The sequence below is a fragment of the Eschscholzia californica genome, unplaced genomic scaffold, assembly GCF_041429995.1.
Source record: "Eschscholzia californica isolate CP2 unplaced genomic scaffold, dmEscCali1.0.p SCAF_3, whole genome shotgun sequence".
In the NCBI taxonomy this organism is placed as follows: Eukaryota; Viridiplantae; Streptophyta; class Magnoliopsida; order Ranunculales; family Papaveraceae; genus Eschscholzia; species Eschscholzia californica.
Window position 1 is genome coordinate 53876266 of NW_028238420.1, and position 251374 is coordinate 54127639.

Here is a 251374-nt window from a genome sequence, read left to right on the forward strand (position 1 = left end):
GTTTTGCCAACCCAATGTGGTATTCATCTTTGGCTTGGTAAAAGCCCAATTCTTGAGACGAAATTTTTATTAATCCCGAAACAGAAAAGAAGAGTAGAAGATACCCTTTCAACAAAAAAAAGAGTAGAAGATACACAGTCGTGAAGAAACCCTTTTTCCGGTGATATCGACAATTAAAAGAGATAAAAGAAAAGAGTGAAATCAAGAGTGATGGAGGGAAGGAGAATTGTTGGATTAAGATTAGAGATCTTCATATTAAGAGAGAGAGAGAGAGAGAAGACCTGTTTTTGGAGAGCTCTTTTGCCACAGGCCGCAGAGAAATCGAAAGATATCCTCTTTCTCACTTTACATAATCATATATCTCTCCGTCGACGGCAGAAAATACCTTTGTGTACGAATACTTTTTATGTTGTGTATACAAGTAAAGTGTGACTAAAATGTCTATATTTTTCCAATGGGTTGGCTATAGATGGTTTGTGCATATATAATTTTCCGTTTCACTTTTGACCTAACCTTTCCAGTGTATTTTTTTCGACATATGGTTTTTTTATTTTCTAGCTTTTGTCACTAAAACGTGCCCCCACAACTAAAACTTTCTGGCATCGCCACTGCCTGAAAGAAAGTCATTAAATCCTTTGAGACATACATTCAACTGTTAGTACAGTAAAAGAGTTCATATTACAACCTTTTAATAAAATTTACGTCTATCTCAGTTGTGTCTAAATGAACGTTTACTATTAAACAGTAACGTTGTTCGATATCTCTTATAATTAGAGAATGTGTTATTCTGGTGCGATTACATGCTACTAGGGGTGGGAATCGGGCGGGTATGGGCATCCACGGGTACTTGAAGCATCGAGTAAGGCAGATCGGGCACCAAACTTCAATGGTTATTAAAGTAAGCGGGTTAATCAGGCAGACAATTTCATAATTCGTCTTGCCCATTGCCTGCCCAAACCCATTAAGAAGCTCGGGTAATTCGGGTATGAGCAGGCGGGTAGTGGGTAAACACATGACTGAAAATATCACTTCCTTCTTTGTATTTATAAAGTCTCCAAAAACTTTTTCTAATTCTAAAGAGACAATGTGGGACTAAAATCAGAAGTTAATAGTGTTGTTCTTTTTCTATGGGATTGTGAGAATATAAACTTATTTCACTCCTTGCTCCCTCAGAGCCAAGCACTGTGTCACTAACCCACTCGGAATTCTCTCGGGTCATTGCAAAGCGATGCATTAGATTTGGGTGATTGCCCTTAAACATATTGTTTACCACCTTAACAGACTATTGGGGTTCATCAACCCAAAAAATTGATGTAATCTGGTTGGTTTTCACCGAGTGACCCTAAGTGGGTGCGGGATGGGCGGGTGTGCGAGTAGAGGTTTTAATCCATACCCGCCTGGCCGCCTACCAAAACTTGGCGAGTTGGGCAGGTGTGCGAGTAGAGGTTTTAATCCATACCCGCTCACCAAAACTTGGCGGGCTGGGCGGATTGATGGATGTCGGTGTAATAGTCCCACAGTGCTCGCAATAGTGTCCAGAGACTGGGCTATATGTGTACGCTCAAGCTTAGTAAGTACCAAGGCCTTTGGGTGGGATTGTGGTGCCTTCGCCAAGAACAAAACATTGTACCTGTGTGAGGTGGTTAAAGCGGGGACAATATCGGCAACTGCTAAGACTTGGGACGTTACAAAGTGGTATCAAAGCCGAGGATGACTTTTCGCTGAGGTTAGGGGGTTGTAATAGTCCACAGTGCTTGCAAGAGTGTCCAGAGATTGGGCTACAGGTGCACGCTCAAGCTTAGTAAGTACCGAGACCTTTTGGGTGGGTTTGTGGTGCATTCGTCAAGAACAAAATCTTGTACCTGTGTGAGGTGGTTAAAGCGAGAACAATATCGACAACTGCTAAGACTTGGGACGTTACAGCTGGTGTACATAGTTCTCGTCGCGCTCGGGTTCCATGGACGAGTTTGGGCCTATGGGTATAATTCCCACCCCTACATGCTACCTAGAAAATGAGAGATGACTTTGAAAAACAATGTCCATTTAAAAGTGAAGTGATGGATGTGAGTGGGTTGGCGGGGGGGTCATAAAGAGGGCAATTATTCTTCTTTCCTCTTTGGAGTTTGGGATAACTCGAAACTTTTCTTTTATTTGAAGTGGTTTGTCTTGATGCAATGGAAAAGAAAAGCAGACTGACAAATTAACGACTGTTGGTTGGCTCGTCGGTATTCTTCTGTTACTCTGTTGTTGTTGGAAGCAGTGAGGAGTACAGCTGTGTACTACTAAATGCCCCTCAACTAAATCCCTACACCCACCACTCCATCATCACATGTTTCTCAACTTTTATAATTCAAAACTTTCTCTTTGAAAGCTCCTCTTTGTCTTTTTCCCTTTTGGTCCATAAACTAGAAGTGGTGTTTATGAGGTCGGGTTGTGATTCAACCACTTGACTCTATCAATCCCAGAGTCGAAAAAATAGTATTGGACCGAGCCAGCCTATTGGTTTGACCTCGGGCCGTCTAAGTCTGTAGTTATGAACATTGTTTCGATTTGATCTCTCCATAGAAGATAGTTTAAATCATCTAGCTTTTCGACGATGAAATCGAAAACGGATAGACTAGAAAAGGAAGAAAGGTAGATTGAACCATCTATAATACAAATCTAAGAATACCTCCAACCATTTGCCTTGTAATCAATGAAATAAGCTAAATCTCTATCAACAAGCTGAGCATAAGCTAATTTTTCTATAATATCTGCTACACCATTGGTCTCTCTACCATCTATATACTCCTAAACATTGGGGTCTCTTCTTGTGCCTTTCTTGAGGGGAAATAGTAATAGTTGTGTGTATGAGTAAATCTACCGGGAACTAATGATTTTCGACGAAAACTATAAGAAATTCATTTGGTGGTCTTTTCGTGATTGAATTGCTAGAATCTCATAAGACATCTTTCATCTAGTCGTTCGTTCGTTTGTTCATTCATATGGTCGTATCGTGTGATTGAGATGTCGAGAAAGATGTCGAGAAATAATGAGGCAATCTCGGGTTCATTTGTTTGCCCGTCCTTGCGTGTTTTGAATAAAATACTCTTATGCCTCGGTACTGCTTCTGCTACCATTCATCATCACCACTTGTTCTTCCTCGTCGACCCCATTGTTCTCATCGTCCTCTTCGTCATTATTTAATTGATTTTTCTTCGCTTTCTTTTTCTGCTTCAAAAATGAAATCCAAGATGAAGACGGAGACACCAACGACGACGATGAATGCCTATGAACATGACCTCTTTCTTTCTTCGACCGAAGAAATAAAAGATCCGACGGTCGTAAATCACTCCATCTATGTTGGTAGATAGTCCTTTCTTCTATCTCTCTTTTTCTTGTTCCACCAGCTTCTCCTCCACCAGAAGATACTCTCATTCTGTCATCCATTTTCACATCCAACCTCTCATCACTTGTCATCCCTTCTTTCTTATATTCTTCTGAATTCGACATCACCATTAGAAGCCCGTCTTTCCGGCACCCAACCGTACTGGTTGTGGGCCGGGCGGTTGGGCCGGCGGAAGGGGCGGAGCCGACCCTTCCACCGCCGCCGGCAGCCAATTCTTTTTCTTTCTTTCTCCAAATGATGCTATCCAGTGATTTTCTAGCAGAGTCCAATTCCGGTGGTGGTGGTGGTTGTCGGTGTAGCTGTAGAAGCCGACTAGTACTACTAGTTTCCCCTGCCGATGAATGACGACCGGAGACTCTCCAAAATCTTCCACCACCGCCGACGCCGGCGCCGATTCCGACTTGTGATTGTTGTTGATGTCGTTGAATCGAGAGAAGAACATCTTCAGGATCAACTCGAAATCGACAAAGAGGACAAGTAGAATGAAAATCTAACCAAGTATCAACACATTCAACATGAAAAGTGTGATTACATTTAGGAAGTAATCTAAGAATTTCTCTATCATCTTTATACTTATTCAAACAAACACAACATTCAAGCCCTAATTTTTTCTCTCTAGTACTTAAAGATCCAAACCTAAACATCGGTAACGATTCCACCACTGCTCTATCAATACCTGATCTTCTTCTACTTCCATTTACATTTCTGCTTATCCAATTTGAAGAAGATTGATTTAGATCACCGCCGGTGTTTCTTTTACAGTGTTTTGCGTACATTAAGAGTAGAAATGTTACTGAAAACATTGTTGTTATTATTCCGATGACTACCGCCATGCTAGGTTTGAATGATGCTTCTGATGATGATCTAATTGTATCTGGTAGTGGAGAAGGAGATTGAAGAAGGATATAATCGTTATTATTGACTTTGAGGTGGAGGACGACGGTGGAGATAACTGTTTTAGTTCTTGTAGCTGTATCCGCCATTGTTAGACCTTGAAAAACCCTACTTTGAATTCCCCAAATCATCCAACAAAATAGAGAGAGAGAGAGTGGGAGGGGTCTTCACTGCAAAAGGATAACTGGGAACACAACCACATGTATATCCACAATCACATTAACTAACAGACAATGTCACAAAAAAAAAAGAAATAAAAAAAAAAAATTGAAAGCAGACAATATTACTAGGAGTCAGACAGATACATCCTATAACATGTTATCATCACAAATTTTTCTACTGTAACGTGGTCTTGGGAGGGTGTGTTGTAGACAACTTCACTTTTGTGGTGAGGCGGAGCGTGGTGACTTAAGAGATTAAACAATATTTCCTAATGAGACCTTTTTAAAACTGTAAAGTCCAGAAGTGCCGAAGTGGACGATATAACTAGCAACCCAGAAGGTTGGTTCGTATCGTCCAATAACAAAATATATATTGGACATAGATTTAATCAAGGTCGAAAAATAAATAAGCCTAAATACAAATCAGACGAACTCTTGGCAGAAATTATATATGATTTATAATGCTTCGTCTTTTTGATGATTCTGATTCATCGAAGTTTGAATTGCAAACCACAAGTCACATGATTTTTGCCTAAAATATGTCTAATTTTTTGTTGTTCCCTAACATTTTATATCTAACATTCCACTTTAGATTTGGACCATTTACTTTTGGGACAAAAACTCATTTTTATAGTAGATATATAAACAATGCAATGAGAGTCCTTGAAGATTTATTTGGTCTGGATACTCCATTCTGTTTAGAGAGTACAAAATCTACTCATCAAAATTTGTTGTTCATTAACCAATAAAAAGATAATAAGAAATTTAGAAAAAATAATAAAAAGTTAGAGACAAATGAGAGATAAAGATTGCTTGTGATTATTTGGTTTCTCCACAGTCTAACTTTACCTAAACATCATTATTACAAACTTTAAGTTTCTGGGGCAAATTAACTAAAATGCTTTGCCTTGCTTTGTGAATGAGAGTAATCACTGAACTACTGGTCGACCAATTTTGATAAGCTTTCTAAAACATAAAGAACCAGTAGATCTACTTAATTAAACATAAAGAAACAAGTTCCATCCAAATCCTAAATCAAGCACGATAACAACCTAAGTTAAACTAATAATTAAAGAGGCTTAAAACCCGACAAGAAAGAGTCTAAAGCCCGACAACAAAGAGCCTAAAGCTCGACAACATCTACTTTATTTAGTGCCTAAATTACACGGAATAAATCTTAGTGATAACCTGCTTCCACCGAGACTCGATCCCAATACCTCATGGATGTCCTACCACTACACCAAAGAGTGGTGGACCGTTAAACATCGCTTCGAACAGGATTTTGTGAAGCCAACTTTCATACAACAAATGGTTCAAATAACAAACTTTCTCTTATATAATAACCCTTCATATGCATAGTATATGTAATATGGACGTTACAGAAGATGTATTGGAACAGTAGAAATGTTACTAATGTATACAATATGACTGACATTTATACATAGGGCTACAAAGTTTAGAAACCTTTTTTGTTTGATACAGAGAGATGAATGAATGGAGAAGAATATTCACAAAACCTCCTTTTCAAGCTTTAAAACTGCCATAAAAGCTTCTTGTGGTACATCAACTCTACCTATTGCTTTCATCCTTTTCTTTCCCTCAGCCTGCACATCAATTCCGTGTTCGATTAAAAAGACCGATACAAAACATTCATTCAACTCCTTCAGAAGTTGCATTCGTTAGGAGAATTACAGACACGAAAAGATCATTTAACTCCAAGGTATGTGCGCGTAAAATACCTGTTTCTTCAGCAACTTCTTTTTCCTTGTAATGTCACCCCCTATATAATAGAAGACAGTTTGTCAAAGGTTCCAGAAACTTAATTTCATAAACAAGAAACCTAACTTAGTCCTGAAATTATGTATTCTAAATTATTTCTAGGGTGATGTCTAAATCGGAAAATCAAAACTACCACTACTTCAATACTATTAGAAACTAGTGTGGTGGTCATAAAATATCCTGCAAAAGCCATTGTCAAATGTCTTACCGTAGCATTTGGCTGTGACATCTTTCCGGATTGCTGATAATGCTTCACTAGCAATCACCTTGGCGCCTATGCATGCCTGTATTAGGGGGAAGACAAACTCAGTTTACACCATTCAACCGTAGTTGAATAGATGACCTATCTAGGAGCATGACTATACACATCACAAGAGCAAAATAGAAATGATTATACTTTTCAGTGTAAGAAATTCAATGAAAAATAAGTTTAGTAGAAAAACGAAGATGCTATTTTTCTTTAATTACATAATACGATAAACTACTTGGTTATTATTTCAAAATCAATATATAATATTCCGACTTAAAAATGTTTTGAAATGCATTACTAATTAAATAGTAGTATTTATTAAATTGTACATAATTTGTTAGTTCAAAATGTATATTGTAATTATTTCAAAAACAATATGCATAGGAGTTACTTTTAATGGCTAAAGCATTGTTTAGTTATATTTCTTGTTTTCAATCTAAAATCTTTAATACGAAGTGTCAAACTTGTAATGTTCAAAGTCAAGTTGAAATTTAACTTTGAAAAGCAAATTTGAAAACAAGACTGGGATCATTGTTGTTAAAATTGTCGAATCCTTAGAATCAAATCTGAGTAAAATCGCACTTAAGCAAGAATCCTGCTGAATTTACTGTGCTTTGACTCAGCAGATTGTTGTCGAGGGTGAAAGTGAGGAAGGATGATAGAGTCTATTCCACAACATAGACACTTGCAAATATTTCATACTATGTGATAGTTGGTGACAGAAATACTTACCTCAATGTGGAGGTATTTGATACCTGGACCATATTAGAACAGTGAAGGATGCAAGAATTTCATTTGTTGTCTATAACAGACCAACAGTAACACATGGTAGCTCAAAGCCCCAAACCCATTCAAGATCTTTCAAGCACCATTTATAATTTATACCAACGAGTAAAGAAACTACACTTACTTGGATGGGTATTTTAAACATTTGGCGTGGTATAAGCTCCTTCAGTTTTTGCGTCAATGCCCTTCCTACAGAATAAGCCTGCAAAAGGTGGAATCGCAGTAAAGCATTTATCTCATGGTAGGTACCATACAAAGCAACATTTTGTTTCTAAAGGCTATACATTATTTAACGATAACTACAGAACAGAAGATGATTAAAAGTTCAAATAGTGTTTCAACTGTCACTTAAGTAACTGTTTAAGAAGGCACTACAGTTATTTAATCCATCCTCTAAACGTGTAATCTGACACCTACAGCAAGTTTGAGGGTAACTTTGAGTTAACAGTGATCGGCTAGGAAGTTTTACAGCAGTCTAATGACAAACAATGTACAAACTATTCTTTAACTAAAATCCGGTCAACTCTAAAGCACTAATGTTAAAATTATACAACTTGGAATTAGGATCCGATGAAACCATTTTTCTACAAATGGTCGTGAATCAAGACAAGTTTGACTACAGTTGTTCACCAATAATTCTACAACTTCAAACTGTAAACCCTGTTAATTTACATTTACATGACCTGTGATGCTGACAAATTGTAGTTCACTTCTTATTGTAACTTAATACAAAACATATCGCATATAGTACTTGTCTACATGTCTTCAGGCCACCAATATAGCTGATATTATATATTAGTAATTAACTCACCTTATCCTTGTGGACAATGGTTGCCAATGGTTCGACGGGTTCGCCATTAATCTGGATGTCAAGTTTTATCAGGTCACTTTCTCGATACCTGCAATAAAGGGAACCAAAAAAGATTCGATATAAGATAAGTAGAAAAGAAATATGTAAAACAAAAAGAAACATTCCGTGGAAAATATTTAGGCAACTACGAGCGTTCTAGCACAAGGACTCTCATATGGAGAGATTCATAAAATTAGGCAGCAGATGCATTTACCCAATAAAAGAGTATTCCATGCTAGCATATCCCTTACTTCTGGACTTCAACTGATCAAAGAAATCACCAACCATCTGTGCAATCATGGAATATTCACTATATCAGCGAAGAGAAACCAGAAAAGGTTCAATTTTTATTCTCTGGTCTTTTGGAAATATTTACAGCCAATTAATGTCTTGGTGGTATTTAACAAGTGGTATCGTGCAAACCAATATTGTTATTCCACACTGCCAAAATACAACGTGAATATGTATAGTTTTAGACAATGCTAGAAATATTTACACCAACTTTTGGCAAAGACAACCAACCGCAAATTGGTTTATATGTTTATATTTACAATTAGAACATCAAAGCATAACAGCATCACTTGGACAGTGAATATAACCAAGAATACACCTAATGCTTGAGTCCGATTTTTGTAGTCAGAGATAATTTAAAAGTGCCACAACTTATTTTCAGTGAAGTAAACCAGCAGTGTATGATAATATGAGCTTTTGTAAACAATCGATGGTAAAGTAACAACTAGAGGGGTACCTCTGCTAGTGGTAATTCATAGATGATTGAGGCTCTATTCTCAGCGATATATTTCAATTCTTTAAAATCACCTCTCCGATCTTGGGAAAGCTCCATCAGGGCACCGATATAATCTTTTGGCGTAAGCATTTCAATCTAGAAATTATACTTACTAATCAGGAAAAGATTGTGAGGTAGCCACGGTTAAGAATCATATTACCATGAATAGAGAAAGTGAGAAACTGTAGTAGTAAAGAAGGTTATCTTGAACCAAATGATATGACCTTAACAAATGGTTCTTCAATAGACTTTCTCTTTCCAGCTTCAGGTAGTACAGATGGATTCGAGCATTCAACCTAAATCAAGTGACGATAATAAATATCAATCTCATGCTACTATTACCTATAACATGGCCAAGAAGAAATAACTGATCAGATATATAATGTAATTTAAAACAGAAAATGGATTGTCAAACACTCTTATCCCAGTGTAAAATCACACATATTCAAAAACATCAAAAGATTGAACTGTAAAAAATGATTTATACTTGAATAAAGGTACACGCCGTTCAAATTTGTAGCATTGTGAAATACTAATATGAGTAGCTTATGTGCTACTAACACCCCAGCCTAGGTAGTTGCAGCTACTCTCTCTCATATATATATATATATATATATATATATATATATATATCATTTTCAACATTACCTTCATACATAAAACAGATGATCACCTTCAAATTGCATACAACTATGCAAGAAACTGATTTTAGAAATGTAAATATTTAGTAATAAAGGAGCATGTGAAGGATGAACAAATTACCACATCACCATTTACGCAATTCACTTGGTATACAACACTAGGTGCAGTAGTTATCAATGTCAAATTATACTCCCTCTCAAGCCTTTCCTGAAAGAGAAAAGTCTATGTCAGGAAAAGCAATGTCAAGATAATTAAAGATACAAAAACTGTACTGCTACATTGAAACAAAATCTCGTTCTTTTAGGCTTTCCCCACGCAAAGAAAATATAAATGTTTCAACAAACACTGTACAATACTAATGTCAAAACTACACAACACTAATCCCTTGCTCTCAAAATGGTTGTGGCGATTCGAAGAGGAGAAAACAGGTGTTCTGGCTAATATTATAGCGGAGAAATATGGAAGAGTCAATGATGGATTGGATCAATAACAGGGTGAAACAACCTTGCAGATCTGGAGTTTGAAGACGTATCCAGAACAGGGTGGACAAATTAATGAACCTCACGAAGTGGAAGGCTGGTAATGGACAGAAGAATTTTTTCTGCGACTTGAAATATATCTGGTGCTCCACTGTCAGCCTTAAGGACAGGTGCCCAGCTATTTTCTTTATTGCAAAATCCAAAGAAGACACAATCGGACAGGTCTAGAATTCCATTCAAGAGTGCTAGGATCTGAACCTTAGAAGGAATTTGAGCGATTGAGAGAGACTTGCAGTATACAATCGTGAGGCATATCCCCAACGAGAACAAGACGCAAGGATTTCGAAAGTCGGGAGAGAGAGAGAGAGAAGAGTTTGTGGTCAAAAACTATAATCGTTGGAATAACCATATGGATTCGCATAGTCATAATAAAGATGTAAAAGGTATTCTGTTCAAATAGACCAGGAATCTTAGCTGTGGTAAAACAAAATCATACCATGATTTTGTCATTGGGAGGCCTGGATGTCGTAACATGCACGACTTCCCGTTACTATTGTATAGGTTCTTCATTGAATATTATTAATTCAGAGTTTCAAAAAGAGAATAATTGTATTCATCATTTAAGAAACTTGTTATTAGATACACAGCTGTCGTATAATAAACAAGTCAAAACAACCATAAACTTTCATATGTTAGATATGAGAGACAATTGACGAAACCTACTTGTTGACTGGATTTCCTTGGTGTTCAACATTAAGGAATTCAAATGATATAATTAATAATTTAAGAAACTTGAGTTTCTATATTTTAAACATAGTAGAGAAAATTGAGCGCAACATTAAAGAAGTTGCATCAAAATAGGAAAACAAAGTATTTAGCAATTCTAGTTACTATAAAAGGAGGCCTCTTGTTCTTTCTTATTCATCAATTAATCAACAAGATTATTAAACCATAATGAAGCATAAAAATGATGCATATAGGATTAACAGAATCTATTAGTTTGAGGGAGTATTAACAATTACACAGTTACGTCCGGAGTAAATTGAATAACTTCTTGAAAATAACACCCAAAAGATACCATTTTTACTGATAACAGTTAACAAACTCTGTTAGTTTGAGAAGGTATCATCGATTACAGTATTACACAATTATATCAGGGGTGTTAGTAAGATAAAATTAATTTAGGCAGTTATGTCAGGGGGTAAATCATTCAAATAGATCTAAAAACATATCATAACATAGAAATCAAGAGATATCTATGAGAAATGAAGAAGAAAATGAAGATAAAAAGTGAAGGAATAGATATGTTTTTAGTTTTAGTTTCTCCACGTTTTTTGCTAGATTTTCATTATGTCGGTGGAAATTTCGAAATTTCCAACAATTTCGGTTGAAATTTCCAACATACCGGTGGAAACTATGCGAGAAGTAAGTGTGTTTTCAAGCACCTAATCTAAATTTAGGAAGCGTTTCGCGAAATTTCGGGAAATTTCATTCCTTGGACGTAACTGAAGAAGTCTCAGGCATGCAATCTACTACATCAACAATGTCAAAACACTACTCCACTACATCTTGTTATTGCATCAAAACTTCAATATTTTTGTTTTTTGAAATAATCAGAACTCAAGTGTTACATGTTAATTGACATAATCCAACTGATATCAAGGAAATAAAGAGATAACCAGAAGTATGCTCACCTGAACAATTTCCATATGGAGAAGGCCTAAAAATCCACATCGGAAACCAAAACCCATTGCACTTGAACTTTCGGGCTCAAACTGCGAAATCAATTAATAAGTTTTCGAAACATGAAATCGTTCAGTAAAGTAAAGCCAGTAGAACTATCTAAGTGACATTAGTGATGAGCAAGGAGAATTCGAAAGCTTTAGGAGAAATACTTCAGCAACAAACGGTCCTTATTTGAGAATTGAGTACACAAAAAAGTGGTAAGCAAAATGATGTGAGTCGCAAGGAACATGTATGTCTTCCAAACTTTTTCCATTGTGCTAGTAGACAACTATCACCATGTACTTCAAGTTGTATGTTCTCTCTCTTATAGCTAAGTAGATGGGATCGGGACATGGGTATGGGTTAGCATATTTTAATTTATATGTTCTTACTCTCCATCTCTCTCTGTCTCTCCTCAGTTCTCTTCCCTTTGGACAAAAGAAATAGAGCACAGAAAAAAGTAAACGTAATAAGTTGAGTCAGTTTCCTGACTCGGTTTACTGACACAGGAGTCACCTAGTAACTCGATTTATTTGCACAGGTCTCACCTAGTGTCTCGGAAAACTCGATCAAGCATTTTAGGTGAGAAATGGCTTGGCAATTTCTGACTAGAGCCAATCCCCAACTGTCTTACTAAAAGCATTTGTGGCAAGCCACTCTCTACAAGTTCTGCCTCTAATCCTCCCTCAAAACGGGGTTTCCTCAGCTTTCAATGATCATTTCTTTGAGCATGCAGTATATTTAAATGTCCACTCGTTTGGTCAGCCTCCAACAAAATGGTTTAAGTGCTGAGGCCTACAGGTGAAAGTTTGTGTAAGTGGACAACTTCTTTGACACTACATGTATTTATTCGTGTGATGTCCACTTTTCAAAGTTAGCTAAAAGTAAACACCTATCGCAGCCATAGCATTAACAAATTACTACAATCAGTTCTTCTAGTCCAAGTGCTTAACAACGTACGTACATAGACAACGGCATACAAGGTGCCTACACGACGAGTGGGAAAAGACAAAAACAGCGAATGTCATACCATTTACCATGGATAAGATTATGCAAGTTTTCATATGTCTAATTGACTAATGATTCTCAATCAAAATAACTAGTACAAGAAATATGGATAATTATTATAAATGAATTAAGTTATGGGTTTGCCTCGCTATTTTCATAAATTCGGTTTACAATAGACGTATCTGAAAATAATTTGAGGGGCGCGATGATGTGGTCCTCATCTCTAGATCATTCACATAGAAAATCACCTTGTTGCTCAACTTTTAACTCTTGACAATTCAAACTTTCAATGCTAACAATGTTGTGTGTCGACAAATACTAATATTAGGTACTTACTAGCATGGATACAACCTCAACATTTAAAAGTTGATTTAAAGCATATTGAAAAATTAACAAATGAAACTGTTTAAGTTACATTTTTAAAGAATCACAATCCTTATGCTCACCTTTAATGCTGCATCATTAAGTTGCAGCTTCTCTAGTGCATCACGTAACTCGGGAAACCTACCAAAACAGATAAGGTTCAAGCACAGAGACTTTAAAGATAAAAATTAAGTAGTTCGTGTTAGATTATTACTGGTCAGCATCAACAGGAAACAAGCCACAAAACACCATGGGAGTAGCTTCCTCGTATCCAGGTAAAGATTTGATCGCTTTTCTTCCATAATTAGTGATGGTGTCTCCAACTCTAGCGTCTGCAACTGATCTTATAGATGCTGAAAGATAACCCACCTGTGGAGAGTTGTATGATGAGAAGACTATTCAATGTGGAGACAATAGACCAAATAAAGAATAGTCGGCTTAATTTAATTGGGTAGCGAGAACAGAGATAAATTATAAGACGGTCCAAAGATAATGATCTGGTTCCACTTATAAGCTATTTCGTCCAGTTCCTTCCAAAACTCTGCCCTCTTTTCTTTTGACAAAAAGGCCATAGATTCATGTGAAGAGCCAAGTTGAGTTGTCCGCGTTGTTCCTCACTAACAAAGAGAGAGAAAATAGGCCGACAAAACGATCTGCTACATCAAAAATATCTGAGTTCCAAATGCATAGAATTACCTCAGATGCCCCTATTGAGGATGATGCTTCCCACCCACAACTGATATTACCCAAACAAAATGAACTAAAGCTAATGAAAACTTTCTACCTTAGTTTCTTGTGAACTCGAAAAGGAAAGTCCCGGACCACTTTTGTAACTGCAAGGTGCTTCACCAGACTCCCAAGCCCTCGTATGTTCCAGCTAAGAAGATTTACTAACATTGATCAGATATCTCCCTAAGGCTCAGCGAAGACCGGACCCTCTTCTGACTACTAGCCATCTCAGCCATGCCCCATTCTAGAGTCTTCAGCTCTCTGCAGAACGTGGGGGTTCTCTTCCTCTTGACCACCGATGATGATGACTCTGTTCCTTTTTGTAGTGCAATTGCTACTCCTATCTTCTCTGCTTTCTCTTCATCGCTCTTCTGACCTTTTCCTTCCTCTATTTGCTCCTGTTTACTAGTTTTCCATTTTGTGGGTGACAAAATAAATTTTTTTGAAACTGGATGGCAAAACAATAGCTGGGCATTCCACCATAATCGGATCCTCTTCCAACTTTCCTGTTCTGCTTCTTGATCCAGATTAATCCATGATCTAGCACTTTTTCCTTCCCCTGTCCTTTAATAAAGCCCAAATGCTCTCCAGTATCTAAAAGCTCTTCCTCTCTTGCTTTAGGCTTCTCTTGCTGGGCTGTCTTTGTTACTTGGGTTTTCCCCTCCTCAGAGGAAAGCTTGGATGCAGCTTCTCCGGATGGAGGTGGGCTCGCCTATGTGTCCTTCGGCCCCTCTCCCTCTCGTTTTGGAACACATTCCTTTTCCAAGGCCCGTACAGCTCTTGCCCCTGATGTCTTATTCTACCTAGCCTTCTTATACGATACTTTTTTCTGCTTGGTCCACTTGTTCACGTTATTAACTAGATCAGAAACTACTTCCGGCAGATCTCCTCTAATCTCAATCCCTGCCATTTCAGGCTCTACTGCAAGCTTTTTTATAACCTCGTTGTTAAACACTAGCTAAGGTTGATCTTGCACACCTTTTCCTTTCATCGAATCGCAGGTCAATATCACTGGAGAGAGATTTTTCTCACCTATATTTTCCACGAACTCTGGGGAATGGGTACCTGCTGCTTTCTTGCAACTCTCCTCTGCACTGAGCGGTTGAAACTGCTTACCTTCTCTTGTATCAAACTATCCTTTGTTGGTTTCTTGGTCTGGACGTCATCAGCATGGTTTCCTTCTTTGTATTGGACTTCTATTTCTTCTGTACATTTTTCAACGTTCGGCGCATTTCCCTAAGTCCCAGAATGATTCTTACCAGTATCGTAGCCTTCACATGTTCTGGTGGCATCTCCGATGGCCAGAATTGGTGTTGCTTCTCCGGTACTACTTTAGTCTCAGCCGGGATTTGAAAGCATTTGTCCCTGAAATGCCAGCACCAACTTTTCCAGCATGAAGGCATTAGGTTTACAGTGTATAGTAACCATCACATATCTCAGACTGTAGAGGTTCAAAGTGTCCTCACGGATTTCCTTCATCTTTCCTAGGTCTACAACTAAACTTGCAAAGATCTGTTCGTTCCATATATGGAAAGGAGCTCCATATAATTTCACCGCAACTTCGTTTGGGTTAACCACCGGAGTGTTGCACGTTGGCGTCCGTCTTCTTCTTTTCTTTTTGAAACTTCGGATGAATATTTTATTAATAGAAAAGAACCTTCCAAAGGGGCAGATCCATACAGAGAAAAGAAGCTACAGACTGTTACATGACTTGTTACATTATCCATTCATCCCAATTTTAGACAAAATCATAATACGAGTACATATTGGTATTTTGTAAATTCCTATTTCCTAGATCAATCGAACAGGGGCCCTTCGGCATCTTCTGCTGCCAATCTACTATTTAAGTTTTCCTTTTAGAATATTTTGTTATTCCTATCCTTCCATATGCTCCATATGACAGCTGAACGGATCATATTCCAAGTGCCTCCATACTTCTTTTGTTTTCTTAACCCTTCCCATTGTTCTAAGTTGTGACCTATTGACGTCGCCCTGCACCAACTGACTTTGGTGTCCATCTTCTGAAGGAGATCTTCTTCACCGGGTCAAGAGATTCAAAAAATTCCATCCCCCAAAGCACTTCTATCGGTTGTGTGGCTCTTAGAACTGCAAGACCCTCTTTAAAAGGTAAGATATCCACACAGTCCGTGTTAGGGAAAGCTGCTATTGCGTATTGCCTCCCTCACTCCTATCCAGTCAAGGGATGGAGGATCCATTTCCAAAATTACTGATTTTTCCTAGTTTATTGTATGTATTGCTAATACCGCCATTGTTCTTTTTGAAGATGAGATGCCTCTTCTCTCTTCCTTTGCTCTATTCATAGGCTGATAGGCCTATAAATATGGTCTTAGCTGGTGTTTTGATTCATAATTTAATTAATGTTCTAGTATAATTTAGATTTTAAATTAGTTGTTTTACACATATGTCCTTGTACTAATGAAATAGCACAAAAATGACATAAAATGACCCAAATAATAGTGTTAACCGTACTACAGTATGATGCGATTTTAATACTACATCCTGTATTCATCAACCCTCAGATAATCTACCCAATGCTCCACAACTAAAAAAAATTGAAACAATTTTTTTTTTTTAAAACTAGATTCAATTAAATGAAGAGAAAGTTGTACAGAGACTAGGTCAGAAAAAGGGATGCTTTAAAAAATTGAAACAATATAATTACTAGTTTGCTTGAAAACCGTGCACATTACCCAGAAGGCCAGAAACAACTGCTCTAACGGCTAAGATGAATTTTTACCGATTTAAAGAATCAAAGAGGAAATAAATTTTAATAACACCTACTTTGAGATCAAATTAAGCATCTAGTTGGCTGAAACTGGACCTACTCGAGGACTAAATTTGTTTGATAACCTGAGATACTGTATACTCCAATTTGTCAAGCAGGTACTGCGGACCCGTTTAGGAATTTGACAAATTATCTAGAAGTTACATAAACATGATTAAGTTGAAAAGACTTGAGGTCTTTTGTTAATTTTTGCAAAAAAAACTGACACAATAACGAGACCTGTATTGCAGAGCAAGTAAATCATGTTGCTCCAGAAGTTTGAAGGCAGAATTAGACACAAATTAAACAATTGGAACCCAGTAGTTAAAGAGTAGAGACTTGTAGCTCATATAAATTACTCTTTAACTCAATACATTGAAAACGAAATGCTTATACCTCACCAGCATACAACTCGTCAACTTGCAACTGGTTGGGTGATAAAACCCCTATCTCATCAGCATAATAATCCTGCATAAATGAGTTAACTGATAAAATGACAAACATATTAAATAATCTACTAAAGTAGCAGAAATAGAGGGAAAAATATTTTATTGTGTTACACAGCATGCACATAAACATTATCAATTCCTGATTATGTAAAGGTCCCGCAACTCATATTACTAACTCGTATAAAAGATGGTTTGAAGTTCAAAATCAAGTAAAAAGGAAATTTTTGGAGAAAAGAAATTCCCGAATAAACTCTAAAACGTAAGAAATTCAGTTGTCAGATTCTTTTTATCTATAAAATTAAAAAGAAGTGAAGAATAATGATTCAATCTATGAAAATGTAACTCGTAGAGTAGCTGACCTTCCCACTAGCCATAAAATGTATCCTATCACCTTTCTTTATTCTTCCATCGATGACACGAAAATATACGATAACGCCTCTATATGGATCATAGTAACTGCAGAAAGAGAAGTAATGAAGTTACGGAGAAGAGATACAAACACGTCAAAAAGACATAAATGTCATCTGAACACACTGCAGAACCAGAAAGTTAAGTAGTTGACTTCGAATCGAGCATAATTCATACTTCATATTTACTAGGATTGGCACAATATATTACTATTATTGTTGTTCTTAAAAGGAACTCTTTAACCTCTCACATTGATACTATGATTCTGGACATGTTTAGAGAAAACGCAACTATAAAGAAAACACGAGGGGCTTAGATAAATAATTAGATGCATAATAGAAGACTGTATCATTAGGCATTAGCACCATTGACAATGAAAATAAAATAATGATGCAGGGAAGCAATAGCACGTACCTATCAAAAATGAGAGCCCTTAGAGGATTTTCTGCAGTATCCGGGGGTGGTGGAATTTTTTCAATAATAGCATTTAGGATTTCCGTTATGCCTACTCCTTCCTACAAAATAACAAAAGAAACAAAGAGGTGACAACATGGCAAACCCAAACTTCATTTATCTTTTAAAAAAAAATACAACTTCATTCATCTAAAGAAGGAGATGCTTGCAACATTATGTTTCATTTTGCAACTCAGACTACTAACTTATCTTTAGCCAGACCTTAGCCGAGCAGCGAATTGCATTCGTACAATCCAGTCCAATAATCTACAAGCAATGAGACTTAATTAATTTAAGATAATTTCTAGAAGTCTAACATTATCAATTCTTTCAATTAAATGATCGTAAACCACAATTCTTCAGTGATACATTGCAAGATATTGACATAAAACTCAACGAATCTTTAAATTTAACTTCGTGTAAGAGGACAAAAAGAAGAGAAGAGGGTGGACACTTCCCCCACCACTACTTCTCTGATAGAAAGCTTGAAAATCTATAATCATAAGCTTCAAGCTTACGCAGATAGAGTAAGGATGATAGGTACGTAATAATTTCAACTTTCGATCAACATATACAGATTTGTTAAGTTTAGAAACAACCAACTCAGCATTCAGCAATATATATCAAGAAATCAAAGATGTTATAAGGTTAAAGTAAGTGTTAGAAGGGAAAATGTAAGTGTTAGAAGTTCATGTGAACTTTAGGCATTGAAGAAACACCAATTTTCTTAATTAACAGAAGCTGAAATATCATAGACAAGCATTTAAAATATCATAGACAAGCAGTTAACACATATAAAACCGTCTTACAGCAAGCAACAAGTTAAAAAAGAAATACTCCAGGGGGGAAATTGGCTTTCGCGAAGGTAAAAAGCATGTTCATTATCCCCTTCATATTTGGGAACAATGCTTAAAAGATTGACGAGCGCAGAGGGTAAAAGTGGATGCACTATATGAAAAAGTCGAGATATACACATTATTTGTGAGACAAACTACTTCGAATGTGTAGAGTTAACTGGCCTTATTGTAGTGACTGTTGATTATTATGTCCAACTATCACATTATGTGATAATTTGTGTGTTAAATGTTTAATTATATGTGTAGCTGCTAATAAATTATACGATTAGCATGTTTCACTAATATATTAATACTAAACTTTCCAAATTGACCTCGTTATGCTTGGAGAGACTGTGCCTTACAAGAGCAAGCAACCTCCAGCATAAGAAGGTGACATTTTTTTGGGGAGAAATAGCACATTTTTCATTGTTTTTGAGCTACCAAGGTAATCTATCATTTTGTCCCCCTCAAGTGTCGAGACTATTGAATTAAAGAAATGACATCTATACAGAACTTTTAGCAAGCAAGAGAGAGGCTAGATCAAAAGCAGATTTTAGGAGACCATGGTTTTACTTTAAAAGCTGCAGTCTGCAACAATCCAACTAGCCATAAGTTCATAAAGAAAGAAGCCTAAACTATTTCCACATTCATGTGCTCAATTAACATAAAGAGTATAACACATGGAGAACCCCGTTACTGCACCAACCTCTTCAACTTCTCGTGCGACTCGATCTGGTTCAGCACCTGGAAGATCTATTTTGTTCAGAACCTGTTAATGGTAACAAATGTCATAGTAAAAAAAAACTTATCATCAAACAAGAGGCCCTTTTGGTGTGGGTTGTGACTGGAACAAATATTTAAGTGTATCATTGTTTATGTATAATTTGGAAATGCATTGAATGTTCCATAGGAGTGTCTTGCTTTCTGGAATGGTGTTGGTGAAAGAATTTTGTTTGATCAAGAACTAAAATAAATACTGGAGAACTTTTCTGAAAAACTGCGTATTCAAGAGTTTGTGCTGATATACTCTTTTCGAACCGAGAACAATGCAAATACGAAGCAAAAGTGTAAAACAGAAGAATTACAGCACTATAAGACAGGTTCTGTCCTACGAATGATAACGACACGAAGGTGTCTTACAGTCTTATTTTTAGGCTTGTGTGTTGTGCGAGCAGGCAGGAGCAAATAGTACATGTACGCTTTAGCTTGGGACATATGGCCAAAATTCTGCCTTATCGAAATAATCACATATTGGAGTGGAAAAGCAACCAGCACTTCCCATAACCAAACATAAGCAATTAAGAAAACAAAATATGGGCAAAATGTTCTCCAATGAAGTTATTGAATGAATAATAATTAGGAAAACTAGAGACTAATTGTGAATCAATAAAAATGAGTCAAAACGCTCTTACAGGGATAATCTCTAAGTTGTTTTCCAGTGCTAAATAAACATTAGCCAGTGTTTGTGCTTCCACTCCCTGCATCAATAGTTATCAATTTAGACTACTGTGCAATCAAAACAGCACCTTCACCATAGTTAGAAGCCTCTCCCAAGTTGCACCTCCAATCATTTTTAGTATGTATGACAATTTGACTTCAATAAATAGTAAGATCATAGATAAAACTATCGTAGTAATCACATCGTAAGCATGGTTCACTGAAATGTTAACTATGCATAGAGAAAGAATGCACCTGTGAAGCATCTATAACAAGGAGAGCACCTTCACAAGCAGCAAGAGAACGAGAGACCTGTTTTCAAATGGAATTGTAAAGCAACAGCAAGAAAGATCAAATAATGAAAAGTGATAAAATTGGCGAAGGTGGAACAAGTTTAATTGACTTATGAAATGGTAATAATTATGGTCGAGATCATCGGAAAATGGTTGACATATTGAATTTTAGGGCTGGTAATCTCAATTTGCTATAGATAATTCTACAAAAAAGCTACATGAACTCTCTAAGTCATAGATAATAAGTAACCTTGGAGCAGCTACTCCCTTTGTCGCAAAAACTAGAGGATACCGAAAAAGAGAAGCCCTTTAGAAAACAAAAAACGGAGAGGTCGGAAAAACAGAGAGGTCAAAAAAACTAGAGCGGCTACTCTCTAAGGCATAGTTTGGACAGCCACAAAGAATAGGGCTCCAACAGTGAACATGCGAAAAGAGTGGGTTTCAGATGCCCAATGGTTGTATTAGGTGAAGAGGTCGGAAGAGTCAGCTCAACATCTATTTCTACGCTGTGACGGGGCAATAATCTTATGGCAGTTCTTTACAACCAAGTCAAAGAACCAGTGCTGAATCCTTAAATCGATAGAACTAACAATATCCTAATGGCAAAAACTCTAAATCAGGAAGACAAATAGAGAAATGTGGACCCTAATTCCATAGCAATCATGTGGGGTAACTGGAACAATAGAAAAAACAAAAATTTTAAGGACTCAAATCCCCAGTGTTTTACTCGTAGAGGATATCCTCGCATTGCTATTCCGTTGAGAGTAGAAAGACCAATTGGCTGAAGGATAAGACACAGTATGATTTTGTTTATAAATGGGAGGAATTGATGATGTAACATACACACAAAACCTCTTTGTACATTATTTTAATATTAATTCAAATTTCAAAAAAAAATTACAAACAGAGAGAGAAAAAAAGAGGAGAAATGAGGCTTGATGGTTTGCATGTGTTGGAAGGTCTGACTCGCCTGTTGGAGTTACAAAACATCAGCCTCATTCTCTTCTATGAATTAGTAATGTCATTTAATGATGACAAATGAGACCTTCCTGATTTTAATCTACATTTAGGATTATTCGAAGTGACCAAATACGCCATTTAAACTTCCAGTATTCTTACCCGAAAAATACAATATCAGATTGGATAAAAAAGGATTTTAGTTGATTTACCTCATAAGAGAAATCGACATGCCCTGGAGTATCAATGAGATTTAGGCAATATGGCTTGTTTTCATATACATAGCGCATTCTTGCTGCCTGAAACAATGAGAGAGGACGAAATTGTTGCAAATACATTACAAATGAAGAGTGGCATGCAGCAAAATGACCAAGTGATATTAAAGTGGACAATGTGCTGAAAAGATAGGCAAGCTATCTATACGTTCAGGAACGATGAAACGTAATATCAAAATGACTAGCTAGGGCTTCTGGGTTGAACACTTGGACCTTATTGTCTTCTCAGTTCACTTCACTTTGTAAACCCTAACATTAAATAAATCATGTTAAGCTGTCGCTACAGAACTTCAAACTGGTTCAGAAGTCTTGACTTGAGTTAGCCTCAATTGTATCATGAATCAATTTGCTTAACGCAACCGTTTGGTCAGAGTTTTCAAGAAAGCCAAGACGCATTAATGGGCTTTACTGAGGAGCCAAAGCATCTCTGTTTCTGAGTGCAACCATTCAGTCAGAGTTTTTAAGAAACAAAAAACTTCTACAGCTAGAGTTAATCAAGCAGTCAGAGCTCACCAAATACAGACCTGTAGTTTGATAGTGATTCCTCTCTCCCTTTCTAAATCCATGTTATCTAGAAACTGTTCCTTCATTTCTCTATTTTGAACCGTACCAGTCATCTGTAGTAACTTATCTGCTAAAGTTGATTTCCCATGGTCAATATGAGCAATAATAGAGAAATTTCTGATATTTGAGATAGGAACCTGTCATGCAATAATGAAAAAACAATTGTAAGATGTTGCGGTGAAATAACTAAAAAGCACGGGGTCAATTCATCAGCATAACAAAATTATTTTTGGTGCATGACCAGCAACTAAAGTGTAAAGATAATTGTTGTGATAACGTGAATGCCTCTACAAGTTAGAACTCATTATCTTCCTCAGTAATCGAAGGACTGGGAGATGGTGTACTTCAAGATTCATAATGAAGTAAGATGTTACTCAAAGTGGCTGACCGATCTCCACTACTGTTCCGGTGCAAGGCTAGAGCATTTTTACGTATTGATTTTGTTTAAGATACTGTCTTGATGAAATAAGCGAACGCCTTAATGGATGTTAGGATGTTTGAGTCACACGTCTACGTGAGATTGTATTAGAAACGTGACTTGGAGTGTTAATCAAGTCCTACTATCATTTGCTTAAAGATAAAGTTACTATGCTCTTATGGTTTGTTGGAAGGTTCTTCATTATCCTCTTCGCTAGAAGGTTCCTCCTCATCACCTTTATAAGAGCTTATAAAGCTTACCGATGTTTTTCATCTAATACAACAAGAACCGTTCAATCAACATCCAGATTGACTTTCTCCTATTTGTAATAGAAACTCCCAACCCTCAACAACCTCAAAAGGCGTGGGTCGTGGGATGGTCCTTCCTAGCAGATGTATCTGTTGGAAAGCCCAAGAAGAATCGTCTGATCACCTCTTCATCCATTGCAGTAAAGCAACCAACCTTTCGTACTACTTCGCGAAGACTTCTGGGATTCAGTGGTGTGCTCCAAGTTCCCTTCGAAAGATCTTGGAACAATGGAGCAGGCGGGGCCATAGGAATACTAAGAAAGATCTGTGGAATCTCTCATTCCAAGTGCTATAGTGTGGTCCATATGTAAATTTAGGAACTCATGTACTTTCAAGGAGTGTAACGCCCCCAAAAGCCTTGAGATCGAGGATGTCCTAGGCCTCTTATACCATTGGTCTAGAAATTTGTCTTGGGCCAAAAGCCTAACTTATTTGGACTTTATTTTGAATAGGGAGGAGATTATGAAGTATTTGTACCTCATATACTCCTTCCCTCCTTGTATTCTTTTCTCATTTTCAATAAATATTCATTCAGACTTTTCAAAATATTTGTAATAGGAAAAGTGGGCAACCCATGTCAATAAGCAAAGCTGCTACTACTTAACTATGAGAGCCACATGGACCAAGGGAAGTTACATAAACAAAAAGATCGTATAGGCCTCTTCCGTCATGGCAAATTGGTTTTAAGATGCAGACAAAAGTAAAATAGAAGCAGAGTTAGGCCAACACGTGATAAGCCCAATTGCGATATGTACTCAATGTTATGCAGCAAAACGACATGCGTCTGGCTCGAAGAACTTCACACGCGAGAAGACAGTGTAAAATTAGTCCAACATGGACAAAGGGGAGTTTTCATAGGCCAAAAATATAATATTATATCGATTAAAGAAAAGATAATCGATATAATAGGAGTTTGGATAACAACTCTAACAGTCTGCTCTGCCTGGGTTCCTGGCTGAATCCAATCGGGGTGATGTAGCCAGACAGAATTTAGTGAGAGAAAGTCACCCTGACGGGATTTGGGTTCCGGGCAGTATGTCATCTCCGTTTGGATAAGGCATGTGACAACATACATATCTATCCGCCACAAATTTACTCAAATATAAAATTTTACAGGCAGCAACTAACAATCATTCAACTTCAAGAACAAATGTTACAGGAAGAATGAAGAATTTCAACTGTATGGAGGAAATTTGAAGAATGAGTAATGGAAGACCAAAATCCACAAGAGAGAGTTACCTTGAGGAGACGATCCTGTCCAGCATCATCGGAAACTCCTTTTCCTCCTCTCGGTTGGGTAGCAGAAGCTGCCTGGCAAACAATCCCGGTACGGCTTTTCTTCTTCTTATTCTTGTTCGTGGTGGATGTCAATAGGGATATGGATGTGGAGGGTCTGTAGTTGCAGAGACAGAGTGAAGAAATAAGTTTGTTATCTTTATAGAAATCTCGACCGTTTACCCGACCGAATAAGTGGTGGTGGTGGTGGTGATTTTGGGAGTTAACTGCTGAAGATAATGAGGGATTCGTGAGATGGAAAAAACCATCTATTGCCACTCCCATTTCCAAGTTATCTTCTTCTTCTTCTTCTCCGTCTGGGATTGGGTTGTTCTGTCACTCTGCCATACGCAGCTTGCTCTTTGTTATGTTATCTATTCACTGCTTTTATCACCCCAGACCCAGACGGACTCTTCTTTTTCACTACCCACACTTGTGTGAACCACAACCTTGCTTCCACCAAGTGAACCTCTTACTCGATAGTATTTTTTTTTTCAGGTGTGCTACAATGACAAATTCCTTCACAAGATCCTTGACATGATGAGTCATTTCACTAAAAACAAAAAAAATTCAAAGTTTTTCAAAGTTTGACTTTGATCTGGACCGTTCTTTTACCCGTGTGACTCATCGTGTCAAGGATCTTGTCAAAGATTCTTTGTACACTTAGCATTTCACTTTTTTTTCGATGAGATCTCTTAATGGATAGTTATTAAATTTGAATGATTAAGGCGGTAAATAATGTAACAGGAAATTGGGCTGGAGGCTCAATTTCATGTTTTTTTTTGTCAAAAAGACAAGTTATCTTTTTGTCCTTTTAGACCCCGTGTATAGTTTGGAAATAGTCTTGAAGGACAATTCTAAAAGCACTCCCATTTTTAATGTCGAAATTGCCCTTAGAATCTTAGCTTGCGAAGCTTTGCAAACTGGTTTGCACTGCTTTGCAATCTGGTTTACAGAGCTTTGCAAACTGGTTTGCACTGCTTTGCGATCTGGTTTGCAGAGCTTTGCAAACTGGTTTGCACTGCTTTGCAATCTGGTTTGGAGAGCTTTGCAATCCCGTTTGCATTGCTTTGCAATCTGGTTTGCCTTGCAATGACTTTGCACACACTTTGCAATCTGGTTTGCAGAGCTTTGCCAACTAGTTTGCTCTACTTTGCGATTTGATTTGTCTTGCAAAGCTTTGCAATCTGGTTTGCAAAGCTTTGCAATCTGGTTTGCAGAGCTTTGCAAACTGGTTTGCAAACTAGTTTGCAATAAGGTCAGTTTCGTTTTTTCCCTATATTAGATTATTTACAAAAATGTCATAGGGAGCTGAAGCGTATAAAAAGTTGATAAATCCTTTTTAACCAAAACTCAAATTTTTTAGGAAGTTTTGACCAAATTTCCCGTAATGTAATAAGGGTCCACGGGTTTTAGGCCAAAGTAAAATTCAAAAAGGAATTAAGGTCCAGTCTTCTCAGAAAATAGGATTTTAGTCATATTCCTCTTTGAAAGAAACATTGTTGATACATAATGTGTTATGTATGACACATATAAAAAAAATGAAATAAAGTATGAAACTTTAACAATAAATAACAAAACAATAATCAATAAACAGAAAAACATTGTAACTTTGACATCTAAACTACTTTAACTATAATAAATGTGTTTTGTTGTAGAAATGTACGTAATTGATAGTAAGTAACATGTATATTGCGAAAAAGATAGTAAGTTTGAAATTAATCGAAAAAATCTAAGAAAGAAAAAAAAAATTTGGGGATTGGTTTTCAAAAGTGTGTTTTTCCTTATATAAAAAGTTATAATGGGTATTATGATTAAATATAAATGATAGAGATCTTTTTATCTATAGAGATATGTCAATTTGGACTAAATGTCCATTAAATTAATATTTTGGTTTAAAATCCTATATTAATATTAGGGTGGACTAAATGTGTGTTTAAGTGTAGATTTTTTGACTGGGAACCTAAAACTCAATGTAATAACTGTTGTAAAGCAATCCAACATTGGTGGGGAGACGGACTGTAGTGCTCTACCTGCCCAAAGCCCGTCCGAAATCGGGTTTTTTTTTCGGGTACCCGGGTAGCGGTTTTGGTCGGGTACAACCGAAATACCAATTCTTTATGGCAAAAATTAGGTTAGATTTTGGGGCAAAAATTAGGGTTAGATTTTTGGGGCAAAAATTAGGGTTAGATTTTAGGACAAATTTCAGGATTAGAACTAGGGCAAATTTCAGGGTTAAAATTATGGCAAATTTCAGGTTTAGATTTACGGCATCCAGTTCGTATTCTCTCTTCCGAAAATTAAGGATACCTAGTTCTAAATTTGGGGTGAATTTCGAATACATGGTGTGATGATCTAAAGAAAAACAAGTTTAAGCAGATCCTCATAATCTCTCAAAAAAGAAACAAAAACATAACTTAAGAAAACAAAATCGATCTTAAGAACATTAACAGATCTTACAAAAATAAAAATAGTTTAGCTATTCGTTCTTCTTCTTCTTCTTCAAGTTCGTTTTGTTTTTCTGTTGAACATGATTCGATTAAGAGTTGCTGACTTTATTCTTCTTCGTTCTTCTTCAACTTCTCTTCTCTTCATATTTCGTTGCCAACAAAATGAACGGATCTTATGAAGTTGTTGAAACACTAAGATGAGAAGAATTGACGACCAATATTAGCGATTCGTGAGGAGAAAAACTGAAGAACTGCCGAAACCCTAAGAGGAGTCTAGGAGATGAGAGTGAGAGACATCTAGATTATGAAGTTGTCTTTTTAAGAAATCGGTTTATATAGGTATGAAACCCTCCATCCAACGACTCATGATGTCCTAATCTAGCGGTTCTAAGATTTCAGTTCTAAATCGGGCCAAAATAGGTTCGGGCTCGGGCGGACAGTCGGCTAGAGCTTCAAAACCGAGACTGCCCAAATAACTCTAACCGGTCGGTCCGTGCTTGGTCCAATCAGGTTTTGGACGGTTTCGGGTGTCTCCGTACTTAATCGGACAGCGGGAGATTCTCGGTCAACGGGTTTTTTCCCAGTCCTAAAGCGGACAGTATCACCAGCAGGCCAGAAAGCTGATCCGCACCATCTTATAACACGTTATCAATACGATTTGCTTTGTGATGTGGTCTTTGGAGGCCGTGTTGTAAAACAATCCCGCATTGGTGGTGAGACGAGGTGTGGTCCTCATCTTAAGAGGTTAAGCATCCTTCTCTAGTGAGGCCTTTTAAAACTGTGAGGCCCAAGTGTGTCAAAGCGGACAGTATCACTAGCAGCTCAGAAGGCTGGTCCGCACCATCCTATAACAATAACAGATTTTAGATCTTTTTCATGTTGTTGGTTTTTAGGTCTCTTTCAGCATTGGTTTAATTTAGGCGATTATCGTGTTTGTCACATCTTCATGATGTATCTCTTGTAACGACTAACGTAAATCGTAGTCGATATGATTAGCACGATAACTGCCAAATTTAAAAAGCTCAACTAAACAACCAACTAAACTACTAGCCTAAAGCTCATCTAACTACTTTATTTATACCCAAGTTCACTAATTATTGGATTTGTACTTCAATAGGATGAAATTTGGGAGCTTCGTATTGCAGAGTAGATGCATTCTATTGGGCTACCGATTGGTGGCGAATTGAATTGAGGAATAAAATTAAGGGGAAATTATTTAAAGGTTTTAACTAAATAAGTTGAAATAATAATTGAAGTCGAGAATTTTCACGTTACAAAACTAACTTTCTACTTAAAAAAAATAACATATTTGCGTGTTGCCAAACGACACCTTATTTTCTTTGTTCAACATATGCACGAGTTCTACTTTACCAAAAAAATTTCTTTGTTTATTTTTGCTCTGCCACCACATCATTGTACCGCCACTATACCCCACACCTCAACCACCACCACCATCATTTGTATCTAAGCCACCACACCACCATACTACACCACCGTCATGCCTCAACTAACGCCATCTCCATACATTTATCACCACCATCATACCTCTTCCTCTACCACCACCGTACCATCCTCCATCACCACCATCATACCTCCATCGTCAATGTGCCTCCATCAAATCACCACACCTCAATCACATTCACATCACAACCACTACTGCTTCCCATCACCATACCTCAAATGATCCACTACCAATACAATCAATATCACCACCACCTCTTTCAAAAGAGTAATCATGAAATCAACTATCTTTACGAGAAAAAGAAAATAGAAAAATAATTACATTACTAAACTAACTTTTTGACTTATAATTAACATTTTTGCCAAACATACTCAATGATAACTTTTTTACTTAATTGAAGCAAAAAAGTTTCTACCACAAGCAAAACTACTTATATTTTTAAGGGAGATTTTATAGGGCCCCCTCATTTTTGTTAAAAGGCCTCCCCTCAATGATAATTTAGCAAGTAAAATGGTTCATGGCAATGGCGAGGCCACATAGGGGCATGTGGGGGCACATGCCCCCACAGCCCCAAACATGAACTCCTGTGGGTATGAAGTTCAAACTTCTTTCAAACCAAGCCAGGGCATATCACTAACCATAGACTTATCATTACTTCACCATAACTAACTCTTATCTCATGTTGGAACATTTTTTCTGTTAGGAACCCAACGCGGCGTTCATCTTTGTCTTGGTCATAGTCGAATTCTTGGGACCAAATTTTTGTTAAGTCCGAAATAAAAGAGGAGTTGAATATGCATAATCGGGAGGAAACTCTTTGCCAGCGATATCGACAACCATCAAAAGAGATAGAAAAGAGAGTAAATTCGAGAGGGACGGAAGGAGAGTTGTCGGTTAAGATTAGAGATCATCATGTTAAGAGAGAGAGAGATAAGGAGACAAAGAAGACCTGTTAGTAGAGAGCCCTTTTGCCACAGGCAGGAGAGAAAGATTCCCCCTTTCTCACTTTACATCTCACTGGCTTAAAGTCCACAGCAACTACTTTATTTATACCCAAATTCAATATTCCTGGGTTTGCACTTCTACGGAAGGATCAAAATTGGGACCTCCGCACTTACCAACTGGGCTACCAGTTGTTGGCGATATCTTTTTATGTTGTGTTCATAAGTAATGAGTCCTAATTTTTCCAATGGATTGGTTGAATGGTGTGTGAATATATAACTTTCTGTTTCACTTTTGACTCCAACTTTCCTTGTATATTTTTTTTGACATATGTAATTTTTATTTACTGACTATTGTCACTAAAACGTTCCCCCACAACTAAAACTTTCTGGCCTCGCCACTGGTTCATGGGGAGGCCTTTTAACAAAATTGTGGAGACCTTATAAAACTTCCCTATTTTTAATTGTCAAATGACACCTACGTAAAAGAACGACAAACAAACAAAAGAAGTTGGGCCTATACCCGGTCTTGGTCCTTGTATAGCCATCCCCGGACCGAATATCGGCCCGGCCCGGCCTTTTGAACCCCTCTCGAAACGAACGAAAGAAGTCGGCCCTATGAGTAACCCTTCCCTTCCCCTCCTCTCCCTTCCGTTCGACCCTAAAAACGAACAGAAGTCGGCTGCCTCCTTCTTCTTTACGAAGAACAGAAGAACTAGTAGAGAAAAAGTTGTAGTGAACCAGAGAGAGAGTAATGGGGAAGAAGAAAGGTTCACGTAAGGGAAAGAAAGCCTGGCGAACTAATATTCCGACCGACGACATCGATGAGTATATCGAGAAGACGACTAAAGACGCTCTTAGTGGTGGTTCCTTAACCGCAGTTCCCAGTGAATCCCTCTTCTATGTCGACAAGTCAAGAGGTAACTCAACTACCTTTATTCAAATCACAAACTCTGTATTTGATTTCATTTTGTTTGCACTCAACTAACCTAGCTATGGTCTACAACACTCCTGTCAACCTTCTATTTGTCACTCTCTTTTAGCCATTAGGGTTACAATGAGTCTGTTCAGTTTGTAGTTTAATCTTTACACCTATTGGGGGTATTTAGATTTAAAGGAATTGGTTGCCTACCCACGCCTGGTTTGAAGACTTGATACGAAACTTTAATTAAAAATGTATTTGGATTGGGTGAGAAATGTCTATTTCCGATTATCCGATATTCTTTCATGTTGAGTTGGTTCATCTTTAAAAAAGACTTGATTTTGAAAGCGTATGAATCCTATTCCATTAACAGAATGTCTAATACCATGTTAAGTCTGTGGTCATCCAACTTAATACCAATTGACAATCGGTCGAGAGGACCTAGGCATTATATTTTCGGTTACTAAATTACCCTTCTCCCATGTGACCCTCACATGTGGCATTCTTTGAGCCTAACAGGTTTTTTTTTTCTTTTCGAATGACGTGGAGCAAGTGTGGCTTATAATCTATCATGTTTGGGCCTGGCTATGATACCATGTTAAGTTTGTGGCCAATTGGTTTCGAGTTGGATGGCCACAAACTTAACAATGTAGAGTTTTGTGATTAAACCATGTTGAATGAGTACACAACACTACCTAAGAGAAAATTTAACGAGAAACATTTGTATCCGCTACTACATAAAGGGGGGACATATCAGAAGTCATAAATTCTTTTTACTTTTAACAAGTCAAAGTGCGGATATCCTTAATCATTGTACAAATTCCAATATTTCTTAGAAAAGTAGAGAACTTATGTTTAGGAAGACCCTTTATGTAGTAGTGGATGCTAGTTTTTTTTGTTACTTTAAAACAGTAAATGTACTTCTGCATTAAATAATTAACATTCAAGATGAAGGATTCCTATCTGTAGTTACTTGTAGCGGGTTTTGTTAAAATCTATTGGGTTTTACATTCACAATAGAGGTTCTAGCTTCTTGTGTTCATGAAATTCTTGTTTTTGGTCAAGAGAGTTAAGCTGGATGCCCCACTTGATCTCACACTGAGTATAAATGATAAATCGAAGTATTTTTTTTACCTACAAAATTTGGGTGAAATATGGAGAGGTTCTGCGGTTAAATGAGTACTTGTGCTGGTCTCACTTAAATACTTCTTAAAATATATGGCTATGTTTTTTAGCTGAAGGAAATGATCACAAGATACCTACATTTCTGTTTCAGATCTTTCTGTCAAGCGGAAAATTGAGAAAAACAGGGAGAAGGTTCTCCGTGCTGACAGCTTGTTGCAAAGAAACCCCTTTGTTAAACCTGTTCCTTCTTCAATCCTGAAGAAGTCCAAGAGAAAACTACAAGAAGCTTTGAAAGCTAAGCTTGCTAAGATAAATGAACCCAAGGTAAGGCTTATCAGCTGCATGATTTTGACGTGTTCAACTTGTCGCTCTTTCTAGTAGTTTATAACTTCAGTTGAAATTCCACAGGAAGAGAAGGAATTGGCATCTGATGTTGTTGACATATGGGATAATAAGGGTATTTACACAACCATGCTACTATTTATATGTCTTCTTATGTTTCTGAAGTAGCATATTTGGAACTGACTTTAATTGACTTTCTTTCAGGCCAAGAAAATGTTCAAGGCAAAAAGGTGAAGTTGCTGTGAACCCTCTTTGTTATGTCAACTTGACTTCTATATGGATGATTGTGTTGGGTGGTCTTTGTTGGCCATTTAATGGGCAATGTTTGAGTTTTGTTACTGTAATTAGTTCTAGGGCTCTTTAAGGCTTATATATAAGTATATTTAGTCCTAAGTTCTAACATTTGAGGAACTTTTCAGAAGCCAAAGCCAAAGTATTCAGTCATTCCAGCAGTCGAAATTGAACCTCCTGGATGCTCGTTTAACCCTTCATTTGAAGATCATCAGGTTTCTTTTCATCCTATACAGTTCAATTTTTGTAAAAAGCAGATTTACTGTGGATTGGAGAAGTATTATATTGATAACACTTTCTGCTATATGTTTAGGACTCTTTGGCTGTTGCTGTAGCTGCGGAAATGCAAAAGGTCTACAAAAATGAGTTGGGGCCTCAACCAGTTCCATTAACTGTGACTGGTGAAGTTGTGGATGAAGAGGATGTGAGTCTCAGTTTCCCACCTCCTCACATTATTTGCTTGATTTTTTTTTTATGAAATTGAATATTTTAGTTAAAAATATATATGTGGTAAAAATTCCTAACGAGTTCATTAGAAGAGTTTTGTGGCTCGCCTGCTTTATGGCCCTTGGAGCCAATCAGTGTAATGGTCAAGTGATCTTTTAATTCATTCCGTACTATGAGGCTACGACCCAATACCTGTTACATGTATCACTTATCCTCTTGAGTTTTTCTATATTAGGTAATTTTTTATGAAGTAAATCCGTTTATGATTTACTTGATGTTTCTTGCAGATGTATTTTCTTGATGCTGATGACGGTAGTGATGATGATCTAGATGAGGAGAATATGGATGTTGGTGATGGTACTGGGTCTGAGCAAAGGTCTTCTTCGTTTGTTTTCCACCTTATTTGGGAGTGAATATTCATTTGGAAAAACATGTTTAATTTGTGTTGGTAACTAGAGTTTTAGCATTCATACAGCATGTTTTGTTAGTTTTGTGTTCCATATGGACAATCTAAATCTGGGACCACTACGGTATGTGGTTTGTTTTGCGTTTCAGAAGAACGCCACAGAACACCAAGTTCACCTACACAAAGGGGTTTCTTTTAGAGGAGCTCCTGCACATCCCCCTTGACCCTAGCATTCCTTGGATAGACTGAGTCATTGAGATCTGTTACTGCATGTATTATTGCGTTCGTTTATAGTTACAACATATACACGGTTTCTTGGTTAGTTTGATATGTTCTTCGATATATATAGTATAAACTGGAAGATCACATGTTTTAAAACCTATTGCTTATGGCCATACAGAGCTTCAAAGCGAAAGAGAGTGACTAGGGTGGAGCAGAACCGGAGAGCTAGACGCAAGGAACATCTGAAGGCAGAAGCAGAAGCAAAGAAGGTAGCCGGACTTTCAAAGGAAATTGACAGGTAATGTAATGTTTATTCTCTTTTATGCTGTACTTTATCTGTATAGCTCAATAACTATTTTTTGGGTGTTCTGGTGTAGTATATCTAATATCATGAAAGAAATAGCCGAAGAGGATAAGGAGAAGGAAAGCAGGCGTTCTAGGCGTGTTGTAGCTAAGCAAGAAAAACTTAAATCCGGTCCACCTCGCCTTGGGAAACACAAGTAATCCTTAGCTTGAAGCTTCTCTTTTAAGTTGGTTTTGGTTTCGCAGTATGCTGTATTTGTTAGTGCTTTTCTTTTTCTTTCCACAAATGAAAAGAAACATAGAAATGCATCTTGGATCTTAGCCTGTTAGAGAAGCTCTGTTGCTACCAATCTCAGTTTTCTGTGTCATTCACTTTTTCTGCTAGTTAAGTAGCACTGCCTATGCACGGTTTGTTGGGAACAAACAAATATTTAACCTGACAAACGCAACATTTCATGTGCAATGTGCTTCCTGAAGGCTTAGTATGCTTCCTAACAAATTTTCTTTGTAATTTTTGTGATATATAAAAGAGAGTATGTGCATAATAATAGATGTACTTCAGTACTTGAATGATCTGTTCGTAATGCGCATGGAAAGGTTAAGTAGGAAAGCAAAATTTCAAAATATTACGTTCTTTTGTGGTAATCATGTTTGTTGCGAAGATTTAGTAACATTTTGTAACATTCATATAATTAAGGTTCGAACCTGCCCCTGTTCAAGTTCTCTTAACTGAAGAAATATCTGGGTCCCTCCGTAAGATTAAGGTTAGTTCTTTGTTCTAGTAGTTCTCTTGTTGAAAGTTATGTTTTAGTATTACAAGTTTTCCAACATACGGCATCGTTATCTTCATTTGTTTTTGTGTAGGGTTGTTGCACCCTTGCGAGGGATCGCTACAAGAGCTTTGAGAAACGAGGGATACTCGTTCCAACAAAACGCAGGAGGTATGTGGATTTTTTTTTTATGTTTCTCTCTCTTCATTCCTGTACAGTATAAAATTGCAAGTATACTATAAGAAGATCTCTACATAACAGAGAGGTTACGCTGGTTCCCTCCGGTGGATCAACCATATGTGGTTTGAGCAGAGTGGTTGTTTCCCCCACTTGAGTCTGACTCTTTCTGAATCGAGTACACGAGTTGGTCGATCTTGAGGGCGCATGATTATACTCATAAATCTCTTAAATATGCATCTATTTATACATAGGCTAAATTGAATTTACATATGTTGGTTCCTTGGTTAGGGTTGGTTGAGGATCTGACAGACGCAGATAGACGATTGAAAGTGCAAACACTCTTTATACGAGTAGGAACGCCAAAGATCCAAACTGCGAGCAGCTGCTGCTAATTTAGTTTCTATATTTCCATAGTGATTACTATCAGATAATATAGGTTTTAGCTCAATCAAGGCAATGTTATTACCCTTGGTACTTGGAAACCAAAACTGTACAACACCGGTTCACTTCAGTATTTTATTGTATCCTAAATTTTCAATTTCCCTGCCAAGGCCAATAAACATCAGTGTCTTGTATTCCGTTGTTTTCTTTAAACTGATATAGGCTATTTGCTTCAGACGAATCATGGTAGCCGGTGTTCTTTGTTGAGTGGGCTTGGCCCATCATTCAAGGCATTTCTAGACTCTGCCTAGTCGGCTCAAATACGAGATTTTGCTCATACAATTTGCCTCCCACTCTCTTAGCTAAGAGAACTCAGAGACTTAGGGAGTAATTTTGTAGATCGTTGGTGACTTGGTTCTGAGGTGATACTTTTATTGGTTCTGAGGTGATACTTTTATTGGTTCTGAGGTGATGCTTTTATGGGACTACGGCTGCCACCTCTATAAGTGAGGAGTATCCCTTCATTACGAGGGATCTCGCCTCCCTGGTTCACCTTAGGTATAATCTCTTGAAATCAAATCTTTGTGAGGGGGTCTCAATGCCGGTGACTATTGCGCACCGACACGACCCTTGAAAATCCTTAAATAGTAGTGTCACTATGACCCTAGTTGGTGGTAGGTAATTCTTTTTTTGGCTGAGGCTTGGCACTCGGAGGTTGTTTGTGCAGACTAGTGATGGGAAAGAAGTCGGAGAACCAGAAACTCGTAACGGGCACCCAAGTCGGTTACAACCCATGGACACCCGAAACTCGAAGGTGCCCTCTTCTTGGATGGTGGAAAACCCGAGAACAGACCACCTAGTACCCCATAAACCTTAAAAACTTGATGGGTTTTCGGCACCTGGATTTTGAAACACCCAGAGAGACTAGTGAAGGAACATACCTCGACAAGAGGCTGCTTCAATGTAGGAATGGATGAAGAAGGTCGGAGTGAGATGTTTGGTTGTAATTGCTTATGCCTCCTTTTCATTCGTTAAAAAGATGTCCCACTTGTACTTCTACTTGTTTCTTTGGTCGCCTTCCTTGTTCGTGGGCAGGAACATATGTATACAGATAAATCAAGAATAGTACGTAATTTCCAAAAAAAAAAAAAAAAAAAAAATAGTACATAATAAAAACACAAAATGGTCATAAAATAATTAAGTTAATTGTTAACATAATTATAAACTAATATCCTATAAATAAGAACTTATTTATCTGTTTATTTATGTATAATAGTTACTTGTTTGGTTTTAAAATAAATAAATGTATTTAGTAAATTTGGATTGAAAAATTAATCGGTCTAAAAATTTGCTTATACATATGTCAGTTTGGGATCAAAACCCATCCCAATTACTAATCGGAGTAGGTCGCTCCCGAACCATTATTAATGGGGCACGATTGGGGAGGGTCGTCCCAAACACGGGCAATTTACATCTCCTGCAACAAATAAAGGAAAAAAAAGATAAATCATTCACCCCTAGTATTTTCTTATTTTAAATTGAATACTAATGCATCGTTATCATAATTATTAATATTAGTCTAATTCTTCATGATCGTCACTCGTTAATTGTTCCTAAACTTTTATTCTCAGAGCCAGAACAAGTGAAGAAAGCGAAACCAAAACAATTTTATTGAGTCTCAAATGGACAGTAGAAAATAATTTCAAATTCATCAACCTCAAAAATGATAATCAAAATCTCATCCAACATTTACAAGATGCTCGTAAAACAATCCACCATACATATCAAGAAGATCCGGAAGTTGGTTCCATTTTTCATCAGCATTATCAAATTTACTTGGCAGATTATGAAATATTCCAGCAGACACTCTAGCCAAATAGTCCAAGAACCATCAAGGTGATAGATTTTGGAATGATGTACCATCTCTCCTCTCTCATCTTAATTTATTGTAATTATACTCTTCACTAATTATTAATATATCTTCTTTCAACAAAAAAACACAAAAAGGATAAATCATGCACAAACTTAAGGTTAGTTTTTTTGGTAAAATGCACCAAAACTTAGTATAAAATTGTAAATCAAGCATGCATAAGCTTCTATTTGTTTGAAAAAACATAAAGCTTCTTGTCCTCAACTTATAATTCATATCTGTAGATGTCTAATTATATTGTATTAAAACTACTTAAGTAACACTTAAATTAAAGATAATACATATAACTATGCAAGAAAAATAACTAATAATCAAGAATTAAGGGACACCAACGCCAAGGAAGTCTATGAAAGGAACATTTTTCTGTTTAATTGAAAGATCATCATCATCATCATCTTCAGCAACACCATTTATATCTTCTTGTTCTTGTTGGCTAGTCATTCTTGATTTTGAAACTGATTGACTAGCTGCTGATGGGCAATACTTATTATACCCTAATTGATGTCTTGAGTTCTCTTTCTTGATAATTAGTTTGCTATTCTCATTACCTTCAATGTGAAATCCATGACTAATATTACTACAAGAGTAGTAATTTGGATTTCCATTTATTGTTCCTAGATTCGGGTACCAGTACCCGGCATAGACGGATGGAGAATAATGTGACGAGTTATCGTTCGAGCGAGTAAGAGATGATCTTTCCATGATGCAGTAAGTATTAGAAGAATTAGGTCTGGTAGAGATATTCCTTCCTCTCATCCCATTACCTAAATTACTTGTTAGTAATGGGTTGGATGCTTTAGTTGTTATTCCTCCTTCATGAAAGTCCCATTGAGAAGGGTAAGCTCCTGCGAAAATGTCGTCGGGGCGAAGACTTTTTTGGAACTCAATATTAATACCATGAGTACTACTAGTTTCCAAGTCATTGGAGTAACCTAAGCAAAAAGGTCTAGTTGTTGATGATGATATTGAGTTATAAATTCCAGCTGAATTAGTACTAATACTTCTCTTGCCATAGAGCTTAGAACGTTCTCGTTGTCGTCTAGCCATGATAACATGCCAATGATTCTTAACAGAATTATCGGTTCTACCGGGGAATAGACGAGCAATGAGAGCCCACTTGTTTCCATGAAGACGATGAGCCGCAAGGAGCCTTTCTTCCTCTTCTTCTGTGAAAGGTCTTCTGTTTATCCGAGGATCTAGTTGGTTAAACCACCTCAATCTACAGCTTTTCCCTAGTTTACAAACAAACACAAATTATAATTACTAACTAGTAGATCACCCATTAATTATTCACATAAACCCATTTCTTGATTTTCTAGGTATACAAATTATATTATTTTTTTATTGTGGTTTTAGAATAAATGAAAATAATTCACACTTTGTGACGTCCTGTGTCCCAAAATAGACAGGAGGCGACAATTCACAGACGAGGCAAACTTCCAGCGGAGTCTCCTTTGTAAACCGACCGGTTCAATTTACAGAGACACTGCCAGAATTTAGTCTCGTCTGTGAATTGTTGAGACGCTCTCGTGTCTATTTTGGAACACGGGGTGTCGCCCTCTTAGTCTTATTCTTCTTTCTATTTGGTTCTTCTTACCTTATTAGTGTGACAATCGAAGACGAAGAAGATCAAGAAGTTCAAGAAGGATTGCTTGTATATATAGCAATACAAATTTTCATTCGCATGGTCGAAGTTGATCAAGAAAAGTCAGATGTATAAAAGAGACGTACCAGATCTACCTTGAAGTTTTTCAGCAATTGAATTCCAATTTTGAGGACCATATTGTTCAACTAGTTGCCGGAGTTTTTCATCTTCGGCAGGTCTCCAGTGTCCCCTTGGACAAGAACTACTCAACTTTGTTGTTGTTGTCGTCGTTTTATCAATCGTATCATTGCTGCTGCTACCGTCACAATCCTCCATAGTCACAGGCCCGTTAATTATATCGAAAAAAAACACTTACGAAAAAAATTATATTAACTAGGTGAAGAAAAAGAGGAGGAAGAAATTAAGAAGAAATGAAAAGAAGAAGAAAGAGTGGGTTAGGGTTATGTTATGGATGAGAAGTCACTTTTGTTGGGTTTACACGATATATTTATATAAATAATAATAATAATAATAGATGAATGAATATTAATATTTTCCGTTATATGGTTTTATACTTTGTAGTTTACATCACTATCATTAAACATAAATATTTCACATTCTCCTTCAATTAATACTTCCCACCTATTCTTCTTTCCTCCCTAACCTCTTTCTCTCTTTCTAATCTCTATACTCTATGTATTTGAAGTGACATATTTTGTTTAAAATCTTCAAGTCATCCAATACTTGTATGTGGAAACCTCCCCAAAATCAACTTTCTCAAATGAGACAGCTACCTACGGCCCAAACTAACAAGCTACTTGTCTAATCTCTCTTATATGAGAGAGGGTGGTAATGTGGTATGTGTGAACATATATATGAGTGGTACATGTAAACATGTATATTTCCTCGTCGGATCGTATACAATTATTTTTTTATTAAACAATGTTGAAAGTGAAGTACGAAATATCTTGACTTAATTTGTGAAAAGATGACTTATTCGGGTAAAAGAAATGTTCAGATCGTAATCAAATTTTGATTTTTTTTTTGGTAAAGGTAAGTCATCAAATCACAAATTAAATCAAAATCTTTTGTGTATATAACACTCCCGTATTGAAAACACACACCCAGACATGAGAATGTGTACATGTTGACTTTTGTCCTAGCCCTCGAGTAGTCGACCTTCTATACATCTTCAAAATATGACACATTTGGTCTATTTGCATCCTTAAATCATTTTAGCATAGTATCTAATATTTAGGGCTATACATACACCGCTTATTGGTTGATTAAATTATTCTACTAATCATTTTATTATAGTATCTAATATCTAATATTTAATTCATCTTTAATTTCTTTCTATAAATTTTATTCATCTCTCCTCCAACCCTCCGCTTGATGTGGCAACATATCACTTGAGCATGTACTCTCACCATTTCTTTCCATTTGCTCTACGCTTAAGTGATAAGTTGCCACATCAGGTAGAGGACTGGGGGATGGACCAAATGGAGAGGTGAATAGAATTTCTCATTTATATATGATATTATTCTTTTTTTTTTTTTTGAGTAATATTCCTATCAATTTACCATGAATATACTTATTTTAAGAGGTCTTAATTACACGCGCAGTCGCGCCTTTTATCATTACTTAACTGATCAATCAGATTTCTAGATCCCAACTCCCAAGTAACCAATATTTTAGTTGTCTTTAATTATTTTTTTGAGAAAACTTGTATTTGATATACCATCTAACAAAAATAAATATATATTCATCTAACAAGAAAAGGTTTTCTGTCAATGGATGATTATGTACCATTTCCCAACAAAATGAAATGTTATAGGTTTTATTGGGTTTTCAAAAATAATTAGTTAACCAATGATACATTATTCAGGGCAAGTTATCTACCAATATCCAAATAAAGGTGAGCAGATATAGACTTAACTGTCGGAATGGAACGATGTAATTTCAAGTCGAAGTTAACCGTGTCAACAACGTATGGTTTTGCTTCGACTTGACAATATTCTGAAACATGCAAAAGCAAATTATCGATCCAATGTTATACTATATAATAAAAAACATATCGTCTATTCCCGGACACTATGAAACACAGGTTACTCCGGACCGACTACTCCGGACACTATAAAAACATATAATTAAAAACAAGTCGAAGTTAACTGTGATTTTTCACATCCGAGCTTGATTCTCTAGTGAGGCAAGGTGACATTGATAGTGGGTTTTCAATCAGCTCCTTATATAGCATTTCCAAGCAGCGGACACTATGAAACACAGGTTACTCAGGACCGACTACTCCCGACGGTATCGTGCTACGTCATCGGGAAAGGAGGAAGTTGCAAATATGCACACCGGGACATTTGCGAACCTGTCGGCATTACGCGTCGTGCATAGGCAATCAGATGTGTGCGGGTAAATCATTATCAACGGCTGTATCGATGACTTAAGGAGTCGTTTGTGATGATGTGCCGATAGTCTTTAATACTTATGTCGTCGGCATAAGTCTCATTACCGACATCAAGAAATACGTCATTGGCAGTGAGATTTTGGGAGAATTTTTGCGGCGAGTTAAAAATTTCGACTGCTGACCAAAAATATTTTCCCATCCATCAGAAGTGGGAAAGTTTTTTGGAGAGAAATTTTTCACGAAGACTATTGCCGACGCCTTTTAACATGGTGGCCAATATGTGGGCAAATAAAAAATTTATATGGACAAAATTTTAAATGAACAATACAAAAACTTTGAATTCTTGTGTGGACAAAAAAAAAGTTACACAAGGACACTAATCTATTTTTCAACTAATGCCTCCTACAACATTTATTTTTCAACATCCACCCTTTCTATTTTCCTTCCGAAAACCCTAATTTATTTAAAGAAATAAAATGTCAGAAGAACTTGTTGAACATGGCAAAACAAGAAAATCAGAGGCAACTATTGTTGAATAACCTTCAAAAAGAGAAAGGTAATTTTTATCCAAGCCTAAAACTTCAATTTGATAGGTTTTTGTTTTCATCAAATAGTAACAAAATTAGGATAGAAATAAAACCTAAAATATCACAAAAAATAGAGTTATTGGTGTTGTTCAGTAGCACCGATTAAGGAACCCAAAACTTCGGTTCACATAAAGTATGTATTGTGTCAACTAGGCTATCATATGATCATACCACGACACCTCACGTACATGATGAAGTTCACTCCAACTTGACGAAAAGAACCACTATGTTCCTCACTATAGTCAGTCAACTATATAGACTAGAGTAATTGGGGATGCCGCTCATCGAATCATGGTCTCCGTGTTCTAGTAATATCCCCCGCAAGAGTATTGATGGTTATGATGAGTGGCTTGCACAACACCTCACATCCCATTGTCCCAAAGCCAAATTGAATAAAGACAACTGTGTTTTTCGATCCTACAATAGGACAAACGGACTACATATCCCTACATCAAAGAATGATACTAATATTTTGTACAAGTAATGACATATAAAGGCGTTAGTCAAGAGAGATCTGTCGAGAACACGACTTAAACGTAGTCATGTCAAACAAAATTAAGGACTGCATATGTCAGACTCCACGGATAACAAACCTATCTCCAAATCGTTACATGCACAAAATTCTCTCTTTCTCTCTAACAAAAAAATTAGTTCAATAAGAATGGAAAATCTTCAAATAGCTTTCAAACATTAAATGCAAAGCATTTCAGTTACTTGAATGAACATCCATATAACCATCTTTTTCCCACTTTGCCTTTTTTCTTCTTCTTTTTCTTCTCATTAAATTGAAACCCATTAAAAATAATAATAACTTTTCTTACTTTACCAAGAAACCACTAATCAACATCAATACATCACTTCCCCATCTCTCTCTATTTGATCAAGCTAACCTCCCACAGTCCCTATCCTTTCCCAACCGCACCTATTTTGATATGAACAACTAACATTCACTTATAACTTCAACAAAATCTATATTTATTAGGTTCTTTGATAATCACATCAAAACTCATTTATTAGTCTTACCTTCAAATAGTTAGAAACCCTCATTCAAAAATTGACATCTTAAAACACAAAACCTAATTTTGTTCATGTGTCTTAATTTCAATTAACTAACCATAACACTTTATTGCATGATTTCTTTTTATCAATTAATGCACCTTGTTACTTCATACACATTTATACTATTGTAAGTTACTAATAGCTAACTTCATTACATATATAATATATATAATATATATGTAGATATATAGGCACACCATTGTATAATGACAGTTCTATAATTTCAACCCTTAGAAATAAGTTTGCAGGTTTAATCTTAGCCATTGAAGAAGAAAATATATTTTACAAAAATAATCTTCTCTCTTATTATATACTATATATCAAGTATTGATCCAAGACTTTTATATCAAGTTACTCCATCTTCGAATTGTGCAAAAAATAAAATATAAAAGAAAGAACGGCTTGATTGGTAGCCGAGCAAATAGGGTTAGAGTGTGAATAAAACATAAAATTCAGACAATTAGAACTCTTTATACTATATATATTCCAAGTGATAGTCCTCAAGTTTCACTTTTGTTTATGGCTAGCTTTTCTTGTTATTTCAAGTTTTGATATTAAAACTATAACCAAATTAGTTAGTTTGTCTAACTAATTAAAATACAAGTGGTGTTATTTAAGTAGGTTTTTAATTCTAGGGTTTTCTTTTGTTTTCTTCAATACCATCTAGTTGGGCAACAACATATGTCAAATACAATATGAAACCGTAAGATATTGAAATATCTTTCTCAATTGAATTCAAATATAGTGGAAAAAGAAAATGACAGTTTACCTAATGCTTTATATGGGTCTTTTAGTTTTATTTTCTATAGCACCATCATACCAATTTGAACAAATTTACTTCATTTTGGAAATTGAATTTTCAATTCACAAAAGCTTATTGGTTATATGTTCCACACTTGATAGATAGTGATAGAATTAGTGTCTATATGTCAAGTGCATCGCATTCGAGCTTTGAATGATATTGAATATCGTTCGTTTTGAGTGAGTAAAATCAGTTACCTCTACGTATATTTATATCCAAAGGTTTTATAAATAATAATTTGAACTATTCATTATCAAAATTATAACAAGATACGTGCCGGTCGAGAAGATCATGGTCAGATGATTAACAAAAGTCCAAGATATTTGAAGATGTTATTTTACATCTTTATGATATCTTGTAATCATCTCTAATGTTATTAATATTATCTAATTTCCTAGATTAGTTAGGGATATTAGCTAGGAGACTAAGAAACCCTAATTAACTCTATAAATATGAGTTGGGTCTTGTGATTTAATTCATCAATCAGGATTCAGCTGGGAGACGGGCATGCATACGATCACAGTTGTTAATTCATTTAGTTATGTCTGACTAATATAGCAAATCAAACCCGTAGTTGTGGTGATTAATTCAAATACAATAGCAGGTCATGGTTTTCTTTGTGGATGTAGGTCGTGATTATCCGATCGAATCACGTTAAATTGTCATGTCACTATTTCAACTTATCTCTGCTATCACATAATCGTGCAATTTAACATGGTATCAAAGCAGATAGTTTTAATCCTAATTCAAGCTAAACAACCTTTCAGAGATCTCTTTCTAACCGTTATGATTAACATCGATTAAATAACTTTGTCGATTTTTTCCAAGGTATCTTGTGTTTTCTCGTCATCTTCATATCGCGTAACGATGAATAAGAAATTTGGTCCTACAGGAAACTAGAACACGTGAAGAAGGATTCTCGTTCAACCAAAATTACAAACATAATGGCGAAAAATAATTAAGCAAGCAACATCTAACAGAGTTAAGAGCAAGTTTCCTGTCATTCCAAGGTGGCTCGAGTTGAGGTCATAGCAACTAATGCAACCAACACCCACCATGAGTTCAAGTTTTCGAAGTCAATCGTGTGACTTTTCGCCCAAAAGCCAGATTTTGGCGTGATTTCATTCTTCTCTTCAAGTTGGACACTTCATAAGTTCGTGTTCCAACTTTGGGGTGGAGGTAATAAGATATGTAACGGACCGAGAAGATGAAAATGAGATGATCAACAAGAATCCAAATTAATTGAAGATATTGTTTTATGTGTTTAGGATGTCTTGTAATTTTCTCTAATATTATTATTAAGCTAATTTCCTATGTTAGGAATATTAAGAAACTAAGAAACCTTAATTAACACTTTAAAATATGAGTGAAGTACTAAAGTTTATTCGGCTATGTCTGACCAATGTAACAAATCACCCACAATTGTAGTGACTAATACAACTATCTCATGGCTTTCTGTGTGGATTTAGATCGTTATTGTCCGACAAAATCACGTTAAATTATCGTGTCACTATCTAGATCGACAGAGAAAACCAGAGAAATCATGAATACTCAAATCGCGGATTTAGATCGTGATTATCCTGCTAAACTGATGAAGTAGGATCACGTTTTATTGAAACAGTGACACGATAATATTTTGAGTAGGATCACAATTAACGTGATTTGGTCGGTTAATTTACCGTGATCCTGCTAAATTGAGCTTACTCAAAAGATTTGATGAAGTGAAGTAGGTATTCAATAAAACAAACTCAAAGTTTCATTCTGAACGTTTCACCCGATAGTATCATAGATTGTAATCTATGAAAAGGAAATGAATGCGTGACCAAGAAACCACTGGTTTCGCTTGGTGGGTCGGGAAAGCCCGACTTATCAATTTATCCGGTAAACTACTTGGGGTTCATGTAGTTCAAGCCGGATTAATCGTATTTTGGACTGGAGCAATGAACTTATTTGAAGTGGCTCATTTCGTACTAGAGAAATGTAATGGTATAACTAAATTCGAAGAACCCTTCTGACTTTCATTATTCCATCGAATTTCGTTTTTTTATTCAAAAAGGATGTTGTAGAACTTGTAAATCTGAAAAGGCATCGACAAGTAATCGACTTTTTTTTTTTTATATAAAAATGATAATTGACTTTACAAAGGAATTATAAGGGGGTAGAGGTACCTTGAGGGGTTCCCTCTGCTCTTCTAGGTGAAAGCCATCTTTAAATGCAATGCGTTGTAAGGTGGAGACAATATATATCACAAACCTAGTACTTCTGCAAACAACATCTCTGTGCTAGAATTTTCTTTCCTTAGAAATCAAATTTTCATACATTTTCAAAATAACTGTTTATTTTTTTTACAAAAATAACATTATAACATAAGTAAATAAAACAATTTTAGAGCTTTGCATTGAAGACACAAAAAAATTAGGGATCCTTGTTTTCGCCACCCAGGAATGGTAACCTCAATTGGAATTTGACACGTAGGATTTTTGGATTTTTGTAGAGTTTGGCATTGGAGATGCTCCTAGACGGGTGTGCGGTAATGTGGTGAGACATGAATCATGTCGTTCCTTAGTCGCTAAATTCATAATGAAGGATGTTTCTATCGAACCCCACTTTTATCTTCTAAGCTCGCCGTTTATAGGAGCCTAAGTTTTTAACCAATTCTTTAGTAGGCATCGTAACTCTTCATCAAACCATTTAGCTTTCTTCATGTTTTCTGAAGGGTATCTTCGGTGGTTCGTTCCTTAGTCGCTAAGTCCAGTCTGAGAGTATGTTTGATCTCTCAACCTAGACAATCCAAGGGGAGGGCATCTACAGAGCCCGCGAATCAAACTAAATTGACTGGAGTCAACATCTCCATCCAGGCACATCGAGCAAAAAGGTGGGACACTTCTGAAACCCAGTACTATAAATCTCTAGCTAAAAAGTTGAGGGATTTTACTTTTTAGGGTGGCTCTCTACATAGGGGATCGGGTTTGTAAAACAATTTTGATACAACCACCGAAAATGAGGCAGACTCTGGGTAGAAAATGATATCAATAACCAAGATATTCTCGAGATCTAATATACAAATCTCGCGAGACTTGACCTTCAAGTCTTGGTCGTTGATTTTATTTGTCTGTTTTGACTTTTGGTGGGCCAATCATTGCCCTTTGTAGTGATAAACAATCATGATACAACCATCCAAAAGTGAAATGGACTCTGGACAGAAAATGATATGAACGATCAGGATATTCTCGGGATGTCGTAACTTTAATCCCTCCAATTTCCCAACACACGAGGGAGGGTGCCTAAATTTGAGTGAAATGATAAGGAGCGGCTAATAGCACCCGCTAAAATTGATGTTAGCCTTTGACCTCTGTAGTGCCTACTAGGGAGGCACTTGCCCAGTTTTGTTTTCTCTTTTTCTTTTTGTTCTTCTCGTTTTTCTCTTTCTTCTTCTTGATCTATTCTCCTTCTTCGAATCATAATCAACATTTTATCATGGATACAACCTTGTTTCTACATCCATCATCATCAATCAACAATGAGTTGGAGAGATAAAGAACCTTGTTTTAGAGAGAGAAAGAGAGTAAAAGCATTATGAGAAGAACTTTGATTTCAAACCAACCTTGATTTATGATGAAGCGTTAGAGAAGGAAAAAACCTTGATCCAAAACCACCATTAAAAATACTCCCGAAAACCTTAATCACGAACTGGTCTCGGACCAGTCCGAAACCTTTTGGATTGACAGTTTCAAACTGGTCAGTCCGAACCTTTGCTTAGGTATTCGGATGGGTCGATCCGTGTACAACAATTTCAGTGGGTGCCAACTGTTTGTGGTAAAAAGAGATTGACCTCCTCCACTGGGGGCTAACAGTACTTTTAAGGGGTGCTTTTGGCCGCTCCCGCGCCTTAAATCTCCATCAACGTTCCCCGTTGTTTCTTCACAGAGGGAGATGGCAAGCGTTGCAGCTCAGTATATACCACCCATACAACACGTCCCCAGTGTAAACATAAGTTTCTGCAGAAACCCTCCTCCTCTTCTTCTTCTTCCATGGATGTCTTCCTACCCATGTCCTTATCTTTCTAAATCATTCTTCCATATTACCCATGCCAAAAAAAGAAATTCACAGTTCGAACCTGTTCTCAAACCTTCCTCCATTCAAGAAGAAGAAGAAGAAGAAGAAGAAGCAATTGGTCAAGTAAATGAACAAGACGAGAATTATGATGATTTTGAAGATGGTAAAAAACTCTTCTTTTTATCTTTTTGTACTTGTATTTTTGAACTCTTGTTACTTGGGTTGAATCAGTTTTTTTTTTTTTTAAATGATATGAATTCATTTACTAATTCTTCATTTCATCTTCTAGGGTTTATCCGTAATATGGGTTTTGTGTGCTATTCTCAATGAACTAGGAATTGGCTTAACCTTCCTATTTTTTAGTACAAGCATGCCTATTTGAGGGAAAATGTCATTGTTAGAACTTAGAAGTCATAGGTGATATTTTTTTTTTTCTCAAATGGGCATCATGTCTACTAATCAAGTTATTTGAGGGAAAATGTATTGTAAGTCATTTCATTTGCATTCGCTTTTACTGATGTATGTTGGATGGAAAGGGATTAATCATCGGATGCGCTCGCCAGGGGCAACGAACAGTACTTGATGGTGCTATTGTTGATGTCATTTGAAATAACATCAACTATAGACATTTTAACTTAGGAGAAATGGATCATTGTAAGCAAGAGATTTTGAGAATCTTCAATTGAGGTTTAGGACATTTCTCATAATTCATTTAAATTGCCAACTTAACTTCACAAAACCCAAAATAGGACTTTGAAACGTAGAAGACTACATGTGCTAAAGAAACATAAAGGACTTGTACATAGATACTAATTAAATCATACTTGTAGGGTTGAAACCTTAATTGCATCAAACCCGCACCTTATGAGAGCGAGCAGTCCCGCTGAGCTAGCACATTGATAAACACATAACAAGCTAGAATATGACATGTGACTTTGTATGTCTTGTGGTCGAGCGCGTCACATTGGTGTGTGTATGTCAGGTCGAGCATAAACCGAGACGTCCATGCACCACAATGTCCATTTTTACACCATCTAGCTCTAGGTGGTACCTATCACTCAGAATCCTAGTGACCCTGTTCTGTGCTTTATGGACGATGATTGAATCGAAAATCTTCGCTCTTTAAACTTGAGAAGGGTTGAAATGGAGAGGATTGGCTTCAGTTTTTAGGTTAAGCAATACTATTGATACCACCTTTTTACGTTTTTATTCTTGCCTTGTGAGTTTCTTTTTTGTCTCGAGGAATAAATGGCTCGTAATATTAAAGGCATTATGCTTAGGTTTGATCAATTATTGTTATGCTTTGGTTTTTAGCACGCCTAGGTTGGACTCTTAAGGGTTTAAACATGTGTTTGCGCTTAAAAATGTTTGTCTAGGTTTTGGCTCGACGATTGGTGTCCTAAACGATTTTCGCTTCCCTCTGAACACATAAAAAGCTTGCTTACATGCGTTGTGTCGACTTGCATTAGAACTAAGGGAAATTCCATTAGAACTAAGGGAAATTCCAAGAAAGCGAGTTTTAATACTTCTCGACCTAGGGCTTCGGCCGTGCTGCTGGGTCGATGCTTCGATGAGCTTTTGACATCTTAGGCTATTCTCTATGGCTGTTTTCAGGTATCATTACAGAGACTACCCTGCAAGTGAAAAATACTTTGGGATTACCTAAAGCTCTGATAATAGTTCTTTCTACAAGTCTAATCATTTTCTTCCTTCAATCGAACTTATATGATTTGGATCATGACAAATGAAAGAAGTATGTCAAGCCTTTAAGAAACTTACTTCCAGTAACTAGAGAGATCCATAAGCTTACACTTTATTTCCATAAAAACTTAACTTGAGTCCAGAGGAACCATAATAAATTCTACATTGCCATTTCGGTTTTCTCTTATTATATGATTTGATATAACGTTCAAATGGGAAGTCTTTGACATGCTGCTAGGTGAAGCTTTGTGAAGTTTGGGCTTGCATTTTTCAGTTCCTTGTTTATATGATTTGCTGTCTATCGCAATGTTTAAATGCAAAATCGCCGTTAATTTCTGCATTTAGAAGGAAACATGATTTTTGTAGGGGAATTCACCGATGATGATACCTTTGAGGATGCATACGAGTTAGAAGAAGCTGAGCTCTATGTGAGTGTTCTAGTTTACATAATATGATCATACCTTGATCTCCTTTAGTATTCATTAAAATTGCTGGACCTACTCTTTAAGGCCGGAGATGGAGGTGGAGGAGGTGGAATTTCACTTGCTGGGACATTGTGGGATAAAGAAGCCTTGGCGATTGCTGAGGAGGTCTTACTGTCATTTGATGGTGACTTGAAAATATATGCATTTAAAACACTTGCAAATTCAACAATTCGAGTGCGCATTGAGAAGCTTTCAAATAAGTGAGTAATTCTTGGCTCATGAATTAATGTATTCATTCTAACTCTCTTGATACGGTAGAGGTGCCACCAGTAATTACGAGTTTGCAATTCGGGAAGAAAAGTGTTAAAATATATACTGAAATGGTGTGATTTACCTTTCGCTTTCTCTTGTTATTTTCTTGAATTGGGAGTCACTAGGTGGTATCTCAAGATTTAAGCATTCGTATGCACATCTGAATCTAGGAAATGAATCAATTCCGTTATCTTCCTTTAGGTAAGCCTACTGATAATTATGAGTTCTATTGACCTTCTCTTCCTCTTCCTTTAGGTAAGTCGCTGACAGCCATTAACATTGGTGGTGTCCTTATCTTCTAAAAGAAGTTTGACACTAGGATTTTCTTATCCTTTCTAGATTCAAGAGAGCTAATCTTGTATATTCAAGATTGACAACAATTGTTCTTAGGCCACGTATATCCTTTGAACTTTGGTATATCGACTTCGAACGGGTATGGACAGTTGAAGCTGCACTATTACATGGAACTTCCTTTGTTAATTGAATTTCCTCTAGTCGAGAAGGAATACCATACCCTTTAAGATCAACATCACTGCCTATTTTCTAATGATTTTATTATATGATTATTCATTTGTTCTTTACTTCTTCTTTCCAAATTCATGTTTCTTATTTTTTTGCTTTATTGATTACTTACTTTGTTGGGAGTTGGGACACAATTTTTAATTAGCATTTCACAGGTCTGGCTCTCCCAATATGACAGACATTGAAGCTTTCTCTTCTGCTTATAGAGAACGTTTGGATGAAGCTCAACAGGCTGGATCTATACCCGACAATGTATCTTTAGAGGTTGGTTTTCTGTTTCATGTCGAGATTTTTAAGCTTTTCTGTGTTATTTTGCGATATGTCACAAAAATAAGCACCAGGTATTGGTTTGAGGCATAAGTTATTATTATTTGAAGCGTATACTACCTTTAACTGTTAATTAATGAACTAACACCGTTTAGAGTTAATATTTAATAAACTAACTAGCAGTCTAGCACTATTAGCTTGAGTTAACTGGCAGTTATTTTTTTGGGTATAATAGAGAAAAATCTTTCAGTCATATGAATAAAATTAGGGTCAGGGTGATAATAACAACAGTCAATTAACTGAACCTAATGACATTAACAGCCAAAGTTGGTACACGTCTCTTTGCAAAATACTAATAACTCGTGCCCCTAAACTATCACCCTGTACTTATTTGTGCCCCTATTGCAATAAACTCTTTAATTTATGAAACTCTAGAGTTATAAAAACACGATTGTAAATTTTTAGGTCTCTTCACCTGGTGTGGAAAGGGTTGTTCGTATTCCAGAAGACTTGGACAGGTTCAAAGATCGAGCCATGTACGTCAAGTATTATATTGAAGAATCGGAAACAGGCGAATCAAAAGGTGGTGAGGGTATTTTCAGGCTTATCTCGTTCGATGTAGAGTTGTGTAACTGCACTTGGGGTATAGCAGATGTTAGAGCAAATAGAGAAAAAGCAGGGAAAGGAAGACCACTGAACAAAAAACAGAGAGAATGGCGTTTGGTAACCCCATTTCACTCTTTACTTTTAGTTCGTATTCATTCTGATGTCTAACATTTACGCACTTTGTATTCTAAACTTAAATTGGTTGTTTTTGTGGGTAACAATATGTAGTTATAGAAAGCCGAAAAGGGTTTATATCATGATTTCATGAGTAAGATGAAACTCTTGATCAGATGATTTAGGACTTGCTAAACCACATTTTGACTGGAAGACAGTTTGCTTCCGAACTTTTGTTGAATGTCCAGATGTTTGATATTGTTGAAGCTCAGTGACAGGGCCCATGCCAATTAGCTTTACCGGGTGTCTAGTTAAGCGAACCGGGCGTTTATTCTAAAACCACTCAATGCCTATGAGCCTGGGACCACTGTCAAAGAGGTTGTAATCTGAAATTCCATAGGCCCTTCTTTGTTTCAATCCTTTCTCCTTCCATCCTACTCTAAAACAAAAAATATCTCAGGTTGATGTGTGTTGGCCAAAACCAATCCGAGCTCCGTCCTTGGCTAACGTTGATTCTGTGGTGAGCCAGAGCCACATCCAATCATAACGTTGTAAATCAGTCCCACATTAGTGATGAGACGCACTGTGGTTTTTTTTTTGGATAGTCAGCGTGCCTCGAACCCATTGACCTCTAGGGTGAAAGAATAAATCTCTTATATTTCCAACCAAGAGTTGTTGGTAAGAGTGTGATGCTCCTCTTAAGGCGTTAATCACCTTTCCCTATCGAGGTTTGTTAAAACCATGAAATGTCAAAGCGACCAGTATAGTTCAGACTACCATACATGAAACAAGGGTAGTTTGATAAAGTAATTTTAATTGTGAAGGATAGACAAGTTTCTCTTCATAAATTCAATTTCTAGAAACACCACACAAAATGGAAAAGAGAGAATAAATTCTTTAAAAGTAGGAAGAAATGACTTTCACTTATTTAAGTAAAAAGTGGACGAAAATTACTCAAAAACACTCTACAAGTATAATTCGGAACGGAGGTTCCATCGAAAGAGGCAATTTGAACATGATCTCTAACCTTGCCTTCTTTCACTCACCCCCAGAGCGTGCTAACATAGTCTCAATCATTATTATCTTCTTCTTTTGTGTGGTTTTTCTCACTCCACTTTTGAGTTTTGACCCAAAACAATTTCAGTTTTTGAAAGAGAGAGAGAGACCCTTCACTCACTCTCTTATCCACATTTGAAGTTGTTTCTCGTTTTGCTTTAGAGCCAAAAATGGAATCTGTTTTAAGAGTGACATAAGTGAGACTCCAAATTCCTTCAGTTAAAGTTTGAAAGGGCCTGCACATTACACGTGCTTCAATCTCTATCTGTCACCTTAATTTCTTCATAAACAATTCACAATTATCATGATGATTCTTTAACTTCATTCCCTTTTTCTTCATCTATATTAATCTTCTTTCTTTTACAATAGAAAGAAGATAACCATTTCTCTCTCTCTCACTCTCTTTTGTGTTGTTTTTTTGACAATTTTGTGAAATGGGTAGGTGGGGAGGTTTTATTCTTTTAGGGTTTTTAGTTGTGGTTGTGGCTGTGTTTAGCAGTAGAGTAAATGGGCATCCAATGGAAGATCTTGTAGTTAAGTTACCTGGTCAACCAAAAGTGGACTTCAGACAGTTTGCTGGTTATATTGATCTGAATAACAAGACTGGGAAGAGTTTGTTTTACTATTATGTTGAAGCAGAAGGAGATTCAAATCAGAAACCCCTCACACTCTGGTTGAATGGAGGTATCAATCTCTCTCTCTCTCTCTCTCTAGATTCCTTATGTCTTTTGAATTTTGAAGTGGGTTTTGTCAAGATTATTGTCTTATCTTTTTATTGGATTTGGAGATTTGTTTAATGTTTATGGGTATGAGAAGTGTTACCTTTCCCTAGGGTAAAGGGTAGTTTAAGAGATATATATATCTTATCAATTCTTTGAAAAAGCTGAAAAACAGTACTATTTTTTTCTTTTACTGGTTTGAACTTTCAAAAATATACTCAACACTCCCTCTTGAACCGTCTATTCTCACTTGTTCAGTCACGTAGAGAGAGAAATCTTTGTTTCTCTCACAGACGGTTCAAGTGGGAGTCCAAGGAGGCGGGTCATGTAGACTTGTTGATATTTTTGGTTGCTAGATCGTCCTTCTCTCATGTGGGACTATTCTCACACATGATATATGGGCTTTGATTGGATTTAACATTTTTAGGATAGTGAAAAGAATCAATATTCTTCTTTATACTTAGCCAGATTCTTAAATGGTTTACCTCTGTTTCTTTTGAACTATGGATGGTTATTTATATCTCATACTTTTTACCAAGAGGAAAGTTTCATTTGATTTTGAATCCGTTTAATTTATTTTGCTTGTGAATGTCCAATGATCTCTTCCACATCTTCGGTTGCGTTTGATCCGCCTGTTTGTTTATTTGTTTTTCCTCTGTAGGCATCAGTATCTAAGTCGTTTGGATATATAAAATTGTTAAGTTCGTAATTTCTACATTCGAATAACAATCTCTATATGCAGGCCCAGGATGTTCATCAATGGGGGGAGGTGCATTTACAGAATTGGGTCCATTCTTTCCTAGAGGAGATGGTAGAAGCCTTCGGAAAAATTCAAAATCATGGAACAAAGGTTCGTGTTAATTTAGTTGAATGATGACGGTTTATTGCTCTATGATATGAAAAGGTTGCAACTAATTTGAATTTCTTTGGTTTTTTCCTGTTCTTTTTTACCTTTTGTTGTTGGTAGCATCAAATCTCCTCTTTGTCGAATCACCAGCCGGAGTTGGTTGGTCTTATTCAAATTCATCCTCAGATTATATTACCGGGGATGCCACCACAGGTACAATGTTCATCTAAGTCATCATTTTTGTATATATTGATGTGAATTTATAGTGAATTAGTGGTGGTGTTATTGTTTATTGTACAAAGCCATTCTATCGGTCATCATGAAAATGTCTAAGAATGATATCCTAAAGACTTTAACAGATTAATTGTTAACTAGAAGATAGTTTTATCTTGAGGTTTGGGGTTTTGTATAGTTTAAAAATATTATATTACGTATCTATTGTCTTAGACTGAAGCATTTTTCCTATTGGCAGCGAGAGATATGTATTTATTTCTCTTGGGATGGTTCACGAAATTCCCAGAGTTAAAGACTCGAGACTTGTTTCTTACTGGAGAAAGTTATGCTGGTAAGGTTTTGAGTTTCTTTGCATTTATTTCAAACCTTATGTGAACAGAATCTAATCAAGAACAAACATAGGTATATGGATCCATTATATTTAGATGCTTGTTTCTAAATGAGGCGAAAGAGAAAATGGGTTTCCTGAAAACTTGCATCTAGTACATGCCGATCTCATTTTTGTTTATTCATTCATTGAAATAGATGCTTAAATGGAGATTGTTACAGGGCATTATATACCACAGTTGGCTGATCTTCTACTGAACCACAATAAGAAATCAGATGGGTTCAAGTTCAAAATCAAAGGAGTAGCTGTAAGTATTACTTTCCAATCGCTAAACCCTTTAGTTTCAACTCCATTCCTTACAAGAAAATAGTTCATATTTAAAACTTCTCCTGTTAAACGCTCAAATCCACTAATGGTCATTCTTAATGTTCTAACTAGATCGGTAATCCACTCCTCAATCTCGATAAGGATATCCCGTCGACATATGAATTCTTTTGGTCTCACGGAATGATTTCTGATGAAATCGGCCTTACTATCATGAACGAGTGCAATTTTGATGACTATACGTTTGGCAGTCCACATAATGAGAGTAAATCATGCAATGAAGCTATTTCTAAGGCAAATGATATTGTTGGTAATTATATAAACAATTACGACGTGATACTTGATGTTTGTTACCCAGCTATCGTTGAACAAGAGCTACGGATGCGAAAAATGGTATTTCTTTTATCTATTTGAATTCTTTAATGCAGGCTTGAAATTGATAATTTCTTTTTCTAATCAAATTTTGGAACGTCAGGCTACTAAGATCAGTGTTGGAGTTGATGTGTGCATGAGCTACGAAAGACGTTTCTACTTTAACCTTCCGGAAGTTCAACAGGCTCTTCATGCAAATCGTACTAATTTAAATTACGACTGGTCAATGTGCAGTAGGTAAGTAGACTTTTTTAACAAAAAATGATTATTATCCTTTTCTTCCATTTATTAATCGAGTTATCAGAAAGCTAAAAAAATGCTTCCTTAGCATTTGCGATCACCAAATATCACTCTTTACCTTGCACTATCTCGGTTTACGTATGCAGTCTATCATAGTCGTGTTTTCTATTATTGGTGTATTTGTATGTTTCGGTCTTTATACCAAACTTAGGTTGCCCTCATTATGCATGAAGAAGAAGTGTTAGAAAAACTCGGTTATGTTCTGAAACTTTAGCTTGAGTTCTTAGTGTGCTTAAATTCCAAGAACTCTTTACATGGTTTGCGAATTTGAACAACTTCTGCAAAATTAATATAATTTTAGAGCTAACTGGAAAGCATCTTGTATTATATTTTGTCCCCAGTTTCGGGTTGTTTTCTAGTATCAAAAATGTCGTTTCTGAATTAGAAATTGATTAGAAAGTCCAACTTTATGTGTTTCGACCTCGACAATACTTGTTAAAAGGGCTCTTAGTAGTAGTGTATATTGCAAGTAATACACAAACAACACAAATAGTACGACACTATTTTTGCTTTTTAATTGCATCTGTTGCATTCTAGTTGCTTCCATTTGCATATTTAATTGATCAAAATGGGGCTAAATACACTAGTACTTTCTATTTGAGAGCACAAAAATTTCAAGGATGGACGTGATCTGTACCTGTCGTGTAATTTTTGTAATCTAGAGGTTTAATTCTGATTACAAACGGTAGTAGCTCTTGGAATCTTCAAACAGTAGTTATTGAACGAAAGTTTTGTTTATTTGTACAGTATACTTAACTACAATGATAATGACGGAAACATCAATATCCTTCCGATACTTAAAAGGATAATCCAAAATGACATTCCCGTCTGGATTTTCAGGTAAATTGTTCTTCAGATTTGTTAAAAATAATACTTTTATCTTTCATCTTTTCATATTTATCAATACTTGAAATTTTGTGTCTAACTCTAGTGGAGACCAAGATTCCGTTGTACCATTATTAGGTTCACGTACACTTGTCCGTGAACTGGCTCAAGATATGAACTTCAAAATCACCCTTCCTTACAGTGCTTGGTATCACAAAGCGCAGGTACTCTTCTATCTTTACTTCTTGTTTTTTTATCTTTTATATGCACTTGAACTTGCAATTTGAACAAGATTTAATCGTTTTAACATACAAATTGATATGGTACTAGTATCCGACATTGGACTAGGTGCTTGACACGAGATGCTGAAACCAAGGAATGAAACTTCGGTTTCGGTGGAAATTTCGGTCGGCCCAAAAGTGGAAATTTTTCGTGGAAACGTTTCGGTTAATGTGGAAGTTTTACAAATCCATGGAAATGATAATTGGAGGGATAAGTAACGAAATTTGTTAATTTGAGGGATGAGATTGTTATGGAGACATAATCTAAGGGGCTAAAATAGATTTGTGACGAAATATGTTAATTGGAGGGTTAATCTGCACTAAAATAGTTAGGTTTGGGGGCTAAATTGAATTACTTCTGAAAAATAACACTCACAAAATAACAGATTTTAGTTTGAGGGCTTAACTAAAAATATGGTCTTCTCTTTTTTTTTTTTTTTTTTTGAATAAACCTTTCATTCATCAAATAACAATGTCCACAATTAGTAACATTAAGGATTACATAATAATAGAACTTGAAAGGGGCAAAAACACATGTTGCCGATATTTTGGACTTATGTTGAATGCGCTAAGTCAAAACGCATCAGTGGTGCTTGCTCTTCTGGTGAATTGAATGGTAATTGAAGGCCTAGATTCTCTTAACGCTTGGTTTCATTCCGTTATCTCCGAGGGATGTTGTATATGCCGTCCGAGGAAGAAAATACCAAATCTTTGGAATCAGACTTCAAAATATCTCTTGAATTCCTTGATCCTATTTTAAATCTAACCCCAAACTCCACAGAATTTTGGAGTTCAATAGAAAAGAAAAGAGATTCTAAGAATTACAAGATAACAACAATAAAGTAACAAAACTCTAAAGGTTACGAATCAAGGACCCTAAAGGTCACGAATTAAGGATCATATAAGATCAACAATAATAAAATTATACTAACTAAGTAGTAATATGACGATACTAGAATGAATGCCATCCAACACAGAGATTATGATGTCGATTCTCTTCTAGTGATTTTATACTTGAAACACAGATCTTCGTTATTTTTTATACACAATATGTGCCTCTTTTGATAGATCTATTTTCTCTCTCTAGGAGTACAATCTCAATTCTCAATTAGAGAGATTTACCACAATCTTCTAAAGTTCATCTTCATCTTCGTTCAACACTGATGCAAAAATCGATTCTCTTTTAATGGATCTAACTTTTGATGGAGAGTTGTCGATTTGGAACTTATTTCTGTCGAATCATGAAGTTTAAAGTGAATATTAACTGAGAAGATGTATAGAAATGGAAGACCATGGATAGATTTTGGAGTCGGTTTGAGGAATTGTAGGGAGAAAATCAAAGATTCAAACAAAAAACCGCCAATAACTGCTCCGGTAGGAATTAGGAGGTTGCGCCACCAACCCCTAAAATCCCTCCGCTGCATGAAGAAGAAATAATTTATAATATGGTCTTCTCTTGAAATAAAGAGAATTTCTATAGGCAAGTTGTATTGGCGGCCCAGTTATTCTGGGTCTCATTCTAAAAAAAATCTTGAGGGGCTCCAATAATACTTTACACAGGTGTCTTTAGAATTATCCACAAATATACCCTAAAACAAACCCTAGTACCAAATTTCCAAACCAGTGCCGTCGAAGATCAGACGACTCCTCATCTCTCTCCAGCCTTTCCTTCAAACTGAAACTCTAAAACTTTGATAATCTTCTCTATTACAAGAAATATGTGAAGAAGTGAAGAGATTTTCTGTAGAAGTATGAAGAGATGGTGAAGAAATACTGAGTAATAAACCAAAAAATGAAGAAGAGAGAGATGAGGTATGATCTGATTTTCAATCCTAACAAGTTTGAACTTTAATAGGTATGATATATTGACCTGATCTTTCGAACATTAGCATTGATTTCGAGATTTCGTGTCCGAAATCTGACACGAAACTTCTGTAAGTGAAGTTTCGTTGCGGTAACTTGAAAAACCGAAATATTTCGGTCATTTAGAATTTCGATTTTTCATTCCTTGGCTGAAACCACCCCGAAAAGGGGTTTTGGTCAAACACATCCACATCTTCTTGTCTTAGTTTTCAAGTCCTTTAACAAGCTCTCCTTTTAAAACAACTTGACATCATACACGAACACGAGTGATAATAATGCCTTGAATTATATACATATCCGCTCACATTGTACCCACTGAAGTGATTGCGAGTATTAGAGTAGCCAAAACTCGGTATGAATTTTGTTGTCCAACGGGTCAACAATTCTTGAGAGGAGCATTCATCTTATATAGCATATATGTGGTTGTTTTCTTAATTTGATCGCTTGGTATATCTTTTCTGTCTAAAATAATTTAGGTTGGAGGTTGGGTGACCGAGTATGGAAATTTATTGACCTTCGCAACTGTAAGAGGTGCTGCTCATATGGTTCCATATGCACAACCTTCAAGAGCTTTACATCTTTTCAGATCATTTGTCTCCGGTAGAAGATTGCCGATTACCAATTCAGCGGAGGATTAAACAACTTCATTGAACTCTCTTAGCTTCATAATAATGGTGGTTTTAGCTGTTAACAGTTCAACCGTTTATTTTTCTTGGTTCTTTCTTTTGCATGGGAATAAAGTAACAATTTGAATTTTGTTCACTTTTCCTTTTCGAAAATGATAAGGAAAATCAAAATATTGGATTGCAATTATGATCATAGATTTGTAAAGGTGCACTCACAAGTACAAATTTATAGTGAACATCTTAAGATATTTTCTCTCTTCATAAACTCTTCAATGCGGTAACCTCGAGCTTCCCTGAGAGTATCTACTCCTAACCATCTTCTGACGAGCAACTATCAATTTTTGCCAACAACCCTTGGCTGGAGTGGTAAGAGGTTTAATCTTCTACCTTCTAGGTAGAGGCACGCTGACAATACAAAAAAAAACAATTTTTGGCTTTCTCTTGCACCCAAAACCACTTAGTACATGACTCTCTATCTCGATCAAGTATAACAAAATCTCTCTATAAGAACTGCAAAGTCTCTAGGTCGAACAACCAAAACCAACTCTATTTCTTCTAGGTTTCCAAACCGAAATTGACATATAACTATGAAAAATTAGAAAATTTCGGTTTCTTAGTTGATGATATATAGGGGTTTTGTACACATGTTAAGATGAAAGGTTAAAGCTATTTAAATGCATTTATCTTACTTGAATGAATATTATGTGGATACTTGTATATTTTCTTCAATCTTCCTATGTCTTTCATATGAGAATATTTTGTCGATCGTTTGAAGGGGTTACTTTCGTATTGATGGATGAATTGAACATTATGTTATTCTATGGGGAAAACAGAAAAAAATGTTCATAACAAGAAAGAATATGTATTTAGGGTCAGAAGTTCGATAGTCAGATTTAATGTTGCAGACACCAACTACGTGGCGAAATGACTAGCAAATAAAAGAGAGACAACTGAGATCGTGAAGCCTCTGGACGTCGAAGTGGTGCCAATGGAAGTGGATCTCTTAAAAAAAATCAGAAACCAAGTAGAACTCCCATGACTCAAGTACTATATAAGCCCCAACATGTTAATTTAGTTCCTTCACCATCATTATGCATTTATGCTATAACTAATTTTTCTGCGCAATAAACGCCAACAATGGATATATGGGTAAACACATGAACCTCTAAGGCTCTAACATTGGTGATGGATTTTTTTAAGAATATTTGTTTCATTTATGAAAATTCATTCCCCTTAAATACTGTATTATTTTCAAGATTTCTAACTTAAACATTAGGAAAAAGATAATGTCACACCTCCTCGTAAATATATTGTTTATTTGTTTCTACGATACGTAAGAAAAACTCACAATATTGGTTCGGATTATACTTAATTTTATTATGAATTCTTCTTAATTTGAAAAAGACCCTCCAACCACATCATATTGTTCTCCATTACTCGAGGTCTTTAAAAGTTGGAAAGATAATAAACGAGAACTTTTCGAGAAAAAAATATAATACCATATATATATAAGCTTGCTTAAAACATCTTACTATATAACTAAGTGGATTTAAAATTGATACTTAAATAAAAAGTACCCCCAAACTAATCGAATGATAGGTTAACTCTACATGCATAATCTATCCCAAGCTAGGTCTCATGTGCTGGTGTTGAGACCTACTTATGAAGCATATTTATGACATATCATAGAGGTCGATGGAGGACCACTAGGTTTCTCCTTTTCAAGGCGGCGACTATTAAGTTTGTCAGCTATGATGCAACAACATTCTTTTATAAGTACACGATGTCTATTCGGGATACATAAAGACCCACTATTGTAGTCATCCAATTCGCATATGACACGACAGACACGTGGATTAGTGCACAACCCAATGTAGTAACACTCTCCATCTTCATCTTGCACTCCTGCATTATCAACTTCTTATTTAGATCATTCAACACAAAAAAAAAACTATTTATGTAGATAAACTACCCATATACAAATTTTAACAAAAAAAACTAATGAAAGAGAAAGAGCAAAAAAAATTACTATTATCTTTCAAGCTTGCCACACAAGTTAAAATGAAGCAAAAGAGAATCAAAACAAGTAGATTTGTTGAGTGGGTAGCTGCCATCTCCCTGTCTCTCTCTCTCTCTCTCTCTCTCTTTAAACTGTAAATGATGAAGATATAAAAATGTGATGAATCGACTTAACCTTGTGTATTTATAATGATTCTCCCGCTTAATGGTCAGATTATTTTTAGCTGATATTTCGTATAAAAAATTCCTAGTATTCGGTAAAAAAAAAAAATTTACAACATTTAAGAGTATAATTTCCCTAAACCAAAAATCGAATTTAATTAACTTCTGATTAAGAAAGAATTACAGGATATATCCTTGCGCCCCTCTTTTCAAGAAATTATATTCATCCCTCCATTTGGTCCCTCCCCCAACCCTCCACCTAATGTGGCAACACATCACTTGACCGTGGAGCAAATGGAAATAGAATTGTGAGAGCATATGCTCCAGTGAGAGTGAGACGTCCCCACATCAAGTGGAGAGTTGGAGGAGGGACCAAATAGAGGGATAAATAAAATTTTCGCTTTATTTCTCAATTTGTAGAGTTTACCACTGTGCTGCTCTGGGATAAAGATTAGAAACTTGAGATATTAAAAGATTAGTTTTGTATTTATTTTTGCCCCGAATTTGTAACCAATTAGTTTTTTTGACCCTCAATTGCATCTTGCAGTTTGTTTTGGCCCCATATGTCTTCCGATTTTTGTTTTGTACTCCGATTCTTTTTTCAGTTACTTTTGTTTCGGGTTTTTGGTTTGGCACATCCAATTCGCTTCACCTATCAACGTTGTCTTGATGGTATATTTGTAAGAAAAAGAAATTGGTTTGACTCTATTTGCCCTTAAATTTGTGAGTTTTCACGAAAAAATCCTACTAAACGAAGTAGGATAAAGTCATGCTCTGTTTTCCTTATCGTATTACTTTCAAGATTTCAAACCATCGTTGGATTTCTATCCAATGGCCTGGATGAGGCTCCATGGCGATTGATGGATATGATTGAGGAAACACGCGTGTTACTCTTCCAAGCGCATGCAGAGATAATTTATTGCCCTAGAGAACAAAACCAGCTGACACATCTCTTGGCAACTCCACCACTTTAATTGGTTTAGTTTGTAGTCCTGCACTTATGTTAATTTCTTCTTTGGTCCTTTACTTTTTGTAATCAGACCTTTGATATTAATGGATTTATGTGCTTTCAAAAAAAAAAACCAAAAAAAAAAAAAAAGATTTCAAACTTAAAAAATAGGAAGAAAATGTCTCAACTCCCTCTAAATACCTTTCAACAGCAAAAAAAAACTTCCTATAGAAATACTATTTATATGTTTCTATAATACCTAATAAAAACTCACAATATTGATTTGATTTATATTCAACTTTTCTTACTATTTCTTCTTAATTTGGAAAAGACCCTCCAACCATATCATATTGTTCACCATCACTCAAGGTGCTTTGAAAGTTAAAAAGATAATTAACTTCTCAAGAAAAAACTTATAATAGTACCATTATATATATAAGCCGGCTTAAAATATTCCTCCGTAGATAAGTGGATCCAAAATTGCTACTTACACGAAAAAAATACTCGGAAGCTAATCAACTGATAAGTTAATTCTACATGCATAATCTATCCCAAGCTAGGTCTTACGTGTCGTGACCTTCTTATGACGCGTACTTATCATAGAGGTAGAACTCGATGGAGGATCGCTAGCTTTATCCTTATGAACGCGATTATCATATTTGTCAGCTATGATGCAACAACATTCTTTTATAGGTCCAAGTTCATAATGTATACTGGGGATACATAAAGACCCACTTGTGTAGTCGTTCCTTTCGCACATAACCCGACACGATACGTTATTAATGCACTTCCCAATGTAGCAACATTCTCCATCTTCATCTTTCACTCCTACATTAACAATTATTTATTTAGATTTTCTTTTTTGTTGCAAGAACTATTTATTATTTAGATTAACTACCCATATATAAATTTTAACAAAAAAAACAAAGACAAAGAGAGAGCAAAAAATTACCAATATTTTTCAAGCTTGCCATTGAAGTAAGAACAAGACATTGGAGAATCAAAACAAGTAGAGTTGTTGAGTGGGTAGCTGCCATCTCTCCCTCTCTCTCTCTCTCTGTCTCTAAAACTCTAAAACTCTAATATTCTATTAGTCTTAAGCTTGTGTACTTATAATGATTTTCGTTTTGGAAATTTCGAGTATAATTTCTAAATTTGTACTAATATTTATTTAGGAGTACAATTTCGTTCCATAACTAAAAATCGAATTTGATTCAACTTCTAATTTAAGAAAAAAATTAGATTATTTATACTAGATTGTTGCTGAATTATATGGTTGATAACTATGCTTATATTCAGGCATTTTAGGTTATAAAGATCGGGACCTAAGTAAGATATCAAAAGATTAGGGTTAATTTGTTTTTGACCCTCAATTTGTAAACAATTGGTTTTTTAACCCTCAATTGTATCTGGCCATTCATTTTGACCCTTGTACGTCTTTTTGCCCTTACGTTTTGGTCTCCAATTTTTGTTTCACTTACCATTATTGTCCTTAGAGAGCTAAGTCGCGCAGGTATGCTCTGGTTTGTTGAAAAGTCTCCACAAATCCACCTACAAGCCAAGCGGCGCCCTCACGAACGATGTGGTTCTACCACGAACGATCCGATCTACTCAAATAGATATGAATTATATTAATTATTTTCCAACAGACATGATGATATGAGAACAATTAATTAAGGCTATACAACAAAGCCCATAATGAGGAGTATTCATTTCATTTATATAAATTAATTAAAAGCCCTACAGATTCTTCTTATTTCACCTTGAGAACCAGTCTTAACACCAATCGACCCCATTTGACCCCATTTTTATCATAGAGTTAGTAAAATCAGACTCGAAAAAGGGTCCAAAAATCGGACTCAAGAACCCAAAGTAAGAATCAACTACTCTTCTTGTTTCTTCATCCTCATATAGCTTTGCATCTGATTGCAGTGTTGCAAATCCGTTCCTAATGTTACTTAAGATATTGTTGTCGAACGTCGATGGACTTCCATGGTCGAGTGGTAATCGAACATTAACGTCTCCGTTTTCGGGGCACTTACTTTTTAGCTCAGAGAGGAATTGTGGATTAATTGATGGGTCTGAGGCACCGGAAGCGGAGAATTTGTAAAGTCTATCTGTCATGAAAAAACAAGCTGTTGTTCCAATGGTATGTGCAGCTGCAAGAATTCAAAATACTCAGTTAGGCATGTCATATTCATATATGTATACTCTCTACGTTGTAAGTAGAGAACACTCCATCTATATTCCTATTAGGCCATTACTCTGGAGTCTTACTCAGAGTAAACTAAGGAACTGATGTGACATCTTTCTAACCATCACATATTTTCATCAACTATTTTGAAAATGTTGGTCTTACAGATTTCACAGTAGTTATAAGAAATTTTAAGTACAACCTAAACTAAAAGAGATATGAAGTACTTTGAAATTGTATTTACCACTAAGAACAACAAGATCCTTTTCTGAAAGTCCCTTTTGCAAGAACAAAGCTTTCAATTGGTCAACTGAGTTACCAACATCCGGCATGTCGTCCGCCAATGAAACGTCTGAAATTCGACCGTCTCTTCGGCCGGTAAGAACCTGATAAGATGGTCCATTGCTCTATATATAGAGAGAAAAATTCATGGTCAGAGAGTCATGATTCATGGACAAACCCAACATGCAAATAAATATATAGAAAATTGATTAAGTTAATAGAATATAATTAACACCACTGGTACTACGCCTGGCTAAAATCCAGGTCGGGATATGTGGTCGGGCAGATTTAGCATTTTGACAGGGCACAGTGACATTTTCATGTAATTGAAACGTGTATGTCCACGGTCAAAACTAGAGTTCCAATCTAACTATATCTCGAAAAACAAAATCAAGATGTAATTAATTACCATTGAGACAGAGTCTCGAGCAGCCATGGCAACAATATCAGCACAAGAAACAACACCAGGACAAACTCTTTCTAATTGAGATTTTGCTCTCTCAATCACATCAAACCCACCCAAACCTTGATGTCCAAATGCATGTTTCTCTGCTTTTTTCCCTTCAATTAGTATTGACCCATCACATCCCTAAAACATCACGAAATATTAATAAGGTTAGGGAGAGAGGTCAAGGGTCCTTCGAGTCACGCTGAACAATTCAAAAAAAAAAAAAAACAAGATCTAGAGAGAAAGAGAAGGACCTCAACAAAGCAATCATGGAAGTGAAGTCTGAGCAATTTGGCAGCCATGTTGTTGTCAACAAGTACAGCTTCTCTAACAACAGACTTAACAATTTCTTCAGCTTTTGGACATGTTAAGGAGTAGAAATTGACCCTTAGTAGTTCTTGTCCATTTAAATACCCCAAGAAACAAGAAATTAAACTCATGATGAGAACATATAAGTAGATCATGGTGGCCATTTTGAAAGAAAGAAAGAAAGAAATTGATGAGTTCTTAATGAGATATGGAGAAAAGGGTAGGTTGAAATTAATCAAAGAAATGAAGTTGAAGATGAAGTTAAGAGAGTAAAGTTAGTGAGAGAAGAAGAAGAGAATGAAGAAATTAAGGAAGAGATGAAGAAGGAATTGAGTAATAAATGTAGGTTGAGAGGATACTATGACAGTCTTAAATATTATGGTTGTTAATGGGTTGGATGAAGTGTGACACACTCTCCATCTTTAATAATTCTCCTTCTTGCAATTTCTCTAATTGTTCCTTTTTTTCATTTTCAGTTGTTGCTTGTATTTTATCTTCAATCTCTAAATGGCATTCATTAATTAATTTATTCAAGCTCTTGACATAAATTAAATATTGAAAAGTACTTTCATTTTTAACTTAGAAATGATACTCTTACTAATTCTAGGTATTGTTAAGTTTGTGGCCATCCAACTCAAAACCAATTGGCAATGAGTGGAGAGGACCTATTCTTTATATTCTTGGTTGCTAGTTACCCATTCTTCCATGTGGGACTATTCTCACACGCCCCTTCACGTGTGGCTTTCTTTGAGCCATCCAATTCACGTGGGCCTAGCTCTGATACCATGTTAAGTTTGTGGCCATCCAACTCAAAACTAATTGGCAATGAGTGGAGAGGACCTATACTTTATATTCTTGGTTGCTAGTTACCCGTTCTCCCATGTGGGACTATTCTCAGGTATCTCCTATCTTGGGGAGATACCTAGAATTTATTTTTTTGTAGATTATTTATTTTATGATTGTAATTCGTTTACCAAGCACGACCTTAGTATTTTGCTTCAAATAGTAAGTTGAGGAGAATAAATTCAATTACGAATCAGTGTTGAGGGTAAGGTCAAAAAGCCCTGGAACAAAAACACAATGTCCAGATGAACAATCCAGTTCGTTCTTTCCCAGATCGGTGTATATTTTGGTAATGGCTTTACGAAGACGAAAAAACATGACAATTAGGTTTAGAACGAATCAAAACCTATTCTAAGTATCAAATTAAGATTCCATTTTTTGACTTCACACACTTGAGTGGAAATTGAACCCTTATATCTTTATCCTTTTACTAAGATGTCAAATTTTTTATTGAGATTTGAGTGTCATATTAAATAATGTAATTTCTTAAAATAGAAATACATAGAATTACTTATTTATATCTATCTATGCAAGTATAGAAAGTGGGTTGGCAATCTATTTCATTACCTAGCTTGCAAAAAATAGTTTTAATATAAAACTATTTGTTTTATTTGTATTCACAGTTTTAGTATTAGACATACAACTTTTTTTTTTTGGAATTATTAGACATACAACTTGCAACAAAAAAAAAAAAAAAAGCAATAGACATACAAGTGGTGGAGGTTTGAGTTAAATGCAGTATTGTCTGTCATTAGAAAATTTATTACTAATGGGGTTTGCATCTCTTTGGAAATCACAAAAATACATTAATCTCAATCAGACATCTCTCTCTCCCATCAATATATTCCTCCTATATCCTATCATTTTGAGATCATCATTATTCATCATTCACCAAGGCATGTGTAGCCTAGTTTGACATTTTATAATGCGGATACGTCACAAGGATTGAATAAGCACGTAAACTACTCTAGAAACGGCACCAAAAATAAAATATCGAGACCGAATGGGCACATATGCCGCAGTAATTGACACTGAGACAAAAACTATATAAAGACTTTTAAAAATGATCTTGTTAAAGAACTTTAACATTCATCTAGAGTGTCTTTATTTTAACTACAGATTCTAACTACACGAGATAGATCTTAAGGATAAACTACTTCTATCAAAGTTGACGCCCAATATCCCAGAGACTTGAGACGGGGGATGCAAATCTGTGGACCAAAAACTTAAGTTTGTCTTTGTAATTGTATATTATATAAAACATATTTGTAGTAATAATAATAATAATAATAATAATAATAATAATGTATATTATCTTGTGTTTTTCTTCTAATTAAGTGTTCAAGTTTCAAATCTCGAACGACAGTAACTTCTGTTGTCTTCTACAAATCCACACCCGTGCTTTATCAGTTAGTATTAATTAATTTGTTATTAAGAAAAAACAGTATTTGCAACCCCAAGTCAGTAATAATATAAGTGTTTCAATTTAAGAATGGTATAACTTGGGTTTTTATTACTTCTTCTCTCCAAAAAGATAATCCACACTAATCGTGACGGTTTTGTCTGTCGACACAAAATTTACAAAATCGTCACCCCCCAAAAGTATAAATTAATTTACACTTTTATCCAATTCTTAACTGAAGCTTTAATTTAAAGAATGATTACAAGTAGTAAAAATAGAGTTTAGTGCGTGGAAGTCTTCCAATTTGAAAATAAGGTGTAAAGATGGTGTTACAATCTAAGAAGATGTTGGTGAAGCAATTAGAACTTAAAGTTAGAGGCCGAACTAGAATTCTAAAGTCATGGTGCACTAATCTAAAATATTAAAGATAAAATTCTATTTATTACGCACATTTATGTGACCCCTAAGTTTTACCAGTTATTGATATTGTCTCGGTTTTAGATACTTCAGATCCAAGCCCACGTGTATGGAGTTTTGTGTTTGTCTTCGAGCCCACTAAAAGACCTCAACACTTACTAAGTTTGAGCATCACATATAGCCCAGAGCCCCAGACTCCAGACACTCTCGCGAACCATGGTTGGAAATTTTCAAATTAAAATAAAGGTTGTTGGCCACCATGTGAAGGGATGTTGTGGTCTATTCAAATTGTCATGGAGTGATGCATCCAGTGAGATGAGATGGTTCCCCATCCTTGCACTTTAAGTACCAACTTAACCCATCCAGGCATCCACGGATCCACCAAACCAATGAGATGCAACTAATTTTTCTCTCTTGAATTTTCTTTTATATTCAAGTGTGAAGCTGCTCGGGTATGTTGGTTTACAAATTAAGTGGCGATTCTAGAGTCAGATTTCTTTTGGCATCATCAATTAATTATATTTTAGAGTGTTCACGACCTTGGTCAAGGTGTACATAGTTTGAATCAAGGTAATTGTTAAAGACTTTATCGTATCCGAAGACATAATTCTATACCCGTGATTTATACCAGAAGGAAGCGAATAATTATCTAAAAGTATAGACACTATCAGGTTTTGAAATTTCGTGTATAACAACATCGTTTTCTGTTTTTTCATTTCAAATAGTAACGATAATGTTATGCCCGTTGTGTACTCGTGATTTATGCCCGAAGGAAACGAATAAATATCTAAAAGAATCGATACTATCGGGTTCGAAATTTCGAGTATAACAACATCGTTTTCTGTTTTTTCATTTCAAATAGTAGCAATATTTTTCCAACAGCAATGTGGGACTATCGCGGAGGACGACCATTCGTTGAAGGTGGGCGATTGTGATAGTACCACTTCCCTCTTTAATTTCAAGGGTACTATTAGAAGGAAGAATAGGGTTTTAGAGTTGATTATGTAATTTTCCTTCAATTTCCAATCTCCCATACAACCAAAATGTTTCATTATGAGAATAATAGCATGTAGAGTTTTAACATGATTAATGATAGTACCATAAATTATAACATGAACTACAAAATATGTAAGATTTGCCACACCCATAGCCAGAGAGTCAGAATTCCCAAGGAAAGACTACCTACTAATAACAGGAGGTATATCTTTCAACAAAAAAAAAATAACAGGAGGTATACATAAATATAGATGATACATAAGAGTGAGTTATGAGACTTTAAGCTACTATCTTCAAAGACTTGCTAACAGCTCATTTCAGCTCTTCAACAGAAAATAAATGTAGTCTGCTCCCTCTGACATTCTCAATAAAATGCCGGAGTTTTATCCGACTCCATGTGCTTGAATACTGAACTTCTACCCACGAGCACGAGTCGTTGTGACTGAAGAGATATTTGGAATAACGCCTGCAGAAGACGGCCTGTGAATTAGTCCAAAGTGAGTTATTCATTAGATATAAATTCTAATTCCATTTTCACGTACATACGAAAGGAAGAGGTACGTGTAGTACTTAAGAGAATTGGCTTGCAATTGCTTCCAGTTAGTGTAATACAAAAGAAGATGGAATCCCAAGGAAACAGTTGACCAACAAGTTTCAGAAACACGGGGAGAAAGCTAGCGGAAAAAATCATGAACGGAGGCTCGATTTTTGTGATTTGGGTATCATCCCATCATGCTTATAACAATTGAGTAGTAGTAGGCTAGTGGATCCACATAAGCCACTTGGTATCCAATTAGGAAGCTAATTTACAAACTCTGTCCTACATGTAAAATAGGTGTCTAATAGATAACAAGTTAGCCCGTCTCAAAATGTAGAAGTTTGTTGTTCCTTTTATCAAGATGCTAGATACTGTCTGCAACAAAAAAAAAAGATGCTAGATACTGCCAACTAATGCTGACGATCAAATGGGCAGAGTGAATTTGGTCGATGCAGTAAATATATACCTCTATATGCTGCTTTCTCATAGGAAATGATCAGCCATCAAAAGCAGTGGTCTCTTTGTATCTTCTTTAATCTCCATTGAAACTTCAGCTTTAATTTCCTCCATTCTTTTATCCCAAATGTCGTCTACTAGCTTCCAGGTTTCATCACTGATAATTTGGGTCTGTGGATGAGATGAAAACAGTAACTACATCAGTCGACTAAGTTAGCATCTTGGATGTAGTAAGGATCTGTATATATTCGTTTTTACCTCCAGAGGGCGTGGTGCACCGAAAGTTGAAAATCCCACATTTCCAGGAGCAAAGGTAACTCTCCCAGGAAGTGAAATGCCATAGATTCCCCATCTTCCCGCATAAATAAGAGCCCCATATTCGTCAACCGGATGAACAGGGGGCTGCAAAAATGAGCACTAAACTTATACGGATTCATGGAAGTGAGGAAATACTAACTTAGCTGCCATATTCACGCTTCTTCCACAAATCCAAATTTGTATTAAAATGCAAATAGAAGCTCCGACTATACAAATTGCTTAAGATAGTAGCAAGGTACAATTGCAGGAATAAAGTTATGGATGATAACAAAATCTCAGACACAACTTGGTACATTAACATTTTAAAAAGATACAAAGAACTAGCAAATCCCAATCAAAATTTTGGAATTACTCACTATCTCAGTATAGGGCAAAAATTTGTAAAGATACAGACAGACCATGAGCTGCTTCTTTGTGAGCAGGAAATGGGATAAAAAGAGGTACCTGAGGTATCCGGGGAGATTTTTTGTAGATGTCCCAAATCTCTTCAGCTTTGATCTCTCCTTTCTCAAGTAGCATATCTAACCAGCATAACAATGAATCAGCTATTCGGCTAATAAAATACACAAGTGCAAGTATCTCTGATTTTATCAAACTCCAAGACTTCAAATTCAAATTTTATTACAAGCTAACCCATTAGGTACACCAATTACAAGAGAAGCTAGTGCACCGAATAATACCTGTAATTGTCTCCACAGCTGAATAGTATTCCCTAAGCACAGAAGCACATTTTTCGACAGCGAAGCGCATGTACTCATCTCGAAGTGCTTCTAGTTTTGCTGCAAGCTGGGCAAAGAAAGAAGAAAGGAGAAATAAAGTTACTTGAACATTCTTCGTTATGACAAATTGTTCAACTCGCAAAAGAAATCTCAAGTGAATAGACATATGGTCCAATTAACCTACATTTGGTACAAGATCACTTTGATTTCTATAAAATGTTTTCCCAAATGCTGTCATCCCAGTCTGCAGAATTAAAAATTCTGCCCGTCTGGAAGCCTCGGATGTAGCGTTTGCCGAAATCCAACACAAGTTGTCAATCCCAAACATCTCCTCCTCGATGACTCGAGCTACAAATGTAAGCTATTATTAGACCACGCGAAAGAACTTCTTGACCATATACATTATTGATATTTAAGTGAAAAGACTGAAGATGGAAAAGCATAAACATTTCACAATGTAATTATGTGAAATATATCATTTGTAGATAATTTACTTGCATCTACTGTTACAGGTTGAAGTCACACAGTTAGGGTTTGAGAAATGGATTTTCCTTACATGAAAGGTCATCCTGTAGCTACCAATTGGGCGGCTATGTGGCCATTTGCCATCCAAATAAAAACTTTATATTCATAATGTATTGAATTTTTCCTAGGCGCGAGCCTAGAAGTCACAGAGAATCCTGGATTATCCGGTTGTAGAATGAACTGCAAGTATCTGGTGATCGTCGTGATGGATTAAATCTTGTCTAAATGAACAAATGGAACTGGTTGATTCTCAAAAACAGCTTGAGGATGCCAAGGGTGTATCTCCGAAAGTCTTTTGTGGAGTTAGACCAGTCCAGCCTTTTCACAATGGAATAAGTCTGTCAGTTTGGGTGTTACTTTTTTCTTTTTCCGAGACCAAAAAAAACACCATGATTTTCCTCTCTTGAAGAGAATGGAGCGTTAAATAGTTTTGGGGCATTTGGAAGGAGAGAACAAAGAATTGTAATTTTCCCTTTTTCATGGTTGTAGTCTTGTAGATATTTGCTTGCTCCTATGCTACCAAACACACATGACACATCAACAGTAAAACCCATAATTTGCATGCGAGAAGAACTCCCCAAATTTCACTAATCTATTTAACTGGACGCATTGATATTATAATTCTTGACATAAAACATCAAGCATTGATCTGTAGATGTAAAATAACTTTAGTAGGAAAACGTATGGGTAGCGCTTCTGAAGGCTAATTAAAAAACGGAAAAATTGGTCAAATGGGGACACCCCTCGTCTTCATATTCCATCCTCAGCAGATCGCAGATCAACTAAGGTTTTAGAGAGAGAAAGAGAGAGGTACAGAAGATGGTGGTGGGTGAGTGGTGGTAGTGGTGAGAGAAAGAAGAGAGGTTGAAAAAATATATATTTTTTGGTTGAAGGTCGCTGCCAATGGTAGGCCAGTCGTTGCCGACGACCAGCTCCCACAAACCGGTTTTGGCGAATGAAAAACAGAAATTATTGGGAGGGGACATACTTTTTAAATAGGGGTAAAAAAGGAGAGGATACTTTAACTGTTTACTTTAACTGTGAAAACTGACCAACGGAAATATCGTCTTCCAGGCCGAATTGGAATGTCGGACATATATTAAGGAACAAATTTTCCAATTGGTCACAAATTTGGGGCCAAATTGAAATTAACCAATTTTTTAGCATCTCCTTTTAAACACAAGCTTCCGGCCTAATTTCTTACAAAAAAACAACTACCTTAGGCTACAAAGAAGGATAAATAACATAAAAGAAGCTGTAAAACTTTACATAGACAAGCAAACTCAGGGTTATAAACTTATAATATACTCAAAGATGCTGAAAATAAAGAATATAAATTTTTCTTTAAAACGCACACCTAAGCCCTAGAGGTGGGCCACCCCTAACAGTCCTACTTGGACGTAAGCTCCTCTATGTTTGCCCTAATTCTAAAGGACATGTTACTTGCACCCAATTTTAAATGGCACTCTATTCTCAAACATGAATAGATGGCACTCTAAGCCTAACCTAATGAGTTTACTCTAAGACTTGGGCTTCCTGGCGGTGCACTAGAGCATAGGACCTTGATGGTCCTCTATCAGTACAGATTGTGAAATCCCAAGAAAAAGAGGCAAATGAGTTAACAGTACAGTTGGTATTCTATCAGAATCAAAGACGCTTAGATAATTAGCAAAAATTAAACTGAACAAGAGCATAGCAAGTTATCAACAGCAAGCAAGTTATCAACAGCAACACAGACATTTGGCTACTACAGAAGCATTTTACTCAAACTTACGTGCACATGAACGCACTATGGAGTCCACGAAGTCTGACTTCTTTGAGAAGATTTTTCCAGGGGTCTCCACATAACGCATATTTGGCTGGCTACGGATGAAATTAATATTCGTCTGCAACGATACAGTTACAACTGAGATTGGTAAATAAACCTGACTTACCAAAAGGTCTTGAAACTCGTGAAATAAAGTGAGAATTTTGGTTGAAAAGTAGATGATATTTTGAAATAGATCAGATATATCAACCTCTGTGAAAGGTCGATGAATATTTGGATAGTAGCATGCTAGAACAGCTACAGCTGCTTCCCGGTATGCCAACCTCAACTTTAACTCTTCTGGAATTTCTGTGCTATCTTCTTGACCTGTTTCAAATGTACCCTTTTGCTGCAAAAACATAACATTCACGAAGGAAAAAGGTATTAACGTAGAACAAGAATGTAGTTAAAGATAAACTATATTGCATAAATATAGCAAAGAAATCAAGTACCCTCTTCAAGGCTTCTAGCAATTCATCCCGTCCAATATAATCTAAATCTTTTCTGGCAGTCAAGATACCAGCTTCGTTCCTGTCATGCAGTTCTTAAATGTTCAAAAAAGTACACTTAGTGTGGAATTAGAAAAATAACATAATCTAGAATAATACTTACAGTACATTTTGCAACTCTGCTCCAGTGAAATCTGTTGAACGCTCTGCAACTTCCTGAAGGAGAGTATTTTTTTCATCCTCTGATCGGAAGAATTTATTTTTCGCATGCACCTGTAATACATCAACTGTCCAATCAGCTCCGGTTTGTCAAAATAAACATTTCACAAATGACCAAAATCTTTGAAGACTTACCTGTAATATGGCTAATCGCCCATCTTTTGAAGGCAAACCAACCCTTATAATTTTGTCAAAACGACCTTTCCTCAAAAGAGCAGGATCAAGTATATCCAATCTATTGGTTGCACCTATAACTAACACCTGACAAGCTTAAGTTTAGCCAGAAACCTCCCACATTTTCTTCATTTAAATTGGAGGAGAGATCCAAAAGTCATACCTGTGACGTTGAGACTTTAAATCCGTCCATCTCAGTTAATATCTGAAGCAAGCCTTGTTCCCTCTCTGCACCTCCCTATCAGAATCATTATAGAGACAATAAGAATATAAATAAATGTAAAAGAGAAACAAGGGAAATACCATAAAGCAAAAAAAAAGTTACATTTTTTTGGAGGGTTCATATATATAAGCTGAGTAAGCTAACTTCGGTTGAGTGGTGACATGTATATCTCTCCACTAGAGATACCAAGGCTCAAAACTTACAATCTCAAAAAGAAAAATAACAATTCATAAGCTGCAGGATGGACCATCTTATGACGATATTATACTAGCCTAACTGAAGATGGCTTAAAATGAAAATTTTAGCTTGACAATTTACGTGCAAGATAAGTTCGAACTACAATTTCAAAATGTCATTTGTCTCAACAAACATGAAACTATGCTTGCTTACAGGGGTTGCTCTGCCTAAAATTTAGACATTTCATCTCATTACCAGTGAGATAGAAGCGAAACACCTAAATCATCTTACCCCTCCAAGATCAGGCCCACCACGCTTGCTACCAATTGCATCTATCTCATCGATAAAAATAATTGATGGTGCAAAGGATCTAGCGCTAGCAAACAGATCCTTGACACGAGCAGCTGCAACACCTACAAACATCTGCGAAGCTAAGCTTTAGGCATGGATTAAACCTTAACATCTTTACAATTAGGAAATCAAGTATATCTCTACAACTAAGTGACTAACTCCCATAATATGACTTACACAGTTACAAATAAAATAAAACTACAAAAGAATTTAAGAAAAGAAGAAAAACTAATGAAATCAACTTCTTAGCTCGACTAATATGAAAAAAGTAAGAACATTTTCCTAGCCCCAAAGTTAACAATACTGGTTCTCCTGGCACAAGATCTCCCTAAAGAAACGACGCGGTACAGAGAACCCAATTGCTGGACTGTGAAAGGAATATAGGTACACCGTACACGATTATTAGCCAACAGTATACACCCTATAAGCTAAAAGTGTGAGAAACTGAGACAACATAATTAGATAAACAGCTGCAGTATCACACCATGAACAGGTCTGTACTCCGCATTGAAATTCCAGAACACCAATATTCCAACAGCCTTGCTATTCAATTCCAATTCACTATCAAAGGAAGGTTAAGAAAAGAATACCACGAATAACAGAGAAGTTTAAGAGGTTATAAAAAAGTAGATTGACAGTGTCAATAAAACGGTAAGACAAAGACATGCCTACTGATGGATATATGCCAATATGATCATCTGGTAAGAACAAGCTAAACAATCTGCTCTAAACTGCAAGACCTTCTGGGGCTTTTTCAATCTCCCTGAATTGAATGGGCGTTCTTGACGAACCATTTGCAGATATATGGAAAAAGTCTCAAGTTGAACAAGCTCACTTGGAATATTAATGGTGGCCGCCTATGTGCGATAATTTGGATGTGCAGATTCCTCCTCAGACGAAGAAACATAGAGCAAGAAGCTAATGTTGCTCTAACATACCGTGACTATCCTCCCTTGCCTCAGTGGCAGAGAGACTCAGAACAATGGGATTTTTTTATTACATCTCCTGAGGGACAAGATGCAACTTGTAAATGCATCTGCATTTCATCCGAATCAGCTATGCAAGGTTTGGGGACGTTTAGCAATACCGGAGCCCATTCAATGTTTTCTGCTAGCATCAGAATCCATGACTAACCCTTACAAATTGAGAATGTTAAGATAAATACTTACAAGTTAGAACTTAGAACTACTTTTTTTTTCAGTTTTCTTGGGTGAAGTCATGCAACCCACTGTTTCTAAGGTTGCGTTTGGTATCACTCATTTCCATGGATCAACATTACCTAGTATTCTGATCGCTTCGGTACGGGTATGGATGCACCGTACCCTGCCATGTGAGTATCGGGTACATTAGGAACATACCTATTCAGTATGCTATTTTCTGTTGCCGTACGTTTTGGACTATTTTGTAAACCAAAACATACTCTTTATGATGGATATATAATAGATATACCATCATTCAGACATTCTATCTCCATAAAACTTGAAATCATAACTAGCTAAATAAGAAATCGTGTAGTTAACTACTCTTCTACAGTAGTCCGCTTATAAATTTTTACAAAGAAATTAGGTTAATTAAAACAGAGAATTTCTGTACGCTAAATTTGGAGTAATGAAACGCGAACCCACCCAAAAAGGGCACTGGAAATTGGGTACATGGTACACTAGCGGATAGTGTATCTAGTAAAATTGATTGGGATACTTAAACCCTGTTTTTTATCTACCATGCCTCCCACTACTTATATATCAGTTTCCTCTTCACCTTCAACTTCATTGTCATTTAAGGAGAAAAAAAACGTTCATTTTCACCTTATCAAGTATTTTCTTCCTCTCGCCTTCTTCACTTTTCCATATTAGTGAGAACTTATCTCTCACCTCTCTCTATTTTTATCCCATGATCTCTCTACCTCATTAATATGTTTCACAACATAGTTAAAAGACATAGTTAAAAGAGCAATAACTCTCCTAAAAGATGATATTAGAGACAAGTAATTACTTTATAGAATATATTGAATTTGTCTTTTAGCCCACTCTATATATATATTGAAATTTTGTAATAAAATAATTTGTTTTTTCACTTATGAAAATTAAATTGTTATCATTTCCATGGATATTAGTTGTCAACCAAACAACAAAATTATATAGTTCTAAGGAATAACATATGACAAACAAACAAGTGAACTTTTAATTCCATGTAATATGTTTCATGAAAGAGTTCCATGGAAATAAACTTCATTCAGTAGAATTATTTCTCTGTTATCAAACAGACCCTAGAGTCCAACCTTTGTATTACTATGAATAGTCCTTGGATCAAAATGGCCAAAGCCGGACAGATATTACTCCCATGATATAATTGTAAATTCAGTGATGGAGTGATGGGTCAAACACATAATTATACTCGCCACCACCTTATCCAGTACTTACAAAAAGATCACATGATTCACATTACTGTGGGAACAATAGACCAGCTTAGCGTCAATTGCAGGAACATCTTAGAAATTTCTAATGAGGTTGTTAATCGTGAAAAAACAAGAGCAGGTCTACTTAGCTAGACGGGTGGGTGAGCTGGCACACTCACTTAAAGAAGGATCTTCCAAGCGAGCATTTTCTGGAATTTGAAGGATCAAACTAGAACAGGTAATTGAAATATAGCCACCACAGTTACTAGAGAAATATCTTCCAGTTGAAAACCAAGTTAAAAAATCAAAAACACCGAATATTTGGTTGACTATCTAGGAGGCGATCTCTTTTAGCGTTTCCCCTCTTCTCTAGTCATTTGGTCATGAATTTCCATTAAAAATAGTTCAGGCCTCACCTCTACAAAATCTGTTCCAGTTGCTGCGAAAAAAGGAACACCTGCTTCTCCGGCTATGGCCTTTGCTAGAAGTGTTTTACCAGTACCAGGAGGCCCATGAAGAAGCACACCTTTTGGGCAATATATGCCTTTATTTTGGAATTCCTCATCATTCTTTAGTATTCTAACTATTTCTTGTAGTTCCCTCTTAATATATTCCTGCCCAGCAAAATCATCAAATGTGACACCTGTAGTTTCTTCTGCTGATATGAATTTCGCCCTGGCAAAAATTAAATGAGAAAGATTTTCAATCCAATTTCCCATTTAATTCTCTGCACTCTATGAGAATGATTCCTCCATTGTGTAACTTGTGTTTTCAAGAATTATTTCACTACCAATGTAACATAATAAATTTGCAACACCTTAGACACTAGATGTAAGAGAAAAACAAATCAAATGCTAATATATTATGCATTTAGCCCATAGATTGCTCTCACTCACCGACTCTTGCCAAGAGATCCAAGTGTGCCTACAGATCGAAGTGCACGTCGCCTGAGAGGCTTAGCTGTCTGTTTCTTGGGGGTGCCCAAATCACAAGGTATTAGCTTTGCATAAATGGGTCTCATTACACTGTCAATTGAGACATATAAAGCAATAGAAAGTGCAAGCCGCATAGACCATATAACAGCAGTTGCAACAGTGGAATAGACTTCTGCATGTACAGGGTCCACATTGAGAACATCAACATTTACTAGTTGCTGGTGCAACTTCTGCCAAACATCATTCCAACAATCAATTGGCATACGATCAACCACATGGCGCCTGAAAATAATATTCCCTTGGGAATTCCTCGCGGACTCCTCCATTTTTTCATCTTTGTAGTATGGAAGAATAACTGCGGAGGAGAGTGGGTAACGAATGAGGTTTACTGCCAAAAACTAGTCCAAGGGAGGAAGAAATTGACTGCATGATACTTTTCAAACATATTTGTCTACTTCCAAACATAACAATCACTTCATTAAGTTTTTTATACATGTCTGGTTGAGAAGCCTAATACAGATATCTATACCAGAAATCCAAAGACAGCTTATATTGTCAGCAAGAAAATTAACACTCAGGTGACAGGATAACAGTTTCTACAAGGAGCAATTTACGTATAAATGAAAGATCTTCATAGGTCTGGTCTCATCTAAAGAGCATAAATGTAAACAGGTGAAAATTTTAAATCGAAAATTTAACAGGTATTCCAATCAAAAGTCGGACTTAAACAACCGTACCATCCCCTTCTCGCTGTTCATTTTGATAATTAATTTCCTCAGGAACCCAACCCATACGTCATTGACATTCTAGTCGTGATTGTCTGACTGATTTCATCATTTTTCATAAAAGTAATATACTGTAAACGCACAACAATTATAAACCATCAGAATACTTACCTGATATTGTCTGACCAAAATTTGAATATTCCATGAACTGGACATTGTTCGAGTTAAGAAGTCTAAGAAATTCACTGTAGTCGATCCTGTGTGAATTTTCAGGATCCCACTCTGTTCCCTTCAACTTCCCTCTCTTAGTCAACAATGACCTGCTCCAACAAGAAGCCATTACAAGCTGTCTCTCTAACTGCATATCCGCCTTGTTCTGAAATTTCTCCAATTTATTTATTCGCTCCTTCTCTGCCATTTTAAGCTTCTGAAACCCAATATGAAGTAAGTTGAGAATAATGGTGAATGCATTTCATATATCCATGGCGCCACTCATCAGAAAATTAAAAAAGTAATGATTGAAAACAGTAAGAGAGGAATCTGGGCATTCTAAGTCACCAAGTTAGCTTCTCCTGCAAAGCAATGCAGTAGTTATCATTGAGATTTGCATGCGGAGGGCACCAAATTCCCAAGCTTTCACACCTTAATGATTCATATACATGATTAAGAAGTGGAATGGATGGCTTACGGAAGAATTGGAGCTAGTAAGCAATGAAAGTTACTATCGGCTACACATGGTATCAAGTAAGGAGAGTCCCGACCGAGTACAATGCTCTTGAAGAAGATCACATATAGATTAGCTTGTATTATTTTACCTCAAGTTTGTGGCCCTCCAACTCAAAACCAATTGGCGATGAGTGGAGAGGACCTAGACATTATTATTGGTTGCTAGATCGCCCTTTTGTCATGTGGGACTATTACTCATACACCCCCTCACGTGTGGCTTTCTTTGAGCCTAACACATTTTTTTTTTTTCTTTCGGGCATCATGGAGCACGTGTGGCTTTTAAGTCTATCACGTGTAGGCCTAGCTTTGATACCATGTCAAGTTTGTGGTGATCCAACTCAAAACCAATTAGCAATGAGTGGAGAAGACCTAGACATTATATTCTTGGTTGCTAGATCGTCATTCTCTCATGTGAGACTATTCTCACATTTTGTAGTTATCTCGACTATTCTTTGTATCTATCTTGTATTCTTTTATAAATATGTAACTCAAATTATGTCAACAATTCAATATAGATGACTACAAGAGAAGTTAATCTTAAACTCAAATTAAAAAAACAAAACAAAAAAAACTCAGAAATGAGAAATTTTTGAAGTTTTCAGACCTCAAAGAGCTTATTAGAAGATTCAATATCTTCCTCTTCATCTTTTGCCTGCTCTGAATTTTCAGAGACTATAGCAGAGCTGGAACTCGAACTTGAAACAATTCTACTAGAAGAAGGTCGTCCCGTGATGAGATGGTGATTCTTTGGCTTAGGAAGTTGAAAATGTAATAGTTGTTGATTATGGTTCTTAAACCCTAAGGTTCTGAAAGTATAGGAACATTTTATGGGTGAATCAAGTGTAGGAGGTGAGAATGGATTTGGAAATTGGGAAAATGAAGTAGGTTTTAGAGTTTGAGGAATCATCTCTTCTCTTAGTTTCTTCCCCCCTATTTCACCAGCCTACAAACAACAAAGAGAGACTGAACTATTGCCGACTTTATCTTGTTCGGTCTTTTTGTTCGTAAATTTGATCATTTTTTTAGAGGAAATGGGTTTCAGGGATGTTTTAGGGGCACGTATGGACTTTACCATGCCTCCACAGAGGGAAATTTTATACACACTCGCTCACTGTTTCTACTTTCTACCTGCCGCCCACATTCACGTTTCATTTGACTTGGTCAAATTAATATGACCAAGTCAAATTTCATTCACACCCAACACTTGATCAATAAGAGCAAAGTTATGAGAAGTCAAAATTCTCCATCATTCCCAAAATCAAATGTTTTATATAATTAACCACAATCTACAGGACTACTTCAGGTTTTCTTGTCAGTAGAAAATCCTAAAATCACACCATAAAGAGTGTCCATCCAATTGAAATATATGATTAAGGCGTATGAGACATAAGCCGTGGATTAGATACAACCAAGAGATGCCCAAGCCCACAATGAGTCGAGCCCAGATAGCTATCTGGGGCAAAGGAATTGGTGAGTGCGTGGGTCAGGCCAACTGCCCGAGAGTCCCAAAGAATGAGACTTCCCCTGGCACGGCACATAAAAGGGGATTTCCATAAATGGCAAATACTTCGTCATCTAGAAATCGTTACTAGAATAAGATTATGATAAGTCTTATATAATTTGTAGATGAGCTTTTATTGTGGTTCTTTTAGGATCATTGATTCGATTATGATTTCTGAGTTTAAATAGTATTCTCTAAAAAAAAGACTTGAATAAATCAGAAAATGTGTGAAATTTTTATGATCTGTCTGTGACTCCTCAAGCTTTGGCAGTTATCAATATTGTATCTGCTTTACACAATTCAGGCCTAAATCCAACTGTACGGGGGTGTTTTTGGCGAAGCCTCCATGACCCCACCCAAAAGACCTCGAAACTTACTAAGCTTGAGCGTTCACCTATGACTCAGGCTCCGGACACTCTCGTGAGCGACTTGGGACTATCACAACCCTCCACCCTCAACAAAGAGTTGTCCCCGACTCTTCTACCACTTGTGATGCCACACACCTTAGCAGTTATCGATATCATCCCTGCTTTAGGCACCTCAGGCTCAAGGCTACGGGTACAGGGTTTTGTTCTTGGTGAATGCTCCACAAGCCCGTCCAAAAGGCCTCGAGACTTACTAAGTTTGAGTGTTTACCTATAACCCAACCTCCAGACGCTCTCGTGAGCAATGTGGAACTATCACACTATCTCTCTTAGCTACACTAGCAGAAGATACAAAAGAAGCAAAAATTCCCAACAAACTATCTAGTCAGTCAAAACAAATTCTAAATTTCCACCGCTAAAGAAGGAAGAAGAAGGGTCTTAGATTCGGTTCTAGCTAAACCACAAAGCATAGATCAAGTCGACTTCTCAGGTTTCTCGAGCAGAGAAATCACAATTTGGCTTTTTGGATCTTTGGAAAGAGGCAATCAATTTTGTCGGAGGAATATATTGCCAACCCAATGTGTATCCGTTTCTATTCATAAGTAAATATTTTACCAAACGTACCTTTTTACATTATGTTTCTATTCGTAATAGCGAAAGAATGAAATCAAATAAATTATTTCTTCAGTAAATTCTGTTTACTGAAGAAATACAAACGTACCAACGTGACATAATCTTGTACGGCGAGTGGCAACCTTATAAACTAAACCTAAAATTATATCATACATATGCCGATCGAACCTAGTAAAAAATCTCGGTTGGACAGACCATAATTAGTAAAATTGAAAAGCAATGTATTGTACATCTAAATTTTTTGTCCACAGATGTATCACCACACCTTTTTATCAACCTTGAACATTTGTGCACCAAGAGAGAGGTGATCGATCACCACTTGTATAGAGTGATGACTTCTCGGTAGTAGAATGGGAAATGAACTCAGATGCTTACATAATTGATGTATTAGTTGCATCATCATCTTTCAGATTCTGTTGAACAATGTGCCAAATAAACTAAACTCCAAACAACAACCACCACCACTTCACTGAGAATTCAAATATGCTACGGCTGTCTATTTATATGACGATATTATGGGATTTAATGGGACACCACAGATCTCCACCGTTTTCAGTCTCATACGTCACAAAATCACAGATTCTAAATTTGAACTAGTCAATCAACCTATTATTGAACAAAAGACTAATATATCTGAAGGAAGCCAAACCCACTTGAGCCTATAGCCACCTTCTGCACCAATATGTATTTGAAGAAAAGCGAAAATCAAAAAGTTATGAGGTCCGTTTTTAGTAGAAGTAGTTATTTTCTCATTTATTTTTGCATATTATATTATAGATATAAAAGAAAATCGGTCAAAATTCTGCATAAATTTTTAATTTCATGCAAAATGATCACTCAATTTTTTTTAGCAATCAGTTCACTTCCTTATGTACTTTTGCAATTTGCAACTGGTTTGTACGAAATTTGCAACTATTTTGCAAAAGATTTGCAACTAGTTTGCAAGAAGTTTGCAAAAAGGTGTCACTAGTTTGTAACTGGATGTATCGCAACTGTTTGAGAAAGAATTGCAACTGCTTGGAAAAGAGTTTCAAAATATGTTAGATTTTAAACCACACAAAATGCAAATATTTGGGTTTCTAGCCAAATAAAAATAAATGTTGAATTTTTAACAAACAAAATATAACTTGTGTTTTTAATTTAAAAAAAAGTGTTATTTTCCAAATGGCTCACAACTTTGTGACCAGCTTCCTTTCTGGCCCCCTACTTTAGTAATAATTTTCGTATGACCCCCTTTTTCCTCTCTCCTCCATCTCATTTTCTGCCACATCCTTTTAGCACGCCACATCATCGGCTTCACCGGCAGGGGTCGCCGTCCGGCGACCTTCAAAATTTTTATTTTTTTCTCTCTCTTCTCTCTCTCTAAATTTTTTTATTTTTTTTATCTCTCCTCTCTCTCTCTCTCTAAACTCCGGCGAAGAGGGTTTCCCTTCCGGCTCCCTTCGTCGGAGGCCTGTTCATCACGAACAGACCCTGATCGTGATGAACAGATCATGGTCTGTTCGTGGTGAACAAGCCTCCAACGAAGGGAAACCCCCTTCGCCGGAGTTTAGAGAGAGAGATGAGAGAATTTTTTTTAATAAAAAAAATTTTAGAGAGGAGAGAAGAGAGGGAAAAAAAAATTTGAAGGTCGTCGGCCGGAAATTTGGTCGGCCAACGACCCCTGCCGGTGAAGACGATGATGTGGCGTGTTGAAATAATGTGGCAGAGAGAGAAAATGAGATGGAGGAGAGAGAGTAACGGAATGTTAAAGATAACGGAAAAATGGGGCCATACGGGAATTATTGCTAAAGTAGAGGGCCACGCAGGAAGCTGGTCACAAAGTTGAGGACCATTTGGGAAATAACCGTCAAAAATTTAAAATTGTGCCTTCAACCCAAATTCGCGTAGACATAATTAAAGAAGTAGCTTTTCGCTTGTTCTCATTTTGACAAGAAAACTTCATTTTATTGACAAGAAAACTTCATTTTATTGACAAGAAAACTTCATTTTATTACGGTATGAATAAACTCCAAACGTCGTAAATGATTTTAATATAATTATAAAATTCAATTAGATCATGAATGTTGACTTGTTGAGGGAACACAATAGTGTTGCAACAAACATACTTGCACCTTTAAAAGTAATGGAAAGACTCTAAAAAGCTATAACAAGACATTTAGAAGTCATATTGACCATAAAACAATTCTCTTCCGAAGTTTAGAATTTAAGAATGAACAATACCATGCAAGATAAATTCCGATAACTTTTAAGTTCAAAATAATGTTCTTATTCTACTCAAAAGCTGTACCAATTTCATGTAGACAAAAATGATGAGGTTTCTATCCAGGTTCTTTAGGTTGTTAACACTAGAGTTAAGTTGAGGGTCACCATATAAGTAACCTTCACAATTTTCAGATTTAGATAAATCAAACTTCCTTCAACAAAAAAAAAAAGATAAATCAAACTTATTAGACAATCCACCTAACCAAATATCTGAAAAATTATGCAAATTGCATGTATATTTTATAATTGTTCTCCTTTTGGTTTTCATATGGGACGGTGTTTTTCTATTTTGGGAAAATACACGAGTAAATGAGTTAAACAGATAATCACACCATAATCATATACTATTATACACCAATTTGTTTGGATAGGTTATAAGGATGAAATACGCTCGTAACTGTCATGAATTGTCCTAAAGACACCCCTACTATCCTACACCTTTAAAGACCACTACTACATATACCTTAGTGGTACAAAATCAATAAATGATGAATTTCTATTTAGACAAGGAGAAAGCGTGAGTGGCTGCATTGCCGCTTGAGCAAGACGGCAAGACCCCATGTGCCATGGGATGTTACTACATAAACCCCTCCCTGGTTAGGTGGTTAGTTTCTCATTGTATTCAATCTAGTAAACCAAAAGAAAACAAATAATTTCATCCCTCTCTCTTTCTCTAACCCCTCTCTTGCTCTCTCTCTAGATGATTTCTATATAAACCCTTCCCTGGGTAGGTAGTTAGTTCTCATTGTGTTTCAAAATTCAATTTAGTAAACCAAACGAAACAAGTAATTTCTGCCCTCTCTCTCTCTCTCTCTCTCTCTCTCTCTCTCTCTAATTTCTTGAAGTTCTTGTTCTTCAATTCAACAAGTTCAAGAACAATGGGTCTCCTGCATTTCTTATTCGGAATCTTTGGTTGGTTTCTCTCTCTAATTTCTCCACTCAATTCATGTTCTGTTTCTCTCTTACTTCATTGATTTGATCATTTTTCTCTCACTTAATTGAAACAGGAAATGCCACCGCTTTGTTTCTCTTCTTGGCTCCTACGTAAGTACACCTCTCTCTCTCTCTCTCTCTCTCTCTCTCTCTCTCTCTCTCTCTCTCTCTCTCTCTCTCTCTCTCTCTCTCTCTCTCTCTCTCTCTCTCTCTCTCTCTCTCTCTCTCTCTCTCTCTCTATACTGCTAAATCCCATTTTGATTTATCCATTTCTTGATGAGAAAACAAAAGAAAACAGGGTAGCCATGAAGTTCTTGATCTTCAAAGAAACCAAAAAGAAAATACTCTGTTTTTTGTTTTCTTAAGTAATTTTGGTTTTCATATTTGTGGGTAAATCAGAATCACATTTAGAAGAATCATAAAGACAAAATCAACAGAAGAATTCTCTGGTGTTCCTTACATCATGACTCTCCTCAATTGTCTTCTCTCTGCATGGTATATCTCTTTCTAACCTACCCTCTCTTTCTCTCTCTCTAGAAATCTCCCTCTTAATTTCTCTCTCTCGTCTCCACCAACAACATACAAGTAGAATTGACTCTGTTTTTCTCTTTGATATAGGTATGGTCTTCCATTTGTGTCTCCTCATAATATTCTAGTTAGTACAATCAATGGTGCAGGTGCAGCAATAGAGACTATATATGTGGTGATTTTTGTGATATTTGCACCCAAGAAAGTGAAATCAAAGATGTTGACTCTGCTTGCTCTGGTGGTTGCTGTGTTTACAACAGTAGCCCTAGTTTCAGTATTTGCACTTCATGGTCATAATAGAAAGCTCTTCTGTGGGCTTGCTGCTACCATCTTTTCTATTTGCATGTATGCCTCCCCATTAGCTGTTATGGTAAGTAAGACCAGCTCGAGCACCTTTTATATGCCTACGTTTTTGAAGTATTACTAGTCGTTTTGAGTAGACGATGACGAAATTTTGAGGTATGATGTTTATTATACATTTTAATGAATTGTGCAGAGACTGGTAATCCGGACAAAGAGTGTAGAATACATGCCATTCTTCTTGTCGTTGTTCGTATTCCTTTGTGGTACATCTTGGTTCGTTTATGGTCTTCTTGGTCGTGATCCCTTCATCTCTGTAAGTATATATGTTTACTGTTAGCTCATTTTCTTATTAGTTATGATGTTTTGATCGGTATGGCGGGCTTGCCTGCTAAACTTTATACCCGTAATGTACTCTGAAACAGAAATGTTGTTTGGCCTGAAATTGGGGGCCAACCACAGGCCGAAAGCTAATTTGGTCGGCTCCCGTTGGTCGGGCTATAATTTCGAATTGTGAAAATGTTATGGGGGTGTATCTAGTAATTAGTCAGTGACCATACATGAATGAGCATGCAGGTACCAAATGGGTTTGGGTGTGCATTAGGGGCATTGCAGTTGATATTGTATGTTATCTACCGCGACGGAAACAGCAGCAACAACAAAGGAACTTGTAATGGTGGTGCTGGGGTTGGAGGTGGCAGTGGTGGTGGTGGTGGCGGCAATGTGGCAAAGGGTGTTGATGATTTATCTTTATCAATTGAGATTGTTTCTGAGAAACCACTCAATAACCACAACAATACTACAAGTGTGCCACTGGAGAAAGGTCACCAATAGGATGTCGTCTAAGCGAGTGGACGCCCACCAGCTTCAGGACTCTCTCTGTGTGTGGTCTGGCATCCCTGACTGCTCTTTGTTGGGGACCAAGAAACCACCACTTTCTCCATCCCTCTGATTTTATCTCCTTATCATGGGTTATACCATTCCTTTGCCAGCTTTTTTCTTTCATCACATGAGTTGAAGTGTTACAATCTTATTGTTTTTTATTTTTCCTAATGGATATAACCATTGTGCTAGCTTATCCGTCAAACACACTCCGTGTTTGACCGTCTAAGAGAAATGGATTGAACTTGATTGGAAAAATTTGAACATCAGTTAACTACAATAGGAGGGTTTCAGAATGCCTTTTTGTTTTCGAGGTTGTTTAAGCGGCTGCTAGTAGAATGCCCAATTTTTGGAACCCTTCAAAAGGAATAACCAAACAAAAAGATCCAGATTTCGTTACAGAGAAACATGTTGGTCGATTGTCGCCAGAGTGCCCTTAACAGCCCAATTCACATTATTTGCCTATAAAATCACCATCATAATACTAAAGAAAAGGAATGCGACTAGCAGGAAGTTTCGCAGCCATTTTGAGACACTTTTCGGGTTCTCATTTAGTGAAGTACTGTAGTTTTTCTTCCTGTCAAGTACTTATTTGTTATATTGTTCATGTAAACTAGACGGTCAAACAAGGAATGTGGTACCATGGCTTAATCCTAAAGGAAACGGAGAAATTCTATTCCTCCCATCAGCGGGAGGGCCGAGGGAGGGAGCAAATGGAGGGAGGAATAGAATTTTTGAAACGAAAATAGATTCACGTTCCTCTTCTTACTTCTTCTATGATAGTCTGCATAGGTTGTTGGAAAAACAAAGCCTTGTTAGCAATATATGGGCAAAGGACTAACAAATTTTTGCCTGTGAACGTCTATTTTTATGATTTGATCAAGAACAACATATGCACATGAATTGATAAATCCTCTCAAGAAAGAGTATTATATCTCTTCTAATTGAGCTGATAACCCAGGCACTAGGAAAATAAGATCGATTTGATCACTCTTTAAGGGAAAGGGAGAATACTCACACACACTTAACAGGGATTTTTTTTTTTTTTATAATTGTCAGCGTGCCTCGAACCCTTTGACCTCTAAGAGTCAAAACTAAACCTCATACCACTTGACTCAGGATCTTGCTTGATTGTGTTTGGAGTGTCTCTACTCTTTTAGAATACCCATTCCACCTCCTTTAATAAAGCCCCAAAAAGTGTAACTCCTTTTGCAAACATAAAGGGCACCCTTAGTGGCCCTTGAGGGCTAAACTAGTGTAGTCACCCCATAAGGCACCCTTAATAACTAATACAACCACAGGCATTTGTTCAAACAATAACAAGCCATTACCTAAGGATCTAAAGCAGGATGTTTTTCAGATTGAGAAGTGTAGCTCCGAAGGTCGATCGGCAAACTTAATAAAAGATGAAACGGAACTCAGAAGTCATCGAACTTGATAAAAGATAAAACGGAAGACATAAGAAAAACAATAGAGAAGAACAAGAGCTCGATCAACTTACCGATGTCAGCGAGTTGGTCGACTGACGGTGTAAAGTAGGGAGCAATAAATTTGGATTGTATCTTTTCAGGAAGCATGTGAGCAAAGGATATAAAACAAGAGCTCGATCAACTTACTAATGTCAGCGAGTTTGTCCGACTGTCGTCGGTGTAAAGTGGGGAGCAATAAATTTTGGATTGCATCTTTTCACGAAGCAAGATTTCAATGTGCTTGGTTCACTCATGAAAGATGGATTATCAGTAATACACAGAGTTGCGCAATTATCGCAGTGAATAGGTATTGGTGATGTATAACCAACAACAAAGTCACGAAGAATGTACTTGAACCATTGAAGCTCACAAGTAAGAGTGGCCAAGACCCTATATTCTTCTTCGGCAAAAGACGGACTTAACAATTGTAGGTTGCTTTTTGAATTTCCGGAAAGTTAGGATTCATTCCATGAAATATACATACTTAAAATTCGCATATTTACACTCAAACTATTTACAGAAATGATAGTTGACTAGGCCGGTTGAACAAGAAAAAGTAGAACCAATAATAAGAAATGACTACAACACAAGCACATTTTAAAATGGTGCAGTGACAATGTCCCTGAGTTCTGGAATATGTATCCCATCGTCTTCAATGAAGTCGTCCTCCTCATCCGAATCTACTAGAAAATCTCCTTCCTTTGAAGACATCACATTTTTCGGTGTCACCTCCAACCCCTGAAACAAACGAAGAATCAAGTTAGATTGTTGTAAAATGTGACTGTTAATCATGTACTGATTAGATCACTGTTCTTCAAGAATCCACTATATACAATATTATCACGACTCCACTATTATCCTGATGCCAAGACTCATGGTGTGAGTTACGGATTAAAATAATTGTCCACCATCCTTTGGTGGAGTGGTTGAACACTACTCCCTCTTAAGCTCATGAAGTTTTGAGATCGAGTCTCGGTGAAAGTAATTTATCAAAAAATATATATATTGCTCATTTGTGGTGTATAGCATATTATATTTTCATTCTCAAAAAAATATATTTCTACAATAGCTGCCACCTATTCACAAAGGTCAGTTTACCCATCTTACACCATCTCCAATGCAAAACTCAAAAAAATCTCTATTACCCCCTTCGTTAACTGTCAAGTTCAAATTGAGATTTTTATTCCTAAGCGGCATTGACAAAAATTCTCAACTCTTTTGTGCTTTAAAACTTGTTTGTTTACTTGTGAGGCATAGTTATTTTTGTAAAAGATAACTAAATATTTTAAAAATATATGAATACTTTTATTAAATAAAATTCAAATGTACATGAACACTTAATTTTTATTTTTAGAGTGTCTTCTTGAGATATCTCTATTTAACTTCCTCCACGTTATCTTACAGATCCAAATTGAGTTTTTCATTGGAAATAGTTAAAAAAGAACTTTATATGTGACACTCATAGTTTCTAAGACCGGGGGTTGTATTGCAGATACTATGTATGCCCGCTAAGCTTTTTGTAGGTGCATCTCTAACAACACATCAAACTCCAAAAATTAGAATGTCATGTTCGTTTTTCTTTGTTGTGTTTCTATTAAAATGTTATCTCTGCTTAAAGATTTTATTTGGAACTCCTTAACACGATACAAAAAGTTATTGTTGAGATCATCAAGTTAACACTCTAGTCCTCTTAAAATCTCTAAATCTCATCTCAACTATTTAATGTAATATATGACTATTAACCAAAAAGCATTTATCAAGAGTATCTAATTACCATCTTGAAAAGAAAATTAAAATTTTACTTTTCAGAATTGACAACTGAAATTCTTAGAGTTTTTCATCTACGAGTCTCCGTTGCAGATGCTTTAACTAAGTTGCTTTAACTAAGTTGCGTGTCACACTATTTAAGTTTTCAACCTATTCTTTTTATGAAATCTATTGTATTGCTCTAGTCATATAATTATTTTATTATTATGGAAATAATGGCCTTCTTCCTTGATCTTCTAAATCATACAACTACTTACAAACCTAGCCTAGTAATCAAATATCATAAACAGGAGTACAACACTAGCTATATACAAATCGAATTTTTCGTAAATATTTTCCTTCATGCTAACCATGCTTGTCAAGAAAATCTCAAACTATTCGAAATCAAATGCCAATCAGAATGAAAAGAATACCTCAGTGAAAATACTATGAGCTTCTTCCAAGTTTCTAGTTTTCATTACATACAAAGCTGCCTCCTACAATATTCACAAACAAAAAAAATCAAATTAGTAAATAAACACACAAAAATTAAGAACAAAAATTATTTGAAAAATCAATTAAAAAAATCTTGTATTTACTCTTGCAAATTGAAGTTGATTAATGTTAAGTGTTCTTGGTTCTGTTTCTATAGATGATTTTCTTTCTATTCCAATACATCTTGATGATCTATTCTCCATTTATTAGCTCTTACTTTTTTTGTGTTGTTTTTTTCTTTCTTTCTCAATATGAATCAATGAAACAGAAATAAGTTTGTGAGAGAGATTCTCTTCCTCTTCTTCCTAGGATGTTTGTGAAATAACCTAACTTTATATAAAGAAAAAGGAAAAGAGTATAGGTCAGTCACTCAAATAAGGTAGGCAAGTACGGGTACGTGGCGGTTGAGGGTTTGCATTCGTGGCAATAAAAAAATTGGCGTATCCGACACGTGACAATAGATGATCAGTTGGTTTATGGTGGTGGGGGAGATATTTAGGTCATGAAACTGTTACGTGGATATCTTTTTATGGAAATGAATAACGGCTCATGAGATTATAAAATTTGGCTTTTTTCCTAACTTTATTTACAATTAGCCCCTTAATTTCTATTTAATACACGAAATACCACTTGTCCCTTGGGTCATGTCATATGTTGACATTTGTTAGAGAGGAGATTACTTAACAGAAATTTTATATGCAGTCACCTGTTTCCACCTTCCACACTCACATTTCACTTCACATTTGATAGAGAGGAGATTTTCTTAACATAAATTTTATATACACTCACTCTTCCTTTTTCTTTTTTTTGTTGAACTTACAATCACTCTTCCTACTTTCCACATTCACATTTCTCTTGAGTTGGTCAATTCAGTTTGACCAAGTCAAGTCTTATTCACACTCACAACTTGGTCAACAAGAGTCTAGTTAATTGAAAAAAATAAAATTCCATCACTTCCAAAACTTAGGTTTTTCTTACATTGATTGCTTCATAAACAAAATCTACATAAACACTTCGAACTTTTCTATGGTAAAGACATCCTGAAGTCACACCATTATCTTCCTCCAATATCATCTTGTACGTTGTTGCTTTGCATTAGTGTGTGAATAGTGAAAACTGAAAATCATAAAAATGGAGGAAGTTCAAGTTCGTATTATGACCTAAATAAAATGATAAAATAAAAAGACCAACTATTAAAAAGGTATAAAAACAGTCCATAATTCACATTTGAAGTGTTTTTCAATAAAAGTGGCGCATTAGTTGAAATCAAAAAGGTAATTTACCGGGAGCACCGTCAGATAGGTACATAAATCCTTCGACACGAAATTGTACAACCTGTTGATGAGTATCTCACTGATCGGTAAGTTACACAACATATCGGTAAACAACCACCGATATATTGTACAACTTGTTGATGAGTACCTCGCCGATTGGTAAACAACCATATTGGCTTGTTACATCCGACGCTTAACACTGAATAACTACTACTTATTTTTCTAATTTTCCAAACCATATGCATTATCGCTTCTCAAATATCCTAAACACTCAGATTTCTTCTATGTATTCTTGAAATCCGAGAGGTTGTATTAATTGACTACGTCGTCAATAACAAATGCAGACATATTTTGACTTTTCTCTAAGATCAGAGTTATTTGTACAAGTAAATGTTCTACGATTGACAAATAAATATAAATGAAAAATTTTGCACGTTTTATAAACGCTTTCTCTTTTTTAATGTTTTTCACATTGCTCTTGGTTTTCGTCGGCAGGATGAATACTGACGAACAAAAATAAAATCAGAGCCATCTGTACAATTTGGTTCATATGGAGTCGGTAGCCCGAGCTACATATTAATCTTTGTTTTTCCGAACTTCCTCGAGAAAAGGTTTCTAATATAAATAGGAAGGTAAGAGCATTTCCAATGCAACACTCAATCTTAGAAACTCCGAGTGCCATGTAGGATTTTTAGAGTTTTTTCTTAAAAATCATCTCCAATGCAACACTCTATTTGGATCTCTAAGATGACGTGTCAAGAGTGGAATAAAGATATCTCAAGAGGACACTCTATTTCTAGAGTGTCCTCTTGAGATATCTCTAATTGTCCAACTCATCAATATTTGATTTGCAACCAATAGAAATCAAGTCTTCTATATTTTCTAAAATAACTAATTATTTATTTACGAAAATAACTATGTCACATAAGTAAATAAGATAAGTTTAGAGTTTTGCATTGGAGACAACAAAAAATTGAAGATCTCTATTAACACCACGTAGGAGTGAGAATCTCAATTGGAACTTGACACATATGATGAATGGAGATTTTTTTGAACTTTGCATTGGAGATGCTCTAAGTGAGTGATGAAATTGAAGGGGTCCCGCCTTTTAGTTATGATGGAGAAAACGAATGGGATGATGACATGGTTGATTCTTCGTGCTTATCGAGAGTGAGCCCGAGGAGGATATTTCCAAGACTACTCCTCCTTCTCGTAACAAGGAGCAGCTTGCCAAAATTAACCTTTTTCCTCCACAGAAGGACCCGAAAAGGGAGTCGATGAGGAAAATTCATAATTTGTGCTTTTTTCCTTTGTTGAACTAGTACCTTGCTTGTATTGTTTTCTTTATGCAACGTTGATCCTTTTTTATCATATCTTAAATTTTCTTTGCAAATTTATTACTTGAATCGATTTTGTTTTGTGCCTTTATGAATTTTGTCTACTTTACCACCAAGTTGATGCTTCTGCGCGGTAAGAGCGTCTCCAATGCAAAACCCAAAAGAAACTCAAATTGTACTATGTATCAACGCTCAATTGAGTTTCTCTTTCCTAGATGTCAATGTTGAATTTCTCAATTCAAAAGACATCTCCAGTACAACACTCTAAAAACTTAAAAATAACTTAGGTGTCATTTCCTAGATGGTTAGATTTGATTTTAATATTGAGTGGTCAATTGAGATCCTCAGAAGAAATCTCAAATATTGAGTTTCTTCTTGAGATGTCTCAACATTAAATGACGTCAAGTCATTTTGAGATCCAAATTGCGTGTTGCATTGGAGAGAGCTTTTAACAAAAAAACTCAACAAATTCTAGGTGTCACTTTGATTTTTTCAATTTGAGTGTTGCATTGAAGATGCTCTAAGGTTTTATTTTGAAATATTTATGTATGCATGGTTAGTCTTTTCGTTTGTCATTAATTTTTCGACATGACGGTTCAACGGCCAACAGTCGCACCGTTTGGACTTCTTCCATCTATAAATTCATCTGCCTTGAATAATCCCTCGTCCATCTAATCCGTCTATTCTTATTTCTTAATATAAATGAGCGGTAAGGTTTTATTTTGAAATGAATACCTTTAATCATGCATGTCTAGTCTTTTCTTTTGTCATTAATGTGTCGTCATGACGGTTCAACGACTAACGTCGCACCCTTTGGATTTCTTCCGTCTATAAATTCTCCTCCCTTGAATAATCCCTCATCCCTTTAATCTGTCGTTTCTTATTTCTTAACAAAGAGGAATTTCATGGCTTCTTCTTCTCGGGGCCAATTTATTCTTTTGTTTACCTATTCTGCCGAAACGGCTCTTCCATCTATCCCCAATTGTCCTCTGATCACCCTTCAATTTAAGGTTTGGCTCGATGCCGATCTTAACGTTCGTGATTGGGAAGCAAATGTCAACTCATCAATTACTGCTAGAATCTTCCACAACCAGGATCTCTATCCCGTTGCTTGTGTTGAATTTTTTTAGCGTAGTCGCCCTATGTGTTTCAACCACTATACTTCCATCAAGCAAATTTTTGATTCTTGGAAGATTTTTTTCGATGCAAAAGGACACCTGTTATCCCTTCCCAATAATTATTCCTTAGTGAACTACGAGATTTTTGTTAAAGAAATAACTGGCCGCCCAGTTGCTTCGTCTTTTGTCTGATGGAGCTTTCTTTTGTCTCATCTTTTTTTACACGACTTCTTTTGATTATAGATGAAGATATCTTTTCGGTGTTGTTGTTGTTGAGCGCATTTTCTTCTGTTGTACCTACATTATTATACGTTCTTTATACTAAATTAACATGTTAGTCGGTTAGTACAACAAAAGATATTCTAAATTAACTCGAAAATATCTTTTTTTTGTTGTTCGTGCAAAACAAAAACACTCAAGGAATACTTTTCTTCATGAAGTGAATTTTATCATATTTGGTTATCGTATTTGATGAACTTGTGGTGATGATTTTATTGTAGTGTCTGCGAAACAAAACTTATAGAAGTTTTGTCTAAACTAGTTTTTGTTCTCACGCATGGTCATAGCTTGAGCTATCAGGGCGTCTACTTTGAACGAGTCTGGCCAGCAAGGCTTATCATGTCGCTTGAGTTATCAAGACTTATTACGTTAATTTTACTTTGACGTCGGGTCATAGCTTCGACTACTATGACTTATGTTTGAATAATGTGCATGCCTGACCACCAGATCTTATACGTTGCCTGATTTATCAGGACTTACAAGTTGATTTTGTTTGACATTTGGTCATAGCTTGGGTTGTCAGGGCTTAATTGAAGAATGTGCCTAGCCAGTAGGGTTTAATACGCGTCTGATTTATCATTAGCAGGTTGATTTTGTTTGACGCATGGTCATAGCTAGCTTGGGCGACCATGCTTACATTAGACAAACGTGCCTAGCCAACAAGGCTTATTACGCCGCCTGATTGATCAAGGCTTATCGCATTAATTTTAATTTGACGCCTTGTTAAAGCTTGGGTTATATTTGATGAATGTGTTTGACCAGTAGGGCTTATTACACCGCCTAATTTATCAGAGCTTACCACGTTGATTTTGTTTGACACCTGGTTACAACTTTAATATATAATTTTATCGTTTCAGCTAACAAGGCTTTTATTTGGTGTCTGGTTACGACTTTAGTAATTTTATCGCTTAGCTAGCAGGGCTTACCTTTTTCCCCGAAATACCTTTGTGTTAAACTTGTGGTAGTTTTGTGTTGCCTCAAAGGCAATCTATTATCTTTTTAAGCTGAGTTGTGTTCTTAGACAATTTTGGTTATTGACGACCGTTCTGTCGCGTGTGTTAATCTGGTGTGATCGCACCTTGACTTTTCAATGGTCTTGCTTATTTTTCGGTGAATACACTTTCATGTCCGATCACCCAATTCTGGTAACGGTAGAAAGAAAAAGTAAGAAAGTAATAGTGTAAGGTGGAAAATATAGTTGAGAGAAAAGAAAGAGAGGAAAATGGGTTATATATAAGGGTAGATTGAAATAGAAAAAAATGTGGATGTCTTGAGACGGGAATAAGACCCTTAGTAATCTGTAATTGGACTTGATATGTGAAGATTTTAAAACATAGTTTTTTATACGGTGGGCCTAATTTCTTATTAGGACCCATTTTGTGGGCTTTTAACCAAAAAAAAATCTATACATATATGTACGTGTATATATATTTATGCGTACTAGATATGGGGGCACATTGTCCCACTCGCTTCGGACCACATAAATGTCAGGGGCGACCCTGATCGCTTGCTTGAGCTTGAGCTTACATTTTTAATTTAAGGCGAACATATTGTTTTATATAGGCTCGTTAACCGATTGTTGATGGACGACAGTGATAAGGCGGTGAAGACTGCGTATTTTGTAGTATTGCGATCCTATATATTTTGTAGGAAAAGTTTCTTTCCCGCAGAATTCTTGTATCTCTAGTAGTTTAAACGCTTAAGATATGTTTTCCCAAGATCTTGGGTCAGATCCTGGCTTGAGTTGGAAAAATGTTATGCACGTTTCTACCCTCCTATATTTCGGGTCAAGGCATCAGGCCATTTCCACAAACCTCTCTTACTTCTCCAAAATACCAGGCAGGCGATCATTATTGTTTCTATTAAACTAGAATCCACCTAATGTCAATGAAACCCACTTATTTTTTTGGGTGGCTCTCTGCTTACACTAGAACCAACTAAAATGTCCATGAAAGTCTAAATCCATTAAATTTCATGAATTCACGAATGTTGTTGACATTCACAAACTTTGAAATATCTATGATTGGATACTTCAGACATCCACAAACTTTAAAAATGTCTGTAATTGAATATTCTCCATATTTGCAGACTTACATATATCCACAATTGAATGCTCTAGATATTTGTGGACTTTGGAATGTCAACGAAAGTGGAGATGGACTGGTCTTTGATTTGTACACTTCTCAATTCTTTGTCCATTAATAGAAATTTCTTTCCAACCAGTAGCCATTTTCTTTAAGACGAAGTAACCCTATGTACTCCTAGAAATAGGGGACTAACCATATAAGATTGAGATGACAATTTTATGAGAAAAAGGAGGTCACTTTGTGTATTTTATTTAGTTAGAATGAAAGGTGATCACTATAAATAAAAATATCTTTGGACCCAATGGGCGGTGGATGGATGTATGCATGTATGTATGTATGGGGTTGATGGATGAAACGAGATGGATTATTACTGTTAGGAATGAGATGGGAATAAGATTTGACTTATTTGGACAAAAAGGTGGAGAGAATGAAGCGAAAATTCAATTTGATTGAATGTGGGTTTTGACGTCCGCAAGGACACACACTCTCTCTCTCTCTCTTCACCTCATCAGTCTCTTCTTGGTCTCTCTCTCTCTTTCTTTCTCTCTCTAAAATACCCAACGAAAACAGAAGAATAACCAGAAAATCAAGATTCCAACACATAAACTAGAGAGACGATTAGTGTTTTAGATATATATATATATATATCTAGAGAGAGAAAGTAAAAAAGGTTTGATTGGTGATTATTGTCCTCCACAAATCAATAGAAGAAGTATTTATATACTAAGAAGCATTTTTAAACTATCCAAAAAAGCAGACCAAAGAAGAGATCTTTTAGGGTTTTTTTTGTTATTGTTCAATCTTGAAGCTTCACTGAGTTGGTAAGTTCTTCAATTATCCACTATTCATTATGTACCTTCAGTTTTTTTTTTGGGACATTTAAGCCCTAGATTTCATATCTAGAAGTGGTCTTGGATTGAGTTAATTTTTCTTCCTTTTTCATGATCTTTGACTTTTAGGTTAAGTATTTCGTGTTAAAAGCTTGGATTTGAGCTCGGAGAGTTCTAGTAAGGTGTTATCTTTAGTTAGTTCGTTTCTAGTGCGAATTTTTAAAGTTTACTTCTTTTAGGTTTTCGTGTTGTACTTTATTTTCAAGAATGTTAGTGGTGACGACATTTTTGTAGAATTTTGAGCTCTTCAATCGATCTAAATATTAGTAGATTATACAGAGTATCTTGTAATTGCTTCCTTGAGATCGTTTGATTAGTACAAGTAAGAATGCTTAGGAAAAGGTTAGGGCTTTGTTTTATTAGGTTGTATTCTTCTTGAGATTTTCTATTGTTATACTTTGAAGCTATGGTTAGACAAAAGGCTTCATCAACTGAATCATTTGGTAATCAGAAATCAAGATTTCAAACTTGGGGAATTAACAGTTGCTGAATTGATTGGTTGATTGAGATGGAGGGTTTCAACCTTGTTATCCGATTAACATCATCATCATCGTTTCTCCTTGGATTTTGTGGTATTGAAGTACTTTAGTTGCAGGGGGGTATCTATCCTTTGCTTGTGCTTTTGTGGAGTCCGGAAAGATGGTTCCGTCGGGGCCTCCGACTCCTATTGGTGGCACCCAGTCTATTCCACCTTCACTTTTGAGATCAAACTCTGCCCTTGTTCTTGGAACTCAAGGCCAAGGAGGTGCAGTTCCTTCACAGTCCTCTCCGTTTCCTTCACTTGTTTCTCCAAGGACACCATATAATAACATTAACTTGCTTGGAAATGTCCCCAATGTTTCTTCCCTCTTTGGAAATGGTGGGTCAAACTCGGGGCTTTCTGGGGCAGGGAGTATCCAACGGGGAGGAGCCCTTGATAATGGGGTAGATTCCGATCCTTTGTCTGCTGCGGGGAATGGCATGAGGGGTTATAACCTTCAGTCTATGTCATCGTTTCCCTCATCAAACATGCCAACCCCGAGTACTTCTGCTCAAGCGCAGGGACAACAATTTTCTAATCCTTCTGGTGGTTCGCTTGCTCAAGATCAGCAGCAGCCTCCACAACTGGAACCTCAGAACTTTCAGCAGGCCCATCAGGTCCAGCAGAATATGCATCAGTTCCCAGTACCCAACTCCCAGCAACAACAACTACAACAACAACAACAACAACAACAGCAACAACAGCAACAACAGCAACAACAACATCAACAACATCTACAACAACAACATCAACAACAACAACATTATCAGTCAATTCGAGGTGGGCTAGGCACAGGCGCCTCTGTTAAATTAGAGCCTCAGATGTCAAACGATCAGAATGGACATCAGCAGTTGCAATCACTGCGTAACCTCGGTCAGGTGAAGTTGGAGCCACAGCAGATTCAGACATTAAGAAGCTTGGCTCCTGTAAAAATGGAACCCCAACATTCGGAACAGTCATTGTTTCTCCAACAACAACATCAACAACAGTTTCTCAATATGTCCAGGCAGTCTTCTCAGGCTGCAGCTGCCCAAATCAATATTTTGCAGCAACAGCGTCTCTTGCAGCTGCAACAACAACAGCAGCAGCAGCAGCAGCATCTTCTGAAGTCACTTCCTCAGCAACGATCCCAATTGCAGCATCAGTTTCAGCAACAGAATTTGCCTGTGAGAGCTGCTGTAAAACCAGCCTACGAACCAGGGACCTGCGCACGACGTTTGACACACTACATGTATCACCAGCAACATAGACCTGCTGTAAGATATTCTAATTCATCATTTTTCTTCTGTCCAAGGGTTGTAGAAACTACTATGTGTTCTTAATTGTTCTTATGCACATATTTTGTGCAGGATAACAATATTGAGTTCTGGAGGAAATTTGTAGCAGAGTACTTCGCTCCTCATGCTAAGAAGAGATGGTGCGTCTCCCTTTATGCAAATAGCAGGCAAACGCCGGGTGTTTTTCCTCAGGTTTGTTGTTAGGAAAACTTGGTAACAACTTCTTGGTGCATTTATTGAATTATGTAATGTAACCTGGCTCTAGACTCGTACGTTAATTAAGGCATGGCCAGCCTCTTGCTTCGTGCAACTTCACCGCATATTTCGTGATTTCATATTTTCATTGCCTGAGGGAAATCTTGATGTGTATGGCCTATTGATGTTTGAGAAAGTACTGCAGTAATTTTTGGATCTGATGTTCCAAAAACTTATGGTGTTGTTGTTTACTCTCTCTTGATTGGACTGTTTGTGAAGTTTCAGTTTTGTTCTGCAGGATGTATGGCACTGCGAAATATGCAATCGCAAGCCTGGTCGTGGTTTTGGTATGCTTTTCTTTTCTATATAAATAAGCTGCGAGCATAAGCATTTTACTGATTTTGTGTCTTATGGATCTGATCCTTATTTCTTCCTAAATGTTGCCTCAGAAACTACTGTTGAGGTTTTGCCAAGACTCTGCAAAATCAAGTATGATAGTGGAACATTGGAAGAACTTCTCTATGTTGATATGCCTCGTGAGTATCAGAATGCAGCAGGTCAAATTGTCCTGGATTATTCAAAAGCAATACAAGAAAGTGTATTTGAGCATTTACGTGTGGTTCGGGATGGTCAACTTCGTATTGTTTTTTCCTCAGATCTTAAGGTCAGTTTTCTAAATATTTGACATTCATTATGCTATTATATCTGGAGGCATTCGACGAAATCTCGGTCTCTCTTGCTAGATCTGTTCCTGGGAGTTTTGTGCTCGACATCATGAGGAGCTTATCCCTCGAAGATTGATAATACCTCAGGTGACAATGATTAATCTGCTATGTTAACGTAAAGATTTTACTTACTACATGTGTGGATTATTCGTTTGATAACTTTTTAGAAGATATTTTATATTTGAGATGCATCTGGTTTGGTGCACAGACTACTTTCCCATCTATTTATCATGTCGTTCACAGTAGAAGTCTCTCCATGCTAGTGCTTGTTCTCAGATGTCGTTAAATTTCTATAATCGATTTTTTCAGCATCATAAAGATCTCATGATAAGTTAGTTTCTTTCCGTTCTTGTTAAGATTTCATGTTTACAAATAAGATCTAGTGTGTTGATTAGTAGAAAAAGAGATATTGTGTTTATTTCTTAAGCAGATGATTGAATATGTGATAGATCTGGGTTATTCTTGCAGATCATTGATGTTGTTTTTTGTTTCAACTATGCAGGTTGGTCAGCTTGGTGCAGCGGCTCAGAAATATCAGTCGGCCAGTCAAAATGGAGCATCCAGCTTATCTGCTCAGGAGTTGCAAAATAACTGTAATATGTAAGGCTCTTCTGCACATTATTTTATCAGTAACTGATGGGAAAGTGCTACCACCATGTTTGGCTAAAAAATTCATTTGGCAGTTGCTTTGGGTCAAGAATTCAAGCAATCATAAGATTGGATTGGATATTTCTGAATGGGCCACAACTTGTAAAGCTCCATTGGAGTAACTAAACATGAAACAAGGGCTTGTTATTTCCATGAAGATGTGCCCAATAACTTCATGGGGTTGGTATGTAAATAGTATAAAAAAACAAAGTCCACCTCAAAGAGTTAGAGACTAGCTCGGGATGAATCAAATACAAAACCAAAGTAAGCCATGAATAGAACTTTGGAAACTCTGGGCATCTTGTTTAAAAGGCTCGTCCACAATTAAGATAGAGATGGATAAGAAAACAAAGGGGCAATGAAATTGGGCAAAAATTGAAGTTATAAAGAATAGAAAATAGATAATATATCCGAAGAAAGAAAAGCAAACTATTTTACTAGTTCTTCTTTACCTTACTGATATTAAAGATATGATGGTGAAGCTGCTTGTCAGCCCAGATAATTGAAGAGTCCCATTAAGAATATTTATCAAGTGTAAACAAACAGTGGAAAGGCCTCTCACGGACAGCGTATCTGTTATGTTTTTGCTTTACGTTTTTCTTCTTTCTCAAATGAAATGGAATCCAGTTTTTTGTGATGGTTGTTGGTTTTCTAGGTACTTCTTAAAATTCCTTTTGTAGATTTTGACTGTTATCGGTGATCTGCATAATTCTTCAGGTTTGTTGCTTCAGCTCGTCAGTTGGCAAAATCTTTAGAGGTTCCATTAGTAAATGATCTTGGTTATACAAAGAGATACGTCCGGTGCCTCCAGGTAAAATCTTCAGCTGCTCCGTCGTGTTGTATATATAATGTTGCAATGTATCACTTTCTTACATGCTCGATGACAGTGCCTTCCCTCTACCCTTTCATGATGCACCAGCGAAAGTGTCTGTACCCACTACCCACATCTAATTAAGTATCCACGTCACAGGAAAACATGATGTTTCCTTGAAATTGCATAGGAATGCATTCTTTGTTTAAGCTTACAGATATAATTCATGGATAAAAAAATATAAAAATAAAGTGTCAAGGCAGACAAAAGATGTTAGGTAGTGATCACTGTTTTCAGGCCTAACGCATGATTCACAGTAATTGTTACTATATGGTTCCAACAAGTCATTAACAGAAAATGGTGTTACGTGTATTTTCCTCTTTTGACTTTTAACTGTTTGACTTGGAGTTCACAGATATCGGAGGTTGTCAATAGTATGAAGGATCTGATTGACTACAGCAGAGAAACAGGCAACGGGCCCATGGGTAAGTTCCATGTCATATCTTCCTTTTTAAGTTCTTAGTACGTCTTAGCATAATTGGGTACTCTTGTTAGATACTCTCGTCTTGTGCGATCCAATAACTTCGACAAGGAGGAAGCTTCGATGGTGTTTTAACTTAATAAAGTAACATAAAATTGACTAGAATTTCTCTTTGTATTCATACATCTTCAACTTCAGACTAGTTGCTTCAAACCTAAATATTAAGTCATACACCTTTATGATCAACTCCTTCAGATGTTTGTAGAGGATGCCATCTACAGCGGGGTTTTCCAGTTTCCATAAATTCCACCAGTCGCAAATAATGATTCGATTCATTAGCATGTGTCGCTTTCTCTTTTGTTTGGTTGATCATTTGAAGTTCCAGTTTAGCTGTTATTGCTTGTTGCATTTAAAAATTTATTTTATGCTAAAGATCAGCCTAACTGAACGGATTGCAGTGTGTCGGCATGTATGTTTCTTGATAATAACAACTAGAGATGCATAATTTTATCATTATAATGGAAGGCTCATTATAATATCATATTCTTTTTCAGCGAGCTTGATCAACTTCCCTCGAAGAAATAACACTTCTTCTGGGATCTGTGGTCAAGGTCAACAGTTAGAGGAGCAGCAGCAGCAAACCATGGGTCAAAACACAAACAATGATCGGAGTTCCATCCAAGCCAATGCCATGCAGATTGCTTCTAGCAACGGTAGTGCCAGTGTAAGTAACTCCATTAATCCCATGAGTGCTTGCACATCCACCTCAGCCAGCACCATAGTCGGGCTTCTGCATCAAAACCCTAATTCTAGGCAGGAGAATCTAATGAACCATTCAAATGGTCCGTATAGTGGTGGAAATGCAGTTCAGATTCCACCTGCTAGTTCTTCCAGTTCATTATCTCAGCCTCAACCAAACCCTACTTCTCCATTCCCATCAACTTCATCTCCGGCTAACAACGTCCCGCAGCAGACTTCTCACAGCTCCTTACCGCCTGCAGCAGCACCAGCTGCTTCAGGAACTGGTTCAGTTGCTCATATTACTTCTACGAATTCACCTGCTGGCAGCATTTCCATGCAACAGCAAGCTGGTCAATCAACTGAGAATGAGGCTAATGACTCCCAGAGCTCTGTCCAGCAAATAATACAAGAAATTATGATGTCATCCCAACTGAACGGAGGAAATAGCATGGTTGGTGTTGGCAGCTCATTGGGCAATGAAATGAAAAATATAAACGGGCTTTCCACTAACGGTGCACCTATAAATGGTGGGAACTGCTTGATTGGTAATGGGAATGGGAACGGGATAATGACAAACAACAGTTCAGGTACTTGTGTTGGTTTTGGCAGCATGGGTGGTGGTGGTGGAGGTGGTGGAATGCCAAATGCTGCTAGTGGGATCAGAGCCGCAGCAGCAGCAGTAGCAGCGATGGGAAATAATAATAACTCCTTGAATATGATGAATGGAGGAAGAGTAGGTATGGGTTCGCTGATAAACCAGGACCATCGTAACAACATGAATCATCATCAACAACAAGATTTGGGGAATAGGTTATTAAGCGGCCTTGGGCCAATCAATAACTTCAATAATCTCGACTTCGATTGGAAACCATCACCTTAGTAACTTTTTGTTTGTTCTGTTGTTGATATGATTGGCGGTTCTTCTTCATAGAAAGTATTGAGTTAAAGCTGTTGGGGGCAGAGGGGACTCTATGACCACATGAGCAAGCACAAGCACAGAGGCACAAACAGACACTTTGATGTGAGCTTTTAGGGTCTTTATTTATAACCTAAATCACCGTTCGTTTGAGAGTTTTCCTTGTTCCCATTTGTACTAATTTGCAGAAGAAAGAAATACGTCGTATAGATTTTAGCCTCTCCTACTTTTCTGTGCTCCACAATTATCGGTCTTCTGTTGTGTCACTGCTGGCTATTTTGTGTGGCAGTTTTATGTATTTTATGATTTCCATATAGCAAAAACTTGTATCCTCACTGGACACTGAGAAAGAATGGGAAAAGAAAGATTAGTGGAAGTAGACATTTAATCTGGTGGAGCTCTTAACTAAAAGTATATGTTCTATTTTTTCTCTCAAGGCCACGATTCTGGTTGGTCTCTTACCCAGCCAAATTTGGGAAGTGTAATCATAGCCATTCAATGTAAGTTCCGAAGACGTTATGGAGATAAGTTTAGGAGATGTAACTTGGAGATAAGTTTAGGAGTTGTAATCTTAGGAGTTGTAAACTTATCTATCCAAGATGAAGGTATATTCTAGAAAAGATACTCTCCCTGGTTATATGGATGTATGTATATTATTATTGCGAGGGTATGACTCAGAGTGTTCAATTGATGTGTAATTCCGATCTACGGAAATAAATTTGGGAGTTATACTTAGTCATAAAATAAGTTTGAGAGGTATAATCTTAAACCTTATAAGATAAATTTAAGAGATGTAACTTGACCTATTAAAGAAGACGGTAGGTTCTAAAAAAAAGGTTACAATCTTAACCTTTAATCGATCTCTTAACTTGAAATCCGAGTTTCCCCTAGGTTTCCCATCGTGTTGGGGATAAACAAAGGCTGCGGCTTCGGGGAATAAAGAAAATTCTTCGGAAAATAAATTCTCGAGGGAATCCAGATTTTTTTGAAAATTCTCCGGGGAATACATTTTTTTGAAAGTTCTCCTCCATCTCATCTGTTCTCTCTGCCACTTCATCTTCTCGACACCTCATCATCTTCTGATGAGGTGTCGAGAAGATGAAGTGGTAGAGAGAGGTGATGAGATGGAGGAACCTTTTTATAACATCTTCTAAAACTAGAAGCCCCTTAGCAATAAAAAGAAACATAAAAAGTCAATCTTATTTGAGTAGTTTTAAGAAAAGTATTAAGTTTGGGGGTGTAAATATCACTACAAAATTGTAGAAGAGATTAATACAAGAATAAAGAGCTGAGAATGTGCCATAAAAGTATAAAACCTTATCCACTAAACCTTGGGCAGTCGAGCACCTTACAAGATAACAAGAATATCCAACACTCAAACAGCACAAGAAACAAATCCAGTTGTAACTTCTAACTTAGCACCATTTTTTCAACAAAAAAAAACTTACCACCATTTCTTCTGTCAAATTTTCTCTTTCCCAAAACTCTTTCTTCATCTCCTGATCCAAGGAGAAGCTCCAAACTGTCCCACCACCTGCTGCTTGTAGAGGGTTGAGGAGTTCATTTCTCCTAGCTCTGACTTCTTTGTTTCCCCGTTCTGTCCATCCCAAATACCTTAACTCGACCAAATGCTCAAGAAGCTGTCGATCAAGGCAGGCACTTATCGCTCAACACTGATGACAGTCCAAATGTTGCTACTTAATATGACATGAAAAGTACCCCGACTGACCTGTTCTTCAACAACTTCGCGAAGAAAGAAAGTGTGACCAGGGCAGTTCCGAAGTCTATGATAACTGCAACAATATAGAAATATATGGAAATGTGATAATAACATAGCTCATATCAAAGAACATCAGAAACTATAAATTGTTAGCATCTTAAGTTAGTGACTGTTAAATCTTGTAATGTTAATTTATCCAAGTCGATAATCAAATGTTAGTATTGAAAGATATTCATAGCTACAAGCAATTCAAGCAAGCTCTATACATAGTTGTACTTCTCATCAAGTTCTTAGATAAACTCACAAATTCAAACACCCAAATAGCATAAATGGAAGCCATTCTCGCTTCAGATTTTGAACACCTAAATAGTTCCGCGTTTTCAGTTTGCAGTAGAACCATAAGGGTTCTCGTTTAAAAACCATGGCCTTTCATTTTCTTTGTGCACTCTAGTGCAGTGATGTTCGCAGTATGGGCTACCACAAGGCATTACAGAGAAAGTCACACATGGGTCTTTCAAGTCTTTTCCCAAATTTAACTCATTCGACCCGGAATACCAAAGCTGAAAGGCATAATAAGCCTAGTGAACAGCAACAATGTAGTTCAGATAGAATCTTTCGTGAGTGTTGGCATGGCCTAAAAGTTAAACTAAGAACAAGCAAGGGAAAAAACGGGGAGCTTGAAGAAGTCTAAAGTTAGGAGGAAGGGCGGGCCAGAAAGAAGCACTCGTCTCGGTGTGGGTCAAGATTGTATTGGTTCTGTTTGTGCCAGACAAAGACAGTCTTTAAGAAATTTTGAGATTTTACTACAGAATTTTATACAACTTCAATAAGATTTATTACAGTAAATGGATAGAGTACTTAATGCGAGTAGTAGCGCTGATGTTAATGGAGGAAGAGATCCTTTACGGAATGATTAGCTGGGAGCAAACTGATGTATGGACTGGTCCAGCATCTAGATCCACCCTTTGTTAGATTCTCTCATAATCGAGCTTATCCGACTGCATATGAAGAAAATCAAGACAAGTTTATAAACTTTACAAAGTAGAACATGAACTAATTATCTATCTGCAAACAGAGAAGCATTTCCACTCATCGGTGCCTAGCGCAAATACACAATATTCCGTGGCGGTTTGGTTTGCATATATTTGACTTGTGAAACCAACCCAACAAATTAACAAGTTATAGTTATTCTAAATCTGGTTTTCAGATTGATTAGAATATAATTAGATCCCATTCCTTACTTAAACCTCAAGTATTGAAGGTCATTTGAAGTCAGACATCCTAGAAAACATTTATTTCTTAAATAAGCTTAATAGAAGCTAAAGAAAGACATCTTATAGAGAAAATCGTACTCCTCATAACGGTGTTAGGTACCGATACTCATACTGGACCACTGGTGCCCATTTGTAAACACTCACAAGGGGAGGAAAATGTATCCAGTACTTTCATTGTCATTGGGTCCTAGCCTCCTAGAAGATGATTTACCAATGAATTTGGACAATCCATCTCCTAATTTACCACTTACTAACAAATTCTAAGACTTTTATAGTTCCAGTAACCAACAAGAAAATGTAGTCACGAAAAAAACAAGTTTTTGTTTCAAAATACTAAAGAAAAAATGACGCATTTCTCATTTACTTCATAATTCTTACAGAAAAGAGCTAAAAAGAAAAGTATGTAGAGGCAGCAGAAAAAAACACATTAAACTTTATGAATCCATTATATATTTATCATCCTGTGTTTGATGACGTTGGAGCTATAAAACCTTACGAGGCATCACTTTGTTAGAATTTCCAGTTTCCATTTTTCTTATCGCCCTCTTTTATAATTTTGTAATATAACAATCAGGGTTCCATAACTCAAGTATGAGGATATCTAAAACGATTGATTACATTATTTGCCCTAACACGATGAGATATTAAGTTCTAAACCAAACCTTGATGAGCATATCTGTAGGGAGCCAAGCTGGTGCGGTCGGAATGCCAACCCAAGCAATCTGTACATCCCACAGTAGTAAGTCATAAAAATTGACAGAAACGAATAATTCAGAAACAAGAAGAATGCAGGTATCCTCCAGCTTGTAGCTCAAATACTTCGCATTTCAGATAGCAACTACTGTTGCGGACACAATTTTAGCTTCTCTACCCAAAAGAACAAAAAAATAAACTTTTCACATAGTGCAACAAAAGTGTATGAGATACATAAGAAAGTGAAGTAATTGAGAAGAAAAAGGTAGTAGGAGATTGAGAGGACAGAAAAGCATCTTACTAGTGCATACTCCCCAGTCTCGAAAACACGTATGTCCAATACCTAATAGAATCAATCAGAATTATGAGTAACCAACAATGAAATATACAACTGTTAGCAGCAATTAAGAACTACATAATTTTACACATAAAAATCGACTCATGGATTAATATAACCTCACTTTTATTTAGGGGTTATATAACTTTCTTCCTCTAAAAACCATATCGAACACTTAGAAACTAGAAACGTTTTGGAAAAAATTCTTTTATTTAGAACCGCCAAAACCTCGCGTAGTCACTCATGATTTTGCAACTTAGGTAGCAAGTACCAACCCTTTATATATAAATATCCTCAAATTTCTCACACGGTCTCCCACTCACTCATCATTTTTGAACTTTATAAGAAAATTTAGCCCGTGCATTAGCTCTGACAACATGTGGCTTTTATAATGAAATAGTAATAGCAATAGGAAAGAGTAAATGAAGTAAACAAAGAGAAAATAGGTCAAAACTCCCTAGGCCAAATTATCTTTTGTCAAAAAGGACCTAACAATTTCTTTTAGTCTTCAACTCCCTCGTAAGTTTTGCACGGGTTGTTGAGGTTTGCACAAGGAGCTGAAACCAAACGAATATTAAACACGGAGCGAAAAACCTAAAAAAATAGGTTTGTCCTTTTATCTAAGACCAACAAGATTTTGGTCTCTTTGGCCTAGTTTCTTAATAACTAAAAACTACTCAAAAATGAGAATATTATCTTCATGCGTACTAAAGGTATTTGTCAGTAGTAAAAAAAATTACCTCGCCACGATCCTCATAAATATAGTCCAAGCCTTTGTAGTAAGGTGGATGTCCAACTGACAGATACTGTAAAATCATACATGTGAATGCTACCAATAAGTTACATGCATTTAACATTAGATCTTGATGTAGAAGTCATAGGAAACAGAACAGATCACCATCTCAAATTATGTACTTGAACTAATTCGGCAGAACAAATATATAATTGGGTACAATTTACATACACTAACGTTATTCAACTAATCTAAGCACTCCTTTGCTAATTTCTTCTCAGTCAATTACAACTTGAATAACAACTAACAGAAAAAGGGTGTTCCTATCAACAAAAAGCTAAACCTTTAGAGGATCCTGATATCTTGATAGCATACAATTTGTACTTATCTACACAGACTACTCTGATAACATACGGGTATTTTAGTTCCACGAAGAATATATTATATACCTCAAAACTCAAAAGCAATTACCGAATTGGACAGGAAAATGTAAGCATTTAACTTTGTATTTCAGATTGGAAAAGTTTACCACTCTTCCAGAGGTTAATGTCCATGGCAAACCTGAAATGAAACTATCATGATGGTAGGCACTTCCACCAAAATGCATTGCTCACCTACCAGAATATGATATCCTAATACTATGCTCATACACAATACAAAAAATGTTAATCTAAGCTATAGGTGCCCCTTCCACCCCTTTCCTGAGGATAATCCCACATGGGAGAAAGGTGATCTAGTAACCAAGAATATAATGTCTAGGTCATCTCCACTCATTGCCAATTTGTTTTGAGTTGGATAACCACAAACTTAACAACTTTTAAACTTGAACCTGGGAGTGGCAATCTCTACCTGTTTTAAGTACAGAATTTAAAAAAAAAAAAAAAATCAAAAACAACAAGATAAGAATTGAAGAATAAACATTTAATCAGTAATTAAAGATCAAGGAAAGTACTTTAGAGCATAACCTAGACTTGGGACAAAACTTATCAAGTTGGGGCTTGAAATTTCCAAATCCTTTGGAAATTGAATTGATGTAAGATATGGTAACTCAACACTAAATAGAATTGTGTGTTTGTGGAATTGTGGGTATGTATTAATGTTATGGTAATCAATGAGAAGATGAAAAATTGTATAATGCTTAAAGAGAAATAAATAAAAAATGAGAAAGGGAGAAATGTGAAAGCAGCACTCACATTGATGCTATTCAGATACTTGTCCTTCTCCACCCTTACAATTTGACCTTTCTTCACTGCAAGTTAAAAAGAAAATATGAGTTTGTAATTTCAAGTCTTTAATAAAGAAAGTTAGAGAGAGAGAGATTACTGGAATAGACAGGCTTTTTGGGAGTTTTAATGGTGGAAGTCTGAGTCTTATCAGAGGAGGAGGAGGAGGCTTGGGTGGAATTCTGATTTTGCTTCTCAGATTCGGCAGCTGATCTAATAAAAGATTTCCTCTGAAAATTTGAAACAGAAATAGTTCTTCCTGGGTTTTGATAGAATGAAGGAGAGAAGGATGAACACAAGGATGAAGAATAGTGAGACATTGTTACACAAGAGAGAGACATTTCCATACACAGGAAAAGGAAAATGAGTTCAAGGGAGGAGGAGACTCTTTGTGGTCTTCTAACTACTCAGTTATGCCACCTGCTTGATAGTGGTCACATAAACTTCAAATCCTTTCAGGTCCCAAATTCTATTCGGAGAGGAAATATTGATGTACGTTAATCGTTTGATACATCATGAAGATGTGATGAGCACGACAACCGCCTAATTTAAATTATGGATGAAAGAGGCATAAAGCCCAACAACATGAAAGATGCCTAAAGCCCGACAAAATTATTACATTATTTACTTTATTTTTATAACCTAAATGACATGAGATAAATTTTGTTGGCAAACTGCTTCCACCGGGATTCGATCCCACGACCTCACGGGCTTAAGAGGGGTGTACACAAGATAATAGTTTGTCGGGCTTTAGGCTCTATGTTGTTGGGCTTTAGACACCTTTAATTATTGTTTTAACTTAGGTTGTTATCGTGCTTATCACATCTTCATGATGGGTGCGTCTATAGGCGCCTCCCAAAACTACTGTAGGAGCCTCCTCTTTGTAGGCGCCTCCCTAACCGACTATAGGGGCCTCCCGAGCACCTCCATCTTCTTCTCCTCTTCTTCGTTTTTCTCTTCTATCTCTCTCTACTTTCAATTTGAAAATCAATCCGAAATCTGAAAATCAACCAACTAAAACCCATTCATCTTCAAAAACATTTAGCACAAAAGATTAAAAACAAAAGGATAATCCATTTTCTATCTCCTTTGGCTTCTTTGTCTCTCTACTTCCTTTCTCTATCTTTAACCATCTTAAACACAAAACTGAAAACCCTAGATGTGTTGTCCAATTTCAAAAATGTGAAGATTTAAAACATAAATTAAGCAAGAAAATATCCATTAATCTATAAAAAAAAATCCAACCAACAATAAGAAATAACCTAAACTGATTGCTAATGAATCAAAATGCCTTTTGATATTAGAAACAAGTTTTTTTTTGGATCTTCATTAATGGTGGGTCACGAATCAAGATTCAATGAGTTATGTAGATTTGTAATGGCTTTAGATTTGTATGAGAGAAGATGATGCCGTTGCCTCCTTCTATTCAAATGAATCGTCTGATTCTATTGGACCCAACAGAGAAGGAAGCTTGAAAAACCAGTTGGAAAAGGTTTAATCTTTGTCGGACTCACCAGGCCGACGACTGTCGGACTCTCCAGTCCGAGACAAAATTGTGGGCCTTTGACTGGTCTGCCCGAATGGGGGGCGCCTACAGGTCTCGAGTGTTGACCGCTGGTCAAACAACTATGAGAGGCCCCTATAGCAAATTGGGGAGGCGCCTATAGAGGCGCCCTTCATAATGTATCAATGCCTTGTAATAACTAATCGTAGTCGATTTCTCAAAAACAAAAACTACTTAGTTATTACTTCTCGCTTCTCGTTTTTTTTTTTCGTTTAACAATGATAAGACGGCTCTGATGCAAAACTATACAAAAATGGTCAATCTTTTGGAGAAAGAAGAGCAGTTTCGGGAATATATAATCTCATAGGATGGGAAAACCAAATATTTTTGCCCCTCAACTAGGCTCAGCAAGTCCTCCGAACTCTTCTCAAGCATCTTGCTGCTGTAAAAAGTTGTACAGAGAGTCGTGGACAACTCATCAAATGTGACTCCCCAAGCCGTCCTAGATCTAACAGAGCAATATCAAGATTTCGCTGCCCTCTTCAGGACAGTTAGGGATGACATAACACATGGTAAGCTCGTCTGTAATTGTTAGTTTCATGATCGTGGTGTAGTCATTCACGAACACCTTTGCGTAAGTTGACCCATCATATGTCTCCAAAGTAAGGGATTTGAAAATCCCATGGCTTCTCGGCACTCAGTATTTCCATGCTGAAAGGTGGTGGTGTCAACTTACCCAGTCAAGCAGCTTCCTTCTCTGCCATTTTCTTTTATCTCTGCTAGCTGTTGAAAAGAGTTGAAGGTTGATCTTTCTTTGTCAACTCTGCTTCCAGAGCAAGTGATGATGGAGCTTTATGTCCTTCCTTTTCTGCTGAAGGTGCTGCCTTCTCATGTTCCCTCTGAAGTCTTTTTATCTCTTTCTACCTCTCCACTTGACTATTCTTTTCCTTGTTTCCTCCTGCTCTCACATTTTTTCTTTAACCTCCAGGTCACCATCACTAGTAACGAAGGGAGCGACAGGGGGAGTTGATGTTGCAAACATCTTACGAGGGATTGGGGAAGCTCTCTCATTGTCTCGGCCTCCCTATGCCTTCTAATTTGACCTAGTTCTTCTTGTACCTTAAAGGGGTTCTCTGCATCATAGCCAAGGTGTCTGCATCACGTTTCTTTTCCTCTTTCATACGGGCTATTTCTTCTACGAGATCTCCATCTTTAGACATAATGATGGCGGATTCGAGAGTTTGAATGGTCTGAAAATAACCGGATTCGTGATAATGACTGTCCAAGTAAAGGTTCGAACCCTTCCTCTAGTGCTGAAGTGATGATGTCAGAAAATGTCTTTTGCATATCCTTGAAACGATAGTGTTTGTTACCTTCGATCTAGTTACTTTCTTTGTTTTGTTGATGATGACTTGAATGGGTAGGGGGTGGGGGCGGGGGGGAGGGTGTTGGACTAGTAAAGGCACTCCGAAGCTCAAGTCAGGTTGACTTATCTGGTCAAGAATATGAGTCGTAGATATCAATTTTATCCGTAAACTATTGAGTTAACAATTTCAGGAGAAAAGAACTCGAAAAACTCGAAAACTCACCTCACCTCACCTCACCTTATGGGTTTAAGGTTTCCCGTAGGGGGATATAAACCCAATTCCCGTGTAATTATAATGCATTCTCACTTATTGAAACTAGTTCATAATGAAATTTGGTAATTACATTTTATCCTCACCACGCCTTATACATGGGGTCGAGGGGAGCTAATGAGATAATAAGCAAAAAAACATTACGAGGCCAAAATATTACAAAAATACAGTATGAAAAAGCATTCAAAGTATGTACAAAGACTAAATCACCCCTTTATAAGTAGTTAGGTTTATATATAGCTTCTCCTTAAATAATTTAAATGTAAGATTTCAAAGGAATTTATATATTTAGAGATGATACTTGATTATACATCTCTCAACAAAAAAAAAATACTTGGTTATACATATAGCAACATTCACTTTCAATATTTTTTGAAAATCTAAAAAAATCGTCACCTTCTGTTTCTTTTTTCCTTTCATAGAATCATAATTAGGGGTGCCTCTACAGACGGTATACGGTTTAATAAAATAATTTCAAAATAGGAAGTTTTATTTAAAATTCAATGGATGGACCATTTCGATCAAAATTTGGATAACACACATTGTTGGGAACTATTTAAAAGAAGTCGGAATGAGAATTTCCCTGAAGGAAAAAAGAAGCAACTAATTAAATAAAGAGAGAGCTGAAAATCCACCACAAAACCTCATCCACAGGACCTCAGGCAATTCAGCACCATACAGATTCTCAACAATATCCAAGACCCAAACAAAAGAATAAACAAATTATGCAAAAACTATTTCTCATTTTTCTATCCAATTGTTCCTCAGACACTACTTTATCCTTTCTTCTACCTATCCTTCATTAACAAACCAGAGAAGAAGAAACTGAAATGGCTCTGGAGATGAGCACTGGTCATTTCCAACTTACCACCATTTCATCTGTCTCGTCGTCTTCTCCCCGAAACTCATTCTTCATCTCCTGCTCCAAGGATAAGCTCCTTAATGTCAGAGGGTTGAGGTCGGCTTCGTCTCTTCCAGTTTCCACGTCTTCGTTTTCTCACTCTGTCAGTCCCAAATTCCGCAATTCCACTATTGTATGCAAAGCTCGCGAAGCTGTCGATCAAGGCAAGCTTTACTATTACATTTTTTAATTATGATTTTTCTTTTCTCATAATTTATAAATGCTACCACTTTATAGGTGATATCACTTAATTATTTTCGTTAAACTTCGTACGTGGTGTCACTGCAGTTCATAATTTATAAGTGTTATAGATAATTTAGTGTTTTATTACTTACAAGTGTTATATAAAATGAGTAGTTCTCACATTTAACCTAATGTACGATTCTTTATATTTGACAAGTCTCCAACATTTATGTTACGTTTGTAGACGTCCAAGTTATCCAACTAAGAACCAATTGACAACGAGTAGATGTTATATTCTTGGTATGAGATTTCTCTTTGTTCACGTGGGGTGGCTGCTATCACAATTTCTTGCTAAGAATTATGAAAGGCGCTATGTTATGTTAAATTTCAAGTTATAAATACTCATCGAGACTAACACCACAAACTTTGTTTTTTCGCTTAGTAAGTGTTCATCACTTGTTTAGTGCATAAACAACTACCTTCTTAGCATTTTAGTACCTGGTTCAAGAACTTTTTCTCCTCTATGCTCACTCCCGATTCCCGAATCCCAATAATTGGTTAAGACAATTTCATGTGTTTACTTGGTAACACTAATCAGATATTTAAATGAACAATTATGTGCTCACTTATATATATGTGTGGAAACTGCAGTTGGAGTGGTGAATGATTCAAGCTGGGATAGTCTGGTGTTGGGTAGTGAGAGCCCAGTCCTTGTGGACTTTTGGGCACCATGGTGTGGGCCTTGCAGAATGATCGCTCCTATTATCGATGAATTGGCCAAAGAATATGCAGGAAAGATAGTTTGTTTCAAGCTCAACACAGACGAAAGTCCGACTGTTGCTACCAAATACGGCATCCGAAGTATCCCGACTGTTCTGTTCTTTAAAGGTGGTGAAAAGAAAGAGAGTATTATCGGTGCAGTTCCGAAGTCTACCTTAACTGCAACAATAGAGAAATATTTGGAAATGTGATTAATCAAAGCAAACAAGATCAGAAACTGTTAATTATCATGTCAATTTTCATTATTCAAAATATACTCATAGCTACTCTCTTTCATGTTTACTTGCTTTAGCTGTGAAATATTAATAGCTTGCAAAGTTTGAAGCCATTGGTAGAGATTATTAATCATTAAGGAAGCTCAATTGGTGGGACTTTTGCCTCACTCTCTGTTGTTTCTGGTGTACCGATTTCAACGAGTCACTTAACTGAGTCACTTATGAAACAAAGATAGATTAAGGAAGAGAACAATTCAGTATCTTTCGTATTTCTGACCGATAGAATCCGTTGTCCAGGACATATGATTCGTAGTAGAATTTCACCATCGATTTAAGATTGGAAAAAGGAATTGTATTCCTTCAAAGTCAATATCCGATCTGAGTAAAAAATCAGAATGTATTTGATTTGGCTACCAGATAAAGGAAAAAGAAAATAAAATATTGGAGGATTAGAAAAAGAATGTTTTAGTCGAGGTGAGAATGAATTCTCTTTCCTTAAGACATTTTACACCCATGTAACAATACCTACAGTTAGGGTGTATGCCTCTGGAATACTACGACTATACCTTTCAGGGTTGTGATGGTACTTCACAATTCTGAAAGTGGGTGAACCTTAGTAAGCAATATGAACTCTTTGACTCGACCTTCTTGATTCCTGACTTGGTTTCTACATAACTCATGACTTCGACTTGGTTTCGAGATTAACACCTTACTTCAGTTTTGTCTTCTAGTCACAATCAGATGCTACAGACTCCAATTTTTCAATTCGACAAAATGCTCTTGATCCTAAATATCAAAATGTTATTAATTCCGTATTCTAGACATACTAGAGTGATTTCGATTCTTTGCTCTTGATCCATCTACCGAATTAAGGCTTATTTTTTAGACACTTAGAATGCTTAATTCACAAAGCAAAGCAAATATAGACATGTCTTGGAAATTGCACATGCTTTCATGATGCGAATGAACGTTTCAAGAAGGTATTGGTTTTATAGTGTGTTAACTGCTACATATATGATTAATAGACTTCTTAGGCGAGTCATTAATTTTAAGTCTCCATTAAAAGTTCTAAAAAAGCATAAACATAATATCTCTCATTTTTGGTTTTCAGGTGTATGTTTTATGTTTATCAACAAGCACAAAACCATGACAAATTTGGTGTTCCATCCACAAAATGTGTTCTCTTTGGATATTCTTCCGCCAAAAAGGGTATCTATGTTATAATTTAACAACAAAAAAACTTAAAATTTTTTGGGATGTTTTATTTGATGAAAGTCAAGCTTATTTTCAATGTGAGTTTGAGAATTGGTCCCAGGGGGAGGATATGGCTAGCATGGTACGGCTTCTTTTTGGAGATAATAATTTCTTCCTACTATTAATAATGGATCTTCTAACATCCATGCTGAACTTGTTGAATCAAAAAATGAACCAATACCAACTCCTACAAATAATGATCCCAATGAAATTAGAGAAGAAGGAATACTGTTTCTTCAAAATGAAACATATCCAACATTACATAGATCTGGTAGAGAGACAAGACCTACAGAAACAGTGAAATCTTTCTCCACATACTATGCTACTGCATTCCTTTTGGAGGCCCATTTGACTTATGATAATGTTGATCTTTCACATTCTGCTTTCTAAGTGCAATCTCTAGTGATCAAGAGCCAAGAAAATTTATAGGAGTTGAGGACAACCCAATCTGGATGAAGGCTACGAAAGAAAAGTTGCAAGCTTCTCGGAGCTTCTATAGTTGTTGCAAGCTTCTTGGAGTCCTTAAGTCTCTTGCGGCTAACAAATATAAGAAGCTACTTCAAATGGACTTAATTAAACAATGCATTCTTGCATTGTAATTTTGAAGAAGTTTACATGAGTATACCACCTGGTCATCCTCAAGAAAACACTGTTAATCCGGTATACCCATTAAAAAAAGGCAATATACAGGCTTAAACAGTCGCCTCGTGAATGGTACTCCAAGCTGAGTTCAGTTTTTATGAAGATTGGGTTGGAAAGGAGCTTAACAGACCCATCTTTGTTTGTAACAAGAGGTACCTCTGAAATTACGATTGTGTTGGTTTATGTTGATGATCTTGTTGTCGCAGGGTGACGATCAACATGAAATTAAAAAAATTTAAAGATATATTCCACAAGTGGCTTTCTATCAAACATTTAGGTATATTGAAATATTTTGGGTATTGAAGTTGCTTAGTCGAAAAAAGAGAATTTTCTAAACCAGAGGAAGTATGTTATGGATTTGTTAAGAGAGACAAGAAAAATGAGAGTCGAGCCAGCTAATACCCCCATCGAAAGTGGCGGTAAAATTGACAACAAAGGTGAACTTATATTGGATATCCGTCAATTTCAAAGTTTACTTGGTAAATTAATTTATCTAACTTGACATATCTTGTGGTATGAGTCTAACAGTCGTTTTATGCTCCCAAGCTCTAATCGTATGAACGCAGCAACGATAATTTTGTTGTATCTAGAGGGACCACTAGGAGGCTGAATATTGATGCGTAAGAATCATCATGATTCTCGACACTGTATTTCTACATATTCTGATGTTGATTGGGCTGGTTGTCCAGTTGATCGAAAATCAACAAGTTATTGCATTTTTGTTGAGGGAAATATGGTTACATGGAAGAGTAAATAACAAAAAATTTGTTGCTCGGTCTAGTGCTGAACAGATTATCGTGCAATGGCCTCATCCTCTTCCGAGATTACACGGCTTCAAGCTTTGTTACATGAACTAGGTTTTACTTCTGCATCCTGCACCAATTTGAAGTCAAGTGTTGGAAAAATTTTCAAGGATATATGTTCTCCTTCTTGGTCTTAGAATTGAATATGACTAGGCAAGATATTGCAGTCATCATTGTCTTGCTCAAATTAGTTTTATGTGTTGTCTGTAACCTCACATCCAAGAACTCAACAATCCACACAGTACTTCTATATACATGAAACATAGTTCTTCTGCATCTGTTTTGTTTTTATAGACATCCAATACTACGGCAAGATAAACTAATAAGTTGAAGATAAATTACAGTATAGTCGAGGAGCTTCTTCGTAAATTAATATATACGACTGTCGAACTCTTGCATTTTCTGATTGCTTCTGAACACCTGATTAAGCAAAAACAAACAAACAAACAATATAGTCAAATTCCCCATCGTTTCTGAGAATACCATCTTCCTAAAGAAATCAAGTTCTCGATCATACTCCTTGTTGATCCTTTACTTTATATAAATTCCATTTGTGGGTTCGTTACGAACCTAAAACAAATCTTCCAAAACTTATGGACAGAGCAAATCTCAACTTCAAAAATAACGATGAATAGCATGATATAAAAAGCTTTAACTAGTGACTGAGTTTCTGTAGACAATTCAGTATGTTTTCTACAATTTATCAAGTCAAATCATACACATAAGTTCGAGTACAGAATAAAAGCCTTCAAAATATATATCCGTTCCCAGTATAGATGATGTTTACTAGTATAGATGAAGTTTTCCCTCAATTGCTTCGTTTTCCCTCAAATATTTATCTGTATATGGACATGGCCGGCCCAAGTGTTTGGAGTGCCTAAATCGGAGTTAGAATGGGTGCTTTTACATATAGTAAACAATACAAGTAAAATACGGATATGAAACTGTTATGATTGCTGTCAATGGTATGTGGCAGGAGCCATGGGCTTTCAACAACAGAAGAGTGGGAATGTTTCACACAGTGAATAGTTGCTTCTTCTAACGACAAGCTGAGTTTCATACGTTTTCTCGTTCCTAAACCCTAAGTAGATGGTAGTAAAGTTTCTGAAATATGGAATTTCATAGTCTTAGTTTCCATTTTATTAGCCATGTCGAGCCTTAGGTTCTAAGTTTTCATTTGAAAAACAATGTAGCCTAGGTAGTCTTTCGGCTATGACTTAACTTTCTTTTGTTTCAACAGCAAGTGGAAAAAGAGAAGAAAAAAAGTTCTATTTAAGAGAATTTGAACATTGAACCACTTAAACACGGGCTACACTTTTGACCACGAAACTACAACTTAATTTCAAACAACATTTTTTGAGAATGTTACGACTTACGACTTTCATCCGTGGCTGGTCTTCATGTAGGTGAGCCTCTAGTGCCCCTAACAATATTACGGCCCAAAGCAGCTGCTTTAGCTGCTACGGGCGTGGGCCGCCCTAAATATGGAGCATAAATACATGCAAATGAATGTCAGGACAAATACACATGATATATGATAATACTAGAAATAAGATGTAATAATACCTTCAGTTAGTAGCCAACTATCTCCATGCCGATGCTACAATCAAGGATTTGTTCTCCCACCCAAAGTGGAGAGCACCACACTCTTGTTTTATGTTATATCTATCACAGTATTGCTCTAGAATTACTCTGATTGCAGTATCCACGTTGCTACTCAATGGGCAGGATTGAAAACCTGCCATTATCATCCTCGCTCTCCACTTCCCTGCAACCTCATAACGTTCTATCCTGTCCTCACCCTCACAAGCAACTATATTGACTATATCTCTAGCTAGGCACTGCTTTTCAACATTTACCCTGTCTGAGCTCTCCCTAGTAAGTGTCGCATCTAGTGATTCGAACACCGCCAAGTAATAGTTATAAGCCTGTACAAATCTCGGAAAAAACGGAGCAGTATTAGTATTGACATCTTGTTCAACAACTGTTACCAGTTTTGGGTTCAAACTCTTGACCATACGAAGAAGTTGATCCCTCTCATTTACTGTCGAGACACTTTCGTCAGGCATGTGGTGGAGTTGGAAGGCAAAGTTCACTATGAGAGCTTCATTGGATCGACAATCTAGCGTTGACGGGGTAACATCACTGACCTTTGCAGCTACAGCTATAAACTCGAACGGAATCCCGACTGACTCCGCAAAATTTTCAAGTCGCTGACCGATGATTGTCAGGCCGCCAACTGTACGTTGAACAGACTCCGGTGCATCAACTCCAGTTATCCTAATTCGAGGTCGCTTACCTGGCTTTGATGCTAAACTTTGTAACAGTGTTATGTATTGGTTCCCTTGGTTTATGTCAAAATCGATAATATGGACTCTGTCTTCATCCTTTATAGCCTCTTCTATTGCACCATTGGCCGCCATGAAACCAAACTTAAAACAAGGGCATACCTCAAAAAGGATTTGCATGGCTGAGAGACGATCGGAACTGGGGGGTACTTTGCATTTTAAAGCCCGGTAAAGGCCTTGGCCGGATGCAGCCATACGGGCCGCAAGCGCTTCCACCATATAGGCGGCAATCCTCTGGGAAGGATCTCCCTGGATTGAAACTGTATTCCGAAGTTCATTTATAATTCTCGACGCTTCTTCCACATTCCCTTCTGAAATTAAACCAGCACATTTGAAAAGAAGCTCCTTCGGAGTAGGGGTTCTAGATAAACCTTGGCTGGAGATAGAAAACAATGCATTGTTGCTATCGAAGCTACTGATATTAGAGTCCGACGATGAAGATTCTTTTGGTGAAGCAGGAAGGACCATGTTCTTAAATGAGTCAGCCCATTCACCAAAATCCAAGCTCTGGTCAGTGCACAGCTCATATTTACCATCATCATTATCATCATCCAGGAGTTGTCTTTCCAGTTCTTGAAGCTTTAATGCGAGTTCGTCGTCCTCGTAGTCAATCATTCCGAAATCAGAACTCTGCTCATCTAAATATTCAACCACAGGATGAGATTGGAAAGGATTAGAATGCTTTGGGGAAGAAAATTCATAGATAAAGGAGTTCCCCTCGCTAATAGATGGGCTAGAAACAGGTAAGTGCTTGTAAGAAGTCAAACCTTGAGGGAACAATGTAGTTGTTGGAAAACTAGGTGAACTCAGAGATTCAACCATCAACCTCGAGGCAGAAAAATCTTCAGTCGGTGAGTCGGAAAAGTAGTGCTGGTCATAATTTTGTCCCCGGTAGAATTCAGGTCCGAATTTGAACTTTTGCTTGTCTGAGCTAAAAGTGGGAGTCGATAAAGGAGAGCTACTACTGCTACTATTAAACATGTAGCCATAAGACGTCGAAGATGGATCTGCTGAACTGAGCAGCGACATGATTTAATCTGACTCAAAATTGGGGAAGATTGGTGTACCAAAAAAGATCAAATTCTGATGGCACCAACAGTCAAATAAGCTGATTTTGATTAAATTGTAATATAATCGGAGAACTTCTTGACAAGCACAGAGCAATGACTACGGAGTTGATTAGGTGCCTGAATTGATAAAATAGAAATGTTAGAAAGCATACAACAATCGTAGAAATGTTCCCTTTTTAGGCCTACACGGGATCAAAATCAGAGGACAAGAGTTTTCTCATGCCGAAGCATATACTGACTCTGCAAATAGGAACCCTAAATTCTTCTTACATTATCTCTGCCCCTAATATCATATATAGATGATTTTTTACCTAAAACACATGATAGATGTACGAGTCCCTCATCACAAAAATAAGCGAAAATCCACAAAAAATTGTTTTCGGCTGTGATAAACCCCTATTATCCTACGCTTCTTAACGAACTTTGAAATAAAATCAAGTAGAAAAAGCTACGAACCCCCACGAAAACTTAATCGCCTGGTTGCGAAACTCAACTACCAGATCGAAAATTCTAGCATCTTATTAAAAAGCAAAGCTTTTCAAACCCAACCCAGTAAAGATGTCAAAAGAAAGAGATGAACTAGAGGAAACAAGAGCTCAGAAGGTAGATGGAGTCCATGAACATTAATCACAAACTAAGTATAATTCAACTAGGCATGAACACAAAATTGAAGGATTAAACAAACTTAAAACACAATTATACACTGAAATTATGTATAAGATCACCTCTTACTTGTGAAAAAAGATGAAAGTAAAGTCAAAATCCAACAATTATATCCTTAAACTAAGATATATACCAAGACAGAGAAAACCCACATATATGCTTTGGAGATGGAGATTACTTACCCTTTTGACCATTAAGTAGAGGACAAACACAGAAATTCAAAACAAAACAGAGAATTTAGGAATACTTCAAAGTTCAAACAAAGAAGTGCAGAATTAGTAATGGGGGTTTGGTTGGTAAACAGGCAATACCCACAGAAAATAATAATAAAGTAACAGAGACCATTAAGGAGAAAAAGGAAATCAATCTGAATTCAGGAAAGACCTGTAGTTGCAGGGACCCAGATACCCAACTCATGAATCCTTCAATTTCAACAGATCAATTATTCAACTCCCCATTTTTACAGTGTTGTGCTAGGTCAATAAAGGAGAGAGAAACTTGAACAAAATTCTCCCATTCATAGAAGCTTCTAAGCACTATTCCTTTTTCTCAACTCTTTTTTGGTCTCTCCACTTGAGATGTTTCTTTTTTCCCGTGGGAGAACCAACCACTACTATCATTTATAGAAAAATCATGAAAAAGAGTTGTTTTGGTCAAAAAGGAAAAAAGGGTTATTTTGCGAAAGGCCCCCTACTTTGTGATCAGCTTCTCGAAAAGCCCCCTAATTTATCAAAAACACCCAGAAGGCCTCTTTTTTTCCGTTATCGTTAAATGTTCATTACTCTCTCTCCTTCATCTCAACACCTCTCTCGCCACCTCATCATCTTCTCCAATAGAGTCGTCGTCCGGTCAAAAATTCCGACAACCTTCATACTTTCAATAAAAAAAAATTCTCTCACTCTCCACTAGGGTTTGGGGAAACCCAAACCAGATGCGAACAACCCTTGGTTGGAGTTATAAGAGGTATAATCTTCCATCTTAGAGGTCAAGGGTCAAGGCACACGTTGAACAATTCCACAAAAAAAACAAACCAGATCTGTTGAAGCTAGGGTTTGGAGTTCCCCAACCCTAGTTGAGAGAGAAAACAAAAAATCAAGTATGAAGGTCGCTAACCGGTCTCCAGTATTTTTAACCGGTCGGCGACCCTATGGAGAAGATAATGAGGTAGTGTGCCAGAGAGGGGTGATGAGATGGAGGAGAGAGAGTAACGGACATTTAACGGTAGTCGGAAAAAGGAGTCCTTCTGGGTATTTTTGATAAAGTAGGGGGTTTCCCGAGAAGGTGGTCACAAAGTAGGGGGCCTTTCGGGAAATAACCCAAAAAACAAAAAAGAGTTACTCCCTTATCCTTGGTCTTGAGTAACTTTTCTTTTTGTCTCTTATTTTTCGTACATTTAAAATTAGTCCCCTTTCTTCAAAATCGCCAGTTTGCTAACTTTTAATTTGTTGTTTACATAATTACCCTTATCTCTATCCCAAACCTCTCTTTCTCTCAAGCAGATCCAAGAGAAGATCTCAACCATGATCTGATGATGATTTCACTTTCAATCTCATTTTGAATTTTGAAAATTCTTCTCTTACAGCTGATGAACTTTTTGATGGTGGAAAAATTCGGTCTTTATTATCCTAATTCATCCGTCATGAATTGGTCAATGGAAAATCTTGATATCTCCATCACGACCACCCAAATCACTCGTTGAACAGGGAGAAAATATTTTTTGAATGTTAAATTCACGATCTTCGATAGCTACTGATCAAACCCATAAACCTTGGGAGTTTGTCGCAGCAATTCCATGTTGTTTTTTAGTAAAGATTCGAAAGAACAATATGTTGAATAAACCCAACCGTTTTGATGTACACAAATGGCCACCAACATATTTGTAAAATATGATAAAAAAATATATCTTGTATTATATAAAAAAAATATATTATCACGTATCAGTGCCCAAATAAAATATTTTTGAAATACCCATAAAAATATGTTATTTCATAATATAATAATAAATATTCATCAATTATCTATCGTAGTCTACTAATGTGTGACAAGATATTTTCAAAATGTTGCTAAAATATATTCAATAACATAATAATATAATTATCAATTAATTGACCATTTATATTCACAAATATCCATCAATGTCCGACAAGATTTTCTTTGATATACTATTTAAAAATGCTATTCATATAATAACAAAATAATATTATCCACTAATTATCCATCAATTGTCTATCAGTATCTTCAAATATCCACTAATTTTCTACCATATATTCTGGAGCATCATGAAAAATATATTATTTCATACGATACCATAATTGTAATATAATATTTATTATAGTAAGAATTGATCAAAGGACCAACCCTAATTTATTTAAATATCACCAAGAATATGTTGTTTGATATAATAACATAATAGTAATCTAATTCTTTTAAAATAATAATGATAAATGTCTTATTGTCTTTAACTCTTATGGACTCAATGCCCTGGAATGCCCATTGACATTGTAAAATGTCTTGACGTTTTGTCTATAGACTTCATGTCTTGAATTGTCCATAAAGATTTTTTATTAATGGAGTCAATGGTGTACTAGACATTTTGTCTACGGACACAATGAGAGATTATATTCATCTTCACATTTTTATTTGATCTCTAGATTGTCAGTTATCTCTAATTGTTTAATCCGTCGTTTTTTAAATTTAGACCGACGTCCCGGTCGGCCACAATAGTGGTCCTAATTAGTATAGGATTAGGAAGTTACTTTAAATTGGTATTTCTTTATTTAGAAGTTTCTATGTTTTAAGTATTTTATTATTTAGGAATCCTAGTTTGAGTCTATCTAGGAAAGTCTGTTATCCTATAAAAGGAGGTCTAGTCTATTTTATTATACAGATTGAAGAGAAAAACCATTGAAGTTAATTAAGTTTTAGTTTATTTATCGTTTTCTTTACAGTTATTCGTTTATTTTATTGTTCTTATTTTAATTCCGCTGCGTCTACATCAAGTGGTATTCAGAGCCATCAAAATTCTGGAATTTTTTTTATTTCTCAAAAAAAAAAAATATCTATGGATACATCTCCTCTTGAATGTTGGAAAAATTTTCCACGTTTATGTTGGGATCCAATTAGAGATACAATTCAATTTTATATGGATCGGAAGGATGAAAGAAAAATTCATCAATTTTCTAAAATTCCACTCTTCGAAGGTCAATTCCATATAAATTTCTGGATTCAACGCATGGAAGATTGGTTCAGAAATCAAGAAGATCATGACAATGATAAAGTTTTTTTGGTTGAACAACATATGTCCGAAAGAATTTATGAACAATTCAATGCAATACAATGGAGACTCATTGACGAAGGAAAACAAATCATAGACGATTGGACGACGTTGAAAAGCATCCTCATGTATGGTTTTCTTCCTCTCGATGAATATTTGTCATGTGTCGAAACAAAAATTGAATCTGGAAGACAGTTCTCCGAAGTTACTTCAATCACTAAGATCGAAGATATTGAAGGAGAAGTTCTGGAAAAAAGAAAAAAAATTCAGTCAATAATGGAGGAGGAAGAAAAAAGTAATTTTCATTCGTTAGACCTACACCCTAGTTGTGATAGGAAGCATCCATGTCTAGCCGAATTATTTGATCCATATGCGATTCCGGGAGAAGACATCCTCGTTTCGAATCATAAAATTTGTCCACATCAATTATGTCCCACATCACCTCTTTCTCTATCAAATCTCCATCCACGAAAGTCTCTTGCAACAATGAAGAAGGTAGTCATGAACCCTATTAACACTGTTCTCGATGCCAAGCAATTGATTGGAAGGAGACTCAATGATCCCATTGTTCCTTCTGATATCAAACAATGGCCATTCAAAGTTGTTGGTCTTGGCGACAAACCCATGATTTCCGTAAACTATAAAAGTGAAGAGAAGCAATTTGCTGTGGAAGAAATATCATCCATGGTGGCAATTAAGATGCCTAAGATCGTCGAGGCATACCTGGGTTCTTCGGTGAACAACTTTGTTGTTATAGTCCTTGCTTACTTCAATACTCTCTTGCGGTTACCTTTAAAATCTCGAATCCCATGTCAGTGGGGAAGCAATTCTTGGTCCAATCTAATACCAAACCCTCTCTTACTTGGAATGGAATACTCATACCAACCCAACAACTTAAATTTTTTTCTCACCAGTGAACACTCACCAATCAACCATCTTTACTCAATTGCTTATGACGACCCATCATCACTACCATCTTCATATGATAAGCCTATTAAATTCTCTTCCCAGTTCCTTGGTAATAGGTTTGATATTATTGGCTCTTGTAATGGTTTACTTTGCATAAACAGAACTTGTTCCTATGCACTTATCCTTTTGACTCCAACTACAATTGAATTCAAGGAAATTCCTTCACCACCAAACATTCAAGATGAAGAAAAATTTAGTCAATATCACGGTTTTAGTTATGATCCTCTCGTTAATGACTACATAATAATAAGAATTGTAAGGTTTTCTTCACTCTTTGATTCTGAAGTACAAGTTTATACTTTGGGATCGAATTCATGGCAAACCATTCAATTCGGTATTCTTGATCTTATTTTAGAGTGGTATCAACATCGTGGGGTGTTTGTTTATGGATGTTTTTATGGGATTACTAAAGAATTGGACTTCGTATAGTCTTTCAACGTTTGTACTGAGAAGTCTTATAAGCTACCAATACCTGCTAAGTGGAAGAACTTAATGTTTAGAGTAAGCTTTGGAGTATTTGGAGAATGTCCTTGCTTAGTTAGGAAACTCGATGAGGAACTTCAGTTGGTTGTGGTATGCCAACTGATGGGATTGTGGGTTTGAGGTCAGAGATGGCAATATTTTTATCTGTTAAATTAAAGAACGAAGGGAGGGAGGAAGAAGCAAGACACCTCAGGTTTGAATGCTTTACAATTGGCAAAATTGACAAGCATATTGATGTTGATGAATCAAATTACATAAGCTTGTCCATTCAGGTCTCTAACAAGCTTGATACAACGCTTCTTAGAAAGGTCATTGAGATAGGTATTTTTGCTACGATACCTTCTACAAAAAGAAACACTTCGGTCAAAAATATTATTTATGGTGCTATGTTGGTTTGGAAAATAGCTATATTTTCACGTACTTATCAACTTAGGGTATATAAACTTCACGAAGATGAACGTGGGAAGGTCGTTTTTGAGTGTCATATCGACGCTACGTGTTTCAACATCGATTACTTTTTGGGAGTTGGCTATGCTTCTACTTTGGCTCTTGACGAGGAATTTTGGAAATTAGCTACAATTACTCTTACTTCAGATTTGCTCGTATTACACATCACTTTCTTGCAAATTATTAAATGGTTACGTCTACCGTGGGAAGATGGCGAGATGATTGTTTTTAATTCCCTAAAGTTAATATTGAGAGAATCAGTGACATATGAGATTGGAATTGATGTCGGCGATTTCTGACAAATTGGTATCCTTCAGATTCAATGCAAAATTCGTTCAAAGTGGGAATTACGGATCGCCATGACAGATTTCATCGTATGTGGGTGTATCAACTTGTTTTCTTCATCGAAATCGGTTCGGGACGAACCTTCTGGGGAACGGGGTGCTGATGCAGGCGCATAACACGTGGGCCCACGTCCACGCGTGCCCACGTCCCGGTCGGCCACAATGGTGGTCCTAATTAGTATAGGATTAGGAAGTTACTTTAAATTGGTATTTCTTTATTTAGAAGTTTCTATGTTTTAAGTATTCTATTATTTAGGAATCCTAGTTTGAGTCTATCTAGGAAAGTCTGTTATCCTATAAAAGGAGGTCTAGTCTATTTTATTATACAGATTGAAGAGAAAACCCATTGAAGTTAATTAAGTTTTAGTTTATTTATCGTTTTCTTTACAGTTATTCGTTTATTTTATTGTTCTTATTTTAATTCCGCTGCGTCTACATCAATAAGTAAACAAAACCACTTTAGAGATTTACACCGGAGACAAACAAAAATTGAAGGTTCTTTATCTTGCAACATACGAAAGAGAATCTCAATTAAAACTTATTTAACTATTATAGTTTCCTTTTTAGTTTTGCATTGGAAATGTTCTAAAGCCTCAAAGTCACTCTTTTTTTTGTTGAAACAAAATCACTTTAATATTGCAATTTATTTTCCACATATACTAATATAGAATAGTAAAATTAATATATACAAATAATATTTGGAAAAAGTCTTCATCTAACAAACAGTAATATGATTTAATATGTGGTGGATGTCGTGATTATCCGATAATATATATTAATCTCTTTTGCAACAACAACATATTCATTTACATAAAAAAAAAAAAACAACATATTCATAATCCTATCTGATATAATTTCTTATCCCTAGTTGTTGGGATTGTTTATTTAACTTTATGGTTTAATATGTCATTGGCAAGTTCAAGATCAGAAAAAAAATAGCCTTTATTTGTAGATAACAAAGGAGGCATAAAATGAGAGGTGAATCACGCACACATTATAAATTTAGACTTTAGGTAATTCCACACCTACTAGGGAGATGCTAGAGAGCCCAAATTTTTTGGGCATTTTAATGCCCAGCTGATGTGGAATCACTAAAAGACAAGGTTTTTCCAAAGTTTGACTACGGTGGGGACCGCTTTTATTTCTAAATGAGGAAATATGTCACCCTCTAAGTACCAATTTCTAAGTCACTCTATCATTTCCCCACCTACTATGTGGATAAAACCAGAAGGCAAAATCCAACCTTTCTAATATTCTAATGGTTTTCTTTGGAAGCAAACGTCAGTTGCATCAGTTTTAATGTCAACCAACTCTATCAATTTTCTTCAACACAAAAAAAAAAGAACCCCAACCGTTTAAGTAAGTGTTTCTATTTTCATATAACTCTTGAACTCTTACGGTGGGTTGTTCAATGTATTCTCTCTAATCATACGTCCATGTATTTGATTTGAATACTCCTATTCATATAACCCATGAACTGCACTACCAGTCAATCTGATATACTAGCCTTCATAAGTCATGTTTGTTTATTTCAATGACCTTAGTAAGGGTTGAGATTGTGCAGACTAACTAGTTCACTCAATATGATTTCGTTCATCAAATCACACATTTGACAAATCTATATGGAACTATCTATCATTTTGGGTCATTGAATACTAAATCAAAAATAAACAACGAAATAAATCATTTTATTTTTTATAACAAATGTAGGTAACTTTTTTTTTGACGAATCGAGGCCAATGCCTAAATTTATTAGCTACTTGAGCAAGAAAACATGTTGGATACGTCTGCCGCCAACTGACTTACAAGATAAGAAGGGGAGTCGTAGATCTCCAATTTCTCTTCTAAACTGGAATTAAAATATTGTTTGGCCAATAAGTGAGCTACAAAATTTGCACTCCTAGCACAATGGTTGAAACTTGATATCCCGAAGCTTTTCCTTTCCTTTATGTATCTCTTTCATAGTCGTTCGAATTCACCAAGGGATTCCTTCTAAAATCTTCGAACAAGCATTTATGACCGTTTGTGAGTCTCCTTCAACTGTAGACACGTATTCCGATATGTTGTTTGTCATTTCAATGGCTAACTTAAATGCTTGAGCTTCATCTTCAACTGTTGTAAAGAGAGAGCACTTTCTGACAAAGGCCTTAACGAACTCTCCTTTAGCATTCTGACACACTGCTACTACCGACGCCCTTCCAAAAGCAAACGTTGCATCACAATTTATCTTAAGTTCTGTATCTCCAGGTGGGAACCAACAGGAGCTATGCCCCTTTGCTTCTACAATTGTGTGTTCAGTATTCATGAGAGTGTCTGAATACTCCTTTTGTAACATAATAGCTTCCTGTAATATTCGATAAGGGTTTGGTATAACATTTATTTCGTGACTTCCATAGACACCAAGCTACATAAAAGCGAAGCTCTGTAGCTTCTCCATTTCCAGTATCCGTAATCCATTTGCAAAGTAATTAATTGTGTGAAGTCCTCTCACAAATGTAGGTAACTGAAATACATAAACTCTTTTTATAGTCATTCTCTACACTGTATACCTATTCTCTTCGTATGACACAGTATCGACCCAAATATTTGGGAGGTCCCAAGCGGATATAAAATTTGGGGCCGTCTGCATGCTAGAAAACGTAAATGAAATTCCTTATAGTGCTTGAAAGAAGATTTTGTTGTTTTCCTGGTATTATGAAAAACCAAGAATCTGGTCTTCCTGTTTTAATAAAAAAAAAACAGGGATACACTTTAGAGTGTCTTTCTGAAATAAATTCAGAGATAACTTTAATTCTCAAGTTATTACTGTATTCTAACAGATTAAACAGGGAAGGAAGAAAAAAAAAACTTATATAATTTAAAACAATGATAAATTAAAAGGTTAGAGAGAGAAAGCCGAGTCGAGTTGTCTCTTTCCTTAAGACAGTGAACACCCTGGTATTAGTACTAAAACCAGTGAGGTGTTTGTCTCCCAGGATACAACGGCTGTACCTTTCAGTGTGACGACTAAGAGTACTTCGTTTTTCTGAAAGCGTGCGAACTTAGAACAAGCAGTAAGAACGACAGATGAATTGACTTCTTAAACTCTAAATGCTCTTGTAACTTTGAATGCTAAAACTTTCATGTTTTGTTTGGTATTTATAGAAGTATTGGTGACACTTCAGACAGGTGCCTTAGAAAAGAATGGATGCTTCCCAACAATCATATTTGTCTGTTGGTTTTCGGGTGCCATGTTGACCGTCAGATCTTAACGGATCTATTAAGATCTCGCGTACGTGCGAAGTGCAAAGTGCGTGCGGGCGCCTCAAAAGCGCCCAATGCGCCCTAAACGCCCATTCGCCCACGCCGCGCGTGCGCGTGCGTGGTTTGCGTGGTGCAAACCACGTGAGTCACCTTTCTATTCTAAAGAACATACCATAAATATATGGAAGGTTCTATATAAGGAAATAAAATGTTTCCTCCTTCATAAATGTGGTACTAACTCAAAATCTCGGTTTTGAGTTAATGGTACCCATACCAAACGAATTTTGTAATAACTCACTCATACGGAATCGGATTTGGACAAAATTTGAGTCTAAATTCAAGAGCTCGACGAGACGAATCCAACTAGACGTCTTGATCGAGATTCCGATGAATATAAGTACCTCAAATTAAGGAAAAACCGGTCTAGCTCCTTTTGAGCTAAGTACCGATTCCAACAGATTTGAACTCTTGACCACTAAACAAGTTCTGAACTTTTAACTACTAAGCTACAACTTGGATATGTCTTTAATCTGTTTAAATCTAATTATTTTTTCGGAAGTGGCACAAAATTCGAAATATGAGAAACTTAATTACGTTGGAACCGCCCAGGGTGCAGTGGGGAAGCTGTTGGTTCTAGTATCGAACCCATAAGGGGCGTTTACGCTGGAACTTAAGCTTTGATACTCGTGCCTACGCAGGCTTTGTTCACATCTCTCATCGATTCCCAATGGTTTAGTCAATCTACCGCATTGACATTGTCATCCGTATTTCCTTTGCGAATTACCTGATGTACTTAAATTTTATACTCCCTTTACTCATAACATTAAGGCTCACCTGGCTTTTTGTTCTTACACCTTGATGAGAGCATTCATGAACAGATAGTTGCAACTAGGAAAGTATATACTCCCTCCGTCCCAAATTAAGAGTCCACTATTCCTTTTTGGGATGTCCCAAATTAAGAGTCCCATTCCTAATATATCATATAAAATCCCTTACTTTTCCATAAATACCCTTTCTTTAATATTTTCATATATGGTGCATTAATTAAGCTAGTTAAGACATTTGACACTTTCCAATACAAAAATTGATTTTTCCAATAAACAAATTCTTTCTTTTAGATTAATCTAGTTACTTTAAATGACTAATGGTCAAATTTGATTGATAATCCATGAATTACATTAACAAAAGTTATCTAATAAATAAGGGTAAACTTGGAAGAACAAAAACTATGAAAATAAGTTGGATTACCAATATGGGACTCTTAATTTGGGACGGAGGGAGTACTTGTCTTTATGTATTAACTTCATACATTCAATTACAATCTTCTGAAACCCAGTAAGGGTATTTCATATAGGTTTAGATTAGCCTAACAAAGGAATCCACTCATGCCCTTGAATAAAATTCTTGACAGAATATACATAAACATGCTCTTTAGGAATCTGATTACTCCAACTAGCCCTACCAGAAGCAATAGATCCAGGACCAGAGTTCTCAAACTCCCCATAATACAAAGTTGACAAGGCAAAATCTCCACTCCAAGGCATCCATCCTTCTTGGTTAATAATCAACCCTAAATTACATTGAATAAAAACAGTTCTTGAATATTCTTTCCATGGCCTACCCAAGAAGTTCTTATGAACCTTAGGGTTTTCATAATACAATCTCATGTATTCTCGGGTACCATTTATCACGCAATTTTGAAAAACAAATCCTGTTGATTGTGCTGGATCTGTTCGACCATGAGCAGTTAATGCGTTGGTCTCGCCTTTCATTGGGTTTGTGGGGCGGGGTCGGATTAAAATGATAGAGTCTTGAAAGAAAGCAGCTGAATTCCCAAAAATGAAGTCGACATTTCCTTCTATATGGCATGATTTGTAGAATTGGCGTAAGGAATGGACGTAGAGTGTGTCTTGATTTCCAAGGAATTCAGAGTTTTCGATTACAGAGAGGTCGCTACTTGATCGGAAGGCTACTGCTTGGTGGATTTCCCCACTCGCCGTGTTCTGAAATGTTATATCACGAGCCATGAATCCATCTCCAGAGACTCCTACAAAAGGTAAATGAGCTTAATCCCGAGAAAACGTTTTTTTTTTTTGTTTAAAGAGACGAGTCTCATTTTTCAAACTCAAAATTGGAAACATACCAAAGTGACTTGAGTGGTTTCTCTATGATACAAATCTCATTTGTCTAAATCTAACTTGTCCCAAGATGACTTGTTTTCGTCATATATAGACCCATTAGTCATTTTACGTTATTTTAGAAAATGGGTTTTTCATTATACTAATTCTATGCAATTCGGAAATTGACTCAAAATAAACATAATTCAACCATTAAGACGATTGCCAATACCAAAAAGAAAACAAATAATTCGAAACTTGAGTCGATTCATCTGTCATTTTTTAAGACACCATCTTAGACTTGCTAGAGTAATTAGTGATGCAATATGGACTACCTCCACGGCTTATGGGTGAGAGGATGGCAAGATATCAACATTGATACAAGTACTTCTTTGGTGACTCAATCTGAATAAGACAAGAGGCATTTTAGTTTTTCTACTCAGCGGACAGACAAAATGCCCGTTGTCTTAATCACCACGTAGACAAGGATGTCAAGGAAGTCATCAAGGAGGTACTTTTATTATTTGTGTATGCATTGCAGCAAAAGACAAAAACGACTATTATAAGGGTGCGTCTAAAAGCACCCCGTCTTTTTCACTCTTCACCCATCCCTTTCTTGACACACCCCGTGGGCCTAGGGTGACAATCCGAGGCCCACACAGCAGTCCAAAAGCACTCGGGCTAGACTTAGTTAAATAGCACAAACCAGGGCTAGTCTAAGTGTTCTCGGACTCCCCAATCCATGGGACGCCAAGATATCAGGAGGCCCAAGAGTTAAATGAAAGGACGCACCCGCACTCCTATTATAACTCCATAAATATAAAATTGAAAGTTCTTAACCAACAGTGGTAGGGGTGAACATCGGTTGGCTAACCGACTTTCGAGTCTACCCACAGTCTGATCCAAAAGTGTTCGGTCATTGTAAATCTCAATCCGAACCCATATGTTCATGGTTTGGTTCAGTTACGGAACCAAAGTATACATGGACGGTTAGGTTAGGTTCGGTTAGATAACCCATTTCTATCCGTCAAAGGCGCAAATCGGTTTGATTCCATCCCCAAACCGCCCAAGTCTGTTTGGTTCAGTTCCATTCGGACTGGACCTAGTTAAATAGCACAAATCAGGCCCAGTGTGAATGTGTTCGGACTGCCCCAACCCGTGAGACACCAAGATATAAAGGTAAGCCTATAGACGCACTCATGTTATAACTCCATAAATATAAAAGAGGAAGTTCTTAACCAACAGTGGTACTTACCGACAGTTGCTGTATTGTACGTAGAGAGACCAGGTTGAGTGACACTTAGGGATCCAGTAATGACGGTTTTACCCATCCCATCTCCTATAAATACAACATTCTTCTTCTCCAAAGGAACCCTAACAATCTCCTCATATACCCCTTCTTTAATTCTTATAACAAATTTATGTTCACCCTCGTTATCAGGTGCCACGTCAACTGCTTCTTGAATCTTACTATAATCACACCCAACTCTTTTCTCCTTACACACCGTTACATTCACCGTTAACTTTGACGGTACACCACCTCTAGACCCAAACTCCTCCCCACCACCACCACCGGTTTCCGGCCAAAACCCATTTCTCTCCGTCAAAGGTGGTTTCCAATTAGTGGTTTTATCCCCAAACAAGTCATAAGAAACCACCATACTAAGAGAATTACTAGTAGACACAATTAAAGAGAAATTGAGAAAGGACATTGTCTTGTTGACTAATTGACTATCGTTGACGTATTTTAGTCCTGACCAACATTCATATTGGTAAAGTAGAGCAGCACTCATCCATGCTCTAGCATCCTTGATTCTTCCACGTGGAAGAATATCAACCGTTGATTTTAATCTGTATTCTGAGTTGTGTAATGCCTCTAAACAATTTTTTGATGCTATTGAGCGATTAAGGTTACCTGATGAAGAATCAAGAATGGTATTAACCATCGATTGAGCAGTTTTCAGGTTCTGGGTAGATATAAAAATTGAAGTTTGGATGATTTCAATTGGTTTTGGATCTTGGGTAGTTAGGTTTTTTGATTGGGTTAAATCAGTTTTACAGGATTCAGGATACCTAGTAGCTTTACATGCTAAATTAATAGCATTAGAAACAGATTGATCCATTAATGGATTTGATGGTGGTGGTTTTGGGTGATGATGATGGCGAGATGCAGAGGATAGAGAAAAGAAGAGTATGAGAGAGAAAATGATGATACAGAAAAGAGAAGCCATGATAAAGAGAAGAAGATTTTTGATGGAGAGAGTACATGTTGAAGATGAGGATGAGAATGGTTTTAATGGTTTTTTGAGCATTGATGGTGATGGAGAGAGAAAGTGGGGATGGGAATGACATTAATGGGTAGTGGGATTTGGATTTTGTGCTGGTTCGTCGTTTTTGGAAAGATCTGATAAAATGGTGCTGGAGATTTGAGTTGGAATCACGATTTGGCAGGGAAGGTGTGAAAGCCTGAAAGATCACGAGAAGAAGAAGCAGAATAAAAACTGGGATTTTAATGGGCCACTGTTTTGGGGAAAGCATTTAAGTTTCCGGGGAGACGGTGGAAAACAAAAAAAAGTTAAACCAAACACCCCTTTAATGTCGCCGGAAAAAGTCGCCGGCCGAATGTTGCCGGCGACTTTATCATCTTCTCTCACTCTTCTCTTTCTCTCTCTTCTCCCTTTCTTCTCTCTCTCTTCTCTTTCTCTCTCTTCTCCCTTTCTTCTCCATTTCTTCTCTCTCTTCTCTTGTTCTCTCTTTCTTCTCAATGTCTCCGGCGAAGGGGAGGAGCCCCTTCGCGCGGAGCTCGTCTGGTTGTTCAAATCAGATGAGATCTGGTTTGTTCAAACCAGACTCGTCTGGTTTCGTCTGGAAACCAGACCTCCGGCGAAGGGGCTCCTCCCCTTCGTAGGAGATGGAGAGGAGAATAAAAAAAAAAATCGTCGGAGATGGTGGAGTTGTCGGAGATGGTGGAGTCACCAGAGAAAGGAAGAAGAAGCTAAAAAGGATTTGGTTATTTGGGGGACATAAAAAAATCTAATTTTATTTTGTTTCCACCCAAAATTTCACACCCCAGAAACTATTTAGCTTTCCCCAAAGTGCTGGCCTTTTAATGAGGTATGAGACAGTATATCTGTAAAGATTCACTTTCCCATTATTCACTAAGGGTGACATGGGTGAAAACCATTTTTTTCCTATGGGAAATAAAACTATTTTTTTCTGATGGAAAAGAAAGACAAGTTTTCATATAGAACTGAATTTTGACTGTTTGGTTGGTTCTTTCTCTCTCACTCTCACTCTCTCACAATCAATCTGTTGATTTCTTCTTCAATCCCTTTCTCATTCTCCCTACTAGCTGTGAAGCGAAAGGTTTCTTTGATTCAGTTCTTTAACTTTATAGCTCATCTAATCTATCTCTTTTTCTTCATTCTGACATTACTGTTTCTTCATTCAGAAGCTGTTATATGGCAAATTCATCTTTCCTTTTTTTTCCTGTTTTTCTTTTTTATGTTAACTTTTGCTTTCCTAAATGTTGATGTGTAGATTGAGGTGGACATTATTAAATTGTTGCTACGAGTTGTATGTTGATCTTGCTTAATATATGTTTTTGTTGTTCATCTTGCTCATTAAACCAAGCTTACCGAATCTTGCGTTTTTTATCTTAGGGTTTTCTAGATTTGTGATTAGGTTTTGTTCGAACAAACCTTAAGCTTACATCTTGTTCAAACAAATCCTAAACTTAGAGTTCATTCAAACAAACCCTTAACTCACTTGATAGAGTTGTCCATGCGTATAGGAGTTCCAGTCATTCTAATCGTCTATCTATTTACAAGTAACTATGTATTTTGAAACAAAAAAAATCAAAACTGCTTCTTTTTCCTCTGAATCGGGCATGGAATCTAACTCGAGTTTTGAATTGACTTGAGTTAGATTTCAAAATATTAGTTTCTTTTTTTTTTGCTTCGTCAGAATGATTTATTTCGATTTAATTTCAAATGAATCAGATTTCCACAATGAGAAGGAAAAAATCTCATCTTATAATTATGATTTATATTCAACTTTTAACAATGGATGCCAATCAACTTTGATATTATCTTGCATATCGAACAATCACAAGTGGGAATGTACTTATCGATATTTGATTTTGTATTCCTCCTTGGATGAATCAAAAAGAGATGTTAGGGTTTGTGAATAAACGTTGAAGGTACTTCGTGTTAATCTTACGCTTTTCGCACTCTCTCTCACTGGAACAGGTTGAAGGTACTCCATCTTCTTCTCTTTCTTTTCTTTTTTAATTATTTTTTTTATTTTTAAACTCACAACTTATTCTGTTATGAATTTTTTCTTCTTCAGAAAATCGTTCAAGAAATAGGGTTTCGATTACCTCAATCTATTTCTCTTTCACTCCTTCTCTCGAATAGCTAGAAGGTACTCTCTTCTTCTCCTTTACTAGCTTTCTCTAATCTCTCACAACAGAAACTCATTTTGAAAAATTTCTCAAGTGAACCTGTAGGATAATAATACTCTTTTCAGTTCTGTATATACTACACTCTCTCCCCCACAATAGCAGCAATACGAGGGGCTTCCGATATCATTTGTATTCATCAATTCATGAAGATAAACTTCATGGATGCTTCCTTTCTACCTGTCTTTTTTATCATATTCTAATGAAATAGGATATGTTTTGATCAACTTTGTAAGGTGAAAGGTCGAGTTATTTGAACTGTATAGTTCAAAGAGATATTTGGTTTAGTGGGAAAGAAGATTCCCTGAGAACTCAACTTGGAACGACAATTTTTCCTCTGCTCATTTGTTGTTGTGCAAATGTCCAAGTGACAACTTGGACATTTGCACAACTTTAGCTTGTTGATTAGTACAACTTTAGCTTGGTTATTCTCTTCGTAAATGCTTTGAGACGTCTCAGGTATTTTCCAACTTGCAGTCTTCAAATGTTTACTAAATTGTTAGCCCTATTACAGTTTTCAAATGTTTGTTTGGTTCTCTATTATTACATCACAACGGTTGAAGTATTAAAAGACACTAAATTAAATTAAAACCAAAATCCATAGTGTAAGGTATGATATGCGGCATAGTGTCTTTTTTGGTGTGTTAGGTCCGTTATCTAATGACTTGGACAGATTATGGCAAAAAAAATTTGCTCCTACTAATTTGTTATTGTTTTCCCTACTATTAGTATGTTCATCCTGCATTGTTGGTTCGGTTCGTGAGGGAGCATCGATCTGAGTGAGCAAATTACAACTTTGATGGCTATAAAGTTGCATCACTAAAAGTTGTGTCTCATGCTTTCGGGTGATTGAGGTCCAATTGGTTATCTGCAAGCCAAAACCATCATGCCACTTGGTGACACAATCAAACGTGAAGAAGTGTGCTCTCTTTCTCTCTCTTACACACACACAATGATGTTAAAGATTATATTAACTCAGAACTCATGTTGGCATATCCCATGTTTATAGGTTTTTTTCAAGCCAGACCCTATTGCACTAAATTTTTTAAGATTTTGTGAGTTCATATCTCTTTGGTCCTTATTTGGCAATGTCTCGAAGTCCCTACCATATTAGGGAAGACTCATTAAAACGTAACCTCCCACTGTAGGAGAGTAGTTGAGGAAAACACATAATGGCAATACAAAACTTGATGAAAGAATGGATTGATCTTCATTTATAACCAGAAAGCATGGGATAATTCGTCTCGAAAGCCCTCCTCATACTGAGGAACATCTTTAAGTGGAACCATAAAGGTCATCCTATTGTAGTCTATTAAGTTTTCTTATATTTATGTATTACTATGAATAGTTGATGTGGTGAGTTAATGATTTCCTTTCTTCATATCATTAACTCAGACTTAAAGACCTATTTTTGGAACACTCATTGACTCAGATTAAAGCCTTATGGGGGTTTTAGTTTGTGTCGCCTCATTTGGGTGGTAGACATTTGCTCATCAAAACTAACCTTGGGGAAGTTATGAAGCTTGGTAAGATACAATGTAGCGCCCTGATCTTCGAGTCGGAAAATCAGACGTGAGTTGGATCGTCGAGCAAGCTAGTGGTTTGTTTTGGGACTTGGTTTTGAATACTTCTTTCAGTTGATTCAGATGACCCATTGAATAGATCTCGAGAAAGCAAGAATTTTGACTGGTCACACGTGAAGATCAGACATAGTTTGGCAAACCTTCTGTGTTCAATAATTTTCGTCGTTATCGACTTTTAAGGGCTAAGATTTCCTTCCTGGGTTGTTTTGAGAGGAAAGGGAAAAGTTAAGTTGGGGTTTATAAGATAATTAATAGGGGTGAAATAGTGAGCTATACATATGGTGGGATTTGTTTATGAAGTTTATTTAAATTAAGGACTTAAAATGAGATAAGTGCATGGCCACTTTATAAGTCGACGTGTGGCATCATATTTGCCTTAAAACGAATCCAACCCACGGTGCATGCCAGGTTGGGACGTGTTGCCTGGTTAATTCTCTTGGTAAGTAATGTGGACCCCACTTCTCATATTCTAACCCAAATCATAGTTTTCTTTTGAGCCATTATCAAACCAAACAAAGAAAAATAAACCTAATGAAGAGGGTTTTTGTCGTGAGTTGGTGGTTAGATTTCGGTCGTAGATATCTTCGTGTTCGGTTGTTGGAATTCAATGAAACTTCTTCCAGGTAATCCTATTCGACTCGTTCTACATATTTAGCGGTTCAGAAATTTCTATTTCGTCTGTATTTGGTGGTTTTATGATAGTTATTACGATAACTGTATAGTTGGGTCTAATTTCTTTTGGGTTCATGATTTGGAGCAGTTATTCTTTAGTTTCTTCGAATGATTTATGTTCAGGATCATGTCTAGAATATTATGGACTATTTTGGGGTGTCTATATATAGACGGGTTGCTGCCGAATTATTTTACGGTTCGAATTTCGTATTTGGGCTAGTTTTGGGAATGAATTGGAATAGAGATGGTTACCCGAACTTGGTCGTATTTCACATAAATGAAGTTTGAGTTATGGATTCGTAATATTGGGTTCATTTTATGATTTGACGGTTCTAGATTCATAGTATTGGGTTCATTATATATATTGTCAGCTTATAAAGACTCGGAAATTTAAAATAGAGTTTGTGGGAAGTTGGTTGGTTTATATTCATTTCAGTTATTTGATGAGACGTCCCAGTGAATTGTATAGCGCCAATAGGACATTCCTAGTATAGTTTCATTCATTTTATGCATTCTTGTTCTCCAAGAGGACTCTTGACAGTTATGTAACTGTCAAATGACCGTTTTGCCCTTTCATATTTCAGTAGGACTAATGAACTGCAATAGGGAGCTCGAGGAGAAGTGGAGCTTAGTCAGGAGCACCATTGGAAGCGAAGAAGAGGTAGGATCCTACGAATCTTACCTGGAGCACGGGTATTCCCCGTTTCACCATTATATATATATATATATATATATATATATATATATATATATATATATATATATAGTCATTTTTCTTATAGTTCTCTAGTTCAATTTATGATATGATATGATATGATATGTATCTATGTGGTGTACTCTATGTTATGGATGTTTCTCTTTTCAAAACAAATCGGTTTTTCTGAAGAAAAAAAATAATCACATGGAGGCGGAATCGCTTGATCTGTGTGATCGTTTTGTGTGAATTGTAAACACGTGGTGGCGGAATCGCTTGAGCTGCGTGTATAACATGGAGGCGGAATCGCTTGATCTGTGTTATGTGTATTGATTGTTTGACGCTGGGCATTGGTTGGTCCCCTTGTTTATATTTCTGTTATGGATTAGCCATGAATTCATGTTAAGGGTTACACTCGGTGCGTGTGGCCAGCCGTTTGGTAACGACCATTCTTGTTTACCCAGAATGGGGTCCGAGAGAGATTGGGAGTTGGGTATTCCGACCCTTGGAGTGATTAGGGGACTGACCAGTGCCATGTTTGTTTATTTATTCTGCTAAGCCACTGGTGAGTGTGGTTTGAATTCTGTAATGTCTTGTGTTTGATACTTACAATGTTTCACCGAACCGAAAGAGGGTGTTTACCCAAGTTTTCTTAATAAGAAAATACTTAATCCCTGAAAGTGGAAACTTGTAAAAGCTTGGCTTTAAACAGGGTTTACCTTACCTTGAGACACAAGAACGCTCTTCTCCTTCGGTTGATGGGACTTGTTAGGAGGGCTCTGTTCTTGTAGCTTTGGGAGCCTATCAGATCATTTAATATTATTATATGTTCATGCATATGTTTGGGTATTCTTCGAATGGTCAATGAGTTACCTTGCGAGGAAGCGTCAGATTTGGCCGGAGATAGGACGCGCCTCAAGACGAGATAATTGTATCGCCGTGGGTATATGGCTCTACTAAGCAACGATACTCTTATAGTCGTCTGGGTAAGTCATGACATATTCTAAGCGTATCATTGTTTGGGTGAGATTTACTATTCGATGCGTATTGAGATCACAAGTCAGCCCGATGGGCGATGATGACGAAGGGAGAGTTACAAAAGCTCTTACCGGGGTATTACGTGGATCCATGTGTACACTGCAGTAGTCAAACGTTCGATAAGGCGCCGCCTGCCTACGCACTAACAAAGGCCGAACGGTTCTTCCTAGCCGAATAGTAGGTGACCCCGACTGAGGGCGTATTCAGTCGTGATCTTGGTAAGCTAGAAGAATTATCTTGCTATATTGCTTTGCTTCGTGTGCATATTGATATCTCTGTATATATATTTGTATATATGTAACACTTATAACTATTAAGGTATTAAAATGTTGATATGTGTGGTGCGGGTAGGATGTCTAGGTATCCTACTGAGCTGACCTTCGGGTTATCTCATTCCTATTTGTTGTTGTTCAGTTGCAGGTATTGGTGACCCGGAGTGACATAGTTTACTTCGACGGCTCACATTATGTAAGATTATAATTTCTATTATATTTTCAACATAATCACAACGTTAATATTATATATGTATTATCTAGAATAATTAGGATCGTTCTCTCACTTGTTTGCGGTTGTACACATGTAAATAATATGCACATTATCACTTTTTATTTGATGCTATTGTTATTTAGAAGTTTGTGAGATATGTATGAATGTTTGACAGGTTTTTCAGGTTTGATATGTTCAATTTATAGAGGAGACTCTGTCCAAATTCAGTCTCTTCTGTGAACTATTTATAAACATTAATTCAAGTTGTTTTTCTCTTTATGAAAACTATTTTTGGGTTACATATTTTCCGAGCATATTTTCAAAAGGTTTAAACTATATTTGATTTTCCGCTGTGTTTGTTCTTGATTTGTAACCCGTGATGAGAGTTTTGGCTTGGGTTTATATTTGAAACTGGTTTGAATTAGTATTAGACCGAGTTTTTTTTATAAACTGCCGGGCAAACCGTGATTCGGAACACGGGGCGTCACATACAAACTGTCATTGATAAAAAAACCCGTCAAATATATTGTGATCATGATATTTTGTGGTGGTATTGTTAAAGATAATAACAATATGAATGTGCAGATCTATTCAAGGCAATAAATGACGAGGGTTGACAATGTAAGAAAATTAATCAGAGGAAAGCTATACATACATTTCACTGTGGAGTTTAGTGACTCCTTGACTCCGAAGCACTGCAAGGGGCCAGAGACTGTTCTTGCTAGGACAGTAACTTAAATAACAGACATGGAGTTGGACAAATGGAAGAAAACAATAATGCATGATGTGAACATCAAGGAATAGATGATCCTTCTGTGTCAAGTTCAAGTTCAATAGGCATATGAAGCGGATGAAGATATGCATGTCGGTGTCAATATGGTCCAATGTGCCAGTAGGAAGTTTAATAAATTGATTTCGAAATTTTTTTTTGTCGATTGCTTACTTTAATTGATTTCAAATGTTTAGCTCATGGTTGTCTCCATAAATGTTTGAAATTGTAAGTTTCATTTTTTTAAACATTAAAAAAATTGTCGGGCACAGGATACACACACACACACACACACACACACACAAACACACACACACACACACACACACACACACACACACACACACACACACATATATATATATATATATATATATCTATTATATATAGCACAATGGTGTTTTTTGAGTTCGACCGTCGATTTATCTATGAAATATTCGCATCCGTCAGATATTCATCGAGAATATTATAGTCTAACGATTAAAATTGATTTTCAACCCCACAAAATCGTAACTTTTCTCCCACGTTTTCATTCAAAAAGAAAATACATATGGTTATTTCATAACTTCCTTAGATATTTATTGATTTTCTCCCATTATTCTCTCCTGTACGGTTATTTTCTTTCTAAATTAAATATCAAACTGTTAGTATTTGTATTGAAACAAACTCACCCACTTTTCACGTATAGAAAACAACCTCCCACTTCTCTCTCCTCCCACTAACTACTCAAATTCAAATCTCTATCACGTATATAAGAATTTCTCGCCATTTATTCTGTACTACTGTTTTTTTCTAACCTCTCTCTATTAAATGAAAATGAATGTAACTACTTCATTTTTCTATTATTCTTCGTTGTTTTAATAATTTTTGTTGTGAGTTTCTTCTTTGTTCTAACAAATAGTTATGCTTTTTATTTTCAGGTTTAACATATCGCTCTCAGGAGTACAGAGTGGTGGCTCACAGTTTATGGATACAATCGAGAGTGGTAAAGTCTAGACTTTCAAAATTTTATGGATTCAAGTTGATTTTGTGTTTTAATCGATCGGGGTTGAGTTCATATTGTTTTCTATTGTTCTGTCTCTCTTTCCATTGCCAAAATATATATATTTTTGTTTTGCTTTACATTTATTTGTGGTCAAAATTTTATGGATTCAAGTTGATTTTGTGTTTTAATCGATCGGGGTTGAGTTCATATTGTTTTCTATTTTTCTGTCTCTCTTTCCATTGCCAAAATATATATATTTTTGTTTTGCTTTACATTTATTTGTGGTCAAAATTTTATGGATTCAAGTTGATTTTGTGTTTTAATTGATCGGGGTTGAGTTCATATTGTTTTCTATTGTTCTGTCTCTCTTTTCATTGCCAAAATATATATTTTTGTTTTGCTTTACATTTATTTGTTGTCTAAGTCTGGGGAGAAGTCTCTTTATTTTTTTTAATTGAATTTGGTCTTTCCTTTTACCGATTTTTTATTAGTTTTGACCTTCTTCACTTTTGTAGAGAATGGACTCAAATAAGCCTTGAGGGATAACAAAATTTGTAGAGAAGAATTTGATCTTCGATATAACTTTCTTCAAGTTAAAGATCTAAAAGATGTGAGATTCAAAGAGCAAGGCAGTTTCATTGAAGATAGAGAACAAGAGAGGGAGGGACGGATTGGGGTTGCCGAAAGAGATCAATAGAAAAAAAGTCATTATGAGGATGTCTCTTTAATGTTCATTAATTTTTCTTTCTAGAATTCTGTCTTAAAGTTTCTATTGAACTTTAGTTCTTTTTCATGAGAATAGTTCGTTATTTTTGTATTTATGGAGTTTTTGGGCTTTTGTTTTTCTTTTCTCTTTCAACTTAGATGAGTCATTAAGTCATAAATTAAGTAAAGATCTTAAGTACATTTAGCATTTCCCTTATCTAATAAGCGGTTTACATAAGGTGTTTTTTTATTTAGAGAAAAAGTCTCCAACATTTTTAATATGCCTGAAGTAATTTTTTTTTATGAAATCTAGAGTTTTTTTGTTGAAAGGAATCCAGCTGCTTATACGTTCTAATAACTAGGTGTCCACCGCGTCCTACGGACGCGGTAGATCCCTTTTGGCTAACGCCTTCATGTACAAACTAAACTAAAATATTGACCTTCCTACTCATCGATTGTGTTGAGTATGTCTTAGTGGTGCGTACATATTGGGGTCATGCATAACCTAGACATGTATGTGTCGCGATACATACATGTCTAGGTTATGCATGACCCCAATATAGAAGAACCAGTAATACATACTCAACACAATCGATGAGTAGGAAGGTCAATATTTTAGTTTAGTTTGTACATGAAGGCGTTAGTCAAAAGAGATCTACCGCGTCCGTAGGACGCGGTGGACACCTAGTATATATATATAAAACAATGAAAGCAGAACAAATAAGAACGGATGGAAAATTCCAACAAAGATGGCCATTTTTTTCCAGGGTGTTTGATTTTTACACTTATTAAGTGATTTTCACTTAATAAGTGCGGGTCGGCAATTTTAGGCCGTTTGTTTTTTCACTTAATAAGTGAATATTACTTGTAAGTGAGACCAAAGTAAGTGCAAAAAAGTAAGCTTCAAGTTGGAGCTTACTTTTTTGCACTTACTTTCTAAGTGCTAAGAAAGACATTTTCATCATCTCCGAATATAATAATTACCAATATAAGTATGGCTAAAATTAAAATATTAAACATATGATAAGTAAAAAAATCTCTTTTGTGACTTTAGCGATGACTCGTTTTCTTCTTCAATCATCCTTCACCTAAGCTTTTCTCCTAAATCTTTTTCACATTTCTTCCTTCATCAATCACGGAACCACCCAAACTCCATCATGGAACTTAAGTTAGTTCTCCTTCATAATTTTTAATTATTTGAGGTTAATATTTTCAACACAAAGTATTCATAAACCGTAATTCTCTTGTATCCAAACTCGCGAGCATAATGAATTAGTATGAAATGCTAATATGTAAATACTTTAAGGTCAAAATAGATAATTTCTCATTTTTATAACATATAGAATTAATATAAAAATAAAAATCAAACACTTAGAAGTGATAGAAAACAAACGCTATAGTACTTACAAGTGATATCACTTACTAAGTGATTATCATTTTTTTTTTTTGTTGAACAAGTGATTATCACTTAGTAAGTGGTAACACTTATAAGTGCTAAAAAATCAAACACTCCAGTTGGCAATTTTTTTTATTTTATTTGGCAAAAAGACAATTGTGCCAATGTTTTTTTTTTTGAATTGTTCAGCGTGACTCGAATCTTTGACCTAAGGTGGAACTTTTACCACTCCGACCAAATGTTGTTGGCAATTGTCCCAATGTTGTGTTAAATTTAAATGTTTAATCACTAAATAGCTTCAAATAAAGCAAAGAAGTGAATGGCGCTTGTCAGCATTCTCTCCCTGTTTTGCAGATTAGTTTTTGCAGATTAGTGAAGGGCGAAGTTGGCAACTTTATTGGCGAATCAATGGAGCAACAAACATTTTTTAATTTTTGGCAGATTAGTGAATGGCGCTTGTCAGCATTCTCTCCTTGTTTCCTTGTAGCAAAACACAATTTCAAGTCAAGTTATATTGATATGACTGACAACATGCCTAGGGTTATTAGTTTACTAAACTTGCCAAAAGTTTAGGTTACCATATTTGTAGGTACTTGACTATCTTTCTACAGTGAAAAGAGTGGGAGTCCATTAATGGAGCACTCAATTAAGGATGGGAGTTTGTAGGGGTTATAATATCCTATTCTCTCTTAAATTAGGTATATAAATCAAGAAGTTAGCTCCTTCACTCTTCTTTTACATTTTCAGTTTCAGAGTTGCAACTTGCAAGTAATAATTTTGATTAGACAGTAGTCTTTTTCCCAATTAAATTGTCCCATCATCTTTCTACCAAATTACTTCCCTCTCACGGGAGATCACCTTAAATAACCTTTTAGCATATCTTTCACATAGCTACTATAAGTCCAAATAAAAAAGATAAGGCCCAAACTTATGGGGGATTACCTTCTAGCATATCTTTCACATATTCTTGTCCGGATTATATTGTTAAGGTGCCTCGGCGATTAGTCGAGAATAAAAAAATTGTGTTAGATTTGAAGCCCAAAATTCCAAACTTAATAAAAATAGATAAAAAGTCAAACTTTTTTAATATTTATTTATTTTCGTACAAATACGTGTATGCAGGGGCGAGCCCACATAGGGGCCCGTGGGGGCGCGTGCCCCCACGACCCTAATGTGACTCGTATGTTTTAAGTTACACTTGTCATTATATTATGTATCTACGGTTCCACGTTTTCAACAGAATTCTTCTCTAGCTCAAGTGGTGAAATGTTTGGATTACATTGTGGAGGTCTTGGGTTCGACCCACACACAACACATTTTTTTTCTTGAATTTCCACTACTTACATTTTTTTCGTAGAATGTCTACTATTTACATTAGTTGAAAGTATTGTTTGGTTTAAAATGACTGCTTATTGAAAATACTTTATAAAGTGCATGTTTGGTCTAAAATTGATTCTTATGAATTCAACTAATTTCATTTTGGCCTCCTCAAAGAGACCAACTTAATAACACGACTTCGTAGAGATGATGAATTTTCTAAATAACTCCCTTAATTTTGTCTTGGGTTCGACCCACACACAACACATTTTTTTCTTGAATTTCCACTACTTACATTTTTTTCGTAGAATGTCTACTATTTACATTAGTTGAAAGTATTGTTTGGTTTAAAATGACTGCTTATTGAAAATACTTTATAAAGTGCATGTTTGGTCTAAAATTGATTCTTATGAATTCAACTAATTCCATTTTGGCCTCCTCAAAGAGACCAATTTAATAACACGACTTCGTAGAGATGATGAATTTTCTAAATAACTCCCTTAATTTTGATTCTGTCTGATTTTCTAGTGACTTGTATTTTGGACTTCAAGATTGTTTTTTTACACGTTTGTTATAGTAAACATGTTATTAGAAAGAAAAGTTTATCTTTATTTTTTTTCCATTACGATCACTTGCTCTTCATCATCTCCACCATCGTTTTCGTAATCTTCACCACTATCTCTTCATCCCTTCCTTTGTTTTTTATTTTAATATTTTTTGGGAATGCAGTTGGGGGGAAGATCCCAAACCATATTGATGAGAAAATTATTTCTTGTTGTACATCAAAATTACTATGGAATATCTAAACTATAAATAAAATTTTGTTGAAATTTTGTTTTTTGATTCTAGCCTGATCGTATACTATGGAATTCTTTCACTAATTATAACAAAAAAAGTGCCCCCACTCATAAAATTTTCTGGCCTCGCCACTGCGTGTATGTAACACTAATGTGTTGATTGTTTAGTGAATATGTTGATATGCGTATGAATAATTTTGTTTTGTACGCAATACCAATCAAATTCTGTGAAGTTCAACAATAAAATGTGTAGAGTTATCTACGTTTTGTTTGATGCAATAAGATAATAATGTCATGCAAAAATGATTTATTTGATAAGGTAATAATATCATGCAAAAATGATTTATTTGGTGAATTCTGAAAAATAGTATATGCAAAAATGATTTGTTTATAGTGTGTTTGGTTACAGGATTCCTACCAAAAGTCGTGGTGATTTATCAATTTTTTATTTTCGATAAATGTAGTTGGTAAATTAAAAAAGGATAGAAAAGAGAAAAAAATATTTTATGAGAAACGAAAATAAATTGATAAGCATAACATCGAAGAGGTATAAGATATCGAAAAAAAAAAACAATAAGAATAAGGGTAGTTTTGTACTTTTAAGTACAAAAAAGGGGTACCCCTAATATCCAATTAAAAAAGGAGTACCCCTAATTTAACATTAGAGATGAGGGGGTATCGCTAAGTATCCCATTTTAAGCTTAAATATAGACGACATTGAGTCAATTTTTGAAGCTAGACTCATGATTAACTTCTGTTGAAAAAGTGGTTTTTTAAGCCCAAGACAGACGGGCATGAGTTGTAGGATAGAAGCTATTCCAGAGATGCCAACCCCAAGTAGGGGTGGGAATCGGGCGGGTTCGGGCGGGTTCGGGCTCATAAATGTCGGGCACGGGCGGGTTCGGGCGGGGTAGTAAGCTACCCAATCGGGATATCGGGCGGGTTCGGGCGGGTAAACATGAGCCTCTTTGAAGCCCGCGGCCCGACTATGCCCGAGTGCCCGATCGGGCTCTAACGGGCTCGGGCGGGCGGGTTACGGGTTTTTTCAAGAAAAAATAATATAAAAAAACTTAATTAAAAATATCATTATTGTTTGCAATTCATTCACGACTCAATAACTTATATCCAATTAAAAATATCATTCTAAATTTCCTAAAGTTCATTTACATAAGACAAAAAATACATCAAAATAGATTTACACAAAAAATATACATAAACATAGAAATTATCGGGCGGTCTCTCGGGCGGGCTTATCGGGTGGTCTCTCGGGCGGGTTTATCGGGCAAAGAGCTCTGCCCGAGTCCCGCCCGCGTCCGCCCGAAATTTCGGGTCGGGTAAGCCCGAGTCGGGCTCTCTTCGGACTGCGGGCTGCCTCGGATCGGGCGGTTAGGGCCGGATTTCGGATTTTCGGACCGTTTTCCCAGCCCTAACCCCAAGTACGTAAGCTTTCCGGCCGATCCGTCAAAATTAAACTCGGCAGCCGTCCTGTTTCCACCAGCTATTAGCCTGTATATCTAATGACATCACTCTCTCTCTATATATATATATATATCTATTTTCTCATGGTAAGATCTTTCTTGAAATTAATGCTTTTTGTGATGATTACTGCATCGGGCAGTTCTAGCTAACACTGTATTTGATGGGCCTGCCCAGTACCCACAGGCTTACAACAATTTTGGGTTGATTCTTTTTTGATCTCTCATTTGTCACTAATTGGCTATTTAATTGTCTATGGCAGTTGGCTTTGTCTCGGACATTTAGCTCTGATCATTCAATTGTTTTTGAAATTCTTTGGAACCCTACTATTTTTTTTCTCAATAAGCGTAGGGAGCCCGCCATATTGGGACTCCCTCCAACCCGTCTACCCTATTTGGGTTAAAAGACAAACACAATTCTAGAGGGAGAAAGTGGTTTAGTATTTGTCTTCTAACTCAAATGGGGAAGACGGGTTGGAGGGAGTCCGAATTTGGCGGGCTTTCTGTTTTTTTTTTTTGTTGAAACCCCCATTTTTTAGTAATTTATTAGTTTTGCTCTTTTGACATATTTGTATTGTTTTCGCTCTTTTTCAGTATTTTTTCCTTCGGGTCTGATTTGTTAATAAGAAAATAGAAAACTTGATTTGTAACAGGAAAATCAGTTTTCAGTTGTTTGGTTGGTCCGAAAAAGTGTGAAACCGATCTCTTATGAGTGAAAAATTTCGACTTTATTTTACCCCAAAAAAGTGGGAAAACTTATTTTCCACCCTCTCCCAAAAACGAACTCTCTTCTGTTCCCGTATTTCTCTCTCAAACTGACGTCTCTTCATCTCCTCCGTCCACCCACCACTACTAACACCATAGGTCAACCACCACCAACAGAACACGTCCTTCAACATCATTTCTCTTCTTATCTATCTCTCTCGATTCTTCTCCTACTCTTCTCCCTCTTCCCACCCTTTATTCCTATCTTATTCGTCAGATTCTAAGGTAAAGAGAATAGAGGAACGTTTCTTCTCTTTATCCAACACAAAATGTACAAAGCAACACACGATTTAAATTTGTAAAAGTTAGCATTAACATTTGGTTACACCAAATCCAAGATTTTTGACCTTTAACTGTGTAATTCCCTTTAAATGGATCCAAAAATGGGAAAGAAAAGGGAGATTTTGACATACACCCCCACTATTATACTGGTATTTGGACTACACCTCTGTTTTTTTTTTTTTACTTTTGATTTACACCCCCACGTGGACGGAAACCGTCAACTCGGAATTAAGTTGAGTGTGTGCGAATCACGCACGCCAACTATGACGATTTTGCCCCTTTCAGTCGAACAAATACCTTCTTTAGATTAAATCTAACCGTTGGAAATTAACCCTAATTTCGATTTGTTCTATCAAAACCTTTTCGCCATCAAAAAATTAGTTGCATTAGGAGATCAGACGCCCTAGTTCTGAATTTGAAGGTACGGGGATTTCTTCATCTTCAAATATCCTAGAGTTGTTCATCTTTTTGATATTTGCTCTAACCAAAGACTCCAAAGTCTCAGTCTTTTTACCATAAGAAGAGTTAATGGAGAAGGGAGGTGCAAAGATCATTTTCGGCATCTTTCAAAGTTTTGTCATAAGTCACACATGTGGTTGACACGCGAATCACTTAACTGATATTTAACAGAAAACTCGAAGATGAGGGTCAACGTCATACATATTTTTATTTTTGGGGTATAGTCCTCACATCGCTAAATAACTGGGGATCGATTACTAAATAACAAAAAAAATATAACATGTGTTTTTAACTTGTCTTACACACTTCTTGTGTATATAATCTGTCCAACTAGTAGAGCTCTTGTTTCTTTGAACAAAGAGGATTGAAAAATGGGTAGTTCAGAAGAAATGATATTTCAAATGGTCCATGATTACATTGAAATGTCATCAACTCTTTCACCATCACTGGTTACCTCCTCTACTTCCTCTCAAGTTTCACCTCTCTTTCACCAAAACTCATCTTTCATCACATTGAAGGTTTGTTTTCAACAAATAGATCTTATTGGCTTTTATTTTTGGGTATTGTTAATTTATTGTTATAATCATTCTCAAGTGGATAATTTCAGGAGACTCTTGGAAGTATCAAGGATGTTGAAAGTGTGATTCTTGAGAAAGTCTTGAAGTATATGATAAACATGAAGAAATTTGATTACAATAGTACTCTCAAGAAAAGCCTAGTGATGAATTTGAAAAAACAAGGTTATGATGCTTCTCTTTGCAAAACTTCATGGGTTACATCATTTAAATGTCAAGGAGGTCTGTGTTCTCCACCTTCTCTCACCTTCTCTCTCTCTCTCTGTTTTTAAAATGGGGTTTTTGTGTTTGCAGATAACTATGAATTCATAGATGTAATGGTGGAAGATGATGATGATGGTAAAATGGGTAGGTTGATAATAGACATAGATTTCAAGTCACAATTTGAGTTAGCTAGACCAACAACAACCTACACAGAACTCTTAAATATTCTCCCAAGCATTTACATTGGAAATGAAGAAAAACTAGGAAAAATAATCTCTATCTTATGTTCAGCTGCTAAAAGATCACTTAAAGAAAATGGTCTTCATATTCCTCCATGGAGATCCATCACTTACATGAACTCAAAATGGCTCTCATGTCACTATCAAAAAATTCCACTGGAAACAAATTGTGATCATGAAAAGAGTGAATGGGTACCCCCAGTTGAAAAGAGTGAATGGGTACCCCCAGTTGTAAAGCAAAGAGGGAAGGGTTTAGTTGGTGTCAGGTCTGGGTTGAGTAGCCAATTCTCTGAAATGAGGATAAACTGTTGCTGAAGCCAAAGTTCTCTATTTTTCTCTTGGAGAGAAAGAAAGTGGGTTTAGATAGAGAGTTTGGTCTTTTTTGGGTGGTCTTTATGGATATAACTCTTACTCGGGAAATTTTAAATGCACTCATCATTTTTGGTATATACACTCCTAAGGTAATTTTTGTTGAAGTCAGAGAAGAAACGAGTGTGGCAGGTAAAAATGTTTTTTTTTTTACTTGTATCTTTTTTTAACATGGGACCGTCTACGATACAGGGCCGGTCCAACCATTTGTGAGGCCCAAAGCCAAGTAAAAGATGGGGGCTCTTTTTGTATATGTAAAAAATGAAATTTATTAATGTTACTTTAGATGGAGTTCGAACTTTGACCTTCACGTTACAAACTAAGCGCCTGCCCACTGAGCTATAACAGGAGCCTTGTTTAAATTTTAGTTGTAGAGTTATTAATTCAAAATAGTGCCTATAAGACTCTAGAGTGGAGGCCCTCAGGCTGGTTGGGGCCCAAACCAGCCGCTTTGGCTGCTTTGGGCCTAGGCCGCCCCTGCTACGATACTGTTTCTTTCTCTCTGGATTTTCAATCTGAAGACTGATAAAAGATTAAACCTACAAAAATCCATTAATCAATCAACAAAAATCCATTAATCAATCAAAGATTAAACACCATGAGGGAAACAAAAAAAATATAGATAAGGTTTAAGGTCTTCAAGCTTAAGGAAATTAAAAATCCATTAATTTTTAAGTTTGAGGTCTCTAGGTTTTGTTGAGATGAAATCCTAGATGGGGTGATGAATTAACCAACCCAAGATTTGAGAACGGAGAAGCCTAGATGATGGAGTCGAGTTTTGTGAGATTTCAGGATGAAAAAATCCTCGACAATGTACCTCGGACTGGTCAGTCCGAAGGCAGGCAGGCACCTACAAAAATTTTGAGAGGCGCCTTTCGACGCTCTCACTGAAAATACAACTATTCAAACATTAAGATCTTTTCTATATTTTTTTTCTTCGAAAAATTCACTTTAAACCCAAATAACTATTCTAAATATTTGTATTGGAGTCTGTATTACTTCATTAGTTTTAAATTTATTAACTGATTACTTTATTTAAATTTGATAATCTAAAGGGGATGAGTTTTAGGTTCAAAATCATAGGTTCAACGGGTCTAGAGTCCAAAGATAATACGAAATAGAAAATTAATCTGTTACGAGCAACTTACATGTCTATCCTCTCTTTTTTCTACTACTTCCTAACCTATTCCGAGTTAAAACAAAATCACGCAAAATTAGAAGATACAAACATTCTTTTTTAATTTAATAAAAATAATTGCTCAATAGAAGTTTCATTTCGTATAAAAAGTTTCCTTTTACATTTAAATAAAGTTTCTCTAATCTTCTAACCCAACAAATGTTTCTCAAATAATTACTCGTTCTCTTTTATCTTCAACTATGAAAAACCTAGAAGAAATTGTTCCACCTTTTCTCTGAAGAAATCGAGAAGACATCACATAAGAAATCGGTCTCTTTGTCTTCACCTATACCTATACCATCGTAGAAGAAGAATCTTTGGGAAAAACACATCCCCAACTAAAGTCTCTATCTACAGTTTAGGTATTACTCTATAAGTTTTCAATGTTTCTTTCTAATAGTTTAGGTATTACTCTATAAGTTTTCAATGTTTCTTTCTAATATGGGTCTCTTATTAGTTTAGGGTTTTATATTTTAGTTATGACGAATTCTCAAGTATATAAAGGAAAGCCTAAGCTATTAGGTCTCTATAATGGAGGTAGTGTATTATAGTTATGTTTTAATTGTTTATGCATACAAATGAAAACCTAATAAATTCACAACAAATGTAGAGGAATCACATAATTTTCAAACCCAAATATCAAAAATCTAATAACATCTTATAATACAACAAGTTGGATCAATTGTATGCATATAAACGAAAAGTATTGAAGCTGATTTGTGAATACAATTTCTTAGGCATTAATGTTCTAGATTTTACTATAATTGCAATGTAGTTTAATGCGGTGTGTGATTTTAATTTTCATTACTCAATGTTGTTTTAACCCATAGAACTTGCTTCTTTTTCATCGGATCACCATCAATTTGGTCAGAACTCATCATTCATATGTCAGTTATTCTGTTTAAATCCATAGATTCAGATAAATTTCATGTGCGTTTTAGTTCCAACACATATCGACTTTAATACAATTTTTCAGTTTTTTTCCTAACACTTTGAAGATTCTAATAAAACCAAATAAATGTTTATTAGCCAACACTGATTTTCAGTTATTTTGGTTAACTCTAGTTTGTAATTTATTCATTTGGTTATTGGCTATAGAATATAGTTAATTTAAAACTCTATTAAAGTGTTTTGGCTAACATTTTTCAGATTATGACCGTCATTTGACACTTTTCAGCAGTTGGAACCCTATTTCAAGTTTGTTTTGAAGTCTGAAATATGTGGTCTTTATTTCAAACAATGCAGACGAGGACCCAATTCAGACCATATTTACAGATTTCCTTCAATTAAAAAACAAACATCTGAAATCTGAATTGAGTGTCAATTCAGATTTTAGATCTGAAAAATGAAAAAACAAACAATACTTATAAGTCTTCCTATTACAGCATGGATCAGGTTACAATGTTAGTAAAAACACGAGAGGCAAGTTGAATGGACTTGAACTAAAGGAGGATCCATTAACATGATACGTCTTTTTGGGACTTTTGGGTTACGAAGACGATCTTAACCTCAACTTGACGGCAACATCTTCGGGATTATTTGGCATTCGTGAAATTTGGGTGCTATATCATAGCCGATGGAAACCAACACCGCCTACACGTGATGGACAAAGTGATACAATGATAATAGTCCTGCGTCAAATAGACAGTACTCATAATTTAGGTTCAGAAGTGACTAAATTTGGTCGTTTCTTTACACAATCGTTTCTTTCTAACCAAAATTTACACCGAAACTGAATACCTTTAAACGATTGGGTTGAAACAAGTATCCCATTAAATCCCAAATATGTACATTATCACAAATAAAAACCTAAGCTTTTCTTTCTTCTATTCCTCCCTTTCTCACTTAATGTTGGACTTTAGCTTGTCTGATTTAAAACTTCTCTGCAAAGTAAAATAATATATAAGTGCAAATGAATAAAGAGAATATGATTTTTATAATAGTTGTATATATCAGACTTGGGGCTCACCAGAACATAGTGGATTTCATTCAGAATTGGGGAAAGTAACAAATTCAAGCTCTCTATTTCTTCTTTTAATTTGGCATAGTCTTCATCCTGGGCCATGAGTAAGTTAATGAAGGTCTTGCTCTCCGGAACCAAACTTAGAGCAACCTATATAGCATGCAGCAATTATTAATTAGATAAGAGAAGATGAAAGCATATTATCTAACAATCATGTTCGACCATAACGACGTTCAGTTTAGATAAATACGTTTAAATTAGGTCGAAGATGTCACTAGAAGAATCTAACTTGAGTAACCTTGGTGTATTTCATTTGGGTTTTAGGTTCAAGTAAGTTAGTCCTAACTGCAGTAAACTTAAAAGATTTGATTGATTTTGAGGGAGTGTTTTAAAGAATGTTGGATTAGGCAAAATGGCAAGTTCATACCGTTTTTCAATAAAAGAGAGTATTGTGAAACCCGACTTGGTTATTGACATCCAACAAAACCATTGATTCGGTTCAAGGGAAATTTTATACGTACACACCATTTTTATACTCCAACAGTATAAGCAAAGCTAGGGGTTTATTTCTAAATGAGAGATTTATAGGCAATGCCCAAAGTTGTTAAAGGTAATGTGTTTTTAACAAAGACCAATAATGGTTAGAGGCAATGCCCATCTTTCTCTTTTCTAACAAAAAGTCGCTAGCCAGCAAACTCTGGCCGACGACCTTAACTCAAAAACAACTTTCCTTTTCTTCATTTTTCCGGATAAGAAGGAAGATAAGCATAAAGCATTGCCCCTCAATAAATCATATTGCCTCTAACCATTTGTGAAATTTCCTTTAGTAAGATTGTCTTTGACAACTTATAAAATCTCCATTTCTTAATCTCGGCCTCTCTCTCTCCCTCATCTCGAACATAAAATAAAGACTTGAAACTAGGGTTTCGAGTTCATATACCTCATAGAGTGAGAGCTATTTCTGTGCCAGGAGGTGGTGGTTGATGAAGATGTGCCGCCGACAATAAAAACCTTCCGCTGACGACCATTCACCTTCTCGGTTTTCTTTTTCTTATTTATATTTATACAGTTTCTTATTTTTATGTGTGTGGTTAACAAAGACTTGATCCAAGTATTTGGACCAAATCAATAAGGATTTGTCAACAAAAAAAGTCAATAAGGATGGTGTATGTGCCATTTATAGAACCCATTGTGCCCCTAACACTTCTCATGGTAAAAAAAGAAAGTTCCAATGAAATAATATAGAAAAATGAAATGTGGGTGAAGTTGACATAACAATACCTTGTAAGCAGCAATTGAGATCCATCTATGCCAAGGCTTCAAAGTGATTTCATAAGACTCTTCTACTGCTTTCTTCAGACATCCTTCAGGCTCCTTTACTAGTTTGTCCAATAATGCTACTGTAAAATCCATTGATCTGGAACATATTAGGTAGAAAAAATCAATATTTATTATGAGATCTATATTGGTTTATGATATCTGGATAATAAGAGCATCCCAATGCCAAATTCAAAAGTCGCAAGTCTCAAGGTCTAACGGAGATTCCCATTCCTAGGTTGCAAAGTTAGAGAATAGAGATCCACAATTTTTCCGTGTCTCCAATCAGGGGCGGCCCAAGTAGTTGGGGGGCCTAAAGCGAAAAAAAAATTTGGGGCCCTTTTTACGTTAGCTATAAAAAAATTATTTTTTCGCTGTAATAGATAAATTAGTATGAAAAACATAACTAAACATCATAAACATGAACTTTATACTATATAAGAAGACAAATTGTACATATAGAGTTGAGCTAAATATGTTTCCAAAACATTCTTCTTGCCTATTGAGATGCAAAATTACTAATTATGCGTTCCTACTCAAGTTCTTGCCTATTGAGGTGCAAAATTACTAATTATGAGTTCCTAGTACTATACGAGAATTAAGGCCTACAAAAGAAAAATTAAATCAAATACCTATAATCTAATTGTACAATTCTGTAAATTACCAATGTAACAAAAAAGGTGTGTAGTTAAAAATTGAATAGAACACATACAAACTAACTATTAAATTATGACTATGAATACTTATTCGTTGTATTGGAGAAAATAAGATTTACAAAATAAATTTAAATATATGGGTCCATGGGTTTTAAGTCCAAAATAAAGTTCAAAAAGGGTTTAAGGTCCAATCTTCTCAAAAAATAGGTTTTTAGTCCTTTTCCGTTTTGAAGAAACATTGTTGATACATAACACATATAAAAAAAAATGAAATAAAGTATGAAAAAAATGAAATAAAGTATGAAAAAAAATAAAATAAAGTATGAAACTTTAACAATAAATAACAGGTAATTTATGAAACAAAACAAAAATCAATAAACAGAAAAACACTTTAATCTTGACATATAAACATACTTTAACTAAGTTGGACTAAATATCCATTATAATTATTATTTTGGCTTAAAATCCTATACGAGTATTAATATTAGGGTGGACTAAATGTGTGTTTAGGGGTAGATTTTTGGACTAGAAACCCAAAATTTGTAAATATATATCTTATAAGGAGTAGAGAAGATCTCGAGATGAGACAATCATAAAATATAAATTTTTTTCTTTGAGACCTAATTTTAACACTAAGAAAATCAATCTCTTTGAATATAGGATTGAAATGAGATACATTAAATATAATAAACTAAAATAATAATAATAATAATGAAATTTACCATCATAAAATAAGAGAGAAAAACAAAAAAAAACCATTACTTGCTTTTAGAGTTTAGAGAGATATTGCAACAAAAAACATTGGAGTGGTAATTGGTAGAAGTTTGGTTTTGAGGCTTTTTGCACCATCCACCGGAGAGAATGAGGACAACAGAAGTTTATAGAGAAAAGTAAATATTTACTGTCTTAAAGAAAACAAAAAGTAAATATTTACCATTAATTTACTAAATTAGAAAGAGAGAAGGAATAAAAGTAAATTAGGAGTTGAAAGTTTTTAGGTCTGCACATCAAAACTTAGACTAGGTTTTTTATTTGTTTTTGTGGGCCCCAAACATTAACTATTTCTCCCTTCCAAACAAGTACCGCGTTTGTGAACCGTTTCAAAGGTTCAGGCAATTGGCCGGGTTTTTCAATATTTTGTTTTCAATTTCTTGGGGGTGCCTTTAATCCACTTGTATTTTGAGGCCCTTCCAAAAGTGAGGCCCAAAGCAGCCGCTTTGGCTGCTAGCGGCTGCTTTGGGCCTGGGCCGCCCCTGTCTCCAATGCAAAATTCCAAGTTTGTTTTATTCAGTTATGTGGTATAATTAATTTTGTAAAGGAATTATTAGTTGTTTTGAAAATATACGAAAAGACTAGATTTCAATTGGTTAAAATTAAAAAATACAGGAAATTGAAAGGAAAACCCAATTTTAAATTTGTTTTAAGTTAAAAAGCCAAATTATATTTTCTTTAGTTACAAACCTAATTAAAATTTGTAGTTTGTTTGTTTAAAAACCATAGTATTTAACCAGACGTCACGATACGGCCCGTTAGTCACCAGTACCCTAAACTAGATGAGAAATGCTTGGGTAAATTTATAGAAGCTCAAGCTTCTTTCCATCTTAATAACTCCAATGAGGGACTATATATGTCAAGGCTTGACAACCAAGTCCATACGAGTCTTGTATCTTTTAACTTAGTCCTACATCTAAATTTGATACAAATAAGAAGGATTTTGAACAATATATAGTCTCTACATGAAGCCACGTTTGCTTGCGGAGCCCACCCACTTTTCCTCCTAGGTAGGCAGGTTGTGCCTGTGTCTTATAACATGCGTCGATTGACACTTCATACATTTACAAAAGATATTAAATTTGGGTTGGGACTTGGGAGCCCTTCATCTGGGAACCCCTATCGGAATAAAAAAATTCAGGACTCCCAGAATAGGACGGAAATGGGAGTCCCATCGGGTTTACTTTTAGTGCCCTTAATTTATAAAAGAGAAATAGGCAGAAATATGTACCTAGTAAGCCAAACCAATGATCTGGTACAACTGTTTGTTTTTCTTGACATCCCTTCTCTTGCTTCTTTCTTCAATATCTCAACTAAATTTGAATATACAGATGAGTCTGACTGGTAAAGTTTTTCCAACCTCTGTCACGATTCATTGTAAAATATGATTTTTAGAATGAGAGCTGAAAAGGGGGGTTTTGTTTAACAGGTTAAAAAAATTTTGACAGACAGAATATGCTCTTACGTTTGACTAACAAATTTATAACCTCAAGGACCAAAATAGAACACTGGCCAAACTCAGAGGCCAAAACTTTCGTTTGGTCACAAATCAAGAGTCAAAATCGAATTTACCCTATATTATATTAGCTCAAAGTTGATTGAATCAAAACTCAAAAATGTAAAGAGAAATGCAAATCCACAAGACATTATTGTTTTTCAATACCCAAAACACAAGTTTTCTTCATCACTTGCAACAAGTTGTCTTTAAACAATTTTTTTAATAGCTTGGAACATATAAAGTAAAAAAAAAAGATGTCTTTTAGTAAGGGCTGATTAGTGATTACCTCAATATTTTGATGTACGTCTTGTCTCAGAACAGCCATTGTCGGACCAATCTTATCTACAACACAAACCAAAAAGAATAACAATCTTGTCTACACAGATAAGTTCTAGAGAGAGAAAGCTTGAGAGAGAGAGAGAACCCAACCTAGAGCTTGAAGGAGAAGGAAGTTGCAGGCATGAAGAAATGGTTTGGTTGGAATATTATGAGAATCAATAGAAGTAGTAGAAGAAGTTGAAGTCGAATCATAAGAAGAAGGTTGAATATGTTGATGAATTGTTAAAGAAATCTTTGAAAGTTCTAAAATTGCAGACTTGATCTGAGAATCATTTTCTATTACTTCTCTTTTCCTCTTCATGGTTTAATCTCAAAGTAATTGTGAATTTTCTTCTTTGATCTTCTTGATTTCTATAGAGAGAGAGAGAGAAAGAAACTATAACTAAGATGCAGTAAAATGAGACAGAGAGGGATAGTCAACGTTTGAGCCAAATGCCCCTTTCTCTCACACTACAAATTACTTAACTCTCACACTCTCTAGGCATCTTATATGACATTTCAATATATAAATGGTGTTTTAGTTATTTGAGTTAAAATAGAGTACCATAAAATATTGAAAAAATGAGTGAAAAACCCAAAAATCTAGACCCTAATAAGAAAAAAACCCACTCAAAAATAATAATGTCAAAAAAACCCATTTTTTGAACATTTTTCAAAATGTTCACAACATATGTAATTATGTTGTTAACAAGACAACATATTTTTTTCATTATTCCATTTTTACCCTTATATGTTGACAACATATATCATTGTGTTGTTATAAAATGTTGACAATATCTATAATAATGTCCCGACTTATTATAAAATGTTGGTGTCACATATAATTGTGTTCTTAACAACATATATAATGTATTAGTCAAAATATTATTTGTTCGTTAACGGATTTGTTAAATACAAAGGATAATACGCATAACATTTTAATTTTTGTAAAGGACAAACAAAAAAATGCTTTAGTCTTTATATTTATGTCGAAAGCAAAACAAAAAAATGCCAAAACCATTTATTTTTTCACAAGACAAATCGAAAAATGTTGTAGCCAAAATGTTTGTGTTAGTTTGTCTATGTAAAATGAAAAAGAAAAAAATGTGAAATATTTTGGCAAAACAATGTCTAAGCAAGAACGAATTTGTTCAAAAATTTACAAATTGTTGAGACAAACTAAGATTTGTTCAGAAATTTACAAAATTGTCGAGAGCAAACCAAGAATTGTTCAGAAATGTTCAAAATTGTTTTTGACGTTGATTTGAGCGGAAAATTTCATTTTGGAGGGTAAAATTGTATTTTTACCTACTGGGTTTTTTCCTCATTATTATTTAGTATTGGGCCTGATTATCTTTAACTTCCCCATTTTGGGCCTTATAATTACCGGCCCTAAAATATTTCACAATTATTATTTATGTCAAAATATTTATAAACACTAAATTCCATTCACATTTTGTGCGACAAATTTTGCCTTACAAATATTTTCTCTCCTCCTCGATCGATGATCAACGAAAATATGGTGGAACTATCAGATCAAGCTCGGCAACAAAAAAAATATGACTTCCATAAAAGAGAAGCAAATGAAAGGTTTCATAAGACTTCTGGTAGAATCGAGAATGAAGTCATTTTGTACATGTCAAATCATCCAACCTCTAATTCTTTAAGCTTTAAATATGTGTAACTTTTTTATTAGTCCATACTCGGCGCGGTGTAGGAGTGGGAATTGGGCAGGTATGGGGGTCCAGGGGAACTTGAAGCATTGAGTCGGGCACCAAACTTCAATTATTATTAGGGTAAGCGGGTTAATCGGGCAGACAACTTTGAAATTTGCCTTGCTTATTGCCCGCCCAAGCCCATTAAGAAATTCAGATAATTCGGGTATGGACGGGAGGATTGCGAGTAAGTCCATGATTAAAAAAGGTTCACTTCTTCCTCTCCATTTGTAAAGTCTCCAAACACCTTTCGTAATCCTAAAGAAGCAATGTGGGAGTAAAATTAGAAGTTATTTGTGTTGTTCATTCTAGGAATTTAATTCAACTTAGAAAACTAATGAAGAAATGAGATTGTGATAATATAAACTTATCCCACTTCTTGCTCCCTGAAAGTCAAGCACTACTTCACTAATCTACCAGGAATTTTCTTGGGCTATTGCAAAGCAATGCATTGGGTTCGTGTGATGGCCCTTAAACATATTGTTTACCATCTCAACTAGACATAACAACATGGAATGTTAGACTTCATCAACTCAAAAAGTTGATGTAATTTGATTGGTTATCAATGGGTGACGTCCTTATTGTGTCAAACTTCATTTTGTATTTCTCTATAGCCTTTTGGCCCATATATGAAGCCAGATTCCAAAAAAAAATCAATGGGTGACGTTAAGTGGGTGCAAACATGACGCGAGTGTGCAGGTAGAGGTTTTAATCCATGCATGCCCGTGAAAACTTGGCGGGTTAGGCGGGTTGTGCACGAGACATATTGCTTCTGCTAATAAACTTTCATCTCCCTTTTGGTATTTTTACTGGATAATAACACATCATTTGCGTAAAAAAATTTGTATTTTATTACGTATTACAAAAATATAGTTTTTACAGGATAATAACACATCAAATTGCACATTATTATGAACGGAAATCTCGTTTTGTAAATCACAATATGAAAAATCATAATACAAAACATAATATGAAACAACATGTTTATGAACATAAAATATATGAAATGAATGATACAAAATGTGTTTTGTATTAAACAATTTGTGAAATAGTAAAACCCTAAAAAAGGATGAAGATGATGAAACATAACCTTGTAGGTGAAACGGTACAAATGAAAACATAAAGAAAGCTTGAGGATGAAACGGTACAAACCTTAACAAAACATTATCAATCGTTAATGGAGCTTGAAGATGAAGAAACATCTTGAAGATGTATATGATGAATCATTCGTGGTGTTTTGTTTCTGACGTTTAGGGTTCCGGTTGTGCGTTATGATGTGTTTGATAAACCTTCAGAATTGCATGGTGAGGGAACAAGAAATATTAAGAGATCTAGAATGAGAAAGAGATGCTTCATCTCGGTATTTAGAGAGAAAAACTGAGATGAAGTACACGTTTTGTTGGTTGAAGTGCGCGTTTTGTTGTGTCGGATGGACTAAACTCGTCTAACTCTTTAAAATATGGGGGAATCGAGGAAGAACTGAGTCGGAAGAGATTTCATGTCTACGAGGATAATTAGGTTTAAAGTACTAAAGGACTAAAGTCCTCTTTTGTAGGAAGATAGGACCCTACTCCATTTTTGGATTTTATTCTGGGTGTTATCTCCATGAACCCTTAGTTTTATTAGGGGTTATGTCATTCTTTATCATCCCTATATTTCTTTCCAAGACTATGTCATTCAGTGCGTCAAAATAATATTTTTATAGTTACTATTTTAAATCCATTCAGCTGGTTTCATGATAATCTACTTTTTTAGTTTTAATGTGAAGTCCTTAATTAGGTGTTAATAAATTTTTGTATTAATTAACTTTTTCTTACGGCGACAATTCTTTAGAAATTTAGGGTCCGTTTGATACATGTGAAAAGTGGGTAAGAAAGTCGATTTTCGTACTAAAATGAACCTTCCGATGTTTGATTGGGCTGAATGGATGAGAAAATTCAGTTGTTATGAGAAAAAAAAAAAAGTGTGTAAATAGTCCTGAATATTTGCCCACTCTCCCTATGTGAAAACCATTTTCTCACTCACACCAACAAAATTACGCTCTCTCTCCTCTCCGGTGTTGGCCCTATCTCACTCTTCTTTCTCAACTCTATCACCTCATTGTAGTTAGGGTTTCCTGAACTAGAAGAAATTAATGGCAATTTATAATTAGGTTTTGAAGTTGGAGCACCAACAAGAGCTTAATCTCATCCACATCAGTACAACTACAACAATTAATTTTTATGGTGTGTTTGGTTGCAGGATTCCTAAGTAGGAGTCCTATAAAAAGTGGGATTTGGTAGGAATCATGAATCCTTGGTCTATTTGGCTACCAACAATCCTAGGACTCTTGAATCCTAAGGATTCCTAACTCCAAAATTTGTATTGGACTAAAATCTCACCCTACCCTCTAGGATTTTGGATTAATAAACCCAAATTTCAGACTTAAAATCACCAAAAAAATATTTCCTTCTACAAAATAATGATTAAACTTTTTTTTTTTCAAAAATCATTATTTTTTTAAATTTTTTTCTTTCAAAAATCATTTTTTTCTGAAAAATCTTTTTTTTCCCCGAAAATCATTTTTTCTTCAAAAGATTGTTTTTCCTCAAAACCCGATTTTTCCGATAACCGTTTTTTCTAAAGAAGTGTTTAAAAATAATAAATCGTAGGATTCTTATGAGTTGCCAAACAAACCAAAATATATTACTTGGATTCATGAATCCGTGGAATAATGAATCCCAAGGACTCATGAATCCACAGATTCATGATTCCGTCATCCAAACACACCATTAATTTTTTTCATCAATCGAGTTCAAGTTTGGTGCTTCCACGAATTTTTCCTCCTCTTGTGTTGTTTTCTTTAAACCCTAACACTAAATGGATGAAGGATAGAAAACCTACAGTAAATCTCTCTCTCTCTCTCTCTCTCTCCTCCCCTCTGTCTATGGGGATAGAGAAGATGATAGATGGCAAAAAATATTAAGGCCCAACCTAAAAGCCCACTTATTATATCATTTTCTAAAGGCCCCTCTATTTTCTAACATTCTTATCAAACACTTCACACTTGATTTTCACATCTAAATACTTGATTTTCTTTTCTATCAGAAAAAATTGGTTTTCTCATCCACTTACTTTCTCACGTATCAAACGGACCCCTTAAAGATCTTTGGAGTATATAGGCAAGTGTCATGCACTATTAGGATATATATATATATATATATATATATATATATATATATATATATATATATATATATATATATATATATATCTACGTATGCATGCAAGATTTTTCTTCAAAATTGGTTTATGTTTGTGTCATTGGAGTTTGAGAATTCTTTTGAAACCCATTCATTTAATCAAAAGCTTTGTCGGCGTAACATTAACCTTTCGATAGAGTTGAAATACTAATTAATAGATTAGGAATAATAAACAATATTCAAATAGATTACAAATATCAGTTTATAAACAATTTTGTGTACAACCCATAGATAAAAGATGAATTATAAATGTTAGGCCACAAAGGAGAAACCATTAACTTATGATGACAAAGGTTAGAGATGTCATTTTCAACAAAAAAAAAAAAAAGAAAAGGAAATTAGAGATGTCATAATCCCCTATTTTGGATTAAAAAAGAGATAGAATAAATGGATGAATTAATAAATCTTCAAAAAAAAAAGAATAAACATATAAATAAACAACACTTAACTTGTTCAGGTATTGTTTGGAAAAGTACTTATACTTACAGAAAAAGTGCTTTTACTTTTTTAAAAACTCAAATATGACAAAAATTAGTTTGACAAAACACCTACTTATAAATTTTAAAGTAAAAGGAGTTAATTTAATTATATTATTTGTATCTTTATGGCATTTTCTTCAAGACACGCAATTCTTCTTACCCCTCCCATTTCTACATACAATCAAGTTGTGTTTATTATTTCCGAAAAAAGTATATCAAATTTCTTTCTAGAAAGGTTAATGTTACGAAAATTGTTTTTCACATTATAACCAATAAGTTCAAAATTTGTAAAGTGTGGACAAAATTTATTAGAGCCACAACCACAATCTCAAATCACTGAAGGGTGCCTCTATAAACGCTAATGTTATAACCAATAAGTTCAAAATTTGTAAAGTGTGAACAAAATTTATTAGAGCCACAACCACAATCTCAAATCACTGATGGGTGCCTCTATAAACGCCCCCAATTCGTATGTTTTGTCTGTGAGCGCCCTCCATCTGAAAAATGAGCACCCCTTGGCCCTTGACTTCTTCCTCCTTTTCTTCTTTGTACATTATGGTTTCAAAGTTTCTTTCAAAATCTTCATCAACACTCTTAGATTTTTTGTATCTTTCTAAGGGTATCATTGGTAGTGTGTTTTTTAAAATTTTAGACTAAAGAAAAGCTTCCAAGGACTTCGATTTTTTCTTAAAGATAAACTCTAAAAATCTTAGTAGTATTTTTCGTGATTGTAGCTTTTAATCTAGAGTTTTAAAAAATTTGGACATATTTTATCCCTTGAAAAGTGTTAATGTTGATTCTGAGTGAGTTTTAGAGTGATTTGTAAGTAATGAAAATTCTCAGATTTGTAGAAATCGAAATGCTCCTAGATGGTCCAGTCCAATAGCACAAGTTATAAGAGTAATGTGTATAACAATTTAGACTTATTTCTTTAGGAAGGTAACCATGAAAAAGAAGGCGATCATACGACTAATTACACCCCATAGAAGAAGGATACCTAAACAAAGACTCCAATCATGAAGATCATACCCACTTTTCAGCAGCGAACCACATCGTGTTACAAGCCAAACTCCAGAGTACCTAAAACATATGACAAATATTTATCACCAAACAAATACGTAGAAAACATTATGTTCACTACTCTTTCACTTCCTGATTGAACATTATATTAAACCTTGAACAGACAATGAAATGAAACTACTGTGAGCTTCTGCTAAAGAAACGAAAAAAAAAAAAACGTAAAAGAGGAAATTATTCTTCAATGAGAAGAGAATCAAGATCGAACCTTTCAGCATTAGCGAGCACAAACGCCTCCATAGCCCACTTTGTGTAGGTTAAGCTAGCTAAATACTTCATAACCCCCGAAGATTTATTCTCTTGATTTGCAATCAGAGTTAAAACGACAGGAAGAAGAACTGACCACTGCAAGAACCAAAGTAATTTATCATTTAGAGAGAAGAAAAATGAAACTGGTATATGAGTACTAAAGTTGGATAAATACATACCAGTTGGGCTGGACCTGGTTCGAAGAAAATGGCAAATATATAAGCTATACCAGTTACACAGTACACAAGGCAGGCCAAAATGATATAATTATCTTCGAAAGAAGAGCGAGGGTTGTTGAAGAAATAGAACATAGAGAGGTAAACAAGAGGCTTTATGATCGTATTAAAATGGTCAATTGTGTCCTTGGAAAGAAAATAAGCTAGACTGCTCATCCCAGAAGCCCTCTCTCTTCGGTATATCAACTTCTCCAAGGAAAATGACCTTAAAGCCGATATTTTGGTAAGGAGAGCTGCAAATTATCAATAATTAGTAGTTGTCAAAAATATTAATTTGACTTATGAATAGTAATGTCAGTCATGGAGAAGACTAAGAGTCAAGGTATTAGTGCAAAATAAGTTGATAACACAAAGGGTTATGGTGTCAAGTAGAGAGCAATTGAGAAAATTAACAGAATAGTTACTAATGAGTTGGACGAAATTCAAGAGTCATGTAAATGAACCGTGTCCCTATTCATAGTCATCGAGTCCTATAAATAGGTATTAAGAAATGTAAGTTGGAACCATCGGAATAGCAAAAACATAAGCAAGGGAATATTAATACATGGAAGAAGTTTCTACCAAGTGAGTTTGAAAGTTTTAGGGGAGCTCTGTACATCTCCAAAGTTAGTTCTAGTTTATTGTTCTCCTGTATTTCAATTTAAATATATTGTCATGTCTACGTTTGATCATTTTCCATAATCCCTGCCTAAATTATTGATCATTCAGATTAAGGGGAGTCTTGTAATTTGAATTATAGATAGTAACATATTGGGGTCATGGAGAAGTGAAAGATTTGATGTATTAGTGCCCAATAAGTTGAGAAAACAAAAGGTTGTGGTGATAACTAGAGAGCAAGCAAGAAGACTACGAGAATTCTTTCTTACTATTATGTTTAGGAAATTTAAGAGTCATGTAAATGAATTATATCCAGGTTTTAAGTCATCGAGTCGTGTAAATGAACCATGTAGAAGAAGTTTCTAACAAGTGAGTCTCTAAGTTATAGGAGCTCTGCTAATTTTGTTTATTATTCATTTACATGACTCTATGACTATGAACCTCGACATGATTCATTCACATGACTATCGAATGCTATGGTTCATTTATATATTTCCAATGTTACTTTCAGTTTATTATATCTTGTGTGTTTGATGGTTTTCCATAACCCCTACCTAAAGTATTTGTAATTCAGCAAATGACAACGTAAATTTCAGGTGGTTAGTAGGTCACTGACAAAGTTGTGAGTTATGAAACTTACAAACTGAGATGACAGTGTAAGTGTAACCTAAAGCACCAAAGGTCTCATCGTTCACTTTAGCTATTGTTCCTAAACAGACTCCAGCAAGTAGTAACAAAAGAAAATCCACAGCTTGTAGTCTAGCCTCTCGTAGTCGTTGCTTAACAACCCTGAAAAAAAAATAGTAAGGTTACACATTATTAAAGAATTTGTAATATTTTGGTTGTTCAAGATTTACTATGAAACCATGGTTCACGTCCGTAATGCTCAAAATTAATAACGGAACTGAACAGCCATATTTAACGAAAGACGGAATAAGTCTCAAATTAACAGAGCATCTCGACACACTTTTTTTTAAAAATAAAATCGGAATTTCGGAATGCCTGACAATAATGTTCGAAGAACCTAAGCTATTATTGTGACATAGAAAATGCATATGGAAATAGGAACCGACTCGATAAAGGACACCGTGCACACCCTACAATACTATAAAGATCACCGTCACAAATTCACGCTATTACGGACAACTAAAGGTAATAACTCCGACTCCAAAAACTTTGGAGGAAGATCCAAACATTAATTCTATCACTATACTGGGCGTCGTTTGGATAACAAAATTTTCGAACAATTCTATTAGATTGTTCATTAAGCAAGAAAGACAAACATATGAAAGATTTACTGGAGAAAATAGGATTTCATAATGTTTTAGAATAAAAAATGAATTTTAAACTTACCTTCCAAGAAAGTATCTATATTGCCGCATTACACCAGGAGTTACCCTGTTGGATAAGTCTTTGGGCTTCAAAAAGTTATGGTGTATATGGTCCTTCTCAATCTCAACAGTACACTTGACATCTTTCCATAACTCTCCTGCAAAGGATGATTCCTCAGCTCCAGCAGCAGCAGGATCCGTTCCATTAGTTGGGTTTTCAGCATCCGATGTAACTCCACCTTCACTCTTTAGCATATCAGGAGGCACTGCATACCCGTTATGAACCATCCATCTAATTGGAAGCTGATTAGTATTCACTCCAGCGGGTTTTACAATACCCTCCAAAATATCAATGAAGTAATCTGGAGGATTAATACGGTCAGGGACATTGATCCCGAGGCTTGAAAAGTATTCTTCAACTTTCTTTACTGGCCCATGATATACGGTGAGACCACCCTTGGCGAGAAGTATTAAATCATCAAACATCTTGAATAAGGCGTAGCTGAAGGAGAAAGATATCTTCAACTGTGTTAGCTAAGTCAAGACTGCCAATATACATTTAGATAAGACTAAAGACACAATAGCCTCTTGAATCCCTTTATGTTTCACACGAGGCATTCCTAAATGGACTGATACATTGAAGTATTGAACCATATATAGCCATGTTTTTGGGTATCACGATGCAGCTCAATAGTTCTATGGTTTTGTCAAGAATAAGCGCAAGGAGATATGCACGAGGAAAGAAAGAAAAAGCTTAATGCTCTGAATTAGGCGCTTACCTTGGCTGGTGAACCACCATACAGATGTTAACACCTTCAAGAGCCTCACGACGAAGAGCTCTAAGAAGCAACTGAGAAGATGAACTATCCAATCCTGATGTCGGTTCATCTAAGATCAGGAGAGATGGCTCCATGACCATTTCAAGACCAACATTTACTCTCTTTCTTTGACCGCCTGAAATTCCTCGTTTTTCTACAGTTCCGACCAATGACTCTCGTACATTTTGTAGCCCCAGGGATTCAATGACTCTTTCAACAACTAGAACCTTATCTGGTATCGTTAAGTCAGCAGAGAGTCTGCAATAACCATAAATTTATTTGATATCAAGTGAACGTAATAAAATGCAAACTACAGAAACTGAAATGACAACAATAGAACCATGGCTATCAATTGAGATTCATTATTGAACACAATGATTTGCAAGAATATTACTTACTTATAAATAAGATAAACAACAACCTCAACAAGTTTGAGCTTTTAGACAGAATACATTGAAGTCACCATTTTGAAAAAAAAAAATTGTTCACATGCTAGATGTAGTACATTTATATACCTGCACCTTGCACTGAACCATAGATTCTCTTCCACTGTCAAGTTCCCATGCACAATATCATCTTGGGGAACGAATCCGATGATCCTCTTATACGAGTGGATGGATTCATTCTTTCCATTTATAAGTACTGAACCTCTCATCATGCATCCAGTCACTTTTCCAGCCAAAGCGCTAAGAAATGTTGTTTTCCCCGCCCCAGATGGACCCATTACAGCAGAAACACGGCCCGGCATTATCTTACCAGTAACAGACCTCAAGATATGTTTGTTTTTACCTTTTAAGGTAAGGGTCACATCTTTAAAAGCAACCTCAATCACAGGTCTTGGTCTGATCTCAATATCAGTAGCCATCGAAATTACTCCTGAAAACGTCAAGTTTTTGTTCTGCTGTTGCAAAGCTTTCTCTTTTTCAATTTGGCCGTATGCGTACTTGAAGATTTGGCTCTGAGTATGTATCTGTTTACCTTTTGGCATATGCTTCTTAATATTTTTGTCTCCAATCTCCAGATTGAAACCTTCATCACTATCAGGGTTCTCCTCGAGCTGGCGCATCATTTTTGTAAGGTCACTTGGTTCCTTTTTACTAGTCTTTGATGTGCCAGAGGTGCCAGGCACTGGTGTATCAAGTTGTCCACTTTTAGGCTGACCAAAAATCCTCGATGATATCTCCTGTCTTATGGATTTTTTCCGTGAGAATGTTCGTGAAAATTGTGCCTGTAGTCCAGACGCACGCTTCCTAGCACCATCTTTTGCAGATTTCCACCTTTCACGTGCTTGTGCAGTTTCTCTTGCATTTTTTGCGGCAGCTTCCCTTGATTTCGCCTGTTTTTTCTCCCGAGTACTGAGAACTTGGTCAGAACAGTTATAGAAGATAATTAGCAAGATACTCAACAATCCCTGCATTCACAAGGGTAGCATGTCAATTCTTATTTAATGCAATAGGTGTGGGTGCAAGGCGAAGTACATATTAAGGACTACTGAGAAAATAAGCGTGACATAATAGTTGATGACTGAAAGTTAACTTAGCATTGCAAATGCATTTTCATCAAAAGTGAATAAATTGAAGTAGGTACTGAGGTTTGATCTATTAAAATTGATTTTAAGCCTTGATGCAGTTTGCTTTTGTAAGGCAAAGAGTAGCCTCACACAAGGCGTCACCATGGCAAAAGCCTCATTGGAGGCTCAAAACCTAATCAAACTTTTCAAACCCTAAGAACTTATTATTTGTATAATTTATTGCGTTCAATAGCTTTATGGCGTTAAATCATGATAACTACATAGATAAAATGAGGCAGAATGAGCTTCTAAATAGAGGGAAACGAAAACAATGAAGGAACAACATTTAGGGTGATATTGATGCATTAGCATAAATGTGCAAAATGATAAATTGCACTAGGAAGAGACTTGTGGCATACGCCTGTTAATCGGAAGTTTCATGTTCAAGGCACATAGTTTCACACAAGACCTTCTAGACCTAGGTTATTAAAAAAATACCTTGTCATACATATTGACTTGGCCTTTGTGGTGGGCATGGTGGTGGTGCCTAGATTGGTCAGGTGCAGAAGCCTATGGTGGTCTTGGGCAGCACATGCTAAGGGAAAACCTTGTACAATGTGGAACTAGGCTAGTGAGTCTGGGGTCTAAATCAAGAACAACATTTGATGTAGCAGAACTGAAATAAGTAACAAACTTATACTGAGAACTGCAAATGAACTAAGCACTAATAAGAAAACAATAAAGATGAAGATAAATTGCAATCAATAAATTAATTGATTAATTGATGAATCAAGGGAACAAGAGACCTCCTTCTATAGGATTTTGCCTACCCTAAAGATCGGTAACTAATAGCTGTTTCCTACTTAACATTCCTCGTTTGACTATGCCTCAACAATTCCTTGTTTGGCTGAAGAGAATCATGTGTAGGTCTTGGTCAAAAAGACTTTTTTTGTAGGCTTAGGCTATCAGTGTAAACCTGCACAAGCTGTGTAAACCCGTGCAAACGTATGTGAAGTTGTAAACCCATGCAAAGTATGTGCAAAAGGGAGCAAACTTGCAGAAAACCGTGCGAACCTGCGGAAACCAGTGCGAACCTTACGTATGGAGCTGCCGTCTAAAAAAGTTGACGGATCCTTTTTTGACGAAAAAAATTTTTGGCCTAGGTTGTTTTGACCAATCTTCCCTATTTTAAAACTCTATTAATGTCTGCTACTTCTAATATTTCGAAACTCTAATTCCTTATTTCCGTGGTAGCTAGTAGCCTAGTAATATAGTAACTAACGCACCCCTTTAGTGTAGGCATAAGCTGCATTTATATGGCTAGTATTGAGACAGGTGTTACATCACATACGTCTCAACCACCTTTTGCTGTATTTAATTATTCATATAATACGGGAATGGTGCCCCGGAGCATTAAACCTCAGAAGAAAAGGGAAGATTTACACAATATTGACAAATAATGATGCTACAATACAAGTTCAAAATTGACCCCGAGATGATTGTGAGAAGAGATTAACTTACAAAAAGCATGACTCCATAAGCAGTGATGTTTTGATTAACAGTGCCTGGTTTGCAAGAACTCAATTTAAAGCATTCTGCAAAGTGATAAAAAAAAAAAAGTCAGATTGAACAGCAAATATAATTTTGTTCTCTTGAACCACTTAATGTTTGCAAATAAATACATGTCAAAATATTTAAGAAAGACTCCACTAGGGATTTTGTGGATTTCTGCAATATTCACGTACCAATTTATGATTTAGTGATGTTTATTTAAGTATTATGATACGAAACAATTCATAGTTAGTCCACAGATTTAACGAAATCGTATGTGACCATCTGAAGTTTCATATATAGATACAAAAGCCCATACCAATTGCTTCCCTCTACCTCACTTGGACTAACCACAAATTGATACATATATTTGAGACTGAAAAAAGAACATTAGAGCATATCTTTGACAGTGAACGTTCGCAAATATTCACGAACTACCAAGCAGATCCATTGTTTCAAATTTTTAATTGACATATAATAATCAAACCATTATTGGGTGTAGAATATTAAAAATAAATTTCTTTCTTCAAAAAATCTCATGATTTCCACCAACTAAAAAGAAAGCCTAAGAGCATCTCCAATGCAAGAACTCAAATTGCAAAACTCTAAGTGTCACCTAGGATTTGTTGAGTTATGCAAAACTCAATTTGGGTCTTAAGATGAAGTGGCAGCATTTAGTGTTGAGATGTCTCAAGAAGAAACTCAATATCTGGGATTGCTTTTGAGGATCTCAATTGTCTACTGATCTACTCAATATTAAACACCAAACCACCCACCTAGGAAATGGCACCCAAGTAATTTTTAAGTTTTGAGTGTTGTATTGGAGATGTCTTTTGAATTAAGAATCTCAATGGTGTCACGTAGGAAAGATAATCTCAAGTGAGACTTAACACCTAGAACAATTTGAATTCGTTTTTGAGTTTTGCATTGGAGATGCTCTAAAGATTTACATCTTATCGTACCCTAGTGATTTGTTTCCTAATACATGAATGAATTGGACAAGATTTAGAATAGATTATTAGGCATATATATGTTTCTATCTTTAGGAGACATATTTCCATCACTAGACTCCTCCCTATAAGGAGATAGCTAAATGTAATTATTTGGCCAACAACCCTTGGTTGGAGTGGTAAGAGGTGTAATCTTCCACCTTAGAAGTCAAGGATTCGAGGCACACGCTGAACAATTCGAAATTTTTTTTAATTATTTGAAATAGGCAATTATGTACATTCAGAAGCAACTCTTGCTATACCGTGTTCGAGTTTATTGCAATGCTTGGTATGCCGTAAATGCTTTTAAGTGTTCATGGTCAGAGTTGTGTCAAGCAACTTCACATTCTGAATAAGGCTTAAATATCAGTAATAATCGATTTAACTTAGATAGGGTAGCACCATTTATGATTTTCATATAAATCTCTCCGAAGGTCAACTAGAAAGAAGAAACTCACTTTTTTCAGATGTTGAGCCCAGTCTACAAAAGTGTCTGAAATTACATTGCAAATAACATTAGCAAAAAAAATAGTATTTATAAGAAACTTCTTCGAAAAGAAAGCTATATGAAGGCATCATATATAGAAAGCAAATGAGGTTTAGGATAAATCCAATACCCTCTACTGCATGATTTCCTCATAATGGTACTTGGGCAGTAAGATCCTGCCAAACAAAAGATATCACTACTGCTCCCAACATCAGCCCAGGTATTGGCTCCACCACAACTATGATTTGTCCGCCCAGGAGGTAATTGATAGCGGTATCTGTACACACCAACGTTTGGATACTATAAGCAGTGTATTACAGTCTATGGGTGTTACTATTAAACCAAAAAAAAGAAAGACCATATGTAACGGAGGTTTTTTCAGAAAAACAGGTATAGTTACAAAACAAAATTTTTGAGAGACAACAAGTGACTAACGAACGTAAGTAACAAAAGCAAAAAAATTTCGAATAAAACAATGAAGGGTGATGATCTCAAATTTTCTGAAAAGGCACTAACACTATTATAACTGTTGTGTTTTAAACATTGGTGAACACATTTTCGATAAAACTCAAACGACATATGAAAAAAATCTTAAAACAATCTAAAACTAGAATGAGAACTTACGGGTTGCATGCTCCAGTTTGGTTATCAATTGTCGCAAGAGGGCAATAAGAACCTAATGGGCAAGCTTCAATGACAGAGTAACAAATATTAAAAAATTTCTTTTGAAGAAGTAAGCTTATATTGTTTTTTTTCTCATAGCTTATATTAAAGCAAAAGAAAGCCATTGTACCCTAGAAACTACAGAAGCGCAAAAGCAGCATACATGTATTCTTTAACTTTTTATCATAAATAGAAGAAACAAATCTTCTTTTTTTCGTAATTAAAACACTTGACATAACCATGCTTGTTTTTTTAAAGCGTAGTATCTAGGACTTCCGTCCACCTTGACTCTTCTTCGGGGCCAAGAATTTAACAGCCAGGTACAAACCTCGGTAACTATAGTTTCATATGAGTTTACTTACGGAACTACGGAGGGTGTCGAAGGGTACCCAAGTCTGATTAGCGCATTAGAATACCATTCTTAGTTCCACATTGCTGAGGCAAGTGGTTACGCCATAAAATATTTATGATAAACAGTTTCTGACAGGGAGGATACAATATTTTCCACTGCAAAAGCAGCACGCATGTGTTCTTTAACTTTTTTTTTTATCAAAAATAGAAGAAACAAATCTTACAAATATGTTGACAACTCAAAACACTTGACACGACCATGGTTGTTTTTCTAAAAAGCGTAGTATCTAGGACTTCCGTCAACCTTGATTATCCTGCAGGGCCAAAAATTTGACAGCAGGTACAAACCTCAGTAACTATGGTCTTATATGAGTTTACTTACGGAACTACATAAATTATAATTTATGGAGGGCGTGGGAGGTATCCAAATTTGATTAGCACATAGAATACCATTCTTAGTTATGCATTGCTCAGCCAAGTGCTTAGACCCTAGAAGATAGGTGCAGGGCCAATACTTTGGGATGTTAACGCATCTTGAGTGTGCTTTCTGAGAGGTCACTCTGGGAACATGTGTTATTCCAAACCTAACATGAGCTCTCACAAGCGCACCGAAACCACAAAATTTGTCGGCATCCCAAGGTATTAGGCTCATACCTTGGCAGTGGCTAACCGCTTAAGTAATCCGGGACTAAGTGTGGTTTCTAACACGTGCCACCTGCACATGTTGTACCTTACTTTGAGGGTCAACACACTATGCAATCTCCAAGATACTACTACTATTGAGGAGTCTTGACAAATATGTAAGTTCTTTATGAATGTTTTAGTGACACAATAAACAATGAAAGAATTGTTTCAGTCCTCAGAATCTGAAGTGCCATATGAAGCAACACAAGACAAAGGCCATTCAAGTAAATGCTTTCTCTAAAAGTTCGAACTTTTAGACAGATTTGATTTTAATTTATATTACGTACATATTTGTTGGTGCTATTAACCCTAATAAGAGCAAATAGGCAACCTTTCAGAGTCGAAGAACTTGACTAGCAAACTAAGTAATATTTGAAAAAATGGCCCTACAGAATATTATTTGATGAACTACATGAAACGGTTTCTGAAGCACAGCATTAGAACACCTATTTCTAGGATCTAAGACCAAGTCTGGTAAGAACGAAATACCAGCGATTCAATACACCTACCTCAGAAATAAAAAAGTAAAACGCACAACAGTGTGCCCCCAACTCTGTAAGAGTACCAGGATGAAAGTCAATTTCATATTAACCTGCGATAGCTAATATAGGAAGCATTTTAGGGATGAAGTACTTACGTATCATGCATGTTAAACCTTGAGGACAGAAGAAACCCTCACAACAAGGTTGACAGTCATGGGTTCTAAGAGGAATGGACTTTGGGTCTGCGAGCTCAACCTTTTGTTTAGCGCCAACACTACAAGCCCATCCTGGCTCACATCCGTCAACCCATGCAGTCAAGTTACAATTTATATTAGTCTCTACAAAATTGGAATGCTTTGCCCCGTGCGCAATTAAACCTTTGAAGTACGCTCTCAATTCAGCTGCTGAACATATGCGCTGAGGAAGATCTCCTGTGATGATAAACATAGATCTATAAGAAAGTAATTTAAGAGAAAAGAAATGTATCTGAGTTTTTAGATATTGAGCAAACAAGGTAGACAAGTTAAAAGAACATCTAGACTTATTATAGACAAGAAAATGCGATAGAGTGTTGTGTTTTCGTGGTGAATCTAAAAATCTGAAACGAAGTATTTTTTACCTATTAAGGCCACAGGTCACCTAGCTAAATATTTCAATTTTGGATTGAACCCATAGGACATTCCACTCGCTACACCAAGTGAAGTTCAACATCTGGTCACAGAGAGAGAAGGATCCCTTAAAGCAAACAGGAAATCTGAAGATACCCCATGATCTTCATACATATATAAGAAGAAGTGTCAATAAGCTTCTACGCTAATAGAAGATATCAGTTAGAAATTTGAATAACGAAATAATTTTTAATAAAAATGATTGGATGCTAAATTATTCTCGAATGCTGGTGCCCTTAGTACTCTCATGATATACTAAAGGATTATCAAGTAATAGCTTTCTACCTATTGCATTGTACCTCAACACTCTCTAGATAATTTTACAAGTCAACTCAACTAGCCCCCAAGCTATATCTCCTCCTTTTGGCCCTTAGTTGTTATAGATTGCTTGTTACTGGACTGCCAACTCAATAGACAATAGATTAATAGGAAACACTAAGAAAAATAACATCTAGTCGACCATAATCCGCTCGCACCACCTTCCTAGTAGGAAGCAGTATAACCACAAAGGTCTTGAACCACCCTTCCTTTGGTGCACCAAAGTCTATACCGTTGACCTGTCTCTTGACCTTGCTTTGCCGCCATTAAGAAAAGAAAGAATTAACCATCTCTTGTCTCCATTCATACAAACAATTTCATGTTCACAAAATGTGAACAATTCCTCCAGGATAAATGCTTCGACCTTCTTGTACCACCGGGCAGTAACTGTTTCGACTTGTACATGGTTTTCTTTAGTTTCCTACTAGCACCACCTAAAGCAATGGAGTGTTTAAACCTAAGAATAAGGCATACAATTTTCCTTCTCCAAGTTTCCATGAGAGAATGATAATTTAACATTAAGTAGATCCAACTTTACGTTTACAAGTATGTATAATTAAGGGAGAGAAATTCTCATTACAGTCCGCGCCTTACTTTTTTCCATTATGCTTCAAGGTGCAATTACGTCACAAGAACGCACACAAGTTGTCCTATGAAATACATCCTTCGTATTGAACACCCATTCACACTTTATAGTTCTTTGTTAACAAGCTAAGGATCATGTACTAATTCCTCGACTGACCAACTAAGAAATTGTAGTGAAATTCAATTTAATAACGAAGTCATATTTGAATACTAGAAAGTAGAAACTAATCAACAACTATTCGCCTCAGTCAACCGTCGTTCACTTGCCAAACAGACTGAACAACAATAATATTGAAAATCAAAACTGGGTCTGATAGAAAAAAGTCTATAACGCACTATTTTTCTCCTCTAAAACATACTTTGCAATATAAATTCTACAACAAAATCTCATCCACAACTTACGCCTCGAGATCCAAATCACCCACTTTTTGTTATATTACCAAAATCCTCATGTTTTCTAGTTGAACATTGTCCTTTTCTCCTAAGAATGATATTTTATTCATCAATTACGATACTCATCGTTCGTCTAAAATTCGGGTTACATTTAGATATCATGTTATATGGGAAGAGAATTGATTTCTTGACTAGAAAATGTTTCTAATCACACAAAAAAAATGAATAAAAAAGAACATGTATTAAAAAATTAGCTACAACTTTATTCACAAAAGATTCTCTGATTTTCTATTCTTTCTATTAGAGACTTCAAAATTAACTTCTTACTATATAACCTCTAAATTGGGGCAAAATCTGACCAAATTACCTTTTGTTTTATTGAGGCAAGCAGTTATGAAACTCAAATTTGATGTAAAATTGAATGCTCCATTCCAGTCAGCATCACTACAAAATCAATAAGCAAATATTATTAGAGAGAGAGAGAGAGAGAGAGAGTTTTAGATAGAGAAAGAGAGTTTTAGAGAGAGAGAGAGAGAGACGAACATATCTTTGATGCAGAAATTGAGATTGGTTGCGATCTCACGACGAAGAGCAGGAGTGATATTAGAAAGTTTGGAGTAAATAGCTTCTGTAACGAGGCTCAAAGTTGCAGGATTATTTGTTTGACTGAACTCATCTTCATCATCTTGGCATTTCACATAGGGTAAAATCAAAATCGAAATTATGAACAAGCAGATGATGATTCTCTCTCTGCTCATTTCAATTTCCTAATTCTATAATTACACCCAATTCTGGTTCAGCTAGGGATTTGGAAGTTATAACCATAAAATAAGATAAAAAATTTAGAATTCTGATCGTGATTAACCAATGCATTGCTTGTAAATTGTTGTTGGTGCTTGGATCATCTGTGTTTGAATTTGAAGATTTGATTGATTAAAGAGGAAAATCTCTCGAGAAATTAAATTTCAATGGCATTTAATTGATAATCTATATTAGTGAAGAAATCGGTTCTTAAAAAAAATAAGAATAGAAATGAATGAAGAATTGGAGAAAAAAGAAAAGTGAAGGCATTGGCATGGATGGAGAAGTCGATGGAACCACGGCCGAGCCAGGATTTTGTTCAAGCCAGGGCTGACTTAATAAGTAAATCTTTTATAGTATAAAAGTTTTATCAACAAAGTTGCTCGCGTAAGATTAGAATATTTTTTGTTCGGGTACAATTGCTTTATACCTTTATCATTCTATGTAATAAAAGAATTATGTTCTACCCATGGACATACCTAAATTTGAAAAATGAGGAAGAAAAATGTTGAGATTGAAGGGTTAATCGACAACCTTTACAAACGATTGGCGACATATAATAAGTAAATAATAATGAGATCACGAAGCGGAGGAAAGATCAACAAATTAGAAATAAAAGAAAAATAAAATTGTAACTTACAAAAATAATTTAAACACAACATAAAAAAAATCAAACTTCTGACTTTCCTTGCGTGAACCTGGGTTCCAACCAACTAGGCTAACACCTTGCGATGTTTATGTATTGTTTAAAATTTATGTGATTCACATGGATCCGCCCCTGGATGAAACGACAAAACAAAAAAATGAAAAGAAAAAAAGGTTTGTTTTTATTTATAGGGAAACAAGACAAATTTTGGATGCAAATTTTATGGTCGTCAATATATAGACAACCAAATATCTTATGTGGACAACAGTTTCGTCGGCGCAAGACAAAACTATCGGACTTTAAATATTAAAACAATAATTATTGTGAGAACTACAAACTAATACAACAAATTAAAAATAGAAAATCTAATAGTTATTCTTCTTCTTATCTTCATCTTCTCGAATGCCTAGCCGGAGAATCAATGGAAGAGATAGCTCACTCGTAGAAATCGAATAAATTGGGTCGGGGAGTTCGCGAATGAATTCTTTTTAACGCTAAAAAAATTGTGGGAACAAACCCCACGAGACAGTAATAAGAATTGCAATTATTTTGTAGGATTCCGACGAAATGGTAGCTACGGTTTCGTGGGACTCGTGTTTCGTGGGAAAACCGCATAAGGTTTTCAAAGGTTATCGTCTTTATGGTTGCTAGGGGTTCTAGGTTTCATGAACACACCCAGATCTGCCATGAATTAGCTTGGTTTTGTTTATTAGGGAAAGTTTAAAACCAAAATCTAACAAATGTGACGAAAAACATCTCAAATCTAAGTTTTATGTTGGAATGAAAATTATATTTCTCTTTCGGAAGATTCTTCAGCAATATTCTTTGATTTTTTTGGTCTTGTCATGATCAACAATTTCTCCGCAATTTCTCTTTCTACAAAATTAGTTGTTGGTGATGAAGAAGGAGGAGGCAATTTCAACAAAAAAAAAAAAAAAAAGAAGGAGGAGGTGTTGCCTATGGTTCATGGAAGAAGAAAAAGGGAAGGGCAGTAAAAAACTCTAAGGTTGTGTTTGATAGCATTTTGGGGAAAAGAAAAAAAATAGGGTAAATTTTACTCAGAGAAATTTTTTCTCTGGGAATAATTTTCTCCATAAATCTTTTCATATTTTCCACTGTTTGGTTCGGCAAGAGAAACGGTCTAAAATTATCTGAATTATCTGCAACGACCCAGACACAACCGATTCCTCTTCTGAAGATGAAGAAAGGAAATTGATATATGGTGTTAGAGTTTGATCTGGTACTTTTGAAATTGCAAAAGCAACATCAAAAGCTTATGAAAGAGCTTCAAAAAAAATTTTGTTAGAGAGGAAAAACATCAACTATCATGAGAAGAACAAGAACATCAATGATGGTAATTAAATGATGGATTCTTCTTCTCTCTCTCTATAGAAGAAAAGTATGGATGTCTTCCAAATCAGGAAGAAGACTGATAGAGAAAGAAGTATCATTAAAGTTTAAGACTTCATTGCCAATGTAATGATACAAGTTATCTTAGTCATGGACCTCATGGTATCATTAAAGGTTAATAACTGAAAATAAGTAAGAAAATTAGAGTTTTAAGATTTCATTAGAGAGAGAGGAATTGATCTTCATCACCTTTATCCTTTGCCATGAAGTATTTTCTCTCTCTAGGAGAAGAAAGTATTAGTAGATTTTTTTAGATGAAACTGCATAACTTGTGCTTCTTGGGTAGATTGATTCTGTATTCACTTGAATATTTTCATCAAAATCAAAAGCTTTATCTTTATCAATTCTCCCAATTCCAACTGTAAATTAAACTTCTGGGTACGTGAGGATTATCATAATGATGATTAATTGAATCGTATTAGTAGATGGGAATTCAGCATTGATATTGATCTTATTCTTTAATCCTCTTTGAGAAGCAGCTCTAATCATTTCTCTATAATCTCCAACACCTATATCACTCATTCTTGTTGATGATGAACTTTTAGTATTATAACTTTTGGGTAAATTTGGTAAGCAGGGTAGAAAAGTGTTCCAGCACAATCAAGTATTCAAGTTTACTATGCCCTCTTCACAAACTTATACACAAGAGTTTTAAGATTTCATTAGAGTGAGTGAATAATCTAGAGAGAGTGAATAATCTAGAGAGAGTTTACTATGCCCTCTTTACAAAATTATTAGCAGTAGTTTAAAATCACAATTAGATGTTGAAAAGAGTGAATAATCTAGAGTGATAATAACTGAAAATAAAGAAGAAAATTAGAGGTGAGAAGTGGTTTTTTTTTTTTGAATAAGTTGATTTAATTAATAAAAAGAAACGAAAGGATTACATTCGGGCAGAGACACTCGGCAACTGGGCCAAAAGCAAAAAAAAGAAAAAAAACAGGAAGGAGTCAAAACAAAAAAACGCACTCTAAAGCGACTTAACAAAAACATCCCACGACTCGACCATGCAGTTGAAAGAGAAAACTTTAGCCCACTTGTACAATCTACTCCAATGGTAAATAAGGTATTTAGCCGCGAAGAAGATGTATTCTGGCGATCGGGATTTATCTCTGAAAATTCCATCGTTTCTAGCACTCCAAATCGCCCAAATGATTGCTTTAGGGATAATGTTGATGATAGCCTTCTTGTGTTTACTGCCCTTAATTCCTTTCCAAGCGAGCATGAGATCACTAATGGACCCGGGGCTACACCATGCAATACCAATACTACTCGTGAAATTGTTCCACACGTCCCTCGTCTTATCACAATGGAGAAAAATGTGCTCGGCTGATTCTTCATCTTTCCCACAAAAGCCGCAACGATTAGGCGAAACAAAACCTCGCTTCCTCAAATTGTCCATGGTTGGAATCCTATCCCAGATCACAGCCCAAATAAACACACTCACCCTCATGGGTATATTCTTTCTCCAAACATCTCTAAAGACCGGATTGATCTCCACCTCCTGATTTGTCAATTGTAAAAACATCGCTCTAACTGATACGTCTACCTTAGTCGGATCCGGATTTGAAATCCAAATCCTAGCGTCCGGATCACTGGATAGGCAACACGGCTCCAATTCTTTTAAAAGACGATATGCCTCCTCCACCTCCCAATCATAAAGCCCTCTCCTAAAATCCATCCTCCAAACCTTAGAATTAATATCGAAGAACTCACTCACAGTCCCATCCTTCGATTCGGAGAGCACAAAAAGATTTGGGTAAGCTTCTTTGAGAGAGATATCCTTAACCCAAACATCCCCCCAAAAACTCGTATTCGTACCGTCCCCGACCTTGATTTTTGAAATTGATTTAAACTTGTGCCATCTTCTGAAAATCCCCCTCCAAACCGAGACCCCGTATGCTTTTTTAGGAGGTTTCGAAATCCACCCTAGATCCTCTTCCCCATATTTTTCCTTTATAATTTTCCTCCATAATAGATTCCTTTCCTTGCCGAACCTCCAAAGCCATTTAGATAAGAGAGCATCGTTCATCCTCCTCAAACTTTTGATACCCAAGCCCCCTTGATCGATCGGCCTACATAGAATCTCCCATGCCACCCAATGGGTTTTCTTGTTGTCCATCTCGCCATCCCAAAAGAAGTCCTTGAACTTTCTTTCCAACTCGTTGCACACCGAGGCTGGAACCGAGAAAAGAGATAAGAAATAAATAGGAAGAGCCGATAACACCGCTTTGATAAGAGTCAATTTCCCCCCTCTAGATAGGAGTCTTGCCTTCCATGGAGAGAGGCGTCTAGCCACCTTCTCCATAACTGGGTCCCATAAATGTTTGGATCTGTATGAGCAACCCAGAGGCAGACCCAAATAAGAGATAGGAAGAGATGCTTTAACACAACCAAAAATCGTGGCCAAGTCGTCTAAACCTTCCACCTTGCCAACTTCAATCACTTGGCTTTTTCCGAAGTTTACCTTAAGACCGGAGGCTGCTTCAAACCAAATGAGTGTATCTTTTAATTTGCGGATCTGGTTGATGTCTTCCTTAATAAAAAATAGGGTGTCGTCCGCAAATTGAAGATGAGTAATAGGCGTACCGTTATCTGACACCTTGAAGCCATCGAACCAATGAATCTGTTCTCCTCTTTTAACCATACAACTCAGAACTTCAGCCACGAGCAAAAAAAGAAGAGGCGATAGTGGGTCCCCTTGGCGAATCCCCCTGGAATTCATAAACACAGACGACGTAGTACCATTAATCAGAGCCGAGAAGGAAACTGACGAGATACAGTTAAAAATCCACGTTCTCCACTTGTAATCAAAACCCATCTTAGTCATGATATCGTATAAGAAATCCCAACTGATTTTGTCGTACGCTTTTTCCAAGTCCACCTTTACCATAATACCCGAAGACTTCGATTTCATCTTGGAGTCCAGCAGCTCGTTAGCAATTAAAACCCCGTCTAGAATTTGCCTATCACTAATAAAAGCCCCTTGATTAGGAGAAATAATGGAATCCAGAACCGACTTAAGACGGTTTGCCAATACCTTAGAGATGATCTTGTAAGGACCCCCCACTAAACTTATTGGTCTATAGTCGTTCAATGATTCTGTGATGTCCTTCTTGGGAATGAGCACAAGGAACGATTGGTTCAGTCTCCAATCCAAGCTCCCCGAGAACCAAAAGTCCGAGAGTACCTTCATAAAGTCACTTCCAATGATGTCCCAACATTTGACGTAAAATTTGATGGGGAACCCATCCGGCCCCGGAGCTTTATCTTTCGCCAAATCTTTGATTGCGAGAAGAACCTCCTCCTCCGTGAATACCCCCTCCAAAGACTCCGCTTGAAGATTCGAAATCGATGGCAAGTTTAGACTGCCCACTCCCGGCCTCCACATAGCTGGCTCCTTATAAATGTTAGCAAAGTGCTCGACCACCTGGCATTTGATCTGCTTGTCCTCCAAAATTAGCTCGTCGCCTACTCTCAAAGCCGCTATCCGATTCGATCTCTTTCTACAGTTAATGATTCCATGAAAAAATTTTGAATTCCTATCTCCTGCCTCCAGCCAATTTACTCTCGATTTTTGCCTCAAACTAATCTCCTGAAGGTGGAGAATTTTCTCCATCTCCACTCTCAAACTCTGTCTATGTATTAGATCTTCATCACTTAAATTCGTAGTTTCTTCCAACTTATCGAAACTATGTATCCCCTCTTGAAGCCGAGCCAAAGACTCCTTCTGTTTTTTGAACTTTTCTCTCGACCATTTCTTCGCCTTTTCTTTCACAATGTTCAATTTATTCCAAAAAGAAACATTCTTATCCATCTCCTCCCACCACATTTTAACCTGTGGAATGAACTCCCCATCCATCAACCATATATCTTCAAGCCTGAATGGAGGATTACCTGAGCTCTTGACATTAGATTTCAGTAGAATGGGAGCATGGTCCGACAAGGGCTTAGGCAAGATAATTTGAGATACTGTAGGGAACCGATCCTCCCATGCTTTGTTGATTAAGAATCTGTCCAAACGACTCATCACCGGACACGATTGATTGTTGGACCATGTGAAAGCCATCCCATTCCCCGGAAGGTCAATAAGCTCATTCCTCCCTACCCATTCATCGAATCTCTTCATCTTAGAAGTGATGGAATGTTTATTCCTTTTCTCAAAACCAAATCTAGTAACGTTAAAGTCCCCCCCAATACACCAAGGAAGATTCCAACGATAAAAAATTGAATCCAATTCCATCCAAAACGACTCCCTGAGAGAAGAAACACACGGGCCATAAACCGAAGTCGCCATCCATTCAAAACCATCAGAAACATTACATAACTTGAGGGAAATGGAAAAACTACCTAAGACCTTGGTGAGTACTAAATTAACTTTAACACTTCAACAGTTGGACAAAGTGGGTAGTACTAGTATTTTTTTTTCAATAGGTTAGAGAAAAAGTTTCTCTTATAAAAGCTGGGTAAAACATTCCCGTGTTTAGAAGAAAAAGTTGGGTAAAAAGGTCACGTGATAGGGCTTTGCTTTTTCTCCTAATTGTCAATCAAACGTAAGGAAAATTTATCTTTTAGGGTAAATTTTTCTCTTTTCCCTGGAAAAAGTGGCTATCAAACAGACCCTAATTTTTAGAGGCCACGAGTCAAACATATTGGAGTAATGTGCCCTTATAAAAATTATTTTCTATATAAGATTTTCCATTTGTCCACATAAAATTGTTTCCATATATTGACCACCAATTTTGTAGAGTGGGAAAATTAAATTTTTCTACCAAAGCACCCTTCTTCTCACGGCGTAGACAAAGGGTCGCATTCTCTTTTCTGGCTTTGTTTTTCCCCTCTTTCACTTTATCTCTCTCTTTCTCTCAGATTCTCTCTCTTTGGTGTCTCTCTCGTATCTCTCTTTCTCTCTCACGAATCTTTCACTCAGATATCTCAGTCAAACGCATCAATAATAAGTTTTATGTTTGTATATAATATGGAGATGAGTGTGGTCATTTGTCATTGTTGTAGTAGAGATATATTTTATGACTTGTTTTATGTTTGCCCGTTTTAGAGAGACACAAAGAGAAAATATCACTACTATTATGGATATATGTGGTCTTGGTTTGAAGAAATCAAAGAGAGATACAGAGAGAAAATATCTGAATGAGAAAGAGATCAGAAAGATGCTAAATCTGAGAGAGAGTGGGGAAAAATGATGTTTGTGGTAGTCGAAAGTGGTGGTTGGGGATGGTGATCGAAATTGGTGGATATAGATGGAGGAAGGAGGAACTGAAAAAAAAAACACTAAAGGTGGCTAGTATTTGGAGGAAACAAAATATTTTGTTTCCACTCAAAAGTTGGTACTTCGTAAATTTGTGTTTCACCAAAACATTGACAAAATAAATGAGTATCAACATTAGGATTCGGAAAAGAGTGTCTATAACTTCCTTTCTTGTTACTCGTGGGGCTCCCTTTTTCTTTAGAGTTAATTTCAGGTCATTATTAATAATACAATTTGTCAGTTACATTGGGTTAGAGTAAATGTTAAATCCTGACTAAAATTGTAAGTAGTTAACTGAAATAGGACTAAACAACAACGAAGTAGGAACCAAGGGTTAAAACAATGCTACAAGTTCGTGTGCGGTTGAATTGCAAGTACGACTGCAATGTTGTATCTTAACGTGTCGACTGATCCACAAATGTCCAACACATTGGTTATCAGTTGTCACAGGACATGATACGAGCGTCGTTAGATAGAATTTCTTTACCAGTTTGCTATGGGGAGATGAGACGACGGAAAATTCTCTCCCTCAGAACCAATGACCAGTCCTTGATGAGTTTTTGCTATAGCAGTGGTTGATGCTCAGTTTTCTTTATACGCTCCGCCTACATTTATTTTCACTTGTCATACCAGTAATGATAGGCATTCATCGATTTGCAAAAAAGTGTTAGAAGGAGATAAATCATAGAGATCAGTTCTTAACCTTAGTTTAGTTTTGTTCTTCTCCCAATGGTGATGGGATCGATTGTAGTTTGTTAGATATCACAGATGATTCATAACCGAATATTACTATCGATTTAAGATTGGAAAGATAATTAGTATTCCTTATGTATTTTCTGAATTAAAACTTTGAAATCGATCCACTTTTTTATTCGAAAAAATCAAAATGTCTTTGATTTGTAATCACATAACGGATAAAAGGCAAATTCTGTTTTGACCCCCATTTTGGGACTAACTATGTGTTTTGACCTCTATAAGTGTCTGGCAGTTCGTTTTGACAGCCAAAATATTTTTTTCCATAAGTGTTATCATTTTAATTTTTTTAATTTTTAAACTATACCACCTCGCCCCTTTTTCTATCCTCCATATCATCAACTGTTCCACCTCATCTCTTCTTCTTCATGCACGCTGGTCGACAATCATCTTCGAGGGACAACTATAAAAAAGAAAATTCTTCTTCTCCAATCACCACCGCCACATGTTTCTTTTTCTCATTTTCTCCCTCCATCTATAGGTCCCCAGATTAGAACCACAAAATCCATGGAAATTGTAGGTAATTTTTTTTTGTATCTCTCTCTAGCTTTTTTTTTCTCTCTAAAAAACCTCTAATTTGTTCGTACGTCATCCTCATATCCAATTTATCCCCCTACACTTTCCTCTTTGACTCAATGTCATTGATTCGTATCCAACGCGCTGTAATATTTCCCCTGCCACTCTCCTCCGACCTTATTTTCCTAACAATTTCTCTCTTTTCTTTTGGTAGTGGTTGTGGTACATGATAACATCTTTTTTTTTATCGAGGACTATAACGATCATCATCGTTAAAGTTTTCTTTTCTAGTATTTTTCTCAATGTAATCCGATCTTCTAGTTTTAGTAGAAGCAAGATTTTGGATATTTTGATAAGATTTTTGGTTTGATTCCAATCGTGGTTTCTTCTTGGCAGAGATTGCCTTCCCCTTCTTAGAGCTTTACCTTTTTCTCATCCATTTTGTTTTATAAAATTTGTGTATATCTTGAGAAATCAAGAGCATAATTTTAATTGGGAGTTTATAGGCAATGGTGCTAAAGGCAATCTCTTTTATAACATATTTTAGTTAGAAGCAATGCAAGCAAAAGAAGGTAATGTCCATTTGATTTTGACCTAACGACACAAATTGGCGTCGTCACGTTAATGTTAACCAACCCTCATTCTCCAACAAAAGGTTGTTGGTCGGTGATTCCTTCTTTTTCTCTCCCTCTTTTTACTTTGTCAGAAAAAGGGAGCTCCCCCCTTTACTGGCGATCTTTGTTGATTTATGGAGTCACCTAATGTTTTAAGCAAAATCTCAGGTGTCTAAATATCTAAGATTAGGTTGCCCAAAACTGAAGATGAACTAAAAGTTAGCCGGTGATTTTTTCTTATCTCCCTTCTTCCCTCTCTCTCTTTTTACTTTGACGAAAAGGGAGCTACCCCTTTATTGGCGTCCTGGCTTTATTGGGTTATGAAAACACCTAATGTTCAGAATCTCTGATGTCTAAACATCTAACACTAGGTTGCCCAGATCTCATGCCAAAATTAAAGATGACATAGGAGTGAGAGAATTACCTTAATTTACTTTTTTCCTCCAACCGATTTGACTGTTTTTCTCCCACAGATATAGAGTTCAACTTGTGCAGCTCCTCTACTTGAGACAACCGAGCAACCAATTCGATCTTCTACCTTTTGAGTTACCTACAACCTACGTGAGCAATGAAAATGAGAACACCTTATCTTTTGACTAGATTAATCGCTTGATTATATTTTCTGTCTTCTACCAGTGTAGCTAGAAAGCCAGAACTTCTGAGAATTTTTCACACATACTCTCGTTCGAATGAAACCCTTTTATATAGAATTCTAAAGTCAGAGTCCTATTCGAAATAAAATTCAATAATAACCATTACACAAAAAAGATGAGAAGTCTTTTTTTTTTTTTTTTATTAGGATTCCCATATGCGAGTTATATAGGATTACCCTTTTGTGGTCGGCCAGGGAATCCCATCCAAATGGGATTGACATGACTGGCTAAGCCATTAGTCATAGAGGTCCGACCCATTGCGGTCAATTTTTGTTTGGCGGAGGCATTGTGGTTAACCTAAGTGGTACTTTCTTATTTTCCCTTCGACAATGCCTGCCGTTTTCCAAGACCTGGTACAACCGGTACGTGCTGTCCGAGTTTCTCGGCTAAAACCAAACCCCAAAAGAGCAAGTTTTCCGTCTCTTGTTTTCTGTAGATAGGTATAAATAGTAGGTCGTTGCGATGTTGCCATTCTTTCGTCCCCTCCAGATTGTTTTCGAGAGAACGAATTCTTCTAGAGAGAGAGAGAAAGAGGGAATTTTATAGAGAGAGAGAAGACTACTGCTTCGCTGTAAGGCGCTGAAGAAGGTAACAACAGTTAACAAACACCTGTTCTAGCTCTCCACCATTCGAGCCGGTTACTTAGGGTTAGGGTTTTCGCTTTCGTCTCAATTCTGCCAATTTCAATTCCGAACGTCCTCTTCAAGAAACAAACACAAGTTTTTTTTTACAGGTAAAACCCTAATTCGTCTTTTTTCCTTTAATCTTCTTTTTCTCTTTCAATTATGTTCTCTATTTTGTGTTTTTGTGAATTTTGAAATTAGGGTTTTTTTAGGCGATTAACTTTTAGGTATTCATTTTTGTTCTCTATTTGGTGTTTTTGTGAATTTTGAAATTAGGGTTTTTTATGCGATTAACTTTTGGGTATTCGTTTTTCCTTTCCTTTACTTTTTTCTTTTTCTCTTTTTAGGTGGTAGAAGATTAGAAAATCGAACAGATTGAGTATTGGAGCTGCGATATCTCGTTCGAGCGTTTATAGCTCGTCGAGTTTTCGCACTTTGTTTTTCTCTTCAAGATGGATTTTTCCGGTGGAACAGAATCAATTGAAAATTCTTCAGATCATCCAGAACCTCCTGATCCTGATGTGCTTGAAATTGATCCAACATCTCGATATATTAAGGTAAATCTTGTACCCACAGTTCAATTGTTTATTTTGTTTGTTCAGATCTCCTCTTTTACTTGATTATCTGATTGTTGTTTGTAGTATAAAGAGATTCTTGGTCGAGGCGCTTTTAAAACAGTGTATGTAATTTTATTTTACTTTTCTGAATTTTTGTATGTGGAGATTTTGTGTTTTGTTATGGATTCTAATAGTTATAATGGTTTTTTTAAATAGATATAAGGCATTTGATGAAGTTGATGGAATTGAAGTAGCTTGGAATCAAGTTAGGATTGATGAAGTTTTACGATGTCCACAAGACTTGGAAAGGCTCTACTCTGAAGTGCATCTCTTGAAATATTTGAAACATAATAACATAATGAAGTTCTACAGCTCGTGGATTGATTATCAGAAGAAGACTGTTAATATCATTACTGAACTGTTCACCTCTGGTAGTTTGAGACAGTAAGTTCAACGTTTTAATTTTCGTGATTTTTCGTCAGTGTTCTTTAACTTTATTTTATCTTCCTTGTTTTTCTTGTTCCTTTTCACTTATTGTTACTTGAAATTTTTTATTTTGGTCGGTTTGGTTGGTGCTAAATGGGTTTGGTTTCTTCATTAAGGTATCGTATAAAACACAAGAAGGTGGACTTGAAGGCTGTGAAGGGATGGGCAAGGCAGATATTAATGGGGTTGGACTATCTTCACTGTCATGATCCACCAATTATACATAGGGACTTGAAGTGTGATAACATCTTTATCAATGGTAACCATGGGGAAGTCAAAATTGGGGATCTGGGCTTAGCAACTGTCATGGAACAAGCTAGTGCACAAAGTGTACTTGGTATGATTATGTTCCCTTGCTATCTAAATCTGTCAACTTTTAGTTTGGAGATGGCTAATCTTAAGCATAACCCGGAAGCTTATTAGAACAGGTCTGAGAAATAAGTCGTACCTACATGCCACCACACACATTACATGTTTTAACACTATATTGCGTTGTCACTACTCACTAGGTAACTGGTGTTAACTTATGCAGAAATAGGGCCTTATTGTTCGAAGTGTATTAGTGTTGGTTATTTCCCAATAGTAGAGAATCATGTTCAGTACCTTCAGGTTATGACTTAGAGTTTGTTTCTAGGAAAGGACTTAATAAGCAGATAGCACATTAGCCAGCTACAAGGCACTGTGGTCTAAGATATCACATCCCTCAAGGAGGTACGGTTTTAAAGTAAGCATTATCAACAGGTTCACCTTGTACTGGAATCTGTTGTCTAACCTAGATTTTAGCCTGATGGAGTTTCGATAGTCACTAATTACGTAAACACGGAATGGTTTAGTCGAGTACCCACCTATTTACCATGAAGAATGCACCTTGAATTGCATTAAGCCGTACTCCTTGCTCTTACAGCTATAAAATTTTACTTTTTAGTTGACGTCTAAAGCTTTTGACCTTCTGGATTCTAAAAATGGAAAATTGCCTTCTTTAATCTTTAGATTTCTCTATTCTAGGACTTGTAGGAAAAAGAAAATAGAAAGAAGAAAAAATTGGAATTATTGGTTTGTTATTCTCTTGTAAAAAATAATTTATCTGCCTTGCGATTATACAATGTTATCTTAATTTTGAAAAATTAATGAAAAGATAATAAATCAGTTTTCATGTACATGCAGTTTTTTGTATTCAACATATGGTCTTTACATAACACATTTTTATGCTTGTATCTGGACAAACAGCTTTACTATTTTGTTTTGGTGACTATGCCATGCAACTAGTGTGACTCAGGCATATTGCATGCTGATATGCCAAGAACTGGTACTTGAAAGTGGAATCATGAGTCTAGTTTTAATTTGTATTAATATATGTAAGAATGTGTATATAGATAAGAATCTATCAGCAAATTTAGAAGAAAAAAACTGTAAAGAAAAGTAGATATTAGGAGACTGAACAGAAAAATTGAAGGTTGATACGAAGGAAATAGTAGGTACCGATAATATTGAAGAAGTATTAGTATTAGATAAGAAGGTACCCCAAGAAAATAGGCAATTATAAGCTGATAGTTGAGCAAATTTGGTTCTTGTTGCACCCGGACCTCTGATAAGTCCACTTTAAATCACTCACATTAGCAAAGTAGGTGTTCAGTGTAAGCTTTCTATTGATTATATAGTTCCGAGTTTTCCATCCAATTATGTGCAGCAATTGATCTGTGAATCCATTAATTTTTAGGTACCCCCGAGTTTATGGCACCTGAGCTATACAATGAAGATTACAATGAGATGGCTGATATATACTCTTTTGGCATGTGCTTGCTGGAGCTGGTGACATCTGAATATCCTTATAGCGAGTGTACAAACACTCTTCAGATATACAAGAAAGTCTCAAATGTAAGTCTTTCAAAGAACTTACTATTTACTAATTACTCTATTAGCTCTATTTTGCGGTTATTTTGTGAAAGGGTAACGGAAAAGTGCCATGTGATGGGTTTAAGTCTCAATTTTTTTGTCTTTTCGAGTTCTATCACAGGCTTATATTGGCCCTTAATTCTAACAATTAAGGTCCTTAACTCACGTTGTTAGTAACCTAAACCTTAAACTTCTGAAATTACAGAAGGCTCTAGCACTAATAATTTGTTTCCTGTTAAATTTGCCAACTATCCAAACAGAATCTTTACATTGCAATAAGTTTCACTCCACAATTATTACATAACAGTAAATATCAGACTTACCAAAATTTCCATCTATTTATCAGTGTAAGGGTCATCTGTAAGTCCAAAAGTTGAAGGTTTGGGTCACTAAGGCTAACTGCCTGTAGTTTATGTTTAACTGAAAGTGTAGTTAGTGTTGCCTTGATATTAAAAAGAATAAGAAGTCGTGAGTAAACTTCACCTGGTGCTCTTCCATGATCTGTTCGTAAAATAACCCTTTTCTCTGCTTCATATTTTCCTTTTATGTAATTCGGCAGTTTCTTATCTAAATGTTTTTACAGGGAATAATGCCGAAAGCCCTCTCTAAGGTTAAGGATCCTGCAACGAAAGAGTTTATAGAGAGATGTTTAGGCCCAGTAGCTCAAAGATTGCCAGCAAAGGAACTCTTGAACGACTCCTTCCTTCAAGTGGATGACTACGCAGGGCCATGTCCTGTGCAGGTTCCTGGTGTTGTTACTCCCAAAATAGGATCTTACAAGGACCACCAGTGTGTGATTTCTGATGACTCATCTAGAAGGCAGATTTCCTCCATGGATGTTGATGCAACGGTTGAAACTGAACCTCCCACTCTCACTTTTATTCATAATTCTTTTGCTGGTCGGTCACATCTCGCTTCCCTGGAGGTCCAAAGGGCGAGAAAAGGGAATCAGTTCTGGGTAAGCGGCGAAAGAATTGATGAGAACTCTGTCTTGCTGGTTATAAGTATTGCGGTTCCTGGTACCTTCCCTTTCTATTGCTCTTTTATGTTCAATGCCTTGTTTTCCTCCCAAAACAGATTGTTTTTATTATTAGATCTACCTATTTGCAGGTTGTATAAGAAGACATATAAAATTCGATTTTTACCTCGACAGTGATACAGCACTATCAGTTGCGAGTGAAATGGTTGAAGCATTGGAAGTAACTGATCAGAATGTCATGTTCTTCATTGCTGAGTTGATTGATTTGTCTGTTATGAATTTGATACCAAATTGGAAACCCTGTGTTCATGTTACTCCACCAGTAATTCATCATGTGATTCAAAGGCCAGAACATGAAAATGGAGAAGGCTCTCTTGGATCTTATAGTAACGCTTTTGAAGCGCTTAATGTTTCAGGTTCGCCTCCTTGTGTTGAATCTAGTTCTGTTGATGAAACATTTAAGTCAATTCATGAAGCTTCAGACCTTGTAAAGCTGGATGAGGACATGAACCATATTGATTATGGTTTGAAAAATACAATTGTTGGAGAAGATCGAGGTTCTGAGATGTCTTTTGTCTCAGGAACTACTGCTGAAGGTAATTGCATTAACTATATCACAAATGCATGCGAATGTTGTGATATAGGATCGACGGAGTGTAACGAAGAATTCCTACCTGTAGTTGAGACTGGCTCAGGAGACGGAGTCAACATGAGTGATGGGTCTTCAGTAGTTTGGGCTGGTCAAAGTGAAGAAGATGACAATGGTGATGATGACGATAACAACGGTTACAATCAAGATGAAGATGAAGAGTTGAGTATGGAGTTGCAGATGATTGAATTACAGTACCAACAAGCTATTGAGGAAATCAACAAGAAGAAGCAGGAAGCTATCAACACTGTGAAGAAAAGATTGTCACAGAAGAAGATAGTTTATTAGTCTTTTGCTTATCTTCTTGTCTAATTTCCAGCCAGTTATGGAAGGCTTGCTCTTTGTTTTCTTCAAGTATTTACACGCTTCTTATATCTCTGTTAATATTTCTTGAAGAGTTCTTCAAAACCCTATTTCTTTCTCTCTCTCTTTCTCTCTCTGTGTCTCTCTACTTTCCTCTGAACAGAGTTGGAGAAGTTGGGAAATTTAAAAACGAGAGTACATATAGCAAAAATGTTGCTATTGTTACATATACTGATGGCTGATTTAACTTGAGAAGTGAGAATCAGTTTATTTTTCTTGTACTCTGATTTAATTTTCTTATATAATATGGATGCATTTGTTTGCTTATCTTCGATAGTTGCCTTCCGAACTGACAATCAGTTTGTTTGCTACAAAAAACTTTTGTTCTCTTGTTGGTTTATGTTTCTTTTTTCTTTTTTGTGTTTGGGTCTGGATTGGCTGAACTAAGTTGAGTGAATCGTTTTACAAGTTAGTACCGTTTGTTTTTCAATCTAAATTGTTATGGCAGATTACTCTCTAACTTACAAGGGAATGAACTACAGGAGCAGCTAAAAACACCCGTTAAAAATGTTGTTAGCCCCTGCTGGTGGAGATTGACCAAGCTTTAGACCTATGTTCCAAAACTTAGAAAAAGTCCAAAACTTACGAAAACTACTAGATTCCCTTTATTTATGTTGATGTCGAAAAGTGATATTCTCCGTTGTATTTATGATGATCGAGATTTACGGCCAGATGATGAATTTCTCTCAACTTATTGATGAAACAAAGCTTGCAAAAACCAAAGAGCACGCTCTGACGCTCAAGTCATGGAGGTGTTTTTTTTGCTGTTGAAGAAAAGTATTCAAAGTTCGAGTTGAGGATGAGAACTTCGATCCCTTTTTAGGACAAACCTAATATGCTTATATAGGTGTGGATGAGCTATGGTTTTGCAAGGCCTGGGTGATGCGGTGATGAGGCGTCAACCTTGACGAGAGCCAAGTATCAATGACAGTTAAGAGGATAATATCTGATGAGTGCTTATCTTCTTACACTGACAGATCTCTGGTATTTAACAGTTCGTGTATGGAAAGTGAATCGTTGACACTATCTAGCTTTCCACGTTACATTGTTTCGTTCAGGTTATTCTGAGCTCGGAGTAACTGAGCCCTTTCCAGTTGATCTCTCTGCTTTGGGTTTCTGATCAAATTACGGCTCAAGTTGGTAAATATTATCTTCAACCCACCTTGCTACTCGCCCTGAGCCTGTATGGGGCTCAAGGTATCACATTGATTTCCACAGACCTCCCTTACTGTTGGGAGACCTAGAACAGAGCTCCTGGTCGAGCTTGCTTTGTTTCTTATATCTTTCAAGAGGTGGATCTTCTTCTCAATGCTCCATATCGATTGATGTGTGATCATATGGGAGCTACGCATCTTGCTCTTAATCATGTTTTCATGTTCGAACTAAGCATGTTGAAGTTAACTACCACAATGTGAGTGAATTGGTTTCATATGGAACATTAGCAATCGATTTTGTTCCTACTTCTTCTCAGTTGGCAAATGTGTCTATAGACAAAGTTTCGCTCTAAAATATCTACTTTGCTCTCTCTTTCTCTCTACATTGAATGTATCCTATATAAATAGAGGTTCTTAGTGATAAGATCTATGATGGTTTCCCTCTCTCTTAAAAGCTCGCACCTCTTAATAGACTAAACAATCATTTTGAAATCGAAGTTGCACTTTCTACCATTTCTCAAAGGAATATTTTTGAAAGAAATTGTTATCGCCCTATTGTTGAAATATATACTATTTCATCTTTTCTTGGTACCTAGATTTCAAGAATTCTTGCACAAAAAGTGCCATCCATGTGAAAAAAGGACTAGGGTACGTTAGCCTAGAATAAATCAACACTATAATCGCAAAAGAAAATAATAAATAAATATGAAAAATCCTCCAAACCAAACTTTTTTAACAAGACCAAATTACAAATTAAGTAAACAACTATTCTCTTTTTTTATTTATTTTGTATCACAATTCCTTAGTAACATCCAACACTAATAAAATTCTGGATTTATCATCTCTTCTATCTATACAAAATTGTACTTCCTCAAAATTACCCACTCATATTTACTAACTAATTTATCTCATAATCTATTTGTTATTTTTTTTTAATATATGAGTTTGATCTTCTTCATTGGATCTCATCTAGACATCTACTAGAAATTCTTGAACCAAATGTGGTTAAGAGAGTGAGTGCACTATATATGCACATATACATTAACTTCTACTTCAACATTTATTTGATGATCTTCAAGGAGCATGTTGATTTTGTAAACCTATATTGTTGTGTTGCTTTGAAGGAGCTGAAGGTGGTGTTGCCATTCCTTTGGGCAATGACATAAAAAAAAGACTAGAATTTTGATGATACTTACTTGGCTTAACTCCTAATACTTGGGAGTTTCTTGATAACCCATTACATTGAATAACAAAGAGAATAGAAAGCAATAAGAACCACATCAATAGAATTGATGAGCTTTTAGTTTTAGACAAACCCATCTCTCCCTAACTTCTTAAAAAGACCTAGAATACATATAGAAATAGAGAGGTGAATATTATACTAGTATGAGAGTTTGCTTGTTTGTGAAGGTTGGATTTAGAAGAGAAAAGAAAAACATTGGGAGAAGAGTTGAAAATGAGGGGAACAAAATGCCGGATTGTATGTGTGTGAGATTGAGGGATGTTTTTGAAACTCTAGAGAATGAGAAGAGCAAATGGCCCAAGTGGGAAGTAGTCTGATGAGTTAGTAGAACAAGAAAAAATAAAACAGAAAAGTTGTGAAAGAATTTTGAACAAGTCATTAAAATAAAAAAGAAAAAATTTGTCAAAAAGGGTGGTGAATTTAAGAAGGATTTTCCCAAGAATTAGAAAAGTGTGGATAGAGAGAGAGAGAGAGAGGTGGAGAAAAAGAGGGTTTTGCATTCATGGTTAGGTGAGCATGTGGATCCCATCACCATAAATTAATGGCAGACTAGCCAAATCTCAAAGTCCGTCTGTTATTCACTTTTGTTGTACTAAAAACAGGAGGGGATGTCTCTTACCATCACCAAACTTGAATGGGTTTGACGTTTTCTCCTATTTATTACTCCATATACAGTTTTAACTTTTGTATTTTGTTGAAACATAGAGTATAAAGTTTTAATTTTTTTTTTGATGAGATTATAAAGTTTTAATTTGATATGAACAAATATAGAGAAAGAAAATTAAAAGCATTTTTTGGGTGGATTAAAATCTGATCCTAATTTGTGACCAACTCGAAAATTTGACTCGTTTGACTCGTATAACTGTCAAATGTTACGTATGTCTCCGAAGACTTCTTTTATTTTAGTCAACTTTAATTCTCAATTATCTTTCTCATAAAATATTCCGCTCCTTATTCTTTCTCTATTTCTTTTCGGTTTGAAACCTCGACTACCTACAGGTGATTAACTCCATTAATATATATATATATATATAGATGTATATACATATTTTTCTTTCTGTTGGAATCGGAGCCAATTTTGGCTCGACCCAACTCGTCAAACTCAGAAACGGAATACGTCATTACGTTTGTCTCGTCAAACTCTTAAACTTAGATCCAAGAATCGCTCAAATCCGATTCCGGATGAATGAGATATTCAAGTTTAAAGTTTGGACGAACATCGGTTAAGTTAGGGACTAAAACGTCAAAACATACAAGTTAAATTGGGGGCTCGTCACCTCCGCATCTGGCAAAAGGTGGGCTACGCCCAAAGCTTCATCTAACGGCCAGATTTCTCATTTGTTGGGCACATGTCAGTATGGATCGGATGGATGACGTTCTCTCCGCGTTTTAAAGCCAGATCTAACGGATCAGTATGCAACCGATTTTGTTTTGACAGTTATTTCAAGTTGAGTCCTCTTTTTGAAGGGATGTGTCCTTATAACCCAAAAGACACATGCACGTACTAGATTCCTATATAAACAATCCAAATTCATTCCATTTTTCATCCAATTCATTCTCTTCTTCTCTCCGAGTGAATCCCATCTTTCTCTTCTTCTCTTTTCTCCTGAATATTTCAAACCCAACTTGTATGGGTTTGACGTTTTCTCCTATTTATTAATATATAGTTTTAATTTTTTTGTTGAAACATATAAAGTCTTTTTTTTTTTGTTGAATTAACATATAAAGTCTTAATTTTTTTTTTTGGATATTGACTATGAATCAAGATGTGATAAGCACCGCCTCCTTTGAGGATCGAACCCGAGACCTCCAGAGAGTTTTGGAGTTTATGTCAACACTTTAAACCACTTGGGCAACCAAGTGTTCACTATAATGTTTTAATTTGATATGAACAAATATAGAGAAAGAAAACTAAAAGTAGTTTTTGGGTGAATTAAAATCTGATCATAATTTGTGACCAACTCGAAAATTTGATTCGCATAATTGTCAAATGGTAGGAATGTCTCTCAAGACTTCATTTATTTTAGTCAACTTCATTTGTCAATTATCTTTCTCATAAAATATTCTTTCTCCTTCTTTCTTTCTTTTCGGTCTGAAACCTCGACTATGTGCCTGTGATTACCTCCATTATTATATGTAGATATACATACATATTCTTCTTCCACCATCACCACTACCACCACCATCATCTTCCACGCAGGAATCTCCCTTTATCCGCCACCTCTTTACCTTCTTCTCTTTCTCTCAACCAAGATGAGGGATTCAACCCTCGTCTAGGTTTCATACAGGAATGAAAATTGTCTAGACAAGGGTTTTAATCCAAACTCTGGGCCTGGGTTAATTTAAGAGGCGTGTTTGAATCCTTCTTTGGATTGAGAGCTCAAATGAAAGATTAAAATTCTTGTCTAAGATTACTCGAACGAGTGTTTGGTCTCATAGGTAACGGCTAAATATCTAGTCTAGGTTAAAAGAGAGTGAGAAAGACAGAGTGAGAGAGAAAAGGGAGGGCACATATGTATTCAATTACTGATAATGGTGGCCGTGTTGGAAGAATATAAAAAGAATATGTTTTTATGACGCCTGGTCGACGAAATATGGTCGATCGACCGTCTACGAGCAATTGATTTCATATGTAGAAGAAAATGAGAACGATAGCAGAGAAATGGTATTGAAGAAAGGATAAAAAAGAAAAAGATAATTGACAGTTCAAGTTGACTGACATAAGAGCATCTCCAATGCAAACTGAAAAAAAAAAAAAAACTCAAATTGTCCTATGTGTCAAGGCTCAATTAAGTTTCTCTTTTCTAAATGTCAATGTTGAGATCCTCAATTCAAAAGACATCTCCAATGCAACACTCTAAAAATTTAAAAATAACTTAGGTGTCGTTCCTTAAATGGTTAGATTTGTTTTTAATATTGAGTGGTCAATTGAGATCTTAAAAAAAATCTCAAATATTGAGTTTCTTCTTAAAATATCTCAAAGTTAAATAATGTCACGTCATTTTGAAATTCAAATTGAGTGTTGCATTGGAGAGAGATTATTACAAGAAATCGCAAGTAGCACTTTGAATTTTTCAGTTTGAGTGTTGCATTGGAAATGCTCTAAATGAGGTCTTCACGGCAATTTTTGCTCGCCAAATATAGGCATCAAATTATCTTGGTGGTCATAAATTATATAATTAGCTTCAGTTTGATTTAATACTAATCTGTTAGTAGATTTGACCCTAATTGATCATTAGTGGTGAGGAGATAATGCTAAATTTTTCAAAAATTGATTCAAAGAAGAAAACAATGAAGAAAACTTGATATCACCCGTTATTGACTTTCTCTCACTGACTTACTCGTCTTCTTTATCCTTTGTCAATAATGGATAAAGTAGACGAGTAAGTCGGTGAGAGAAAAGTCAATAATGGTGGAAATAGGTCAAAAGTCAAGCAAAAGGAAATTTTGAATTTTACCTTTGGTCTCTAGGGTCCCCTACATTTGGAGTTTGATCCTTGGAGGTTTTCGAAATTGAGATGTAGTCTACGGTCTTGACAATACGGAATGTTACCCCCAATTTGAAATTGAATAGTTGTTTTGATGTACCTATTTAGGGAGTTTCCGATCTCTTCTTTTACTCTTTTTTTTCTCATCATATCAGATGTTTGTCACTAGTTACTCACTGAAGGATTAATTAGCTCATCTTCTTTTAAGAGTTAGTTAGCTTTTCCCCTTTAAATAGAATTGTAATCCTCCTTCTGACTTAATGAGAATTCAGTTTACAGCTAAGATTTACCAAAACAACAAAATCACATCTAGGTCGATTCTAAATTTGTTCATGAGTTGGCGGGGAAGGTGAGAGATTATCAGGGAAGGACAGAGACTCGCCGGCAAAGGGTTTGCTACTGTCTGGAGGGGTGGGTGTTTTTATCAACGTCAAGAAGAGAGGGGGAAAAAGGAAAAATAAGAAGAGGAGAAAGTGTATCAAATATAGAGGGTAAAAGAGAAGAAAAGTGAGAAACTAAAATAACCTGACATAACGGTAAGGGATATGCTAGAGTTACTTAGAGGATGACATAATGACGTGGAATTCACTAACAGACAAAGTTTTTTCAAAATTTGACTACGGTGGGAACCGCTTTTGTTTCCAAATGAGTAAACATGTCAACTTCTAAGTACCAAATTCTAAGTCACTCTATCATTTCCCTAACGGTAGTTAGAAAACTAATTCCGCACTCTTCGAGATATGATACCCAAATTAGCTAGTTCACTGGAAATTGAGCAAATCGGGTCAACTCATTTAATTAATTTATTTCTTTGGAATTAGTTTAGAAGTTTACCAATACGTAGACAACCAATTTTCTTATGTGAATAACTATTATATGTGGACAACTAAGAAAATTAAAACTTTTATGTGGACAACAGTTTTTAAGAGGACACCACTATATTATTTTTCAATCAAGTCCTTAAAAAATTAGAACTATTATTTTAACTTCTCCCTCTTTTTTTCCATAAACCCTAGACTTTAGTCTTCTTCTTCTTCATCATCAACAGATTTAGAGAGAGAAACACTTTAGAGTGACAGTTTTTCGTATCTATTTCAACTGAAGCTTTTTCTAGAGAGAAGTGATTTTTTTTCTAGAGAGAAGTGATTTTTTTTCTAGAGAGAAAAGTTGAAGAAAAAACGGATAGTGGTGGCCAACAAGTCGTGTCGTGCCCAAACCACAAGGTTTGGGCACAAAAACACCCCATGGCAACGGTCCAGCCGTTACCGTGGCGTTTCCGTTGCGGTTCTGGCTGTTGTTGTGTCGGGTCGTGGCTAATAGGCCAACTGTTGCCAAACGTAACAAAAGGAAGCACTAAATAATTTTTATCTTTGTTTAAACTTTAGAATCTGTGTTTATTTTATTACTTAATAATTTTATTAACTATTAATTTTATTAATTAATAACTACTTTCAACAAAATAGCAATAATATTTTGTAAATGAAGTATCAGTTTCTAACGGGTTAGCGTGGCGTGACGTGGCTGGTTAGGAACGTCACAGGCCGTGACGGGTCGTGTTTCCGTTCTTGACGTATCGTGGTTGACGGGTCTGAGAGTTTAAAATCCCAGACCCGCCAAGGGCCGCCTAACCCGTGACGGGTCGACGCGGCACGAAAAACAACGTTCTGTGTCGTGTCGTGTTGCCTTGTAAACGCGGCGTGCTGATCCGTTTCCGGGTTGACACGGCCCGTTGGCCACCACTAAAAACAAATATGTGGAATCTTCAAAGTCTTAAAAATAGATGAAACTAAAGAGGTTTAATCATGTTGATTTAAGGATATGTTGAATCTTCAAAGCCTTAACAATAGTCACCAAAGAGGTTTAATCACTTTTTTCTCTTTTTCTCCTGACATCTTTTTTTAGGGCTTTGGTTTTCTCATTTTTATTGGGGACAGAATCAAAGAAGAAGAGTTGGTGTGTTAATATAACCTAGACTCAATCAACAATGCAAAAGAAGAGATGTGGAAGAACTATTCCTATAGGTCTTTAAGGGGTTCTCTGTTTTTGGATTTTTTTCTAGAGAGAAAAACAGAAAAGGATAGAGAACGAAGTTGATAAGCTTTTTTGTTCGGATAGAGAGAGAGAGAAAGTTGGTGAAGGAGACACTCTTTGTTTATCTCTCTTCATTTTTCTAGGTTATCTAATTTTAACTAGTCCTCAAATTAAGTAGTGTTAGTATTGAAGTCCTTATGAAGTTGTCTCCTTATTAAATTAAAGCCAATTAAGTCAAATATACTTGACTCGCAACGGATCCGGACATAGTTGTCCCTATAAGAAAATTGATTGTCCACGTATTGGTCAACTTTATATATTATATATTTTAAGTGTACATGGCAAGTCAACAGTTGGTAGTCCAAGTGGTTCCAAGATGTTGACATAAACTCCATAAATCTCTGGAGGTCTCAGGTTCGAATCCCAAAGAAGGTGGAATCTTGGGCTATAGGCGAGGTCATGTTAGAGTTTGAGTGGGCGGGTAGCAAGCTTATCACATCTTTGATGTATTCAATGCCAATTGTACGACAATGTAATTGGTTTCAAAAAAAAAAAGTGTACATGGCAAGACTCAAATTATTTTTGTCATTAACTTCAAAAATTTGAAACAATACAATGAATGAAGAGAGTTAAACTTTTAAAATGAAAAAGAATTAATAATTTATCATGTCACGTAAAAATACATGTTGAAAAACCCTTAGCTTTTTTTTTTTGATGAAAATAGGCTATTGCCTAGTTTTATTAATTTTATTAACTTTCAAATTGAAGACAACAGTTGGCTTTATCAATAGCCAACTGACTTACAATACATGGAGGAGTATTCATTGTCTCCTCCATTACTTCTTCATTAGAGTTAAAAGTTGATTGCGCGACTTGGTTTGCTTGACGGGTACAATAAGAAAAAGAACAATTCGTTAGCTTAGCTTTTTCATTTTTGATTTCCACGACTAGAGCTCGAATCTTCCAAGGCATTTCATCATCAATTGAGCTACAAGCGTTTACAACTACTAACGCATCACCTTCCACGGTACATCCATACTAATTAAGGTCAGTGGCTAACCTTAGAGCTAATCGAGCTGCTCTAGCTTCAGCCTCCATAGCCGAAAGAGCTCTAGTTGGCTGTGTTAGAGCCATTATGAACTCACCCTTTGCGTTTCTACACACAGCAGCTAATGTTGCCTTCCCGTCCTTATAAGTGGCATCAAAATTCACTTTCAAATTCTCTCGATCCGGCGGGTTCCAACTTGGTGAGAGTTCAATCTTACTTGTTTCATCTTGAATTGGAGATTCTAATCTTGCATCGGAGAAGTCTTGCATCATAGTCGTAGCATCTTTGATTATGACTTGACTACTTGGATTTGTTCCGTCAAATACACATTTGTTTCGGGCTTTCCACATGAACCAAGCCACATAACATCGCAATGCAATCACCTCTTCCTCTTCTTTACCTTCAAACCACTTACACAGTAAGGTGGGAAAGGTAATATCTCCTTCCAATCTTAGTTGTAGAGGGTGGCTCATCCAAGTTTCCCTGGCAAGTCGGCATCTTCGGAATAGATGGTAAATGTCTTCTTCTTCATTCAAACATACATAGCACAATTTTGAAACTTGTGAATTGAATCGAAGTGCACTCTTCTTAGTAGGTAATGCATCTTGGAGTATCCTCCATATAAACATCTTCACACGCGGAACGAGTTCCACCTTCGTCCATATTCGGCGCCAAGTGATCCCATTAGGCAGCTCCATGTTTTGCGAAGAAGACGGTATTTCTTTTTCTAAAGACTGATAGAGTGATTTAGATGTGAACTCCCCCTTTACTGTGAATGTCCAAATTAGTTTATCATCTATATTTCTGCCTATCAATGGGATTTGCAAAATTGCATTTGCTGATAACGAATCAAAAGTAGCTTCAATAATATTCTTGTTCAACCCTCCATCGATGTCAAATAGGTCACACACCCGAAATAGGTTTTTTACATCGGTGTCATCTTTCTTAGTTCCCGGTTTAAAACCTCAGAGGGTTGGAACCCATGGGTCGTCCCAAATTCGAACAGTTTCTCCATTACCAACCGAGTAACACATTCCATCTTTCATAATACCTCTCATCTCCATCATACTCCTCCAGGTTAATGTACTTGTTGCTTTTTGTTCATGTTTCCAGAAATCCTTGTTTTTTAGGTATTTGGCCCTTAATAATTGTACCCACAACGCCTCCGGTTCCGAAATGAATCTCCATATTAACTTTCCCACCATAGCTTTATTCATTGTACCCATATTTCGAATACCCAGACCACCATTCTTTTGACTAGCTTGTAGCTTCCTCCAATTGAAGTAATGCATCTTGGGTTTTTTCGTATTGTGTCCCCACCAAAAGTTTCGCTGAACCCTTTCAATTTTGTCAACAACTCCTTTAGGTGTAATATTTGTCGATAAAAAATAAATGGGAATCGACGATAGTTCACTCTTTAGAAGCGTAGTTCTTCCCGCATGAGATAAAGTACTTCTTTTCCACCCCATTAGTTTTTTTTTTCAATTTTTTGTACTATAAAATCATACGAAGATACTTTATGATTTGGTTTCAATAAGTAGTTATCCAAGTATATATCATCGCTTTTCATCTCATTAACTTCGAGCCTATTCAAGATAAATTCCCTTAGTTCAGTATGGATGGGAACCCACAAGAGAAAAGAAATGCATCGAGAAGTCAACGGGTGTTTCTACTTTGAAGTGGATGAGTTTTGACTTGGTAGTTTTGATGTTGTCTGATTATTTATCCACCTATCTCAAAAATTTTGTTATTATGTTTCTTCATGACTTCATAGTTAGGTTTTCATTGACCCATAAACATTTGGGCCCTCTGCTATTAAAGAAATCAATTCACAATTCAACAATTGAACAAAATGTTGAAAGAAGACCTGTTAACTCATAATGAGTTTACGATGACGGTACCAAGTCGCTAAATAGTTTTCTTAAAACATTAATTCACATATGACAAAAACAAATCCAAGAATATTAGGGTGGGTGGTGAACTGGTGATAGCCTGAAAAATAAGATGGTATATGTTAACAAATATGGTCAAGTATCGACCTGTTTGCAACTTAGGCAAGCCTATAATGTTAATCAGATTTGGTACGACTTCTCGACGAGCCTGGTCAAACCGAAGGCTGACCTAGCTAGTTTAATCAACTGGGCAAGCATGGTCTGTGCAGTAATGAATGTCTATGTGCACTTGGAAAAAAATAGACACGATATTTAATCTGATCGCTTTAGGTGAAACGTCGATGAAAGTTCATAAGAATGACGGTTCATACCAAATATAATCGATAAACTTCGTATCACCGACTATGTGAAAAATAATTCCGTCACAATGTCTAATGAAGTAATCTTGAAGGTGCCTATAGCATATGGCACCTGCCATGCCCACAGGATAAAGAGAGTGAAGTAAGAATATCCCTCCCTAAGTTGAGAGAAAGAGGAGAAAAAAATATTAAGAAGAAAACAGTTAGAGTTCATAAAACAGTTGAAAAATCTTGACAATCAAAATCATCTGTAAATTTCAGAAAGGGTAATTTAGCTATACTCCTCGGCCCTCGCCACTGATTTCCAGTTAGTGATACCCTCTTTTACTTAAAAGTACGGAAGTATTCTATCTTTTTTTTCTTTCATCTTTCATACTTCTTTGATGTTATATCGACGAATCTTCATTTCTCATACCTATTTTTTCTACTTTATCAACAACATTTATCAAAAATTTAAAATTAATAAATCACAACAATTCGAAATAAAAATCGTAAATTCTAAGAAAAAAATTTTAAGTTCTTAATTGTTCTTTGTTTTACGTTAAATTTATGTTTCCAAGTGTAACCAATATCTTGATATCTATTGTTCTTTTTATTAATTATAATTCGTATATATTCAAAGTGAAGTCAACACATGGTTACCCAAGTGTTCAAAGTCTCGATATAAACTCTAAAAATCTGGAGGTCCTAAGTTCTATTCTCACAGGAGGTGAAAATAGATCGTAGTCGATTTTTCAAAAAAAAAATGAAAAGTAGAACCGTTCGGGCGTTTTGCCTAATAAAGGGGGCACGGGGAAATATAGTCTTATTTTAAGGGCCAAACGGAAAATAAACCTTCAAAATATGATAGGAGTAGGTAAAGTCAATGGTCAGGTCTTAAAAAAAAAAAAAAAAGTCAATGGTCAGAGATAAACGTCCGTGTAAGGTACTTATTTATTGAAACCTTATTATATAATTAATGTTGTTTATACTGTATGGCCTTGTTACAGATTGTCTTGGTCTTTGGTCTTTGTATTCCCAGCTAATGATACATCAATTTGTTTTTAGCCCTAATTGTTTAGGTTTTAAATAGAATTAAATTAAATAACTTTATAAAGTTCATTTCTTTCAACAACTAATGATATTTTTATTTTATTGAAAATACTTTTAAATATATGGAGAAATGTGTCCGAGTTCAAACACCCATATAAAGTCTCAAATTTAAATTTCAAATGTATGGCAATTTTGGAGGACTAAAGCAGAACATATCAATGTATTTTTTTGGTCAATCGTTGGTAGCCCAAGTGGTTCCAAGGTGTTGAAATAAACTCCCTGGAGGTCTCAGATTCGAATCCCAAAGAAGGTGGAATCTTTGATTTATTTGAATTGAGATTATTAGGGTATAAATAATGTAGTTGGACGGGCGGTTATCGAGCTTATCACATCTTTGATGTATCAATACCAAATGTAACGACATACGTTGATCGTAATCGACTTCCAAAAAAAAAGTATTTTTTTTTGTAATGTCAAGTATTTCACTTTACACATTTTGTAGTTGTAGATTACAAAATGCAACTTTTCCCCTACAAATTACAATTATTGAATAATATGTTGAGAAGTCAAATCTGCAAGGAAAGAATTAAAATGTCAGTGCATAAGGTTAGGTTTGTGGGAAGTAAGCACCTCGCTTTCATATTTATTGTAGGTTATAAATTGCAATTTTTGTGGACCTCGAATTGCAATATCCATTCAGCAGAGCACGAAGATGAATATGAAATAAATGCTTGTACAAACACCACAAATAAGCAATTGAATTTGTTTTCTTTGCGAAGTTTCTTAAAAAAAATTATCTGGCAATTTTTTTAACAAAAGGTTAAAATTTAGCTTACTCGTTAGACAAGCTTAATTTAAATTGTTTGTGTATTATTTGACATGTACATTCTAAGTTGTGGACAAACTTTTCACATTCTAAGTTGTGGACAAATTCTTCAACAAAAAAAAAAAGTTGTGGACAAACTTTTCTTTGAGATGCACAGTCTGGTGATGGTGGTTTGTAGTGGTCTGTGGTGGTGGTGGTGGTGGTGGTGGTGGTGGTGGTGGTGGTGGTGGTGGTGGCAGTGGGGAAATTTTTCTACTTTGGGGCAATACCGTCATTCAACACTTATTCAGATATCTGACTTTGTTTCAGACTTGTTTTGAAGTCTGAAAATTATGGCCTCTTTTTCAGCCAATTCAGATGTGGACTAATTTCAGCTAATTTTTCAGATTTTCTTCATTTTGAAAAACAAAAATCTGAAATCTGAATTAAATCCCATTTCAGATTTCAGATCTGAAAACATTAAAAAACAATCAGCACCTAAGTCTTGGTTAAACTTTTTCGAGTGACTTGTCTAACTATCAGTGACCTAAGTTGATGGATTGTTCACCATCTTCCTTTCATTTATTGGTAATCTATTGGCATATTGTGGCATCTTCATGAAGAAAATGAACAATAAAATTCTAATGAATAGCCCGTAATATTTCCATTAAAGTTGGTATTGGGTATTGACTTCCTTCAATCTAATTATACAACCCAAAGTAATTGTTGAAGTTCTACACGAGAATGAAGGCTGGAGGGAGAAAGAGAGCTTACGGTCTTGAGGGAGAGAGATGCGACTAGGGGTTACTACAGAAAGGAAAGATAGTGCAGACAAGAGGGAAGTTTCGAGAAAGTATTTATCTCATATGTTAATTAATCATAGTGGTGTTTGTCGGGTCGGTCTAAGCAGGATCTGTCTTGGGACTGGATCGTTTAAGGGCGGCCCAACCTGAACTGGTCCGACCAGTTTACAGGGCAAGCCTGCCCAAGTTACCCTCTAAACATGATTAATTAACATATGACATAAATATGGGAACCCAAACCAATCTTAGTTCTGAGTTAATATAACGTTTAGCATTATTATTACTAGAGAGAGAACCTCTTCATGTTCGTGACCAAGTTGGCATGATGGTTTGGCTTCCAGAAAGAACCAATCGGACCTCAATCCCCCGAAGGCATGAGACGAAGATTTATAAGAATATAAAATTTTTCAATAAAAGTAAATCTAGAATAAATTAATTTATAAACTATAACTTAAGCGGCTACAAATCCCACCCAAAGTGGATTAAAAATAATGATTGTTGTCTTTATTGTCTTCGTCAAACAAAATTATTCCGGGAAAATACTTTGAAATTGTCACCAAATTGAATTGTTATCTAAAGTTAAATGTACCATTAATATATAATAGAATCAACTAATTTATCTTAATTTTGTTTTTGAATCATCAATGTGTCTCGAAATCTAGACCTCTAAAGTGGAAGATTAAATTTCTTAACAGCTTCCACTCCAACTCAAGGTTGTTGACCAATTTATCAGAAATTAGTTTGGAAGTAACTATATTCACGTCATTATAAGATTATATACCATATTTTAATCTCACATCTCTCAGAAAAAAAAAAAAAAAATTTAATCTCACACCCTATCGTCAATCGCGTTGGAGTTAATACCCGTGACCCGCTTAAAAATTCCAGGCCGACCTGAAAAAAAACTCCATAGACATTAGAGCAAGCCGAACCTAGAAAGCGAAAAGCTTCCCAGCTCTTCCGGCGTGAAGAAAATTAATAATTACTTTCTCTCTCTATCTCTTTCTTTCTGTGTAGAATTCAACGGTCGCCGAAAACCCACTAACTCTTCCTTGTTTGGACCCCTCACTATTATTATACTAAACAAAAGCATATTTGTGAAAGTGCTCCCACATTGACCAAATCATAATTAAAATACTCACTCTCTCTTACGTCATACTTTTACTTTGACCCTTTTTTCTCTCTTTCTTCATAACCCACACTTCCTCTATCTCTCCTTCTCAATCTCTCTTTCTCTCTCTAGAAAAAACTCTCTTTACCTTTTATTCTTCATAAATACTACTTCGAATCACAAAATCAATAGTGCATCATCATCAAGAAAATCAGAAGAAGATGGTGAAGAATGATTTATTCATCACAGTTCCGAATTTCTTTAAATGTCCGATCTCATTAGACGTTATGAAATCTCCTGTTAGTCTTTGTACTGGTGTTACTTATGATCGATCTAGTATTCAAAAATGGCTTGATAATGGTAATAATACTTGTCCAGCAACCATGCAAGTTTTACAAAGTAAAGATTTTGTTCCTAATCTTACTCTTCGTCGTTTGATTCGTACTTGGTCTGATTCAATTGAAAATCCATCTTCAGATCATCGAACTTCTTCACCTCCTCTTCTTTCTCAAAGACAAATTCAGAATTTGTTCAAGAACATTGAAGAAAGAAATCAGAATTGTTTTGATTGTTTGTGTAAAATTTCTGATTTTGCTCAAGATTCAACTGAGAATAGAAAATTCTTAGCTAATATCAATGGTTTAATTCCTCTTCTTGTTGGTCTTCTTAGTAATAATGCTAATCTTGATTTTGATCTAAAACTCAGAACAGTTAGGGTTTTGGAATTACTTTTACCAGATTTTCTTGAAAAAGAACAAATCATGAGATCAATAGTGAGAAATCAAGATCTATTGTCTTCAATTGTTTTGATTTTGAATAAAGGAAGTTTAGAATCAAAGATCAGATCTGCTAGGTTTTTAGAAACCCTAGCTTTTGAACAAGAATCAAAACTCTTGATTGGTGAAAAAGAAGGTATATTAGTTGAATTATTGAGTTTGATTAGTAAGAATTCAGATTCTAAAGCTATTGAAGCTGGATTATCTTGTTTGATCTCATTATCAATGCCTAGAAGAATCAGATTAAAGATCATTAGATTAGGATCTGTTGGGAAATTATCAAAATTATTATCAAGTTCAGATTCAAGTTATATAATCGAGAAATCACTGAAATTACTAGAAATGATATCAAGTTGTACAGAAGGAAGAACATCAATATGTGAAGATGAAATATGTGTAAAAGGAATAGTTCAGAAGATGTTAAAAGTATCAAATTCATCAACAGATCATGCAGTAATAATATTATGGAGTGTTTGTTATTTATTCAGAGATTCAAAAGCACAAGAATCAGTAATCAAAAGTTCATCAAATGGATTATCAAAGATATTATTATTGATGCAAAGTAATTGTTCATCATCTATTCGTCAAATGTGTGGTGATCTTCTTAAAATATTTCGTGTTAACTCTAAATCTTGTCTTTCTAGTTATGATACTAAAACTACACATATTATGCCTTTTTGATATTCAATCAAACTTCAATTTTTTTGTTTATTAGGGTTTAATGATAAAGAAACTCTTTATGTTATTGGATTGTAAATCAACAAAAATTTTGTAACGAATTTAAAGAAATTTATTCATAACTTCTTGTTCTTTAATTTATGGGTGCTTGTGGTTTGGAGGCTGCCGCCGATTCCGGCGGTCATGGTCTAGAGAGAGACGTACTCCGACTAGGACACACATTCCTGTCAGAGACGTACTCCGACTGGGACACACACTCCTGTCAGAGACGTACTCCGACCGGGACACATATTCCAGTCAGGATTCAGTCGGGATGTGTCTTGATACTTGACCCAAAGATCTAACTTGACATTAGGCAGAGTCGTCCCAGGTGAGTTAGGCATCCACGCCCTGGATATGTCGGACATTGTATTTGATATGCCCGGACATTGTATCTCTACTAGCGGTTCGAGAGCTAATATTGATATGCCCGGACATTGTATCTCTACTGGCTGTTCGAGAGCTAATATTTGACGCAAAGATCTGAATTAACATCAGACAGAGTCATCCCAATTCCCAGTGAGTCAGCCACGGTGAATCTTCCCAGGTGAGTCAGGTGAGTCAGCCATCTTCCCAGGTGAATCTTCCAAGGTGAGTCAGCCATGTTCAGCCTAGATATGTATGGGGCATAGTAACTCATATAGTCTCTTTCGTGCCCAGCTCATTTGAGTTGTCTTCTTAGGATAATTTTGGGTATATGTGAACTAATTAGGTCCAATTAAACTAGTATTCAGTTTTGAACTGGAAGTTCTTGCTTATCCAAATTACAAGATTTTTATATTTCTTTTTCTTAATGGGGCAATATCAGATTTCTTAACATGGGTGGAATGATACATGACAAATCTGACTATAATGTCAAACTAGTGATGAATAAAGTTTATGTTGACTGGCCAATCCTGATGTACTTAAATGGGGTTGTCACTTTTCTCCCGAGGACAGCAAATGGTAATTCCGTTATTTACGTTTTCTTAAAGGATTAATTTTGTTTTGGTCCCCAATTTTTTACCTATTCACTTTTTTGGCCTCAATAAGTATTATGTAGTTCGATTTGTCTTCCAAAGACCAACAAATTTTTAATTTTTCCGGAACAATCCTTGAGAGCCAAAATGGAATTAATGCAATTTTTTTAAAAACATAAACGCCGCCACATTTCTCTATTTCTCATCCACTTCACCTCCTCTCTCCTCCATTTCATCTTTTTTCTTTTCCATCTCTTTTTCATCTTCTTCATTTCTCTCCTATTCTTCTTCACTTCACCCCTCTATCTTCTTTCTTCTCACTCTTTCTCTCTTTGTCTAAACTTCGACGAAGGGGCTGCCCTTCGCCGGATGACCAGATCTGACCAGACTTTTGAAGGTATGATTCGCATATCTAACCAGTCGAGGAGGTTCCCTTTCTCCAGAGTATTTAGAGAGAGAAAAGAGAGAAACGAAGAAGATGGAAAAAAAATTGGATTAGGTCGCCGGCAGGAATTTTGTCGGTCGACGACTTTTTGCCGGAGGTGAGGAGGATGGGATGAGATGAGATAGAGGAAAGGATCAGATGAGATAGAGGAGAGGATGAGAGGAGGTGAAGTGGATGAGAATATAGAGATGAGGTGACATTTATATTTTTTTTACAACTTAAAATTACTTCCATTTGGCCCCAAGGTTAGCTTGGGATTTTTTTTTTTTAACAAAAAAGGTTATTTTTCAAATAGCCCCCAACTTTGTGACCAGCTTCTTGCCTAGCCCCCTACTTTATCAAAAATACCCAGATGACCCCCTTTTTGAGTTTCCGTTGTAACTCCGTTAATCAGTCATCTCGGCATTGTCGCCAACCTTTGTGGAGAGAGAGAGAGAGAAATGATGACTGGTTAACGGAGTTATAACAGAAACTCAAAAAGGGGGCCATCTGGGTAATTTTGATAAAGTAGGGGGCTAGGCAGGAAGCTGGTCTCAAAGTTGGGCATTGTCGCCAACCTTTGTTTTTTTTTCGAATCTCTATTCTCTTCCGTCCACCACGTTCGACCACCATCACCACCATGATTTATCTCCCTTCCTCTCCCTCTCTCCTCATCCATCTCTCTTTCTTCTCTTCCCTTATTTTATCCCCTCTTCTTCTCTCTCTAGTCTTCCGCCGAAGGGGAAGATCCCCTTTGTAGGAAAACGACAATGGTGTGGGGATTTTCTCCAAACCATATTAGTATTTCTACACAGGAGATTTTCCCCTTCGCCGAAATAGATAAATATAGAGGATGGAGGATAAAATGAGAAATTTTCCCTCTTTAAAATTTTACTACCTAGAAAATTTGTATAATTTCACAATTTCCTTTTTAAATTTTGTACCACGTTTTTTTTGTTTTTCTAAAACTCCGTCTATAAAAATCATTAATTTTAATTCCGATTCTTTTTTCATGTAGATTAAAAATAGAATTACTCAATGTGAACATATGAAAAAGAAAAAGTTTAACAAATTGAACATGCTAGTTTTAACATTCAAAAGTGCAGCCTCTAGTGACACAGAGACTTTTTTTTTTGTTGACAATAGTGACACAGAGACTTTTTTTTTTTTTGTTGTTGAAACGACACAAAGACTTACCCAACTATTAAAAAAATAAAATTTAGTGGTAAACAAATGTGAAATCTTCCTATTTCCTCCATAGATTGCTTTTGACAAATGCCCCAAAGCTCAATCATTAACTATCTAAATAATAGTTATTCATAAATAAGAATTTGAAACCTCACCTTTAGAAAAGAAGAAGCCGAGATTTAGTAAGACAACCTATTATTATAAAGCAAGTAGATAGTAGTTTAATAAGTGGTATTGTTAAAAATTCAAAATTACTATTAAGATAATGATGGAGAAAGAGAAAAGTGGGTGGCAATAAAAAATACACTTGAGTTAGAAGCAAATGCCGAAAATCCTGAATTTGTAATGGTTGCTGAGTCAGTTTTGGATATTTTTAATTTGCTAGGGTTTTGTATGGATCACACAAACTGTCAAAAGGAATAAGATTAAGAGAGGGAGAGAGAAGAATAGAGAAGAGGAATATGTGGGGACCCAAAAAAAGGGGAAAATAAAAGTAGAGAGAAGGTGTGACCGTGCGGATTCCGCAAGAGAAAAAAAGGGTGAGTTTACTTTGGTGAGTGGGAGGGGATCTCGGTGTAAGCCACACTCTTCAATGGAACCCACTACAAACTCCCTTAAAATCAGCTTCATTGGTTTATGTTTCCATTGCACTTTTCCTTCTTTTCTTCTTCACTATATTATATTATATTGTTATTATTATTATTATTATATTTAAATTTTTGTATGACAATGGTTTCACATCTCAAAGTTTTTTTTTTTTTTTTTTTTTGTTGAGAGTTTCACATCTCAAAGTTGGGCCAGAATTAGATACAAAATATAATAACAAGTCAAAATAATCTTGATGTGAAAAACGCCTTACTAAAAACAAGTAAAAAAGCAAGTAAGTTTCCAATGAATTGATTGAAAAGAAATAAAGAAACAAAGACTTAAACTAGATCAAATGAAGTAAATCGGCGAGAGAGGCCTCTGGAAGAGTGTCAGAGTATGTGAGTCAGGTGAGAGAGTTCGAGAATTCTTAGTAACGATTCTACGACTATATATGGTCTTATCGAACAAATCGATATTAGTTAAGAGATTGACTCCCAAGTGATGATCCAAAAAATGATCATCAGTTGACTAGGGTCAATAAGTCAAGAAAAGACCAAAAAATTCAACGGCTAACCTGTATCAAGTTACTAGAGATGTCAAATCCGAGAGAGGTCTACCACTAAAGCCCAGAACTGAGAGATCGATACGATTGTCTTAAGCACTTAAGCTTTGTTTTAACTCAAATACAACTACATCTGTCATGAGATTACGGAAAAGACGAGGGGGTCCGCGTAAGCGGGGTCGATACCTCAATTTCGAAACATGGGGAAGGAGGCGGATAAAAGTGTGCCTAATGTTTTACCGACTTAATCTCGCATCATATTTAAGATCCTAATCGGCTACTATTTTAAGTATTCAACTAACTTGGGATACAAGAGTCGCGCAGGGAGAAAACCTTTCTAACAAAATAGACACAATCGAAACACGGTCTATCCTACATGGTCTATCCTAAATACCAGATATCCTTCGGTTACTCTCGAATAGAGTATCGAATATTTGTAAGTAGTACAAAGTTTATAAGGTGTGAAAATTTTTATATGGTCTCAAATTCATACCAGTCTGAGAGGTCTCAACTGGACAATCCAAAGGAAGAACACCTGTAGATAGTTTTTGTAAATTTGAATAATGGGAGTCAATGACACTAGTGTGGCACTTACAAGGAAAAACTGGGACGACTTAGAGGCACGTCATCAACCAAAACAACCAGGGGCGGACCCACGTTGGGGCCTATGGGGTCACGTGACCCCATCGTCCCCGAGCCAAAAAATACTAGATCCCCAAACTATCCTGAGTGTTATTACTGAATATATATATTAATAGCTCCAATTGATCAGTAATGAGCGTTCGGCTCACTGGAGTTGTCTAAGGATTACCGCGTTGTAAGTTAGAGGTTCAAGCACCACCATCCTCTCTTGTCCTTTAAATTTTTTGGTTAATTCCTTTAAGTGATTTTAAAGGCGCCCTTCCAAGTTGTATTGGCGCCCACCTAAGAAGCAATTATTAGATGGTCGAGTATGAAGAAATGGGGGCATCAATAACACTTTGAGCCGCCCTTTTAAAATTACTCATTTGTTTTTGCTCTTACCTTTTCTTGTGTTTATCATTTGACACTTTAAATTTCCTTTTTAACTCCTAGTAGCGTCAAATGATAAACATTCAACCTCTAGTAGCGTTATTTGTATCATCATATAATCCAAATGCCCTCTTCATCTTTTAAATTTATATATATATTTTCTTACAATATTCTTTTTAAATTCACTCTTATCTCTCTTTCACTCATTCCTTAATTTCTTTATAGCCCATGAATTTGTGAAAAAAATTTAAGATAAAAGGTCATACCCATTTGTTTTTATATAATTTAACTAGACTAATTATTTATTTAGATTTCGTAGCATTAATTGAAAGTTTTTTTAATAATTTAATTATAACTAATTTCGATAGAGATTCTTACTGATGCTCGCCAATTTGGCATTGGTGATGGTATTTGTTTTTTTACTATTTAATATAATCAAATGTGCCCCCACAAAAAGAACTTTTTAGGTCCGCCACTAAAGACAATGTCTCAGTGATATATTTTGTGGAAGGCAAGACTTTGGTAAGAAATTTGTAACTGAAAGAAATAACCCACTGGATTCAAGTCGACCCTAGCCCAGAGCAGAGGTAAAACCTGTATTGGCCTGGAATATGGGTCGGGATGGCGTGAAACGATAACAAAGTTACTTCAAACAAAGTATGTGAATAAAAATAATCAAACACACAATTTTAGGATGTAGAAAATGGTCGTTTGGATTAAAAAAAGGGTCCATGGGTTGTAAGTCCAAAATAAAGTTCAAAAAGGGTTTAAGGTCCAATCTTCCCAAAAAATGAATTTTTAGTCATTTTCCATTTTGGAAGAAACATTGTTGATACATAATGTGTTTTGTATGACGCATATAAAAAAAATGAAATAAAGTATGAAACTTTAACAATAAGTAACAGGTAATTTATGAAACAAAACAAGAATCAATAAACAGAAAAACACTGTAACTTTGACATCTCGACATACTTTAACTAATTTGGACTAAATATCCATTATAAGTATTATTTTGACTTAAAATCTTATATTAATATTAGGGTGAACTAAATGTGTGTTTAGGTGCAGATTATTGGACTAGAAACCCAAAAATTATTACAAAAATTATCATGATAACAAAAAAAAAACTAATTTTTTTTCCTGTCAACTAAGTAGAAGTTACCAAAATATTGTAGGTGATAATAGGTCAATTTTAAAATAATATTGGTAATTACTATTCAGGTCATTTTCTAATTGTTTAGTTCCCATATACGCATGCTTATTAGACATCATTTTCTCTTTCAAGAAACTCAAAAAAGTTTTAGGGTTTTTATTTTCTTCTTGTTTGTCTTGTTCTCTAATCTTCTTCTCTGATCTTTTTTTTTTTTTTTTTTTTCTTCACTAAAACCACCATAAAACCAGAAGAACAAGCTCACAGAACCCTATTTTTAATGGAGAAGTCCATATCTGAACTTCAAATTTGTCGCCTTGATGAACTCTCGGAGAAATGCCAAGTTTAACCGGATTTGGTGAAGTTCCTTTGCTGAATCCTTGGTTGTTATAATCACACCTACTATTGTTTTGTGATGATGATGAATAGGAAGAAATATATGTTCTTCTTATTCTCTCTCTTTCAAAAACTGAAACCCTAATTTTGGTGATGATGTTGACGGTGAATTTGATAATTTGATGTTAATGTTGATGATTATGTGCACCCAGATATGGAAACCATAATTTATTTGATAATGATGAAGAAGAAATTTTTTTGACTGGAAAAAGAAACTTTATTTTTTTATCTATTTGCAAATCGAGTTCGCAAGATTTGCAACCCAAAATTACATTATGAAAAGCTTGCAAATCAAGTTTGCAATTTATATTTTGCTAACCCCCGTTTGCAATGTACATTTTGTAAGCTCCAATCTACATTTTGCAATTCTAATTTGTAGGAAGTGCAACCGAGTTTGCAGAAAAAATAAAGAACGCGTCGTTTTTTTTTTTGGAAAAATGTATTGAAGGTGGATCTTGTTGGAAAACTAATAAAATATTAGTTCCAAAATATATAAATTTCATAGAAATCCGACATCTCAAGAAAAAATTATACAATTTAAACGTCAAAGCTATAATTTTATGGGAATGTTGGAAAGAGAGGAATAGGGTACTGTTTGACCATTCACATTACAACTCGGTTAAGGTTAACACTGAAATAAAAAGGAGACTAGAAGAGATGCAGATCCAACTCACAGGTAACATACTAACATGGTTACTTCACCTACATCGGATACTCCAGTCATTATACCAAAGTGGATTCCGCCACTTGAAACTTTTCATAATATCAATGTAGACGGCGGAACCAGAGAAAATTTCTCAGACACTGGAGTTATTATAAGAGATGTGGAAGGAAACTTAATTAAGGGTATGACAACATTACTACCACCGCCAACAACAACATTTACAGAAGCCATGACTATATTACAAGGATTGGAACTGGCGAAGCATCTACACTTGAAGATATTATATTAGAATCAGATGCCAAAACTATTCTTGACTGGATCCTGGAAGACCCACAATCTATCCCATGGAAGTACAAAGCTTTAGTGAAGGACATTAACGACTTCACTAATTTATTTTCTACTGTCCAATTCTCTTTATTGTAATAGAGTTAACAATAAAAGTACGCACTTACTCGTGCAACACGCACTTGAAAACAATGTAGTTAAACTATGAGACATTTCTGATATACCGGTACCTATAGCTCACGAGTTGTACTATGATATTAATTAATGCATCTTTATTTGTTTTAAAAAAAAATTAAACAAAATTGATAAAAGAGTACTTCAGTCTTTATATGTTTTTTGACTTGAATAATAATTATGGAGTGTTCAATTCTTTTTTTACTTATTTTCGATATTGTTTTGACCTATTTAAAAAAAATCTCTTAAAAGTAAATCCTTGAGGCTGGAGTCAAATTGGACCAAATTCTTAGCCTATATTAGAAGCTCTTTACGGCCTCTCATTTGCAGCATTAATAACGTCAGAAACTCTCCAACATGTTATCAAATTTGGGTTTCTTAGATGATTTCGCAATCTTAGAGATCAAGATCCCCAGAAGGCACCTTAGGTCCTTAGGAACTAGTAGTAATCATTTTTCTTTTGATAAATCTTCAAAATAACTAATGAAGGTTTTATAATTACAAACATGCCTCATAAGTACGCATTGCAACTTTAGAGATATGAAAAATAACATATTTTGACCCCTAAGAATGTGAATCTCAATATAGAATTGAGACATAAGAGTGATAGATATTATTTTGAATTTTACATTAGACATGCTCAAAGATTTAGAAACCTAAAAAAACCCAACCGATGCGCTCCTTCCTCTGCTTTCATGAATGGATCATCAAATTACCTATTCATCATAAACTTAGGTACACACTACCATAATTAATCAAAATAGAGAAAAATAAACCCCAAGAGAAGAAAAGATTCAACCTTGTACATAATAAAATATTACCCAAGACCAACATTTATTCTTAGATTTATGTAAATATAACAGCTTCATCATCGTCTTCATCACGCGGTTTACATGATAATATATGAATTACTATGGCCAAGGATACATTAATTTATGATCTTTATGTTTACTATATTCTTGATACTGGTACATACCATCATGACGAGCAGTCCAATTGCAGTTCTTAATACAGATAAACATGTCTCGATTAACATTGTAAATCTCAAAAGATAAATCAACATTTCTTCCAGTTGAGTTAGTCCACCAAGTATGACACCAGAATAATGTTTTCTTAAAAGCATGTGATCTGAATTTCCATGTCACAAACTCGGTGTACGCTAGTGCATGCTCTTGTAGATCATCGTCTTTTGATTTGCAATGTACATTGAAAATCGTTTCTTCCGATATATTATTATGCAAATAAACATGGTTGATTGCAAACTGACCCATACATTCTAATGTTTGTATGGCAAGAACTACTGCAACCAAAGCAAGAAAATAGCTAAATCTATTTCCAACCTTACTCATTCTCACTGTTTTTCTTTGGGATTGTTGATTTTGTGCAAAGGGTCTTTCTTTTATAGCCAAAATTTTCTTGTTTAGAATATCTAAAAGATATTGGCATTTATTGATGAATTAAAAGGAGAAACCCATTGGTGCAATTTAATGATATGAGCAGCATTTAATGGATGCATTTATGTTAAGTAATTAAGGAAAAGGTGAAAAAGTTAGTTATGCATTTATGTTAAGGTGCATTTCATTGAAGCAAAATCAGCCATTCTTAGAGCATCTCCAATGCAAAACTGAAAAAAAACTCAAATAGTCCTATATGTCAAGGCTCAATTGAGTTTCTTTTTCCTATATGTCAATGTTGAGATCCTCAATTCAAAAGACATCTCCAATGCAACATTTTAAAAACCTAAAAATAACTTACTTGTCATTTCCTAGATGGTTAGATTTGCTTTCAATGTTGAGTGGTCAATTGAGATCCTCAAAAGAAATCTCAAATATTGAGTTTCTTCTTGAGATATCTCAATATTAAATGATGCCACATCATTTTGAGATCCAAATTGAGTGTTGCATTGGAGAGTTTTTTTTACAAAAAACTCAAAAAATCCTAGGTGACACTCTAAGTTTTTCCATTTGAGTGTTGCATTAGAGCATCTCCAATGCAACACTCAATTTATATCTCAAAATGATGTGGTATCATTTAATGTTGAGATATCTCAAGAAGAAACTCAATATTTGAGATTTCTTTTGAAGATCTCAATTGACCACTCAATATTAAAAGCAAATCTACCCATCTAGGAAATGACACCTAAGTTATTTTAAAGTTTTTAGAGTGTAGTATTGGAGATGTCTTTTGAATTGAGTGTCTCAACATTGACATCTAAGAAAGAGAAACTCAATTGAGCCTTGACACATAAGACTATTTGAGTTTTTTTTTTAGTTTTGCATTGGAGATGCTCTTAGAGCTAGAAATATAGAAGAAAGTGAAATAAGGCAATCCTACATGGTCTCAGATGGACAACCAAAAAAAAAATCTAAAATATATCCACATCGCAAGTCTTAATTAAAGCCTCATATGCCATCTCTGCAACTCCAAAATTTCGATTCAATCGCAATCAAAAACTCATATTAAAAAGATCAGAAGACTCCTTCCGCAATTTTTAAGAATCATTTTTTCATTCATCTACAATCAAAGCAATGCTCCAGTAGACAAATTAGCAAAATGAGCGTGTACTCATAGTTGTAACAGAATATGGATTGTAATACTTCCTCCTATGTTATCATTGTATTGTAATAGGACTTTTGTGTAGTAATATATGATTTCTATTCGAAAAAAGTTAATATTTGTAAATTAAAAATGAAATTTACGATTATATTCGCATTTTAACATGTACCATGCTCATGCCTTGATGGCACGTATCTCGCAATCATTTTTGGGATGCAGGTGCAGCAAAAGAAATGTAATTACCGTAAACAACAAATTTATAATGTGAATTCTAATAATTACAATATACTAGATGTCCCATTTCATAGACCATGTCCAAAGTTGTTAAACACAATGAATATAATCTTTCTTATCGTAGCGAACTACGATCTTATCTCATGATAAGACAAATGAATATTATATCATCTAGTCTCCTGCGTAACTGGCATGTCTCTTAGGCTGAACAAAGATCAAGGTTCCTCGCATACTTTCGACAAACCTCTTTTTTTTTTAATCTAAAAGTAGATTAAGGCTCGGGTTGCGAAGCTAACTCTCATCCGCCTGTTAGGTTAATCACACATTGGTTGTGGAAGTGGCAGTGGGTGCGTTAATAAGTACGGAAGAAGTCTTACCTCTTGAGCTAGCTTTTGGGGTGAGAGAGGCCCAAGACTATCCAACACTGGTATCAGAGCCCAGGTAATAACAAGTCTCAGCCCAATAACTATTGAAGTTAAGCCAATATGTGAGGGGGAGATTGTTAGGTTAATCCCACATTTGTTGTGGAAGGGGCATGGGGTGTGTTAATAAGTGTGGGAGAAGCCTTACCTCTTGAGCTAGCTTTTGGGGTGAGAGAGACCCAAAACCACCCAACACTGGTATCAGAGCTGAGGCTAGATTTATTGTTCAGAAATATGAAAGGAAAACAGTAGTATGCAATTTACACATGATTCAAGTTAATTCATGAATGAGAGTTGAATGCAACTAGAATGTGAGATATCAGTGTGTAAACACGTGATATAAGAGACAGATCAAGATGAAGAGATCCGACGATTAAGACTATTCCGAGATATTTGAAGATATGTGAAGATCCACAATATTTACTTTCATATATTTGGAATATCTCTGTAATATATCTAATATTATTATTAGATAAGTTTTATATTATTTCCTAGTTTAGTTAGGAGAAACCAGGAAACCTTGAACCCTAATTTTTCTATAAATATGAGAGGGTTGTAGGGAATCAAATTCATCGAGTTATGTCTGACCAATGTAACCGATCAAACCCATATACATTTGTATGTGGTGATTATTAATAAAAAATTATTTCTCTGTGGATGTAGGTCTTGAGTATCCGACCGAACCACGTTAAAATATCGTGTCATTATTTTATGTTTATCTATCCGATTATATATTAATCGTGACTTTATCATATTTCCGATTATCACATAATCGTGACTTTAACATATAATCGGATACCATATTAAAATCACGATTATATAATAATCAGAGATATGATAAAGTCACGATTAATGTATAATCGGATAGATAAACATAAAATGAATGACATAATATTTAACGTGGTTCGGTCGGATACCTAAGACCTACATCCACGGAGAAATAACTTCATTATTAATAATCACCACATACAATTGTATGTGGGGTTGATCGGTTACATAACTTGATGGTTGATTCCCTACATCCCTCTCTTATTTATAGAGAAATTAGGGTTCAAGGTTTCCTAGATTCTCCTAACTAAACTAGGAAATAATATAAAACTTATCTAATAATAATATTAGATATATTACAGAGATATTCCAAATATATGAAAGTAAATATTGTGGATCTTCAAATATCTCGGAATAGTCTTAATCGTCGGATCTCTTCATCTTGATCTGTCTCTTATATCACTTGTTTACACACGTATCTCAATAGTAAGGAACATTTGGTTTGTAAGTTAGAGAAAAGTTTATATGGGCTGCACAAGCACCATGATAGGCCTAAAAATAGGCCTATCAAGTTTTTAGCGCCGCTGCCGGGGATAGGTTTAGTAGTTAGGATATCGTTTGCTTGTTTGTTCATTAGTTTAGTGTTAATTTCTTACTTAGACGTTTTTGCTTTATTTGTTTTTTTATTTTCTTAAGTTTATTTTTTTTTTAGGTACCATTTCAAGGAAATAGCTAGAAGAGACATAGGAGCGAAGGAAAGGAAGGAATCGTGAAGAAAAGCGAAAAGTCGATAGTATCGCATTTTATCTCTTCTTTCTTACTTTTGTGCGATTGTTAGTTCTATAATTGTTAGTTCCCATTTTGTGATTATGTGTTACCATCTTTGAATATTGTTAGATCATGGTCCGTTCTTATAACGGTTGGCCATTCGATGTTGATGATGATGAGCTTATTTCGAGGATTCCCCGCACTAACCGACCTGATATGACCTTAGGTGAATACCAAAGGATGTGTAGAGATGTTTCGATTAGTGAGGGGAATAGACCATTTGAGTCTGACCGATCTCGTATGACCCTAGGAGAATACCGATGGATGTGTAGAGATGATCAGATTAGTGATGGATATGGTCCGACATCAAATATGTATAAGAGACCTTACATTTCACACTATTCTGAGACCAATGATTTTAGAGGCAGGTATGATCCTAGTATGTACGGTGGGAGTTATTATCAAGAGTCTTCATTTAATTACACTTGTGAGCCTTATCATGAAGAGACTCTTGAAGATAAATCTCAATTAGAGTCTGTGAGTCGTCTGACTGAAATGATGTTACAACTTGAAGAGACACAAGATCGATTTGAACAGACGCAGATTCAAATGCAACAAAAGTTACATCAGAGGTTTGAGTCTCTAAATCATCAATTAGAGTCTCTAAATCGTCCATTAGAGATGATGATGTCACAATTATTAGCCGACGAGGAAGGGGTTTTACCACCCCAAACTCAAGAGGGTACTAGGTCCGATGGCGAGGGTAATACGTCATACCCTAGTACTAAGTTAAATGTCGACGAATCAACTGAGAGGACCCAAGAACTTGAACAAACTGATAACCTTGTTGTCTCGTTTCCTCACCATGTGTCATCTCATCATGATAGGACTACATTAGATTTTGAGATTCAGGATGATGGCTCTATGAACAAGTTTGGGGATGACACTATTTTGAACTTTTCAATTTTCGACACTTGTAGGGAGTCAGTCTTAGATGCCAGACATGATGTTATAACTGACTGCGAGGCTCCAGATGCCTTTGAGGATATTGATAACGTAGTAGTTAGAGACATGTTGGATAGTTTGTCAGACTATTTACCTTAGGAAACCATGGACCTTGACTTGGTCCCCGAGCCTATTGCCTTACCCTTAGAGTCCAGTTCAACCTTTCACGTGATCTCAGACTCGGTCGTTGATCCCTTTTGGGACATTTCAGACCTCTTTCCTAGAGTGTCTATGGACATAGTGGATGTTCTATCCACTAAGCTTCCAGATGACTTTTTGCCTTCGACTGACCTCTTAGCCCTTCACTTGTATGCCGATCCTTTTGACGACTTCTTAGTCGTCGCCCCTAGCATTTATGCTTACTTAGTGGACCGTGCATCCACTAAGTTTGGGGATGGCTTATTTTCTTCAATCGTCTTACTTGCACTTTATAGTTTCTACATAGTTGTGAGACGATTATCATTTGTATATAGCTTTCTTTGGGTTGACCTCCAAATCTTTCGTCTTTTGCTTTATGATCGTTAGGCCGATTAATGGGTCTTGATGTTTGTGGGTATCATCTCTGGAAACCCTCCACGAGACATAACTCGTGTTCTTGTGTGAAATCAATAGAATCAAAGGCTAATTGCATAGCTCAATGCAATCGTGTATACCCACGTAAGTGGTAGATTTGTATGTGGTCATGTCTTTTATGTGATTCATTCTCATGATATTTGTTGATAATTTAGGAGCAATTCTTATATGTTTTACTTCTAAGGCGTGGTTTGTTCCAAGTTTGGGGATGGCTCGAGCTTGACATCAACTTGGAACCTCTTTATACATGAGCCTTGGTAGTATCATCTTTTATCTCCTTCGGTTATGGTAATATCTCTCCACTCTTCTCTTTAGATTGATGTGTCTCTTTATCTTTTGGTGAGTATATGCTTAGAACATTGAGGACAATGTTAGTTTTAAGTTTGGGGATGCGGGATATGACCATAACCAATGCATGACCATGGGTTTCAAAGACAAAAGGGTTCAAATTATCCAAAATTTGAAAATTTTGAACATTTTAAGTAGATTTGCATGTGATTCTAGTGATAGTTTTAAGAATTTTGATGCATATGTGTCGAGTTGATGAGTTTTGTGATTGCTAATGGCCTTTGCATGAAAGTCGAGTCTTTTAGTGTTTGTGTTGTGCCTTGTGAGTGACATCTTATTGAAGAAGAAACATTTCTAAGATACCTAAAGTAGTCATTAGTGGAGACTTAACCCATGTGAGAGCTCAAAGCCTAAATTGCCATTCGAGTGTACTCTTCCGCGCTAACTCCGAGTAGAATGAAGAGCTACTCAACCTCGTAACTTGTAAAAGAGCTCATTTGATCTCGTGTGCTCAATTTCCTTAGCCACTAGGAGTGACATTAGGATAGCGAATTAACCTTGCCCTTGTAGTCCATGAAACCTAATGAGAATGCCAACTAGAGGAAAGTGGATACTCCATCACCATCCATCATCTTATATCCCGAGAATAAAGACATGAGATAGAAGAATAAAAGAATGAAGAATGTCAAAAGCAAGTATGAAATGAAAAGTTGATTGCAAGAATAGAGTTGTGCGTGTAGTATTTTGTTTTGGTTGATTGTATTTGTGTTATGAAAAAAAAAAAAAAAAAAAAAAGAAAAAGAAAAAAGGAATGAAAAAAGTGATATGAAAAGAAAATAAAAAAAGTGAAATAAAGTGATTTTTGTGTATGTTGAGCATGTGTTAGCTATTTGGTGTGAGTGATGTGATTGTAAATATGTGTTGGTGTTTTTGTTCATGAATAAGTATTCGAAGCAAGAAACAAATGTTGAGATGCTTAAGAGGTTCTACCATAATGAAGAGGTCGAAATTCTCGGGAATCCACCACCATCACATCATCTATTGTATCCGCTAACCTTTAGAAGGCATTTTTAGAGGGTAGAATGAGTGAGAAGGGCGAGTGAGCTTCCCCACTCTATTAGTGGCTAATTCCTTTTCGAAGATCATTCGTTCCAAAATGTTGTCCTCACCCCTTTTTATGTGTTGAGTCCTAGTTAAGTGATCACACTCACACATACGAGCGAACCATTCTTGAGTGATTTCATATTTGGAGTGTATGTCCGTGAGGCCGAAGTCGAGGCGAAATGTACTAACTTGGGAATCAAGGTTTTGTGACTTCGGAACATAGATGTGCTTATTATGGTATGACACTTGCATTTTAGGGTAAGATCATTAGTGAAGGGGCCTTTAGCCTTTACAAGAGCTTATTTACTTGATTCATTATGTGTTGACATGCTTAAACCCTTTACTATATCAATCATGCTTATCTACGATTTGGATTTTGGACCCTTGTGTATTTGAAACCATGATGTTTGTGGGTGTCATCTATGGAAACCCTCACGAGACCACACTCGTCCACTAGGGCAACCTAGGGGTTTAACGGCTCGTTGCATACGCTAAATGCAACCGGGATTCCTCCGAAAGTGAGTTAAGTTTTTCTTTTGTTTTGCTCGAGGACTAGCAAAATCTAAGTTTGGGGATGTTTAGGGTGTGGTCGGGTATAACTTAATAACTTGCGCTTGGTTCAGCAGCCGTCGGATGGAAGGTGTACGCGGATCTAAAGGGACAGGAGAGTGACACGCGTCCGGGATCATAGAAGTTAAGCAACTTCGGGAAACACAAAACAAGAACAAAGGACGAGATGCTCAGCAGCCGCACGATCTGAAGAACGCGGTAGCGGACGACCAAGATCAAAACGTGGGCTCGGGATGCACGGAGTTAAGTTGCAACGGGCTACACAGAAGCATCAACCGTCGATCTGGGACACGCGGAGAAGAACGGTCAAGATTAAAACGTTGAAGTGGGGCTACCGGGTTAAGTTGCGTTGCGCTCCACCGGATCAGGCTTATAAGGGCCATTTCGCTGCTTAGCGTGAATACGGGAATTGGATACACCGGTCCCTAGAGCGCGCCACGTGTCTTCTTGTATCCCGCGTGCCCGAATTTCTACCGAATATATCCCACCTGGTCAACAGTATTTGACCCAACTTTGACCTTGATTTATTCCTCCATCCGGACTCCGATTTGACTTCCATTTTCTCCTACGGACTCGTCTCGACCTTTACTTTTCAACCACACACTGACCTTGGCCAAATTACCAGAATGTCCTTGACTCCAAATGACCAAAATACTCTTCGTGCATCTTTTCCTCGTTTTTAACCGTTTTTCACACCTAACTCTCCAAAAGACACCTAATCAAGAAAACCAACCATTTTATTATAATAAAGACTCGAAACGAACTAACTCGACTAAATTAAACGACTCTGATGGGACATTTTCATGACCCATCACACCATGATAGTGTTACAAAAAGTTTGAATCGTTCAGGATCAAAGGTATCACAGGACAACTTCAGATAATTGTGTTTTCGTTCATATCCTGGTGGATATTTGATAGTTCTGCCTCATGGTGTTGATATGTTGATTGTTGGTCAGGATGCTAGTAAAATTAGCAGGTTACAGAAGGAACTAAACAATTATTTCGATATGAAAGACTTGGGTCCAGCAAAATAATTTCTCGGCATGCATTTCTCTCGTGATAGAAAAGCTGGAAAACTTTGGTTATCACAAGAAAGATACATTGAGAAGGTTCTAGAAAGATTCAATATGGACAAGACAAAACTAGTGAGTTGTCCATTAGCCAGTCACTTCAAGTTGACTCGTGATCAGTGTCCATCAAATTAGAAGTGAGAAAGAAGAAATGGAGAAAATTTCTTATGCTTCAGCTGTAGGAAGCTTGATGTACGCAATGGTGTGGACGAGACCGGACATTGCATTTGCAGTTGGAGTAGTAAGCAGATTTCTTGCCAATCCAGGCAAAGAGCATTGGTTAGCAGTGAAGTGGATTTTGATATCTTGGAGATACGTCTAATGCCCGTATATGTTTTGGTAATGATAAGTCATTATTAGTCGGTTACACAGATGCAGACATGGCAGGAGATGTAGACTCCAAAAGGTCCACATCATGCTACATATTTATATTTTCTGGGAGAGCAGTGCCATGGCAATCTAAATTACAGAAGTGTGTAGCTTTATCTACTACAAAGGTAGAATATATTGCCATTACAGAATGTTGCAATGAGATTTTATGGATGAAGAGGTTGTTCGTGAAACCTCTCTCTTTAGATCTGTTCTAGAGAGAGGAAAGGAAATGGAGAGAGAGAGAGGAGAGAGATTTTTTTTTTTTTTTTTAATGTTTGAAGGTCGCCGGCCGGTCGGCGACCTTGCCGGAGAAGATGATGAGATGGCGTAAAGATGAGGTGGTAGAGAGAGGTGGTAGAGAGGTGATGAGATGGAGGAGCCTTTTTTTATAGCATCTTCTAAAATTAGAAGCCCCTTAGCAATAAAAAGAAACATAAAAGTCAATTTTATTTGACTAGTTTTAAGAAAAGTCTTTATTCCCTGGAGAATTTTCTTTATTCTCCAAAGCCGCGGCCATATATTATACTAAATATTACATATCTTCACACGTCTTCAAATATCTTGGAATATTCTGAATTCTTCTTGATTGCCGGATCTCGTCTTTTCGATCCATCACGTACATACAGGTGTTACACACGAATATTATTTCTGGAACTCATCTTGACCGCCGAATCTCTTATTTTCGATCTGTCTTATATCACGCATCCTATTAAAAGGGACTAAATGAGGATGAAGGGGACAAAAGGGAGCCCCAACTCAAGGTAAACTTGGTCGAGCAACTATTTGGTCAAGCCAAAGCTTACTCGGTCGAGCTGTTCCTTGGCCGGACTAAGGTTGCTAGGTCCGGCCAAGGCAAGCTGCTTTAACACCCTGTTCCTAGCTTCATTCTTCAAGTTCTTCATTTATTTTGTAGGGGTTTTCTTCTTGATCTTCTTGGTTTTTGTGTGACCATAGTTTTAAAAGCTAAAAAGCAAGAAATGGTTTTCGTTGGGCTTGATTGTATTTGACTTTGGTTCTCATGTTTTTAAGAAAAGCTTCCATAGTGGTTAGGATTTGAAAGGATGAAGATAGAGTTTTGATTTGAGGCAACCAACATTTTTTTATGGGGATCTTATGTTATCACTCCTTAGGGGAAACCGCTTTCTCCACAGAGAGATGATTGGCATGTAAGGATTCTTTTCTGTCTATCGTAACCTCGCAATACAATCCAAAACGAAGACTCTCACTCTTGCTTTATGATATTCTTCTTTTTCTTGCTTTAAAGTCTTGTACTCCATGAATGCCTAATTGTTAATATACAATTATGTGTAATTTGATTTGAATGTACCTAATAAATCGATGTCGGTTGAAACAATTTGGAGTATCTTTCAATTGATTTTCATGTGTTCTGTTGTGCACCTCACATACTTAATCGGCTAAAACCAAGAATTGATAGCCTAGATCCACTCTCATGTGTCTTGTCACGCTTTATATAGTTAAGCGACTAGACGACGCGTTCGATCACTCTACATTAACCGGTTGGAACGTTCATTTGACTAGGTATGACCTCTGGATAGACGTAATGCTTAGGAAGGTCTACCTTAGTTATGATGTCTAAATTTGTCCTTCCGCAATCGAGACGAGAGATTCGAGCTTAGGAGTTAAACCTTTAATTGAAGGTATTCTCTTTGGATACCGTAGCTGCTATTGTGGGTGTTCTCGTGCCTTGTTGAACGCAAGTTCATTACCTTCTATTGGCTGGCTACATCAGGTGGCTGAGATGAGACGGTCGAAATCCACCGTATTGTGATGAAATTGATATTTCGTAGTCTTAAGATATTATAATTCTTTTTTGAGATTATCTTGTATATTTAATATATGCAAGTTCTCTTGTACAGATGATAAACAATTTTCAAGGATTTGATTACTTTGAGAAATTGTCAAACTCAAATTTTTGGAACAAATTTCTAATAACAAGAAGAGTGTTCGCTTATGGACAAAGAGAGTAAAAGGAATGCCTATAGGATGACGGGCCTATAGCTAAAAAAAAAGTGGGACGTCTATAGGAACACAATACTTCGTTTACGAATGGGCTATTGTATATCAATACGTTAAACTCACACAATATATTTGAGTATTAATTTTCTTGACATCCGAATTAATTATAAAGTCCACTTAGACACTAGAGTTGTCGAACATGGTTGTAATAGATCTGTAGTAGTAAAATTAGTTTATTTGTCAATTCATTTTCGAAATAAAAGTATGTAAATATAAAAAGAGAAAAAATAAAAAGAGGATTTACCTGTCATATAATAATAAGTCTAAAACATGTTCATATAATAAAACAAGTCTAAAACATTAAGCAAAACCAAACATTTATCCCTAAATTTATGTGAATATAACAGACATCACCATGGCGCTGTTTACATCATAATATTAATCATTTTGGCCAAGGAAACATTAACTTATAACTTGGGGGTTCAGCATACTCTTGATACTGGTATATACCATCTACACGAATCGACCATTTACAATTCTTCCTGCAAACAGCTATATCTCGTCTGAAATCGTAAATATCAAAAGCGAAATTAATGCTAGGCCCGTTGACGCTCGTCCGCCAAAGATGACACCAAAATAATGTCGTCTTGAAAACGTGTGGTCTGAATTGCCACGTTATAAACTTACCAGATGGTAGTACATCTTGACCTAGATCGTCATCTTTAGATTGGCAGCGTACCGTGAATGCCCAATCGGGTATATCGTTTTGCAAATACACATGATGGATCTGAAATTGACCCACACACTCAAAAGTCTGGATTGCAAGTAATGTTGCAACCAAGACAATAAAACAACTAAACCTGATTCCACCCATACCCATTGACATTCTTGTTTACATTGTTGATTTTTCTTGTGCCTTAAGTAGGCAAATTTTTTCGTTTTGGTAAGGTTCTTCCAAGACACGATAATCACTCATGGTATGTCAAATTTCAATAAAGTCCAAATTTAAAATTTTTCAATGATTACATTAAATCAAATATTTCTAAACCCTTTTGATTATAGACAAGGAACATTAACATTTAGGTTGAGTAATATATTAGAGGATTAAAACTTTAAATGTTATGCATTTTTAGTGCTTTGAGAATATTTTATTAATGGCAAGTGATAGATTCTTTCCACAATTTTACAAGCCAAAGTTAGAAAATGGGAACACATTAGGAAAACTCAGAAGCCCTATGATCAAAAAATGATATTTGAATTTACATCCAATTTTGGATGAGTGACTAATTTATACCTATGCCACTGAGTCACGGCCTGATACTTGATGAGAATGATGTAAAGATTTGATAGTTATTATAATGTTGTAGATTCACCTTGTACGATTATAGATATGTATGGGATTGAATGAACCATTGGATGTATAATTTTGAATAAGTATATCTGATTTTTTTTTTTGAGAACTATGACTAAAAAATGCCCCATTAGTATAAGTTTCTAGCCTCGCCACTGATTAAGGCCTCGATTTGATTCCGACGGATTTTCTCCCCTAGGAAAGACTTTTCCTCGAGGAAATATATCACTCAAACAATTGTTTTGCTTGGGTGCCTCTAAGGCGCCCAAAATTTCCTTGTAAGCGCCATACAAGAGTCTTTTTTTTTTTGAGAAACGCCAATAATATAACAGTCAAAGTAACGAGATACAAAGTTTGACTGGATAAAAGTTAACAACGGACGAAAAAACAAATCTTCAAGCTTAGGGAAACAATCTATCGGAGCTCTTCCTTTGGATTGTCCAGTCGAGATCTCCCGCGCATGTATGAATCCGAGACCATTTAGAATTTTCACATTAGATAAACTCAATTCAACTTACAAATCACTGGAAAACTACTCGAAATCAACCCAAAACTTATGATGAACACTTTTCAACGGTTTAACTACTTTGAAAAAATTTCAAACTCTGAGATTCTTGGAACCCATTTAAAAATGAAATGAAGAGCTTTTGAATCATTTCTTTAATTCTTTCTTCAAAACAAGTTACAGATGATGATATCCTTCAAAAAACACAAAGAATGTATGGATTAACATTTTGGAAGAAGAAGAATACGAAGAAGTTGATGAGTGTTCGAGGAGCCAAGAGCTAAAAAAGTAGGACACCTATAGGAGCATCATACTTGATTTCTATGCTGACAATTGTCCATCAAAATGTTAAACTCACACAATATATTCGAAAATTAATAACAATTACTTTATTGACATCTGAATTGTTTCACAAAATTTTATTAGATTTTATCCAAAACTTTAAGGTCATGTTTGGCGCGCGAGAATGGAATGTCATTCCCGGGAACCACATTCTCGTAATGCGATTCCCGAGAATTAGATTATTTTGGTTTAATGTTTGGTTCGACCAAGAATAAGAGTTTCATTCGTGATAGATTCCTAACTTGTTGTTTGGTTTGTATAGGAATAGGAATGTACACTAAGGCATTAGAATTGTGAGACATGGTTTGAAGTACTAACGAGAGAATTCCTTCTACATTAGAAAAAAAAGGTGGATCCTACTAAGCCAAATATTAGTTAGCTTTGATCAATCAAAAGACAACAGATTGACATCCGCCGCACGTATCTAAACCCATTTACACACGAGGAGTAGATTCGACAGAGTTTTACCACCTGTAATCAGAGAGATTGTTGGGAGGTATCCAGGAGTCTTTTAAGAACCTCAAACCTGCATTGGTCTACAAACAAGAAAAGAGGTAAATTTTAGTCAAGATCCGCATAAAAATAATATGGAAACAATAGGTAGCTACTCAAACAATAATAAATAAATAAATAAGTAAATAAAAAAAGGGTTTTTTGAGCTTATCCCCTCACAATTAATTGGTAATAGAGTTTACCCCCTTCAGTAATTGGTAATTGAACTTACCCCCTTGAATTTAGATTTTTTGTCAAAGCTACTAAGGATATGTTTGGTATGTGACAATAAAATCAGAAAGTAAATAATATATAAACAAAATCAATCTTTACTAATCATATCCCTGACCAAATCAAACAATAAAATGACGTAGAATCCCTAATATGAATCATATTGAAGAATAGTTGTTCTTGGTAGTGGCAATTATTTCACGTACGCCAAACATAACATTTGTATTTTTGTCACTAATAGTAAGTCCAATGGGGTAAACTCAATTACCCATTATTGAGGGGGGTAAACTCAATTACCAATTAGTGAGGAGGGGATAAGCCCAAAAAACCCATAAAAAAAAAAGACATGAATATTTTTGGCCAGCGCTTTGGGGAAAGCTAAATAGTTTCCGGGGTGTGAAGACTTGGTCAAAAATTGGTCAATTTTTTTTGACTATTTTATTTTGTAAGTTGTTAGGGGGAAAAATAAAAACATCCACCTCAACTCCCTCCACCTCACCTCTCTCTCCACCTCACCTCTTCTCTCTCTTCTCCATCTCAGTTCTCTGCCCCTTCATCTTCTTGCTACTTCACCGGCAAAGGTCGCCGGCCGGTTTCCGGCCGGCGACCTTTAAACATAAAAATAAAAAAGTATATTTTTTATTTCATCTCTCCTCTCTCTCTAAAAAAAAAAAAACCTTTTTTTTTCATCTCTTCTTTCTCTCTCTAAACTCCGGCGAAGGGAAACCCCCTTCGCCGGAGTTTAGAGAGAGAAAGAGGAGATGAAAAAAAAAAAAATTTTTTTTTTTTAGAGAGGAGAGATGAAATAAAAAAAAAACTTTTTATTTTTTATGTTTGAAGGTCGCCGGCCGGAAAATTGACCGGCCGGCGACCTTTGTCGGTGAAGATGATGAAGTGGCAAGAAGATGAGGTGGCAGAGAGAATAGATGAGATGGAGGAGAGAGAGAAGAGGTGAGGTGGTGAGAGAGAGGTGAGGTGGAAAATTTCCCCTAAAATATATTTCCCCAGAAAATTTTCAAAATTTTACATATTCCTTTTAAAATTTCACACCCCCAAAACTATTTAGCTTTCCCCAAAGCGCTGGCCATATTTTTTTGGGTTGAGAGGTATAACTCAAGCTAGTTCAACAAAAAAAAAAAAAAAAAAAAAAGGTATAACTCAAGCATTTTGTCTGCTTTCAAATCGTCTACCTTGTGATCTTTGCTAAGAAGTGATCGTACCTAAAGACACTCAGATATAAGAACAAGAATAAATCAAAATAAAAAGACATGAATTTCTTATTTTTGAAATTTTCATCAGGTTATAGAGCCCCACCCTTTACAATGAATTCCGAAATAAGGTCAACAAATCAAACATCTCTAAAGGTATAAAACCAAAAAATTGGAAACAAATTGCATCTGACAAACATTAATGATGTCGAATCCTAATAACACCTCTTTTGTCGTCCCGTAGAATTTTAGCTAGTGCCTCCGGAATGGAACTCGGGTGCATCTCCAAATAGCCTGCATTTGGTCTCGTTTTCGACAGGAACTCTGCAGCTTACTGATACACATGTATAAAGGAGCAGACCTCAAATCGGTCCCACATGGATCGAATTTCACGGACTAGTCTAATAACCTAACATGGGGGTTTTTATCTTTGTTTGTCAAGATAGAAACGGTTAGGGAGGAGTCCGTCGCGATTTTTCACTCTATTCTTTTCAAGTCTGATCGCTAGCCGAAGTCCTAGAAGAACTCCTTGCAATTCGTGTGTCAAAACTGAAATACTCTCTGAGATAGAAGCTAATGCTAGAATAATGCCCCCTGTATGGTCTCGTAGTATTGCGTCGGACCCTCCATGTACACTATCGTATGCCCCACCGGTGTTAATAAGAATTTCTCCAACCTCTGGGTCTTTCCATTTACATGTTTTGGTTGCCTTTGCCGTCAGCCATAATACCAGGCAGGTTCCAATTGTGTAAAATTTGTTGAGCCTCACCCGAAGCACTTGGCTTTGTTTACCAGGCCATCACTTTGATTCTAATTTCAGTTATCTCTGTTTGAATGACAATTTGTTGAGGTCGTGCTTCTCCCCTGAATACTCTATTATTCCGTTCAGTTCAAATATGAGAAAAAAAGGCAGTAAACACCATGCTACCTAGTCTGCCAAGCACCGAAGTTCCTTTCAACGTTGAGATGCACCAGACCATATTAAGACAGCGTAATTGCATTGAAAGAATAAATCTTCATCTGTTTTGATCGCCATCTGACAGAAAGGAGACATGAGAAATATATAGAGGTATAGGAGAACAACAGTTGATAAACTTAGCTAGTGTCTCAGACCCAGCAACATCTACCTTGAGTTTGCTTAACAAAAGGGCGCTATGATTCATAACACCATGCTTTGTAACTGAAGCCTTCACAGTAGTGGTGTCTATGGTCCGGGCTGGCCCGAAACCGACCAGTAAGGAAAACAAGTCAGGTCAACCGGGGTTTTATTCGGGCCCGTACAGGGCCTCTATTATGAACTCAACAGGCTAGGCCCGGCCCGGTAGGAAGCCGAGGTTGGTCCAAGCCTACCAGGCTGTTGAGATAGGTCTGGCAGTCCAACCCAACCTGGCCTGGTCCAGCGCATCTCAACGCTCAAAATTTCAATTTTTTTATGATAAGGTATTAAGTAAAATGGAGATCAAATTTAAAAAAATATTAGCATGAAATTCCAACTTTATTCATTTGAGCTTCATGCATGGATCCTAGATTAAATGTAACAAACACCTCTCTAATATTATTAATATTTATGATAATCTATAAATTGAGATCTCATTCAATATTGAGCAATATGTCTTTCAATTGCTTTTTTTTTTTGTTGAAAGATAATAGTATTAAACACTAAAGTAACTGATAATACAAAATATATAAAATAAAATTACAGAACTGAAGAATTGCATAAAATACATTCGCTTCAGCAAATGATCTTCATTCTGTGGGTTGTAAATCTGACAGCTCATCTTGAAAATGATATAGAATTTGATCGTAGAAGCCTGTAAAGTTAAATGGAAGATAAAAAAAATTTCTAGCATCCTGTAACATTGAAAATGGAGTAAATGAACATTCAAACTTCACAATAGAAGAGTGAATGTCCACATGGAGGAACCAAAAATTGATTCCAAGTTATCCCGCCAGTATTCTCTAGACACAGAGAACCATGTATATTCGAGTCTTAAATAAAAGAAACAAGTCTAACACCTGGTAATTGGGATCGCTATCATAGTATGAGTATAAATGCCGAACTAAGTCAACAAAAAATCGCAAATGAATTGCGACAAAGGATGGAAATGAAAATGTTAAGAAGTTTCGATAAGAAGTTAGATCTAAGCGATAGCCAAAGACTAAAGTGATCCTCAAAAAAGGAGCTAAGAAATGAAATACAAACCATGGGCAACACCTAAGAAGTGATCAAAGTAATGTTGTTTCATAAAGCGGCTCAGATCGTCCATGGAGGTCACAAGTAAAAAGCAGAAAGAATAAAAAGAAGATTTACCCTTTCATATAGTAAAACAAGTCTAAAACATCAAGCAAAACCAAACATTTATTCCTAAATGTACGTGTACATAACAGACATCATCAATCATCATGCTGTTTACATCATAATACTAATCATTTTGGCCAAGTATACATTAATTTATAACTTGGGGGCTCGGTATACTCTTGTAACTGGAATATACCATTTCCACGAATCAACCATTCACAGTTCTTAAGGCAAATGTCAAAATCTCTGTTAAAATCGTAAATATCAAAAGCGAAATCAATGTTGTGCCCGTCGTTGGTCTCCCAAATATGACACCAAAATAATGTTGTCTTGAAAAAGTGCGGTCTGAATTGCCACGTTATAGACTGATTGTATGGTAGTAATTTAAAACCTAGATCGTCATCTTTAGATTGGCAGCGTACCGTGAGTGTCCAATCGGGATTATCGTTTCGCAAATACACATGATGGATCTGAAATTGAGGCACACACTCAAAAGTCTGGATTGGAAGTAATGTTGCAACCAAGACAATTAAACAACTAAACTTGATTCCACCCATACCCATTGACATTCTTGTTTACATTGTTGATTTTTTTTTCTTGTGCCTTAAATAGACAATTTTTTTCATTTTGATAAGGTTCTTCCAACACACTTCATAATGATTCATGGTGTCATCACTGATTATTTTCAATTTCAGAAACAAAGTCAAAAATTTAAATTCTTTTCAATGATTACACTTCAAATATATGTAAGTTGAAGAAAGAAAGAATTGGTTTCTCCATATGTGTCCTAAAGCCCGGTCTAGCCAAACCCTTTTGATTATAGACAGGGAACATTAACATTATTAAATATATTAGGGGAGGATGAAAACTTTAAATGTTATGCACTATTAGTGCTTTGAGAATATTTTCTTAATGACAAGTGACAGATTTTTTTTCCATAATTTTACAAGCTAAAGTTAAAAAATGGTACATATTAGGAAAACTCGTAGGATCCCTATAATCAAAAAAATACACGGATGAGTGATCCAATGAAAGTTGATGGTAAAATTAGGTTAAAGCTATTCCAGACCCATGATTGAAAATTAGGAAAATTCATAGGATCCCTATAATCAAAAAAATGATACATGATGAGTGATTTATTTACCAATGAAAGGTTATGATTCACGTCAAAATACCATAATATAATTTATACCTATCCACTTCAAGGTGTGATACTTCCAAAGTTTTATCCATCATATGTGAATACATGATAAAATTAGGTTAAAGCTATCCCAGACCCATGATTGAGAATTTGAGGAATTTTAATTTTGGGCTTTCGTATTAAAAAAAAAAAAGTACGAACAAAAAATGAACAACATACGAGATGAATAATCTGTAGATGAATCCACATGTAATTTGAAAAAAGTAATCGTAGTTAAATTTTTCCATTTTAAAATTTTATTTTTATAAGAATGTTATTGTAAAATGTCTAATATCTGTTTTACTTCTTCTATGCGAAAATGCTCAATTTTCATAAGATCTTCTTGACTCTTATTCAAAAGGTCCAGTTTTGTGAGCAAAAAGATTTGTTTATTCGATCTTAGATTAAAAGTTTATAATTACAAATAACGTAATGAAGTTTTAAATTTTCATGCAATGTTTGGATCTTAATATAAAATTATATTAAAATTTGTTTGCAACTTACCAAACATGACCACGGGTCGAACAAAGACTCTTAAGGGGGGGTAGTGGATCAAGACATTGGGGGACACTCATAGACAAAATGTTCCGTAGACATTTCAAGACATTTTAAGACATTTCGGGACATTTGTCCGTAAACAAAATGTCTTTATAGGCATTTCAAGACATTTGATTCATAGACAAAATGTCTTGGAGACATTTTAAGAGATTTAGGTCATGGATAAAATGTTTTTGAGGCATTTCAACATATTGAATCTAGGGGCGGGAATCGGGACGGGCGGGCAATTTGTGGGTAAAATAACACTCAGGTTGGGCGGGTTCGGGCAGCTAAACACACTGGCCGAAATTATAAATGGGCAGGCCGGGCGGGTAACTCCACCATACTATTCTGCCATTGCCCGCCCGTGCCCGCTTAAACAAGTGGGCTTATGACATTTTGGGCGGGCAATAATTGGCAGCCCGATGGTGCTCTCAAGGAAATACACCATTTTTAATGGTGTCTTTAAAGGGATAAATTATAAACCATTCATTCCTATATTGAGAGTCCAGAATTATTGTGTGCAAGAAAGACCGGTGGGTGAGAATTAACTGATAGAAACTCATGTTTCTTTATATCCAATCATTTTTCAATGCGGGACTATACCTTTTTTTTTTTTAAAAATGCATTAAACTTTATAGTAGCTTACAATAAACTAAATAGAAAAACAAAATTACAGAAATGAGGAATTGCATGATAAAAATTTGATTTGGAAAACATTCTTCATTCTGTAACTTGTAAGTCTGACAACTCCTCTTGAGAATGATATGAGATTTGATCTTGGGAATCCTCCTGGTTGATTGAGAGATGAAACTTGTACCTAACTTCCTGTAACATTGAAGATGGATTAAACAGACACCCAAAGATGATTCTGAGTTATCCCGCCAGTATTTTCCAAACACAGAGACCATATACGCGAGTGTTCTACTGAGTAGAAACTTGTCAGACACCTGGTTATTGGGATCGTTGTCATAGCATGAGTATAAATACAAAGCTAATTCAACAAATAATCGCAAATGAATTGCAAAAAAGGGTGGAAGTGAAAATGTTAAGGAATCTGGATAAAGAGTTAAATCTATTCGATAACCGAACACAAAAGTTATCAACAACAAGTGAGTTGAGAGATGATAAGCAAAAAATGGGCGACAAATATGGAAATTAATATCCGAGATATAGTGTTCTACTGGGTCGAAGGGTAAGTTAATATTAACCTTAAAGTTCTTAGAAGGCCATTGGTCTGAATAAAGACCAAAGCGGTCAGCCACTGGTCGACCGTCGGTCAAAAACTGATTCCAATGAAGTAGTGGTGGATTGCAGGTCAACTCGGATGTTAGCCAACATAGAGATAAAGATTTATGAAGATGACTGAACTCATAAGAAACAAAATGTCCATGAAGAGTACACATGATTGCTAAAACAACCTAGATCTGAAAGATAGATGAGTTTTGGCCTAGATTTGCTTAACAACGATAAGAGTAAAGTTTTTAGGGCTCTAACTGACCAGATCTATAACTCAGTCTCACTTAATAGAAATGGATTGAAATCAAAAACAGATACTAAGAGTGAAAAGAAGTCTAAGTCAAAGACTAGTAGAAAAATAACTTAAAATTAAGTTATATAGGCCGAGCGAATCAAAGAGGTTAGATTACTTCCCTGAATAAGTTGAGCTCCTTGTAGATCTGAACTATTTATAGGGTATGCTTGCATCCCATGCTGGTTAATCTCTTTGTTGCACTTGCTAATCCGGGTATTGCATGCCTTGTCTTACGCCTCAAAGGATCTACCTTCACGGTTGAAGCAAAACTCTAAAAGGTATTTTAGAGTTGCCTAGTTTTGGTTGTTGGTTGTATAAAGACAATAATGTTTTCTTTTTTAGGGTTCAGGAGGAGTTTCTTGTTGATAGGTGAATTCGATTAGAGGATTTTAAGTTTCTTATGTGAGATTTGCTTAACAACCATATGGGACTATACTTGTCCTCTCCACTTTGAGCTTTGCATCTTAAGTTAGTCCCACATGGACGATTGATATAAAGGAGAAGAAATTTGAGCACAATATAGCTTACACGTGTATCCTAACTAGTATACTTGTACATTTCACTTAGTCTCACATCTAAACCTTATATAAATAGGTGAAAACTTAGAACATGTTATAGATAATAGAGGTAATTTCTATAAAGGTCAAAATAATATAGAAAATAAGTGAAAAAGCATACAATATTTGAAAATTATTATTCAGGTCAAAAAGTGTGCAAATACTAAATTACCCTTTTTTGTCTTTTTGTGTAACTAAATTCTTTTATTTTTATTTAAACTTTAAATCGATATAACTTTTGTTTGAGATGTCGGATTTCTATAAAATTTATATATTTAGAAATGATTTTTCATTAGCTTTCTAACAAGATCCACTTTCAATATTTTTTTTTCAAAAAAAAAACCCAGAAAAAACGACGGTTTTTTCCTTTACGTTTTTATGCAAACATGGTTGCAACAATCTGTTCTGCAAACGTGTTTGCAACAATCTTTTATGCAAACGTGTTTGCAACAATCTTCTATGCAAACGTGTTTGCAACAATCTGTTATGCAAACGTGTTTGCAACAATCTGTTATGCAAACGTGTTTGCAACAATCTGTTATGCAAACGTGTTTGCAACAATCTGTTATGCATACGTGTTTGCAACAATCTGTTATGCATACGTGTTTGCAACAATCTGTTATATCTGTTCTGCAAACATGTATTTGCATTTGCGATATTGCAAACATGTGTTTACATTTGCGATATTGCAAACATGTATTTGCGTTGCGATATTACAAACTGCATGTGCGACAATGCAAATTGAGTTTGAAAACCCGAGCTGATCTTAGATCTCTGGTGGTGGTGTTAAAGAGATGAAAACCTGAGCTGCTCTATGGTGGTGGTGAAAAACTTAAACAAAGGAGATAAGAATGTTCTCGCATATTATCCCTAAAAACATAAGTTTGTTATCAAGTAATCAAAAATGTTGTCTGGTCAGTTACATCACAAAGTAGTTTGAGGAGAAGGACTTCTATTGAACTGAATGGGTATAGAGTGACTCAGCCTATTGCCACCGAATAGCTCAATTGTTCAAAACAAATTGTGACCTCATGAATTTTTGGAACGAATGCACAACCAACTGAAGAAGCACATAAACTACAGGTAGATAAACTTTAATTACCTTACATAAATCTTCTAAGGCAGAGCAAAGTTATAAGAAGAGTTAACCAATTACTGGATATATTCATGATATATGCAAACCGCAAACTATTACTTAAAAAGATTATGAAACTAAATTAAAGTAGGAGAATTCCACAAATCTAATCAAACAACTTTATTCCGGGAGAACACCAAAGGTAAATGACAAACTCCTCTAACATTGCATTAAATTCTGATTAAACATTCAACTGATCACGAAAAAAAAAACAGATATAAATAAGATAGATCAAGAGTGTCACAAATAAGTAAATAAGAAATAATATTTACAGCCACCCAACTCTCAAAGAAATGAAGTTTCAAATTAAAACATACATGCACCCTCTGATCATGACGAGGAAAAACAGTGCTTCGGAAAGCATGAGCCGAGAACCACAACAGATACGCTAAACTGAACTTCACCGAATACATTTCCTTCCAAAATCTATTTTCCGATGATAAACCAAAATCTGTCATTGGGTCGCCATCACAAATTCGTCGATCTGGCTTATTGGAAAAACACTTGGTACTAGTCCTTTGATACATCTAAGACTAATCATATCTACTATTTCATATTCTAATTTCTAAGAATCTTTCAAAACCCAAATAATCATCCAAGCTTCTGAAATTTGAAACACAGACAAAAACCATCCAATTTCAACCGACGAATTCTAGTTCCTGTCACATCAACCACTTCTTTTCGCAACAAAATCTTACTCCAAACATCATTTTCCAAATTAAAAACAATTATATGTAAACAATTATATTTAAACAATTATATTTCAACCAATGGATACACCCGTTCACAAACACAAACTGGTAGTGGTTCCTATTCATATGATCGAATTTTTCATTTAGAGGTGTAATCGGTCTCTTGCAAGTATTTGTTTCAGAGTTAAGTACCAAGCAAATGAAGGGTTCTTGTGGTTTTTGACCAAACGGGCCACGATAACCAATCAAAACAACATTGAATCTTTGAGTAGAAAAATCAACTGCCATACCAACAAGGATAGCTTCAGGAATTTAGTGGAGGGTCTTTCTCTAGTTATTGGAAGCAATTTGAGTTCTCTAGTTATTGGATTAAAAACATAATAGATACCCTTTTTATGTATACTAGCACAACAGAGTAACCCATTACAAGAAGCTCTAATTTTAACACTATCATCCAAAAAATCCAGACAACATTCAGAAACACCATTCAATATATCCACACAAACATAACTTGATTTAATATAGAATGATCTCATAACTTCTACTAATACCGTAGGATTCTTTGATGATATTTCATGATGGAGTTGAAAAGTTAAAACTTATTAGAAACCGATTCATACCAAAATTTACGAACAAACTTAGATCTTAAAAGGGATGTAATTGGTAACCTAGCTAGAATTTGAATAACAACTTCTTATAGGAAAAACCCATGCCTAATATCATGTGAACTCATGATTTCTTCAACAAAACTAGGTTTTCAGTTTGTGAAAATGAAAAGGTGGGTTCTTTTCCTCTTACCAGAACAATTTTTTCCGAATGGATTTTAGGGCTTTTGCAGATCATGCACTAGAGACAGGAATCTGAGGATTTGAGAAACCGTGTTGGACGAGTATACCTCTGAAGAATCGATCCACTAATTAGAAAAAGAGAATCTCATTCTTTCCTTGATGGAAATTGAAATTGTTGGATATATGAAACTTGGATCTGGTTGATGATTGTATAAAGGATCAGATTGTGGTGGAAAGTGCAAAGAATTTACTTGCTCACTCTAGTTTCTCACTCTAGAATTCTCATCCATGGATACTGATCCCTAAATTTTTTTTTAAAGAAGAACTGGAAGATGAGAAGAAAGCCCGAGAAGAAGAAAAAGAAAAACCTAATTTCTTTTGTTAGTTTGGTAGAGAGAGAGAGTTTTAAAGAGTAAGGGTATTTTGGGATTAGAAAAAAATGAAAATGACCTTCTCGATAATTACCTATATTATTTTGAACTATATATATCATTGTCCATAATATTTTGGAACTTTTTAGTTAATAAGAAAATATAGTTGTCTTTTTAGTTATTATAATAATATTTTGAACCCAAATAGTCATTTTCTCTAGATAATATATGAGGTTTGGGTTTGTGAAAATAAGGTTTCTAATAGAAAACACCCACTCATTCAATTGTCCTTTCTATGTTAGTTTCCAAGGTTTGAATAGTTTTATATCATGTAATTTTCCATATAAAACACTAAATAGTTAGTACCTTTGATACCAAATCACTTAAGAATGATAATGAAAATGAAAGATGGTTAATGAAGGGGAGTAAAATTCTCTTCTAAGATATAGTGTCTTTACAGACATGATTTTCAAAAGGCTAAATTGGTTTTAGAAGCCTAAAGAATGACGTCCACAGAAGTTGTGTTTGATAGTTTAGTTATAGAAGCTCAAAATTCTTTATATCCAAACAATTTTTTAATGTGGGACTATATTATTCTTCCTTGCATCTTGGAGCTTTGTCCCACATCTAGAAACTATGAAAATAAGTAAGAATTTGATCATTATATAGCTAACCTATGAAACTAAGATATCAAGTGGGGAGGTGCCTTAAGTCGGACTATCGGGCTCCCATATCGGTACGGGCTTGACTGGGTAGCTGGCGTGAGACTGCAACCCGAGTCCGCCCACATTATTCCAATCATTACGCGCGGGTTCTGCCTGATACTATGCGTCGGGCCCTGATAGCTTGAGCGTGTCACGGATACCCGCGGGCGGAATCGGGCCCACGGGCTTATTTCCCACCCCTAATTGAATCCATGGACAAAAGTATAGTGAATATTACTATTATTATTTCTATTATTGTTATTAGTACTATTATTATTATCATTGAAGGACAATTGGTAGATATTTATTATTTTAATATTATCATTATTGTCTAACCATATGAAATAAAATCTTTGTACTCATATTTCAAGAATATATTTTTCGACTTTTGTGGACATCTGTGAATATCTGAGGACATTGATGGACAATTGGTGGCCATTTATTATTTTAATATTATCATTACTGTTTAATCATATGAAATAATATATTTGTAACTATTTCGAAAATATATTTTTTGACTTTTGTGGACATCTGTGGATATCTGAGGACATTGGTGGACATTTATTATTTTAATATTACCATTATTGTCTAATCATATGAAATAATATATTTGTACTACTATTTCGAAAGTATATTTTTTGACATTTGTGGACACTGTAGATATCTGAGGACATTGATGGACAATTGGTGAACATTTATTATTTTAATATTGTCATTATTGTCTAATCATATGAAATAATATATTTGTACTACTATTTCGAAAATATATTTTTCGACTTTCGTAGACATCCGTGAATATTTGAAGACATTGATAGACATTAGTTGATATTTGTTATTTTAATATTATTACTGTCTTATCTTATGAAATAAAAAAAAATATATATTTCAAATATATATTTTTCGACTTTCGGAGACATCTGTAGATATCTGTGGACATTGATGGACAATTGATAAAACATTTATTGCTTAATATAATATAATATAATATAATATAATATAGGGTTATTTCCCTAATGGCCCCCTACTTTGTGACCAGCTTCCCGCCTGGCCCCCTACTTTACGAGAAATACCCATATGGCCCCCTTCCGTTATAACACCGTTACTCTCTCTCCTTCATCTCTTTTTCTCTCTCTGCCATGTCACGCCACATCATCTGTTAGCCACCTCATCACCTTCTCCGGCAGAGGTCGCCGGCCGGCCAAATTTCCGGCCGGCGACCTTCAAACTAAAAAAAAAAAAAATTTTTTTCTTCTTCTTCCTCTCTCTCTCTCCTATTTTCTCTCTCCTCTTCTTCTTCTTCTTCTTCTTCTTCCTCTCTCTCTCTATCTCATCTTCTTCCTCTCTCTCTCTTCCCCTTTCTTCCTCTCTCTCTCTCTAAAATGGCCGGCGAAGGGGGGAACCCTTCGCCGGCCGTCGGTCTGGTTTCCCAGACCGATGGCCGGCGAGAGGAAGAAAGGGGAAGAGAGAGAGAGGAAGAAGATGAGAGAGAGAGAGAGAGGAAGAAGAAGAAAATAGGAGAGAGAGAGAAGAAGAAGAAAAAAAAAATTTAGTTTGAAGGTCGCCGGCCGGAAATTTGGCCGGCCGGCGACCTCTGCCGGAGAAGGTGATGAGGTGGCGTGACATGGCAGAGAGAGAAAAAGAGATGGAGGAGAGAGAGTAACGGTGTTATAACGGAAGGGGGCAATATGGGTATTTCTCGTAAAGTAGGGGGCCAGGCGGGAAGCTGGTCACAAAGTAGGGGGCCATTAGGGAAATAACCCTATAATATAATATAACATAATATAATAATATAATAATAAGATAATATTATAAATATATAATCTATTATATAAAACAGAAAGAAAAATGTTGACTAGGCCAAACATCCTCATGTATATTGTCTAGGGGCCCCTAAAGTTTTTCCAATATGATCCCTCTTAGATATCTCTAAATAAATTATTTTTTCATTGTTTGATTTGCATTTTAGGGAAAGTGAGAGTTTCCTGCGATATAGTTTTTCCAACTTTCCTCAAATATAGAGAAAATCTTAACCCCTTTATCATACGCGTACCGGTAAATATTTCTCTAAAAGAAATCTTGAAGACTTTTCCATTATGGAAATCACTGACCACATTTTTCTGCTAATTCTTTGCCACTAGGGAGGAGTGAACACGAACGCCATAAATCCGGTGGAGTGAGGTGTGAGGAAATTCACAAGAATCATAACAGGTACTCTCTCTCTCTCTCTCTCTCTCTCTTTCTCTTTCTCTTTCTCTTTCTTATATATGTATGATGATCCTACTAGATTTTCTGAGATACTCAAGGTACTCTCTCTCTCTCTTTCTTATATGTATGATGATCCTACTAGATTTTTTTTTCAGACTACCTAAGATGTCTTCTCAATCAACAAACAAGTGATTAAGTATTTGAGCTTGATCATCTTTCTTACGAAGGAATTAAGCAGTGTATCATGGTTCTTGAGAACTTGATAGTTCATTCCAACATGTAGGGGTATGCTTAGAAAATCCATGTGTAAAATATGAGTTTTGTTTTGTATTTTTTCTAGATTCAATGTTTGATGATAAAGGTTGCATAATTAGCCCAAATAGTTATTTGGGTTCTAATTAACTAATCAAAACAAAACTTTAAAGAATGGACTCATGGTGAATATTTTTTTAAGAGATCGCATATTAATTTTTCAAACCGTGTTTGAAGAGATTTATCAGACATACTAGATTACAAATAAGATGTTCAAAGAATGGATTCGTGAAATTTTTTAAAAAAAATGGGCATGTTGTGAAAAATAAAAGAGGGAAGACAAAAGATAATAGAAATATAACCAAGAGATAGAGACAAGAAGAACTAGATTTTATTCTTATGTTTGTAGAGAATTCTACACTTTGGTACGTTGATCCCTTGATCCATTGGATACATTGATCCATCTTCTTCATTAGCAAGAAACCTCTTTATATAGGCATTTAGCTAGATGAGTTACATAACCAATAGTCACACAATAATGGTGCTTGAACACAAAGTAATGGTGGAGAACTTATGGTGGTGGGAGTTAGTGTGGTGATCATCCACCATTAATCTAATATTTATAACACTCCCCCTGGATGTCCACCATATCAGAATTTGCCTCATTAAAACCTTATTAAGAAAACCCAATGAGACAAAATCATAGTGAAGGAGAAAGAGTACAAATCCTTTCTTCCTGTAAATCTGTGATGAATACACAATCTGCCTCATTAAAACCTTGTTAGGAAAAACCCTGTGCAAAAAAAATCTTAACGAAGGAAAAAGAGTACAGTGTGAAAATATAGCATACAATGTCTTCATATACATGCTCCCCCTCATGAAGGTTAAGGACATTGTTCTACTTTTTATCGTCAACTTCTTTTTGGTATATATACACAAAAATATAATAAGTAGCATTTGACATATCAAGTTGCATTCATATAATGTTTTAAAGTTCATGCATATTTTAAATTTAAGCTTGTTAAATCCTTCAGAGATATCAATTGAAGTCACTATTTATTGATCAGTAGTTGTGTATCATGTACATCAGTAAGATAAATATAACATCTTCTGAAATTGACGTACTTATCACATTTCGTTGTACAATCTACTTAACACGCATAAGATGGTGTTTAATTCATCATTCAATGATTATTTTTTAAGATAGAGTTGTCCCGCCAAAATCTTGTCAGGAAAACTCAGTGGGATAAAACCTGAACAAAGGAAAAAGACTACAATTTTTAGAAAATTAATTTTCAACAACTTACAACTCTCTCCACCGATGAACCGGAACCAGTCACAGCCCAAAGTTCATCCCAAAAAGTTCAATCCGCAAACTATAGACGTTGTGAGTTCTTGGGACACATCTTAACACTTTGTAGAAGAAGAATCAAGTTGCTGCAATTATTGGAAGTAACCACCGTTAATGCTAGAAAGAACTCATAAGGGGCAAGGTACAACCAAAATACAAAGAGGAGTTCAAAGTTATCCCATTCAGAGAGGTGGGGGCTCGTTTTGCAACCCAGATTCCGGTTGAAGAAGAAGAGGCGCAGACCGGAGAACTGCACGCCGACGACCAACGGCGGGAAGAGAAGGAGGTGGAAGAAGCAACGGTTATAGAACCACCCACATATGGACGTGGAGACTGCACCAGAAAAGCAACCCACCAGTTAGATCAGGCAGTTCTAGAGGCACCCCAAGTGGCTAAAACTTCACATATATGTCTGTTAGTGGTTGTCTTTTGTTTTTTAGCTTCATGAAGTAATTCTTATTAGAACCTTTTGGCCTAAATGAAGTTTGATTAAAAAAACGATAAATATTCATGTTGGGGCTTCTATATCGATAATTTGATTCGAATGGTTGTAATAATCCCGAAAAGTAAAACAAATATATTTCTCAAGTCATTTTCAAAATAAAGGTATGTAAATATATATAAAAAAAAAAAGTAAAAAGGGGATTTACCTGTTCATATAATAAAATAAGTCTAAAACATTAAGCAAAACCAAACATTTATTCCTAAATTTATGTGAATATAACATGAAGGTTATATCCGTACATAACCTCAACGTAACAAACATCACCACAGTTGTTTACATCATAATATTAATCATTTTGGCCAAGGAAACATTAATTTATAACTTGGGTGTTTGGCATACTCTTGATACTGGTATATACCATCTTCACGAATCAACCATTTACAGTTCTTAATGCAAATGTCAAAATCTCTTTTATATTCGTAAATGTCAAAAGCGAAATTAATGTTGCGCCCGTTGGGGTCCGTTCGCCACAGATGACACCAAAATAATGTTTTCTTGAAAACATGCGGTCTGAATTGCCACGTTATAAACTTACCGGATGGTAGTACATCTTGACCTAGATCGTCATCTTTAGATTGACAGCGTACCGTGAACGCCCAATTGGGTATATCGTTTTGCAAATACACATGATGGATCTCAAATTGACCCACACACTCAATAGTCTGGATTGCAAGTAATGTTGCAACCAAGACAACAAAACAACTAAACAACTAAACCTGATTCCACCCATACCCATGGACATTCTTCTTGTTTACATTGTTGATTTTTCTTGTGCTCTTAAATAGACAATTTTTTTCTTTTTGATAAGGTTCTTCCAATACACGTCATATAATGATTCATGTTAAGTCAATGATTATTTTCAATTTCAACAAAGTCCAAATTTAAATTCTTTCAATGATTACACTAAGTCAGATATTTCTAACTTTAAAAAAGAAAGAATTGGTTTCTCCATATGTGTCCTAAAGCAGTGTCTAGCCAAACCCCTTCGATTATATAAGGGTATCTTTCCCCCTCATCTCAATGACCAAGATTTGCTCTTTCATGTTCATCTTTAATGGTTGGGATTCACTTTCTCAAAGTTTGAGGGTTCGGATTCGATTAAAATTCATTCATAAGTTGAGATTATAAGAAAGAGCATCTTTTCAAAGATCTCATTTTTCTTTAGAGATATCCATATTATTATTGTAGGCACCCAACTTACATATGGTTCCCTTAAACTTTAGACTTTGAGGGTGCCTATAGCTGTAATTTGTCGCGCTTTAGATCAACCACAATTATCTTAAAGCTATCCGGAGGCTGGAGTTTTTCACTTATCATGTTACAACAGCGATCATTGTCCGATTCTCTTGAAGCTAAAAGTCCAAGGTCAACCGCTTCAAACTATTGCGAAATTTGAGACTTTTTGGACAAAACATGAACAATACTCAACCACCTTTCAAGCAAACTGGGAAGCAGAAACAGGACCTTTTCTTGAAAAAATTCAGAAGGTAAAAGATTCAATAAGAAGTTGGAGTAGAAAGGCATTTGGTCTTATTAAAAACAGACTAATTTTTTTGAGAAATAGATTGCTGGATATTCAAAAACTAATCCCAAATGAAAACTTACTCCACATTGAGAGTACAATTCAAGAAGAAATCATTTATCTAGAAAGTATTCAATGTACTAAAGCGGAACAAAGGGCAAAAACGAAATGGGTTAAAAACGGGGATAGAAATACAAGGGCTTTCCATGTTGCAATGTCTACTAGGAGACAGAAAAATCAGATCCATCAACTTATGCTATCAAATGGTCAAATATCCAGGAATGAAGAGGACATATCTAGTGAATTGATTGAGTATTTTCAGAACTTATTTACAGAGGAACTGGTTACCCAACCTCCGACCGACATCATCAATGCATATAAGGTTTTCTCGACGGAACAGATGGCCAACATCTCGAGGGTCCCTACGGATGATGAAATCAAGGCAGTAGTAATGGAAATGGGGTCGATAAAGAGTCCAGGACCGGACGGTCTCCCTTGCTTCTTCTTTCAATATAACTGGGAGATCATTGGACCGGAGCTTATACATTATATCCAGGAGGCCTTTCGATCAGGTAGTATCCATCCTTCTCTTAATAATACTACAATAGCCTTGATTCCAAAGATTAGAAACCCGAGTATGGCCTCTCAATTCCGGCCGATTTCCCTTTGCAATTCGGTTTATAAGTTCATCACAAAATTAATTGCAAACCGAATCCGACCTTTTCTAGAAAACAACATAGAATGGACCCAGAATGCTTTTGTCCCAGATCGACAGATTATGGACAATATTATAATTACCAAAGAACTCTTACATTCTATGCATAATTCTAGAGCTAAAAAAGGGACTTTTTCATTGAAAATGGATATGGCCAAAGCCTACGATAGAGTAAGCTGGTCTTACCTCGAACTTGTTCTTAAGGCCTCGGGATTTAATGGACTCATTCTGAGTCTTATTATGTCTTGTATTTCGACTGCTACCTTTAATATCCAGATAAATGGGAAGAGGGTTGGAAATTTTAAGGCCTCTAGAGGCCTAAGACAGGGATGCCCTCTTTCACCCTATATTTTCATTCTATCCTCCCAGTCTCTCTCGCTCCTGATTAATCATTATGAGAACCAAAAAGTGTTTACAGGCTACAAAATTAATCAGTCCAGCCCGAGTATTACACATTTACTCTTTGCTGACGACCTGATTATTTTCGGAAAGGCAAACATTGACAACTTAAATGCCATAATACAGATAATGAATGAATATGCAAGCTTTTCAGGTCAGCAGGTAAACTACTCCAAGTCTTCATTATATTTCAGTCGAGGAGTACCAGAAGTAATAAGGCATCAATTCACCACCAGACTCCAAGCACCTCTTATGAATGATCGAGAAAAATATCTGGGGGCACTAATACTCAAACCAGGAAACAAAGTACAGAGTCATAAGTGGTTAATCGAAAAATTTGAGAATGCTCTAGCAGGATGGAAACAGAAGTTCATTTCACAAGCGGGTAAGACAGTATTAATTAAAGCTATTTTGGGGGCTTTTTGTACCTACCCTTGTAGTTACCAATTGTTACCTAACCAAGTAGTTGACAAATTGGAAAGAATTGAAAGAGAATTCTGGTGGGATCATAATCAACAAGAAAGAAAAATTCATTTCACAAATTGGGAGATTATAACAACTGCTAAGCAAAAAGGAGGTCTGGTTATAAGATCAA

The 251374-nt window shown here is 35.9% G+C and overlaps 19 protein-coding genes and 2 pseudogenes across 51 annotated transcripts; 9 read left to right on the forward strand and 12 right to left on the reverse strand.

The window, feature by feature from the left end:
• Positions 1-2621: 2621 nt before the first annotated feature.
• On the reverse strand, positions 2622-5223 carry ATL43 (RING/U-box superfamily protein). Its single transcript, XM_086664998.1, has one exon. The coding sequence runs from the start codon at positions 4411-4413 to the stop codon at positions 3091-3093; it is 1323 nt and encodes a 440-aa protein (XP_086521124.1). The 5' UTR covers positions 4414-5223; the 3' UTR covers positions 2622-3090.
• Positions 5224-5752: 529 nt separating this feature from the next.
• On the reverse strand, positions 5753-24806 carry LOC147551883 (Small GTP-binding protein). The gene is made up of 22 exons (XM_086664997.1): positions 24264-24806; positions 22259-22435; positions 21672-21758; positions 20465-20521; positions 20185-20250; positions 19479-19541; positions 18159-18203; positions 17898-17998; positions 17435-17531; positions 17023-17094; positions 13327-13481; positions 13196-13253; positions 11711-11791; positions 9658-9744; positions 9120-9191; positions 8857-8991; positions 8323-8396; positions 8070-8157; positions 7383-7460; positions 6431-6506; positions 6183-6223; positions 5753-6047 (listed from the first exon to the last, which is right to left on the reverse strand). The coding sequence occupies exons 1-22, from the start codon at positions 24582-24584 to the stop codon at positions 5952-5954; spliced, it is 2127 nt and encodes a 708-aa protein (XP_086521123.1). The 5' UTR covers positions 24585-24806; the 3' UTR covers positions 5753-5951.
• Positions 24807-29724: 4918 nt separating this feature from the next.
• On the forward strand, positions 29725-34738 carry LOC147551884 (Nop53 protein). The gene is made up of 12 exons (XM_086667057.1): positions 29725-30072; positions 31351-31523; positions 31608-31656; positions 31746-31771; positions 31961-32047; positions 32146-32256; positions 32567-32655; positions 33086-33205; positions 33285-33407; positions 33908-33974; positions 34075-34151; positions 34449-34738. Exons 1-12 carry the CDS (start codon positions 29907-29909, stop codon positions 34456-34458), a joined length of 1098 nt encoding a protein of 365 aa, XP_086523183.1. The 5' UTR covers positions 29725-29906; the 3' UTR covers positions 34459-34738.
• A 1872-nt stretch (positions 34739-36610) lies between these two features.
• LOC147551885 (transcription factor MYB119-like) lies at positions 36611-38538 on the reverse strand. Of its 2 annotated transcripts, none has more exons than XM_086667055.1 (2): positions 38203-38538; positions 36611-37703 (listed from the first exon to the last, which is right to left on the reverse strand). In XM_086667055.1, exons 1-2 carry the CDS (start codon positions 38390-38392, stop codon positions 36790-36792), a joined length of 1104 nt encoding a protein of 367 aa, XP_086523181.1. In that variant the 5' UTR covers positions 38393-38538; the 3' UTR covers positions 36611-36789. The 2 variants fall into 2 exon arrangements, with proteins under 2 accessions (XP_086523181.1, XP_086523182.1); XM_086667056.1 differs by having other exon boundaries at positions 38212-38482.
• Positions 38539-46510: 7972 nt separating this feature from the next.
• On the forward strand, positions 46511-51066 carry LOC147551886 (uncharacterized). Its single transcript, XM_086670041.1, has 5 exons — positions 46511-47139; positions 49044-49105; positions 49187-49362; positions 50092-50200; positions 50669-51066. The coding sequence occupies exons 1-5, from the start codon at positions 46854-46856 to the stop codon at positions 50975-50977; spliced, it is 942 nt and encodes a 313-aa protein (XP_086526167.1). The 5' UTR covers positions 46511-46853; the 3' UTR covers positions 50978-51066.
• A 534-nt stretch (positions 51067-51600) lies between these two features.
• On the forward strand, positions 51601-58946 carry LOC147551887 (serine carboxypeptidase-like 42). Its single transcript, XM_086670040.1, has 10 exons — positions 51601-52663; positions 53441-53548; positions 53666-53758; positions 54018-54110; positions 54329-54414; positions 54546-54824; positions 54907-55040; positions 55851-55943; positions 56035-56152; positions 58549-58946. Exons 1-10 carry the CDS (start codon positions 52414-52416, stop codon positions 58708-58710), a joined length of 1416 nt encoding a protein of 471 aa, XP_086526166.1. The 5' UTR covers positions 51601-52413; the 3' UTR covers positions 58711-58946.
• Positions 58947-63436: 4490 nt separating this feature from the next.
• LOC147551888 (peroxidase 43-like) lies at positions 63437-65451 on the reverse strand (annotated as a pseudogene). Its single transcript, XR_015238778.1, has 4 exons — positions 65007-65451; positions 64714-64893; positions 64267-64429; positions 63437-63987 (listed from the first exon to the last, which is right to left on the reverse strand). The product of XR_015238778.1 is annotated as a peroxidase 43-like (transcript).
• A 3355-nt stretch (positions 65452-68806) lies between these two features.
• On the reverse strand, positions 68807-80537 carry EMB3144 (AAA-type ATPase family protein). 2 transcript variants are annotated; one of them, XM_086670042.1, is made up of 17 exons: positions 80061-80537; positions 78902-79157; positions 77967-78360; positions 77487-77745; positions 74616-74747; positions 74088-74162; positions 73886-74011; positions 73695-73804; positions 73535-73613; positions 73294-73431; positions 73050-73161; positions 70935-71098; positions 70712-70817; positions 70476-70552; positions 69972-70115; positions 69724-69884; positions 68807-69185 (listed from the first exon to the last, which is right to left on the reverse strand). In XM_086670042.1, the coding sequence occupies exons 1-16, from the start codon at positions 80361-80363 to the stop codon at positions 69741-69743; spliced, it is 2619 nt and encodes an 872-aa protein (XP_086526168.1). In that variant the 5' UTR covers positions 80364-80537; the 3' UTR covers positions 68807-69185; positions 69724-69740. The 2 variants fall into 2 exon arrangements, with proteins under 2 accessions (XP_086526168.1, XP_086526169.1); XM_086670043.1 differs by having other exon boundaries at positions 68807-69199; positions 80061-80477.
• A 4166-nt stretch (positions 80538-84703) lies between these two features.
• Positions 84704-87121, forward strand: LOC147551890 (bidirectional sugar transporter SWEET1-like). Its single transcript, XM_086671083.1, has 6 exons — positions 84704-85132; positions 85228-85264; positions 85553-85648; positions 85772-86051; positions 86178-86297; positions 86558-87121. Exons 1-6 carry the CDS (start codon positions 85099-85101, stop codon positions 86813-86815), a joined length of 825 nt encoding a protein of 274 aa, XP_086527209.1. The 5' UTR covers positions 84704-85098; the 3' UTR covers positions 86816-87121.
• Positions 87122-88764: 1643 nt separating this feature from the next.
• LOC147551891 (uncharacterized) lies at positions 88765-90879 on the reverse strand. Its single transcript, XM_086671084.1, has 3 exons — positions 90678-90879; positions 90513-90575; positions 88765-89070 (listed from the first exon to the last, which is right to left on the reverse strand). The coding sequence occupies exons 1-3, from the start codon at positions 90774-90776 to the stop codon at positions 88930-88932; spliced, it is 303 nt and encodes a 100-aa protein (XP_086527210.1). The 5' UTR covers positions 90777-90879; the 3' UTR covers positions 88765-88929.
• Positions 90880-96706: 5827 nt separating this feature from the next.
• SEU (SEUSS transcriptional co-regulator) lies at positions 96707-104262 on the forward strand. 10 transcript variants are annotated; one of them, XM_086670046.1, is made up of 11 exons: positions 96782-97489; positions 97628-97680; positions 97963-99334; positions 99428-99547; positions 99849-99897; positions 100000-100214; positions 100294-100362; positions 100778-100875; positions 101641-101734; positions 102150-102219; positions 102770-104262. In XM_086670046.1, exons 3-11 carry the CDS (start codon positions 98198-98200, stop codon positions 103834-103836), a joined length of 2919 nt encoding a protein of 972 aa, XP_086526172.1. In that variant the 5' UTR covers positions 96782-97489; positions 97628-97680; positions 97963-98197; the 3' UTR covers positions 103837-104262. The 10 variants fall into 10 exon arrangements, with proteins under 10 accessions (XP_086526170.1, XP_086526172.1, XP_086526177.1 ...); XM_086670047.1 differs by having other exon boundaries at positions 97050-97489; positions 97628-97675; XM_086670053.1 differs by having other exon boundaries at positions 97068-97489; positions 97628-97675; positions 98154-99334.
• Positions 104263-106373: 2111 nt separating this feature from the next.
• Positions 106374-110325, reverse strand: NDHO (NAD(P)H:plastoquinone dehydrogenase complex subunit O). Its single transcript, XM_086670054.1, has 6 exons — positions 109953-110325; positions 109823-109878; positions 108637-108702; positions 107861-107902; positions 107529-107588; positions 106374-106590 (listed from the first exon to the last, which is right to left on the reverse strand). The coding sequence occupies exons 1-6, from the start codon at positions 110197-110199 to the stop codon at positions 106561-106563; spliced, it is 501 nt and encodes a 166-aa protein (XP_086526180.1). The 5' UTR covers positions 110200-110325; the 3' UTR covers positions 106374-106560.
• A 3251-nt stretch (positions 110326-113576) lies between these two features.
• On the forward strand, positions 113577-115239 carry LOC147551894 (uncharacterized). Its single transcript, XM_086667537.1, has 2 exons — positions 113577-114058; positions 114729-115239. The coding sequence occupies exons 1-2, from the start codon at positions 113824-113826 to the stop codon at positions 115046-115048; spliced, it is 555 nt and encodes a 184-aa protein (XP_086523663.1). The 5' UTR covers positions 113577-113823; the 3' UTR covers positions 115049-115239.
• A 2762-nt stretch (positions 115240-118001) lies between these two features.
• SCL1 (SCARECROW-like 1) lies at positions 118002-122476 on the reverse strand. Of its 18 annotated transcripts, none has more exons than XR_015237244.1 (5): positions 122237-122446; positions 120887-121306; positions 119338-120757; positions 119148-119249; positions 118002-118191 (listed from the first exon to the last, which is right to left on the reverse strand). XR_015237244.1 is itself a non-coding variant. In XM_086667594.1 (4 exons), exons 2-3 carry the CDS (start codon positions 121146-121148, stop codon positions 119355-119357), a joined length of 1665 nt encoding a protein of 554 aa, XP_086523720.1. In that variant the 5' UTR covers positions 121149-121306; positions 122237-122448; the 3' UTR covers positions 118002-118191; positions 119338-119354. The 18 variants fall into 18 exon arrangements, 13 of the variants coding, with proteins under 13 accessions (XP_086523720.1, XP_086523725.1, XP_086523719.1 ...); XR_015237243.1 differs by having other exon boundaries at positions 122035-122427; XR_015237245.1 differs by lacking the exon at positions 122237-122446 and adding an exon at positions 121922-122072.
• A 9417-nt stretch (positions 122477-131893) lies between these two features.
• Positions 131894-135413, reverse strand: LOC147551896 (putative pectinesterase/pectinesterase inhibitor 51). The gene is made up of 2 exons (XM_086671258.1): positions 133985-135413; positions 131894-132659 (listed from the first exon to the last, which is right to left on the reverse strand). Exons 1-2 carry the CDS (start codon positions 135039-135041, stop codon positions 131974-131976), a joined length of 1743 nt encoding a protein of 580 aa, XP_086527384.1. The 5' UTR covers positions 135042-135413; the 3' UTR covers positions 131894-131973.
• Positions 135414-150966: 15553 nt separating this feature from the next.
• LOC147551897 (uncharacterized) lies at positions 150967-152050 on the forward strand. Its single transcript, XM_086672545.1, has 3 exons — positions 150967-151132; positions 151222-151411; positions 151484-152050. The coding sequence occupies exons 1-3, from the start codon at positions 150986-150988 to the stop codon at positions 151945-151947; spliced, it is 801 nt and encodes a 266-aa protein (XP_086528671.1). The 5' UTR covers positions 150967-150985; the 3' UTR covers positions 151948-152050.
• A 2326-nt stretch (positions 152051-154376) lies between these two features.
• LOC147551898 (glycolipid transfer protein 3-like) lies at positions 154377-160358 on the reverse strand. 2 transcript variants are annotated; one of them, XR_015238212.1, is made up of 7 exons: positions 159813-160358; positions 159670-159725; positions 159117-159247; positions 156423-156558; positions 155148-155291; positions 154919-155061; positions 154377-154809 (listed from the first exon to the last, which is right to left on the reverse strand). XR_015238212.1 is itself a non-coding variant. In XM_086670903.1 (6 exons), the coding sequence occupies exons 1-6, from the start codon at positions 160021-160023 to the stop codon at positions 155020-155022; spliced, it is 720 nt and encodes a 239-aa protein (XP_086527029.1). In that variant the 5' UTR covers positions 160024-160358; the 3' UTR covers positions 154836-155019. The 2 variants fall into 2 exon arrangements, 1 of the variants encoding a protein (XP_086527029.1); XM_086670903.1 differs by lacking the exon at positions 154377-154809 and having other exon boundaries at positions 154836-155061.
• Positions 160359-165981: 5623 nt separating this feature from the next.
• LOC147551899 (ABC transporter G family member 28-like) lies at positions 165982-179898 on the reverse strand. Its single transcript, XM_086670055.1, has 14 exons — positions 178670-179898; positions 178494-178570; positions 176318-176593; positions 174607-174670; positions 174113-174259; positions 173954-173988; positions 172477-172550; positions 169961-170856; positions 169407-169703; positions 168650-169129; positions 167937-168085; positions 166643-166932; positions 166423-166559; positions 165982-166217 (listed from the first exon to the last, which is right to left on the reverse strand). Exons 1-14 carry the CDS (start codon positions 178882-178884, stop codon positions 166061-166063), a joined length of 3294 nt encoding a protein of 1097 aa, XP_086526181.1. The 5' UTR covers positions 178885-179898; the 3' UTR covers positions 165982-166060.
• An 8966-nt stretch (positions 179899-188864) lies between these two features.
• On the forward strand, positions 188865-194602 carry LOC147551900 (putative serine/threonine-protein kinase WNK7). Of its 3 annotated transcripts, none has more exons than XM_086670056.1 (8): positions 188865-189518; positions 189756-189965; positions 190050-190087; positions 190182-190409; positions 190568-190788; positions 192169-192326; positions 192928-193363; positions 193455-194602. In XM_086670056.1, exons 2-8 carry the CDS (start codon positions 189861-189863, stop codon positions 194258-194260), a joined length of 1992 nt encoding a protein of 663 aa, XP_086526182.1. In that variant the 5' UTR covers positions 188865-189518; positions 189756-189860; the 3' UTR covers positions 194261-194602. The 3 variants fall into 3 exon arrangements, with proteins under 3 accessions (XP_086526182.1, XP_086526183.1, XP_086526184.1); XM_086670057.1 differs by having other exon boundaries at positions 189228-189635; XM_086670058.1 differs by lacking the exon at positions 188865-189518 and adding an exon at positions 189652-189709.
• Positions 194603-209368: 14766 nt separating this feature from the next.
• LOC147551901 (U-box domain-containing protein 28-like) lies at positions 209369-210892 on the forward strand. Its single transcript, XM_086672408.1, has one exon. It carries the CDS (start codon positions 209523-209525, stop codon positions 210756-210758), a length of 1236 nt encoding a protein of 411 aa, XP_086528534.1. The 5' UTR covers positions 209369-209522; the 3' UTR covers positions 210759-210892.
• Positions 210893-241422: 30530 nt separating this feature from the next.
• Positions 241423-243096, reverse strand: LOC147551902 (F-box protein At5g49610 pseudogene; annotated as a pseudogene).
• Positions 243097-251374: the final 8278 nt, after the last annotated feature.

Excerpts from the sequence above, each read along its gene's own strand:
- LOC147551886 (XM_086670041.1), top strand. The coding sequence starts at position 46,854 with ATGGCAAGCGTTGCAGCTCAGTATATACCACCCATACAACACGTCCCC. Across the intron at positions 49,363-50,091 it reads ATTGAGAAGCTTTCAAATAA|GTCTGGCTCTCCCAATATGA; the intron begins GTGAGTAATTCT and ends AGCATTTCACAG. Across the intron at positions 50,201-50,668 it reads CCGACAATGTATCTTTAGAG|GTCTCTTCACCTGGTGTGGA; the intron begins GTTGGTTTTCTG and ends GTAAATTTTTAG.
- LOC147551896 (XM_086671258.1), bottom strand. The coding sequence starts at position 135,041 with ATGCTCAAAAAACCATTAAAACCATTCTCATCCTCATCTTCAACATGT. Across the intron at positions 132,660-133,984 it reads GTACAATACAGCAACTGTCG|GAGTCTCTGGAGATGGATTC; the intron begins GTAAGTACCACT and ends TACCTTTTGTAG.
- LOC147551901 (XM_086672408.1), top strand. The coding sequence starts at position 209,523 with ATGGTGAAGAATGATTTATTCATCACAGTTCCGAATTTCTTTAAATGT.
- LOC147551891 (XM_086671084.1), bottom strand. The coding sequence starts at position 90,776 with ATGGAGAATAGATCATCAAGATGTATTGGAATAGAAAGAAAATCATCT. Across the intron at positions 90,576-90,677 it reads ATCAACTTCAATTTGCAAGA|GAGGCAGCTTTGTATGTAAT; the intron begins GTAAATACAAGA and ends TGAATATTGTAG. Across the intron at positions 89,071-90,512 it reads CTCATAGTATTTTCACTGAG|GGGTTGGAGGTGACACCGAA; the intron begins GTATTCTTTTCA and ends CGTTTGTTTCAG.
- EMB3144 (XM_086670042.1), bottom strand. The coding sequence starts at position 80,363 with ATGATTCCTCAAACTCTAAAACCTACTTCATTTTCCCAATTTCCAAAT. Across the intron at positions 74,163-74,615 it reads GTGGGCCTGATCTTGGAGGG|GGAGGTGCAGAGAGGGAACA; the intron begins GTAAGATGATTT and ends TGATTCTGATAG. Across the intron at positions 73,805-73,885 it reads GGCGATTAGCCATATTACAG|GTGCATGCGAAAAATAAATT; the intron begins GTAAGTCTTCAA and ends GATGTATTACAG.
- LOC147551897 (XM_086672545.1), top strand. The coding sequence starts at position 150,986 with ATGGGTAGTTCAGAAGAAATGATATTTCAAATGGTCCATGATTACATT. Across the intron at positions 151,133-151,221 it reads CATCTTTCATCACATTGAAG|GAGACTCTTGGAAGTATCAA; the intron begins GTTTGTTTTCAA and ends GGATAATTTCAG. Across the intron at positions 151,412-151,483 it reads ATCATTTAAATGTCAAGGAG|ATAACTATGAATTCATAGAT; the intron begins GTCTGTGTTCTC and ends TTGTGTTTGCAG.
- LOC147551898 (XM_086670903.1), bottom strand. The coding sequence starts at position 160,023 with ATGAAGAGGAAAAGAGAAGTAATAGAAAATGATTCTCAGATCAAGTCT. Across the intron at positions 159,726-159,812 it reads CCTTCTCCTTCAAGCTCTAG|ATAAGATTGGTCCGACAATG; the intron begins GTTGGGTTCTCT and ends TTTGTGTTGTAG. Across the intron at positions 155,062-155,147 it reads ATGAAATCCACTATGTTCTG|AGAAGTTTTAAATCAGACAA; the intron begins GTGAGCCCCAAG and ends TTTACTTTGCAG.
- LOC147551884 (XM_086667057.1), top strand. The coding sequence starts at position 29,907 with ATGGGGAAGAAGAAAGGTTCACGTAAGGGAAAGAAAGCCTGGCGAACT. Across the intron at positions 33,206-33,284 it reads CTTTCAAAGGAAATTGACAG|TATATCTAATATCATGAAAG; the intron begins GTAATGTAATGT and ends GTTCTGGTGTAG. Across the intron at positions 33,408-33,907 it reads CCTCGCCTTGGGAAACACAA|GTTCGAACCTGCCCCTGTTC; the intron begins GTAATCCTTAGC and ends CATATAATTAAG.
- LOC147551885 (XM_086667055.1), bottom strand. The coding sequence starts at position 38,392 with ATGGAGGATTGTGACGGTAGCAGCAGCAATGATACGATTGATAAAACG. Across the intron at positions 37,704-38,202 it reads AAAACTTCAAGGTAGATCTG|GGAAAAGCTGTAGATTGAGG; the intron begins GTACGTCTCTTT and ends TTTGTAAACTAG.
- SEU (XM_086670044.1), top strand. The coding sequence starts at position 98,198 with ATGGTTCCGTCGGGGCCTCCGACTCCTATTGGTGGCACCCAGTCTATT. Across the intron at positions 100,215-100,293 it reads TTTTTTCCTCAGATCTTAAG|ATCTGTTCCTGGGAGTTTTG; the intron begins GTCAGTTTTCTA and ends CTCTCTTGCTAG. Across the intron at positions 100,363-100,777 it reads GAAGATTGATAATACCTCAG|GTTGGTCAGCTTGGTGCAGC; the intron begins GTGACAATGATT and ends TCAACTATGCAG.
- NDHO (XM_086670054.1), bottom strand. The coding sequence starts at position 110,199 with ATGGAAATGTCTCTCTCTTGTGTAACAATGTCTCACTATTCTTCATCC. Across the intron at positions 109,879-109,952 it reads CAAAAAGCCTGTCTATTCCA|TGAAGAAAGGTCAAATTGTA; the intron begins GTAATCTCTCTC and ends TTTAACTTGCAG. Across the intron at positions 107,589-107,860 it reads AGACTGGGGAGTATGCACTA|ATTGCTTGGGTTGGCATTCC; the intron begins GTAAGATGCTTT and ends TGGGATGTACAG.
- LOC147551894 (XM_086667537.1), top strand. The coding sequence starts at position 113,824 with ATGGCTCTGGAGATGAGCACTGGTCATTTCCAACTTACCACCATTTCA. Across the intron at positions 114,059-114,728 it reads TCGCGAAGCTGTCGATCAAG|TTGGAGTGGTGAATGATTCA; the intron begins GCAAGCTTTACT and ends TGGAAACTGCAG.
- LOC147551887 (XM_086670040.1), top strand. The coding sequence starts at position 52,414 with ATGGGTAGGTGGGGAGGTTTTATTCTTTTAGGGTTTTTAGTTGTGGTT. Across the intron at positions 54,111-54,328 it reads TACTGGAGAAAGTTATGCTG|GGCATTATATACCACAGTTG; the intron begins GTAAGGTTTTGA and ends AGATTGTTACAG. Across the intron at positions 54,415-54,545 it reads TCAAAATCAAAGGAGTAGCT|ATCGGTAATCCACTCCTCAA; the intron begins GTAAGTATTACT and ends TGTTCTAACTAG.
- LOC147551900 (XM_086670056.1), top strand. The coding sequence starts at position 189,861 with ATGGATTTTTCCGGTGGAACAGAATCAATTGAAAATTCTTCAGATCAT. Across the intron at positions 190,410-190,567 it reads ACCTCTGGTAGTTTGAGACA|GTATCGTATAAAACACAAGA; the intron begins GTAAGTTCAACG and ends TTCTTCATTAAG. Across the intron at positions 192,327-192,927 it reads TATACAAGAAAGTCTCAAAT|GGAATAATGCCGAAAGCCCT; the intron begins GTAAGTCTTTCA and ends ATGTTTTTACAG.
- ATL43 (XM_086664998.1), bottom strand. The coding sequence starts at position 4,413 with ATGATTTGGGGAATTCAAAGTAGGGTTTTTCAAGGTCTAACAATGGCG.
- SCL1 (XM_086667587.1), bottom strand. The coding sequence starts at position 121,148 with ATGTCGCTGCTCAGTTCAGCAGATCCATCTTCGACGTCTTATGGCTAC.
- LOC147551883 (XM_086664997.1), bottom strand. The coding sequence starts at position 24,584 with ATGGGAGTGGCAATAGATGGTTTTTTCCATCTCACGAATCCCTCATTA. Across the intron at positions 17,999-18,158 it reads CAATTCGCTGCTCGGCTAAG|GAAGGAGTAGGCATAACGGA; the intron begins GTCTGGCTAAAG and ends GTTATTTTGTAG. Across the intron at positions 8,992-9,119 it reads TTGAAGAACCATTTGTTAAG|ATTGAAATGCTTACGCCAAA; the intron begins GTCATATCATTT and ends TATAATTTCTAG.
- LOC147551899 (XM_086670055.1), bottom strand. The coding sequence starts at position 178,884 with ATGAGCAGAGAGAGAATCATCATCTGCTTGTTCATAATTTCGATTTTG. Across the intron at positions 173,989-174,112 it reads AGGAAATCATGCAGTAGAGG|ACACTTTTGTAGACTGGGCT; the intron begins GTATTGGATTTA and ends ATGTAATTTCAG. Across the intron at positions 166,560-166,642 it reads AACCAGGTCCAGCCCAACTG|TGGTCAGTTCTTCTTCCTGT; the intron begins GTATGTATTTAT and ends TGGTTCTTGCAG.
- LOC147551890 (XM_086671083.1), top strand. The coding sequence starts at position 85,099 with ATGGGTCTCCTGCATTTCTTATTCGGAATCTTTG. Across the intron at positions 85,649-85,771 it reads AATTGTCTTCTCTCTGCATG|GTATGGTCTTCCATTTGTGT; the intron begins GTATATCTCTTT and ends TCTTTGATATAG. Across the intron at positions 86,052-86,177 it reads CCTCCCCATTAGCTGTTATG|AGACTGGTAATCCGGACAAA; the intron begins GTAAGTAAGACC and ends TGAATTGTGCAG.